The 272,218-nt window shown below is 37.1% G+C and overlaps 2 protein-coding genes across 8 annotated transcripts; both read right to left on the reverse strand.

Annotated features, from left to right (window-relative positions):
- Positions 1-29,592: 29,592 nt before the first annotated feature.
- Positions 29,593-99,153, reverse strand: PAWR (pro-apoptotic WT1 regulator). Of its 4 annotated transcripts, none has more exons than XM_088141847.1 (8): positions 98,883-99,153; positions 96,398-96,510; positions 83,277-83,900; positions 46,807-46,935; positions 44,389-44,423; positions 37,713-37,854; positions 37,526-37,630; positions 29,593-30,920 (listed from the first exon to the last, which is right to left on the reverse strand). In XM_088141847.1, exons 3-8 carry the CDS (start codon positions 83,745-83,747, stop codon positions 30,834-30,836), a joined length of 969 nt encoding a protein of 322 aa, XP_087997973.1. In that variant the 5' UTR covers positions 83,748-83,900; positions 96,398-96,510; positions 98,883-99,153; the 3' UTR covers positions 29,593-30,833. The 4 variants fall into 4 exon arrangements, with proteins under 4 accessions (XP_087997973.1, XP_087997975.1, XP_087997974.1 ...); XM_088141849.1 differs by lacking the exons at positions 96,398-96,510; positions 98,883-99,153 and adding exons at positions 32,210-32,263; positions 84,427-84,604; XM_088141848.1 differs by lacking the exon at positions 98,883-99,153 and having other exon boundaries at positions 96,398-96,619.
- Positions 99,154-102,955: 3,802 nt separating this feature from the next.
- Positions 102,956-239,272, reverse strand: PPP1R12A (protein phosphatase 1 regulatory subunit 12A). 4 transcript variants are annotated; one of them, XM_025177189.2, is made up of 26 exons: positions 238,836-239,272; positions 195,562-195,692; positions 161,220-161,338; positions 159,576-159,735; positions 157,608-157,752; positions 150,765-150,839; positions 148,164-148,252; positions 147,835-147,992; positions 140,548-140,666; positions 138,899-139,015; positions 137,250-137,462; positions 135,645-135,862; positions 134,389-134,556; positions 132,396-132,569; positions 130,212-130,302; positions 128,471-128,668; positions 128,189-128,342; positions 127,062-127,180; positions 125,679-125,744; positions 123,951-123,967; positions 120,300-120,426; positions 117,543-117,647; positions 113,048-113,095; positions 111,425-111,455; positions 110,714-110,764; positions 102,956-105,074 (listed from the first exon to the last, which is right to left on the reverse strand). In XM_025177189.2, exons 1-25 carry the CDS (start codon positions 239,070-239,072, stop codon positions 110,733-110,735), a joined length of 3,111 nt encoding a protein of 1,036 aa, XP_025032957.2. In that variant the 5' UTR covers positions 239,073-239,272; the 3' UTR covers positions 102,956-105,074; positions 110,714-110,732. The 4 variants fall into 4 exon arrangements, with proteins under 4 accessions (XP_025032957.2, XP_025032954.2, XP_007422329.2 ...); XM_025177186.2 differs by lacking the exon at positions 111,425-111,455; XM_007422267.4 differs by lacking the exon at positions 138,899-139,015 and having other exon boundaries at positions 238,836-239,271.
- Between the last annotated feature and the right edge of the window lie 32,946 nt (positions 239,273-272,218).

The raw sequence follows: 272,218 nt of genomic DNA on the forward strand, positions 1-272,218 counted from the left end.
AGAGGGATGAAAACATCAGCCCAATAGTTACCATCCAGATGCTTGCAGCTCAGGTATGTTGGCCTAATTAATAGGAATTATCCTTTACATCATCTTCTTTGAGCTGCATTCTACTTCATGGTATGGTAAGACAGTTTTAAACTCTGACCATGGTCTTTGTGTCTAAAGGTGGTAGACCAGGAAGGCCTGATGCATTTTGGGAACTTCCTCTTCAGCCCTGCTCCCACTGCTGTTCATCATCTACTCATGCTCAAATGGATGTTAAAAACTTGTTTTTGTTTCAGCTTCTGGGTCCAAAAGACAGGTTGTCAAGATCCTTTACAAGCAACAGAACAGAAACAATATTAAACAGAGGAGAAGATTGGGGTATTTAATGTAATACAGACTTTTGTTTGGGAGAATATCTGCAAAGGAGATTCCTATATTTTATTTTCAGCTCTTCCACATTCATTGGGGAACTGAACAGAAGGAAACTGAAGAAAGATACTGCAGTTACAAGAATCCAATTTTGTTCTTGTAGTCATAAGGGATTAAAGTGACTCAAACTGTGTATGTTGTGAACCACAAATCCCAAGGATGCACCTCTCTCCTCCACACGAAGTGGCCCTTTAAAATGAACATAAATGCTACAAATCAATTATATCTGACATTACATCAGCATATAAATGTCCATTTAGCAGAAATAGCTCAAATTGCCTTTTTCATCCTGAACCTTTCCCCTGCATTCTGGGGGAAGAGCAGTTTCCACTAGCAAAAAGACCTGTGTTACAAGAACCAGGAGTTTTAAGATTTAAAAGCTTGCACTTTTGCATTTTCAGAGGATACAGGTAATGAACTACCTTATATGAACTCATTGATGCTAATGGTGACATTAATTCAGGGCAGTGCTTTGAATGAGCCTTCGGTTCTGCCAAGCAAAACTGCCCCCATCTCTACTCTGTGTCAGAATGTTCTGTGCAAATTGCAACACATACAGTTCTAAAAACCCTAATCTTGTCTAATAGTAGCAAATTTATAGTTACCATGAACACAGGCTTACTGAAGTGAGTAGAAAGTCAGAGCACTTTTAAGGAAATCATTTGACACGTTTATAGATACACACCACAAAGCTTCGTTTGGCAAACTGTGTTGTGGAGACTCCCACAGGGATACAGAATGCTGGGACAAAACACTCTGAATCTCAGTTGAGGAGCCAAAAAGCTTTTCCAGATCCCCAGACAGAAAACTTTGGCTGCCAAATCTTCAGCTTGGAGAGGCAGTTCAGAGAGAAACAAAAGAGAGAGGATAAGAAAAGGAAAATATGTGTTCTCTTGTTTTAGAAGGAGAGTTTCATAGACCCAAATGCTTTATTTGAAATAGAACTAGAAATTCACAAGTCCTTTGCTGCAGATTTTTCAACATTGTTTATCTTGTTCAATTGAGCAATAGTTATTATTCAGCCATTACTGCCTCTAGGTTCCAACTTTCCTTGGGTAAATCAAATACACTAGGAGGAAAAAAAAACATTCTCGGGTCAAGTCCTGGTAATTTCCCATGCATTTTAAATTCTCAGGCCGCATTAATCTGTTTGCTGATTATCATTATATGCTCTGGCACTATTGTCCAAGCCTCACAAAAGCTGATTATCATTATACTAGGATTCTTTTCTCCTTATTTTGTTTCATACCAACCTCAGCCAAATCAGGATTAATTAAACCAAATTTGATATCAATCCAAACCATACACCCTCTCTGTCCTTTGCCAAGTCAGCTTTGAATTCCTAAATTCATGAGCACCACCATTCTAGTGACCTGTGTCCCTGGAATGTATAAATAGCACTACATACAATAACACTACAAGTCAGTAATAATCTTGAAAGAAAAAAGACAGTAAATAGGCTTACCCAAAGACATTGTTCTGTTCAAATGATAGTTTCATGTAGAATTTTAAAACCTGAGTTTCCATTCCCAGGAAGAGAGAAAGTTTCACAGTCTGTATATGTGTGTGGTATATGAAGGGATATATATCTGCATACATGTCAATGGGTGTACCCAGTCCTCAGCTATCACTCCAACAGCCCATACATCCCTCAGGGACAAAAGGATTTCCATCTCATAGTGTAACTGAGTGTGTCTTACTCTAGAAGCCTTCCAATCCATAGAATTCATTGAGGATTTTGGAAATTGAATCCCATAACTTTGGAAGAACCCAGACTGAGGAAGGTTGGTTTGCAATTACATGGAGTAATAGTTCACTTTCTGATTACAAAGAAATACAGAATATCTCAGTTGCCATACAGTACTTAATCTATGGAATTTTCAAGACACAAACATGGTTGGAATAGATCCAAGTATATTATTTTATTTTTTTCAGATTGAATTATGCTCAGAAAAAATATTCCAAGTATATTTCTGGTAAAGTAAATAGAGACAGCCAACTTATCAGCTGGTATAAGTTGGGAATTTCCTCCTTTAAAAAATGTTAAAATGTTCAAACATGATCATGCCTGGCTTTATAGTAGGTCTGGCAACTGTTAGTGACTTTGGCCCTGGACCTGGAAGAAGAGTGTGGCCTTGGATGCATCTGGAGAAACTGATTATCTGGACCCATTTCAATCAGGATGTTGTCCATGATACGGTAATACTGAGACTGCTTTAGTTACCTTGGAGGATAACTTATACTGTAGAGTAGGTGAAGGAATGCAACCCTGCTAATTCTATTGGACCTATCAGAGGCCTTTGATATTGTTGTCCATAATATTTTGGGTGGCAACATCTTGCAGGGTTGGGCTTTTGAGCAATATTTTGCAGATGTACTTGTTGGGACACATCCAGAAGGTGGTGCTGGAGAAAGTCATTGACTCTGGTGTCCCACAAAATTCTAGCCTGTACCCTAAGTTGTTTAACTTCTATTTGATTCTTCTGGATGAGGCTATTCAGTGCTTTGGAATGGATTCCTCAGTATATGAATGACATTTGGCTCTACTCTTCCCAGCCATCTAACTCTAAAGAAGCAATCAGCATCCTTGAACACAGTTAAGCTCAATAACAAGCTGGATGAGGGAGGACAGAATGAAATTAAATGCAGGCAAGACCAAGGGGCTGCTGGAAGAGAAACCTAGAGTGGGGGTTGAAGTGATGCCTCCTCTGGGTAGTAGCACTCCCTATAAGGAGATTTGCTGTTTGAGGGGGCTTTTTGATGTCTGAGTTCATGAATATATTTGTACAGCTACAGCTAGTGATCCAACAGTGATCCTTCCTAAGCTGGTCAGATTTAGTGGCAGATACCCATGCCTTAATTATATCCTGTCTTTATTACCTCAATTCATTTTATGTAGGACTGCCCTTGAAAAATACAATTGGCACAACATGCAGTGACTGGGCTATTAATCACTGCAAGATACAGGGATGACTGTAATAAAGACCTGCACTAGTTGCTAACTGCTCACTAAGTACAATCTCCAGTGAAGGTAGGCGTGAACCTTTAAAGACCTATATGACTTAGGCTCTGCCAATCTGAGAGACCCCCATTCCCACTGTGGATCTGCCTGGTTATTTAGATCAGCAGGAAAGGCTCTTTTGAAGAATTCCCTGTTGCCAGAAACTCCACATGGCATGGCGAGAGGACATTTTGTTGTGTAGTTCCTTGATTCTGGGACACATTTCCCCTAGGAGGTATTTGGCCCCACTCTCCCAGCATATAAAAAATGAGCAAAACTCCATCTCTTCCACCAAACTTTTAATTGTTAACTGAATGAATTGTAATGATCTGGATTTCAATTTTATCTCTGCCACCACATGGTCAAAGCCCTGCACCTTTTAGCTGCATTATGTCAGAGTTTGTATAAGGCAACTTTCTGTCTTAGATGTCTCATCCAAACAATTTAAACAGAATGACTTATTCACAGAAACCAGAAGGGGGGTCTGCAGGTGTAGTCAAAACAATCAAGATGGTAGCCATCATGGTGCCTCTGAAGCTCGGCCAGTTTTTTGTGCCACATGTACCATCTTGACTTTTTTTTTATCATTTCCCACAGATGCCCTGGGAATCAGTTTAAATGGCAGATAAAGAACACTTTTCCATAGATGCTGAATGCAAGAAATTACACATACATGGTGGGTAACAGATGAAAGCAATAAATACACATGGCTCTTTTTTAACAAGAACCTCGGTGTGTTTGCTATTAAGAACACCAACTGTTTAAAAATAGAGGTTGGTAGAAGCTCTCCATGAGGTACAGTGCATCCACTTGGCCAAATATGATTCAAAATCAGAATACAGTTTAAATTGAGTAAGTCATCCTGTCTTCCTTTATATGTCCAAAATATAGAACATTTTTCTTGCTTGAAATACTTTTCGCAAATGTTCTAACCAGGTGTCATTTATTGTGACACCCCAAACTCTACGCTAGGAGCATGTTCAGAAAAACTAGTTTGGGGTGAGCCAGAAGTGGCACAGATTATTGTTAGAAGAACAGGTATGGGGCATCCCTTATGAAGGTATATAGCCCAAACTTTGGATGTTTTTCAAGTTAAATCTCCTCTGAGTCCAGCTCAGCTTCTGGTGACTAGATAGGTAAATAAAGTAATTTAAACCCCAGGCTTTATATTATTTCTTGGATTTTTATATTAATTCATTTATATAAAATTGCCTATATTTAGTACCAGTTTATTTACATATTTTTGTTGTTTTTATATTGTCAGTGCCTGGGAAAAGTTATATCCCTGAAAGGTGGCTGTTAATAGTTAGCCTTATGTGTAGCATCTAATCAGATAGAAATGTTCTTCCATAAATGGAGTTTCTGAGAAGCTGCTGTTTTAAATAATGGGAAAAATAAGAGTCAGTGGTGGAAGCCTTTCTTTATGATGTCTATCGCTTCTTCCCAAGCTCATGTTTAAGTCAGCATGGCCAGAGCAAGCTGACTTTAAACTGCCTGTGGCCCATCGGTTCACCTTTCATGAAGCATTCTATGCTCCTGTGCAAAGCAAGAGAAGATAAAAATGTCTGCTTGAAACTGAGATTTGTTTATGCTTAAGATTTGCAGCATTGCTCAGAGTCAGGAAAAACTTGAGATTATCACTTACGGAGGCTGCCAATGTTGCTAGCATCATAAAGAAATCCGGCTCAAAGTGTCACTGTTTCAGTGTATCCATCAGTTCCCTTTCCACTTTGTCTGTCAAGAGCAGATACGTTTGTGGGATTTTCCACAAAAAATACAGAATTGGTCGGGAACATTAAAAGCCAGTGGCTATTTTGACACAATGTCAACAGTGTTGCTCTTATCAGTCAGGGTAAACTCTTGCCCAGGGGTACTTTTAAACTAAAGGAAAGGAATCAAGGCCGGCAAAATAAAGTTTTCTTTATACAATACAAAGTCAAACTACAGAATTTGCCCAAGCTGTATTGATGGGCACCTACTTGGATGATTTTAAAAGTCATGGAAGACAACAACTACTGATCTTGATAGCTATTTATTGCCTCCAACATGAGATGCAATGTGTCTCTCACAACCTGTGGAACAATAACTGCATTCACATCCTGTTTTGATTTTAGGGTGGAAAAATGTAATGAGCTGCCGTGATAAAATGCGCAAAATGGCTGCCATGATGAATGTAGATAGTCACCAACACATTTCATAGAAAAGCAAATTGGTAAGGCAAACAAACAATTTGCCTAAAACCTGGAATATATTTGCAAATGGATAGAAAAATCCTATCCCATAAAACCATTTCACTGTACCTACCATTTTCTCATTTACTCAAGATCACCCTCAACTCAGATTTTTACCCTTAAATTTCCAGCAGAAATTACTCATTCTACATCCATAGCATGCAAGATCCAGTGTTACAATTCCCAGTTTTCAAGATTACATGCACGTGACACTCAGAGAAAAAAACACACTACCCCCACGAGAAATTCTTTCTGATTTTCTCTCCTGCTTGTTCTGTCACTCTCATCATCCTAACTCCCAGCCTCTCTACTCCCATGACTTTTCTCTCCCACAGTTTTCCATCTCACCACCCCCAGCCTTTCCACTTTCACCAAATGACTCCATGCCATTGTGCTGCCTCCTATTCCCACTGTTAATCTCCATTTTATTGTTACTGGGCACAGAATGCTGTTATTTTTTGTACATTTCTACAGTCCCCCTGCATGTCATCACTTCCTGAACTGAGAAAGCTCCAGAGCAGGGATCCCTTCATTACAACTTCCTTTGCGGTTTAATTGAAGTGTGGGAAGCCAGGGAAGCTGCGGACCATGAGAGGGTTGATTGGACAGTGCATACTCATACATCCTCTGAGGGGGCCCACAAGAAAGGAGGCAATACCATGCAATCAAAGCCATGCCCCTTTTAAAAAAATGGGTGGGACTTCCATCATACGATTGTTATTGCCATCTTCACTTAAAAAAAAACAACAGCCTCCCTGCATGCTCATACATGAAATAAAAACAAGGCCCCCAGACCTCCCATGTTTTCAGCAGGATTTTCTGTCTCTTTGAAAATACTTTGAAAATCTCCAAATTTTTTGACAAGTTAAATGTTATTAATTGATGGAGGGGGAAAGGTGAAAAAAATGGGCAGATGGTGAAATTTTAGCATTGACTTTCATTTTGAACTTGCAGCTGTTGTAGATATAGACCATCTAACTTATGAAGAGATATAAAATACCACTTAAATTAGTTGTATGTGGGTTTTTTCTTTGCAACAGGCATATATGCATTGTTAGGTAAAGGATAGGAAACAAACTTTTTCTGTCAAAGTTCTTAAGTTTAATACCTGGCATTTTGATATTAAAAAAAAAAACCTCTCCATCCTTAACCCAAGAGATAACCTTTTAGTGAATACAGAGAGCTTTCAGTGAAGGGATACAGTAGATGGTCTGATTATGTATAAATCAGCTTCCTCTCTTTTTCTACATACGCAGCAGTTTTGCTCATAGGAATTGTTTATTTCCATCAATAGCTTTGAAATTATATGGTGGAAGTGATCCTATGAATAATGGTGGTGCATTTTTAGTTTGTTCACCTCAACTGCACTCTCGCCATATTGCACAATCTTCTTCTCTTCTCCCTGAAGACTTCTCTTGCCCTGTCAGGGCTCGTAAAATCCCACCACAGAAATTGCTTCATAAAGACTCTGGGAAAGGATGCCTTCTGCCCGCTCTGATCTCTGAGTCAGAGGCCTCTGCTTCAGCTTTGCTCTCTGTGGTGCTTCACAGCTCCTTGCTCCGTTGCATGCATTCCCATCCATTGTCTCCCACAGATGCATTAAGTCAAGCTAGGAATGGATGGAATGTGAGCTCAAAAATCCCAATCTAAAGAAGGATCAACACATTCATGACACAGACATTAATACTGCATGTTCCTTTACTTTCATGTTCCTTAAGTACTAGTTCAGAATGTTTTGCATTAATCACAGATTAAATATGCTTTAGCAGAATATAATAATGTTAATGCTCCTGACTGTCTAATAAAGTCAATAGGAAAGCCATTTATAGAGCTTGTTGCCTCCAGTGTAATCTCTTTCCAAAAAAGCTTTAGAGCTCCACATTGACCACAGTGGCATTCATAGAAAATAAACATTATGGAGGCTGCTGCCCAGTATTCAGACACCTGAAAAGAAGGCAAAGGAAAGCTGAAGTAGTAAAGAACTTGTTGGGAGACAAGAATGAGTAGGTGGGGAACAATCTGTAAGTTTCCTTATTGATAACAGTGTCACAGCAGCCGATTTGTGATAGTGATGATAACTTGCTTTCAAAATAACAAATATGCCCACCAGTCAAAAATGTTGAGGAACCTCTCGTAGGCTGAGGGAACCTATCATACTTCCTTTTGTTGTTGTTGTTCAGTCATTAAGTCGTGTCTGACTCTTTGTGACCCCATGAACCACATTGCGCCAGGCCTTCCTGTCCTACTTCCTTTGCTCATATTCAAAGAGAAATCCAGTAGATACAGTCTCTTCAATCATGTCATCCTTTTCTAGGTTTTATGGCAGCAAGACCTGATGCTGGGAAAGATTGAAGGCAAAAGGAGAAGAGGACGGCAGAGGATGAGATGGTTAGATATCATCACTGAAGCAATGAGCATGAAACTGAGCAAACTCAGGGAGGCACTGAAGGACAAGAAGGCCTGGCGCGATATGGTTCATGGGGTCACGAAGAGTCAGACATGACTTAACGACTGAACAACAACAACAAAAATGGCAGCAAGAGTGGGTCAGTCTGATTGGGAACATTGTGCAAGGCCAAAGGAAAATTTAATTCTTCTCTATATGGAAGACCAGAGGAACCAGCAGATAGGGGTTGAGAGTGGGAGGTGCAGTGTTGTAGCAGTTGCCCTTTTAGCTAAAGTTAATCCTACTACAGGGATAGGTTTGGCCCCATTAGCACTTAGAGATCATTTTAAATCATCATGGCTTTAAAAAGCCCTCGATGAAATTCATTTACTGGGCTTCTCCATGAAAAGTCTGTGTTCATTAGGTTTTGACAATGCTAGAACTGCTCTCAAACAATGAATTTGGGATATAGCTCTCTAAAGAAATTTAAGGAAGGTGTCACTCCCCATTATTTATCAGATTCTTCTGAAAGGGTTTGCTCCAGCTCCTTATTTATCATCCATCATGATTCTGAAATTTTGTAAGGCCTTCACCTGAGTCAAGCTGGACACATTGGCTTCAGCAGTCTTTTTTGGACATTTTAAGGGTACTCCCATCTCTGATTCTGTCCATGTGGTGATGGCTCAATAGACACTCTAAACCATATGCTACTATGCTGTCCCTATATAAAGACTCTAGATCAGTGTTGTCCAAACTTGGCCACTTTAAGATGAGTGGACTTCAACTCCCAGAATGGCTGGCTGGGGAATTCTGGGAGTTGAAGTCCACTCATCTTAAAGAGGCCAAGTTTGGACAACACTGATCTAGATAGACCTTCATTTATCCAATCCTGAAGAAATTTCCAGGCAATGAGTGTGATTTTTACTTACTGTTACTTTTTTCAGACAAGGACTCAAAAATATCCTCCCAAGTCAGCCAGTTTTCTGCTACTATCTGTACAATATGTCACACCATCAATTAAGTTTGGATACTCATTTATTCATCACTTTTTATAATGCTATATTTATTTTATTATATATTTTTTCCTCAGGCATTTGGTCTGGGAGTAGTATGACCAATTGGATGAGGGGTTTTTTTCCCCATCACTCTATGTCTATTTTTATTCTGATTAGGTTTTAATGTTCTGTTTTATTATGTGCTGAGTCGTGCGCTGAGTCATCTGCCGAGTGAGCAACAATAGATATATCAATTAAATTTAAAAAAGAAATTTATGGAATCTCAAATTAGGGTATGCCAGCGTAATCAGAGAGATTATCTTTTCTCGGAAAGTTAAGTAAATGATCTCATTTTATTTATTACTTCTGTGACAAAGTAACTTAAAGATTCTAAAGTGTTTGTTTAGGCCAGAAGGTTACCCACAAATAGATCTGAAAACCATTTCATATGATTTTAAATTAACAAATGACAAACAGGATATATATTATATCTACTACTTATTCCAGAAGTAGATTTGCCCTAGAGCTTTCTTTCAAGCTGCAAACTGCCACACCCAGATGGGGAATTTCCTCCATGCCCAAACAGACAGGTACCACACAGGCCATGATTAATCATACTTTCTTGCCATTCATTTCACATCTTTCATTCTCTTCTCTCCCTCCCACCCCCACCACTTCTGTTTTGAACAAGATTGCCCTTGAGGAAAGTGTCTGCCTGTCATTGGCCCATCTTTCCGAATACCCCAAACAGAAAGGCCCTCTCTAGCTCAGAGCAGCCAGAAATGGTCTAAGGAGTAGTTGCAGAGTAAGCCCTGAATTCAGCTCAAAAGCTCTGGCAGTTCTAAAGGTCTTGCCTGCCAACTCTGTTATTAAGGAAATCTGGAGCCATGACTGAATTCCCTCCCCTGCCTGCTGCTCTGTGATCAGCAGCACTGAGACAAGTAAATGTCCATCAGTAAATCTCTCCTTAGATTTTGTTTCTTTCGTCATCAGCTGCAAGAGTGAAGGGGCAGAGTAGTAACATTCATTATAAAACAATCTTGTTTCTTTATTCAATACTGTGGTTCCACATTTGTTTTACATAGAATGAAACAGACAACAGTGGTGGTATATTCTTGTGTCTCTGGAAACTATTGTTAAGCCAGTTAAATGTCAAACTAATCAGTATTCTTAAATCAGAGAGGAGTACTTCACAATGTGGATTTCACACTGAAGATAGTGATCAAAGCATACATAAAAAGTGAACACAATCCATTGTATATTTATTCAAAAATAAGTCCTACTGAGCAATGGAATTTAACTTCCTGTAATTACTCACAGCATAGCAGCCACAAAGAAAGGATACCTGGCAGATTTGACAGACAGATATTGCACATAATTCAAACGATTAAAATATCTCTCACTATTCAGGAAGAAAAATTCAAAGTTCCAGAGGTCACTCTGGAATGTTTGGCATTTAAACACAGGAGTGTGCAAGCTGTTTGGTGTTTTCTTTTTTTTTTAAAATAAAAGTCAGAAAAGTTGTCAAGAAATTGAATTACATTTACTTGCAGTAAATGTAATATTTAAAAAGAGTTTTAAAGTATTATTTATGTTTTCAGGATACTTCCATACCTTTGTCATGAAAACTCTGAAACCATAAAAGAAAAAAAAAAGCTCATTAGGAATGTAGTCTTATTCATATTTACTCAGAAGTAAGGGCCATGACTTCTAAGAAGCTTACTTTCAAATAAACAGGTATAGATTTACAGTCCCACACATCTACTCAGATGTAGATCCTTTTCAAATGAATTTCTTTCCATGTAATAAGTCTGTAGTCTAGGAAAACAATCATGTATTCATTTCCTTGGAAATAAATAAACTTTCTGAGACTTACCATGGAGTTCATCATCATGATCCTATAATAAATTAAGGTACAATGATCAATCAAGATATAACAACATTATATGCAGAATATCAGTATGCATTTAATCTGGATTACTATTACAGTGTATACGGTATCCTTAAAAGCATCTGGAACCTCTTTGAATCATGGCAATTCTCTAAATGTGCCAGCTCGACAGGTATGTCTGCATATCTCAAATGCATGAGAACAGAGAGAGAGAGAGAGAGAGATTTGCAGATTTCAGAAAGCCCAGGTTTATCACAGAGAGAATGAGAAGATGGGATTTAAACAAAAAAATATTATTGTTTTTAGGAAACAATATGAAACAATGGTATGGCTATGGGAAGCATAATAAGTACTAGGCCATCTATTCACATCTGTTAAGCTTGGAATAAAAAGTCTACCTCAAGCTAAGCTCAACTGGTGACTTCATGGACCTGTTCATTGCAGTTTTCTTGGTAGCTGTATAAAAATGTTTTGCCAGTGCCTCCTTCAGGATATTTTTTTTTCAATTGTCCAGTCTAGCCCTGAGATTTCATGACAGTCTCCCATTCAAGTACTATCCAGGACCAACCCTGCTGTCAAACCCAGATGATGTTAATGACTGAGAGACTCAAAAGAGTCCTTTCCCTCTGTTCTAGTTCACTCTGATGGCAAACCAAACTAGATGAATTTTTTCTTCATTTTTCTTCATATTCTGTTGGGTAGGGAACCCCTTTCCCAAACTAAGGTTTGAGGAAGGAATCTTGAGTTTTTGATAGTCAGTTTGTTAATGCCTTGCTCATATCTATCATATTCTTTACATTTGTACCATTTTGAAGAATTCAAGGATGCCAACTTTTTTTAAGCCTAATGCTGTAAGGAACTCAGAGGGATATAAGAGGTCACAGCTTACCCTCAATGCCACATCACGACCTTTTCTCTTCAAGGTTTTCCTCAAGGTTAATTGGTGCTGGATTCAAATATCACAAACCATAATGTGGTTTGTTTCTTTTTTTATCTAGCATGTTACATGAATCCAAATTTACAAATATGTTTTATAAATCTTGGTTTGAAAACATTGCCTTAGTGTGCTATATGAACCCAGTGAATTGTAATGTGTTAAGTAAACTATTATTAAGCATAACAAGCTATTATTAAGTAAACTATGGCTTAGTATAAAACTCAGTTTAAAAATTTGGATACTTTGGTTTTATATAACTTCAAAGAAATGTGTGTAGTCCTGGCATTCAAGTCCCAAAGAAGAATTCCCAAATTATATGACTCCCCTTGTATTCTCTTCACTTCGGAATATAAAAATATAGCTGCATCTGTTGTCAGTTTCTGTTGGTTGTAACCTTGTGTATCTAAATACTAAGGTTTGCATTCCTGTTGCTATTTTAACCTAGTCAGGAACCTGACATATCTAACTTTGATTCTCCTCCTATATCCTTGTTAGTTATTTAGCTTTCTCACTCTAAATCAGGGTTCCTCAATGCTGGCTGGGGAATTCTGGGAGTTGAAGTCCACCCATCTTAAAGTTGTTGAGGTTGAGGAACCCTGCTCTAAGCTATTATTGCCTACTGTCTTGCTTGTGATTTCCTGCATCTTCCTTAGGCAAACAGTTGACAGTTCCATCTTGATGTCTTGGGGGGATTCTTTTTATTTTTTTATAATAAAGCTTATTTATTTACTTATTACTTTTACTTACTTACTTACCTGAAAAGCAACACCAGGGACTTTAAGGAATGTCATAGGTGCCTCTGCATATTTTCTCACCATATTTTCTCAATTAATTCTTTGCTATTTATGAATTTCTGTCAGTCATATATGTGATGAATTACATGCAATAAATCATTATAACTTCTTTAAAAAATAGAGTCTCAAGCATAATAAGCTATTTTTCGTATGTATGGCTGATACATGTGGGTAACTGTGTGTATTCATGCTGAGTGCAAAATATGTCTCAATTTCTATCTTGGAAGGATCATTATTCTAGAACAAAGGCAAATTATGGTTTGTTATTTTTTAATGGTTTTATGTAAATAGTGATAAACTAGGGCAATTTAGGAACAGATTTATGCTTACGAATAGGTAAACAGACATCCACATTTTTCTTCCTTGCTCCCCATAACAATCTTATTTTCCTTCCAGATTAGTCATATGTAATGTTTTAGTTTATTAGCAAACAAAATGTGGCTTTGAACCACTTTGTGGACAAGGAAAAATAAAAATTTTCTGTGCCAGCTTTAAAGGAAGCGTATCTCATCTTCCAACTTCACAGGACGCAGAAAAAGTGACCAGACAAAATATCTGAAGCTTCGTATTCTTTAGTTTGGACATTATATCAACTGTTGGGAAGGAATTAAAATGAAAACAAAATGATAAAGCAAGAAATTGGCTTTATTCCCACTCTAAAACATTTGCTTCATTTGCCTTATTTTCCTTTATCAAGAATGGGGCTCCTGTTACTGGACTGGTTTAAAAGTCTGGTCACAGACTCAACAATGTGACTGCCTAGCCTACTCTGGGAAGAAAATCTGAGAGTCAAATTTTGGCTGAGTTAGAGTTTCCTGTCTTCGAGTGAACATAGGCATTCAAGAATGTCCATGAATAGCCAGATTCAATTACAGGAGTGTGGTATTACCAGGGTTGAAAAGGTCCTAAACAAGAATCCCTTTAGCTCCATGCATGCATCCCAGTTATTTCTTTCTTCCTAAGGGGACGATTAAAAACATGGGGAAAGTAACCAAACAACCAGAGAAGAGGAAGTGGGGAGGACGGGAAGGTGGGCGTATGAATTTTAAAACAGATGGTGCTAAATATCTTCTTTCTAGTACAACCTATGGAGAGCCCTTGTCCAGTTCCAGAGCCCCATTTCTGATGCATGATCATAGTTAACTGCACTGCAATCCTGTCATGGAGGCTTCCAGAGTAAGACTTCACCTTCATACTGCAACAGCACACATAACTGTATCCATCGAAAGTACATCAGAGCACATCACATGGTAACCTGTAAAGGCAAGCCATCTATGAAATCAAGACAGATGGGAGCAGACTATCCACCATTTTTAATAGCAAATGCACCGTGCTGGAACTGTTCTCTTTCTTTGTGCTTATCTTACAGAAATTATTCCTATAAACTAGCTTCATTTTTTTTTTGTTTTTCACTAACTAGTTTATTATGCAATCTTTTAATTTTATTTATTTTAAAAATATTTATACATAACCTCTAGCCCCAAGGATAATATGAATATCAAAACAACAAATTAATAGCAGTTCACATATTGCTGAAAGCCAAGCAAAGCTACGGTTTTTATTTATTGTGCCTTTAAGTCAGTCTTGACTCCAGGCAACTACATGGAGTTTTCTTGGCAACATTGTCAGAAGTGGTCTGCTGTTGCCTTCTTCCCAGTTGGCTTCATCCCTAGAGCAGGACTAGAACTCATAGTCTCCCAGTTTCTAACCCAGCATCTTTAACCACTATTCCAAACTGGCTCTCAATGGTTTTTATAATTATCCTAAAATGAAAAAGGATGGTGCTACATTAATAACATCAAAGAGGTTGTTTCAAATTTGAGATGCTACTAAATAAAAGGTCCTTTCTTCAACCAACCTAGTCTTTCTTGGGTTTAATTAAGTGGGCTTTAATTAAAATGAATATGTTATTTTAAAAATAATAAGTTTGTAAAGGAGTTTATAAGTAAGATGAATTACAACCTAAAGAAGCTCAGAAATTGCACTAACAGTATGATGAATATCTTTACCCATATTTTTACAGTTTCTTTTTCCTTCTCAGCTGTTCTTATTTCCTGCTAGTTAGCCAAAGACCACTTTCTTATATGACCCCCCTATAGTTAAAGTTAAGAATCACTTTTCTATTGGCTAGCTGGCTGGAGATGACTGGAGTCATAGTCCCATACATCAGGAGGGTACCAGGTCATGGAAAGCTGGTTTTATCAGACATCACACCTAGTTTAGTGTAAATCTCAGTTCTCCAGACACTTAACAGCTCAGCTGTTGCTGCTTAATGTCAGGCCAGACTGTAATAAGGCATTCCTCCTCTATGACCTTAGTTGTGTGGCCTTAATACACCTTGTGTATATTACCAAGACATGGATAGACATGGAGAGTTTCCCCTCTCAAACTGTGAAGAATCCCACCTGAGATTCAAGTGTGGCATCACCCATGACCCCAGGGCAGGAGTGAGAGAGTGGCTATTGTCATCCAGGAGAACCTTGTGGATTTCCAAGGTGCTGCTCCTCAGATAACCAGTTGTGAGACCCTGTTTATGAAGTTGGGCTCTATGGAACAGATGGGATTGCTGCTACTATACCAGCCTTTCTTCTGCATAGAAGGTCCTCTGGTGAGCTGCTTGACACTGTGCTGGGTTGTCAGCAGAGTTTCCCAGATCTATGGTACTGGGAGACTTCAGCCTACCTTCCTTGAGCATAGAGTCTAAGGCAGCTCAGAGGTTCATGGCTGTCATGGAAACCATGGACCCAATCCAAGTCATCAAGGACCCTTTGCATAATGTTACATGTTGGATCTCATTTTTACCTCAGGGCGGTAGCAACATGATTTGGAGTTGGGGGATGTTAGTATTCTTGTCATGGACAGATCACTCTTTGATTGCTTTGGAGTTCTCCATACCAGCTTCCTCCACAGGGAGTTGGAACCCATTCGATGAGCCCCAAACATCTGATGAGTCCTGTTAGGTTTCAGAGGGTGCTTGGAGAAGTTTCTGAGGATTCAGTGCCCAGTTTGACTGACACTTTAGTGACATCTGATATTGGGAGAGTGGCAACCATTACTGACCCATTTCCAACTTTCTCTTTCTGGGAAAGTTTGATGAGAAGATGGTTGGGATACAAGTTCAGAAGGCCTGAGGTGGGAGCGTTACATACATCCTGGTCCTTCTTGACCTCTTGGCAGCTTTCATGGTACTCTCTCAATCATTGATGATACCCAGGTATATATCTTAACCCTGGCAGCCAAGTGATGTAATTGAAGTTCTGCCTTGGTGTCTGGAAGTTGTGTAGTTTTGGAGAGGGAAGAACAGGCTCAGACTCAAACATAGCAAGACTGAATGGTTATAGATTTGGTGGCTGTCTGAATCCACAGATTTTCCATCCTTGGTTCTGATGAGGTCATACTTCCCCAGAATACTCAATGCACAACTAAGGGGAGTCCTCCTAGACTCATGGCTTCTATTTGAAGAGCAGGTGACAGCTATGGCTTGGAGGGCCTTTAAACAAATCCATCTTGTAAACCAGTTGTACCCATTTCTGGATCAGGAAGCCTACTCATGGTCATTTATTCCTTGGTCACCTCTTGCTTGGATTACTGCAATATATTTTTCATGGAGCTTCTCTTGAAGACCAGTAGGAAATTACAGCTCATCCAGAATGTAGCAGTGAAGGCTACACTACTACTTTTCAATATGCACAAATTGCCAGTGAACTTCTGGTTACAATTCAAGGTGCTGGTTATCATCTATAAGCCCTTCATGCCACAGGGCCTGGTTATTTGTGGACCCTCCTACCTCTTATTAACTCTGCATGTCCATAAGGTCTGACAGGAGTGGCATGCCCTGAGACCCATAACTTAAACAGTGTCATCTGATGGGACCCAGAAGACATGTCTTTTCTGTCAATATAATGTCTTCTGAAACGGCAGGCATTGGGACAGGAAGTTTTATAGTTCTTGATGATTCTATGATTGTTTCTGGTTGTTGACTTCCATCTGAGGCAGAATGTTTTATTTATATGTTATTGTTTTGCTGGGTAGTATTTGTTGTTTTTAATGGGTAGATATATAAATTGGGTTAAAAATAAATTTGCATCTTTTAATTAAAATAATTGTAATACTTTCACCAAATCATAGCATTTATCTTGCATTAATAAGGAACATGATGACAAATGGTGTTCCTAATGAAATTCAATCTGAAAAGCTGTTTTAATGCTCCTAGTGCTACCTTTCAAGTAACTTGAAACTATGTTATTCTTCTACATAAATGTTTTAAACATTCCTTTTGGAGAAAGAAAAAGAATTGTTATTTCCTTTAGGTAACAAAAATGACTGGAATGACTGTTCTTGCCACACAGCCATGTCATAGGAAATAGGAACCAGGATTAGAAACCACGTGAGGCCAGCTAGTGTCATGACCTTAACATCTCTACATTCACATCAGGAATGACTCATTGTCTTCTTCTCCCTTTTCATCACTATATTCCACTTCTTATTTTATGGCATTTGCTGTTCAAAACAATATAAACATTTATGAAAAGAATAAGAGATTTGGAAAGGAGGTGTATATGCACAGAGAGCTTATTTTCTGTATTCTGTTTACTGCTGAAGCACTTGCTGTGCAGGAATGTCTTTAAACAGTTGGATATAACTTCACCATTTTCTCTTGCAACCTTTTTCTCCCAACAAAGGGATTGAATTGTTTGGGTTGGTTCCCCCCCGCCCCCGCCCAGTAAAGGTTTTTGTTGTATAAGTGGCTTTGCTGCTAAGTTGAATGGCTGAAGTCTTCTTAATGTACTTTAAGGATACTGTGATTATTCTTTCATGGTACTTTTGCTTTTTTAATTATTGTTAACTGCACTTTTACAGTGAATTAAATGTATCTATCATCTATCATCTCTTACATTGCTATTTTCTTCATCAATTCCTCTATGAAAGCAAAAAGGTTGTATAAAATACCGGAGGGAATTAACGGTCACATTTTTGGAGGAATAACTTTTTCTGCCTCCATATCCATTACATCTGATTAAATATTTTATCTCTTGAACAATCTCAGTTGAACTTACAAAATGCTATGACAAGTAGTGTTATGTTTGACAGTGTGGTATCCACAGAGACCTTGCCTTTATTCTTTTAGGCAGTTTATTTGCAATCTTTATGTAATAAATATCTTTTTATTTCTTTTTGTTTTGCATTTCTATTTGAGATTATAGTCTGAATCAGCCAGAACCTTGGCTTCTGCTTTGCAATGCTATGTCTGTCATAATATCTATGGGAGAGACACTTCAGGGTGAGGGTTTGAAAATTGAATAAGGAGAGATCAGTTGCCAGGGGTTGGCTGTCAATTGAAAAAGCCCTACCGGCAGAAGTCCTAAGGACAGGTGAGCAGAAATCTGTGGTGTAATCTTGTGGAAAAGCTTCAGACAGGCAGCAGAAAGTTTAAGCAGCAGTCTGACCAGATATAACTTTAGCCAGTAGTACATGAAATAACTGAATCATCCTGATATTAATAATAGCAGAAGAAGCTTGATAAAATTTGATCTCGGGTTGGGCAGGGCAAGGGGAGTTATTACATGGGAGTTTCATGTATCTGAGCATCAAAGATGACCATAGTTGTAATCCAGCACAATTGGATATCATCAGGTAGTCTGCCTTCCTAGTCCAGAAGCTCTAACTATTCATTCACACTTTCTGCAACCCTACAGCGGTCCATTATCAAAATAAGAGATTTAGAACTCCCAATAGAAGCCAGAGCTTCATGTAGAAGACATTTCTTATTTTTCACTCTCACTACCTATTGTACTGACATTTTCACTTACAGTATCCATCAAACCATCACTAGTTCAGATTTCATTTCAGCAAATGATAGTACCCAGCCAATCTTGTGTGGGCATGAAAGCAGGGTTTGGGCTGGTGAGTATTTGGAAGAGAGATATTGGGGGATTCTAGGCCTATAGAATAGACTGGGAAGTATTTTAAAAAGGCAATGGCCACTTTGCCATTTTCCATATTGATCCCAATAAAACCATCAAGAGTTGAGTTTCAATTGAAGGAAGCTTGACGCACATGCATACACACACACACCTCTGCATATGTATATGGAGTTAGAGTTTTGTTCTGTTTTGTATTACTTAACTAATTACTTTCAAGACTGGTGAGCAAAAGATTCTCACCTCCAAAATTAATTAGATCATTTTGAGCTCTCCAGTTTTGAGTTCAAAAACTCAAGAGAGGTTTCAAATGTTCAGAAGAAAACTCAAAGACACCCAATTTTCCCTGCTAGTCAATACATCAGTCTTCTTCATTCTGGATGTCCTCTGAATATATGAACTCCCAAAATTCCTAGCAGTAACCATACTGGCAGGGGATCTCTGAGAAGTGGTTCACTCCTAGTGAATATACAGAGATTGAAGAAGGCTCCATACTTATTCCCAAGGAAGATAGTCCCTTCCCATCCCCCATTGTTTCAAAATAGGTACCTTTACTCCACCTCTGTGACTGTTCCCGTAACAAGGTTAACATTCATTAAAATCCCTCCCACTTCATTTAAACCTTTTGAAGTATAATTAGCAAATATTGTACACAGTTAATTATGTGTATTTGTTTATAACTTGATATTACCTGAATACAAGAGTAGGTATACCTCAAAATTTCACTTGCTATGGAATTGTCTCATCATGAAATGCATGGTTGGGAAAGAAAGTGACTGAAGAGGCTAGGCCCTGGCCTGTTTAACTACTGCATAGTAGCAATTCCTCCTCACATTTGAAGAACATTTACAATTAAGCTCCAGTACATTGTCTACACCCCACCTGCAAGGCTGCTGAATGTATCTAGCAGACCTGATAGACAGCTGCAAATGAATCTTAAAATGCATCATTGTTACTGAGAGCCTTCAGGCAAAGGGAGAGATTAACATTCTTCCTACAGACAAAAACTGTCATTGAACAGACTTTTGGTCTACAGAATCCATCCAAATTAGACATAATAATGGGCTATGTCAAATAGCCAATACTTAACCAAAGTCTTTTGCGAATCCAGCCTTATGCAAGAGATGAAAATTCCCTTACTGTTAACAAAAGCATTTTGTTTAGTATAAATGTTCCAAGAATTCAAAGAATAAAGTCAACATTGTCTTATTACAGTGTGGCTAAATGATAGACCTTTGGCTCAGAAGATTAGTCTAGTGGCAAGTAATAATAATAATTTATTAAACTTGTAGGCCTTCCAACTCTCAACAACAGTGGGTAGCTCACAACAATCAAAGAAATTACAATAAAACATAAAAAATAAAGAAAAAAAGTAGGATCAAGGGCTATATAATTTTCAAGTGATTTGGAAATGGAATTTGGTTCTGAGTAACATCCCTAAGATTGTGCTTTTTTTGTAGGACATAAATTAAATGGGATATACTGTATAACAAAGCTCTCTAGAGCAGACAGCAACATTGCTACCATTTAAGGATATTGGAACCAAATATTCAAAGCCATAATGCTAGTAAGCACACAAAAATTAAATTTGCAGTTCTGTTCTTGTTTTCACTTATTGCTTTCTGTGCAATTTACAGAGGCCTAACAATGGTCACTATGACAATGTTATTTCAGGAGTCATACTTTATCAGCTGTAAAGAACTGTACTGTTAGGGATGAAAGCTCTATAATGTTCATAAAAGAATTCATTGCCTCATTATTTACTGCTCACTGGTAATTGCAGCTCTAAGAAACACAATATCATTCAGATTAATAAAAAAAAAAAGCCATGAAAAAACCAGTGCAACCTTGCATAAGATGGTATTCATGGCTCTGAAAAACAAGTGCATATTTCATATTTTGATGGATTTTTATTTTGGGTACCTCTAAATGAAATACTTAACAAAAATGTGTCTGTATTTTAACTAAAGCAGGCATTGTTAAGTTCTTTGAACTGACATTTGTAAGTGGCCTCTGTTCAAAGAAGCTAGAAGAAAAATGTCAGTATATTTAAATAGAATTGTCAGGACAATTTTTAGCTCTATAAATATTTATGCACTTAGAAACTAACTATTCTGTCTTGACAGTTGGTAATAGCTTAGTCATAGTAAATGGTTACATGTAAAGTACGAAGTATTTAACTGATGAAAACTTGCCATAAAATTGAGATTCAGAATCTTTTTTTTTATTGTTGGCATGAATTGTTCTTTCACAATATGGGGGGAGGAGCAGTCAATGTATTCATTGTATTCCATTAGATCTAGTCTTCAATGTATTTTGCTATATGTAAGAACGGATAAGGTTAAGTCTGCATTTTCAGGTGTGGCATCCATGTGGCCCATAAATCTCTCTTTGTACCTGTCAAACTTCTTGTCCAACCTAATATTTTACATTTAAACAAATCATTTAATAAAAATGGGAGGCTGACAGGCTACACAGCAAAATAGCAATCTGTAGCATTTTTATTCCCATGAGCGTCTCAGGATTCTGAATGGGCCAGTTTATATTGGAAGTAGGTCTATATGCCTAAGAAAGGATAAAAGTAAATAGGGATAGTTGAATGCTTCTTGTTTGGTGGGGGGGGGGGCTGGGGGGAGGAGGGGCTGGGGCAGCATTTGATAACAAGTACTTTATAACAGGACAGGAAGGCTGGAGTGATATGGTTCATGAGGTCATGAAGTCAGACACAACTTAACGACTGACCAACAACTTTATAACTGGCTATATCTTCCTTGTTATCCATTTTGTGACTGGATACTCCCCCTCCCCTGTAGCTCCCTTAGCCATTTTGAAACAGTGCCCATACCACATTCTCAAAATACCTATTGTGTTTGACTTAAGCCAATCCTGGTAGAAACTATAATGAGAAAAAAAAAAACAGGTCTATGCAGTACACATAGCAGCTCTCTTGCAGTGCATAGGGACATTGGGTTACAACATATATGCATTTGCTAGAGTTTGAAAAATGACCACCCTTGACAATGGTCAGTTGGAATCATAGATTTGGAAGGGGTCTGTAGCAGAATGAGTAGCTCATAGGTTGGAAGGCTGGAGATCCCAAACCTTCTATCTCAGAAGCCTACTGGGTTTCCACACTCTGGTCCCACCTCCTGATTTGGGATAGTGGCTTGGCAGTTCTGCTGCCACTACCTGCTTTCCAGAAGGCAACTCACCTGTTATTTTCCCTTAATCCTGGTGTGTGAGAATGATAGTGCTTTCATGCTCCATGCTGCATTTTTTTGAGTGATTAAGAGGTAAAAATTAAAACTAAAAAGAGAGAGAGAGAGAGAGAGAAACAATGTCTATAATGCAACCTCCTGGCCATGTAACTTGAAGGTGTGTGACTAGAGGATTCAACCCTTTCTTGGGAGGCAGATTAATTTTTAACTTTACTTAAAAAGAGAAAGGATAAAATATAAAATCCCTGTTAACTTTAAATATTAAAATGTGTACAGACAGCAATTTAAAAGTTACAAAAGAAAACACAATGCTCCAGGCAAACAACAAATGCTGCTTGTTTGCTAGAAATAGCTTGTTTTCACCCAGAACCTTCACACAGACTACAGAAGGTCCAAAAAGATGTTACAGATCATGAGAAGATTAGAGGAAAAAATAGTGCCTAATGTTTGATCCAAGACTCGTATAAAAACCAATTTTCTAGCTTGTATGGGGAAATAAAACATATTGAAACTTTAGTCCATCACAAACCATGCTTTAAGAATTTAGCAAACAGACATGGCTAAGTCCTTGTGCTAGACATATTTGCCAATTTCTATAGAAGCAGGGTCCTCTTAAAGCAAATATATTCTGCCTCATTTTACTTGTACTTCTCTTTTTCTTGAAATTCCAAACATTAATGTGAGGTGGTGAGATATTAGTTCTTTGTTTTTCCTATCCTGCTTCATAGCTTCTAGAATTCTGACACTCATTTTAAACGAACATTTTTTCTATATCTATTAGAGTGAGTAATTAGGTCATCTTTGTTTGCATACCTGAAAAAGAGCTTTCTCTCTCTCTCTCTCTCTCTTGTGAGAATGTGTATTTTTTCTAAATCTATCTAACTATAGTGCCACCTGAAACAACTAGTAAATTGAGTCAGAGTCATTCTGAAAGGCCTGAATAGATAGAACTGATATTTCCCAAAGAAACTTCTCCCATGTAATCATTTGTATACAATGGCATAATTTGTGAAAACAAGTCAAACATTTTATCATTTAACCACAGAAGTATTAGGAAGGTGTATTGTTGAAGGCTTTCACGGCCGGCATACGATGGCTGGTGTGGGTCTTCCGGGCTGTGTGGCCATGTTCTTGAAGTTTTGTTTCCTAACGTTTCGCCAGCACCTGAGACCGGCATCTTCAGAGTGCAGGAGCACAGACAGGAGCAGTTCTCTCTGTGCCCAGGGTGATGTGACCCTTTTGTGGGTATTTATAGTGATCTGAGGGGGGGAGAAAGGGGGGGATTGGGGGTGTGTGGGGGGTTGGGTTACTGAGTGGCTGCTTGTTTTGGTGTCACCATCTGTGTGTATCTTCCTGGGGATTAGGCAGGGTTTTTTCTTCTATTGAATTGTTAACGAGGGGCTGCTGGGGGTGATTAGCAAGTTCATTGTGTGAATTGTTCACATGTCCTGGTGGTTGAGCTGAGTTCCTTGACCTTTTGCAGGCTGTATTTTTCTTCAGGATTGGTAGCCAGGTTTTGTTGATTTTTAGACTCTCCTCTTTTTTATTGAAACTGTGCTGGTGTTTGTGAATCTCAATGGCTTCCCGGTGTAGCCTGGTATAGTGGCTGTTGGTGTTGTCCACTATACCAGGCTATACTATACCAGGCTACCACTATACCAGCCACTATACCAGGCTATACCGGGAAGCCATTGAGATTCACAAACACCAGCAGTAGTGAGGGCCTACCTAACATTCAAGGAGCAGCCCAGATAACTTTTCACCAACCTTCTTCTCTGCAATGAACTCTAAACATATGCTGAAACCCATGATCTTATGCAAGCAGGTAGTACGAAACTACTTTCAATTAGGCTGTCTGCATTGATTGGTTTTAGAATTCCACATGAGTGTGTCTTTTGGGGGGCGGGGGTTCTTCCTAATTAAAGAGCAATCCCAATCACCCAGGGAGAACTCTAAGGGATCTACTGATTTTGTTGCCATCACCAAACATGGAGAAGGCATAGAACAGCACTGTCTGATCAAACCACTTTTGAAAAAGAATATTTATTTTTAGCATGTCACTAAAAAGAATTGTAAACGTATCCACTTAAGGTTACAATATAAGTTCACTTCTTTTGAGTATTTTAGAAAAAGAAGACTCCTAGTATTTACACTTTGTAAGTCCCCATCAGTCAAGAGAGACTTTAGCTTTTTATGTGTTTCAGTATTGGCAGAATGCTGATTAATTTCTTTTCCTCATTTACAGGCAAAACTCGAAAAATTAGAATATCGTGCAAATGTTCATTTATGTCAGTAAGGCAACTCAAAAGGTGAAACCAATATATGAGATAGACGCATTACATGCAAAGCGAGATATGTCAAGCCTTACTTTGGTATAATTGTGATGATTATGGCATACAGCTTATGAAAACCCCAAATTCACAATCTCAGAAAATTAGAATAGTGTGAAAAGGTTCAATATTCTAGGCTCAAAGTGTCCCACTCTAATCAGCTAATGAATCCATAACACCTGCAAAGGGTTCCTGAGCCTTTAAATGGTCTCTCAGGCTGGTTCAGTAGGAATCACAAGCATGGGAAAGACTGCTGACCTGACAGTTGTGCAGAAAACCATCATTGACACCCTCCCTAAGGAGGGAAAGCCCCAAAAGGTAATTGCAAAAGGAGTTGGATGTTCCCAAAGTGCTGTATCAAAGCACATCAATAGAAGGTTATGTGGAAGGGAAAAGTGTGGTAGAAAAGGTGCACAAGCAGCAGGGATGACCGCAGCCTGGAGAGGATTGTCAGGAAAAGGCTATTCAAAAGTGTTGGGGACTTTCACAAGGAGTGGACTGAGGCTGGAGTTAGTGCATCAAGAGCCACCACACACAGACGGATCCTGGACATGGGCTTCAAATGTCGTATTCCTCTTGTCAAGCCGCTCCTGAACAACAAACGACATCAGGAGCATCTTACCTGGGCTACAGAAAAAAAGAACTGGTCTGTTGCCCAGTGGTCCAAAGTCCTCTTTTCTTATGAGAGCAACTTTTGCATCTCATTTGGGAACCAAGGACCCAGAGTCTGGAGGAAGAATGGAGAGGCACACAATGCACGATGCTTGAAGTCCAGTGTGAAGTTTCCACAGTCTGTGTTGATTTGGGGAGCCATGTCATCTGCTGGTGTTGGTCCACTGTGCTTCATTAAGTCCAGGGTGAACACAGACATCTATCAGGAGATTTTGGAGCACTTCATGCTTCCTTCTGCAGACGAGATTTATGGGGATGCTGACTTCATTTTCCAGCAGGACTTGGCACCTGCCCACACTGCCAAAAGTACCAAAACCTGGTTCAATGACCATGGGATTACTGTGCTTGATTGGCCAGCAAACTCGCCTGACCTGATCCCCATAGAGAATCTATGGGGCATTGCCAAGAGAAAGATGAGGGACATGAGACCGAACAATGCAGCGGAGCTGAAGGCCACTATTGAAGCATCCTGATCTTCCATAACACCTCAGCAGTGCCACAGGCTGATAGCATCCATGCCACGCTGCATTGTGGCAGTCATTGCTGCAAAAGGGGCCCAAACCAAGTACTGAGAACATATGCATGCTTATACTTTGCAGAGGTCCGATATTGTTCTATTTCCAATCCTTGTGTTATTGATGTCATGTAATATTCTAATTTTCTGAGATTGTGAATTTGGGGTTTTCATAAGCTGTACGCCATAATCATCACAATTATACCAAAGTAAGGCTTGACATATCTCGCTTTGCATGTAATGTGTCTATCTCATATATTGGTTTCACCTTTTGAGTTGCCTTACTGACATAAATGAACATTTGCACGATATTCTAATTTTTTGAGTTTCACCTGTACAGTAGTGTATACTTGTCTGCAATACCAAAAAGGAAAAAAGTTAACAGTATCTTTTTGATGTCTCCCTTTTTCATTAAAAACAAAACATGTCTTTTAAAATTACAGGGTTAAAAAGAATGAACTAGAAAAAGGAAGCAATAAAAAATTTAAAATTGTAATAATATCCATATTCAGTACTTTTCCAGTTTTCTACAAGTAAATCAGGAAAAACAATCTTAATATGTAATAAATAGTGGCCAGATTTAACTAAATTTATTGATCATTGTAGGATTTATTGAAGCTTTTTGTTGAAGTAACTTGTAAATCAGAGTAATACTTACATGTTTATATACTTTTAGCCCATAAAATATGCATTTTGAGTTTTCCAGTATTTTTCAGTAACAAACCTAACAGCAGCATTTGACTTTCTTATGTTGCAATAATTTAAATGCCTTTGGGAATATAGATGATAATCCACAGCATGATACTTCATGAAATATTGGTGATTTTTCTCAATTTCTTCAAAAACCTTTGTCCAAAAGGACTAATTGGGCATTGACAACAAAGGTATGTAGCAATTTTCATACAAACCTGCTAAGACAGTCTAGAAAGATTCCAATTTATACATTGCAATTTTACTGGAGGATAGTATCACCTAGAGATTATCTTCATAGTAAATTCTTGATGAGTTGCTGAAATTAATTTAAATGGAATTCTATGGCACAAAGAGATCAAATGAGATTCCTCTAATTTGAATCCCAAATAATCTTCCCAGAGTTTAAGACTCTTAAAAGAATGTGTTATACTTAATATAAACTTTTTATACAACATTGATGAGTTTCCCTTCCTATTGCATTCTTCAAACATGAATCATCATAACTAATGAAATCTCTAGTTTAGGAAGGGATGATTGAACGCAGTTTAAGCTAAACTGGAAGCTATTTTAAGTATGTTACAGAAACAATTTGAGTCTCCAACTATGTTCTTTATTTAACTATTTTATCATAAGAGTTGCTCATCCCAGAAAGTCTAAAATAAAACGTTTTCAGCTCAGTGTATTACTTTTTGCAGACTGTGGAGAAACTAGAGTTTATTTGGACAATACATACATATATTTATTTGGGGGACAAACATCGTTAAAATTCTTTCTGCCAACATCCCAAAATAATGCACTTAAAGACTTCTTACATTGGCATTTGAACTTATTTTGTCCTGTCCTCCTTTGTCTTACCAGTTCTTTCCCTAGTGACATAGTATCTTAGAATGGGCAATTACAGGTACTCCTCAGGTTACAATGGCAATTGGGACCGGAATTTCCATTGCTAAGTGATGGGGTCGTATAGCGTGACATGACGTGACTGCATTGCTTAGTGACAGCAGTGACAGCAGTCCTAGTTGCCATTAAGCAAGGACTGAGTGGGTTGTTAAGTGAGGACCTCAAGATTGTGACTTCTGACTTCCTGCCCATTGACTTTGCTTGCAGGAAATCAGCCATCAGAAACTGTGATCATGTGACTGCAGTTTGCTGCAATGCTGTATTCATGAGCTGGGATGCCGAGCGCCTGGATCGCAATCACATGACCACAGGGATGCTGCAACAGCTGGAACTACGAGGATCCGTTGTAAGTACCATTTGTTCAGCCCCATCGTAACTTTGAATGGTCACTGAATGGTTGTAACCTGAGGACTACCTGTAGTGCCCTTTACATTTATTCAAATTGGGCAAATTGTGTATGAACAATTAAAACTGTATTTAATAACTTTGTTAACTTCGTTTGATCTTCATAGTTTATGAAGACACAATGTCTTAATGTGGCTGGAAATTCTGTACAATTGAGGTTTCTTTTGTTGGACAAATGTGATATTTGAATATGTAATAGCAAACAATTCGAGTTTTCAGAAAGTGCTATTGTTCTGGCTGAGTTTCTGAATGTCAGCTAACCAATAACGTTACAAAAAGTACAGCTTAATATGCAATGACATATTATTGGAGACCCCAAAGTTTGTTGTCTTGGGTGACTTCAATCTCCATGTCCTGGGAAGTGGGGAGAGAGAATTTTAGAGTGGGTTGTGAGCTCATGGCCTCCATGATAGCCATGGGCTTATCCCAGATAATTGTGGCCCTGATATATGTAGGTGGTCACATGTTTGATCTCTATACTACAGAGCTGATAAAACATATCTAGATATGGATTTGCCACCCTGCAGATTGTACACACCCTGGGCCTTTGCATGGTCCCAACCCAGTGACTAATGGATCTGGATGGTCTCTAGAGAGTGCTTAGGATTTTTCCCAATAATTTGGTGGACAGTCCTACCTTCACCTAGTCAACTTCTGGTATGTGGAAGCAGCCAGGGTGCCAGATGAGATTGCCCGTGCACCCTCTTTCTGGTTGCTAATTCCGCATGGTCACTCATGTCCTGGTCACCTCCCAGTTGGATTCCTGCAATGTGCTCTACGTGGGGCTACCTTTGAAGAGTATCCGAAGTTACAGCTGGTGCAGAATGCAGCGGTGCAGACAGTTCTGAATGCCCCATGGGGGCACATGTAACACCGTTATGTGAGCTGCATTGGTTGCCAGTTTGCTTCCGGGTCCAGTTCAAGGTGTTGGTTATCACCTTTAAAGCCCTTCACGGCACAGGACCAGGTTATCTGAGGAGCTGTCTTGCCCCTGTTATATCAGCCTGCCCCACTTGGTCCAGCAGAAGGGGCATGTTGCAGACCCCACCAGTCAAGGAATTTTGACTGATGGGATCTAGGAAGAGGGCCTTTTCTGCTGTGGCCCCTGCTCTGTGGAGGAACCTACCTCCCGAGGTGTAGTGTGCCCCCACTCTCATGATCTTTAGGAAAAGTGTGAAATCCTGGCTATGCCAGAAGGCCTGGGGGCCGGATGAGGCTCGCATCAGTGGAGGTGGTTTATGGGGTAATTGATTTTGCCCCCCATCATCTTGAATGTTTTTAGTATTTATGTATAGGGTCTCTTTTATAGTTGACTTTTAATGGATTATTAATTTTAATTATTTATGGGGTATTTTTAATTGTTTATGGGTTTTTGATTTTAATTGTGAGCCATCCAGAGTCACCCGTTGGGGGAGATGGGTGGCATACAAATTTAATAATAACAAATAAAATAAATAATTCCAAGCAGCTGTGGAAGATAAAGCAGTTGAAAAGGCACTTATGCAATGATGCAAAAATAAAAAATAAAAATTAATGTGACCAAGCAGTCTTCAATGGGTTTCCAAAGACTCAGCCTTTTCTGATTTGAAGTCAGCTATACAGCCTTTAAAAATACAAAAAGTAACAATTATGATTAGTTGCACAGTTGCTAACATTGTGATATACTAATAGAGCATTTCTGGTATGCTGCATCGGTTTGGACAAATTAGTGCAGAGATTCTCAAATTGTGTGTCATGGGGAAAAGTTGAATACATTCACTTTGTTTAGTAGAGATGGCCTTAGGAACATTAATACACTTTTGCTAGATAAACACTGGTATTAGGGAGAGACTAAGGATGCCTAAGAACACTAGTCCTACTTTTGGACTGGTTGACGAAGTATTTTTCAAGGCTATAGAGCTGACTTCAAAACTGAAAAGGCTAGGTATTTGGAAACACAAATACTTTTTTCATGCAAAAGGAAAGGTAGCTGTGTTAGTCAAAAGAAAAAAAAATCCAGAATCCATAGTAAGATTATCTGAAAAGTCAGAGACAGGGTACTAGTTTTTTGAGTTTTCTGGAGCTGTATATCAGGAGAGTTGGTCATTTTGTCTGCTTTTCTTTCTCTGCTCTTTTTCTACTTCCCACTTGTCTGACAAAACACCGAGGACATTTTGAAAGCTTATATTTTATATTTAAGTTGTCCTACTAAAAGTTATGCTCCAAAATGGAACTTTGGACTTTTCTAATAATTTATACAGAATATACAATTGTTACAAAACAGTGACACAGACAACTGACACTAGAGTACAATAGAACATGCAACATACTTTATTTTAACAAGCATTAGTGTTATTCAAGATGTTCTCTATAATACTTTTATAGGGGTGAACAATCATAAACTTCCTTTGTAAACTATATTAATTAAAACTTTTATCACAATTCAAAAACCACTATGAATCACATAAGATCTTGGTAGATCAGTTTTATAGAAATGCTCGTATTGTTGCAAAATGAATGCACCATACTTGACTTATTTTGATGCTAACCTGATATATGTACCTTGGATGCAGTCCATTCCTATAGGCATGGTTCAGATAAACAGTTTCGGTGCATACTCATTTGGCTAAGAACAAATACTATTAATTTCCCACCTACCCCCCAACGCAAAGATTATAAGATCTGTTAAACCAGTTTCCCATTGTATCTAGATCAGAAAACTGCAACTTAATATATAAAACCAGAAAGACTGTTCTTAATCCAATAAACCATCTTTGTAATGTTTGAAGTAGCTCACAGTATTTATCAATTGCAAAAAAAAATGGCACTCTTTGAATTCTTTTTCCTGTGGAAACACAAGCTCTGTGTGGTAGTATGCAGCATATGCATTTTTCTAAAAACTACTTATTAGTTGTGATAATTATTGGTGATTTATTTATGATTTATAAAACATTTTTTTCAAACAGCATCTATACAGGAAAAATACTATCTATTATTGTCAGTATTTCAGATAAAGTATAAAATAAAATCACAACATACAAGATTTTTGCAGAGTAAGTAACCCTCTGTAAAACGTTTTATATCAGTAATGTACCTGCACTTTACAGCTGTTCAAACAAAGAACAAATATCTCCCAAAATACTTATTTTGACCTCGTGTAAACAAATTTTATTCCTATTTCTTCTATTCAAAAATGGGGAAAAGCCCCTCCCCTACAAGTAATCTCCATATAGACCAAACTGTGATCTTAGTAATCAGGATTTTTTAAAAAAGTGTAACTGGGTCATATACATAGAAACACATACTGCATGTTAATGAGCATTATTTGAATCACTTTGGGAAATTCAAGGGAATGAGTTTCAAGGAAACAGCATTATGTAAAACATTCATCATTTCTCCCTGCCCCTTAATAATAAATATAGACAGTTGTTTTGACATATTGCCACAAAGGAAATATCCTAATCTTGATCCTTAAACATTCAAATCAGTAGTTTTCATATTTCCTTCCTCACCGAGGCTTCCACCTTCTACTTTGGCAGCTTCTATCTTCTACTTTGTCAGCTGTCCAACAACTTTTAACAGTGTCTTATTTTCCTGCTTCAATTGCTCATTTTCATCTTCTATATCATCTAGATCCTTTGAGAGAGAACAAAGCAAGATACGCTGCTATTAATTAATAAAAGTTCTTTTTAAACATTTAGTTAATAATGTACTCTACAATACATGATACACATTTTATTCTATAGAAGCAAAAAATGGTCAGCTACAAACTGAGATGGCTAATAAATCTGGGTTAGGAACTACTTTGTAAATTTATAATTTACAATCTGTAACAAATATTTTACTCTAATATGAATGCTTTTTATATATCAACAAAAATTTTAAATTGCTCTTCCGTCTGCAAGGAATCCAGAATCGTATACAAAGCATACAAAGCAAGATAGAGCGGTTTTCCCAACTATCAAAAAATAGAATGTTCCTACACAGACAAAAAAAAAAAGTAAATAAACTAGACGGCAAATAAATATGACCTTTTAATTGAGTGTTTGTCCTGCTGATTACATCCCCTATCTACCTACCTACCTATTTTCTAAGCTGCTTCAATCTTCCAAGTGACCATAATAGCACTCTACAAATGGTTTGTCAATGTCTTCTTCTGAAATGTTATTTTGACTACCCAGTCTAGCTGAAAGTCCATGAAGTTCCAGACGGTCTGCCCACATGAGTACTAATCAGGATCAAACCCGCTGCCAGGATCAGTAAAGGCCACCTACTTCCTGCCACCTTCTGCAGTTTTTTTTTATCTAAATGCAATTACCTAATATATTCAAGCCAGAAATATAATATACTGCCCCAATCTCAGAGTTGGGGTCAGAGTGGAATGGAAGAGAAATTACATTAATCAATAAATGAATCCATAACATACAGTGTGAAATTAGATTAATTAATACGTAATATACAGCACAAAATTCATCACATATTCAAACAATCACAGTATCTCTCTCTATATATTTATGTTGAAATACAGAAAATAATCTCAGTCATAAATTATATTGGGACAAACAAACGTTTAAATATATATATTTCTTCTGACTTTCTTTCCTTCCTAGTGTTTTTCCTGCAGGTGCAGGGTCTGCTTTACCCCCCACCCCAGATCAATCAAATGTTGATCCACTGGTTGTGACAGGAACTGATTGATCAGCTTGTTGCCCGAGTCTGATGTCATGGGCTGAGAGAAAATGACTGGCCCAAAGTTACCCAGCCAGCTTTCATGCCTAAAGCAGGACTAGAAGTCACAGTCTCCTGGTTTCTAGCCTGGAGCCTTAACCACTAGACCAAACTTCTGACTATAGGTAATATATTACATAACGATATGCCCCATCTAAGTACTGAAGTAAAAAATAACCATGCATGAAAGAAAATACCTGTTATTTGCCATCAAGGATGAAAGCTTCTCACAGCACCAGTGGGGAAACTTTCTACTTGGAAGCACATAATGGGAACAGGTAGTTTAAAACTGCAGGGTATAACAAAACCTTAAAAGTTTCAGATGGTGTTTTCAAAGAGAGCTCTAGGGCTTATTCAACATAATAAGGCAGAATTCAAAAGAGGCAAACATGCTAATTTCTAAAGGAGTAGAAAGGGTAAAAGCATCATGTTCAAAATCAACTAACTATATTAGTGAATTAAAATTCTCTTAACATTAATGCCTAATATTCATATTAAAAGACAGACATAAATCAATAAGCAAACAATGATTAATTGCACAAGTGATGTCCTACAATTTGGATTTCAATAGTTTTATGAAATAGTTTTGGGATTTTTATACATGTAGTAAGAAAAATAGTTAAATCAATAGCAATATTTGCGAGTAGCAGCAATGTACACTATCTCTTGAATGTGTTTACTTATTACCCAATAGGACATGCGTTGTGAATGATTATACATATGGTACTATTATACTGTACTTCTATACATAGAAATATTTGTCTGAGCCACAACAGTTAGTTCTATTTATTATTTTCTTGGATTTTATTTTTGATTTTCATGCTATAAACTGCTTTGTGCTTTTCAAAATATGACTACTAAAGATCTTTTCATTTTTTTCCTGCCATCTGAGCCAGACAAATGATGTCAAAATAGTTCTCAATCTGATTTCATTTTATTATAGAGTAAGTTCAGCATACAAAATTATGAGCAAGCACATAAAGGATAGAAAATAGGATATTACTGTATAAGTCAGGAAGATGGGGAACTTTAGGCACTGAAGATGAGATTTAAGGTCTGTACAATCAACAAGCCTATGAAATGTCACATTCTTTACTCATAAGTAATGTATTTATACAAATACTTATGCCTAAGAATTGCTTACTTCTGACGCATCTTGACACTCACAGATCCTGACAACAGCAATAGATGGCACCCACTCCATTTCAACTAGCTTCGATAATGACAGTGACCTGTCATTGACCATTCTCAATGGGCCAGAAGGTTTGGAAACCTAGATATCGGATGGCAGCAGAAGTGGGAACAGGTCAGTGGTCCTGTGAGAGAAGAGACCTGTGTCCTGCAGCTGTCATGTGAATGGCCATGTGATGCAGGGCCATTATGGCCATCTTCTTTGCTCTTCACTATGGATATAGGACTCAGAGGGACTGGAGCTTGTGGCAAACTTGGTTCTATTACATTATTTCCTCCAAAGGACTGAGTGGCAAATGTGCCCCCTGTGCCCAGCCCCAAGATCAAGTCCTTAGAGCTTTGGTTTTAAGAAACCTCTATCTGTTCCTACTTAATGCAAGATTGGTTTATAATAAGGCCTACATCATCCATTATGAGAGGGCTGATCTGGTATGCATTACTGAAACCTGGTTAGGTATGGAGTGGGGGCTTCTATCTTGGAAATGTGTTTTGCGTATGGCATCAGCTACTTCTCTTTGGCAGGACCAGGGATGTGGCTGTTGATACCCAAGGAATTCTGATGGCTTCCAGGGGTGCTGCTCTGGAGATAACTAGATGTAGGCCTTGGAAATTAGATGGGATTGTTGCTAGTGTACCAACCTTCCTGCTGCATAACTGCTTTCCTACTTGTTCTGCTTGATGCTTTGGTTGAGTTATGGTTCTACCTTCTCTTTGCCTGGGATCAGAGGCAGCTCAAGAGATCTTGCCACCATGGCATCTGTGGATCTGATCCAGGGTACAGGTGATCTGACTCACTGGGGTTTACACACAAGATCTGTTTTTTTCTCTTGAGGCAGTGGTGACATGATCTGGAGTTGGGGATGTTGTCATCAATCCCTTGTCATAGACAGATCACTCTGTGCTAGTCTTGACCCATGGGCCTTCTGGAAGGCCTTGAAAACCTGGCTTTTTCCTCAGGCACTGGCACCAGGATATTAGTGGACCCAGTACATGTGTTTTGTTCTGGGACGCAAAACAGTTTTGTGGAGCCTTGATTATTTTTAATTATGCATCATTTTATGGCTTTAATTTATGCATGTGTTTTGTTAGCATCTGTTGATTAAGATGGCAACTACTGAAATTCTTAATGCATTGCCTCTTTCTTTTGGAGTTGTTACCCCTGGTATTTGCTTTCTGCAGCAGAAATTTTAGGCACCAGGACAAATTAAAAAAGCTTGTCAAAACAGGGTGTGGGACCTCATCTTAGAAATACATGTTTAACTGCATTGCTTTTCGTTGAGCAACATCAAATTTGCCAATATAATGTTGTTTTATTATTTAAGCAGCATGAACACTTCACATTTGAAAACCAAAGCAGCATTGTCAGGACACAATTTTGAAGTCCATCACTATTTTCATTTAGTGCCTGAAAAAAGTATGCACCATATCCAGGAATTTCACATATCAGAAATTAAATGAAAAATAACCAGCTACAATTCAATTCTACTTTTGTCTTCCAGGTGGGTGACACAAATACAGTTCAGCTATTGTTTTAAAGCAGAGACAGAAACATTTAAAATTTACTCAAAAGATTTTATATAAACACATTTTGGAATGTTTATCTAGCACAAATAACATTCCAAAATGACTAAAAGTATGATTTACTTGGACTCAGTCCAACCACAACCACTGGCTAGAATTTAAATATTCAAGCAAATCAAAAGGAAGCAAATCAGCTAATCATGTGTAGGATTTGTTTCCCACTGAATTGAAATTCCTTTCCTAAATCACAAACTGCATTTAAAAAGCAATGCCATGTAACATACAATAAAATTCAAATAAGAAAACATTGGACACCTAGTACAGCTACTTCATACTGATTAGGAGAACCGATGCTGCATTTCTCAAAAGTAGTCCTTAGAATCCCACTGCAATTGGTCATTTTTATTTAATATTTCTAATATGTTTTAGCTGCCTAACAATAAACCAGTAATTGTTTATCCATTTACATACACATATACATAACTCTAACACTACTCCTTTTTGGCATAAGCAACTTTATACAAAATGCAGAAATTAAGTAAGAAGTGGTAAGCAAACGAAATCAAGACATTAAAAAGAAACTGCATCTACATCTATTTTATACCAAGAATACTTACTATGTTTCTCCATAATTTCTATCCTTGCAAACCACCCACAATCTCTGTGAATTGCTCTGTAAGTTGCATTTTGCTAAATTTGTCACTTTTGAAGATCTCATCTCCATCCACAAGTTTTTCACCCTTCCCCTTCTTCTCAGCCCATTCACTCTTCCTTCCTTCTTGCAATTTGACCCTCATATCATCTCTTTATATGACTAAGCAATCTCAACATACTTCTTTCAATTTTGTACTGAATCCGTATTAATTAATTACCATTAGTTGCATCTCCTCTTGTTTTACCATACATACTTAAGTAATCCATTCCCACTGAATTCAACTTAATGTTTTTCCTTATATACCCAACTCTCAATTTCACATGACAAAATGAGCAGCATGCTCTTTTATATAGCCATTTTCACTTATTTCAACAAACATTCTTACTCCCAACTATTAGCCACTAAAAACCAACTACCTTTCTACCAGCATTTTCCCATCTTAGAATTTCTCTACCCATTTCTCCATCTTTGCTAAACATTTTACCAAAATACTTGCTCTAATTTTTCACTATTTACTGTAAATTGCAATCATTCACTCCATTCTCTTGTTAAACAGAGCTATCTTTGTCTTCAATATGTTATTTTTCAGATCCATGCTCTTTCACTGCATTATACAAACTAATTTTCGGTGTAAATTATTCAGGTCTTCAGTCAGCAACTCAATACCATCTGCATATAAAAGTATATACATGTTCACGTCCCCATCCAACACACCTCTATCATCACCAAAATCATTCCTATACATGTACTCCTGAATATATTAAACAACCAAGTAGACAACAGATTCTTTTATCTTACTCCCTCAGTGTTGAGAGAGAGCCAGCATAGTGCAGTGGTGAAAGAGCTGGACTAGGAGCAGGGAGACCCAGATTCTAGTCTTCCCTTAGGCCCAGCTGGGTAACCTTGGGCCTGTCACTCACTCTCACTCCTAATCATTGTTTGCAACCATTCAGCTGGTAAACAAAATCCTTTTTGAATCATGTATTGATAGCTTTGCTGTAAGAACTAGGTGAGCGCAGTACAAAAACAAGTGGATCTTGCTACCATCAAGACAAATACTACAAAAAACTCCCTCAGTGAATATTGAACCATTCATTATGCATTCTATTTATTGTCATAAATGCTTTGTTTTCATCACATACCATTCCTATAGCATTCAGAAACAACTTTTAACTCACACAAAACATTTACAAATGGTTAATTAACTACTCTCACCTGATCACTATTCACTCTTTCTAGCTGCCCCACTGCTACATGCTTCACATGCTGCTCTGTCCATCTCTGATGAGCCTGCTGTACTTTTTCCTTTATCATTCTGCACTGCTGCCAATTACCTCATGTTCTCCCTAATGCCTTCAACTACCACTTTCATATGCACTCCTACTTTCATATGCACCCACAAAAGTCTAGATGATATACTCTACAACATACATTTCAGGCCTGTCATTCATAATTAAACTTGCACTTTCATTCCTTACATATATTCATCAACTCAATTCCATAGGTTCTTCTGTCAGAACTATTACATCCTTCCCCGTTTCTTATATATATATTCTTTTCTTTCCTTTTATTCATTAATTCATACTCTTTACCATTTATGCTCCTTACAATCCAAAGAGCACTCTTCCATGTGCTACGGTCAACACCAGATGAGTCCAGAAATATTGCCATCTGCCACCCATCATGCCTTTGGTCAATGCTTTTTAGAAAGATAGAGGAGGAGTAGATTAGGGCACCAGTCTTAGTTGTACTTCTGCCACATGCAGGATTCCCTGCTAAGAACTGTACCAGCTCTTTTTGGCATATTTTGACCAGTATGGTACAAGCACAGCCAAAGACCAGTTTTACTCCAAACTTGCTCATGCTACTCTATTCAAGCTAGGTAAGATCTCTAATCTAAGACTACCTTGCAAGCCAACCTTCTGTTGCCAAAATCTCTTCTCTTCTAAAGAAAAGAAATTACAAGTACACTTCTCTCCTGAATTCTTTGAAAGAAGAAAGAATTAATAAAAGAGTGAACAAATAAATGAGCATCAATGTGCTGCTGGATTATCCACAAAAGTTAATCCAAATTTGGGGTGAGGGGGTGGGGTGTGTGACTTGTATAGAAATCCTAGGAACACAGGTGGGTTGAAGAAGCACTTACCCTATTTAATAAATCAATTTCCTCCTTCAATTTTCCAATCAACTCTTCTTTGTCTTGGGCTATCCTCACAAGCCTCAGGTTTTCTTGTCGCTCCTTTGCTAGATCCTTCAAAAAACAAAATTTATAAACAATGAAAACAATAAACACTGGACTGCAGCTATCATATTTGTTATGTAATAATATTTACCTTCTCAAGATCTTCAATCTTCTTTTCCAAAGAAGTAGTTGATACAAAGTTTCCAGAAGAATTTGCATCCCTGTTGTACCTGCTGTATCCTGTCCTGTCTGTACGTGAACATCTATTAGAAACTTCATCATCTGGCGTTGTGCTGTGTAAAAACACAACTTATAATTTAACATATTTGACACATAATAGAATTATCAAAATTATTTCCATATTCCCCATAGTAGTAGTGCCAGTATCTACCGTGAATTATGCAAATAAATAGCAACTTGTGTTAAGTTACTTGCAGCAAGTGATTTGGAATGACTGTCTTAAATTATGCCCATCTTTTTTACTGTAGCATGTCCATGAGGCAATTCCACATCTATTTTACAGATAAGCATCAATGACTCCAAACAGGTCATAAAATATTTCAGACTTCCAAATGCTCAACAATTTATTTAGAAAATTGCCTACGTCATTGTCAGTTACTACATTTAAGACAGACATGCTACATTTGATATATAGCGTACCAAGCACCTGATCCATACAAGCAGGGGCCTACCACACTAGACAGGACCACATGGTACACACTGTGCAGAGAAGTCTCAGAGACAGTCCAACACATAGTGGCAGGGTGTAAGATGCAGGCAGGAACAGCATACACTGAACGGCACACTAATTAGCTGGCACTGTGTATAGGAACATCTGCACAGTATATGAGCTAAACCCTCCCAAGTCCAGATGGGAGATTCCACAGAAGGTTGTGGAGAATAACAGGGCTAAGTCCTGTGGGAATTCCAGATCCAGACAGACAGGCAGGTACTGGCCAATCAACCAGACACTGCAGTAGTAGACAAGGACCAGAAGACAGCGGTGGTGATAGATGTAGCAGTAGCAAGTGACAGTATAATCAGGAAGAAGGAGTATGAGAAGCTGGAAAAGTATCAGGCGTGAAGGAGGAACTAGAGAGGATGTGGAAAGTAAAGGCCAAAGTAGTCCCAGTGGTGGTAGGAGCACTCGGGGCTGTGACTTCTAAACTGGGAGATCAGTGGTGGTAATTTTTATACCATGACTCAGCTGCCAGCCTTACACCTGTTGTTGTAAGTATTGAAAAATATGTATTGTTTTGGTTACAAGTGAATTATATTGTGATATTTTCTTATTTTTTGCTATTTTTAGGCAAGGATTCCCAGATACCTGAACATTATTTCAAGGATTCCTCCAAGCTAAAAAGGTTAGGAAGGGCTGTCTTAAGGTATTCCACAAAGAGTCTATTTTATAATGAAAAAAAAAAACCCTAAAGACAATGTCTAAAGTAATACAGTGAACTACTGTAGCAAGCCATGAGTTGCAGGATAAACAATATTCTCTCAAAGCAGCTTTACCCAACTTGGAACTCCCTAAGATGGACTACAACATTTATTGTCCTCAGCCAATATGACCATCTTGGCTGGAAATAAAGGAAACTGAAGTTAATACATCTGTGAGGGTAAATACTTCGGGAAGGCTGTTTTGAAGCATGATGACAGAACTGTAAGGAATTCTGTAGCTTAATACTATTACCATATTTGGCACTCCTTGTTCTGGACTTAAAAAAAAATAATCTACAAACAGGATGTGTCTGTTGCAACACTATGCATAAAGTTTGTAATTCAACTTTTGAAAGCTTGTTGAATTCATACTTTGTAAAAGGCCCATTCAGTTGTTATATGCATTTCACATGACTGAAGTTTCCATGTACAAAGCAAGTTTTTGCACTTCCCCCCACAAACAATCATATTTTTGCTGCAGAGTAACATTCATGACTCACTTCTGTTGGCTGTGTTTTGCATAAAACCTGGAAGAGGCAATAAGCACCTGAATTATCTAGCAAAACTAAATAAATGTTTTATAAGTGGGCATTCACAGTTTTTTAAAGAATGAATTTTTATGCTTTATGTAGATTCATAATTAGCAAATTGTAGGATTAACATCTGTTTGAATTTTCTTTTAAATAAATCCTTTATTTGGCCAGGAAAAGGGAAAGCATATTCAAAAACACACAAGGAAAAATAGAAACCTTCCCATTTATAGGCAAAAATGGGAAAAAAAATCAAATATAAATAAGAAAAGTGCAATCCTTTGCTGCTTTATATATTTTTTTACAGGAAAATGCAAACCTATTTCAATTACTAGGCCAACAGCAAACTGTTCAGAGTATACCACAAGATAATAAATCAAACACTAACTACAAACACTTAACGACAGTTTTGTATTAAAAAATAAAAAATGAACTTAACAAAAGTTTGATTCTCAAGTTGTGTAATTAGCCTTCTCTAAAGAATGTGCTACCTACAACCACACTCAGGACTCTGTATTAAAGAATATAACAATTCAGCTCTATTTCCCATGGATCAGAGAACAAAAGCTCTTAATACATCAGGGGCATGAAATTTTGTTAGTGTGTGCACGTGTGTTGTGAATGTCATGCTATATGTCATACTCCAAAAGGTAGTGAAGTAGAACACTATGGAAAAGTAAATTTCATTTCGTTTAATTAAAATTAGTTATAGCAAGTCTATAATAAATATCACATTCTATCACATTCAAAGTTACAGCCTGGGAAAAATTTCTGGAAGTTTACAGAGGCTGCACCAGGACCCCGGGGTTTAATGTTATATATTTCTGCACTACGTAGTTTATCAGTTCACCAATATTAGAAGCTTTGTCACACTTTTTTAAAACGGCTAGCACTATTAAAATAACTAGTATTCTTTGTATCTTCTGAATGTAATCGTACTCTGATATAATTATTTCTATTCTACCTATGCCATTCCAATCATGGGCATAATGTAATCTGTAACAAGGTAGTACTCAATGCATTTCATGAAGTAGACTGCCATTTTTTTTTAGTTTTTTTATCCTGCCTTTATTATTTTTATAAATAACTCAAGGTGACGAATATATCTAATACTGCTTCCTCCTCCTATTTTCTCCACAACAATCCGGTGAGGTGAATTGGGCTGAGAGAGACTGATTGGCCCAAAGTCACCCAGGTGGCTTTCATGTCTAAGGTGGGACTAGAACTCACAGTCTCCTCCTTTCTAGCCTGGTACTTACATGCTACCACAAGATTTTTGTTGCAAAAGAACCACAGCTAATCCCCTGGAAGGTCATATTTACATCATGTTTAACATTAAAATACCATTGCAAAATTTTTTGGACATGCTTAGGATTGTTGATAAACAGTAAAACTGATCCTAACATTTAGAGTATAGTTAATAGTTTGGAAATGGCTAACCTGTTTTAACTGACTGTTAAGCTTGCCAAGAGAATAGTTTTCTTATTTCTGTAATCTTAGCTATAAAATGGACATCTTTCACTCTGTACTGAAATTCCTAAAGTAGTTTAAAAAGCTGCTTTTTGTACCATTTGTGAAATGATAAAACATATATTTCACATAATGCAGAATTAATCTGGGGAATACACAGATACATGATATGAGATTGTTACAGTCCTCTGAAGTCAATGGCTAACTCTGTTCCCATTTATTTCAATGTGTCCACTCTATGACTAGCCACCCAACCCATAGAGACTGTCAGTAGTTTAAATGGCTCTGAAAAAGGATTACTGTAACAGTTAAGTGGAACTTCCATATATTGGGAACAGTAAATGCAAAATTCTGTGATAGCCATTACTTCACATTTCTTCAGGAAGCAGTGGTTTATCACTTGCAAATCTCAGATCAAGTGTGTTCTTAAAATTATTATACTATTTTTAATCAATCAGATAACTATGTAAATATCTATAGCACTGATTCCCCAAAATAAAAAACACAACTGATTCCAAATTTACAGAAAGAACCCATAAAACAACAGCAAAATGCAGAAAGGAAATAAAAGAGATCAACTAATGTGAAGTAATTATTATTAGAAGCAAAATGCATTTTTGTAAAAAACTCTTATTCTCACAAGGCAAGAAATTGCTGTGTAAAAAGATTAAATTTTATTTCAAAAATTTAATATTAATTTAACATAAAATCATAAATATATTTTAATTATAAATTATAACCCTTATGTAAAGTTAAATTTTGCAATATCATTAGTCCTGTACACATATATTCTTGGGAAAAAATAACATTTTGTTTGTAGGATTGGTTTTAGGATTCAAAGCGGTTTAGATATTTTTAAAATAAAATAAAATAAATAAATTAAAAGGGATTGAATTTCTTTTCAGAACAAAAAGTTACAATCAGAAAAACAAACAAGCAAACATTTTACCTAGAAATGTGTGTGATTTCCAGACTTAAAAACTCCAGAAAGATTTGTTCATTTATCAAACATGTTTCTATGTTGCCACAATCAATAAAAACCCCACAAGGCTTATATAGAACAAATATAAATTAAAACATCCATGGTTAGAATAAAACTACTAAAACAATAGAATAATAAAAACTATACAATGTAAGATACATATCAGATATAATTCAGAGGGCAGCAGTTATATCAGAGGAAAGCTCTCCAAAAGAGTTTGGTCTTCAAGAACTTCTAAAAGACCAAGAAAGAGGGAACCAGTTTGATCAGTTTTATACTATTTCACAACTTCAGTGCTGCTACATAACAGCAGCAGCACCTCACCTCAGCCCCTAAACCTCACAAAAGTGTGGGATTTGCAGCAGTTTGTCCTTGGTAGATCAAATTAGCAGGGCTGATACTGAGTGAAATAGGCAGTCCTGAAGTTATCCGGGTGCCGAGCCATAAACGGATTTATGGGTCAACACCAGCATGTTAAATTGGATCTAGAAACCACTTAGCAACCAATGCAGGATCCACAAAACGGTTGTAATATGCTCCCAATGCCAGGAGCCCAAAAGGATGCTGCATTTTGGACTAACTGTAGTTTCCAAATACTCTTTAAGAACTGCTCCAAATAGAGTGCATTACAGTAGTCCGACCAGGTGGCAAAAAGGACATGGGGCTACTGAAGCCAGATCTTCCGACGTCTGATATGGCTGCAACTGGTACACCAGCCAAAGCTGGGCACAGGCCTCTCTCATTGTGACTTCCACCTGCTGATCCTGTAGGATCTGTGAGTGCCGAAACACTCCTAGGTCATGAACCAGCTCCCTGAAGGGTAATGCCTGCCCATCAAAGAGTAACACTGGTGGTGACAAAGGACCCCAAAGTGTCAACAGCAACGATGACATATCATGATTCAACTTCAGTCTGCTTTCTCCCATCCAGACACTAGGAACTGGTGGCAGCAGCATGTTCCCCATGGCTGAGCATGATGATGTACAATTGGGTATCATCAGCATTTTGATGATACTGCACCCTGAACTGCCAGATAATCTCTCCCAGCTGCTTTATATAGATGTTAAAAAGCAGGAGAGACAGGACTGAGCCCTGCAGCATACCACAAATCAGGGGCACCGGGCTGATCTCTCCTACCCCATCAACACAGTCTGAAGCCAGCCACTAGGGTAGATATGGAACCATTGTAAAACAACACCTCTCTTCCCCAACCCTCACAGGCAGTCCAAAAGGATACCATTGTCAGATTTCCAGGGAATAAATGGTAGGCTGAAGATGGATCCACAAAAAGTGGAGCTGATGACCACAGCAGAATGTACCTGGCAACTAAGAATATCAGCAGAACATCTCCTCTGCCTTAGAAGCCAAAATGAAGTAACATATTGCACTAATTTGCTCTCTCTAGTTATTTGGATGTCATCTTTGGATTCCACTTAGGAAACATCTGCTCCCATAGTAGCAACATTGCTTTAGTCTCAGTTCTTATTCATTACTTTATAGTAAAAATAGTTAGTGGAATGTTTAGCTCCTTAAAACATACTGTATTTGCTAAATATAATAACAAAATGTCTGCAAAAATAGTGTGTATTTATCAGTAAAAGTAGACTTTTTGTTTCTATCTTGAAGGGACTTAGGATTTTAATAGAGTGATTTTGGGTGTTAAGATACAAATGAGTATCACTGACTAGAGAATGGCAGATTAAGAAATATTGGTTTAGCTGAACAGCAGCACTTAAAAGCAACAGCATACATAAAGTATCATTAAAAAGAGACACTATATGTCCTGAAGTTGACATGACTGGAAAGCACCTGTATCTAGATAGCCAGGGAAGGCTGTGCTAATATTTGTTCTTAGGTATTTAAATCTTACATCCTACAGAATGTGAATTCTTTTTCTGAGAAGGTCATTTATACATTTATAGACATGTTGTTAATTTTAATTAATTAAAAATGGTATTGTCTCTCCCATCTTTCCAATTAATCTTCTTAATGTTAAAATTTATTTTCCACTCCTCTTCCCACTCCAAAAGGCTATAGCTCACTAAACTAATAACAGTAAACAAAAAAGCCAATTATATTCAAGGCTGAGCTGAGAAATCTGTCAAAGCATACAATTTCTGAAACTGCTCAAATAAGTGCATAGAGGGAGCAGAAACCTTCAGGCTTGTAATTAGACATGGAATCCTCTGTTCCACTAAGCCTATTTTTGGGTCTCACCAGTGGTATACATACAACATTGACAAACAGTATGTGAAGGCATCAGTCTTAACTTGCAATTCTAGGTTTTGTAGAGTTCAAATGACATGTACTACTTAACAAAGAAGTTTAGTACCAAATTTGAGTGTTTGCTTTCTATAGAGATACATCAAGTAGGGTTTTCAGTAATCTACTAAGCAATTTCTTACCTTTTGTATCTATTTGAAATGGTCCTAGATGTGTCCTGTTAAAATATAAAAAAAAACACAAATATCTAAGTTAATATTTATTATTTGATTTATAATTATAACTCAGAACTACAGATGTGTGTCTGATGTGTCTCAAAATACCATTATTTGATCAATATAAAGATATTTTTTTTCCAGCAAAGACCATCTAGAGTGAGATGCTGTCTCACAGTCATGAAGGTTTTTGTTTGCCACTCTAAAGATCCAGTACATTTTATTTGGACCATGGAGCCCAATGAAAACTCTCAGATACTACAGAGAATTGTTTCTATAATTCTTTATCCATAGACAGAGGAGTTTACATGCTAGAAATACAGAGAGCAATAAGCATAAATCATTCTGAGGCTTAGCTCTAGAACAGCAGCTTTGAAATGGTGTTAATCAGAAATGGTATTTTATAAAGGAAGAAGGGAGCAAATGCAACTTATTGTTGTTCATTTATATCCCAGCTTTGCCTTGATCTGCACTCAAAGCAGCTTATGAAAACACCCCAAAGTGGAGGATACAGATAAATAGACAGAAATTAAAAGTACAAGAGATATGGCACTTAAATATATCATGTAGTACAGGTAGTCTCCAGGTTAGGAACGCCCAGGTTACAGATGAGCCACAGTTACGAACGGAGCCTATTGTAGCAAAATTCGAGTTAAATACACAATGATTCGAGTTAAATACACCATGGTTCGAGTTCATTACACATTACTACTGATACAGTATTATACAATAATACTGTTCCAGCTTGCATGCAAATTAGACTTAAGGACAGACTTTGGGAACAGAATTCATTCTTAAACTGGGGACTACCTGTATTGCCCATAGGCAGCCTTCCAAATATGTTCAATTTCAACTCCAGTCATCATTCCCCTGCCAGCATGGCCAGGGGACACAGCTTCAAGGACTAGAGGAGATCACTACAGTGCCTGCTACAAATACTTACAGACCAGTTTTAGACAGTCTGTCACCACCTCTCATCCTGGAAGTGGAAAAATGGACAAAGAAACTGATGTGTTCACCCCTGCCGTAACCTAATTTTGATCTTGCTATACTCCACAACATTAAGATATAATTAAGTACAAGCATTATGGAATACACACATATAATTCACACTTTCAAAGTTGTTCTAATACCCTTCACTCTTCACCAATTACCAAGTAGTTTTTTTATTACTTCTGTAATAACAGAACAAAACAAAAGTAGGGAAAAAAAGCAAGAAATAGATTTTCCTCTTTGGCATTTTATTAAACAAATGTCATACAATTTGCTACACTTGTTTGGAAGAAACATTTGGAAATTAACATGCAGCCACAAAGGTTTTGGGAAACAGACGTCAGGCAGGCTTTCAGTTCTGCTTCCTAATGGGAACTCATCAAGTATCTCAGCATTCCCACGCAATTAAATGGTCACTTGAGATTTTCATTCTGGCTTTTACATTACTGGTACAATATTTTTTATTGAATTTTTTATTATTAGCAACATGTAATGGCTTCTGAGTACACACAGACACACAGGCGCTACTATATGAAATAATATGATAAATAATGAGCCATGTTTTGTTTTGTCTTTGCGCTTTAACAATATTTTGATGTAAGACAAATGTGGAGTAACTAAAATTAAACTGATAGTTCAGTGGTAGGAAGTGAATTCTAGAAATCAGAAAAATATAGCAAAATTTGGAATTTGAATATTATTGGAATAAAACTCCCATGAAATATTTTAGCTCTTAAAATGAGCAAAACGAGCAAGATGAGATTTTTTTTTCTTAAAATAACCATTCCTGTTTGAATTGTAAAACTTCAGTTTTCAATGTGAAATATTCAGTAAAGTTTCTAGTTCTTTACATTAAGAAAGTAGCAGACTGCATTTACATGGAACTAAGCCACTTGAGCCAATGGAGCTTACTTTTGAAGGTGCAGTGCTACGTGTGCTTATCAGGAAGTAGGTTCTACTAAACAAAGTGCTAGTTCTGAGCAATTATGAACAGAATTCTTTGATGGAAGCTGCCTTGGTAAGATTTTTTAGCCCAAAAGGATGGCTAAATAAATATTTCGTAAGTGTAATGGTTTATTAAATAAATATGGGAAATACATACCATTGTATACAATAAATAAAATTAATTCTGTATCTTTTTTTCAAATTTGTCCATATTTATTTGAGGGCTATCATTTTCAGAAGTTGCTTTCCTGTAATATCTGGTATAATGAAAAGCCTATGTAATGATGGAAGAATTTCAATAACTGTAAAGCATTCTTTATGAAAAGAAAAAAAAAGATACTACTTAAATAATTAAAGCTGTCAGAGATAATACTCATTTCAAAACTATTCAAAACTATTCAAAACAAGAATAAAAGGTATTTGTAGATCTGTGTTAAAACATCTCACCTGTAATATGTATGAAGCATTTGGATCCACAACAGTAGATTCATTTTGTATTGTATTTTGTTGTGTGATTGCATCTTCTCTTTTACGTTCTTTTTGCCCTGCTTCATCATCATCATATTCATCCAAGCTCTAAAATAAAACAAATCAATGTTTTCCAACTTAGACATTAAATCTGAAGTATGGTTCAGCAGACTTTGAATATGGCAAAATTTGTCCATACACCATATGGACTTTTGGTGTAACAGACAGCACTCCCCCACATTAACCTGTATATGATGAATGTTTTGGCTTAAAGACTGCCAAATATGTGCATGGTTAAATGCAATATCAAAGATAAAAGGTAATATTACACATGGGATTGATAGATCTGCGATCCAGAGTTAAGGTAAGAAAAGTTCATAGGGTAAGATTTAAAAGAAAAGGAACTGTTGAAGTGCAGACATTACAGGACCTTTTAATTAAAACTCCCATATTTATCTTTTAAAAATGTCTGCAATCATAACATGAATACAAACAAAAAGTTCAGAGGAACAACAGAAATCTCAAACTAAAAATTAGATCTCCGTATTGGTATTCCGGCTGGGTTGTGAAGATTTATGAAAGAAATGGTAGACATCTAATAAAGTCTTTCCCAAGCTGATGACCTTTGCATATATTAACTGCAACTCCCATCATTTTCCCAACAGTGTGTGCACATTTTTGTCCAATATTTATGAAAAGCATAATTTTAATCGTTTTTACATAATGTTGCACCAACAAAGTTATAACAAATATTAAAAATATATTAAAAGAGCAGTGAAATTCACCCATCTGGTTTTTAAACAGCATCTAGCAGTTAAAGGAAAGGTTTTTCTTTTCTTCTAAGAAAGCTTACATTGGTTCCACTCTGGAATAGCCAAAGTACTGCAAGAACTGCTTGCTTGCAGATCTGCAGGACATTACTTGGTCCTTACTCCCTGCTGCCAAGGACACAACACTGACAACTACAGATAAAGTGACAAAGACTTAATGGAAGAGTGATCATTGGTAACTTCAGCTGTCAATCAACATTTCAGCCAAGACAGATGAAGCGGAAAACATTCTATCACACACTTATAACTTGACCCTTCGGGTCCAACATTATCTGACATTTTCTTAAAGTGGCTTATCATTTTTATTTCTCTTATCTTTTCTCACAATAACCTATAGCTATGTAAGCAATGTACATATTAAAAATTGCCTTGAGTTGGTGCTGGGTGCCACCCAGAATAGACTTGATATGCAACACCAATACCTATAAGCAACAGATCTCTAAGCAATGTGGTACTATCTAGTGAAAGGGAAAAGAAGAACTTGCATGACTTAATCTTTGTAAGCTATAAGCACTACCATAGATGATTTGCTGCTTGGTTTACCAGTATGCCCAGAGATGGGGAATCTATGATTTGAGAACTTGTTAGAATAGTTGTACAGAGCTTGAAACTGAACATCACAAGAAACAGTTGTTAATTTAACAGTGAAAGTAGAATTGTTTACCACCTCTAATGTATCAAAAAAGGAGAACAGTGAAGAAGATTGATCACAGCTTGTCAACCTCATAGAAAAAATGGCTGTTTCATGTGAGTCCGGGTATGACATTTCAGGATTCTGATATTTTTGTGTGCTTTGAAGCATACAAGATTTAAGGAACAAATGACTGCTACATAGTTATTTAGTCTCTTTCTTTTCTTTGAATTATTTTATTTTTTACCTTACTTCTTTAGCAATGGAATATGTGTTTCTTTGAATGATCAGTATCAGAATCTTCATCCTTTTTTGTATTATATATACTTTGTATTATTAAAATGCTATTAAATTTCATGGAATTTGAATAAGCAATTCATTCAAATGTAACATCATTTTATACTGCTATATATTCAGCAAGAATATCAACACAGTTACACATCTGAACTAAATACAATAGTTATTAAAATTTATGGCACAATAAAAACTATACTATACAGTGATACAGTTGCTTGTGAAAAAACTGACAATATTTAGCAGCAAAATTATATTAATAAAAATACAGGTACACACATTCAATTCTCTACATATGCCAATGCTAGTTGTCCACTCAACTAAGAAGATAGCAAAATTTCTTTTTTTTGTAAGTCATCCACCCTAATTAATACTGGAAAAGGGTTCTTAGTCACAGAGACTAGCTTGCTTTTTTGATTAACAAAATCCTTTCATGAGGAATAGTATTCCTCTCATAAGTTATATCCTGCAGTTATTTTATCTTATGAGATAGTTTGCCATAAGCAAGCTGAAAAATGACAGCACAACGTGCCCCAGGAAGAAATTGCTTGAAAATTCTGCAACCCTTCAAGAAGTAATTAGACATTTCCTGATTTGAACATTCCTGAAGTTCATTTCTCAGCAGCTGTTTTACTTTGAAAATGTTAACAGAGTCACAATCAATATTTCCTTATTAAGATGCCACACACATTTACTTTCCTTTCTTTACCAATGCAGATTTCTTGAAAATGATACATTCAGTCATCTTCTGCTCCAGGTAGGTGGAATGACAAACATATTGGACTACCCATGCTATTGTCCTCTAGCTAGAAAGAATACTGTGTTGTCCTTGGTCTTATAAGGCCTATGGGAAATTCAAACTCCATAAACAGGAAGTGGTAGTAGTGGGGGATTGGAAATATGTGCCATCACTCTGGGAAATGCATATTCATTACAGGCACAGGGGGTTGTATCTTTTTTCTTTCTTTTCTATCTTTCTCTTCCTTTTTCTTTCTTTCTTGCACTTTTAGCTCTCTCTGATTTTCTTTTTCTTTTTTCTTCTTTACTGTATATTAGTTTGTATTAGTTTTTATCTTGTTTTTAAAACTTTTAATAAAATTATATATAAACATTATAGGCATGGGGTAATTAAATCACTGTGTTATAGACAAGAAAGAAGGTGGTCTACATTAAATATCAGAACTTCTGAAATTAGCTAAATCTTGAGAACTAAGCAAATAACATTTGGCTTTGGTTTCTGATACTACATAAAGTACAGATTTTAAATTAGAAATATGTGACTCACAGAGAAAGATACTGGTACCTTCCTAGTCAATCCCGGGTGATCATTGAGCTGCCTTATGTCAGAGAAAGAACTATAAATGCAATTTTAAATACAAATATTCACACATATAGACCTTGCTTAATGATTGCCCTGTTTAGCAACCGTTTGAAGTTACGATGGTGCTAAAAAAATAACTTTAGGACCAGCCCTCACACTTACGACTGTCACAGCATCCTTTTAGTCATGTGATCGACATTTGGGTGCTTCGCAGCTAGGTGGGTGTTTATGATTGTTGCAGCGTCCTGGGTCACATGATCACCATTTGTGTTCTTCACAACTGGTTTCCAACAAGCAGAGTCAATGGAGAAGCTGGCAGGAAAATTGCAATTAACAGTCACGTGATGTCTTAATGACTCGCGGTGACTCACTTAATGCCCAAATGGGAAGTGACATTGCAACTCCATTGCAATCACATTTCGCTTAGCAACTACATCACTTAGTGATGGTTGCCGGTCCCAATTGTAGTCACTAAACAAGGACTACCTACATTTGTATATGCCCCGTGCCCCAAATCAGTGCACAGGGAGCAGTGTGGTCCAAGGCCCCTGTCACATGCCTATTCCAAATTGCAGCCAAAGCCTCAGCCAAACTGCCCTCCAGTTCCTTAGGGAAAACCCCAAGTTCCTTTTGGGATCCAATTGAATCCACTGTGACTCCTCTTGGATTTGAGGCTCCTCATTGAAGAACATGTGGCAGCTGTGGCCAGCAAGTCTTTTGCACAACTTCATCTACTATTCCAATTGTGCTCATTCCTGGTCCAGGAGTCAATACTCACAGCTGTTCATGCCTTAGTCATCTCTTGGCTGCACTAGTACGATGCTGCCAAAGACCATCTGGAAGCTCCAGCTGATCTAGAATGTAGTAGCATGAGTAGTTATGGGTGTACCTCAGTATGTATACCCATGTAACTGCTTTACTTTGTGAGGTGCACTGGCTCCCAGTAGGCTTCTGGGTGCAATTCAAGGTTCTATTTATCAATTATAAGCCCTACATAGTGCAGGGTCAGATTACTTGTGGGTCCTTGAGCACTGGGACCGGGATGTTGATATGCTTGTCCTGCCGTGAAGTATGACATATGGTGGGGTTCCCTTAGCATGCATTTTGTTGTTATGGGTTTTAGCTGTTTTTGTGGTGTTTATTATACTTTTATTGTACACCACTGGAGAATGGAGTTGCATTCTGCAATTTGAGCTGCCATATAAACCCATAAATAAATAAATAAATAAATAAATTCATAAATTCTTTGAAGGCCATTTGGTTATATGCTTGAATAGTCACAGTGACATATTTTTTGAGACAATCTAATGCCAAGTTCACATTATCATACTAAGCCATGATATGTTACATTGTAGCTTGTCAAAGAAATCATAATTTATTAATCTAGACAGAATGTAAATGATAATTTACACATTACAATAACTGGAGTCATACAACACTCTAAGCCACAATTAAACCACCAGACTATGGTTAAGTTCTATGTATGTTACTCCAATCTCTTTGAAGAAAGGATGAGAATTAAATATCTGAGGATGAGAATAAAATATCTAAGATAAGAGCCATATTTCAAAGCATTCAAATTATGAATGTGAGCATACAAAAATTCTCCTTACTTGTAGGTATTTTAAAAGCACAAATTGCTTTGCTTTTTTAAAAAAACAAACAAGATACAGCCAAAAACTTTATATATTCTTCATTATGATAGACAGGAAACAACAGAGAGAGAGAAGGCTGGGTGTAACAGGGACAGTTTTTTTTTTTTCTTAATTACTATGGTATCTTCAAGTGCCGCACTCTGTTTCCACATCAGCAAATAGAAGCATATAGGACAGCTTACTTGAGGGAGACTAAACTAGAGGTCATAAACCTTTTCAGGAAATGGGCTCCACTGCATAGTATCACAGATGCTGTAAGAAATAAACACTGAAGAAAAATATAACTGAAGCTTTACAGGATTTCATGAAAGAACATGTATCTTTCAAGATTTTAATCATTTTAAAATAATTTTTTAAATTGATTTTAAAAATTCAGATTCATCTAGATTGTTGCAGATACAGTGCTGATTCCCATGCTAAATTCATGTCTAAGCTGGTTTTGATGAGCAAGCTTTTCCCTTCTCAAATGTGTCCAATTACATTTCAAGTTTTTTACTTTATCTAAGAATACTAATAACCACTCCCATGAATTTTTGTTTATATTAAATTATGAAAAGATGGAATTAATTTGTTTTTAATCCATAGGTACAGATTTTTCAGCTGCTGTTTCTTCAAACAACACTAAGTAGCCAAAGTTATGCAAAACAATATCATATTATATTTCCGCCTTCATGCTGGGTTTCTTGACTGTAATAAATGTTCTAGTACTACATTTCTGGTTTGAGTCAAGCTGATGACATCTGATGGAAAACATTAGCAAAACTATGATATCAAAAAGCATGCAGAACCAAATTTCCCACTATTGCTTTTTAACCAGTTACTTTTCATTTTCCTTTCCTGCATATCTTACATGAGATATCTCCAAGATAAAAGATGTTTAAGTTTAATATATCTTTCTAAAAGATTATAATCTACTTTGCTGTTGGTATATAAAAAGGTAAGACAAATTCAACATCTGCTGTCTTCATGGACACAAACATAGTTTTTTTTTAGTAGCAATACTGAAGTGGTTTTCTATTGATTTCTTCCATAATGTTTTCCCCCCACTTTCCAATCTAGCTTACAGCCTTCTTATTCCTTGTAGGTTTCTCATTCAAGCACTAACTAGGCCTAACACAACCTAGTTTCTGAACCCAGACAAGCTTGGTCAGGTGCTGCTACCTGCTCTCTAGTGTAACACTGCTGAATTTCAAGGGGTTAACTTGCTTCTGTTTCAATATACTGCGGACAAAATAATATGAATTCAACTATTGAATCTGGTCCAATACTACTTTGTAGCACCCACACATCTGCAAAGAAGTATGGTTAATGCACATCAATTTTAGAACCATCACTACAAGAGCACTGCAGCAATCAAAACTACAACAGCATTTCAGCAAATTCCATAGTAAGTGCAATCAAATAATACTGTCTGGAGTATTAAAATGCATGTTTAAAATTTTCAAGTGCATGGAATACCCTGCAATAATTTCCCTTAGAAAACGGACAGCTGAACCAGCATCTGAGGGTGAAAAGGAATGTTTTCACAGGCACAGTTAGTAAATACCACTGGTCCTAACATTCTTCCTTAAATGGAAGCTAACACTGACTAAGCTAAAAAAAAATATTTTCCTACAATAGATGTTGCAACCCAGTTATTAACCTTTACAACACCTTCAACTAGAATACATAAAAGCTATATATTTTATAGATCATTTCTTTTAAATCCGTTTTTCATTTCATACTTTATATCTCTTGAAATATTCTGTGTCATATTTCATTTTTATATGGCAAAAAAAAGCAATGGTTTTCCTATACATATTTAAATGTTATGATGGAAAAAAGAGTACATAAATGGATTTACATAAGCACCAACCTTACATTTATGAGACAGTACACACAACCCTTTAAACATAATTCATCTATGAATGTTATGAGCATTTCCAAGAAAATGGAAATGAAAATTCAGAATGCTAAGACCAATATTAATATACATAATGCAACTGCCTTCTAGTACTAAGGTTATTTTAGGATAACCATATTTCAAAGCAACATAGGGAAGGGGAGGAGGGAGAGAAAGAAGTTTCAGAAACAGCCTTATAATTAATGTTGTATACTTTTACATGCTTGCATGAAGAGGGTGATCCTCTGCTGCTGGAAGGTTCTTTAATCTGGCAGTGGCTTATGTCAGTTGGATGGGAAGCAAATCTGTCTCTGCTATACCTTTTAATATTCTATCAAAAAAAACTGCTCCATTTAATGGACAGGGCTGTGGGAGTTGCATATAAGGCAGCGTGGGGGGGGGGTGGAGTTTAACAAAGAGGCAATCAATGAACAGGTTTTCCTTCCCCACTTTGCTGAGAGAAGCTTCAAAAAGCTTCTCATAGACAATCTTCAGCACCAGGTATAGTTTATTGCTTTCTATTTCTTTACTGCACCACAAGTGACAAGTGGATTAAAATTTAATTGAAAGAACTGACAAACATTATATCTGAGGCTACTTACAGTGGAAATGAAGCTAGAATCTCCCTAGATTTGCAAATTCCACCTTGTTAGGTGAAGCAGAAAGAAAAATGGAAGTTTCTGCTTCCACTTTAGATTAAGTATAGTTTAGCATGTCAACAAAAACTGAAACTGCTGTTCACCTTAAATACTGTTAGACAAGAAAGACCAGCCACAAAACCAATAGTTTAACCAAAAATTCAAGTTAACGTAACAAAGCCTGGATAGAGACTAAATCCATTTTTTAAACTTTCAGTTGCCTTTTAGAAGCAAATCCTCATGTGATTTACTTCATATAAATAAGAAACAGGAAGTCACGTTTGTTTTAAATAAAAGCATCATAATGCTTCTATCATAGAAAACAATAGTGCCCCCCCCAAAAACAGTTAAAGACCAATAGCAACATAGGTAGTCCTCAGTTAATGACTGCCTTGTTTAGCGACCATTCAAACTTATGATGGCACTGAAAAAGTTTTATGACCTGTCCTCAAATGTATTACGGTTGCAGCATCAGTCATGTGATTGCCATTTGTGAGCTTCACAGTTGGCTTCCAACAAGCAAAGTCAATGGAGAAGCTGGCAGCAAGTCGCAGTCATGTGATGTCATGCTTAACGACTGTGGGTGATTCGCTTAATGACCACAGCATAACTGACATCGTACATCTGGTGAAGTCAGATGATGTTTCACTTAACGATCATGTTGCTTAGCAACAGAGTTGCTGGTCCTGATTACAGTCATTAAGTAAGGACTATATTGCTATTGCTCTTTAACTGTTTTTTGCAAAAAAATTAAGTTTACATAATATATTATACCCAAAGAACAACAAAACCATTTCAGCACTACAGCAAACAATCTAAATATGTTTCCAAGAAAAATAAAAGACCCTTGAAATAAATGGCTTTTTAAGATCCATCTAAAGGAACACAATGATGGAGACATTCTACTGAAACAGAATTCGTTTCCTGTCAAATAAATTTTACCACTGATAATCTCAAATGCAAGCAGATTGATTCATGCAACCAGAATCTGAACCTTTTATGGATTAGCTATTTATGAATTAGTTCTTTATTCTTTTTAGCAGCTGGATTCAACATTTCTTTGACCTGGAATTAAGAACAAACTTGCAATACAACTCTATGTTGTGCACCAATTGCGCCCTTTCCTGGATCAGGAGGCTCTGCTCACAGTCACTCATGCCTTAGTCACCACCAGATTGGACTACTGTAATGTGCTCTACATGGGGCTGCCCTTGAAGAATATCCTGAAGCTTCTGCTACTGGTGCAGAATGCAGTAGCATGAGCAGTTATGTGTGCTCCTAGAAGAGCACACGTTACACGTCTGCTTCACAAGTTGCATTGGCTGCCAGTTTGCTTCTGGGTCCAATTCAAGGTTCTGGTTGTGACCTTTAAAGCCCTTCATGGCATGGGGCCATATTACCTGAGGGACCGCCTCTCCCCGATCACATCAGCCTGTCCCATTAGATCCGGGTATGCTACGCATTCCATTGGCCAGAGACTTGCATTTGCTGGGTCCTAGGAGGGGGGCCTTCTCTGCCGTGGCTCCCTCCTTGTGGAACAGTCTCCCCCCTGAAGTTAGGCTCGCCCCTTCCCTGCTGTCATTTAGGAAGTCCTGGTTGTGTTATCAGGCCTAGGGGTCTTTGGGAAGCGGAGACATTCTTAGATGGCCTCACTGTAATTGATATTCTGCTCTCTTCATGGGGTTTCTATATTTTAAAATCTGTTTTTTAATTTTTTTTAAAAAAATTGTGATAGTTTTTATTCTAATAGCAGCTTTTTATCTTTTATAATGCCTGTTTTTATTTACTTATTTTAATTGTTGTACCATGCCAAGTCACTTTGTGAGATGGGCAGCTACATAAATGTGATGTATAAATTAAATAAATAAACAAACAAACTTTGAGGACTCCTGCATGGATTCTGATGAAATATTTTTTATGTACTGAACTAAACTTATTATAGTGAATAAATCATGGTGTGGACCAAATCATTAGTAGTTTATAGCTATACTACACTATACTGCTTTTAAGTACAGTCCCAAAATATTAAATGGAGAGAAAAAATATAATTAAAAGTATCTTTTTAAGAACCTGGATACTGATCCATATAGCAAGACATACTTTCTGAAACACAGAATTGAGATTATAACCATTATAATTATATTAATTATAATAAACACATTTATTCAACACTAAATAGTAGTGATAATCCAGAAAGTGAGTGATCTATTCATTAATAGAAGTCCCTTCTTTCAGTACCTTCTTTTACTTTGAAATATAACTAAATGTTAATCAGTAAGATGTATTCTTTTTTAGCTTTTCCACAGATTAAGAGATGCAAATGGCTGCCTCCCCCTCCCACCAAAAAAACAAAAACAATTCAGGAAAACTAGTGAAAAGCTTTAATTTCAAAGAACATTCTGACATCGGGTAGAATATTTCATCACCACCAGATCTGCTACCTACTGAGCTAATGTTCCATTTTTCTTAATTGAATTTGTATTTTCTTAGTAGTGCCTGCTTTACTTTATACCCCTCCTTCCTCCTATTATTTACATATCTTGTCCTTATTGCTACAACAACTTCTTTGTGACAAGCATTACATTTAATTCTTTTATTTTACTTCTGTATCTTGGCATCTACGATTCCAAAAGTTAAGTGACACCAGATTAACATTCATATAGTACATCAGTAAAAACTTCATTCAGAAAACTTTATATTCAGAAGTCTCAGAAGGTATTTTAATGTGTGGATGAAGCAAACAGAAGAGCTATTCACTCAGTAAACAAAAAAGATAAAAATAATAATTACTTTGGATAGCAGCTGGTGGACAGCTGTTACTACACAACAGTAAGATCAAGCCAATAATTATTCAAACCAGTTCAAAATCACCAAATCAGGAGTTAGATTCCTTCTGCTTTCCAGTTGGACACCAACTTGAATTACAGAATTTAAGGGAATGACAAAGTAGATTCCTGTTCATCTCTGCTTGCTAAGGGATTTAAAGCGCATTCTCGATTTTTTAAAAGAGATAGGAATCTTCCAAAGAGATTGATTCAAAATATAACAGCAGCTGTGTATGGCCTAAAAGCAGTGATGGTTTCTAAGCTGGCAATATCACCAGGAAACTGTATCTGGAAGTTCATGAAGGATAGCTACACCTTAACACTATCCCTGTGCCGAGATTTTCTAAGGCTGTATCTAACAGCCTTAGATGCAATGTATATCTGCAAAGTATATCTGCAATGTACAGCTATAGAAAGTAAAATATAGCTGAAATGTTTTGAGTTTTTGAAGTGCAAAATTTTAGTGTAAAGGTAACATGCTTAAGATTCTTTTTTTCAATTACCTTTAATTTGCTTTAATTTTTACTGCAAGGCTCTCTTTCATCACTGAGCCTGCCCCACCCAAACAGGACAGCTTAAGGCAATAAATCTGTTTTAGGCTCCAAATAGTATTTGCTGATACTGCCTTCTTTTCTTCCTGTCAACCAGGGTTACAGAAACCAAGACCAAAAGAAGGAAAACATTTTTCCTTTTCTCCTTGAGAAAAACAAGGGTAACTTAAACCAGTTTCTAATTGTCAATTTGCACTCATTAAACATGCCAAATGGATCTAGCCAGGTCCCCAATCTTTACTGCCAATGAATCTAACAGGTACTCTGTCTCCTCTATGACATACTTAACTAATCTGAAGTACCTAAACACTGGAGGGCCTTTACTCTGGCACGATGTCATGCCCTCCCCTCAACTGTCCTTGATGGCTGATACAGGAAGATTCCTTACCTAGAGAGACAATGCCCCTGTGACTCTGGACACACAGAAACAACATGTGCATGTGTTTCTCCAGTACCTGTACCACAGACACATCCATACTAGCCTCATCTCACCATTATTGCATAAATACCTAGGGTGTACAAGACATTCTACACTTCCCTGCCTCTATCAGATACCAACTCTGCTATAACATACAATGTTGCCAGGTTCTGTGCAGCAGCGCTCAAAATTTGTAAGATGATGACCTGTGCCATAAGCTACTTAAGAAGCACCTAGTTTGCCATATTAGAGCACTCTGTAATTTGATATAGTCTTCCAGGTAGTCCTCACTTAACAACCATTTGTTTAGTGACCATTCAAAGTTACAACAGTGCTGAACAAAGGGACTTACAACAGGTCCTCGCACTTACAACCATCACAGCACCCCTGCAGTCATGTGATCACGATCCAGGCACTTGGCAACCAGCTTGCACTTATAGCAGTTGCAGCATTCTGGGGTCACGTGATCACCATTTGCAACTTTCCCAGCTGGCTTCCGGCAAGCAAAATCAATGGGGAACTGTGTAATTTACTTAACGACTGTGTGATTCACTTAACAGCCATGGTGATTCATTTAATGACCGCTGCAAAAAATGTTGTAAAGTTGGGCACGACTTGCTTAACAACCACCCCACTTAACAATGAATTTTCCAGTCCCTATTGTGGTTGTTAAGCAAGGACTACCTGTACTAAACTTCTATGCTCTTCTACAACCATCTAATGATCCTACCCCTTCTTTTAGATTTGTATAGAACTTTATACTTTGTTTTAATACTTTCTAGCTTTTCTTAATTTCTGATGCATCTTCTATGCTCATAGCCTACCCTCCTTATGCTGGTCTATGACCATAATAAATATTTGATTAGTAGTCAATTTGAATCTGTATTAGAGCATTACCCTTCTTGGTTTCTGAAAAACTTCACACCACAACCTGGAGTTTCCTTCAAAGCTCATTTTTTTCTGAGTCCTATTTTCTACTTTGGATATGGGCCTATCAATTATTCCTTTACTCACCTGTCTTCTCTTGATGTCTAATTCTTTGCTCCAATCTCAGTTCCCATCACTGTTTATTGCTGCTGCATGTTCTTACTGAACAGTGTTCCTACTTAAAACAGTATTTACATTTTTGGTGCCAGTTTATGTTCTGGGGCTTGAAATCTGGCACTGTACTGCGCTTAGACAGCCTAGCCCTCTGCAAGATGATTGGCTTAAATTGCTTGCTTCTATTTCATTAAGCAGGAAAGGAAAGCATTTCTTTAAGCCTTGCTCTGATATCCCTGATACAAGAAAGAACAAGGTGGCTTCAGCAATTCCAGTGAAAGCAATCCTTGCTGCATTTTCCCAGCCTATCCTGGTGGGGTGGGATAGGCCTGATGAGAACTTAAGGCTCTGTGCCCATTTAGTATGACCTTCATGTGGAGTCAGTGTTCAAATGTTTTGGAACTCTCTTCTGAGAGAGACCAAACCACATTCTTTAATGATATTTTTCAGGGACCTATAAAGACCTTCCTTTCCAGAAGGAATTTCAAAACAGTTGGCCATTTACTGTCTGTCCTTTGCTTTTCAGTTATTGGCCAAATTTAATTCATTTTGTATTATTTTACAGCTAATTTATTAGACACATTCTTAAACATTAATAAACTGCTAACTTTAAATAAACAGAACTATAAAATATTTTAAAATAAAAATTACAGCATTATTCTTAAGAGAAAAAGAGGAATTCCACTAAATTTACCTCTTTTTAATTTGTTGATAGTGTCCATTTAAGACTATTTCTTTACTAAGGCTTCTATGTCATTTGATTAAAAAAATTATCTGAGAGGCTTACACTCTCTAACAGTGTTTCTCAACCATGGCAGCTTGAAGTCCACACATCTTCAAGCTGCCAAGGTTGAGAAACACTGCTCTATAAGGTTAAAATACAGAAGGAATTCATATAACAATCCCAGTAACAACCAGGCATCTCTATCTCAGAAGTAGAGAGTAAAATTCATATCATTCCCAAAGTTTTTTGTATCTCATTTTTTAAAAATCTTTTTATTTTCACATTTGTTTTAAAGTAACTAAATGAGGAAGTGTGCCAATATTGGCAACCTTAATCAGAGCCCAGGAATATATAAAGTATCTACATTAAAACTGCAATTAAAAGTGCAATATTCAGGTTATCAACACTAACATTTAGTGTGCAAATACCCTGGACATCAGATGCTAGAAGTCTAATTGCCTTTATATATTCAGAAACAATTTCAAGTTTTATGCCAGTTAACAAATAAGGGTTTAGAATTAACTGAATGCCAAGTGCACATTTAAAAAAAGAAAATGAACTTTACTTTTGTATCTGATTGCTATTATACTACAACTTCTGTTTCACTGAGTGTTGTGTTAGATAAAGAAATACACTACAAAATTCTAAACAATTTTATACCAGGCAACCAAGAATGGTATAGCCCCACAAACGAGACATGGAATGAGTCTTTGATGCATAAATATGGATAGGACAACTACACACCATATAACTAATTCATTGCAAAAACAGCTAATATGATTCTCATAAACATTCTGATCAAATATTAAGCCAACAAAAAGTATAAGGTAACGCCTAACTGAAAATCCAAATAGTACCAAAATGAACAAGCTGTTGGAACTTGAGTTTTGGATGGTCTCGGTCTTTCTGTAGCAGTTCTCCATTTCCAGATTAATAGAACTGATACTGAATTCAAATTCTAATCAACATTTTACAACAACCGAAGGCTTTAATCTCCAAGATGAAATTTTCAGAAACAGCTAGAAGAGGGATACATAACTTTGTGGGAGAGGGAAAAGCCACATTTGGCCCTTGGATTGAGTCACTTCACTCTAAAAAGTACCTATGCCAATAATGAAAAAAGGACAAGAATTTAATTTGTGTTCAGTTTTACATTGAATTAAAATTACATTATTTAATAGATACAGTTAACATCATTCTTTTTTGTATTTTTAATGATTTTCCTCTCTAATTTGCTAAAAATTACTTTTGCAGGCTGCCTCTGAGACTTCATGAGACCTTAATTTATGCATCTAAGGGACAGAACAATATAGAAGAATGCAATTGCCAAAATTAAGGGAAAAAGAGCAAGGTTTGGTTCAAACGTATTATGAAATTACAGTTCTTTGCTAAGCTGTGAATACAAATCCTTAGTGAGTGCTGCATATGAGTCTTATGAAATGTATTTGGAACATCATGTGATTGACAAAAGGGGAATATCAGCTTGGTTAAAGGAAAAAGTAGATTTAAAAACTCCACCTAAACTATCTTCACCCCTTTCAAACGTATTATTTCTATAATAATACAACTTGCCTAGGCATTTGCAGAAGTATAATAAAATATAGTGTAATAAATATACATGTATATACGTAAAACCAAAAATCAATAAACACTGGGGGAACAACAACAACAACAACAACAAAGATGGATAACAGAAACAACTAAATGTTTAGATCCCTATTTTCTCAGATAGCTAGAGAAAGCCAGTGCGGTATGTGATTAAGGCGCTGGACTAGAAACGAGGAGATCCTTGATATAGCCCTCACTTGGCTTGGAAGCCAGCTGGGCGACTTTGGGCCAGTCATTCTCTGGGAAGTAAAGAAAACATCTATCTACCAATCTACACTGGACCAGTATGCTGGATTACAGCTGATAAGGTTTAATGAAGAGGCCTTCATCCTGCAGCGGTTTGATGATTCAAAAGCATTCAGTCTGAAATTTCAAAAACATGATTTATGGAACACTCTGCTTACATTACTGCTTTTCTCGACTTCATACCAAGTTAGATAATTTATTTTATTTTAAAAATCTGTATGCTGTGCTGAAATTTCCAAGGGTGGCCATTTTCTTCAAAGCAAATAAGAAAAAATACAGAAAGATTTGTTAGGAGAAGGAATGAGAAGTAAAACTACATATAAATCTAAATGCAAATATAAGACTACTATTAACATAAAAATTACCTGAAGCATTTGTTATATTCCTATGCTACTTCATTTGCTTATACCTGTAATACTGAAATTCAATTTTAATTCAGCTAAAATAAAATTTCATGGTATATATTAATGCATACTACATACTAACAGCAAAGACCCTGTAAAAATTCCTAACTAGCACTATCATTTATTTCATCATAACTAAAAAAGCCATATTTTTTATTAAGACTTGTTATATTGAAGCTCTTCTGCTTATTTATATATAACTGTAAGGTTTAAGAAAGGCACCTGCAATCAAAAATAAATCTATTTCCAGCCAATATCATTTTCACACATATTCATTCATGAATTCAGCCCATCCCTTTTTAGTATCAAGAGCTGTCAGCTTAAATTTTTTTTTCACACAAAAGTCTCTGCACAGATTCTAAAGTCTATATTTTATAAATGCATATTGGGCACTTTCAACCAGTTAACTGTATAGCAAAATGCTGATAAATTTGAAAACCAAAGGTAACATAATTCCCATGTAGGTGTTAGGTAATCTAAATAATCCCTAGCCATAATGCTAAAGGAGAAAAAACAAATAAAGGAGAGGTAAAAGCTTAATGTATTACTCATGTAATATCCCACATACTATTCTAAGATGATCACTGATTAAAATAAATAAAATCTAATCTAATCCACACACTGCTACTGTTGGCCTTTTGTTCTGGTGCAATGTAAAATTTAATCTCTTAAATTTAGCAGGAAGGGAAATTCATGAGTTTCTGCCCTTTTCTATAGCTTGTGATAAGATTTATTTTCTAGGGATCAATCACTATCTAAGAGATGGAAAACAATCAGCCCCACAGCTCTACTGAAACCCAACTCCATTTGACTCCTCTTTTCCCTGGTATTGCTTCCAACTTGTCATTAGAACAATTACTATGGAATTCAGTAATCTTAAATCTGATGTCTGAATTTATTTAGGGAAATAAAGAAGCATGGTGGATCAGACCAAAAACCTAATTATAGGTCCAGTGTTCACAATAACTAATTTGATACCTATGAGAGGACCACAAACAGTATTTGAGCATAATTCTGCTTGTGTTACTTAAGACTGGCATCGAAAAACATATTGCCTCTGATAACAGAGAGTTGATTATGTGTCATCAAGCCAGTGTCAACTCTTAGCAATTACAAAGACCTTCTGCAGGATAATTTGTCCCCAACCCGGACAATGGGGTTCCACTTCCAATGGTGTACCCACTACCACTGTAACTTGTAGGGGAGATGGGCGGGAGAGAAATCCAATAGATAAAAATAAATAAATAAACTGAGTCCATCCACCTTGCTTCTGATTGTTCTCTTCTTCTCTTTCCTTACATCTTTCCCTGCATATGGACTTTTTAAGAGAGCTAGGTCTTTGCATAATGTGTCCAAAATATGACAACTGGAGCCTGATCATTCATGCCTAAAGGGAAAACTCTTGAGTTGTTTTGTCCTATGATCCATTTATTTGCTTTATTGACAATTAATGGTATTCTCAAAAAACTTCTCAAAAAACAAAGTTCAAAAGTGTCAATAATCTTTCTATCCTCTTCTTCAAAATCCAATCCAACTTTCACTTCCTTATAGTGCCATAGGAAAAACCACTGCCAGCACAATTCTGACCTTTGTGGATAAAGACCAGTCCTGCGCAACCCATAGAGGGGAAAGGGACACAACTGATAAATTAAAACTAATTTCAGGCCACAAAGAAATAGCTGGTACACTGATCAGCTGTTTGGTGGTTAGTGGTGGAGCTCCAGCACTGGAGCTGGCCATATCAGTGAGGCCTAGAGGCACTGGAGATGCTTGGCAGCATATTTTTCAGGATATCAGCAGATCCTTCCTGATGGTGGCAGATTTAATGAGTTTTTGAAAAAGGTTGGCAGGCTACACAAGGTTGCTGGTATAGATGCATAATAGCATCTTAATATTTTTTCCAAGGCCTTCATTGCTACTCTACCAAATGCTAGGTCTGCAGCTTATTTCTGCTGGTTTCTTTACTATCAGCTAAATTGGCGATAGTTAATCCCAAAAGGCAGAAGCTACCCACAACTTCAATATCTTCACTGCCAATTCTAAGGCTGGTTGCTGTACTTGTTGTCATTATTTTGACCTTCTTTATTTTCAATCTAAGTCCCATTTTTTCACTATGTTCCTTGACTGTCATTTTCAGCTATCAGAGTAGCATCATCAGCACAGCACACATCATTGATGTTTCTTCCATCAATTTTAAAACCATGCTCATATTCTTCCAATCCAGCTTCCCTCAATATGTATTCAAGCATACAGTTGAATAAATAAGAGAGTATACAACCTTATCCAACTCCTCTGCCAACCTAAAGCCAGTCTGTTTTGCCATATGCTGTCCAGACTATGGCTTCCTGTCCTGTGTGTAGGTTTCTCATAATAAGAATGAGATTCTCATTTCTTTAAAGACATCACACAACTTGACATGGTCAACACAATCAAACACTCAAATGAAGCACAGATTAACTTATTCTGGGTACTCTTTTGCTTTCTCAATTATTCAGCATGCCTTGACAAGTAATGTCTCGTCTCCCTCAACCCAGCTGGAACATCTGGCATCACCCTTTCCATGTAAGGTTCTAATTTATCTCATGATTATTTTGCTAGCATGTAAAATTAAGGATATTATATGATAGTTTACACATTCAGTAAGTCTTTCTTTGGCTTTGGTATGTAGACTGACCTCTTTGAATCTGTTAGCCATCTGTTGTTCTCTAGATTTTCTGGCACTGTTTGGTTAGAACCTTTACTGAATCTTCTTCTGCCTCTTTCCATATTTCTGAAAATATTCCATCAGTTCCTATTACCTTCCAGCTTGGTAATGAGTGGAGTGCTGATTTAGGTTCTATTTTAGTACTAGAGGTTCTTGTAAATAGGGATATTTTTTAAGGTATCTTGGATGTTATCTCTACTGTACAGAATTTCAGTTTACACATTCCATCTTTGTTTGACTTTCTTGGAATCAGTAATCTTTACTGGCATACTTTAGCATACCAATTCAAAGTTGGAACCTCCTTCTGAGTCTGGAGATCTTTTGGAAGACTTTCCTTATTTTTCTGTGCCCATTTCCATCTTCAGTGTCTTTACAGATGTTGTTGTAATACTGCTTCATGTCTCTTCTAACAGCTTTCTGAAATTCTTTGTAAAGTTCCTTCCTGAGAGCTTTGTCTTTGGCTTCTCTTCCCTTCTTGGTAATTTCTGCCATCTGTTCTGACATCCAGTTTGCTTTCTTGATCTTTGGCAGTCTCTTTTCTCATTCATACTTAACAATTTATTTGATATCATTCCACAGTTTCTCTGGTTTCTTATCAACGAGTTTCAGGACTCAAAATGATTCCTGATATTCTCTTTGAGAACTGTAAATATATATTCAATGTCATATAGTGGAAACTGATTGACTTTCCTCTTCCACTTTAGCTTGACCAGAAACTTGCACATGAGCAGTTTGTAATCTGCTCCACAGTTAGCTCTTTGCTATACCTTTGCTTTATAACTAAGCTCTTCAATCTCCTTGTACCAAGAGTATAGTCAGTTTGATTTCGGTGTACTTCATCTGGTGATGTCCATATATATAGGCATCATTTTGGTTGTTTGAAGACTGTAGTAGCAATGGCAACATCATTGGATTGGTAGAAACTGGTACATTCTTCTGCTGCTTCATTTTTGCTTCCTAGGCCTTACAGTCTAACTATCTTTTAATCCTTAATATTTCCAACTTTGGCATTCTAGTCTCCAAGCACCAAGCAACACAAATTGTATACATGTTCAGTCAATTTCACTATATTGTCAATCACCTTATCGTGTCTATTACTGTGGTTTTATCGGTAAAATGTAGAAGCGTTTTATCATTGCTTTCTCCTGTGCAGTATAAAATTATGCCTTTGTCATTGTCACTAAAGTGATTATCCACCTCCAGCATTGTTGTGGCTCAAATATAGATGCCTGCTTGTTTTAGCTAGTCAACTGGGATGACCTTCATACCTTGGGTGACCCTCCCAGGACTATAAGTTCTTGGCATACCCTCCCGATATTCTTTATTCATCTCTCCCAGGAACATCCCACCAACAAGATGAAGCAACACAGCAGGACCTGAGGGAAACAGAGATACTAAACAGCCACATATAGCCTTTACTACCATTATTATTCATAACTCTTATGTTTTGTAGTAATGAATTTCATATTTAACAACATGCAGTGTGAAGACGTTCTCTTTTCTTTAACCTGAATCTTTTCCCAGTTCTAATTCCTACTTCCTTTATAATACACTTCATTTTATAAACTTGTACTATATGATGTCCTAACTTACCACCCTGCTTTAAGGTGAAGATCAGGGTAAAAATACCTTACCCATTTTTTTTAGCCATGATTAATAGGTGGCTTATTTCATATGAACCCAGTGAGGTGTGAATTAATTTGTAGTTCTCCGTCCAGCCTTTAGACAGAGTATGGAGCCACAAAATAGGATTACTTCAGTTGCAGAGACACTGCTGGTCCATATTTTTCAATTCTCATAGATTGATACAATATACTAGACTGAGATCACAATAACATGACTAAGACAAGGCAGATTTTATTTTATTTTTTTCAAAAGCATTAGCAACCAGCAATCTGATTGCGATTAATAGTGTAATCTGATGTGGCAACAATAGCTAAGTATCTTTTTCATGGTTAGCACCGAACCCAGCTCAGCATGTCACAAGAACAAAGTCATGTTATAGTACAAAGGAAATCATGAAAGAGGGAAGATGTTAATTGTAGCACAAATCGTAAGGATATCACCAGGTTGTTCAAATAATGTCGTTATTACCAAACATCTTCTGGGTATATTACAAAACTCGCCAACATTAGATATTCATGTTTCCCCAAATAATACTTTTAATTCAATGTGCCTCTTAATTTAATTTGCTTATTTATTATGCAACTGATTCATTTCAACTGAAGAGTTACAAACTGTTTCTTACCACAGAAATTATTATTCTAGAAACTTCACTAAGTTCCATCAAAGCCTAGGTTTTTTTTTAATATAATATATTCATTTTTTAAAAAAAGAAGGTGGAAACACCACTTGTTGCTACAGCAGATACAATTAATAAAAAATTACAGAGCCATGAAAAACAACTCAATAAAACATATACAAATCAAGGAATTTTTAATTTCTGCTGCATTCAAGAACAGAATACAGTATTTATAAGACTATTCAGTGCACATTTGAAATAATGAAACATGGAAAAAATCAAGATAAATGTAAATATTCTACAGTTAGCTTAATCTGAGAAGATATGGCATAGTGCTCTGCAATTAAACAGTTAAACTTAAGTGTTCATTTGAGATAAACTCTCATGCCTTCTGGCAGTGTCTATACGGATTTTGCTAGTGCCATCTCGCCATTGGTAAGACACAACATTGGGCCCTACGTACCTTGTACAAGCAGATGAAACTTACTAAATTCAAAGTGAGGAACAGATGTTTAGTAGTTGGTGGCACAATTAAGAACAAAAAGCTCAATCTGATCCAAATAAACTAAATATTATCCAGCATTTAAAATTTAGTCACAAAAAATTATATGCAAAAACCCAAAGCTTCCACCAGAATCATTTTAATACAACTGAGGTTACGTGATCTAGAAGTTGATACGTTAACATATAGCCAACATGTTAACACGTAAGAAGAGACTGTCAATTTGAAAAGCTCTAGCCTTCACTTTCATTAATGCACTGCTAGGTTTCTGAGAATATAAATATTTCAACTACAGTGAAAGTGATGACAGAAAAAGGATGTTTTCCAAGTTGAATATTCCTAAAAATAAAGAGGCATCAAGCATTTTTCCACATTTACAGCCAGGAAGGAAAACAAATGCTATATCATCAAGTTACCAGATTTCATGAATATTTAACACTCTCAACATTTCTGTAACACAGCTGCACCGTATTCTTTCCTCAAGGTTCTCAACATGTAGTTATATCGCATTTAAGAAGGTACAAGCAACACCTTGTTTTATGCCTTTTGTTTTACAGTGATGAAGTGTAATGCCCCTAACATTAAATGCTATAAGATAGGTTTCAATATTATAGAGGATACCTGAGATGCCTCACTGATATTTCAGAACCTAGATATCAGAGTTAATTTTACAAAAAGGTTTAAAGTTACTAAATTATTTCAGAGGCTTAACAGTCTTTATAGGCATATTACCAACCAAATGAGCAAGGTTTTTTTCCCCCGCATATGTGATAAATTCCTGATAATCCAAAGCAAGCAAAAAGAATAATGTATTGCAAAGAAAACAACAACCCAAAATCATTATCCTGGCAAGGATAAATGTAAAAACAGTTACGGTTTTTATTCTAATTAGAAGCCATTAATTTGCTACAACATGCATTTCATAAAGCATTCCTTTTTCTATATGGAACTGCTATCTTGTATAGAGGTCAGCATATTGCATATATATACGGAACAAACCTCATCATTTACTCTAAAACGGTTTATGAATTTAGAAAACTGGTCAGTTTGTAAAAATTTATTCTAGCTTAGCAACTTCCAAAATTGGCTATTATCAATATTAGTCCTTTTGTTTTCTAAACACTTTAAACATATTCACATAGCAATAACATTAACTCAAGAATACAATTATAGAAAGTCCTCGTTTAGCAACCACAATTGGGACCTGCGACTCAGTCATTAAGCAAAGCTGTCACTAAGTGAAAATCATGTGACTGCTTACAATTTTACTTCAGCTTTCCTTTGCTTTACAGCATTGGAAGGATATGGCCCCAAACAGCTGGGTGAGCCCAAACAGTAGAGAAGGTTTCTGGAACTCAACTCATGAAGAAGCCTGGTAAAAGGGCAAATTTTATAGCCCTTTTCCCCCACTTTCCTCCCCTTTGGAATGCTCACCCAGTGCTGGGATAAGTAGCAAAAAGAAAATTAATGTTTGTATTTACATTAATTGCAGAGGAATGGATTACAAGAGAGTAAGCAGGCACACAATGGGGAATACACATTGAAAGGAATGTGCTAGTGGAGTCACTTAGGAGGAAAAAAAGCCTTCAGTGTGAAATTGATTAGGGTCTTCTCAGTGTGAGGCAGCAGTGCCAGGTGGCTCGAGGATTCTAATCAACTAATTAAGGTCACAGAGCACTTTTTAGGGTGGGAATTTGAAGGTAGGACTTCTTATTTGTAAACAGAATCTTCTGCTTCTAAACATGAAGAGAAAAATCAGGTATTTTACAGTAGTGTTAATCCCATGTCTCTTGAGAATGAAGCACTGTATCATCATGAGTAAAACTGGTAACTGATTACCCAATTTCTACAGAGCAACTTTAAATTGGTCTCCACAGGCTTCCTACAGCAAAACCTACTGATGTAAGTAAAGTTGAACTATGAAACCCATCACTTAAATACTTCCAACTTAATATACTGAAGTTTCTTCAATTAACCCCATTAAAAAGAGCAACCATTCTGCAAAATATAAAAAAGAGGAGATAGCCTTTCAGAAGCTGAATAAACTGACCAATAATACATTGCGATACTAAATCTCTGTAAAAAGTCATCACTCCAAATAATTTGCACTGAGCATTCTTTATAAATGAGTACAGCTAGAACATGTATTCATTTAAATAAACAAGCCCATTATAACAATAACGTCTAAGTACTTCTTTAAAACAGTTTAATTTCATGTTTGAAAGAGAAATGTCTAGTAAGAAATGTACTTCATTGCTTCATTCTGAATTATAAGTTTACTTTAAAATGCACTTTTAGTACATATTTATTTATTTTAAAAAGTAACATAGAGGGAAGAAATATATCTAGCTCTGATTACAAGCTCACTGAATTGCCCGTAATCAGGAAAATTTCTTTCCAGCTTTTTAAATCTGTGTGTGTGGGCATATGTGAATGTGTGCATACGTGTGTATATAAAGTCACTAAGACTATGTTCCAAACCAAGGTGATGTCAGAACACAGGGTGAAACCATTTGGTTTTTACTTATCAAAAAAGATAGTCTGTCTCAATTCAAAAAGCTCCAATTCGTTCCAATTTATCAGCAATGCAGGTGAGATTTAAAAAAAAAAAATGTGCCTGAGTATGTAAAATACTTGCTGGACAAGGGAGAAGGAAGGAACATTGCATTCAGAGATCAGCAGTTCTGTCCTCAGCTAACAAGTGACCTATGATCAGATTGCAATCTCAGCCTTTTGGAAAGGTAAGTACACAGGGCAAGCTTCTGATTGGGTAACGCAAGGGCTGATTGGCAGGGCTCGAAAGGGTCTCAGTCAAACAGTATTCACAGATTATTACTGGAAGCTTTAGGAACACTGTTACAATCAAAAGACAAAAATATGCAGAATAAAATTCCTCTAACAGGTCTGGCCAGACTCTGAAATGACTGCAATCCTGCTTAGAACCACTTCTGTGATGACTCAGAGAGCATCAAGGTAGGCCTTGAAAGAAGAATGCCGTATCTAATTTCCTCCCTACACAAACTGCTTTGTTACTGCTCCAATTTTTCCTTGAGCCTTAAACTAGTAGGCCTGCACAGTGGCATGATAGAGAAACCTAGTCTTGCCGTTCAGATTGGACAGAAATCCTTAAGGCTAATTCTAGACAACTGGCTGCTGAGGAGTCAGATGATAAAAAGGGGACTATCTCCATGGCAGTGGTTGGATCTTAACCACTTTAAAAAATAGAGTAAAGAAAAATACACAGCCCTAAAATGGATGAGATTTCCTTTATGTTTTGTAACACTACAAAAGGAATCCTACCAGCAAAAACAGAGCTCACTTTCTTCAGAAATCGTATTTCAGAACTGGAAACAAGCCAGTAAAGGCTACCGTGAAGCCAATACAGGACATTTAATCATTATTACAGGATATTACTAGAGGCCTGGATCTGCACTTTGGACAAATCAGACTGTCTCAGCACAGTCCTAAGTTACATTAGACTATCACTCATTTTATAACTGAAAACAGAAGACAATTATTAATATTTTGTTCTTACTTACACAATAAAACTCTTACTTATCCTACTTGGAAACACAAGATTCAGAAGCACTATAAATGAACAAAGCAGAGATAATCCATCTACTGGCCATATTTTCATTTTGCAAAGAATGGGTAGGAAGTCAGCATTTTTTTAGTCTTTGCAACTTAGTGCAGTCTTAGTTATTAATAATAAGGGTAGGTATCTTTTTCAGGCATTATACAAAACGATGCAGGTGCCACAAACCCTTTCATAATTGACTGAACTCTCACAAGAATGCAAGATCTCTTCCGTGAAATCAGTAGCTTGATTTACACATCTCTCTAAGCCAAAGGCAAACAACCGTATTTAGCAATAGTGCAGTGTATAAAACAAACCTGTACGTAAATGAGCTGACCAGTGAGGAAATGTTTTTTGTGATGTCCAACAACTGTATGGGCAATAGCTGTTCTTATCAGTTAAGTCTGTAGTTACTATATTTTACTTCCTTTTGACCACACTGTCTCAATGAACCCTCAGACAGCACAGACACTGACCTCCAACCCTCCCACCCTTCATGAAATACAATGATGTGGACTGCAGTGTACAAAGTTGTCAAAGGTGCCACAAGACAACTGGTTATATTATAACAGACTAACATGACTATAGCGTTGGAAAACTATTTTTGTGTTGGGTCTGACAGCTATGCAAGTTTGCTCACAGTTTTTGAGGAAAACATATTTGATTAATGCCGAGTCTTTTTGCATCAACTAATTTTGTTCTTAGTTCAAAATGCTGGCTTTGATCTCTGAAAAATAGAACAAAACCCACCCATCTTAAGAAATAATTATCTGATGTGCAATAGGTGGCTACATGTGCTTTTACTGGTCATTACATCTGCGTTATATTTTATCATGTTATTATGCTTTTGTATTAATGTTAAATTGCCTTACAGATCCTTTTGAACAGAAACACAAGATATAAATATTTAGTTAAGTTCTTTGGCCTAACATTTGTTATAGTTAATGTTTAGCCCAAACGAACAAGCAATAAAAAGAGGAAAGAAGAGGTATGTCCATCCTGAAGAAGCTATGTGACTGAATTTTTATTTATTAAAATTTAGGAAGCTAGCAAAACAAGGCAAAAGATATTAAAGCCACCAGAATGGACCCTTGGTAGCATGATGGATTGCCTCATGACTTATTTTTGACATTAGGTATGCTCAGCTGATTATTTTATTTATAATGCTGTTTTATGGAAGAAAACATTCCCCTCCCCCAGGTGCCAAAATAACCTGGCCAACTTTTAATACTATAGATATTCCTGAGGGAAAGTTGTTGTTGCTTTATTTTTTCTAATCTTCCACTATTTTCCTCTTTATTATTTTTAATTAAATAACAGATATACAATCAAGAATAGCTTCTCCACAAAGATTCCCATCTTCCCTTTTTCATAGGTAAAATGCAGATAGTTATGAAAAAAAGGTTTTCTAGATTTTCAATACTGAATTTATCATTGTTTCATAAGGTTTGTCTTGTTTTTAGGCTTAATTTCTCATCCCTCCTGATAGAGATATTACTAAATGATCTCACATTCAGACAAACAGAAATGTACTGTTTATTTATTTGTTTATAAAACTTGATTGCATTTATTGTTGGATTCTGCTCTCAACAGTTTTTATTTTATCTAAATGGCAGTAGTTTTACAAGTTATTGTTGCTTTTAGTATTGAAAAATGAAATCAATTAATGGGAAAAGTTTTAAAACAAATATATTAATACATTCTGATATATTTTGTATTCCCACACAGTGTTCTGAAAACATCCTATGTACTTACTGAGAAATCAAAAATGTTTTCAACAATCCAGTGTGAAAAAACAGTATTCTAGGTAAATTTAGCATTTTAGTATTTTTTGCTATTGTTCTATGGATTTACTATTTCAGCATAATTGATATATGTATTCATGTGATAATTTATAAGTATTATATTTGACACTGGTTACTGCTCACTTATTAATTGTAGTTGTTAGAAAACATTTAAAAAGGTTTAACTAAACTCTTTGCAATAAACCACAAAGTTAGGATCACTGCTGCAGTCACACCTCAGGAAGTGGATAGGCAGCTGTAAATTAGCTTATTATCAAGCAGGTAATAACCCAGTTACTTTAAAATGAGGCAGATTTGTAATTCATCCAAGAAGATTTCACATCAATTAAAAAAAGAGTTGTTTCTCTAGGAATTATTTCCCTAGGTTTGTAACTAAACATCCATCCATTGTTTAGCACTTACTGTGAAACTGAGCTCAAAATTATAGTTCTCTATAAATTAATACATAAATGATACAGTAGCAAATGTGCTTAACTTCTAGGGTAGAAAGCTGAATGTCACAAACTCCACTCCCAGAAGCCCTCTGGGTCTTCATACCCTAGACCCACCTCCTACTTTGGGTTGCGCCTTGACAGTTCCCTCTACCACCATTTATTTTCCAGGGATACCTTACCTGTTGGCCATTCCCTGCGGTCCCTGAGGAATGGTTCCATATTACAAGTACAATTTAAGGATAATATATCTTCATGCACAGCCTGAGATACAAAGGAAATCTGAATTTACATGCAATTCCTGAACTTGAACAGAAAAATAAAAGAAAATTAAACATAGCACAATACATAAAAAAGAAAAAAATCTAACGCAAATTTCCTGGGTAGACTGGCTATCTATTTCAACCAAAATAACAATATCCTGCAGCAAAGGTTCCTCTGCTTCATTTACCTAGATCACTTCCAGGAAGTGGATAGGCCAGTGTAATCGGGCAATGGTAAACCCCCACTTTTGTCCAGCCCCAGTCCACAGACCTTCCGTCCTTCTTTTTAAACCAACCATCACTTTTTTTCTTATCTCCAGCAGAATGAGGGGCTGGGGTAATCTGTATTGACCAAGAACCATGTCTAACTTGAGGAAATGTGGATTGGGATGTCTGGAGTCTGCACAAGGAACATGTATTTTAAATTCTGTTAGCTGGTAAGGCACTACATTCAAAAGAGGTACCTTAAAAGAAAAAGATATCTAACAGGATTTTAACAGGCAGCAACACTAATAATGAAAGTATATGGGAAAAGAAGTAATATAAGGTTTAAGTTCACATCTTGGAGCTGATTTTCAAACCGTCAGTCAGAGTATCTCAAGGAAGCTCTGCCTATCTAGCATTTCAATCATCTTTAAAGACATTTCTCAATTGTTGGAACTTGAGGCAGACTAGGTATAATTCTGGAAGTTTTCCTAGGAATTCTTCATAATTTTTGGTCAGTTTGATTTTATGTGTATATTAGGATAACAGTATTTGTCTGTTTTATATTCCTGTGCTATTAACTATATTTTACTTTTTGTTATTTTGTTTTTAATGTTTTCAGAATATACCCCCCCAAAAAAACTTTGGTGAATGGATGAATTTGATTCATAAATATAATCTAAAACTTTTAATAATAGTGGCTGAACATAAACATAGTATCCTTTTGGAACATCTGCAGGTAGTGGGAGTCACAATGTTATAATGGTTCTTTCTCTGTTAGCAGTTCTGGTCAATGTTGAAGTTGAGCCCAATGCCCCTGATTTGTGAGGTGCTGCAGGACTGACTCAATGCTCTCACCCCTATTTAACCTCATGATGAGGCCACCAGGTCAGGTCATCCATCAGTCTGGGGTCAGGTATCATCAGTATGCTGATGATATACTCAGCTGCATCTCATCCCCAAGACAGTTAAGCAATACTGTTGAAGTCACGACTCAGGGCCTGGGTGCTCTGCTCTGAGGGTCTGGATGGAGAAGAACAATCTCAGGCTTAATCAAGAGCCTTTGCACAGGTTTATCTTGTGCACCAGTTGTGCCTTTTTCCTGACCAGGATGCCTTTCTTATGGCAACTCATGACTTGGTCATATTGTGGTTGAACTACTACAATGCACTTTACATGGACTGCTCTTGAATACCATTTAGAAACTACAGCGGGTCCAGAATGCAGAGGCACAAGTAGTAATGGGCAAGCTGTATCATGCCCATGTAAAACCCATGGTTTGGTACCTACACTGGTTACCAGTTGGCTTCCAGGTGCAATTCAAGGTAATGGTTACCTTTAAAGCCCTCCATGGCACAGGGCCAAGTTATTTGAGGGATCATCTGTCCTATGTTTTCTGTAAGTAAAGTTGGCTCGCTTTAGGTCCCATCAATTAAGCAATGCCATCTAGCGGGAAGCAGGCTTTTTCTGTCTCAGCACCTGCCCCGAGGTACAGCTTCCCCGGGGGGATTCGTTATCACCCCTACTTTACCAGACTTTAAAAGGGCACTAAAACATGTATCTTTCCCCAGGCCATGAGTTAATGTAATTAGAAGATCTTTTTTCTCTGTTTTTGTCTCTGCTAGTGGGGAGAGAGCTGTTCATTATTCCTCGCTGATGACACTATCTTTTGGGTTTTATTTTGATTTTATTATTCATATATTTTAAGCTGCCCAGTCAATGGAGTTGGGTGGCCTAGAAATATAACTGATTGATAGACAGCCTGACCACAGTGGCTGGTTTGCATATATTAAACCATTATAGATGGCAAAGGACAGAAATACAGAATTACTGTTCTATCACATAATCTATATTTCTTGAGCATACAGTGCCTTAGATATGGTTTGGTTTTATTATTTATTTATTATTATCCCTTTAATATGCTTTGTTTTGGAAGTCATTATAAAAGTTATGTATGAAAATAGATATGCTCCATTAATTTTAATTAGAATTTGTAAATATTAACATGAATAGTCCTTTCTCTTGTTTCTTGCAAAATATTATTCCAGTGTATATTAAAAAATCACTATTATTTGCTCTGTATCAAAAATCAGATTGGGACAAAATAATAGTACCAATATTTCCTTCAATTTTCCTTGATTGCCTGAATTTTAAGAGTTTTTAATTAAAAGCTATGTTTAAATGAAAGCTATGTTTAAAGGGAATAATAATAAGTTTAAAACTATAGTTCCAGAGTTAAAGGCTACATTTTCAATAAGCTTTCTCAAATATCAGGTACTAATATCCTTGACATCACAAAGGTATTTAGGGTTACTATGAGAATATATGGCTTAGTTCTACCTTTTCTCTTAGTTCTATCTTTGTTCACAATAATAGTGAGAACATATAAAATGAGCAGTTCAAAGTCACTTGCTATTTTTGTAGTTGTAATTTTATAACCAAAATGATTAATAGAAACAGAGCAAACGAATAATTAAATAATCACACATACCTACTATTAAGTTCCTGAATGTTATTTATAAATTATAGCAAAAGAAGTCTATCAAATTGACAATAATAGTAGAAATCATTTAGCAGATCACGCCAATACAGTGGTACCTCGAGTTACGAACGCCCCTCCTTATGAATTTTTCGAGATATGACCAGCTCCGGCCCCAAAAATTTACCTCGACTTGCAAACTCCACCTCGACTTACGAACTGGATCCGCGGCCATTTTCCCTGCTGCCACGCAGTCGCGGCTTCCTGTGGGCGAGATCGCGGTAGCAAGGAGACGTTCGGTGAGGCTTGTGGGGTGTTTTGTGGCGTTTGGAAGGTGTTTGGTGTGCTTGTCAGCATGGCTCCAAAGAAAATGCAGAGCAGGCTTGGCAAGAATAAGGCTCTGAAGAAAAAAGTGACGATCGAACTTAAGAAGGATATTATAGAAAAGCACGATCGTGGTATTTGTGTGACTGATCTGGCCTTGGAGTACAAGATGGCGAAGTCGACCATCTCGACTATTTTCATGTTTTTGTGGTTTAAAAAAAAATGCATATGTTTCAGAACTGTTTAACCGTATGTGTTTACATTGAACCTTATGGGGGAAATTTGCCTCGTGGTGCGACCAAATTTGGAGGGCGGATCCCTATTTACATTGAACCGTATGGGGAAATTTGCCTCATGGTGCGACCAAATTCGGAGGGCGGAACGGATTAACCGTATTTACATTGAACCTTATGGGAAAATTTACCTTGAGTTGCGACCAACTCGAGTTGCAACCAGAGTCACGGAACGGATTAAGTTCGTAACTAGAGGTACCACTGTATACCACTAAATATAACTGCTGCATAACTGAAGACTGAATTAAATCTATGTATGATAAAGAGCTGGACAACTTAACATTAACTTGTTAAAAATCCTTTTTAAGAAAATAGAAGAAAATGATAGTATGTCAGTAACTATTAGTGTGATATGTAAGTGGAAAATGTATGCAGCAAGGATTTATTAATGAATCTCCCCAAGATGCTTGCATTTTCCCACTCAGCTAAAATATAAATGAAATATTGTACATAAGATACCAACTAGTCTTTATGTACCATTAGCCAACAAGTTGATTTATATGTCCTTATACCACACACCATTGGAATTTAACATAGAAACAGGTGGTTTCTAGAAAACTATTCATGCTGTTTAACACAGAAACAGGTGGTTTCTATAGAACTAATCATGTGGTCAAAAACAACCAATAGCAGGTTATTTTAATTCACAAGGTGGAATTTTCCAATGTGGCTGTGAAGGAATAGTTTTTAACACACTTTAATCTATGTACTGTGACCCTGCTTCCCATGTAATAAATGAACACAGGGAAAGTTGTGTACAAAGTATATAATTTGACTTTAAAATTCCATGTTATCTGTATATAAGTGATATTTAAAAGAATCAACCAAAGCATCTTGAGTATCTGCTTAAATCCATTTCTTCCTATATGTATATGAAGATTAATAGGGAGTTATAGATGTATGTTGATAAACTAATTGTTTATGGTCTACTTGTTAAAACATATTGCATAATATGAATTGCTTCCAAGAAGCAGTAATTAGAATTCCACACAGAATATCTTTAGCCAGTAAATATTTCAATCAATATTTTGAAATACATTAATATAATAAGTTATAATAAATATAGTGAAAAAGCACATATAAACAAATACAATGTGCTTCACATATATAACTGCTTACTGTTGTCCTACACTGAAAAAATGGACATATGGCTGGTCTCTGATGTTCTGGCCCTTGCAGCACCTCAGCATTCATATGATCATGATCTGGGCACTTGTGTCACAATTGTGATGTCCCAGGGGCCACAGTCATATGATCACCATTTGTGACCTTCCCCACTGGCTTCCCACAAGCAAAGTCAATGGGGAAGCTGGCAAGGAAGGTCACACGTCATTCTGGTTAGTTGCTCCTGCCGCAGCAGACACACCCTGCCCACGCGCAGCCTCTGCCAGCCCTCCCAAGCCCTCCCGGGCCCCCCCATCCTCCTTACCTGGGACTTCCACTGCTTCCTGTTTAACAACCCACCCATTCTGAGGTTATGACAACCAGGACTGCCAGGATTGCCATCACTAAGTGATGCAGTCACGTGATATCGCACTTATCATCACTTAGCTACGGCAATCCTGGTCCCATTTGCCATCATAACCTAAGGACTACCTGCAATCAGAATCCTTTCTCTGGCTTTCTATACACTTACTATACACTTTTGAAAAGTCCACATTTTGCTTCATCTATGCACCTATGCTCCCCTTTTCTAACCTTTACTTTCTATTTTATACATTCCTGTTCACAACATTCAGTTCTCCAATTCTACCTCCCTCAACTATCTTAAAGATTCTGATCTCATAAAAAAAAAGGCTACTCCTCACCATTAGAGCCTACATTCAGAAAGGTATCTTACAATCCTTTCATATACCACTGGTTTTCTTTCAAATCTATCCTGCAAACCTATTTGAAGCCCATAATAACTCCAATCTTTCAGACCTCAAAAGCCACATCTAGTACTGCATCAGGGCCCAGACACTTATCTATGCACGCACACACAACCCTCTCTCCCCCTTTGCCCACAGAGATTTTGTTCTAAATCTCTATGTTACAATTTTCAGCAAAGAACTAATGCTCCACAACAACCCACCAAACAGCAACTTTGGTAATCTGAACAAGTGCAGCCCAATGTCCAATATTCCATATTTAGCCAAACTGTAAGCAAATGCAACGGTAGTGTAGCTCCAAAAAATGTTAATAGGAAATTGATTATCTAGGCCCTTTTTAGACTGGGATTAGACCTGTATTTGGCATAGAAAAGCCAAGGTTATCCTGTTAGATAAGTTATCTAGAGCTGAGTGTGATCCTGTTGATCCTGTTAGGTTTATCAGTGGCTTTTGATGCCTTTGACAGTGGTATGTTTTTGGAGCACCTGAATAAGCTGGGAGTGATGTTTTTGCTTCCATCCTTATTTATTTGGGTGCTATTGGGGGTAATACTTAACAACTGTCAGGCCTCCCAAATTTTGAGGTGCATTTTGCAAAATCCCATCCTGTTTCTTATTTAATAACTCTATGGATATATATCCATGCACTACTCTTTAAGGAACAGGTTCATAGTCTGGAAGTCCTCCTTGTTCCAGAGCTGATACTGAATAAAAAGTTCCCCTTACTGTCACCAGCTTTGGCTGATTAACCAGCTATTCTTCCAAGTCTAATTCAAAGGGCTCATTTTGGTATATTAAACCAAATTACTTGCAGTCCACCCCACATTCTTTGCTCTTCAATGGGCACTTTCTGCAGGTTCTACCATGCCCATTTAATAAAAATAGTAGCCTGCTTTTTACAGGGCTCATACTTGGAATAAATTGTTACCAAATGTGAAATTGGCCCTCTCTGGGGGTGGGTGCACTTAAAGTCTCCTTTTACATAAACCTTCTTACAATTTTGAAGATTTGGGCATTTAATTTTAGAATTGCTCTAAAATTTTAAAACAGATGTTGCCTACGTTTGTACACTTAGATCTATTAGAATGGGCACTAATTTAAACTAATGGAAGAGAGATGAGAACAAATGAACAAACAGGACAATGACATCAAAAATTGTTTTACCTAATTCAAGACTGGAAAAACCAGTTAGCTGAAGCCAAGAGAAAGTTATGTCTTAGTCAATGTGTTCAAATTATTCATGATCTGGAGATAAAAAAAGGCATAACACAGCTATCTGCTAATTGCCATGTCAGTATTTTCATAATGGGGACAGAAAAACTTTAGTATAATAGATAAACTGAAAAATACATACAAAGAATTTTGAAGTCATATATTTATAGAGACCATGCATCCTGTATTTTCAATCTCAAGTCAAGTCAGTGTTAAACCTCATCTGAAATATCAGAAGGCCTGAAGACACTCCTAGTGCCACTTACATTCAACAGTTGCAAGGTGCAGCAATAGCTTGGAACTGGAAGTCCTGTCTATGATGATTTCCATATATATAATTTTATTAAAGATTTTTTTAAAAGGAAGATAAAAAACTAATAAAAAGTAAGAAAAAGTAAGAAAAAGAAAAGAGAAAGCTAAAAGTACAAGAAAGGAGAAAAAAGAAAAATAGGGAAGAAAGAAAAAAGATACTAAAAGTAGCTTCCAATCTTCTTTAGAAGAGTTATAATTATAAATTTACCTCTTACTGTATGGTTACAATATAACTCTCTTCTTTCTATAATCTATCCTGCCTAATCATCAAAACCATAAATCATACATTCATTTTTTTCTGTGTTATGCAAAAAATCCATAAAGGATTTCCAGTAAGCAATAAACATATATTGTCTTTTCTCTGATCAAAGAAGTCAATTCAGCCATCTCAGCAAGTTTCATCATTTTTACCAACCATTCCTCCATTGTGGGTAGTACCAAATCTTTCCATCTTTGTGCATACAATAATTTCGCTGCCCTTATCATATATAAAAGCAAAGTTCCATTACTTTTTTCCCAACTGTTTATCTATCAGTCCCAAAAGACTGGTCTCAATCGTATATTAATCTTTAAAATTCTCTGAATCAATGGATATATTTAAATCCAAAATTTTCTAGTTTTTTTACATGTCCACCAAACATGATAAAATGTCTCTTCTTGTTGCTCACATTTCCAACATAAATTCTACAATGATTTCCAATTACTTCAGCAGCCATTTTTAGGTTAGCTACTTATTCTAACATGTGTTTTAGGCCAGAGATTCTACAACCATTTCAGTAATTAGAAAATCTGCACAGTGGGACAGAGGAGAGAATACTTTTTTGGGAGCATTAAACATTCTATTATGATGCCATTATGATTGTTGTTGTTGTTGTTGTTTAGTCGTTAAGTCGTGTCCGACTCTTCGTGACCCCATGAACCATATTGCGCCAGGCCTTCCTGTCCTTCACTGCCTCCCTGAGTTTGCTCAGTTTCATGCTCATTGCTTCAGTGATGCTATCTAACCATCTCATCCTCTGCCGTCCTCTTCTCCTTTTGCCTTCAATCTTTCCCAGCATCAGGGTCTTCTCCAAAGAGATCTCTCTTCGCATTAGGTGGCCAAAATATCTGAGCTTGAGCTTCATTATCGATCCTTCCAATGAGCAATCAGGGTTGATTTCCTTTAAGATTGACTGGTTTGACCTCCTAGCAGTCCAGGGAACTCTTAAGAGTCTTCTCCAGCACCACAGTTCAAAGGCATCAATTCTTTGGCGCTCGGCCTTTTTTATGGTCCAGCTCTCACAGCCATACATTACTACTGGAAAAACCATAGCTTTGACTATGCTTTGTCGGCAAGGTGACGTCTCTGCTTTTTAATATGCTATCTAGGCTTGCCATAGCTTTCCTTCCAAGGAGCAAGCTTGCATAATTTGCCATTATGATGCTACAGTCCAAAAAGCAAGGGAAAAACAAGTCTGGAACACCCTCAATTATTTAACATAGATGGTTATATCCAACAATGAACTAGCAGAAGATAATTCAATACAACCAATCTTTCTCTACAACCCCAAAGGCAAATTTGGAGGATGGGCAGAAGCTACTGAACATTATGAGCTATCCAGTGGCCAAAAATGAATTGGTTTTTCATTGAAAGAACAATTGCCAGAAATAAGATGAACGCTGATTATGCCTATTTTCCCAACAGATTTCCTTAAGCTAAAGACTCAGATAGCAGATGATAATACTTTTTTTTTTGCCCAATATTTTTGCAAGTTCCTGGATAGCAGTTCTTAGTAGATGCTATCATGAATTTATTAAAAGTCTTGACTGTTTTCATCAATGGCATCCTTTCAAAATTCTCATAGAGTAGCTGTGAAATAATTAGTTACGAAAAAAAGTATTAGGTGATTTCAGATGAGGACTTAAAACTGTTACATTCCCCCCCCCCAAAAAAAGCAGTATTTATTGTTTTACATTATTAGGATACTGAAGAGAAAGGATTGTGAATACCATTATTTTTCCAAAGTTTTTTTTCTTTTCTATTTAAAGAGACTGACAACATTATTGTCACATGTTTACAATCTTTTAGTATTTCAAATTAATGCCAGAATATATACTAGTAAAAAATATAGAGAAAACAGCTGTATTAGCAAACAAAAATACCCTTTTCTCCTTTTTCAAACCACTGCATATATTAGTACTGTATTCTGGTATAATATAGTTTTCAATTAGTATATTGAAAATTATATTATACCAGAACTCTTCCTTTCTTTACAGTATTGGCTATAACATGTCTATCATCTTGTTGTATTTAACCACTTAAAGCAGCAACTGCAGTCACCAACATTTTTAAAACCATTTAAATTCTCAGACAAGTTTGCTTTCAAAGTATTAATACAGAACCCCTGAGAGATCAGTAATATTTTGGGTGTATTTTTCCTTTAGATCTTTTTTTAACACTTTAGCTTCAGACAAGTCATATACAAAACAAAGATCATAGATTATACTACAGTTACCTATACTTATTTGTAATAGGTTATTTTAATTTCACTAGAAGCTACTCTTACTTAAAAAGACTTCCTACAGACTACCATGTTTTGTTTTGTTTTTTACTTTACTAAAACTCCAGAGATCTACAGTCACTGTTGTAAACCTGTGAAACGTGGAAGCTGCTCAAGTTAAGACTGTTCAGGATTTTAGCAGCTTAAGTAACCTCATATAAACAGAATGACTAGACATCTACCGACAAGCTCCCTTCCTATAAAACAGAAAAAAAGTTTGTAAACTATTGTGACGGCCGCCTTCTTAAACGGAAAAGAACAGCACCAACTTCACAGGCATGCTAAGTCCCGTTCGATACGTTTAGATGGATTAGACTGCAACGCTCAAGCCACCATGACAGAGCTACAGACATGAATGAAGCGCTTTGTGGGTTTAGAGCCTCAAGCAGTTTCATTCCAGCGGCCTCCCATTCCCCGCGGAGCAATTTGTAGGTGAGCAGCCACCCCCACGAACCACCGAGGCGCCCGGGAAGGCCCGTGAGAGACGGGGAGGGGCCGTCGTCCCCAACGCCGCCACGCTCCTCAGGTGCAGCCGGAGGGAGGGGAGGGGCGTGGCTCTCCTCCCGGGCCGGGCCGGCCCCTTCCTCCCCAGCGCCGGCCCTCCTGACCCAACGCCGACTCACCTCGGTGGCTGGGATGTTCACGACACCTGTCGAGCGCCTTTTCTCCCTCAGCTTCCTTTTCTCGATCTGCCCTTTTCCTTTCCGGGCGCTGGGGCCGGAGGAGCCCTTGCCCTTCGCGGCCACTTTCTCCTCCTCGGGGGAAGTTGGCGCCGCGCTGGTTTTGCTCCCCGGGGGCTCCGCGCCTCCCGTTCTGGTTCCGGCTGGCGGCTGGGGCTCCTTCGGGGTGTTTCTGGCCAGAGGGATGCAATTCATGCCGCCGCTGCTGCTGCCATTGTTGTTATTGAGCTCGGCGGTGGTGGCAGTGACGCCGCCGCCGCCGCTGGTGGTGGTTGCAATACTGGTGGTAGCTTTGCCATCGCCCACCCCCGCTGGCGGTGCCTGCTTCGCCCGCATCTTCTCCCGCTTGGCTTTCCACTCCTCCAAGAAATCGGTCGTGGCGGCGCCGCTGCCCCGGTAGCCCCCGGTGGCCATGTTTCAGGGAAGCTGCCGAGTTCTTCGCGCCCTCCACCAACGAGCCCCGACGTGGCTGCCGGCCCTCCGAGGTTTCGGAACCGAACGGACGGGCAAAGCAGTTGGCCGGCCAAGGAGAGGCACCGAGCGGGGTGGGAGACTCCACGCAAGCCTCTGCAGGAAACAAAAGGGAGCGAGTGAGGCGACCGCGCTGTCTCCAGGGAGGTGCTCCTCCAGATCCCCAGGGCAGCCCCCCGATTGGGTCTCCCGCAGCCCCTCGTGCTCCGCTCCTCTTCTCCCCCGCCCCCCATCCCCGTTTACCAGCAAATCCGGAATCTGTCGGCTTCTCAAATCCCAGCCAACTTTACACGCTGGAACGGCTGTAGTTCACACACACCCTCTACGCGCATATCTTGCAACTCTTTTCACGCGCGAGGTACCTATACAAGCTGCTCCTCCCGGACCTCTCCGCCTCCCCACCCAAATGAAAGCGGACGGAGGATGGGGCGCCTCGGAGACAGGCAAATATGCTTGTCTTAATCTAACCTCCCCGAACACGCACGCGTTTCTCGCCTTTCCACGGGCTACACAGCTCCCCCGCCAAGCAGTTTCCTTTCCCCAGCTCCCGGCGCGGACGAAGTTTTGCATTCGTCGCACTCGGAGCAGCGCCGTTCAAGCGCGGGGGCAGGCTCGATCTTACCCTCAGATGCTGCCTAGGAAGAAGTCTGCGGGGGCTGCGGCTTCCCCAGGTGAGTTGTCGGGTTGCTGCGCGGAACTCCCGAAGCGGGTCCCGGAAGAATCAGCAGCACTCCCGAAACTTTCCGACTTTCTCCCATAGGGCGGAGAGTAACCAGGCGAAAGGAGCCGAGGCGGGAGCGGAAACTGCCGAGGTGGCCCTGACAATGGGTAAAGGGGCGTGGAGAATCCTCCCTAACCCTGAGCGCCTGGGGAAGTAACTCCCTCCGAGCCGAGTTCCTTATTGTAACCTGAGCGCGGCAGCGCCTGTTTGTTTTAACGACGCCTGCGATGCCTCTCATGACCGCCCAGGTGACAGAAAGCTAATACCTGCGTTCTTCTACGGTAGCATAATTTCTTTCGCCTGAAGTAAGACCAGTTCAGAGGAAGTAGTTATCAGGCGTACAAATGTTAGCTTTGCATTTATGAGACAAGTACTGTAGAAAGTCTGTTCTGAGAAACTGAGATCCGCCTCCTGACGCACCATTTAACATTTCGATGTTAACTTTTTGGGCAGGATTGTTATGTAAGCTAAAGCTGTTGAAATTCCGTTTTCTATACTGTACAGCAGTTCACAGTGGGGGAACCCTGCCTCCTTTTACATCTGACTTTCCTAATTGTGTTTAAATGATGAATGAAACTTTAACCAGGAAAAAAAAAAACCTTACCGACATAACTATTTGTCACAGATAAATTATGAGATACTTACTGACTTGGAGATAGATGAAAAAAGGGCACATTTACACTATTAAAGTACTCTTGAAACATGTCATTAGATTTAGAAATGTTACAGTGGAATTAGAATGGGTAATTGAGTGCTTGATTGCTAGGGAGAAAAATCAAGCCAGACTTAATAAATGCAGCTCAGCAAAAAGGAGGTGATTAGCACTGATGGCTACCTTATGAATAACAGAAGTAAATAAGTGTCTTTTTGTGATTAATTAAAACTGAAATTTTATTTGTGGGAGTCTTCTCTTCTGATTAATGATAGTGTATCATTTGTTTAACAGATGTACTGTAACTTTCTCCCAATATCTCAAAAGTTATGTGGGAATTGATACTGAATTGATTTTACTATATAGACATTTAACAGAGTAAGGTTGAAAATCCTATGGTCTTTGCATATCTCTCCTTGCCTGATCCTGTGCTGACTCCAAATCTTATTTTTAGTGAGTTGTGATTAGGAAACACTGGTCTAAATCAGCAAGATTATATGTATAATTTATATCCACCTTTATTTTCTACAACTCAAGGTGTATTGTCCCTTTCTCCTATTTTTCCCATAACAGCAACCCTGTGAGGTGCATTGGGGTGAGAGAGATTACAGGTAGTCTTTGGGTTATGACTCAGCGATTATTCAAAGTTACAATGGCACTGAACAAGTGGGACTTACCACTGGTCCTCAGAGTTCCGACCATTGCAGCAACTCCGCGGTCACGTGATTGCGATCCAGGTGGTCAGGGCCCGGCTTACAATTACAATGTTGCAGCAAGCCATGGTCACATGATCGCAATTTCCGACATTCCCTGCTGGCTTCACACAAGCAATGGGGAAGCCAGCAAGAGGTCGCAAGTCACTCCCACTGCTTTTTCTGCCTCCTGTGTTCTGTAGTGCCTGCTCAAGGCATCCCCACCCGACCATGGCATCTGCACACCTGTCTGCGCTCTGTAGCACCTGCCCATGGCACCCACCCACCTGTAGCCTTCACCTGCAGCTCTCACCTGCTGGCCTGCTTCCCTGGGACTCCCACCTCTTCTCACTTAACAACCCGCGTGGTCCTGGGGTTATGATGGCAACTGGGATTGCAGGGATTTCTGTTGGTAAGCAATGTGGTCATATGACATTATGCTTTACTACTGTATCACTTATCAATGGAAATTCTGGTCCCAATTGCCATTGTAACCCAAGGACTATGGTTTCATAGTTTCTGGTCCAGCATCTTAACCACTACACCAAAGGTAAGCAATCTATGTGGCCAGTGCAGTATTTGAAATTTATTTATAAAATTTAGTGTGAATATTATAACACTAATATTTATACATTCCATATTCCATGGATGGCTTTCCTGTTCATAAAATGATGTGTTATTACAGTAGAGCCTTACATATGTCTTCAGAAAACTATTCTATTGGCTAGGTTCACACATCATAGAAGTTGAAATCCAATAACACTGTGTTATGGCTTACATGATGTGTTAAACCAGCCATTGCTTGATAGGTATTAATAAAGTGAGAAGTCAATAAGAAAATGCCTAGCAGTCTTCAGAAAGCGGGATTGATAATTATTGAGCAGAACAGTAATGAGTAAAAACACAGTCTAGCTGAAGTACATGACGAAGCACTTTATTTCCTACTTATGTCTTTTGGAAAATGAACTACTCTCTTCCTTTGATGGTTATCAGACTTAAAATTGCTTCCTAAACACCAATATTGTTGAGATGGCAATAATACATATTCACATTTTTTGTGATATATTTTAAATGTTTCTAAAAAGTCAATATTTTCCCACAGTTCTTTTACATAGAACAGGGATGCAAAATGTGTGGCTGAATAGATGGAGTGAAACGTTTTGTCTGCCTTTTGCAGTTTGGGAAGATTTAAAGGGCAAAATTGAGCCTTAAGCATCCTGGATACTTCAGGGTCAGATACCATCAGTATGCTGATGATACCCAGCTGTATAACCAAGCCCATGCTCCATTGGAGATGCTGTTTATATTCTGTCCCAATGCCTGCAGGTTCTTGGAGTCTGGATGGTAGAGAACTGGCTCAAATTGAACCCTAGTAAGACAAGCTACTGTTTGTGCATCAGGATTCTTCCATGTCTCCTGTGTTTTCTTCTGCATTAGGTTGCACTGCCCCCAAAGGAGCAGGTGCATGATTAAGAGGCCCATCTGGATTCACAGCTCCTGTTGGATCAGCAGGTGGAAGCCATGGCCAAGGGCCTGTTCCGGAGTTGCAGGTGGTGTGCCAATTGTGGCCTTACTTGGAGTAGGAGGGATTCATGCCCTCATTACCATTCATCTAGACTACTGCAACTCACTGTACATGGGGCTGCCTTTAAAGACCACCAGGCTTAGTTGGTGCAAAATAGGTGCTTGCTGTTGGCATATTACAGCTATTTGCAGGTCCTGCATTGGCTTCCCATTAGCTTCCAATCAAATTTAAAGTGGTGGTTTTAACCCAAGGGTCCTCAAACTCATTAGCTCATTGACCCCTTCATGAAGTTTCAGATAGTTCATTGATCCTCAAACATTTATTATATGAAAATAATTAAATTAATACTACTTTAATAGTACTACTACTACTACTACTAACAACATCAACTCCTTGGATAGTCCCATCGGCCCTTGGGTGTCAGTATTAACCACTTTGGAAACCCTGTTTTAACATACAAAGCCCTTTATGGCTTGGCACCAGGTTACCTACAAAACAACATCTCTCCACTAGAATCAGCCCAACCACTTTGATCATGCCAAGAGAAACTGCTGGTTGTCCCTTATTTTTGAGAAGTTGGGAGGAAGTGAAGCTCAGATAAGTGTTTTTCCCCCCCCTGAAATCAGGCTAGTCCTCTGGAATGGCCTGCCATAGAAAGTGCAATTGGCCTCTAACATACTTATCTTTCAGAAGCTGCTAAAAACAGCTTTTCTAAAAACAGCTTTTTTTTCATTTGGGGGCTGCATACCAGATACTATAAGTTTTTGTATTTTTATTTCTATCATTATGTATTGTGTTGTTTTATGTTCTGAGCTGCCAAGGGTCTGCTTATGATTTTGGCAGGATATAAACAAATAAATAAATAAACTCTTCCAAGATATCAGCAGTTATAATTTGAATATGAGATCAAAATTACAATCTCATGTATGTTTTACTTTTTTTACCAGTAAGTAGGAATTGGATCAGATTGCATGATTGTTTTCTGTATCTGAGCTCCATCATTATATCTGCATTCATTATTATAGATATTTCCCAGCACTAAAAAAACAGCATATTTTAAATTCCAAAAACAGTCACTGACCCCATGGTCTGTTATTGATTAACTCAAGTTATGTTGTGGTAAGGCTGGTGAAGTGCCCATTGCAAAAATGCTGACTTAAGATGTTTGCCTTTGAATAGTGGTATCTCTTAATGGGAGCTTTTGGGGATAACATTTAAATAAATGTAAATATAGTTTTTCATGCTCTTTTCACCCACATCTTGGAATAGTGGTATATATTTCCACCAGCTCTTCTTCTTATATTTTTCCAAATATTTAAACAAAACATCTTGCCCATCCCCCATTTTTAAAATATCTTTCTTCTTAGCTCGTGCTTGCTTTGCACTGATAACATCTTTACTTGTAAAGATGTAATTGTAAAATAATGTTTTCAAATGAAAAAATGGTCGATATTTTCCTCCTTCTGGATGTAAGTTCTTTCTTTTAGGAAAAAATTAGATCTTCTATTTAAAACTGGAATGTAAATAAAGTGTGTTCCCAGCCTGAAGAATTGTTACCTCCAGCTGTCCTGCCACATGAGGATCTTGCCTGGGTTCAGATGCCTTGACTGATACCAACTGGCATAGACCACTAAGGGGTTTGTGGGACTAGTGGTGTGTCACAATCCATACTTCGGGCAATGTTACATTTATTGGTTCAGATTCAACTGTTTCCCTATTAGTAACCGAATGCTAGCAGTTTAATGTTAGCAGCATGAAACCTAATTTAGAACAGATCTTGAAAAAGTATTCTCTCTGGTTTTGTGCAGTTAGAAAAAAAAAACCTGTGAAGTGTGAGCCTTTCTATATTTACTTGAAAGTAAGCCCCATTCAACTGTGGGACTTCATTTTAAATCAACTTGTAAGCGAAAAGTTGGAATTAAGAATAATTACCCCCAATAAGTAGTACATTTATTATGATGGACACCCTGTTGTTATGACCAGCCTTCATAACTATCCTTCTCTGCCTGCAAAACATTAGAAGCAGGTCCTTTAGTTTAAGAGTATGAAATTGCTTAAAGTGCCATACACTTAAGGGGGAAGGGCATATCAAAATGCCCTTACATAGCAAACAGTACTGCTCATTTTATTAATTTATTCAATTTGGATCCTGCTCACCAACCAACCCTGAGTGTTCACTACAATAAATAACATAAAAACAGCAGAATACCAAAAAACCCCAAAAACTATCAAGTACAAAATAACTATAAAACAATCACAAGATGGCAATCCAACAACAAAGCAAACATAAAACATCACAAATGGGAGTAGCATTCACCCTACTCCAAGGCCTGGGTAAATAGTGAAGTCTTTAAGGCTTTCCAGAATGTCATCACGGTAGGAGCAGTATGGATTTCAAAGGGAGCCTCATTCCAGAGGAAAATCGCCACTACAGAGAAGGTGCACTTCCTGGGTCTTGAAAGATTACACTGTTTAATCAAGGAGACCTGGAGCACCCCCACTCTGCCAGATCATACCAAATAGGCAGAAACCACAGAAAACAGGTGGTCACACTAATAGCGGGGCCCTACAAGCACCTTGAATCTTACCCAGATGCACAGTAGCAACCAAAAGTGTGCCGAGGCAAGCCCATCACTGCTCATGCTGCTGTATTCTGGACCAGTTGAAGCTTACAAGTGGTCTTCAGGGACAGCCCCATGCAGGGTGGGTTGTAATAGTTGAACCATAAGGTGACAAGGGTGTGAGTGATTGTCTGGATAGCTAGAGAACCCACAAATTGGACATCACTCCTGACTGAGAAGTGCAACCCCATCCAGGAGTAATGTTGGAAAATCCCTGGATCTGGAAGGTTCCAGCAGCCACAGCCACAGCCATTGGTAGAATGGAGTTGGAGGTAGTTTTTTCCCACCCAGGCCCACGTAGCTTCCAGATACTGGGACAGAATTTCAAAAGCCTCATTTGGCCAGCCTGGGGTTGAACCAATTGGGTATCACTGATGGAGAGTTGCAGATAGAGGTCTGCCCTGAGCTGCATTGACTTGAGAGGATATAATTGATTTTGTTTGTCTTCCAAATGGCAGTATTATATAGTCCAGTGCCTTTGGAGGACTTTGAATTTCTGAGTTTGCTATATCCATGTTGTTGGTTTTTAAAGAGGCTAAATGTAGATCTAAGCTTTGTTTCCAAATAAACAGATGATACAGGAAATAGAAGGAGATGGTCTCTCAGTATTTAAAAGGACTTGATCATGAGGACTTTTGGATTTTAAAATTATCTTGCTCATTAGTTCCATATCAGTATTGGTTACAAAACCTGAGCTAAAATTCTGTATAATTTCCATAGAAATAGGCCTCCCTGGAACATCTCTAGGATCACATAGAAATACTTGATACTCTTTTTTCTCTTAAAGCACGTTTCTAGCCCTTAAGGCTACAGTTGTAAAACTTGACATAAAATGTCACAAGTAAAAGAGCAGGCAAAATGGGCTGTTATTTCAAATACACTTGCATCTCTGCAAAAGTGAATTAAATTACATGAATCAATAAATATAAGTAACCTTACTTAATCTGCATAACGCTGATAACTGACTGAAATAACTACCAAAATGAATTACTATCATAATTTCAAGATAGTCTTTTGGAGATTCTGAGGGAAAGTTAACACAATATATAACTGAATGAACAAAAGACTCATCACTAGAAGTAAATATCACCTTTAAGCAAATTAAAGGTTTTAACTTTTTAATTAATAGGTGTATCAATTCAGCTGAACAAAATAACTATTTTAGGGTAAGAACCCAGTTTTCTAAAAAGTCACTGTTAACTGCATTACATCCCTTTTTTATTCTTCCAAGTTTATTTAAGTGGTCTCACAGTTTTCATTTATCAGTACAACAATCTTGTGAGGTAGCTTGGGACTGGAAGATTGACTATCTAGTGAACTTGAAAGGATATTCTGTCCTGGATATTGAGGCCTGAAAGATAATTAAGCTTGAGTTAAAGATGGATGTATACAGCCCTTTCTGTGTCAGAATCTTGGTTGTATTTCAATATGGAACTTTAGTTTTCCTAATGTGTTAATAGTCAAAATAATTAGCAGTATGGAACTTCCCTTCCATACTGGATGGTTTAGTATGTTTCTTGGGACTCCATGCTTTTGGAGCTCCATGTTCCTCCCACTTGTTGTGTATACCAAAAGAGAGCCTTTGATGCAGTGGTTCAGATGCTGGCCTAGAAACCAGGGTACTGTGAGTTCTAGGCCTCCCTTAGGCATGAAAGCCAGCGGGGTGACTTTGGGCCACTCACTCTCTCTCAGCCTAACTCAACCCACCTCACAGGTTTGCTGCTGTGGGAAAAATAGGGGGCAGGAGTATTAGATATGTACACTGCCTTGAGTTATAATATATAAGAGTGGGATAAAAATCTAATAATAGTAATGTGTACATCTGCTTTATTGCTCTCCACATATAAGCTTTTCCTTAGTATTTTTTGCCCGTGCAATGTAGAAATAGTACAAAGTATATTATAAGGATAACAATACTGAGCTCCTTGATTTTTTATTCTACTTTTGTTGTTAGAACTAGAATGACATTGCTATTAATCTGATTCTGTGTGTGGATTTACTTCACAGAAACATCTCTTTCTTTTCATTCATCAATTCATACACTTTACTATTTTATCCTTTCACATCCCAAATTGCAATCTTCCATATGCCATAGTTTATACCAAATGAGCCCCTAAGTGTTGACCTCATCTAGCCATCATGGTGTTAGTTAATCAAGGCTTTCATATGCCTTTTTTTTTTTTTTTTTGTAAAATAGAAGTGTAGTCTCAATTGTTTGCTTTATTCATTCCTGACAATTGAGGTTTAGTATGGTGTTTTCCTGGTGAGGCTTGGGCTGTTATAGCATGTTTCTCACTACAGGGGTAGGATCCAGTTTAAATTCATCTGCTCCATTCTTTTATTGATTCCAGGCAGCTCTGGGACAGATTTTTTCCAAACCTGGTAGATCACCTATTTGCAGCTGAGATTTGGAATAATCAATATTAGATACCATGGCCTCTAAGTGTCTGTGTCCCATGACTAAGCCTATAGTGCTGCACAGTATACAGTACACAGAGCTTTTGTAGATGATGAAACATAAGATCAAACATCTTGAACAATATGCTATGGACACAGGAGTAAATATGACAGGATAGAGTGGAGGTATCATTATAAGGCTTATGCTATATCAATCAAGGAACAGTAGGAGTGATCAGATTCCTCCCTGGTTGCATTCATGGAGAACCATTCAAGGAAACCCTTCAGATCTGTTGTGTGAGTGCAGTTCTGGCAAGCAGTTTGATACTATCTGAGCTCTATTGTGAGGTAGTCTTTTCAGAAAAATCCACTTAAATTTGTCTAGGGTTTTTTTATCACTTTGGACAATAATAATACTTTTTTTAAAAGATTTTTTTTTATCCTGCCTTTATTATTTTTATAAATAACTCAAGACAGCAAACATACCTAATACTCCTTCCTCTTCCTGTTTGCCCCACAGCAATAATCCTGTGAGGTGAATTGGGCTGAGGGAGAGTGACTGGCCCAAAGTCACCCAGCCGGCTTTCATGCCTAAGGCAGGACTAGAACTCACAATCTCCTGTTTTCTAGCCTGGTGCCTTAACCACTAGACCAAACTGGCTCTCAGGATCCTTAGGATGTGTATGATACCATTTAATAATCTCTGTACAGTATTAAAGCCCAATTATGAGTAGCTCAAAACATACTTATTTACCCCAGTCCTTTAATGTACTATCTTATGTATTACTTTATTTGTTCCATTTTTAAAATCATCCCTTCATATTTCCCTTAAAAGAGTTTGGGTTACTCTGAAGAAAGCCACCAGATAGGAATCTGAGGATTCAATAAGTGTAAGGAAGTATATAAGCTTTGCACTCTTATTGCCATTCGGTAGGCCTGAGCTTGGGCTGCCCAATGAATTCCAAACCCAGTCCTGATGTGAAATCCAGAAGCTCCTGAAGGGCTGATATGGATAGCAGGAGGGTCACTACACTGACAGCAAGCCAAACTTGTTTCTGTGGCCCACATTCACATACAAACACAACAGTTACCAATGACCAGTTACCTTTGGGACTGTGCTACTGGTCATTGCTGGAGTGTTGCTATTGGCCATAGCTACCCCTTTTCTCCAGTCTTGGTCTTGTGGCTTCTGCAGGACCTGAAACCCAGAACAGATCACCAATGGGGCCACATACCCCTTTCTGCCTAACTGGATCTCAGTAATATGTGCAGGTCTGCATGTTTATCCACCACCAAGTCATAGATAGATATTGTCTTACTATTTACAGACCCAGTTTACCAGCAACCTGTTTTTAGGCCTGTGTTTTGTAGCTGTCCTGCTTTTAATATTTCAGTACGTATTTTTATTTTATCTTACTGCCCCGACTCATTAAGGGGGTAAGTGGCATATGTGAGTTTTGAGAAAAATTTAATAACAAAACATCTTCTGTAAAAAAGTAGTTACTCCCACATCTAAGGGTTATATTGCTCCTAATTTAGCAGAAAATTATTTTGCTCTGGATAATAGAACCCATGTTCCTTAAAAGCAATCAGGCTACATGTCAGCATCTCATAGCACTGTTTAGTGCCAATGTTAGTGTAGCCCAAAAATCTGCCTTTGGCAGTGAATAGCTGTAACCATTCTTTTTAAAGACAGAACTCTCTAGAAGAATTTGCTTGCATCAGTACCAAGCAAGGGAGTTATTATTTAGCTGTGTTCTAACTTGTTTAATTGTCTCAACCTTAGACACAGCATTCCAGCTGTTGCCACCTTCTAGCTTCAAAGATGAAAATGCCCATGATATTAATATCAATCCAACAGTTATTGGCTCATTGTCAATTCCATCAGAATCGTGTTTTTACAAGTTTGTAAATACGAGCTCTTCCACCTCTTCCACCCCCACCCCATTCCAGTTAACTGCTGTGGGTGCTTTCATACTTAGCTCTTTTGTATTAATTTTATGTTAAGTTCCTGAAACCCTATTTTTGTATTATGCTGTAAGCAAAGGAACAGTTAAATTGAGCTTGGCTAGATCTACCTTTCGTCCCGCTTGTAATGTTTAGACATTAAATCTAACAATTTAAGCAAGATTGTCTAAAAATGAAACCAAACATATAAAAATGATCTTAGCCAAACTCATGTTTTAACAAAGCTAAAAATGTATACAGAAACTTGAAAGATAGTTAATGGTAGATGCTTATTTGTAATCTTGTATTTTTAACAAGAAAAAGATACAAATGGTGTCACTTTGTATTAAATGGGAAGTTGGGTCCTGTAAGCTAACCATTGTTTACACCTTGCAATTGTGGAAAAGTGAGAAGAGGTAGAAAAATATAATACATGGTTGTTACTAGTCTAGTACATCCCAGCTCCCCCTCTGAAAACTGATTTATTAATTACAATGGATAGCTTCATATAACATGCTAACTTCAAACGAGGCAACCTCCATTATAATTTATCATAATACATGAACCTAGACTCTGTCTTAGTATTATTTCTTGAGACTAGCAAAAAAGAGTGTTTCTGAGGTTAGAACTATGCCTATTATATATGTGTGCCATTTCTACAATGTACAACCAATCTCCTACTTGAAAGGAACAGAATCCAGGTCCCATTTTAGGCATTTATGCAATGTCCTGATTAATCCATTCTTAATGTTTATTTTTACTGAATTACCACTTCTTTCTGACTAAATTATACTACTTAATTGTGTATATAACGGGAAGGGTTACAGTACAACAGATCCCCTTATTTTAGACAACTATTCCTTGCTTATTACAAATAACTCCCTCATAAATCAGTCTAATTATTGGTTTGTCTTACCATTCACGCTTGAACTTCGGATCAAGTGAATCTTTATGTTTGGCTTCAGGGTGACCTTTCAAGTGCAGCTTTAGGCCTATCTTAAGCAAATATTTTCAACTGGATCTGTGGAAATACTATATACTGCCTTGACTTGAGAGGCTAAAGCTGAAGTCAGGCAGTATATGTTGGATGTAGACCTTTAGTAATCTGTATCATTTCATGTAACAGGAAAATCTTTGTATGTGCTAGCTATTTAATGTTGCCTGTGAACCTCATTGAAGAACTTTTTCTTTAGATAGACTAATTGCATTAGTTTAAATTGCACCTTGGGAGGGATTCTTTTCATCTCTATTGTGCTAAACATGACATAAATAAAGACTATCTATCAACACTGTTTCATTGGTCCCAGTTTTATTCATTTGTGGCTTAATGGCTCATTTACCGACAGGGGACAGGGGAAGTTAACATCTATATGAAGCCATCAGAGCAAAATAAAAATTGTAGTGGATACAAATAAGTAGGGGAAGAGTTAATCATACAGATACAATTCAGTCAACATAAAAGTAAGCCAAGAAATTGCTGGGAAAAAGTCATGACAGAAATTCACAGAGGTGGAAGAATATCATCACAGAAAGGCCCAGTAGCATTAACTTTGTACAGAATAAATATTAACAAAATTGAGACAGGAAAGGGAAGTAAAGGAGAATTCAGCTGCATTACAGATGTGACCAATCAGATCAACTTGTGATGAAGAATATACTTTTTTAAAAACTCTGGCAGTGATTTTTTAAGTAATATTTCTCAAATTGTTGGTTATAATCCCTCTGAGTTTGAGAGGGGGATAATTGCAAAATAATGGATGGTGGGAGGTAGCATCTGGATGTTCCTCTAGAGCAGGGTTTCTCAATCATGGCAACTTTAAGATGTGTGGACTTCAATTCCCCAGCATGCTGGCTGGGGAATTTTGGGAGTTGAAGTCCACACGTCTTAAAGTTGCTGAAGTTAAGTTGAGAAACCCTGCTCTAGAGCAAGCTTATTAGTTCTGTATTGAAGTATGCAAAATGCAAAAGAAAGTGAAATTTCCACAAGTTTAAATGAATACCAAGTATTTGTTTTGGTGTTTTAAAATATTGTACTCACCTTTAAAAGGAAGACTAATCATGCCTGGAGGGCATGAAGCTCCTATGTAAATTTCTCATAGTCTGATATGACCTTCACTCTGCAGAAGAAATTGTGGTGCAGGAGCTGCGAGGCTGAAGCAAAGAGGGAATTGCAACAGTAGTGAAAAAGATTTGCAATACAGGCACTAGGCTTAAAGGGTTTATAACAAGCACAAGCTCTTCCAGTGCAACACCAAAAGCAATTTATCACCTGCCAGTGTTTTGCAAACTGCAGCATTTTAATAGCAGTTTCAGTGAAGCTGTTTTTTCCCAGTATCCATAGGCCAGGCAAAGGAAGCACTATTTTATTTTTTATGACTTTAGGGAGTGAAAATAATTGTCCACAAGAATGAATTATATTTCCCCATCTCTTTTCATTCAGAAATCAATACTGAAGTCAGTCACTGCCTGTATTTGTCTTTTATCTACCTACAGCACAGAACTGCTGTAAAAAATGGGGTCTCCAGGAACATTGTCATCTGGCTGCAGTGCAAAAGTAAGGAAGCTGGTTAAAACCAGAAAAAATGTAGTTTTAAATATGAAAGTTTTTTGTTTATTCATTAAAGTTTAAGGTTTATCACTTTTATTTGATATATAGACTATAATGATTAAAAGTAAGTGGTATATGCATCTCTTGACCAATCCTAATCCCTATGAATTCATTTATTTTATTTGGGTGGCTGGGGTGTTGCACAAATTCTTTGTTTCATTATAAGGAATCATAGTATTACCCAATTTGAAAACCAATGGTTTAAATCGTCATTTGTGTACTCACACATATAGATAATGACCTATACAGTGCAGCTATCTAGAGTTGTGAAGGACTTTGCAGAGGGGGAAAAATATGCACCATCTAGTGCACACAAGTACTCCTCGACTTATGACCATTTGTTTAGCGACTGAAGTTACGATGGAGTTGAAAAAAATGACTTACAACCAGTCCTCACACTTATGATGATTGCAGCATCCCTGCAGTCACACACACAAAATTCGGGCACTTGGCAACCAGCATGTATTTGTTGCAGGATTCTGAGGTCATGTGATCACCATTTGCGACTTTCCCAGCCAGCTTCCAACAAGCAAAATCAATGGGTAACCATGTGATTCACTTAACAACTGCATGATTCACTTAACGACCACCACAGAAAGGTCATAAAATTGGGTGCAGTCACATGACACACTACTTAACGATGAATTTTCTGACCCCTATTGTGGTCGTTAAGTCGAGGATTACCTGTAGGCTCCTGCATGTAGTTCCCATATTTCCCCTCTGGACTGTTACAGCAGATCAGAAAATACAGGATTTCTGATTAAATTTTTGGGTACCTGGACACTGAGAGACACTGGGACAACACTGGGAGAGTCATGTGACTATACAGATAACTCAGCCACCGTTACAGATAAGTAACCCTCTATTTATCATAGTGTCTGTGCATCACACATATGGATAAGCTTATCAAAGCTTACTTCAACTGAAATCAGTCAGATGGCCATAGAGAAGAATAACAACACTGTCCTGCCAAAAGAAGCATCTACTCCAGAACTGATATCCAAATGAAAATGCCTCAAGAATGTACAAGATTATGGCCATATAACTAGCTTTGTAAAGGTCAGATAAAGCTACATCAGAAGCAGAGGACCAAATAATGAAAAGGATGTATTGTATACCAAATACTGAACTGATATTGGCAATCTCTTCTTGGATCTCATATACCATAAAATAGATGGGAAGCAAAAACAAATAACTCCACAGTGTATTCATAAACTTCTACAAATCTCCAGTGAATGGAAGATTGTTCAAGAGAATTGAAAGGTGATGAAAAAGAAATTTCACAAAAGAATAGCTAATTGATATAGCAACTTTTTGGTGGAGAAAAAACAAATTAGGCTATAGAACCAGTTTATTATTATGATAAGATTGATAAGCTTTCAAGGCATATAACTTGCTGGAGCACCAAGCAGAGGAGATAGAAACCCCAAACGAGATTTCTAAGAATAACTGTAGTCAAAAGTCAAAAAATTCAGAATAAACAATAAAGACCAAGAGGCAATATCCACAAATGGCTTACCAGGGGTTTAAAAGTCATTCTGGATTTTCATTTGTGGTAAATTGTGGGCACAAACTATTCGATGGGAGTCTCAATAGACAGTTACAGACTGGTGGAATTTTCATTTGTGAGAAACGGGGCTAAGAAAGTGAGCTGCTGAACAATACACCAGATCTGGAGAAACATAGTAAGTGTGATGAGCTAAAGTCATCATGCCTTTGAGCAGCAATTGGTTGGTCTTGTAAATCCTGGGTTTAGGGGAGAGGGCTGCAATTAAAAAAAAAGTGCATAACATACATGTATAAGTTCCCAAAATAAAAATGAGGTTATATATTTTTATTCAACTGAAAATATAATTGTACACACAAAATATCTGTACATAGCAAATCAGTGTTAAAAAATAAATAGTAAGAATACCTGAATATTTGAATAGCCTTCCCTCCCTCCCTTTCAAGAATGGTGTCAGTAAGTCAAGTGAAAATAGGAAGAATGTGGTGAACTTTGGGACTCATGTGATCCCCTTCAAGATCTTCAGTCCTGAGAAAATAATTGAGAAAATGTATTAGTACTAAACCTCTTCGCTTCTACAGGTAATGGGTCTCTAATGTCACTGTTGTGGTACCTATTTGTATGTTGTACACTCATTGTATATGTAGCCAGTGGAGATAGTTCAAGGAAAGGTAGATTACACTTAAGAGATGAAATAAGCCCATACAGAATCATATCCATATGTGGAGTTCGTTAAGCAACTACCTTTTGATGGAGGATCAGATAATAAATAATTTGCCATTTCATCTGGTTCAAGAAAATGCCAATTAACTTGCCCAATGTTGGTAGAAGGCAGGTATCAATGTCACAGGCGGAATGGCTTTGGATAAGTGGCGTCCGCTGAATCTTGCTTTTGCCAGAATCAGGAAAACCACCTCATGGCACGGTGCTGCGAGCTTCACCCCTTTTAGTTGTCCATGGCATGTTGCAGTGCGCAGAGAAAAGGAGCAAGGCTCATGTCACAGCACTGCTTCCGCCCGTTTGACTCCCCGCCCTTTGATCCCCATGCAGGTGCCACTGCTCTGGATCTTTTTAAGTTCACTACCAAGAATCAGGCAGTCATGCTTTCATGGGGCGGGAGGAAATCACATACACGTCTTCACTGTTGTTGAGAACAGTAACACAAATACCCGCATCCACATATTGTTGCTGTAATGGCAGTGTGAACTGAGGCAGTGAGTGAAATCATAGCCAAGAGCATGCACCGGAGTATGTAACTTCCTACCAAGAAAGTCTGTGCAGCACTAGAAGGATTTTTGCTCTGGGCAGGCACGCATGTGATACAGAAAGACCATGAGCTACAAGTTGCTTTCATATTTGTTAAAATAAATGAACAATAATTAGGTGCATGCTTAAAGTAAAGGTGAAGGAGAATATAGAGTTGAGGGGAATGGGATATATTCTTTTCTTTGCCAGTTTCTCTATATTCTCAGTTCTTTCTACTCACTTTATCCCATATTTCAAACATGTTTGAAAGGAAATGGTTTGCAGATAATTTGATGTGGAGAAAGGAGAGCAGGGACGGGAGTACATAGGTCCTTTTCTCAACAGCTCCAACAATGATTTTTCCTAAAAAAAGGCACAACTTCTGGTTTCTGGGAAGACATATTTTCATGTAATGTGGAATTAGGCCATAAGGCTGAGAATGTGAAACGCTGTGCTATTCTGGAAAAAACAAAAATGTTCTGATACTTCAAAACAGTGGGTTTACAGAGACCTAAATTTCTCTAGCCAATAGGCCTGTGTCATTAAACACAAAAATAGACCGAGATGGAGAGTGTAACATACACAAGCTGAAACACTACTGGAGACAGCAAGTGAAACAGAAGCCAGGTCAACTGGCAATTCTGGAAAATGTAGTCCTAATAGAGCAAAAAGGCTGCACTATTTATCACTGATGATTGCAGCTCTTTTGAAAGTTTGAAAACATGCTAAATTTCAGAACATATTATTTTGGCCTAAAATGTTGTAAAAATGAAAGGTTGCTTTTGAGAAAAACTATTTTGATACAGCATAAATACATATATTTGCTTTATGGTTGGAAAGGTCCTTCTCTAGTGATCTAAAACTACTTTTTGAAAAGAAAGTTCATGCATGCCACCTGCTGTCACAATTTAGAATACCTTTCTCTGCCACAATTTGACGTTACTGAAGCGAGTGTTAGTAGCAGTAGCAGCAGCAGCAATTTAATTTACTTGTATGAAGTGCAGGAACACAGATGTATCAAAGGCTAAAGTATGGGATGTTCAAATTCTTCTACAAGCATCCAACTTCTATTCATTCATATACCTTTAATGATAAATAGTCCTGTCCTTTTAGAACTCATCATTTACTTAAGGAAAAAAAAAGATTGTTTTCCAATGTGTTTTAGCATTTAAAGCAGAGAAAGAACCCAGTTTTGGCGGGGTATGATCCATTATTTCAGAATCATATACTCAGAAGAGATGGAGGGAACTGTGTGTCACTCAAGGAGTGGTTCATTTTAAAGAAATGCATATAATCATAGGGTATATAGCAAATTATTAAAGGCAAAGTCAGGCTTATTCTGCTTAGTCCATGAATGTCTGACTACAGCTTTCTTCTTTGCTTGGCTAAAGAGGGCTTATAACACACCCATTTAGTTAAAGTAGGCAAAACTGCTTTTGAGCCAGATCAAGATGTCAGGCCAATGACTCAGTTTAGATTGGGCTCATTTATTTAAGAGGATTTAAAAAGTTTGGGGTATCAGAAGATGAAATTTATCTCCCACAGGTGTTGCATAAACATTCAATGCAGGCAAAATTACAAAAGGATACCAACAATTTGTAAATGCCAGCTACGCGATAGAGAAGAAACATTATTTTACCACTCTCTTTGCTATGAGAAGAGCTGCAGTGCCAGGAGGCATTTAAATGATATTCAATAGATTATCAAATACATTTTGTTCTATGCAGTATTAATTCCTATTAGGCACAATATTAGCACAACTGTTTATGTTTCAAGTAATGGCACTCATTTGTTATCCTGTCAAACTGGTAATTTTTTAAATAGGACTGAGGCAAAAGGAATTTGGCAATGTATTTGTTTTGTGCATTTTAAGCAGGCAGTATAGCATTTATAGCATTATTTTAACTAAACCTAGAGCCAGGAAAGAAAATCAATTCAAAAATGCAGTGCTAGTCTATTCTTCACATATACTTACCTACACAACAGAAACATGAATACATCAATGAAGTTTCCAAATCATGTTGAACTTTCATGTCTGAAAACTGTATCTGAACAGCAGACATGTTTACATTTTGCTAGTATTACCTTACTTTAATGCTTTTTTACTCTCAACTCAGCAAGTCTGGTAATATATGAATGCACACAGTTCATAGAAAAAACAATTCAGTAGTAACACTAAAAAAGATGTTTGCTCATTATTACATGAATTAACTTTCTATTCTGGAAAAAAAAACTCAGAAAGGATTTTTTGTTTTTGCTTTGTTCTTTAAAACAAAAATGCTTTGAGTTTTACTTAATTAAAAAAAGCCCACTCTGCAGCTTTAGTGTTTTTAGAAGGACAATTTGTTTACTGCATGCCACATGTGCTGCGAGATTAGTTTTAAATTATACAGTACTCACAACTGTGACTTTTCCCCCCAATAAGGGCAACTTTCCTCCAAAGCAAAGTTTCTGACCTTGTGTTCTGAGTACATTTATCAGCAGGCATATTGCCCAGCATAACATTCCCACAGCACATTATATGAGACTTCTTATCCACTACTGCTTCACTGAAATATTCCATTCCTTTCAGCTGATATATTAAGAAAACTTTTTTTCCTGTTGAAATGATTATGAAATTGATTTCCCTGCTATTGCTCTTCAACGTACAAGCTTTTTCTTCTATGCCATCCCAGCTGTTTTAATATTATTAGTGAACTGCATGAAAAGGTTACTGTCTGCTATCCACTTGGGAAAAAAATGACTACACTTCATAAATTATTTTTTTTATTTAAGGAGAAATAACGAACTATTACTTCCACTGAGAAACCTGATATAATTATGTATTAGGCTTCCACTGTTCTGTTGGAATAGGAAGGGTGCTTAGTGTAGATTAAAATAATCTATATAAAACTTCTGATATGCTCAACTACAGAAGAATCCAATTACGTAACCATGTAGGACTATACATTTTCTACCATTAGAAAACATAGAAACTGGTTCCCATGTAGCTTCTGCCTGCAGATAGAATTATGTAAAATTCTGTACTGTAAACCCTTTCTTCAATTGTTACAGATTGCATAGAAATGGCATTTTACTGACACATTTACAGATGTTCAAATAAACATAATTTGATTACAATCTCTGAAAAGTGAAACAATGAAAAAAATGGCCACCAATAATTGGCATTATAATACTAAATAATATTAAACTCACATCTTTCAAATGTATTTTCATTAAAATTCACACATTTGAAATAATTTTATTCATTTTATTTGTATATGTCAAAATACATTTTTTTTTTTGCAAAATAGTGGGTTTTGCAAATAGTTTCATGCAGATGCAAGGTCTGCTCAATACTACCAATAAAATCAATGCAACACAGTAGCCAGTTTTGAAAGAATAAATAACCTATATATAAAAACACTAAAATATTAGAGACATATTTAATCATTCACAGGCATCCAAAACATTACCAAATATAATCCACAGTATGCCCAACCAATCCACAACATTTCTCAGTGTGTCGCAGTTGCCCAGATGGAACAATTCTCTGCTTGGTTTGTATTAGCTTAAGAGCATGAAAGAGCATGTCCATCTTTAAAGTTATAAAGACCTAACCTGTAACAAGATACCCCAGAACTATCCTTGTACTGTACCTTTAGAATCAAGAATCCTGAGCTTGGTAGTAAGAGCAAAATATTACAACATCTTCAAAAAATCTCCCTTCCCACCCTCACCACTCCCCAACACACGAAGGGGACTTGGGTCCACCTGATCCTTCTTCTTTCCAACCCCAAAATGAAGCAGTTCCCCAAGAAGTAGGCAGTAGAACACAATGACCTTTTAAAATGAAGGGGTACAAATTCACATTTAATATAGTATACAATCAATAATACAATAGCTACTACAAGCTTTACAATGTACAATTTATTTTAGTGGTGGAACTGTTCAGTGATTTTTAGGCATTAGTCTGTAGGCCAGTAAGACGGTTGTATTTAATAGTTTTAGTGAACATATAAAAGCAGTTTCTTTTCTAACAAAAGCTATCTTCACTGGAGTACTTTTTAGAAGGCCACTGAAATGTATAAAATGATCTAACATGATGATGGTATAAACTGAGGTTCCCCTTCACATGGCAACAGCAGTGCATGTATAAAGTAAAAGGCTGGGCTTTCAAATGCCTTTAAAGTTTACTTTGACTAGCACAGCAGGTTTGGAGAGTACTCAAATACAGATATGTGAAATGTAATGAAGATGCTCTATTTAAGTTTTATTAAGGTGAACACTATTCAAATGAAAATTGGAAAAGAAAGGGCTTTTTGTAATTAGACATATTTTGAAGAGTGGCTCCATAACTCATCTTTCTAAACTTTAAATCATAAAAATGAATGGATGTTGTTAAACACTTACTTTGGAGCAGCCTAATTTACTGTATTTGCAAATGGGGAATTTTTATTCAAGCTTATTATGTGGGCCTGAAAAATCCAAACAACATACATTAATATATACAGCATCACTCAGTACCTACTAAAATTAATGTGAAGGTTACAGAATCTAATATTTTGCAGTACAGTCCTTTTTTCTTTTCTTTTAAAAAAGTGACCAATTGAGGCTGGAGACAGAAATTTTAGAATAATCTATTTTCAACTGACTTTTTAAAGCATCTTTCATAGAAATAAATGTATATTGCACAACCGTGAAAGCAAAGGTTCCATGAAACCTCTCTGGTTTTGGGGTGGGGGGCTGAAAAATACAGGATTAGTTAGTTACACTGTAGTATTTCTAAAGGATGTGTGTCTCTGTAGATATAAAGCTGTGAGAATACTGTACAAAGAAAAATCTGGTACATGAATAATTAGAAGGGAGCACACAAATCCAAACTTAGATTTTTTTTAAAAAAATCAAGGGGGAAAAAACCAGAAACAGTGACAAACAACAAAATAAAGTAACTGTGATAGCAGAAAGCTTTTTTTTAAACGTGTTTATGTACAACTAAGGCTTACTGGTTAAATATCTGAGGCTTATCAGGCCTTGAACACTTTCCTTATATGCAGTAGCTGTAAACAAGATTTCTCAGTCATTTTGTCTTCTCAGCAGCTGCTTTAACACATGAAAATATGATCTTGGTTTAAAAAACACACACCCAGGTAAGAGGGCTTTTGGCAGAATATCTGAAAACGACAGTCTCCAAGAAATCTTCCCAGGCATCCAGTGACTTCCATGCTATGGTCCACTGGAGTTACTAATTATGTGCAATCCCATGATTTGCCGATTGAGTAAACAATTTTATTTGGAAAGCTTGCTGATCACTCTGATCAAGGCCCCATTTTCATCCTTTAGCCTCTGGTTATCTGCCTTCAGGTCTGGTAGCATCTATAAGAGAAGAACAAAATACAGCATAGGAATGTGATATTTGACAAAACAAAATTTCCAGAAACAAATCATCTTCATAGAGTAAAGAAGAACTGTGTTGTGAAGATAGAAACAAATCATCTTTATAGAGAAATAATAGAAGGCGGCAATGGAAAACCACTTCTCAAAACAAAACAAAACAAAACAAAACAAAAATTCCGCAAACATATCATCTTTATAGAGAAATATTACATCATCTAATAAAAGTTTAAAACTTAAGGTCCATCTGCATGAACTATGGTTTCTTAACAAATGGGTAATTGGATGTACTGTGAAACATGCCAGACAAAAGCTTTGCTCTTTTGGTGAGAAGGCAGTTTATTTGTTCTTTTGCAGAGTTAGTTTACTCTTTCGGTGAGAAGGAAGGGCTAAGAACTTCAGTTTTGGCTCTGCCTTCTCAGAGATGAGTAGTGCAAGGATGAATGGATGGATGGAAGGAAAGAAGGAACCCACCCACCCAGCCACCCAGAGTCTGATGCTGGGCCACTGCAGAAAGAGATATAGCCTCTCCATCACATTTCAGGGCAAGAGGAACCATAGTAGGAGAGCCTGCATGACAGGAAAGCCCTAAAACCAACAGTTGGGCAATGTAAGCAACAGCATTCCCAAAGCAACTACAAGCAAGCAGGGCTGTTGGAGGTCCAGCACCATATTGACACCCATCTGCACTAGCTATAATGTTCTAATGAATACCAATAATCACAGTAGATGATGGCATAAGATAAAACATCCCTCATTAGCTCTGGCAGTTTTACTTGTAGAAGGTTGGATTTCAGAAGCTTTATGCTGTTCCCTTTGCAAAATATGCTTGCATATTTTTTTCCTTTGCAGAATGTTGCTTTGTGGATTTTTTTCTTTTCTTTTCTTTTCTTTTTGTGCCTTCAAGTCAGTGTTGACTCTTGGCGACTGCCTGGACAAGTCCCTACAGTATTCTTGGAAAATTTTCAGAAGTGGTTTTCCATTGCCTTCTTCCTAGGACTGAGAGAAAGTAACTGGCCCAAGGTCACCCAGCTGGCTTTATGCCTAAGGTAAAACTAGAACTCACAGTCTCTCAGTTTCTGATCCCTTAACCACTACTCCAAACTGACACACTCTGTTTTGTGGATAATAATTCTTATTTAGTAGAGTAAAATGTTAGATCACTGGTTTTTTAACTACATTTTTCTCCCTTATTGGGCTTATTGGCTATTCCACTCATGGTAGACTTTGAGCAATGCCCAATGCAACAATCAGATTCAAAGCAATGCATAAAAGTAAAACCCCAAATACTATTAGCAACAACTGAGATACAGACATGTTTTTGCAGAGATGTCTGCAAAAAAACAAAGCAAGTCCTGAAGGCATGCCACAACTTTGAGTGTGGGGGCCAATCTAATCTCTGGAGAATACTGTTCTGAAATAGGGGAGCGGAAACTGAGAAGGCCCTGTTCTGTGGACTCTGCATATGAATTCCTTAAGAGATGAAACCTAGGGAGATCTGTCTCTTCCAGATCATAGTAAATAGGCAGTAATGATTGGGAGTAGGTGATCCTCAAGATAACCTGGTCCTAAGCCAAAAAGTTTTAAAAGGTGACAGTCAGCACCTTGAATTGTACCCAGAAGCAAATGGGTACCGATCATAACTCTTGCAGCAGTGATGTTACATGGGTGAACTAATTAACATCCTTAACTGCCCAACTTGCTGCATTCTGCACCAACTGAAGTTCCAAGTGATTTTCAAGAGCAATACTGAGGGCAGTCCCAATGTAGTAATTCAAATGAAAGATCACCAAAACATTAGCTTGACCTCCAGCTCCAGAAAAGGTCATAACTGACTCACAAGATGGAGCTGTGTAAAGGACCTCCTTTATATATGCTAGATTTGCTGCAGAAATATTGTATTTTGTTTTTTCTTAAATTTAATACAACTTAAATTATTTTTCTGAATTTGTCTTATTAATACTAAATTCCATCTTTTATTCTGAAAGCTCATTGGGGAAGATTATGCCCCAAGGGACATTCAAATACATGAAACAGTAATTCAGATTTTTATTTTTTTGTGATACAGAGTTTAACGTTGTTTGGGATAAACTGAAAGACAATACAATTACTGCTGAGTTTTGAGAGACATGCATTCATATATTGTTTTTTATATATGAGCGTTGGAAGAGAATCATTACATTTTGCTGATTTTATTGGATGTTATGAGATGTGTTAGGGAGATGGGGGAAAGTGGGGAACAGAGCATGGCCAGAGATGATTTTTATTATTATTTCAATTTTGAGGCCACCAACTCCATAGTGACTCTATATATATATATATCAAGAAAAAAGGAGGCAACCGATTGGACACAAAACCCAAAGAACCAAACAGCAAAAAAACTAATCCAAAGGCACTCAGCTAATGTCCTAAGCCAAGGCCTGGGAGAACCACCAGGTTTTTAGTAAATATTGATGGAGTAACTGGCAGGGAGATTTGGTGGGAGTCTGCAATATGGCTGTTATTGGGAAAGAAGGGCAGATCACTGGTTGGTATTCTTTCTTTTCAGATTGCAGTCTAACTAAAGAAATCCAGGTGACACGAAGAAGAGCCCTCAACCTAAATGTCTTGATGCTTAATGCTGGTGTAGTTTCTAGTAAAACATATATTATCCAGAATTTAATCCTCAAGGAAAATACTGACCTGGCATTTATTATGGAGACCTGGCTGGGGGTGGAAAAGGGGGAATTAGGGAGTTATTTCGGTCTAATCTGTGATGCAGAAAGCTAGGGCTCGAGAGTGAGGAATTGGTGGGGCCAGAGTTTATAAAAATTCTATTTTGTTCATCAAAAATTCATGTGACAGTGTATTAACGTTCAGTTCGTTGTTTCATGTATAGCTGGAACAGTATTGGTGTACTATCCAACCTGTTGCAAGATGCTCTGTTTCTGAGGTAGCCAGGGTTAGTTCTTATGTGGCAGTGGATTATGATAGACTTCTTTTCCTGGAGAAATTCCAATTTCCATGTGAGGTTTCTGACTCAGGAGCAGCTCAGGATTTCATGCCCACTATTACAAACATGGGCCTGTCCAAAATGGTCCACACATGAAGTAGGACACATACTGTAACTTTGTAACTGCACTGTCAAGGTCAGATCACTCTTTGAAAAATTTTAGACTGAGGACTGCAGGGATGGAAGCAAGTTAAATGGTCCAACCCAGGTGCCTAATGGATTCAGAAGCTTCCTGAATATTCTCCCACCTCATCTATCCACAATATTGTTGAAATCTTGGCTGATCTATGGAACATGGAAATATCAAGTGGTTTATATCATCATTCCTATGCATCCTCTTCACTCAAGCCAGCTAATTTGGCACCATGGTTTATCAGAGAGCTGAGAAAGAGATAAGTTGAGGGCTGTGGAAGAACCCTTGGGATGGATCAGGTCAAATACAGAGTGGAGTCTTTATAATCCTTCTCTGTGGCAGTGGATGCAGTGAAAAGGGCTTATTTTTCTTGTTCCACTGTGCTTTCACAGAATGGTAAACATCTCTTTCATGAAGAGATTGGGTAGGGAGAGCCAAAACAATAAAAGGCATGCTGTCAACAATTTTGAATGCAGTGTTGGGGCAATCATAGGAAGGTAACCTTGTCAACCACATGTCCTCTTCATATAGATTCTTTTCAGCTTGTAGACTTGGAAAATGTGAACAGGGTATATGAAAAAAATGAAGATCTGCCATCTGCTTGATTCTTGCTCCTTATGTCTGATTAAATTGGCCAGAATGGACTGACACATCGTTAAACAAAGTGCTGAATGTATTCTTAAGTATAGATGTGTTCCCATCTGCTTAAAGAACCCAATTATATGATCTCTACTGAAAAAACCTCCCATGACCCAGAGAATCTTTCATTAAAGTTCAATCTTTTTTTTAATCAGGACTTCATCTGGGATATGATACTGAGAATACTATGATCACCTTGGTGGATGATCCACACTGAAAACTAAATGGAGTGGCAGGGGAGGACAAATTCTCAGCAGCTTTCAATACCATAGACATGGTACCCTTTGTGCTGCCTAGCAGGGCTCGGTATTAAGACACTGCTTTATAGTGGTTCTTGTCCTTCTTGTCAGGATATGTCCAGAAAATAAGAGCTGGAGGGCTATTGTTTGATACCCAGGGTCACAGGTTTCTATTTTGTCTATGCTCTTTAATATTTATATGAAGCCACTGGGGGAGTGAAACTACTGGGGAAGGTCATTGAAGACATTCAGCTTTACTGCTTCTTACCCTATAACTTCAAAGAAACATTCAGTACTCTTAAGCATTGCCTAACTGCAGTAATAGTTGATGAGGGAAAACAAAATGAATGTAAATCTAGGCAAGATGGATGTGTCATTTTTAAGGAGAAACTTGAGGACTGAACTGTTTTGGATGGGGTTCTACTTACCCCAAAAGGACAGGCTTGCAGTTTCTAGAGTGAAACCCAGCTGTCACTGGATTTCTAGTTGGAAGCTGTGGCAAGGAACAGCTTTACCCAACTATACCTAATATATCAACGGAGTCAGTTAGACTAGGTGACAGTTATCTACACCTTGATTACAACGCATCTTAGTTTCTGCAATATGCTATATGAGGGGTTTCCTTTGAAAAGTGTCCAGAAATTGCATCTGTCAGACAGTTAAATAGCCAAGGTACTGGAATCGGTCAACTGCCCACTGGGTACAATTTATGGTAATGGTATTGTCATTTAAAAACCTGAACAGCTTAGGGTCTGATTATCTGAGTATCTCACTTAAAGGAAGAGACTCTTTCAAAGATATCCTGCCGTAAGAGGTTCAGCTGTCTGGTTGGGGAAGAGTCCTTTCTCCTGTGTGGCTCTCAAACTATGAAGTGCTCTCTTTAGTCAAGCTTTTTTAACTGTAATTGATGCTAATATTATTGATTATAATTTCAATGGGTTATTTGTTACATTGAACACTTATGTGAGCAAAAAAGTGGGGTATAAGTTTAATAATAAATATAAAATAGTTGAGATATGGCTTCTTTGTCCCCTATTGGGGGCAAGAGAGAGAAAGAGCAACGCAGAATATTCTGTTGTGTTTTTTTGGAATATATTTTTTCCCCCACAAAATAAGAAATAAAAATGACTGACAACTAAACCTCCTTTTTAGTAGCTTTGGCTTGTATGGGAAATTTTAGTAGAGTCTCAAGGCAACACTCCAAACATAATAACTGCCTTTCAGAGCAGGAAAATCTGTATTTTTCACGATAGGAATAAAACAAACCATCAGTAATTTTTTTTTAACTAAGGCATAAGAATGCTTTTACTTATACTTGAGAAAATATACTCAGTTGGATAAAAGGCCTGAAGCTGATTTTTGCATGATGACAATCAGAAGGCTCAAGAATATCTGGATGAACTGTACAACAGGGCAAGCATCATATAAGTCACATTGCTGTAAATGAGTTTGTGTGGTACAATATGTCATTATCTTTTACAAAAGCAAAATTACATTGGATTGCATTGACATTAGTTACGACTATAGTATATGGCTAAACTTAAAAAATAAATAAAATCAAAAGAATTTAAGAATGTGCATGTTGAAGCACTTATTTTGGTATATGTTGTACATTTACCTTGAGTTCTTCTTCCATTTCAGATATTCGCCTTTCTAGAGCTCTTCGTTCCTACAGAGAAGCATTTGAAATAATGAATGTATAATTTGGTTAGATGGCTCTCATATTATTGTAGTACAGTCCAAGAAGTTCATAATTAACCAGAAGCACAGTGAGGGGAAATTTGCAAGGCCAGTGATGTGTAAAAAAAATAATTCTACTTTAAAACTAAGAAAACATAACAAAATGTTGGTTGTATTCTATCAATTCAGTCAATTATTTGTATAAATATACACAGGCAATAATTTTGTTACATAAGCTTACTATTACTCCTTTAGCTAGATTTTATTTTATACAGTTTAACATACAATAGAGGTAAGAACTCAGTTAAAGGAAGCACAAGGCATAAGCTATCACAGACAAGCAAATGTTAGTTTGCACACTTTAGTGTATCCAAGAAATAGTAATACTGCATGTGGGTCCTTGACATATTCTGTTACAATTCATATAAAGGGTCAAAAACTTTTATAGCTCAAATTATGGTTGATAGCCTGACAATGCCGTGAGTCCAGTTAAAAAGCAGCTGCTAAATCCTGTGTTCATCATTCAATTATTTTCAAATGTGAAAGAGAAAAGCAATTACTGCAAAGTGTACATTAACATCTGCATTCAACAGTGTTATGCAAAACAAGCAGCATCAGCTGAATGTGTAAAACTCTGGTTAGATCATACCGCCCCGTAGATACTGACTCTTGTCGGTCACCTTTCAGATACAAATCATTTGAATTTAGTTTAATCATAGTTAAGTGAATTCCCTGGCATATTTTCCCCAGTTTTAGAATGTAATAGAGTAATAACCCACTACTATTGGTTTCTAAACTCGCTGGTTACTTAACTAGCTGGTAAAAAATGAGTTTCTAAAAAATATGTTCACGTGTAGCAGTGATCAGTTAAGTAACTGTGAGTTAATTGGCATAAGCCTGAAAAAAGCTGCAAATTTAGAAGGCTTATACTATTTTCAATATTAATACATATTGTGTATCTCCTGAAGTATAAATGGAGAACATATTCGAGAATGTTTGTAGGCTAAAAGTTACACTATCAGCCAGGTATATGGACTCTTGTGCCCTGGGCTGGTAGTAATTTCTTTAAAAGGTTCTATACTGCTATTATCTAATCCAGGGTTTTGTCAACTGGATTCTAAGAGAACTTAATGGTTTCCATGAGAGATTAAGGGAAAAATATGAAATAATTTTAATATATACATTTGAATAAAGAAATTACCACAAGAATAAGCTTTGTTTTATTGCCAGTTTCCTATCACTAGATCTTTGCCTCTTGATCATGGGTCCTGAATTTTTTTTTAAAAAAACTACCAGGTTCCAGAGTTTTAAAATCCCTGGTCTAACCCACTGTAATTTTATAAATCATGATGGTGACTGTGACATCTTTGTATGTAGATATCATTGAGAACTTCCCTTAACTGTCTCCTAATTATGACCATAGTGTAGTTCTACATATGCTGATAGCAATTGCTTAATGAGACCTATTGAATGTGAGCTGGGCAAAATCACTATTATTCACATTGAATTTTACCCTAGTATAAGCAATTGCTTATACAGTCTGTAGAATACAAATACACTTGAGAACTATAAATGGAAATCCTACACCAAACCATGTTCAAGATATTTAAGCATTCTGTAATTAACATTTAATTATTAATTATAAATTATAAATATTAATTTAATTATTAATTAATTAAAATAATATTTAATAATTTAATAATTTCCCTACTTCACTGGGAAAGAAATATTGTTCACAAAATTTCTAAAAAACTAGACTTTTAGAATTCTGAAATACAAGAAATTCCTAACTAATACCATCCCATAATTATCTAGTTATGATAGCTGTTTAAAATCATACTGTTTTCTAGGGGTGTGTCCAAAACAGAAAAAAACTGTTCTGAGCTTGGAACAAATCACCATGTTCCAGATGTTCTCCTAACATCTTTCAGGTCAGTTCATGGTTCAGGAGAAATGAACTGTTCGGGGTTTCAGACAAAATGAAATTTGGATAGGGTCCTAGGGTGAATCTCCTCTCAGCCATCTCAGCACCGCTGCTTGGACTTTTCATTCCCTTCCATGAACTGCTTCTGATTGGGAAACATGCATGGACCAAAACACCTAAAACTGCATGTTTCAGTTCAGGCATAGAACATCCAAAAGCAGCTGCTCAGTGTATGTTCATGCATGGAGCATTTTGCACATCCCTACTCTTTTCCAATTCAGATTATTATTTTATAACATTTAAATTATAGCAACAATAAAGAGTAAAATGAAAATGAAAAAAACCTACCCTTTTTTCCATTTCTAGCAGAGATCTATCAGCAAATCTTTCCTGTCTCTGAAATACATAAGTGATTGCATGCTATTATTGTTAAACTTTTTGTGATCAGTAGCATGGTAGCATAGAATTCCTGGTGGACATTTCCTACTGACTATAAAGTTCCAAGAATGTAGCCTCAATAACCAACATTATGCTTTTTCAGAAAAAAGTGAAAGATGAAAAGCCTATGCTGTAGGTGTCAGAAATTTAGGTAGTCTTACTCAACAAAATGTTCAAAAATTATTTTCTATGGCCACAAAAGAAATGGAAATATAGACATTTTTTATGGCCACAATAACAGGTATAAACTGAAGCTATCTAGATTCTGTTTAAATGTAAGGAAAACTTCCTAATGGTAAGTTGTAAGAGTGAAAGAATTGACCTATTGAAGCTTGTGGGTTCTCCATCTCTGAAGGTTTTTAAGAGGCTGGTAAGTCACCTCTCATGGACAGTTTATTTGATTTTCTTGCACACTGCAGAAGGTTCGACTACATGATCCTTGTGGTCCCTTCCAACTGTACAATTCTATGATTTTTATATTACATGTCAATATTTCATAAGTAACTGTTGCTTATTTTTACTCAGATTAAATATATATATTACCTGCATTGAAGTATCCCTAGAGGGTCACAATATAATTCTGTGTGATATTGAGAATAATCAAGTGCAGTTAGTTTAGAAACTGGTATAATTTACTGTCTCCATCCTTTAACTGGACAAAACTGTTTGGATATGTACCATTAATGTCAGAAAACTCAGTAGCATACCATGCGCTCTACTTAACCAATCAAATCAAAGCTCCAGGATTCTGCCTAAAATGTTAGGGTGTGCCTTTACTTAAAACTCTTAATGAAGATATATTCATGTTCAGGTCCCTTTTCACCTGAATTAGCAGTCAGTGCAATCAGCAATGACAGAACTCCCACAGTAAACATTTATAATCCCCTGAACTTGTTCTTAGGAATATGGTAATACTAGATGGTAAAGCCACACAGGCATCACATATCAGCATTAACTGCTGCTCATGAACAAGCATAACTGCTTCTGCTGAAAGTACAAGGAGAGGTTCAGTGCACTAGCAACTATGTACTTCTACCTCCCCATCCAAGGGCCAATGTTTGCTTATGAATGTAGAAATGTATGCTATTCTCATAAGTGCTGCACTCCAGAACAAGAATTATATGCACAAATCTTGTATTTTAACATCATGACACTTGGAGTCCACTAAGATAAACCCTATATTTGCTCTGGGGATTAGAAAAGACTGCACTGCTACAACATATAATATATATGTAAACAAATTTTCTTCTCATAGATATTTTGCTATTCTAAACAAATGTACCTATGAAGCTTCAAAGCCTCATCTTTACATAGTGCTAAATGATTGTTTAGTGCTTGGTAAACAAACTTAAATCTCATCTTTATATAAAAACTTGGATAAACTATGGCTAGCCTTAACTATGATATATTCATGAAACATGTCCTGAATTATGCAGAATAAGATCAGTGTTTCCTTGTCATAAAAGGGAACACACTGTAGCGTTACGGAACTTGGTAGAACAAATTGTGTTAAGGATAAGTATCCTGGTATTGTGACTATTAACACCTGTTTGTCTGCGGACATTTCCTTTAATGCTTACCCGCTCCATTCCATGTGAATTTTAAAGCATTTTAGAATATCAGAGACATCCTTATAAAGTAAAAATGGTATACTGTTTTGTTTTGAATGAAAGATGTGTGGTATGCTATAGAACAGCAGCCCCCAACCTTTTGGGCACCAGGGACCGGTTTCGTGGAAGACAATTTTTCCACGGACTGGCGGGGGGGATGGTTTTGGGATGATTCAAGCACATTACATGGTAAGGTTTTGATATGAGTCTGCAAGCAATTGATTTATTATGGTCTCTGCAGTCAAACCTCTCTGCTAATGATAATCTGTATTTGCAGCCACTCCCCAGTGCTAGCATCACTGCTTCAGCTCCACCTCAGATCATCAGGCACTAGATTCTCATAAAGAGTGCATAACCTAGACCTCTCGCATGTGCAGTTCACAGTAGGGTTTGAGCTCCTATGAGAATCTAATGCTGCCGTTGATCTGACAGGAGGTGAAGCTCAGATGGTAATGTGAGCAATGGGGAGCAGCTGTAAATACAGATGAAGCTTTGCTTGCTCGCCTGCTGCGACCCAGTTCCTAACAGGCCACATACCGGTACCGGGGGTTGGGGACCCCTGCTATAGAAGATATAACTGAATGATTATGTGCTATCAAGCTAACTCTTAGCAACCAAAGAGATAGATTTAATCTAAAAGCAAGGAATAGTGTGACTTAATACCATATGTATATTCTTTTCTTTACTGGTTTTTTTTTTTTTTGGTTTTTTTTTTGCGGGGGGAAGAGAGATTGTGTCTGTTAAGTTTTATTTGTTTGTTTATTTTGGGTGTGATTTTTCTTGGATTTTGTTTGTACATGATTTCTTCCAGGAACTACATGTATGATCTTTGTGTTTTGTAGTACCAAATTAATGATTTGGTATTTGGCCTAAGACCCCATCTCTCTTGCCAGTGTAAATTTCTTTTAGCAACTCTATTATCCGGTACATGAATTTTTGTAACTAGACAAAACAGCTGTGGCCCAAACAAAAAGGGGCAAACTCTCTCTCATGAAAGTCATTTTTTAAAAGTGCCCATAATGTATTTTTAGAATTCCAAGTCTGCTGTTCCAACAAAAAAGGTTTGGGATCTCTGATGGTTTTAAAATTATCTGCTGCAGAAACATTTAAGTAGCAATAATATCTCAAATATTCAAAAATGGATATCATTCATTCATTCAATATCTCAATTGCAGGCAATTTACTAAACATATCAAATAATAAAACCTTTCAAAATATTTGATAAAACTGATTAAAATCATAATACAGGCAGTCTCCGGATTAAAAATGCCCAGGTTACAGACAACCCATAGTTAAGAACAGAGTCTATTGTAGCAACATTCAAGTTAAATACACAATTCGAGTTAAATACACAATGGTTCAAGTTCATTACACAATACTACGGCTTACATATAAATTTGACTTAAGGACAGACCCTGGGAATGGAACTCCTTCTTAAACTGGGGATTACCTGTAATACCCAATGAAACTCTACCTTAGGTTATTATACCCAAGTCAAACAGATGACCAGAACTGCCATCAGGCACAAAAGATCTGACAAAACAGCTTTGTCCTTCCCATCTGAACTTTTGGGGAAATACCACTCCAGAAAAAGGGGAATGCCACCCAAATACAACTTCAATACAAATACAAATGCCCCCCCCCCCCAACTTCTTAAAGAAAGATGCTCAATAAACAAGGTGGACAGGCCCAACTTAGAGGAGAGTGTCCTGGAAATATCTGGGGGTTAAGCCACGTAAGCTTTTTCATACAGAACTTATACTTTCCTTTTCCTGAGCTGATATACAGCCACTCCTCTTTTAGTGCCTACTTTGTTTAGTGACCATTTTAAAATACAATGGTGGTGATGGTGGTGGTCGTCATCATCATCATCATCATTTTCCAAAAGACCATGTGTGCATTTTCCTGTGCCTGACAACAAAAGCCTTCAGTGTGAAACTGATTAATGTCTAGTCAATTTCAAGTAACAGCACAGCCAGCTGGAGGGTTCTAATCAACTAATTAAGGTCACAAAGCTGAGCTTGTTAATTTGTAGTTAGCACTTTTTAGGGAAATACTGTGCTGGGGAGAAAAGCAGCTCAGGAATAGATAGCTTGTTTAATCAATCTCTGTGTCCTGGGTGGGGTAAAAAATGGGGAGAAAAAACAGGTATGAGAGAACTTCATGAGAGAACTAAGTATGAGAGAACTTCATCTGTATGAAGAGAACTGTATGAGAGAACTTCATCTAAATGAGAGGGCAAAAACCAGCTATCTTTGCAGTGTCTCTCTCTGTCTCGCTCTGAGTAATGTATTCACTTAAGGAACGGATTGCAGTCACTAAATGAGGAGAGGGTATATTTCATTTCTTTTCTTGTCTTCCATGTCCATTTTTTTTATATTGAGATAATAAGCTCAATATATTTTTAGATTTATATTCCTTCCTGTACCATGTGAACTTATGAATAGACTTATGCTTAAATCACAAAATTAAAACCTTTTATAAGATTGCCTCATTCAAACAAGTATGCATCACACTTAATGAACTTAGAATTTAATCATAAAAGGTATTTGACTATTTTGTGTAATTTTTTTCAAACTGAACATTACTAAAATGTTACCTGGAATTCCATATTCCATGCAAATGGAGTAAAGCTCACTTTAGCTTCTCTAATATGTGGTATGCAAAATACTGAATTACCCCCTTTGGGCCAAGCTTAAAACAATAAAGCATTTCATTAAAAATGCTATTCATTGTGCCACTCCATACTTGATTCTCCCCAATATGTTTACCAACGAAAGTTGAAATATACAAACCTGGGTTGCCTTCTCCAATTGTAGCTTAAGGTCTGTTAATTCCATGTTTGTATCATGCAACTGGGCTTTCAGTTTTTCATTTTCAGCTATAATCTGTTCGTAAAGCTAAAAAGTACAGATTTTTAAGTCATGTATTGCTTAAAACTTGCAAGCTAGCTCTATAGTTGCCTGAAAGGAAGACTACAGCTTTTCCCCAAATAATTTATATTTATAATGGCAAGGTCATTTTAGATTTATTAAGAATGCATAATGGGAGTATATCATATTTTCTCTATTCCCTTATGGATAAACAGTATGTGCAGTCCTCCTTTGATCTATCTAGTCAAGTATGCTGCCCCCCAAAATAACCAAATAGAAGCTTCCATTTTGCCCATAAACAGAAAAAGAAGGCATTAATCATATTCTGTTTTAGTTCCTATGTATCTTAATTTTGGTAACATGGACCCATCATAACTAATAGCTGCTGACAGACCTATCTTCTTTTAAATTTCTCTAACTAGTGATGCAGGATAGTATGACCAAAGAAAAATATGAAAAGAAGTATCCAAAAGCAATTTTGAGAAACACCAGCTCACAAGATAAAAAGACAAAAGCCTCCTTAGTACAAAGTATTATGCCTAAACTGATAGCTTTATATATGCAATTCAAGAATAAAGCCACTTGAAAACTTTCCATAGCGTGGTATTTCTCACTTGTGAGAAGAAAGTAATTGGACAGTGAGAAAGTTAAGGAAAAGGAGAATGCACTCTTGTGAGAAGTGATACCCCACAAAATTAAGAGTTAATAAAGCAGAGGAATAGTCCAGGGCTGGGCAGTCCATGTATGGATTTAAGAGGGCAGGAAGCTGGAACATAGGTGAGAGAATGATTTAAGAATGAGGAGATACCAGCATTGAAATGTACTTGGCTTGTGGGAGAAAGAATTACGAACAACTTGTACTTAACCTTGTAAGATACAGTGGGGCAAAAAAGTATTTAGTCAGCCACCAATTGTGCAAGTTCTCCCACTTAAAAAGATGAGAGAGGCCTGTAATTTTCATCATAGGTATACCTCAATTATGAGAGACAAAATGGGAAAAAAAGTCCAGAAAATCACATTGTCTGATTTTTAAAGAATTTATTTGCAAATCATGGTAGAAAATAAGTATTTGGTCAATATCAAAAGTTCATCTCAATACTTTGTTATATATCCTTTGTAGGCAATGACAGAGGTCAAACGTTTTCTGTAAGTCTTCACAAGGTTTCCACACACTGTTGCTGGTATTTTGGCCCATTCCTCCATGCAGATCTCCTCTAGAGCAGTGATGTTTTGGGGCTGTCGCTGGGCAACACGGACTTCCAACTCCCTCCAAAGGTTTTCCATGGGGTTGAGATCTGGAGACTGGCTAGGCCACTCCAGGACCTTGAAATGCTTCTTATGAAGCCACTCCTTCATTGCCCAGGCAGTGTGTTTGGGATCATTGTCATGCTGAAAGACCCAGCCACGTTTCATCTTCAATGCCCTTGCTGATGGAAGGAGGTGTTCACTCAAAATCTCACGATACATGGCCCCATTCATTCTTTCCTTTACACAGATCAGTCATCCTGGTCCCTTTGCAGAAAAACAGCCCCAAAGCATGATGTTTCCACCCCCATGCTTCACAGTAGGCATGGTGTTCTTTGGATGCAACTCAGCATTCTCTCTCCTCCAAACACGACGAGTTTAGACCAAAACATTCTACTTTGGTTTCATCTGACCATATGACATTCTCCCAGTCCTCTTCTGGATCATCCAAATGCTCTCTAGCAAACTTCAGATGGGCCCGGACATGTACTGGCTTAAGCAGGGGGACACGTCTGGCACTGCAGGATTTGAGTCCCTGGCGGCGTAGTGTGTTACTGATGGTAGCCTTTGTTACTTTGGTCCCAGCTCTCTGCAGGTCATTCACTAGGTCCCCCCGTGTGGTTCTGGGATTTTTGCTCACTGTTCTTGTGATCATTTTGACCCCATGGGGTGAGATCTTGCGTGGAGCCCCAGATCAAGGGAGATTATCAGTGGTCTTGTATGTCTTCCATTTTCTAATTATTGCTCCCACAGTTGAGTTCTTCACACCAAGCTGCTTGCCTATTGCAGATTCAGTTTTCCGAGTCTGGTGCAGGTCTACAATTTTGTTTCTGGTGTCCTTCAACAGCTCTTTGATCTTGGCCATAGTGGAGTTTGGAGTGTGACTGTTTGAGGTTGTGGACAGGTGTCTTTTATACTGATAACAAGGTCAAACAGGTGCCATTACTACCTGGTGGTGGAGGACAGAGGAGCCTCTTAAAGAAGTAGTTACAGGTCTGTGAGAGCCAGACATCTTGCTTGTTTGTAGGTGACCAAATACTTATTTTCCACCATGATTTGCAAATAAATTATTTAAAAATCAGACAATGTGATTTTCTGGATTTTTTCCCCCATTTTGTCTCTCATAGTTGAGGTATACCTATGATGAAAATTACAGGCCTTTCTCATCTTTTTAAGTGGGAGAACTTGCACAATTGGTGGCTGACTAAATACTTTTTTGCCCCACTGTACATGAAAATAGCAGGACTGAAGCAAAGACTTTGGACAAATACAGAAACAAACATTTGGAAGGATCTTTCCTTCCTCCAAATGTCCCCATTTTGTTACAGTAATTACCTTAATTTGGGGAGAGAGTTTATGTGTACATCTAGGTATAAAAATGATTTCATAACAATGGAAAAGTTACAATATACTACCACTATTACAATCAAATACCTTTTTAAAATCAGTTGTATCTTCTTTTTCTAGTTTACTGGTATATAATTTGCGATCTTCCAAGTAACTGTAACCGGTCCGTCCTAGTACTGAATCATAACGATCTCCAGATGACCCTGTGTCGTATCTTTAACATGAAAAAAAATCAAGGTATTCACAGCTGAATTCAGGCATCACACAGATCCATGGTTTGCAATATGTATGTAAGACAATGTGTGATGTTTTTCATGCTTATTTCTACCCAGCATGTTGAAATGATATCCAGAAACAAGTTGCTTTGTTCTATTGCAGTTAATACAACAAAGCTGTGTTGCCTTTTGTTAGCAGAAGAATAGCATAGATGCAGATGTACTTCCCTCTGCTACCTCTTTTTTCAGGAGTGATTTCAGAGAGAATTCAAACTGAATAACACCAGAAGTGAAAAGTACAGGCTTATTTAATTCCTTCCCAGTTCTTTGCCTACTTGAACCCATATCTAAACTGCTTCTATCATCAATGGTTTAAATAAGTATCACCTGAAAAGAAAAGCAATGCAAAGGAAACTAGTTGATCAGAGAAATTAACAAGGAACATTCACGTGTTTATTTCCTTTCTCCTGAAGTAACGTACAGTTATCTTTAAAAAATACTATTTTTTCCCTTTCTCTTATTGAGATATATGCATTCAGCACCATTCCATTATCACCAGCTTTTAAAAAAACCATAAAGCCCTGCTCATTTACCCAATGTTTCTCTTGAATGTGACTTCCTGTACTTCTTGATGTCCCAGTCAGAATGGGAATTGATTTTATTCTCATGCTTTTGTATTTAATTGTGTTAAAATAAAAACATTATGTTAACCCCCCAACCCGGTCAAAAAGCCCTAATAATGAAAAACCAAAACAGAAAGCCTTTCTGGATCAGTAGCATCGTCATCATCATGATCATGATCATGATCATCATCTATATGGCCACCCATCTCATGTGATGTGACTCTCGGCGAGATACAAACCATAAAAAACATTCAGGAAGAAAAAAAAATGTTATTATAAAAGGGCTAAGAGAGAGTGTCAGATTACAAACAACAGAGCCACCTCATCAAATCACAATTTCCTTGAGACCCCAGGCCTGCTGACACAACCAGGTTTTAAGGGATTTCCAGAAGGTTGGTAGAGATGGGGCCAATCTCACCTTGGGGGGTGGGGAAGTGATGTTCCACAGGGTGAGTGCCATGGAAGAAAAGGTTTGTCTCCTGGGTCCCGCCAGATGTAATTCCTTAGCAGATGGGACCTGCAACATACCTCTTCTGTTGGACCTAATGGGATGGGCAGATGTAATTGGGAAGAGGCGGCCCCTCAAATAATCCGGCCCCATGCTATAAAGGGCTTTAAAGATCAAAACCAGCACCATAAATTGGACCCAGAAGCAAACTGGCAACTGATGCAGTTTGCGGAGCAGAGATGTAACATGTACTGCTGTAGGGGCACACGTAACTGCCCATGCTGCCGCATTCTGTACCAGCTGAAGCTTCTGGTACAGAAGCTTCAAGGGCAGCCCCATTACAGTAGGGAGGTGACCAGGGCATGAATGACTGTGAGCAGAGCCTCCCGATCCAGAAACAGGCACAACTGATGCACAACATGAAGCAGTGCAAAGGCCCTCCTAGCCACAACTGCCACCTGGTCTTTGAGCAGGAGTTGTGAATCTAAGAGGACCCAGTGCACCAGGTCTGTTTGGGGTAGTGCAACCCTATCCAATATCAAAGATGACATAGTTCCAGAACCAGCAGGCCCAAAAACCAAGAGCCACTCAGTCTTGCCAGGGTTCCATTAAAGCCTGTTGTTCCCCATCCAGACCCCCACTGCCTCCAGGTACTGGGATGACATCAACAGCACCGATTAATTTGCCGGGGCAGAGATGTAAAACTGGGTATATCAGTGTACTGATGATACCTCACCCCATGGCAACGAATGAGTTCACCCAGTGGTTTCATGTAGATGTTAAAGAGGAGTGGAGAGAGCACTGAATCCTGCGGCACCCCACACAGTAAAATAAAACATACAGTCAATTGGAAAATACAATCAAAGCAAGAAAGTCTAGAATTATGTTCCTTTGCTTCACTCCACCCATTTTATTTGTAATGGGTGTGCAATCTCAAGTATTTTGTTACTTTTCTTTTTACTACATTACTAGATATAGGAAACCATTACTTATTTTTGTATTGGGAAATGACTGCCAGAGACAAAAACCTGGTAAGGTGACCATCTACAACCTATATAACATGAATGATAAAACATATTCACCTTTCTCCTGTTTTTCACTTCCAGTTTGTAGCTTTAGGAAGTAGAACTGCACTTGATTTGTCAAACTGGATGTTGCATTAATTCATAATTTACAGAGTTTTACTCCTGGTTTCACTAAGCATATTGCCACCAAACTAATACCAAGTGTTTACTAATTTCAGTAAAAACAAAGTTAAGCTCTCAACAATATATTTTCTCAAAATACCTGAAAAAAATGACGCATAATATTTTTGCCATGCTTAAAGCAAGAACAAAAGATATGAATGCTCAGGGGGAAAAAAAGGGAACAATAAATGGCTAAGATATGAAAGAAATTAAATCAAAGCAAGAAATAAAGTAACGTGAAATCTTCCATCTCTTCTCAGTATAGGCGACATTTCAGTTTTAGAAGTCCATGAAAATGAGAAACATAGAATATCAGAAGAAACAGAAATTGCTAATATGGTGCTTCAGTTTAAAAAGAAAAATAACACTGATTAGACATTTCCTGCTGCAAAATATGTATTATGAACCTTGCTCTTTTGACAAAATGAAACAGTGGAATACAAAGTTCAGAACACATCATTTATTTTGTTTCACTGCAATGCTGATGGTTTCTTCTGCTTTCAGTGTTTTTTGCCTGCCTGCTTTCTCCCAAGCAAGAAAAACAGAGTTCAGCAGCATGCAGCTGCATGTGCAAGAAAAATAAGAAAGGTTTCTACAAAATATATTTTATCTGATAGTTGTATACCACCCAGAGTCGCTTCGGTGAGATGGGCAGCTATATAAATTTGACAGATAGATAGATAAAATGTTTATAACTATTATCTGAATAAATTATATTTTCAAGTCAAATTACCATTCCTGCCTCCTTAACAACAGCAGCAGCAAACCCCCCCTGAAAAAACAAGTTTTTTCCCATTGCTTCAAAAGTTGTGGAAATTTTACAAATGCAAAATACAATCCACTTATTTATCTAATTCTTTCTTATATGAAGATAAGATTAATTAAATATAAACTTTCAGACTAAGCATGTGTTATATCAGACAACCATAAGCATAACCTTCCATAGCAATAATTAAAATCTTGGTGATCTATTTATGATAAACCATATAACTGTTATCATACTTTAATTGGCTAACCATTATGCTTGATACTAATAAAACATTTTATATTCCCCTGAAGATTGTAGTACTGCAATGCAAATGTCTGTATTAGAGCATAATAGCATTGCCATTTTTAAATTAGATGGATTTATATATACATAATCTAGGTTTCTGGCTGAGTGTATTTGTTTCTTTAAAGCTTTTTATAGCATTACAATAATACACAAATAATATTTTTATACATAATACATAATAAAGAGATCCAAATATGAAAAGAATACATACCTTGAATGGCTATCACTCTGAAAAATGAAGAAATAAAGTAATTTCAGTATACTGCACTTATATTTAATAAGAAAACATTCACAGTGTGAATAAGCACAACGCTAGAACCAGCTGAAGAAATTTCATAGATTCTATTAAACGTGTACTATTTAAATTAGATTAACAACAAGAACAGTTTGAACAGTGGAAAAAAGTCTCCGGAATGCCCAGTGATATTCTTTTACTTAAAAAAATATAATAAAATAAAATATCTCTTGGCTCAAGGAAAGCATTTTTTCAGAGTTTTCCAGTCCAAAAGTAGCTTGTCATACAGCTCAGAAAGTTACTTTTTAACATAACTAGGCCCAAAGCATCCTTAAGTGTCTAGAACTATTTTAGAGATGTGGATTTAATTTAGCCAAATCCTAAATTCAGAGGAGGAACATAATAATTTGGAACAGATTTTAATTTTACCGAAATGGAATAGACAGCAGCATATTCTATATTAATTTATATATCTTGAAGTTTGTCTCCCTAGGTAACTTGAACTGTCCCTAGTAAATTCAATTCTGCACCAATTTGTGAAGATTCTTCTCATGATGGTGCATATTGTAGTATTGAATAGCAATGGAGACAGGACACATGCCTGGCATCCCCCAGTGAAGACAGGGAAGACCTCTGACAGTTCCCAGAATTAAGATAATTTATTTACAAATTGCTGCCTAAATACAATATGGAGTCAGAACAAATGAAAAACGATCAAATGGAACAGAGCAGGTATGTGCAGTATGTGTTCAATTTGAACTGTCTACATTTCAGAACTATTCCCATTTTAGAAGTGCTTTGAACTTGAAATAATTACATTTTTAGTGCAAAATACTCTGTTTTAAACTTAAAATACTCTCCAAAGGCTTTAATTATCTCTCTGGCATTCAAAATTGGAGCTCCAGTTCTGAAATGGGGCATTTTGAATTTGAAGTGATTCAGTTCAGAGCATTTTGTACATCCCTAAAATTAAGCTACTCTTTTCACAATCTGTTCTAATGAGTGACTACCACATAGTAATCCTGGACCAGATGGTATGATAAGGACTGCCAACAAAAGGAAACAGTTATGTGGAGATTGTTTAGACAACTTAGAAACATTTCAACAGATGAAAAAAGGGAGGCAAAGCTGAACCTTAAGCTAATTCTTTATAAATATTAATGAGATCTGAGAAATTAGACTACCTTAGGAAAAGTGGATTGTTCCTAGGCAAAGAAATACAGGGTAAGAATTATACTCTTTTTAGGAAGGTAATCCATAGCAAATAAACTCCCACCATTCTCCCTGGGTCTGGTGAAAATGATAGTATTTCCCAATTTAATTCATGGGACATTTTGGCCCAGCTTTGTTTAAAAGAGCTCTTATCCTGAGATAGCTTATTTATAAAGTTAATCAGCCACATTTGTCTATGCTACTGACAAAGTAAAGCTAGATATTTTGGTTGATATATTTGTTTAATTATCTTTTCTAAGTTATGGAATATATAATAAAACATTATTTGACCTCAATTAACTAATTATTCATAATAAAGTTAGAAGATTAAAAAGAATACTGTACTTGCAATGCAGAACAATGGAAGAATGTTTACTCTGTTCATAAACAGGTTTTGGCACAAGCCTGTATGCAGAAGGCGTAGTTTTATTTGACAAAAACTTTAGGAAAAATACAAGATTATATATTTTATATAAGGAGAATAAACGTTACCTGTACTTCTTTTTTATTTGTTCCCCCTTCTGAATCAGACAGGTGTTCTTGTTCGTTTTCATCACTCTAAGAGAGAAAATCCATTGAAATTAATGCACATTTTATCTGAAAAGAAGAGGCTACTTAAGTGACTTGTTCTAAGCTGCTTTCCAGGTTCATATTTTTTTCTAATGCATTTCTTTCTTCTGCAAAAAGTTAACAAGTTTTTCTCTTTTCTTACTTATAAGGTAATTTTTAATACAATTTACAAGCTTTTTAAAATCTATACCACCTTTTATGAACAGATTGTGGGTTTTAAAAGTGTTATCAGCATTCAGAGTATATACTTTCTTTTTTCTTTTTTTTTGGTAGACTACTATTCCATACTTGCCATCTCATGGCTTTCTTAAAAGTTATATTTCACAATTTAATTATTAATCCCCAATATTATTACATTTGACACAATTCATTTTAATTTATTAGACATATAAATACATAACGTAAACCAATTTTTCATGAAATATACAGTGTTGTTCACCTAGAAATACAATGAACATACTGACTTCATATTATTCAGATTTCATTAACACTGGGATGTACTATGTTGACTACTAGCAGAATGGACATTTCTGCATGAATAGATTTAATGCTCCATGGAGCTTCCAATATGTCATTCAAATCTGGTCCAGACCGTTGGGAGACTCCCCAGAGCAGATATTTGAGCCATAAAGAAAACAGCTGAGAAAGTTGTGTGATGTGAATGGAAGATTTGATGGAACCTATAATAAATGTTATTAAACATTAACATTGAATAAGGTGGATTCCAAATTCACATTTGGAATGTATATTAATATATTAATATCCAAGCAGCTTATTCGTATCCAAAAAATCTTACTTAACTGAAGGTTTTCTATTGCATAAGAATTCACTATACTATGTGTAATTCATATAATCAAAATAAATATATCATCTGCTTCTTAAGAATATTTAATTTTCAACCCCACAATTTGCAACAATCCATTCTTACCATATTATGTTACAACCAATACCACACATTTTGGAGTAACTTTCTATATTGTAAATGTTTTAAAGTTATACTTACTTAATATTTAAGGCAATGACTACTAACCAAATTAAATATTGCTTCAAAAATGGTATCATTTACAGTGTTGCTCATATAAGAACTGTCACTTGCAAGTGGACTGATTATCAATGGGTAAACTATAGATATGGAAATGATCACTAGATACAAACATATTACTCTGAATGTGGATATGAAAATTAAGCAAGATGCACGTTGTATCCAATATATCATGTCACAACATTTACTAGAAAACATCTTACTAAGTCTTCCCTAAATTGTTTCTAAATGTATATTTAGTGGTAAGTTTAATTCAATCTCACATCTTGAGTCCAAAAAGAAACTCCTGTTGATCTTCGTTTTTCTCTTGGCCGCCGTCTTTCCCTTATTGATTTTGTTTGTGATTTATCTTCTTCTTTTTCTTCTTCTTTCTTGTCTGTTTCTGCATAAGTAGTAAATGTTAATGATTTAAAGAGGTCCTGAAAACATTCTGATATAACATATAACCTTCTATTCCAGTTCCTGAAACCAAGACATTTAGCATCCAATTTTATGAAAAAATTCTTAAAAGTTTTTGATAAAGAATACAGTTTTTGATACCCCATTATTATCATTATTTATAATTCTTCATTTCAGCCAATTCTATCTTCACCTCAGTGTAATAATATATAGTCTTTAACCTTAGAAATCATAGTCTAACATATTTGCATACGTTACGACATTTACAAACACAAATTCATTAAAGCATCCAGAGCACACTTATTCAGATAAGTATTTGTTTAGCCAGAAGCATCAAGATTTAGCGTGCACAGACTCTTTGGAGAAAGATTTGCATTTAAGCTAGTTAGATCTGCTTTCTTTTGTATGCACTTTTCACAACGTAATAAAGATCCATTGGTAAAATTAGATTTAAGATAATAAAATCAAGTCTTAACGTTCAAACTGATTGTTCAGCTTCAAAATGCTTTTATTAACTTGTACAATAATTATTAAGCATGGCTGCACAAAGCACATTACATTCCTTTGCTATCATGCATTTTATAAGTGTCTTTACCCTTGAATTAACTTAAGAAATGATAAACATCCAGGTACTTGTTTATTTCAGTGTTCCAGTCTTCAGGGCTGAAAAATGAATCTATGTTAAGGTGATACAATACTTAGCTTCAGCCACAGTCTAAAATGCTTAAAAAAAAAGTTCCCACCACTACTCTGAATTAAAATTTAAAGCCTATGACATTTGATGAAACTACGAATAAATTTAAATTTGGCCTATTGGATGCAATTAAAAAACATTTTTTTAAAATGGAAAAAAAATTATCCCAGGCTGTAATCGTACAAGAAGATTTTTATATGCTTTATTAGTTATTCATTAACCTCTCTGATAATCTTTTGAAGGACAGTTGTTTTATTGCCAATGAAAATAAAGAAAGGGGAATCAGAGAAAATTTACCTCTCTCATTTTCTTTTGCTGCACTTCTTGAGTAAGCAGAAGTTATACCTATAATACTATTTGGTCTATTCAGTTGGCTTGAAGAATTAGAAGAGGTGGCTACTGAAGAAGTTGATGAAGCAGTTGAAGATGTACTTCTATAACGATGATATGGCTTGTCAATAAGAAAAAAAATCAACATCAGTTTTAAAATGTCAGAATAGGCACACTTATCAAAATCATTCTCATGCTGTTTCAGAATCACCATAACACTTATTCACACATTTTTTAAAAATGAAATACCTCCTCTAAGGTTCGTGCATATCTTTGCCTGTAATCATCGTCTTTAGTTTCTGATTCTTTCTTTTCCTCCTGTTTTTCTTTGTCTTGTTTTTCTTTTTCTTCCTTTTCTTTTTCTTCATTTTCTTGTTCTCTAGTTCGTGTAGTACGACTTCTACCAATTGTTTTTTCAGCTTCCTGGAGATCAGTTAATGTTACACCCTGTAAAAGAATCATCCCCAATGTTAACTTATTGCTATTATCCTACTTAATTTATTTTGATTTTCAAGCACTGTTATGCAGCTTTTAAAATGTTTCATTAATAGTTAATGGAATTCCAGGGATTGATCTCTCTCTGTGTCTCTCAGATATAAATACCAGAAGCACCTATACTGCATAACAATTAAGGATATACATTTGTGAAAAACAGTAGAATGTCATTTATGGTAAAGGATTAAAATCCATTTCTTTTAATATTTTAACAATAATTCATAAGTATTCACAATTTTATGCTAAACGTATGTTTTGTGTACAAGTATTTATAGCTAAATTTAAAGAAATACTGTAACAGGAGTCATGAGCAATGTGATTTAATTAGAACATTATAATTAATTTCACATGGGTTTTGTTTTACTTTGTACATTTTTATATTTTATTCCACTGTATTTACATCGGTCATAGAGTCCAGCAATCACAGAATACAAATTAATTAAATGAGAGATAGATGCTCCTACGCTAATTTTATGAGGGAAAACCCAAAGGAAGACAAGAAAGTGGGTAGAAGCAATGGAGGAGATCTAAATGAAAGATGAGAATTTGCTGTCCCCAGCAATAAACCTCAAGTGAATGTATGCAGAGAGAAAGATTCCTTGTTTCTGCCCTAAATCATGTGTTACTTTCTTGCCTCTTCCACAGCCTGCAAGCTGACTGGTAAGCGGACAAATGAGATACGTAAGCCCAGGGCCTTAGGTCTCAGTAGTTACCACTAATCCTTTTCACTTAGAACAGGAGGCAAAGCAACCCTGCTCTGTCAGGTCTTCCAGTGGAGGGACCAAAAGACAACTTCCTTCTTCCTCCCCATTTTCTAACCTTGTCTTAAGGCTTTCAGTGGCTGTGCGGCCAGAAAGCAAATCCCCAAATGAACAATGGCATAATACAAAATAAACAAGTTTAATGAAATTACAGAAGAGAAGCACAATTTTCCTGCTAGTTGGTAAAGAAAAAACAGACCAGAATGAAAATAATTAGAACTTCTTCTTAATGATGATCCCACCACAGGCAGCTGATAAGAAAGACAATTAAAACTGCAAAAGGAACACAATACAAAATAATGACAAAAGGGTGTGTAGCTAGCATATATATATCAAATATTTTAAAATAAAATTAGAACTATTTACTCTAGCTATTCCCTCTTGCTCCAAATTTCATTATGTTATGCTTTTTTTATTACAGCAGTACTAGCCAATTTCATCATCTTTCAACTCTTATTTTGCAAATGCATCCTTTCCTGTAACTGGGTAAAATATCAGCAACTATTCCTTGAATGCAGCTAATGAAGTTAAGACAAGGTTTAGGAAAAAGATAATAAAATTTCATTATAATAAAGATGTGCTTAATATGGTAAGCCAAACAGCACATTTGTGGATCACTGTAAGATGCCATCACTTCTTATATAATCATATATTTTGGCAGAATCTAAAAAATACAAAGCATACAATATCACTAGTTTGTTAGATGGTAATAAGATGCCCAAAGATTGCTGTACCTGTGTGGATCTTCTGGATTGTCTTGCTTGCCTGGATCTAGCTTTTCTTTGGGATTCAGATTCTTCATCCCGAACTGGAGTGAGGTATGACCTGGAATGAAAGATCTGCTAGCTAATACTCAGTATAAAATATCTGAACTTTTGGATAACACAGGAAAAAAAACAAAAAACCAAAAAAAAAAAAACCCTTGAGCTTCTCAGTTAAATAATGCTAAGGGCACAACTGCCTATGTTGAATTTCTAGTTCAAGAGAAAAGAGGATGCTTGCCTGCTAGTTAACAACATATGCTTAGCTGCAGCCAGACACACTATTTTTATCCTTAAGTACTATGAAACTAATGTATATAGAAAGCTACCAGATAACTTTTAAATTGTTGCTACTTTGTATGAAAGTGATATCAAGTATTCAATCTTATAAGGAGATAAGATACCTGTAGCACAACATAATTTTTAAAAAATCAAATAAATTTTGAAAATTAGTATAAGTCTAAATAAGTTATTTTATTCTGTGAAATACTCATGCCAGTGAGAGTGATGAACAAACCAAAATTTTGGTTGTTCATTTTGAACTTACTTGCTTTTTCAAGCCCTTCTTTTACATTAAAACAACTTTTTACATATAAAATGCGTGGAACAGAAACAGTCATTATATGCAGCATGCCCCTAATCTTACATACATTACATAATAGCTCAGTTTCAATTACCTTTTCTTCAGTGAAAGCTATCATACTACTTTGTAAGCTTTGTGTTGAAAAGGTCAAAAAGCCTTAAGAATATTTACTGGTTACTTCATCATCTCATATTCTTTACTATAGGCATGAATTCTACAGTAGAACCTTAGAAGTTAACTGTAGCTTGGAACCTGCATTTGAAATCTGTTCCAGCACATACACACAATTTATATACATATATGTATTTTTGTCATATTTAAGACATGGGTTTCACAGAATCATAGGGTTGGAAGGGACCTTGGAGATCTAGTCTAACCCCCTGCAGCAATTGTATGAGGCATGAGCTTTTAGAATCAGCAACCCATTATCTTCAAGATACTTAACACAGAAAAAAGATTACTTGTGAGCAGGTAACTTTAAACCCTGAGAAAGTTTGCCTAATTGTATCAGTTTCACACATTATTCTGGAAAGTTGGACTTGGACAACACAAGTTCCAGTCCCTGTTGAACATCCAGTTTGCTAGGTGACTTTGGATCTAATTCACTGGCTTATTGTAATGAGGATAAAATGAGGGGGTGACCCAACATATATCATGAGAAAAGCAGTATATAACTGTAATAAAAGATATAAAAAAAGAATACATGTGGTTATTATTTAAAAATAGTAGCAAAATCTTGGCTGTCTGTATGGAAGGCTACTTGTTTGAGGAATATTGTTTGTTCCTTAGTCACTTACCCCTTATACTTACTGGCCACTGTAATTAATTTTTGAACCTTAATTTTATCTTAACATTTTGAAATCTCAAGTTAATATGTAACACTGATTTAATGCTACCCTGAAATGTACTGTCGAAGGCTTTCACGGCCGGCATACGATGGCTGGTGTGGGTCTTCCAGGGTGCGTGGCCGTGTTCTGGAAGTTTTGTTTCCTAACGTTTCGCCAGCACCTGTGACTGGCATCTTCAGAGTGCAGAAGCACAGACAGGAGCAGTTCTCTCTGTGCCCGAACTGCTCCTGTCTGTGCTCCTGCACTCTGAAGATGCCAGTCACAGGTGCTGGCGAAACTTTAGGAAACAAAACTTCCAGAACACGGCCACACAGCCCGGAAGACCCACACCAGCTACCCTGAAATGTTAGTTTAATTTTATACAATTGGTAAATCTCTTATGTTCTTTTTGTCTATTTTTTTCTGCATTTCTATTGATAGTGTTTTTAAATAGCTATTAAATCAATCAATCAATCTTCCCCTATAAAGGACTAATAAATTCTCATGAAAATTCTTCTCAATAATCTACATAAATGAAAGGCTATGAGAATGGAAATACTAAATGCTACACATCGTCTTAAATTTAAATTTTGCAAGGAATTACAGAAAGTACAAATCTCTCATAACACAAATCTTATGTGAGGAAAATATAATATATTTGTACAGTGGTTTGAATGTATATTTAGCAAGAAGCATACTAATATCAATCTGTACAAGAGAAGTAATATTTGCATGACTTTTACAAACCTGCGTCTCTCCCTGACTTCTGAAGATGACACAGTACCAGTAGTAGTTGTAGTCAAGGCAGTTGTAGTAACCCCAGTATTTACAACTGATGGTGCAACAGGAACAGTCAGTGCTGTAGAAACATTGTCTTTGTCTTTCTCAGTACTATCCTCAGCCCATAAACGATTTGAGGTACTACAGGATCCCAGCAGCAACAGAAAAAAAGAAGGGAAAATGGCTAAATAATGAAAACAATTTACTAAAAGAGTGATTCAAAGGAATGTTTTTTTTTCTTTTTAAAAAATACATAAGCTTGCTAAGGCTCTGTTTCAAAATTATCGAAATGGTTCCAACTCAGTTTTACTGGACTATCTTTTCACTTTATACCTCAAGTACTGATTTTATTATTATGCAGGCTATTATTTTATGTGTATGTTATCTGGATTTTGAGCCAATATGCAGATGGACCATATGTAATATGTAATGTGTGTGTGTGTGTGTGTGTGTATTACTGTCATACACCAGAGCAACTTAAAAGTAAAATGATAAAATGATGCACTGAAATCTAAACATAAGATGGCTAAAACATTATTTTAAAAACTCAAATGAATGTCAAATTATATTAACATATGGCAATACTTGGATTTATTCCACTTGAAGAAATATTTATGTTCTATCATCTTCAGTGCACAGAACCTAGATACACTACCTGAAATTTCTACTTCTTGATCAGCGAATAGGAGATTGGTAGTTATCCTCAGTCATATCTAAATATTGTATCATATTTGGATACACACACACACACACACACACACACACCCATCTCAAATAGCACAAAAGAGGCAGAACAACAGTACATAACCCATAGTTTTGATTTCCCCCTCATCACATGCACATAGCCATGACAGTCTCTCTCCAATTACATCCACTCATCCTGTCAGGTCTGGCAAGAGAGACATGCTCTGGGATCTATTAGCCAGGGAGTGTCATCTGGCGGTGCCCAGGAAGAGAGCGTTTTCTGTTGCCTCCTGCCCTTTATAATATCATCCCCCTGGAAATCAGACTGACTTCGACTCTGCTGGCTTTTCATTAGCCCTGAAAACATGGTTTTGCCATCAGAGGTGGGGACCTGGAAGTGGGGCAGAGCCTGTGCAGTGGATGTATTGAGAGTTATTGATGGATGTGAGAACACCTCTGCTATGGATTTTGTTGGATGGCTGTTTAAAAATATTTTTATTGTTCTTAAGTTGTAGTTATTGTATTGCTTTGGTGTTTTTATATTTTTAATTGTTTATGAGCCATCCAGAATCATATATATGAAACGGGTGGCTATATAACTGGATTGATTAAACACACACACACACACACACACACACACACACACTATTTTTTACGAATGCTGCCCTCCAAAAAAGCAGATGGGAAGATTACAATGGGTCAATGTAAAAGCTTTTTTCAGGTCTGGGATAAAGTGGAAACTGGCCAAAATCATTTTGGAGATCAATATCTGTGGCAACTTGCTTAAATAATGATTCAGTCCATTCAAAATCCACGGAAATCAGTATTAAATCCACAATACCTTAAGGTACGACTAAGTGATTTTCACCAAGAAAACAGAAATTTATCTTAGAATCAGAGCACTACTACAACTTTAGCTGAAAATTAATTTAAGTCAATAGCTAACACACATCCTGATCTCAGGTTTTAATTGATGCCATTCAAGCCTTAAACCAAAGGATTAAGTTTGGGACTTACTGTAGAACCAAAAATATGTCCTATAAAAATTTTGACTGAACATCTCTGACAGCTCTATCTCCTATAGGCACATCTTTGAAAGCCAGAAAATAGATGTGCTATTACTCTGGCCTCAAATGCTTTTAATCCACCTGGTATATAATTACCTCTTTCATATGGAAAATGCTAAAGATGGTGGCCACATGGAGAGCCCAGCACCAAACTGCATGCCCATAAAAAAAGCCCACAGTGGATGAAGTACAAAACACATTAATCTCACCTGCTTTGCATGGCTGATGTTGCTGAACCTGTTGTGGCCTTTGCAGCAGTGCTTGTGCTAGAAAGCAGATTTTTCTGAAGACCAGTCAGAGAGGTAACGGTTGATACGGATGTAATATTTGGAATACTAGAACTAATCAAGTCATCTTGTCTTCTACCAAAGGAACCACTACCAAATAAAATAAAATAAAAATTGAAATATACAAAAAAAACCCCAAAAACCTGAACATATTTTTACACTGATGATTTCTTGATCCATTCTGACTGAACCCCAATTAAATCCACTAAAGAACAGGGAAAAGAAAGATCATTATAATACATTAATACTTTTTCCCCCTTCCAGATATGATTATAAAGCCTTAAAACCCAGTAAAACAACAGGTTTGTATATACGCATGTAATACTAAGGCATATTTATCAAATGGCATGATGTAATTATTAATACTATTTTTATACATTCAATAATAACTTTAATTACTACTATGGAGGCAAAAGTCAACAAATGAATTTTTATTAAATCACATTTTTTAAGAAACAAAAAATGAGTAACTTATACACAGGTTATGAAGTAATAAACGTTATAAAGCAAACTCATTAGTGAAGAATTAATACATATCTGGAACATTCATATCAGTGAAGAGTAATCCTGCTGCTATTGTCGCTTCAAAGACAGTAACAGGAAAGACAATGTAAAAAAACCAGGGAATTACATAAAGTGCTATCAGCTTTTTAGTTATTAATATCAAAAGAAAGACAACTCTAAATTTAATATGATTCCCCACAAAAGGAAAAGCAGATAGGAAAAAAGTTACAAACCCAGAGAAACATCTAGAGAATAATACCCCCCCACACACACCTCCAAAAGATAGGGGAGAGGGGAAGACCAAAATCAGTCTTCTTGTCAGGCAAGTACAGGAATCACTGTAGTAATGAAATAATCCTTGTCATTTTCCATTTATGGAAAACTATTCTTTTTATATATTCAATTTTATATATATAAATTTAAATGATGCTGTTCTTTAAATTTCTCTTTGAAATAAAATTTGATTTAAAAAATCAAGCAGCCACTATACAGCTCAAAGAAAAAAATGTTAACATTCTTTTATAGTCTTACTTTTTGCCAATCATTCTGGAAAATTATGTAATTTTATTTATATTTATTGTTTTAATGGATCTTGTGAACTGCCCAGAGTCCCCCATCAGGGGGAGATGGGCAGAGATAAATCAAATAAATAAATAAAGTAAGTAAGTAAGTACCTTTTCTGATAGCTTGAATTTAGTGATGAAGTTCCTTCATTTGAGATATTTTTCTTTGCATCTTCTTCCCATTTTCTTCTAGTGTAAGAACCACTACCACGTATTATACTGGCTGAAGAATCCCTATTTTCTTTCTCTTCAATATCAGATGTACTGGCCAGCCGTCTTGGTATTGTAGGTGCCACATATGCAAGTCTAGTTGTTTTTGTATCTTTCTCCTGTAAGAATTTTTTAAAATAACACTTCATTTCACATTTAAAATTTTAGTTTTCAAAAAAGCTATTTCCACAGTGTAGTAGTTCCATAAGTACACTCATTCCTGATATATTCCGTGTTAAATTTACAATTTCCTTCAATTTGAGCACAGAAGAGCATTGCAATAATACAGTGCAGAAATGTAAATATTTTCCTGCTTTATTCCTGCTTCCTTATTTTCCTTAAGACAAGAGAACTTGAAGAAAAATTCTGAAATTCTGAAATCAAACTAAGGGCTTCACAAAATTAATCTAAGGACTGTGTATCTCATGTTCTTCCCCTAAAGTGTCATTATCAGCTGGCCATGCCTCTCTGGATTCTAGATTGGATAATCAAGCCAGACTTTGCACAACAGAATTAATGGACACAAGTTTGACAACAGGTCTCATAATAAGGACAAAATAATATCAGTGTATTTCAACCCACAGAACAATCCATTACAGATCTTCAAAGTAGCTGTTTTGGAACAAAGAAACTTTATCAGCATGATTGAGTGAAAAACTGCTTATCTCACACACTTTAAAAAGTTTCAGATTATCTTATAAGGTGTCAATAAACACAATGAGTTTTTAACACATTACAACAATTAATTGATAAGGTATTTGTAATCTGCATCTCCATAACCACTGTTCTATCACCTTTCACCTACCTCATCCTAATTTAAATGCTACATCAGTTTAACTACTCCATGCATCTGGTGAAGTGAGGTGTAGTTTAGAAAACCTTACGCCTTTTTATAAAATTTGTTAAACTCCTTCTGATTTATATTTTAAAATACTTACAAATTTGTTTATTTATTTACTATTAAATTTCTATGCTGCCCATCCCCCCCAGAGATTAAAATCTGGAAAGCTAATTAGTTGCTAAACCTGAACTAAAGTACAGAAAGGACAATAACCAGATAATTGCACAGAATTACTTTCCCACCACAAGGTGTTAGGGGAGTAGATACATGCTGCACTCTAAAATTGCTGAAAAATTGCTTTACTACACTGAAAGAACACAGTGAAAATCTTGTATATATAATAGTCACAGACTGATGATATCTGAGGGAGGGATGGAAGAGATGCCCATAATCTTTCTGCAAGACACTTGTTTGAATATACTAGAAAGACCCAAAGAAAGATACACAGAAAGACAAAAGCCCTGCTCCTCATTGAGATTTCATGTTCTAAACTGACTTTAGGGGTAAATACCTTAATCCCCAAACTGTGGACATGAGAATATGGTTTGCCTTTTCATAGCCTGTTGTCATTCAAACAGGTACCGTTTTGGTCTGAACTCACTATCAGGAATAACTTAATTCAGCAATAACTTAATTGTGCTGTGCATTTGGGAGAAAAAAGGTACCTTGTCTTTGTTGTCTAAAGAAGAGGACAATCTAGGGCTTGAAGCTGAACGCATAACACCCGTTGAATCTTTTTCTTTCTGCGTTTCTTTGCTAGCTGTAATCTCCGCCAGAGCCCCATAACTGCCAGTCTTTCGAAGACCTAATCTCCAAGAAGCAGGAGACTCATCTTTTCGTTCTTCTTCTTTGGGAGAAACCTTAGTTGAAGTTGGAAACTGCAAAACATAGAGTTCCATTTTTATTAGCTTGCTTCTAAGCATCCACTGTGCAGTCAAACATTTAAGAGAAGACATGCACAGACTAGAATACAAGAAATTCTAGAATCTCAGCAGCAATAAAGGATGCTTTTGCTCTGCTCACTGACATCTATACATAAACCAGGGAAATAGCATCATCCTGCTTAATTACATTGCCACCATCTTTGATGTCAAACCAAAGAATGTTTGGCACAACGTATGTTTCTGCGTTACAGACTGAAGATATACACAACCATACAATGGACACTTTGAGAACAGGTATTCAGACAAGCAACTCTATTTTCTGCTTTGTGGGGTTTGTGAAAGTTAGAAGTCTATCTTGTTCAAAACACATTTATCCAACATGGATGCTATATTTAAATGATGTAGCAATGAATCCTGGCAATGTTCCAGTCATCTTTATAAAACATCTAACATGCAAAAATATACATTACAGATGACCTCATCAGAGGGTCAAACATAGCAACTATGTGAAGCATGGTTCAAAGTTACATGCTTGTTTCCATATAGATTGTTTGGAAACCAATTTTAGCAAGCCTCCTTTAAAAAAATCTCTTAAAAACATACTGCTGCCCAGGATACTGTCTTCCCCAAAGGAATACTTCCAAAAGAATGTCTAATAATGTAAAACATATTATTTTCAAAAGTATGATTTTGCTAGTACCATTTGTCCTCCCTCCAAAATGAAAGGCAGTGTTCCTTTCTAGCCAATCAGCAGCAATGAAAATGTTTCATAATTAAACTATAACTATAAAGATGTTGGGTTTCTTGGTGCAATATTGGCTTGATTCATAGCACTAAGCTGTGATTATGATTTATCATGGTTTGTCAGTAACTCATATTGGTCTGGTTTGCGCACACTGCGAAACACCAGACCATGAATATGGCTTTGCATGTGTGAATCCAATATTTCTGATAGCACATAGAATAATTTGTTTGGAGCTTTATTTTGTATCGAAAACATTTATTTAATCTGAGACTATGGTAAATAAGGTCAAGCAATGGAGATAAATGCAATTGTTGCTTCTGTCAAAGTTCAAGAATTTGAATTTTGCTTTAGGTCTATAAACAAATCATAGAACACACATTCTAATTTTCAATCATTTTAATTCTAGAATTCCATGTTTCATGGTGTATTTTCAATAGTAGTTTCCCTATATATTTTATATTTCTAGAGAAGAGAGAAAAGCCTCACGCCATTTCCTGAGCAAGTTAAAACTCCAAATAACTAATTATTTTTTCAAAGGTTAGCTTTAAATGTTGCACTATGAATACACACTTGCAATAATGCAAAAACAACACTGTTTAAAATCATGCAATTACAGTGCCAACATTTGAATTAACTTGTTATTTGGTAACCTGGAAAAAAAAAGCTAAACATACAAAGCCCTCACCAGAAACTTTTCACCTTTACTTGGCACAAGAACAATGCCAGTTCTACGTAAGCCCTGCCTCCATGATGCAGGATCTACAGAGTCCACCACAGGCATGATAGGAGGAAGAAAGTCATACTAAAGCCAATTGGGACAAGACACACAAGAAATATAAAGATTGAACAAAAAAAAAGTGGTGTTTGTTTTAAAAGACTACATGAATTTCTACCCTATTTATTTTTCACAAAAGTGCAGTAGACTCTTTTTTTGTTGTTTAAGGTTATTCCACAAAAAAATCCCTCATGATAATAGAATTAAAAATATATTAAAATGTTGATGTAAAGATTCACAAAAGCTTCACCATATCCCTTGACTCTAGACATATCCTTGAATGAGGAGTCCACTAGTATTTTCCCTGATGGAGGATCCCCAACCATACAGAGAAAGGAAATAAAGAAGAGGAATGGAAGGAGGAGGAGGAGAGAGGGGAGGAGGAAAAAAGCACTTACAAATAAAGGAAAGCCAGAAGGAAAAGAGTTGTAGAAGAAAAATGATTCAGATGTACTTATTTTCAATCTCACTAAAGATCACCACTACCTTGATCAAGTTCACAGCAACATGGATAAAAGTTCCTGAAGTGGGCAGTTCATCTGAGGAAGCCCACCACCATCCCTGAGTTAAAGCTGTTCTGTGAGGAGGAACAGGCTAAAATTCCTCCAAGCTTGATCAAGTTTTCAAATATGTTTAGTTGCAGTTATTGCTGCCCACAGGGGCACATCAGTTATTGAAAGCAAGGGTTCACATACTTCTGCCACACACAAACATGTAGCCTTGGATAATTTTCCTCAATAAATTAATGAACGAGCATTATCTTGTTGACTCGTTTAACTGGGTTCTCTTTATCTAGTTTTAGGATTTGTGTGGAGAACAGATCACGTTTTAGATCATTACTATGCAGAAATATTGAAAATTCAAGGTTCACAAACTTTCAAGCACCACTGTATACGTTAGGCACTAGCAACTCTCCTAAACTTACATGAGCACATTCTCCACATACAGTACATAGTAATTTAAATATTGTATATATTCACTCTATGGTTGCTGCACAGGTAAGAAACCCTGTTACTGTCCATCTAAGTGATCCTTCTGAAGACAATAGTTTCCCAGTTGCTAAAGGGAGTGAGGAAGCAACATTACTAAGAATGGAGACTTCCACCCAACAATCATGTTCCAGCTTCCTGCTTTTCCACTACTTTGAAACAGAAAAACAACAGATCTATTTCCTGTCACAAAGAAGCCAGGGTCTATGTGTGGCCTATGAATTATGGATTTGTTTACCTGACAGTGATGATTCAGCAGCATTTGGCATTTTCTCTCCCAATGAAAGTCAAGGCCTTCCACAAGCCTTCCCAACTGTATGTGTCTGAGATGTGTTGGGACTGCAACTCCCAGAATTCATAACCAGATTAGCTATGCTGGTTGTGAATTCGGACAGCTGCAGTACCAACAAATATGCAGGGTGACAGGTTGGGGAAGGCTGCTGTATATCATCAGATTTAGACACATGTGAAAAATTGTATAATGATTACATTTTTGCTTTTTAAATAGACATGTAATTACACACAATTTACTCTTAGTACTAATAACAACTGAACAAAAGCCTCTTTTACCTTTTTAACAGGGGATGTGGGTGTCACTTGGCCAGTAGGAACAGATGGTGTTGTTATAGCTATCGAAGAAGCTTGCACATTGGTGGTACTTGAATTATTTGCTGTAGATTTGTTCTTTTCTATAAAGAAACCATGTACAATTTATATAACATAAATGTTATATTGTATGTAGCTATTTCATTCTGCATTGACCTACACTTAGAAACTCAAAGCACCAAGGAACATATGAATCAAAAGATACTGGTTTAAACCCCAAAAAGAGCTAATTTTATTAAGAAATATTTCTAATTATTACAATTACTGACAAAATTGTGAACAAATGGTACTTACAAAGGGTCCTCGTAGTTTTGGCCATTGCAGCAGCTTGAGGTCATGTGATTGCGAGCTGGGTGCTGGGCGCCCGGTCCACAATTACAGCATTGCAGTGGGCTATAATCACATGATTGCTATTTCTGGTGTTCCCTGCCAGCTTCCCACAAGCAAAGTCGGTGGGGAATCAGGCAGGAAGTTGGAAATTGTGGTCATGTGAGGTCCTTGCTTAATGACCTGTGTGGTCTTTGTTTAATGATGGCAACTGGGACTGCCAGAATTGCTGTTGCTAAGTGACGCAGTCATGTGACATCACGCTTTACAACCATGATGGCAATCCGATCCCAACTGCCACTGTAAGCAACTACCTGGAGTAGCCACACTTTACAAATCATACCCTACCTCTTTATGCCTCTCTTCTCTAGTGTTTAGCTATTCTACTAATCTACCAATCGGCAGGGAAAGGGGACTAGACTGGGACAAGAAAAGTTTGTGATTGCTTTCTCTAGTAATTGCTTTCCCCAACTTGTCTCAGCTAATTGTTGAGGAACAGCTGTGCAGCATAAAACTATAACCTCTTTTTGCTGCAAGATATTCCACTGCTGTCAAATGAATGCCACAGAGAAAACTGACAAGGGAAGGGAATGTCCTTTCCCCGTGATCATTATGAATGAGTTCATGAAGTGTGAGAAAGACAAAGGAAGATAAGCAGAAAGTGAAAAGAATACCCCACCACTCACATTTCAGCTTTTGCTCCTGCTTGTCTTTGCCAGACAAGGACTTTCTTTTTCTTTTTTAATTAAACATTTAAAGAAAGAATATAGATAAGGAGAGAAGACATGTAAAAAGAATAAAAGGGTAAAGAACAAACAGTATGACACAAATAAGTAAGCAAGGGATCTTAAATGTCATGGAGATTACAGTTTTTCATTATATCATTAATTTATAAAATTATAAATGTATATCATTTTGTAAAGAAAAAACTAAGAATCATTATTAAGCTTTAAGATAAGCATATATATGGCTAACACAATATCAATCACTAACTGAAACTATAAGCTATGATAAATTGAATCAATACTAGAGGTATAATTTCATATGAAATTGAAATATAGATTCTACATAGAAAAACCAAATTTTGGGTGTGAGATTCAAATCTGTATATAGTATTAAATTATAGTCCAAGAATAATTTCCAATTAGAATAGAATTATATATCAGATCTGCTTTTAAGATATAAAGTTATTCTGGATATAATAGCACACTCCTATAGCATATTTAGCCATTCTTCTAAGGAGGAAATCCAACAGCTTTCCAGACAAGGGCTTTCAACACGCTTATCAATTAAAATTATCAAGAACTTTTAAGCTGACACTTCTGGTGAGGATTCATGGTGAACTAGATGTCCCTAAAGGAGTGGGGATGGCATTGTGGAGGAGATCGGCAGCCAGATGGTGAATTCTGGCCAGCGAAACACTTAGCAAAGGCATCCAGAAAAATAATGGACTATATGGGATATAATTATATGCGATATGTCAATGTATAACAGTAAATATATTTTTAATAACTAAACAAATATTAAACATGTTAAAATACAATCTAGTCTCAGTGAATGGACATAGCTTTAAATATATTGGAGGAGAGAGAAAAACTGACGATTATGGAATTCTCTTTCTTTGTTCTGCATATTTTTAAAAAACTAATATTCTCAGCGCTTTCCATTAAAAAAATGAAATACTGATGTATGGAGTTGAGATTCACCTTTCTTCCTGTCTGTATACATATTATGCAAAAGAGGTATTCTAGGCCTCTAGGCCTCTAATCCATCTAGAATCTTTTTCCAATTACCAGTACTTACAGTAGAACTGTGAATTCACCTTGTAATAAATAATGGGGAAAAAATGAAAGTACAAATTTGGAACACAGAGATTCAGCTTCAGGGAAAAGTTAAGTTCTCTAGCATGCCAAATAAAGTATGATGAAAGTCCTGTTGATATTTAAAAACCTCCAAGTTTACATAAATTAATTCTTGTGTCACAGTCATATTTTCCTGGCACAAGACTGCATAGTAGCAACAAAGAAAACACAGTAATGAAAGTCATGTAACTCAAGAAACGCTGAAGTGATGTGTCTGAACCTTTAAGTCATTACTGGAAGACATGTATGTACAGTGCAGCAACCTTTTCAATCTTACATTATTATAGTTAAGTGAGCTAAAAGTATACTTTTTTGGTTCATTATTTTAAAATTAATAACATTATGTAATACAGCAAAATCATAGAGCCTACAGTAAAGAAGGAAATTAAGAATTAATTTGTAGAAGTCTGCAAGGTTGTGATTGTTCTGCTGCAGCAAAAGTTAACTTTTCAACATGCAGCCTAAATGATCTCCAGGGCCAATTTACACATTACTCTTTTATAATTTAGATACAGATTAATTACTGGATTGCTAGAAATGATTTTCTAAGTTCAACTTCCAGCATATTCACTGCAAACTGTTTGTGTATCTTTTAAAATGGCACATCCAGTATGTTATGTATAAGTTTGACAGATTATTCTTCCTTAATGAGATAAGAACAAGTAATCAAGTTATTAGTGTACAAAATAAATCAGTGACCAATGTAAACAGAGCATTTTGAAGCATACATTTAATTCTCCCACATCAGTTTGTTCAGACTTTCGACAGGATAATCTCAACATGCATCACCATTGCGCACTTACCCTTCAGGCTGCATCTGAACTTAAGTGATGGAGACAGCAATCTTAAACAAGCTAACTTTAGCAATATGTTTTTGCGAAAGTAATGCAACCCACCACCACTAAAATTTCTTTAAGATAATACAAGTACATGCAATCTTAGATTTTTCTACTTTTACTGTAATTCAGATTTGCTTACTCACTTCGCCCAGTCTTATGTAATATGGCAACTTGTTTATTTTTTTAATAATAATTTTTATTGAAGTTTAAAAATGAAAAGATTAAAAAACTAATACAAACTAAGAAAAATATAAAAAAGAGAAAGAAAAAAGTGCAGAGAAAAGGAAAAAAAGGAGGGGAGGAAAGGGAATATATATATATATATATATATATATATATATATATATATATATATATATATATATGAAAAAAGAAAAAAAGAAAAAGAAATGACTTCCCCCTTCATCAAGACAAGTACCAGTAATTTCAGTAATTTATCACCTTCTCTAACATTTCAACCAAAAATCTCTTCATCCTATATCTCATATTTTATCTAATAAAGCTTCATCATTCAATCTTAATCAGCAAAAGTCCACTAAGAGTTACCAGAAATAACAATATATACAGTTGTGTGAAAAAGAAAGTACACCCTCTTTGAGTTCTATGGTTTTACATGTCAGGACATAATAAAAATCATCTGGTCCTTAGCAGTTCTCAAAAATATGTAAATACAACACCAGATGAACAACACATGACATATTACACCATATCATCCTTTATGTTACAAAAAGAAAGCCAAAATGGAGAAGCCATGTGTGAAAAACTAAGTACACCCTTACTGCTTCCATAGATATGAAGAGGCTAAGCAGGAGCCAGGTGCTGCTAATCAAATGCCCTTGACTATCAGCAAGTGTGACTTGCTGATATATAAAAACCGAAGTTTTAGGAGTTTGCTGGTCTTGAGCATTGAGGTATGTATTAACACAATGCCAAAGAGTAAAAACATCAGCAATGACCTTAGAGAAGCAATTGTTGCTGCCTATCAGTCTGGGAAGGGTTATAAGGCCATTTACAAACAATTTAAAGTCCATCATTCTACAGTGAGGAAGATGATTCATAAGTGGAAAACATTCAAGACAGTTGCCAATCTTCCCAGGAGTGGATGTCCCAGCAAATTCACCCCAAGGTCAGACCGTGCAATGCTCATAGAAATTGCAAAACATCCAAGAGTTACATCTCAGACTCTACAGGGTTCAGTCAGCATGTGAAATGTTACAGTTCATGACAGTACAATTAGAAAAAGACTGAACCCTTCTTGTTTGGAAGGGTTGCCAGGAGAAAGCCTCTTCTCTCTAAAAAGAACATGGCAGCACAGCTTAGGTTTGCAAAGTTGCATCTGAACAAATCACAAGACTTCTGGAATGCTGTCCTTTGGACAGACAAGACCAAAGTGGAGATGTTTGGCCATAATGCACAGCAGCATACCAACCATCAAGCATGGTTGTGGAAGGGTGATTATTTGGGCTTGTTTTGCAGCCACAGGGCCTGGGCACCTTGCAGTCATTGAGTTGACCATGAACTCCTCTGTATACGAAAGTATTCTAGAATCAAATGTGAGGCCATCTATCCGACAACTAAAGCTTGGCCGACATTGGGTCATGCAACAGGACAATGATCCCAAGCACACAGCAAATCTACAACAGAATGGCTGAAAAAGAAAAGAATCAAGGTCCTAGAATGGCCCAGTCAAAGTCCAGACCTCAACCCGATTGAAGTGCTGTGGCGGGACCTCAAGAGAGCTGTGTGTAAACGAATGCCTGCAAACCTCAATGAACTGAAACAATGTTGTAAAGAAAAGTGGGCCAAAATTCCTCCACAACAATGTGAGAGAGTGATAAACTCATACAGAAAACGATGACTTTAAGTTATTGCTGCTAAAGGTGGTTCTACAAGCTATTGAATCATAAGGAGTACTTAGTTTTTCACACATGGCTTCTCCATTTTGGCTTTCTTTTTGTAAAATAAAAGATTACATATTACATGTAATATGTCATGTGTTGTTGTTCATCTGAGGTTGTATTTACCTACTTCTGAGAACTGTTAAGGACCAGATTACTTTTATTATGTCCTGATACGTAAAACCACAGAACTCAAAGAGGGTGTACTTTCTTTTTCACATGACTGTATAGTTTAACCTTAAACAAGTAAATCAATTTCATATTCTTTTCCTTTACACAGTAACATATCATTTTCTCTAAAAATACAACAAAAAAGTCTATTCTTCCCATATTTTATATCTATAATCAAACCTTTAAAGGCTCGTTGTTCAAACTTAATCAAGAAAAATTCCATTAAGAGCTACTAGAAACAACATATTAAAATTATTAATCTTTAATCTCTTCAAATTGTATCCCACAAATTAATTTCTTATCATTTTCCCATCTCCTCTCAGAAATTCCTTTGAAAGTTCAACACTTTTCTTCAATTATAACACCATATCTCATCACATTCTCTAAACATACAACAACAACAACAAAATCTCTTCTCCCCATGTCTTATCTAAAAACAAATCTTTAAAGCCTTGCCATTCAGTCCTGGTCAAGAAAAACCCACTAAAAGCTACTAGAAGAAAAAAAAAAGTCAGATATATTTTAACCTTGATCGAACAAACCAACTTTATAATCCTTTTTGGTTTTAAAAACCTTAATGTTTATTCCTTTTAAGTAGTGTCCCAAAAGCTGATTTCTTTTCATTCTCCCTTTATCTCTTCTCAGGAACTCCTTCATAAGTATTACACATCTCTTTTGTAAATCCAAGAGAAGAAAGTTATCCAAGTCACTCTTCTGAGTTGAAATCCACACATCCAAGTCACTCTTCTGATTTACTATTTCTGTGTCCCTTTTAACTATTAAAACATCAGCCAGTTTCATTTGTAAGTCCTGTATAGCATCTTTGTCAATATCATTCTTATATCCTGTTGTTTTTATATCCATATCCAAAACAGCCTGATTGTCAGTTGTATCCCCTTCCATCTCCTCTTTAAATACCATTTTTATAATATCAGGCAATCTTAAGAGAACGTTCTGAGAACTCTGTTGCCAAATATCCTTGAATTCTTCCAGAGTTAAAATACTTTTCTCCATATTAGTGGGTCTTCTCCTTTAATTATATAATCTTTAGTTCTTTCTGATTGCCTCTAGTAACCAGGCTTCAATATCTCATGTTTTTCTCTGATCTACAACATTTTCCCATAGAAAGATTCCTTACACTTAACCAAAATCTTCATATATTTTTAATAGGATTTGAAACAAACCACAGGAAAGATTCTTATAATTAGTTTCAAAATCTTATTTCTGGTCAATCTAGCTCCTTAGTTCATTTATAACTTTCCAAAATCAACGTTCTAATCACCCTTTTGCTGCTTATTTCCATATACATGTTTTTTCTTTAAGTTCTTAAACTTACCTGAAACTTCTTTCATTGAGGATTAAAGGAGAATCACCCAGTGAAATGAAACTTGTCTTCTGAAGGTTCTTAGTATCCAAAAAGCAATTTACAAGCCATTTCCATAAGTGATTAAGAGAGGAAGGAGGTGAACCCAATGTCCCTTTGAAGGCTTTCAACCATGGCTTGGGCTGACTCTCCCAGCTCCCAGAGTTCTAAAACCTACCAGAGACTGCTGTTTTACAGTCTCATCGTGGGGGGCATCGGTATGGAGCCCTATGGGCAATCTCACGTCTTCCCCTTTGTCCAGGAAGGAATTTCAAGGTGCCAATCTGTTCGTTGGCTTCTCATTCTGTCACTGTTATCAGCTCTGCTAAAAGTTAAGCCATCTTCAGTTCGCCATTGCTTCCCCGGAAGTCAATGGCAACTTGTTTCTCATATTTTTACTTAGTTTAGATTTATGAAACTAATTGAGCTGCCCAAAAATCATGTACAAATGTTTTAAGAACATGTAAAACATGGTAAGAGAGAAAAACTGATCCAATGCAATATGACCTTTCTCTAAAGAATAAAAAAACTTATTTACAATTGCCACTACATAAGTTTTTTCAAGAAAGACCATGAAGGTACCATTGATTAATTTGTCCACTTAAATGGTTGATAAACCAATACAAGAAACTTATTTAATATCTTCCATCTGTCCCTCCCCATCAATTTATATTATTTTTTAAAGCAGCAGCAAACATAAAACAAGGAGGAAACAGAAGTTAAATCAAGCAGTTAATTAAAATGAGATGAATGTAAATTCAAAGGTAAAGCAAACTATTTTTCAACATTACCTGTTTCTGCTTCAGATTCTGAATCTTCTTCCTCATCTTCTTCACTAGAGCAACTGGATTCATCTTTCTTTCCTTCTTCTTCCTCATCACCTTTTTCTTGTTCTAAAGACTCAATGTTTGATGGATTCTTGTCTTGCTCAATGATCAAAGTCTCTTTACTGGAATAATGATGTTATGAAGCATGAAATATTTTTAATTACTACTTTTAGGGGAAAAACTGAATATCAGGGTGGACCATGTTATTCTACAGCATATTCCAATTCAACTTTTTATAGTTTTAATCCTTCTTTGCCCCTCTCCCTAATGTTAGTTTCAGCTTAGCTACTTACTTTTTAAATGATTTTTGAGACTGATTATTGTCCATGTTGGCTGTTGATTCAATTAAAGGCGATTTCTTCTCCTTTTTTTCACTATGAAGCTTTAAGACAAGTGAAAATACTCAATTAGATTTTTAATTATTACATGTAAAATTTCCTAAGAAAGTTGCAGTATTGTTAATTCAAAAAAAGTAAAACCCTTTACTCTTTCAACACTAATATTTAAAATAAAAAGCAACCCTGACCTGAAGCAAACAGACTGTCTTCGGGCCATCCTCATCTCTCATAGCTGAAGACTGTGCAAGCTCTCCATAAATACAATGGCAAGATATGAATAAAATAAAATAATAAAATAAAATAAAGCTAGCTTATAACCAAGGAATGATTTCACTAGGCACTGTTTTTAGAAGGGATTTGGAAGTAATGTAAGAGAAACTACTATTTAAATGAAGTTTCTGTGTTTGGTAGCAAGAATAATATAAGGATCTCTGTAACTTCAAAATAGCTGAGAATTGGCAGTTACTGGAAGATGGACTCTTAGTGAGGAGTTGATACCAAACTTGCTGAACAGATGTGGATCCCCATCAGATCATTTATTGTTCTAGCTCAGTATGGAGAAGGCATTCCTTCCTACTTACAGTGGTATATGATGGCAACTTATAATATGGGACCACAAGCTCTAGTTGGCAGCTAAATAAACACCTTGGAAATAAGATGTATTAATTCTACCATGTTTGCTAAACTCCTTCCCAGCCTCTTATAAAGCTAAGCTTCTTGCTTGGAAACAAGGAATAAAGACAATCCTTCCCACACTGCCTGAAGAAGTAGATTTAGTATATTCACTTATTAACAAATAAAAGCCCTTGAGGGGTACTGGAAGTCAGAACAGGCAATACTGGTCTAGACATTGGTAATCTAGATTCTGTTTATTCAGTATTATAAATTGACATCTGCAAGAAATAAGCAATGGATAGGGAAGAGTTGGCACCTTGGATAAACCACCAAAATTCTTAGACTCCCAGATTCATTAATAATGAGCTACTGTGTAATCTTTATGTAAGGCAAGCCAAAACAGGAGACAAAATGTATAGTCACTATTCTGCCATTTTGTAATAAAGGGCTTTTCCTTCCTTTTAGTATTTTTAGCCAATGAATGAACAGTTATAGTAATGATTTACATATAAGTTGTCTGGAGAAGGAAGACTTTTTAAAAATCTTCCCTAGTAAGAAGTAAATGTGGCCTCAGAAACAACAATTCAGAAATCTACATCTTTGGTTCCATTAGATTAGATAGTAGTGTACTCAAAAGCCAAAAAATAGTAGCAAGACGAGTTAGGGCAAGCAAAACATTCTGGGCATAGGCCATTCCATGTACAAAAGAGTTTTCAGATAGACCATATCTGGATCAAAGCACACAATTTTTACAGGTGCAGATCCAAAACACATGTTTTGGACAGAAGTGTTCTGAGGTAAAGTGCAAGATCTTTGGCAACTGAATTTTGGCAAGCAGTGAATAGGTAAGCTGGTTGGATATGCCATGACCGCTGCTCTTGAAATCCAAGGTACAGTGTGCTTGTTTTGAATCTGAAACAAAACATTTATCCTATATTGTAACAACACATACTGAGTTTGTAACAGTATTCATATCCAGTCCAATTTTGTTATCTTGTTTCTTATATGATTTTTGCTTGTTTCGGGGAATTTAAGGAAATGTATTGGGAGGGATGAATTTAATTGGAGGACTTTCTGTTTATGTATGCAATATTAATTAAGCTAAACATTTTATCTTCTACTCTGTTACAGCCCATTTTATAATAAGGCATTATTATTAGCACAAGGATGATAAAAAAAATAGTGAATATTCCATACTTTGCTGCATGTTACCTAGCCAGTTGAGTTTAAGCTGAACTAACCAGCACTACATGAAGCAAGCCATGGAAAGCATTTCTTTAATGGATTCATATCCTGCCATTCCTTACATTTTGACATGCAGGAGATAAAAATTCTTCAATCTGGATCTGGCTGACAATAAAACCTATCTTGATTAAGAATGTTATCCATGTTAGCCTCACTAGGCAGTCCAGACCAGAAAATCAACTCCACAGGAAGACTAGAACTATACTTTATTAGATGATAATAACAGAATCTCGCAAGCCTGATTGTGCTTTACCTCCCTTCCTTCTTATACCCCAGTGAATCAGGGAGGAGTCTGCCTGAGTCACTTCCAAATACTATCTTGCTTCTCAGGACTTAAATAATGTTTCAGCTTCCTTTGCTTATGTAATAGTTATTGCATATTTCTGTCAAGGTCATCTCCCTTGTTTTCATTAATCCATGTGCTTTACATTGTATTTTTATAGAGACACTCCATTTAAGTACATTACTCCAATTCTGTTGAAATTTCCAGGTTGCATGGACCTGTTTTATTCTTCTGTGCTTTTATCAGAAAAGGATAAGCACATATGCCACACCATGGCGAAGTCTTCATAATAGCTTGCAATGTCAGAGAGAAAATATCATCAAAGCAAGCTGCCATTATTTAATGCGTGTTAGTAGCTTCCAACAGAAAGCTACATATTAGTTCACATTTGTTCTTGCAATACTGAAACTTACCATATTTTGTTTCTTTTGAAGCTCTTCTAAATAACCTAAAATGTCTTCATCTGCTACATCAAATGCTGTTTGACCCTGCAGAAGAAAAAAATAGATTATGATGCAATTAAACTTATAACCATACAGAACAAGAAACTGCCAGCAAGAAACTACTGAACATGGTAACGGTAGATACCAATGTGTCCTCAGCTGCTTCTCAGAGTACCTGCCAGACTCCCTCCCACTGATTTGGAAAAAAAAATTAAATACTGACTGAAAATTAGCAATTCTGTTAACTGTAGCTCTGATCACTAAATCTTACAAGAGTCCTGGATAAATTCTTAAGAAATAAAAATGGTGGGTGCAGCTTAAAGCTTTGTTATGAAACACTTTTACCTCCCCCCTGCCCAAAAAAGGAGAAATAGGTTGGTTGAGATGTAAACAGGACCATGGATGGTAGTGGCAGGAGATGAAGATGGAGTGCAAACTGTTGTAAAAGCTTTTGAACGCGGTAGAGAATGTTATCAATCTTACTGCTTGTGAAAGAGACTGTCCTTGATTCTAGGAGAGTCCAGTAACAATCCAGAGGAATGAAGGAGGTATCACATCACAGGGTGATAGAAGATGCTATAACTCTGACTACCAAGTCAGCTGTACTAACCACTGTACAGATAGTCCTCACTTACCGACCATTTGTTCAGAGACTGTTTGAAATTACAATGGTGCTGAAAAAATAACTTTGCAGCCCATTTATGACCTTCACAGCAGAGAGATTGGAGACAAAGGGATTGCAAAAAAGTAAGCTGTTTGCTCTTCTACACATTGAAAGCAATGTGATTGCGCCGGCAGCCTGGGGCTGAGAGCTCCGGGCACGCTAGGCAAACAGCTTACAGTACTGTATTGAAATCTCTTTCACTCCAATCTCTCTGCTCTGTGAGGTGGGTGGGGAGAGAGAGAAAAAATCTATTTCTGTAGGCAATCTCTCCTTTGCTTGACACTCCCCCCAACAGAATGGGGAGGAAGATTTCAAGAGAGTAAGCTCTCTGCTCTGCAGGGGGGGGGGAGAAAAAAACACAGGTCAGGCACAGGACAGTGTGACTGTAGTGCCGGTCATGTGACTGAGGGATGCTGTTGAAATTTCTGTAGGCAATCTCTTCTACGGATCAAAAGCAATGTGATCGCACCAGCAGCAGGAAAGGGTCAGGCAAAGGAGAGATTGCCTACAGAAATTGCTTGCTTTTCCTCTCCCCCATCTTGAAAAGCAGAGAGATTGGAGAGAAAGGGATTTCAACAGAGTAAGCTGTTTGCATAGTGCGCCCAAAGCTGCCAGCCCCGGCTGCAGCACAATTGCTTTCAATGTGTACAGGACAATAAGCAGGCACTTGAGCATTCCAAAGGGTCGGGCAGTAGTTAAGAGGAAAACAAGAGCCAAAGGTGTGAAACTGAATAGTCTTGCTTCTTTCCAGCTGGAAAGCAAGTTGCGGTCACGTGATTTCCCACTTAGCGACCGCTTTGCTTAGTGGTGGAGTTTCTGGTCCCATTTAGGGCCATTAAACAAGAACTACCTGTAATCAAGTCTTGTTTGGCAATTATTGCTGCTTTTATCTGAAAGAAACTCAACTATTTGCTTCTTGTCTTATGGCAAATGAGATAGGAATAGGGATACCTTTTCCAACAACAACAACAAAAATGATGGCATTTCCCCATACATGCTTGCTGGTTGGCAACACTAAGAAATATGGAAGAAGAGAGCCCATGAAAACAATAACTTGCTTCTGACACTAACATTTTCTGCCCTGTTCAACTGAGAATGCAAATATATTTGGCAGTGGATCCTGACTGTGCCTCCCTCCAATATAAAAGAATTAGGTGTATATGCATTAGTGAGAAACAACATCCCTTTTCCTTTACTCTGTAAAGATTCTTGATGCTGCAAGAAGTCAGTGGTATAAAAGCTGGCTTGGCTCAAAACTCTCTCTTGCTGTCTTTAGGAGGAGTGAAGGAACTAGAACAAGGAGTGGCAATAGGCTGTCCTGACTTACCTGAGTCTTCCATTATCTTAGAAGACTGTTGAATATCAGGAAGGTAGAAAGGAGATAGAAAACTTGGACATCACCCTGTGTATTGAGTGACAATGTTGAAAAAGTCAAACATATGGAGGAAGTATCAGACACATAATCATCTGCTTTGGAGAGATCAGCAGAAGCTGTGTTAGGGATAAATAAAGAAGGCTCCATGGCTTTATGACAGAGAACAAAATTGGATGGTGAGTAGTCTCAGCAGATCTAGATGTAGCTGACTGAGGGGAAGATCATAAGAGGCAATCGAATCCAAGAATATGAGCTACAATATATTTAAATTCCACCTTACTATATTAGCACTGTTCCAGAGAGTAGAAGTATACTGGTTTGATGCCAAATAGGCTAATGATATGCTTAGGGTTGATGGTACAGAAGTAACCAAAACCAAAGGATTACAGATAGTCCTTGACTTACAACTACAACTGGAACTGGAACTTCCATCACTAAGTGATGTGGTTAAGTGAGTTGTGCCCGATTTTACAACCTTTTTTACTGTGGTTGTAAGCAAATCATGCAGTCATTAAGTGAATCCAACTTCCTCCATTAACTTTGCTTGTTGGAAGCCCCTTGGGAAAATCACAAATGGTGATCATGTGACCCTGGAATGCTGCAACCATAATAAATACATGCCAGTTGCCAGGCACCTGGATTTTGATCATGTGACTGCAGGGATGCTACAACAGTCATAAATGTGAGAACTAATCGTAAATCAGTTTTTCCAGCACTGCTGTAACTTTGAATGGACAATAAGCAAATGGTCATAAGTTGAGAACTATCCATATGCTCTTCAAAATATCATTACAGTGATCTGAAGGGGAACATCTTACCTCAATGGATAAGAGAACAGTGTGGAAAAATAGATCTTAAGGGGAAACTCTGAAACTCCCCTTCTGAGATAACTCTGATCCCCAAAGAAGGGCCAGTGAGCAACGGGCAGTACAAACTGGAGAGTTAACAGCAAGACCAGTGACAGCAATCTTGGAGAAAGCCACTGCAAAAAAGAATTCCAAGCAGCTGCAATTGGAATTAGGAATACAATATTTAATCACTGTCTTTTGCCCTGGTTGGAATCAGGTAGAAACTCTTCAAAAGCTATGAGCTTCTAGGGAATGGAGAATCTGACTGATATCTCAAAGAACTAGGGTCACACCAGATAATTTTCTGTATGTGGTAGGAAGCTCTGAGAATACTGCAAGAGTATACTAAATATTTGGTAGGGCCTAAAAGAGTCTACTACATAGCTCTAAACTATGTAGTATGTTTATGTCCATCCATGTAATATTGACATTTAAAATATGGGGCTCTTAGGGCCATAATGCTGAAGTCCTGATGCCTGTGACAGGAGAACAAGGTATTCCAAAGAAGAATTGAAAAAGGGTTGTTTCCAATACCTGATTTAAGCATAGGTTTAAGCATACATATGTACAGATGGCAAAGGAATATAAAAAACACGAGGATTTTATTGTTCATGATGAAACAAAATTAGTGAAGGATACAAGGATAATAAGAGATACTAAATGTAATACAAACTATTATTTGGTAGCCTAATGAGTGGATCTTGGGAAAAATGGACATATAAGAAAAGAATAGGAAGAAATAAGAGTGGGAGTATAGAATGACTAAAGGAAGAAAAACTACACAGATATTTCTTCCACTAGAATGAATTAAAGGTGGATGTAAGAAAAGAGGATGTGGAAACTACACGGATCAGAGTAAAAAGAATTATGTTACAGAATAACACAGAAGCATATGAAATTTTCCTAACAGGCAATGAACAAGAATGGTTGGTGGAATGATGAAGTGAAAGAAAGTTGAATGGTGGAATGATGAAGTGAAAGAAAGAGAGCACTGACAAATTTAAAGCACAAAAGTTGTACAGATGTGGTGAAACAAGGATGGCTTGTGGGACAGAAAGGTGAGCAGATATAGGAAAACTATTTCTTACTCCTTTTCTGCAGTTTGCAGTGTGTTCTGCAGCTTTAATGTGCATTTGGAATTTACATGCAATTAAGATGCAGATTTTAGGTCATCTATTTTGTGTTGGAAACTACTCCTACTGTATTATTCAGTATGGCATTTCCATCTTTGTCCAACTCAACTGCTTCTAACTGTTTTGGAGAGTAGTTTTTACCCTTTTCCTTTGCACACCATATTATTATTTTTAAACCTATACTATAATATTCTACAATTTACTGTTTTTCTGCAATACACACACACACATGTACATACATACATACATACATGCTTGGACAATATTTCTACCATACCTATTCATTCCACCATTATAATCTATCCTTGGATCTATTTGTTTTTTATTTATTTAAGATTATTGTATATTATAATTTTAATTGATTTTAACTGTTTTGTAAACCGCCCAGAGTCATTTCAACAAGATGGGCAGTGACAAATTTGATAAGTAAATAAATAAATAAATATAATACAGACTTTATAAAAGTGGACATTTTATTTTATTTTACTAGTTATCCTCATCTTTCCTGGTAATATGTTACATTGCATTGACTATGGTTATTTAAATACATGCTAACTATTGGTTGAATTTACCTGAATGTGTAAGATCAATTCATTACCTAAACATTACAGATAAAACTTTGCTGATTACTCTCATGCTCAACTCCAGCACAAAGTTTTCAATGAATACTGCCTGGCCAAATTATAAATATTGATTAAGTCTACTGAAAAAAGACCAAATCAAATACAAAGAAATTAAATATGAAAACTAATACAAGCACCACTATTAGAATAGCATTCAAAATGCAAGAGATGTTTCAACTGTTCACACTGCAGTATATTATGTACAAATTTTAGCAATGTTAGACAATGAAATGCAGCCAAATGTTGCTTTATTCAGAATTGAGCTTAAAGAGTTTTTTGACTTGAGAATGGTAGTGCTTCTTCCCAAGTGATCTAAGGGAAATACACTAAAGGATGTTTTGTGGTATATCTTCCTGGGAACACATACCACAATGCAAGCCCTGGAAAAGGAAAGCTTCTTTGAAAAACTGCTGTCAGGTACAGTAAGGTGCCTAAACCAGGTACCAAAGATCTTTGTCAGTTCTGGCTCTCAATATAGCCTATCTCTAGTAATCCCCCAAATGTATGGCTCAGTAATAATCTCTTTTGATTATATGAACATTGCCAAAAATGTTTTAAGCTTATTACAGGTATTGAAATCAATCCCAACGCTAGTTTAGCAATTAAAAAAAATTCATAAGCAACTTTGTCAAAAAGGTCCATAAAGAAAAACAAAATGTGTGCTTATTAGAATAAATGTAGCAAGGTATTTATTTGATAGAATATGCCCATCCAAATTCAAAATCTCACACAGAGTTAAGATCAAAGCATGAGTTATTGTTGCCAAAGCACCCTGATTCAGTTAGAGTTGTAACTGGCACATCAGCCGAAGCTAGGCAACAGATCTGCTGGTGACCTGCTATTTAAATAGTAGCTATGAGCCCACAAGGATCACCCCCCTCCCATGGACCCTCTCCTTCAGGGAAAGAGCAACCCCATCTAAAATAACTAATAGGGCCAATGTTCCTGGATGTTTACTGAAGAAAAACAACTTGATTTTGGAGGGATTTAGTCTAAGTTTATTTTGTTCCATCCAGACCCCAACAGACTTGAGACAACAATTTAAGCTTTCCAAGGCATCACCAGTTCAGTCTGGACTGGTAATGTACAGCTGTGTGACATCAACATATTAATGATACTTCCTCCCAAACTAACAGGTGATCTCTCCCAGTGACTTCATACAGATATTAAATAACACAGAGGAGAGCACTGAAACATGTGCACCCCCAGTTACTTATTGGACCAGACACAGCCATGAACACTGCTCCCCCATGATTATATGCTGGAACTTCCCACTCAGGAGGTATATCCAACTTCCAATCTTTGTAGGCACTCCAGCAGGATATTATCGTCAATGAGTAATATTATCTTACTGTAAGATACTTATAATGTTCTGCAAGCACAGTTACGTTTGTGCTTTCTTCACCTCTCCCATATGCCACAATCTTTTCCAAAAGATGCTCCAACTTACTATATTTGGAGCATGTGTGGGGAATTTACAGATAGATTCTGTTCTGCTACTAGAAGGACCTCATTTATTCTGGACACTCGGTATGTAAAAATACTGGGAAGTGTCCAGAACTGTTGAAATCATGTGCAGTATTTAAATTATATAAGAAAATTTGTAGTCATTAGAAGAAGACCAACATTTAGAAACAAAGAACTATGCATATTCCTTCATATATAAGAACATATTTTGAAGCTTTCATTAAGCTTCAATATTATCCTAATGCTTTGAAATAATGAAACAACAAAGAAGGTGCTCTTTGCATGACCAAGATTACCACAGAACTATTTAGTTGCAATGTCTCAGCAAATCTGCAAGTTTGTACTTGCCATCATAACAAACTTCTGTAAACCAATAGAACAGGGGAGCATACTGTATGAATTTAAAATATGTAAATGCCATAATTTTAATTCTTGATAAAACAGTTTATCAAGAACTGATAAGTGTAGCAAAGTCACAAGTAAAAGCAAAACATGTAGCAAAGTCACAAGTAAAAGCTTAAACTGTGGTAAAGCTATAATCATAAAGTACTTGCAGAGGCTTTAAACAGTCTTAAAACAATCTTTTTTTTAAAAAAAATCAGCTTTCTATAGCTCAAATATACAGCTCAACTGTTAAAGACAACATTAAAGAATATCTTTGTAACAGTTAGGAATTGTGAGTTAAGTCAAATAGAAATCTTACCACTTTGTTGACAGTTTCCATATCACACAAGTTTTCAACTAGTATTCGACATGCTTCTTCTTTTCCCCAATGAGCAGCTGCATGAAGTGGTGTCCATCCATCATAATCTTTAATATTTACATCATATCCAGCTTGTATTAACAGCCTATTAAGTTAGAATATATAACAACAAAATAAAATAAAGTGTGATTGAATTAAAAGATATTAAGAGTTTCAACAAATCCTACAAGAAGGTACGTTTAGCAGATCACTGTACATTCATATTCAGAATTGTGTCGAAAGCTGCACTCTCAATTACTGTTAGTTATCATCATCACTATTGTTTTCATTAATATCATTAATACTTTCACCACTATTATCATACCCTATATTGTTATCATTATGAATACAGGCAGACCTCATTTAGTGACCACAATTGGGACTGGCAACTCCATTGCTAAGTGAAACAGTTGCTAAGTGGGAAATCACTTGACTGTGCTTTCTTTTTCCCCACTCTGCCCCCCCCCCTGCCACACTGGGAGAGCTGGCTCAAAACTGACAAGACTAAACAGTTTCACACCTTTGGTTTTTATTTGCCTCCTAACCACACCCACCCTTTGGAATGCTGGGATAATTAGCAAGGAGGTAATTAATGTTTGTATTTACCATCATTGAAGAGAAAGAGATTACAAGACAGTAAACAGGCATATAATGGGGAATACACATTGAAAGTAATGCACCAGCAGCTGCGAGCATGCTCAGCAAACAGCTGGTGCATTCCCTATTGTGGGCCTTACTCTTGTTATCCCTTCGTCTCCAATCTCTCTACTTTGCAAGAAGGGGAGAGGGAAATGGGTCAGGCACAGGACAGATTGCCTACAGAAATTGCTTGGCTTTTTTCTCTCCCCGCCCCACCGTCCCCACAGAGTGGAGAAACTGGAGAGACAGGGATTACAAGAGAGTAAGCAGACCCGAATGGGGAATACACCAGCTGTTTGCCAAGCACACTCGTGGCTGCTGGCACTAGCATACTGCTTTCAATGTGTATTCTCCATTGTAAACTTGCTTACTCTCTTGTAATCCCTTCTTCTCCAATCTCTCTGCTCTGCAAGGGAGAAAAAAAGGAAAACAACAGGTCAGGCACAGGACAATATGTACTGACTGTAATGGCGATCATGTGACTATGGTGATCACATGACTAAGGAACAGCTCCTTTGTAACTTCATGATAACGTTATTATCTCTATCACCAGCATTTATATCATTTTTATTCATTTATCATTATTGCTAATATTACCATTATCAACACCACCACTGTCATCTTAATTACTAGTACAGTGTCATCTTCATTATTAGTACTATCTGCTGGTTTATTTGCTTGTGACTCTCTGCTTACAGCTGTATTTGTTCATAAGTGATAGCTGCAGAGACAAGAAACTGCAGCATTTCCAGTTGGACACTTGGCTATTTTTCATATGTGGAAAAAAGAATAATTTAGGAGAATTCATATGAACTTCTAGAATTTGCCACAAACAATGCTGTAGACTGTCACTGAAATTAGGTGGTAAATCACAAACTGCATCACATACATTACAGATTCAGCTTAACAATTTATAGTGAGAGCAAGGTAGGAAGGGTTCTGGGAACTCCACAAATGTCTAGGAAAATAGGAGAATAGATATGACTTGCATATTGTCCTGCCCTTCCCAGACCTACAATTTTAAGCTTTGGTGAAGCACTAATAAAATATCTATCTGAACTCTACTGATATTTCTGGATCCATTGTACCCAACTTTCAGGATATTGCACTAACAATTAGGAACACTGGGAACAAAAACATTTTATTTTTGACTTGATATGTGGTTAATATTTCATAATTGACTGAATATTTACAATGATTAGGAAGGCATTTCAAAACGCCCATGTAAAACTAAGCATTCATAGCAAATTTTAAATCTGAACTCAGAATGTATTCAGAAGCTAAACTTACTTTAAGACTTCTGTATACCCTTTAGCAGCAGCTACATGGAGAGCTGTACCACCAGATTTTGCATGCCGAACATCATTTATATGACCACTGTTAAGCCACTGTCTAGCATCCCTAAGCATTATCCGTTCTTCTTCTTTCCGAGCTGCCTCTATATCAACCCCTGAAAGAATGGAGATATAGTAATTTTAAAATCTTTATACAGCTTATTATTTAAACTGCATAAAATTCAACAACCTCTAAACAAAATATTGGAGAATTCCCCTCCCCAGTTCTGCCTACTATAGAGGTGATTATCCTCAACATTTCTGTTGCAGTTTGAGGAGGAAGACAAAGTTTACATGCCATGTACTGGCAAAAATATCATTCTCCTAGAAAAGTCAGGCATCATATAGACAATTACATTTTTAAAATGCAATATAGGATCTTGTTCAACAAGCGGGACTGGGCCAAGATACTTAATTACAAGGTGAGGCAGAATTACAGACTGGAGATAAAAACTGAGGTCAATGTTCTAACACACAGTCCAGACAAATATGCACTTAATGCAGGTAACAAGACTTGTACAGTCTAAGACCCAGAATAAGATGGGGTCAGTAGTTTCCATGTTAAATATTAGTTTCTTATACATCTGTTTTCCAAGGTCCTCATTTCTTTTAACATAAACACTTGGAAACTCCAGCTTTTCCCTTCCCTTCCACTCTAATCCAATGACTATGGCAGCCACTATGAGTTCATTATTTCTGAAACTAAAAGTTAAAAAGCTAGTAGCAGTAGCCTATGCCTCCCATGTCACCCACTTTTTACTAAACAGGCATTTTCTTTCTAAACCTCTTTTTTATTAAACGTCAAACATTATTGAAGATCTATATTGAGCCTTGAATTAGCTGCTTATCTTGTATCAGTACCTCCATCTAATTATCATTGTTACTGGTAAATACAAATGTGTAATAAATAATCAAATTTAAAATTACCTAATAACCAATACTTCATAAAAAGCCAGAACAGAACAGTAGTCCATCTTAGGATATGAAGGAAGTGTGGCTAGAAAAATGCCACATAAATAGATATTACAGCTTCAAAAATAAATCAAACCATTGCATGTTGTTAAGGGTTTCTTAAAAAGAAATAACATTTATTAACTAGGTTTCAGAACTAAATAAAAAAAATTAAAAGAAAATACTTTTTACAATGGTCCACAGATTGCAACACTGTATGTCAATTTGGTGGTCAGATTAATCCTTATTACTACTGAACTAAAATAAAATAAGAAACCAATTCAGATACTGCCCAATGGTACTTAATGGTTTTAACTGGCAGGATGCTAAAACATCATTCTAATATATCACAATGCAATAGACAATTCATAGTAACATTACACTTTTACTTCAAATCAAAATACCATTGTCTCATATATAAAATCTTAAAGATACTAATCTAACATTTTCCACTATTTCAAGCACCATAATTCTATTTATATATGAGATATATTTAAAGCAAAAATAAGCAGGGCTCCAAAATCCCACCTACTGCTGTTATATGGAATTTTTCAATGTTATATGGTTAATTTTCTTGTATTGATTTTCTTAACAATGTGGCAATTCCCTAACTACTACACAGTTCATGCATTACATTTTTACATTTTACCTTGTCGATTCACTTCATTTTGAAGCAATTCTTCCATTGCCTCTTCCTCAGCAATATCTAATGGAGTGTTTCCTTCACTGTTTACAGCTCCTACATGTGCTCCTTGACTAATCAAGTATCTGTTAAAGGGGGAAAAAAATAATGACAAATATGCATATTAGTTTAGACACAAGTACAGATTTCCTTTCATAAAACAGCAAAGCACAAGTTATGCAAATGGGGAAAATTCTTAAAAGCTTTTAATAAGATTATCTCTATGTTAGTTGGCTTTTTAACAAGAGCCCATTAAATTAAATTCTCTGCTACGTATACAATTCTGGTATATCTTGTAGATTCTGGTCCTTAAAATTGTGACAGTAAACAGCACACTGTGGTGCCTGCCATACACTATGCTCTGCCTGATCTTTTTTAAAGTATTGTTTTACTTAAAAATAAACACATGGAAAGCTAGCATATTTCAAAGTAAAGAAAACCTCAAATATAGTCTTCATTTCCAGAAATGTTTCATAAACTCTAAAGGAATTCTCAGAAAGTAAAATGGTACAAGACTTTGGTTTGTGCTTTCTTTGGAAGTGTATTTCCCTAGAAAAGATAAAGATTAGCTTAAGTCTTAAAGGGCATCCTGGGAGATTACAAGGAACAACCTCACTAATCTGAATTCTAGTAAAGAGGTACTGAGTGACTGGCTTACTTGCCATGGCAATCATTTTGTGGGAATGACCATTATATGATGTTAAAAGTCTCTGGTTTCTCTTCAGATCATATAATATTTCGCCTATATGATGTCAAAATTCTAAATGTGCTCACCAGCCCAAAAAGCTTGAAGACCCCTGCTGTAATCATTCCATTAACTTTAAACAGAAATAAAGCGTATCCTTATTTTGTTACAATTTACACATAAAATGTATGAGCTAAGAAAGATCTTACAGGTCATCATCTTACCCCTTCTCAGTTAGAAATCTAAGAGACCACCTCATGCAGATGGCCATTTATCTCCATTTGAAAAACCCTAGGGAGGAGTCTATCATTGTTTAAATAAAATATTCCACTGTTTAACAGCTCTTATGGTCAGGTAATTCATTCTAATCCTCAGTCTGAATATTGTTTCTTCTAATTTTAACCTATACAGTCTTTTAGAGATTTGGAAACCACTGTCCTAACTCCCATTAGTCTTCTCCCATTAGTTGTCAGCTAAGCATGCCAAACTTTTTTTTACTGCACAGAGCTTTGTTTCCAGGCCCCTATCATCCATCCATCCATCCATCCATCCATCCATCCATCCATCCATCCATCCGTTTATTTATCAAATTTACACAGCTGCCCATCTCACGAATGTGACTCTGGACAGCATACAATAAAGCAAAACAATTAAAACAAGTCTTAAAGAACCATTAAAAATAATTAAGCATACATATAAATAAGGTCGTGGGAGAATGCATGAAAGTCTCATACATAATACAACCATCTCACAGGCTCCCTGTTTCCAAGGGATCCCCAAGCCTGCTGGAAACACACACACGCACACATTTTAAGAGATTTCTGGTAAGTCAATTTGATCAGGTAGGATGATGTTCCAAAGGACAGGTGCCACAGCAGAAAAGGCTTGTCTCCTGGGTCCCATTAGATGGCATACTTTTCAAATGTTCACAAATATTTCTTGACAATCTAGTATTCTGTCCAGTATAGATTTTAAACTGACTGGCATGTACTTTCCCAGTCCTTCAATCTACCCTTTTATTATTTATTATTGGGACTAGGTTTGCTCTTCCCCTGTCTTCCATAATTACAGTCAGCAGTTCTGACTTTAATCACTTTTGCCAACACCTCCAACACTTTGGGATGTATTTTATTAGCCCTGGGGACTTGAATTCATTTAATGTAGCAACATAGGTTTTTATTCGATCACTATAAATCTTGAGCTGCATCCCAACCCCCACTCTCCCAGCTTCCCTCTTTCATCTTAGGAAAGATGAAAGCAGCCACAACAGTGTTAAAAAGTTTTCTTATTTTATTTTTCCCTATTCACATTATATTTGTCCTTCCCTGCACAACAGAACACTCTCCTTGATTCTTCCCTTATTTCAGAAATATTCCCCCACAACCCTTACTATATTTTGCATTCCTTGCCAGACTCTTGAGTTTTATCGTTTCTAACTCCATCCCTATTTGCTCAAGAAGTTTTTACTTCTCCTTAGTTATCAGTTCTTCTTCCATTTTCGCTGTATCTTATGATTTCCTTGAGCGCACTATTCAACCATATAAGACTTGAATTTTTTCCCATTTTTCTTTCTCACAATATCACTGTATCTGTTCTTTCAATATTTTGTTTTTCAAGATCTCCCACCCCTTTCTGATTTGTTTATCTGTTAGGTTTTTGAGCTTCAGTATGCTACCCACTACCAATATGACTTTATTAAAATCTGTCTTTCTGCAGTATATATGAGTAACTCTTCTAAGCTTTTCTTCCCCTAATTAACTTGAAATCTAACATTACACAGCTGTTTTCTTAAAAGAGCCTGGCATCTTCCATTCATCAACTAATTCCTCTGTAAGTCAGGATTAGGTCTAGAAAAGTTGATCCCATTGTCTCTTCTTTCGCTTTCTAAAAAATGAAATTGTCAGCAACAGAAATGTGAAATCTATTGGATCTCCTACTCCTAACTGAATCTGTTTTCCAGCAAATATCAAGGTAATTAAAATATCCCATTACAATATTACTCTAGCCTGTCTTCACAGCCACAGTGCGCACTTAGAATATGTCTTGCAAAATGCTCGATCACACTTGTTATTCAAGCTTTCTACCAAGCAGAGGTGTTTTATATATTCTGACAGCAATTAAATTATTTGTGGAGAAAGCCCAAACACAACTCCTTTATGAAGCTCAGTTAGGCCCCAGAACAATATGGCATCTCTCAAGTCATTACAATCAGTTTTTTGAGAAATATTTTCCAGGTTGCTCAGTATGTTTCTAATGTGGTCCTCCAACAAGAAGTGGGTGTAATTACAAATGAGATTGCATTATTAATTGTTTTAAATTCCTACTTAAATGTACCTTTTTCCCCCCTTCTGGATTATTTCCATTAACTTTAGCTAGTAATTTTACTACTGTGGGGTTCTTGGTGCTCACTGATTGCTTGCTTGCAGACATTTAATTATCCAACTAGGTAACATTATCAGTATGAGTGAGTGTGGGGTTTGATGCCTGTTTATATACAGTAGCTTGTCCTGATAGTTTTGGTGGGGGTGTGGTTTAGGCTGAGAGACGCATTAAACCCATTCTAGCTCACCAAGAAGAGTATTTGTAGATAATCAGCCTATTACTTCTGGTACAGCTACATAAGTATTTAAGTTATATAGAAATCTCAAAATATAGAAGACCTTTGATGCTGGTGTGTTTTAATGCATCACCAACAGAAGTATGAGAAGGTACAGTGGGGCAAAAAAGTATTTAGTCAGCCAACAATTGTGCAAGTTCTCCCACTTAAAAAGATGAGAGAGGCCTGTAATTTTCATCATAGGTATACCTCAACTATGAGAGACAAAATGGGGAAAAAAATCCAGAAAATCACCTTGTCTGATTTTTAAAGAATTTATTTGCAAATCATGGTGGAAAATAAGTATTTGGTCACCTACAAACAAGCAAGATGTCTGGCTCTCACAGACCTGTAACTACTTCTTTAAGAGGCTCCTCTGTCCTCCACTCGTTACCTGTAGTAATGGCACCTGTTTGACCTTGTTATCAGTATAAAAGACACCTGTCCACAACCACAAACAGTCACACTCCAAACTCCACTATGGCCAAGACCAAAGAGCTGTTGAAGGACACCAGAAACAAAATTGTAGACCTGTACCAGGCTGGGAAGACTGAATCTGCAATAGGCAAGCAGCTTGGTGTGAAGAACTCAACTGTGGGAGCAATAATTAGAAAATGGAAGACATACAAGACCACTGATAATCTCCCTTGATCTGGGGCTCCATTCAAGATCTCACCCCATGGGGTCAAAATGATCACAAGAATGGTGAGCAAAAATCCCAGAACCACACGGGGGGATCTAGTGAATGACCTGCAGAGAGCTGGGACCAAAGTAACAAAGGCTACCATCAGTAACACACTATGCCGCCAGGGACTCAAATCCTGCAGTGCCAGATGTGTCCCCCTGCTTAAGCCAGTATATGTCTGGGCCTGTCTGACATTTGCTAGAGAGCATTTGGATGATCCAGAAGAGGATTGGGAGAATGTCATATGGTCAGATGAAACCAAAGTAGAACGTTTTGGTCTAAACTCAACTCGTCGTGTTTGGAGGAGAGAGAATGCTGAGTTGCATCCAAAGAACACCATATCTACTGTGAAGCATGGGGTGGAAACATCATGCTTTGGGGCTGTTTTTCTGCAAAGGGACCAGGACGACTGATCTGTGTAAAGGAAAGAATGAATGGGGCCATGTATCGTGAGATTTTGAGTGAACACCTCCTTCCATCAGCAAGGGCATTGAAGATGAAACGTGGCTGGGTCTTTCAGCATGACAATGATCCCAAACACACCACCCGGGCAACGAAGGAGTGGCTTCGTAAGAAGCATTTCAAGATCCTGGAGTGGCCTAGCCAGTCTCCAGATCTCAACCCCATGGAAAACCTCATTTTCTTTTGTACTTTACCACATATATAATGATATTTGAGAACATTGGATCCCTTCTCTCACAGATAATCTCCCAGGGGCATTCAGATCTGTTTTATTCTCAATTCCTGCTGCCATAACAAGTAACCAAGTTTCATTAAGAGTCTCTTCGTTCTGTTACATTGTCTGTAGTATCTGTAGAGAGCAGACTAATAAATATTATCTGCTAACTGAAGTTATTAGTGTTAGTATTTTCTTTCTGCCTTATAGAAATTGGATTAATTTTTGTGATTTGTTAAATTTCTTTGAACTAGCCAGCTGCTTTATTTAAATCATTCTATTTTCTGTAACTTTTTAGATTTCACATTAGTGTGTTTATATAATTCTCATATTAAGTTTAGTCTTGTTTTTACTGTCCTTTGGTTTTATTTGCCAATTAAGGTCATTAGTTTTAGATTGCACTATAATGATCTTATAAATTTTGTGATTTTCTAAATTGATTTAAGCTGGTGTAATTTTTATACTCTACATTTTTTATCACTCCAATTTCTGCAGCTTTTTAGACTCCACTTTTATGTTATAGGATTTATATAGCTTCTCATATCATTGTTTTTACTTGTATTCTGGTTTTATAATATGTCTTGTCATGTTTTACAGCTAAATTAATCTTCACTGGATTGACCACAAATTTTGTCATATACTGTTTTGTGCTGGTCTGTGACCATAATAAAAATATCTATCTGCTAACTGGTCCTTTTGAGAACTTGCTGAGCTGACTTAGAAAGGTATTCTCCACATACTCTGGATCTATCTGGGTAAATGGCTTGTTGTAAAGTCCCTCAATTATATTACTGTTTCTTACTTTTTTAAATATTACCCAAGTGCTTTCAACACATTTTTTATATTCTAGTTCATGATTGTTTTCAAAAACATATGGCTTAAAAAATAACACCATATATATACATATACATATCTTTTTGTTAGTCTTGATTTTTTTTAAAAAAAATTAATATCCAGGTTGGCATACCTGATTGCTCACTGTAGTTGCGAGCTTCTAACTGTCCTCTTTCTAAAGAGGGCTGGATGAGGCTGAACTGCTAGCTGAGAAATGTGGCTCCCTTCATAACTGGTTAGCTGATCAGTTAGCTGCAGAAATAAGCCTTCCTCTCCCTCAGGCTGTTGCTCATGCTTTGTACACCAAATGCTCACCAAATAAGCAAACACACACATCCTCAGCCTTCCCAAAACTCAGCAGATCAGTTCCAAAGCTTACCAGCTCTTTTGCAAAATTTTGGTCATGCGCTCCCAGCCACCTGTCCCCTTTTTAAGACTGTTTTTATTCTCATAATCCGAAATCTTATTACAGCATAACATTGTACTTTATTGTATTATTAATTCTGAGTTATGGAGATTAACTTTATGAGAGGTGGCACAAAAATATTTAAAAATAACAGTTGCATATTGCTATATTTTATTTCGAAATTTACTGCCCACTTGTAATGGTTCTGGGCAGCTGTCAAAAACACATACAAGTAATAAAACCACCATTAAAAATGAAACTATTTTATATCTATATCTACAAACACATACACATCATGTTTTATCATTACCATATTAAATATCTGAATAAGCATGTTTTAGCCAACCATGCTTCAACCAGAGGTCCTGGAGTTGTCCTAATCCAAGGTCACCAGGAAAAAAGAATTGTAATTATTGTCACCATATTGATAATAACTAACTCCAAAGCTGCAGATTATTCTGTCCAGTGGATTCATATAGACATTACTTGAAGATTATATTTACAGAATCAAAGGCCACCCTAAAATCCATAAAGGCAGCAAATCATTTGTCTTTCATGGGACATAAAGTATTTTCCTGCTGGTTAGTATAAAACATTGGTCAACTGTCATCTGCCTTTTCTAAAGGTGGCCTGAGCATTTGTTAGAACAGAATGCACATCAAGATAAGAAATTAGTTTTTACTTTAAATTTCTAGTATAGAGATTTCCCAAAACTGATAGCAAGGTAATTGGCCTATAATTAACATTTTCCCCTTCTTACTATTATAGTTCTATTCCTACCAAAGAGGATTATACCAGAACTATCATGGAGAAAGCACGAGAGTTCCAGAAAAACATCTACTTCTGCTTCACTGACTGTGCAAAAGCCTCTGATTGTGTGGATCACAACAAACTCCCTACAATCTTAATTCCAAATTCTCAAAGAGATGGGGGTACCAGACCACCTCACCTGTCTCCTGAGAAATATGTATGCGGGCCAAGAAGCAACAGATAGAACTGGTCATGGAACAACCGATTGGTTCAAAATAGGGAAAGGAGTACGACAAGGCTGTATACTGTCACCCTGCTTATTTAACTTATATGCAGAGTACATCATGAGAAATGCCGGGCTGGAAGAATCACAAGCCGGAATTAAGATTGTAGGGAGAAATATCAATAACCTCAGATATGCAGACGATACCACCCTAGTGGCAGAAAGTGAAGAAGAACTAAAGAGCTTCTTGATGAGGGTGAAAGGGGAAAGTGAAAAGCTGGCTTGAAACCCAACATTAAAAAAACTAAGATCATGGCATCTGGACCCATCAATTCCTGGCAAATAGAAGGGGTAGAAATGGAAGCAGTAACAAACTTCATTTATTTGGGCTCCAAGACTGCAGCCATGAAATTAAAAGACGCTTGCTCCTTGGGAGGAAAGCTATAACAAACCTAGATAGCATATTAAAAAGCAGAGACATGACCTTGCTGACAAAGATCTGCATAATCAAAGCTATGGTTTTTCCAGTAGCAATGTATGGCTATGAGAGCTGGACCATAAGAAAGGCTGAACACTGAAGAATTAATGCCTTTCAACTGTGGTGCTGAAAAAGACTGTTAGGAGTCCTTTGGACTGCTAGAAGGTCAAACCAGTCAATCCTGAAGGAAATCAACCCTGATTGCTCATTGGAAGGATTGATACTGAAGTTCAAGCTCAGATACTTTGGCCACCTAATGTGAAAAGAGGACTTTTTGGAAAAGACCCTGATGCTGGGAAAGATTGAAGGCAAAAGGAGAAGAGGACGGCAGAGGATGAGATGGTTAGATAGCATCACTGAAACAATGAACATGAAATTGAGCAAACTCTGGGAGGCAGTGAAGGACAAGAAGGCCTGGTGCAATATGGTTCATGGGGTCACAAAGAGTCCGACATGACTTAACAACTGAACAACAACAAATTTATTGTAGTACATAGGGACATTAGTAAAGGGTCCACAATCTAAATTTTGTTCAAATGAACAAAAATAAATTCAATGGGAATGCTGTCCCCTTCAAAAGCCTTCCCAGATTTTACTTTTAAAATAAGCTCAACAATCTCTTTCTCAAATACTGGTTTACACAGTGGGATAGTAAGTAGCTTTGATGTGATATTATCTGCTATATTCACAATGAGCTGCTGCTGATCCATAAAAATATATTTAAAGTATTTCCAATCTCCTAGATGGTATGCAACAGTCTGAAACTGACGGAGCAATCAAAGGTCTCACCATTGCCTCCTTTTTATTTCCGTGTGTGTGTGTGTATTTATATTTAAAACAATTAAAAAGGAAGATAAAAACTAATACAAACTAATACAAACTAAGAAAAAGTAAGAAAAAGAAAAAGAAGAAATCAAAGAGAAAGCTAAAAGTGCAAGAAAGGAAAAAAATAGAAAAGAAAGAAAAAAGATACAAGTATTGATAAAGTATATAGAATAAATACAAGAGTAGGGATGTTTTAGTGCACTTTGTCAGGAAGAAGACAATGGATCATGTTTTGCAGCAGCATTTTAATACAAGGCTGAAGATTGATAATATAGATGCAACTGTTCTTAAAGAAATTCCTATTAGAAGTTTGCATAAAAGAAAAGAGTATTCTTTTTTGACTGAGAGAGCAAAACAGAAAAAGATTCCATTTCAATGGAACAAATTGTGATTTTTTACTTTCAAACAGCAGAGGTTTCAACTGAATTCTGTCCAGAAGGCGAGGGAATTTCTAAAATTTTAAAGAGGAATTGCAGGAGATTCAAATGGAGGTGTCAGATGACACTACACAAAAACTTCAACAGATGCAACAGGAAACTGAAACGGATGATACTGAACTAGGCGCTACAGGTATTGATTTTTCTAAATTTTTGGCTTGATTCTGGGATACAAATGCTTAACATAGAATATAAATGAAGCGAATGCTCCTCAAAGAGAAAAAAATCAATATTTGAAAAAATTAAAACAAGATATAATGGAGTTGTTTTGTATATAAATCCCCAACTAAAACCAGAACTTGTATTGACTGATGAGCAGGGCAGATTTGTTGGGGTGGAAGTCAATTTACATGGGACTTAGACTATGATATTGGGAATTTATGCCCCCAATGAGGATAAAGTACTGTTCTATAAAAGACTTGTGGAGAGACTAATAGGTTTCTCTTATGAAAATTGGTGTTTGGTGGGGAATTGGAATGAAGTGGTCTCCCCACAACTGGATAGAACGTCTGAGAAAAATATTAAAATTACTCAAGGTAAATTACCAAAAGTTTTTTTTTTTAATTTGATGGACAAATTAGGGGTGGTTTATATATGGAACAGAAAAATGGCAATTCAAGAGAGTATGCCTACTTTTCTGAAAGACACAGATCTTTTTCAAGAATAGATATGATTTGGATTTCAAAGAATTTGGCAATTAGGGTTTCTAAAGTACAGGTATTACGAAAAGACTTTTTTGGATCATAGTCCTGTGAGTTTGGTTTGTAAAAGGAAATCTATCTCCTTTAGATGGAGACTAAATGAAATATTGTTATAGAAACAAGCAATAGTGGAGGACTGTAAAAAGGAATTAAAATAAATTTTTGAAAATAATTTAGACAAAGGTATTGATTTAAGAACAGTTTGGGATGCAAGTAAAGCTTTCATTAGAGGTTATTTTATACAGTATAATAGTGAACAAGAGTCAAGAGAAAACACCAGCTATTCTGGATGAGATAAAGAGAAAAGAAGATGAACTAAATAAATTTCCACAGAAAATAAGTATTTCTCAACAAATTAACCTTTTACAACAACAGTTATCTATGCTAACAGTAAAAGAAATGAAAATAAAAATGAACTAAGTATAGCCAAAAAATTTTGAGTTTGCAAACAAATCAAGGTTTGGCATATAAATTACAAAAAGAAAAGGAAAAGAAAATGATATTGAAATTACAAGAGAGAGATACTGTATTAATGGATAATGGAACCTTCCGACTTACAACCACAGTTGGGACCAGAACTTCTGTCACTAAGTGATGTTGTTGTTAAGTGAGTCGCACCTGATTTTACAACTTTTTTTGCCGGGGTCATTAAGTGAATCACTGTGGTTGTTAAGAAAATCATGCAGTCATTAAGTGAATCTGGCTTCCCCCACTGACTTCGCTTGTTGGAAACCCCCTGGGAAGGTCGCATCATGTGACCCCAGGATGCTGCAACCATCGTAAATACATGCTGGTTGCCAGGTGCCCAAATTTTGATAACATGACTGTGGGGACACTGTGACAGTCGTAAGTGAGAGGACTGTTCATAAGTCACTTTTTTCAGCTGTTGTAACTTCGAATGGTTGTTAAACAAATGGTCTTAAGTCAAGGACTACCTGTACAAAAAGCATTTCATCAATATTATTACAATTGTATAAAGAAGTGACATCTCTTTGGAGAAAATAGATGAATATCTAAAGAAACGAAATTTACTGAAGATTACAGAGGAACAGAAACAGATTATCAATGGACCTATAACAATATCTGAAGCTATAAAAAAGATAAACCAGGAAAGGTGTCTGGATCAGATGGATTATCAGGTTTTTATTATAAATGTTTTGAGGATGAACTTTTACAATCTTTACAAAACACAATGAATTCTATCTTACAGGGAGGAAAGATGCCAGAGAGTTGGAAAGAGGCCAATATACTAATACCCAGAGAGAGACAAGATTTAACTTTAACAAGAAACTACAGGCTGATATCTTTATTGAATAATGACTACAAGTTGTTTACAATGATTCTGGATGACAGACTACAAATAATTTTGCAAGAATTTATTCATGAGGATCAATGTGGCTTTTTACCTAAATGACAGTTAAAGGACAATGTTAGAAACGTGTTGAACATTTTGGAATATTTGGAGCAACATAATGAAAAACAAGCTGCATTGATTTTGTTAGATGCAGAGAAGGCCTTTGACAATTTGAACTGGGCTTCCTTGTTCAAGGTTTCGGAAAATATGAATTTTGGAGAGAATTTTATAAATTGGGTAAGATCGATTTACACTTCACAGAAAGCACAAATAATTGTTAATAGAGATCGAATAAAACCTTGTGAGATACAAAAAGGAACAAGTCAGGGATGCTCACTGTCTCCTCTCTTGTTTATTTTGGTTCTTGAAATACTGAATAAAGATATAAGACAAGATGAGAGAATTGTGGGAGTAAAGATTAAAAAAGAAACGTATAAGTTAAGTGCTTTTGTAGATGACTTGGTGTGGTTTTGGAAGATGCTTTAAAGGTAATTGAAACATTAATGGGCAAATTAAAAGAATTTGGTGCATTAGCAGATTTAAAGATTAATAAACAGAAGACAAAGATGTTAATAAAAAATATGAAAATAGAAAATCAAACAGGTTTTAAGATTGAGAAGAAAGCAATATATCTGGCTATCACTATGATAAATTGAATTGCATGTTATTTCAAAATAACTATATTAAGACATGGAATGAAGTTAAAAGAGAAATGTTAAGATATTTCAAGTGTCACTGCTGGAGAGTCAAATCTTTCTTATGGTAAAAGACCACCGTAAGGAGGGTGGGGAGAATTTCTGTGATAAAAATAAATTTCTTGCCTAGAATCATGTTTTTGCTTCAGACAATACCTGTTTTGACAACTGATGCACCATTTAAACACTGGCAGAAGGATATATCTAAATTTGTGTGGCAGGGGGAAAAAACACAAGTTAAATATAAGGTGTTACAAGATGCAAAGGAAAGAGGAGGATTGAGTCTACCTGATTTGAAACTGTATTTTGCAGCTTGCTGTTTGGTTTGGATGAAAGAGTGGGTGCTGCTGAGAAATAAAGGTAGTCCTGGCTTAATGACTGTTCGTTTAACAACAGTTCAAAGTTACAATGGCCTTGGAAAAAGTGCTTTATGACCTGTACTTGTACTTACAGCCATCGCAAACCCCTTGGTCATGTGATCATGATTTGAAACCTTTTCTACGATTGCCATTAAACAAATCAGGTCATTAAGCAAATTCTGGCAAAAACCATCCACTGGGGAAGCTGGATTTGCTTAACGACCATGTGATTCACTTAATAGCCATTGTAACAATGGTCATAAAATCAGGTCTGGTCATGTGGTGACTCACTTAATGACTGCCCCGCTAAACTACCAATTTTCTGATCCCTATTGTGGTCATTAAGTGAGGACTAACTGTAGGTGGTTCTTGGAGTTAGACAAAGTCATGGAACTTTGTTTTTGTATATGATAACTGCAGTGAGATCACTGTATGCACAAAGATGGAAAGATTCAGCATTACCCACAATGGAATGGTTGGTGAAGTTGATGGAACTTGCTGATATGCCTAAATTGACTTCTTTGATCAGAGAAAAGACAATATCTATGTTTATTGTTGACTGAAAACAACTTATGGACTTTTTCCATAAAACAGAAAAAATGAACTTATTATTTATGGTTTTGATGATTTTGATGATTAGAAAGGATAGATTATAGAAAGAAGAGGGTCATGTTGTAACCACAGAGTAAGCGGTAAATTTATAATTGTATTTATAACTGCTGTGAAGATTGGAAGCCACTTCTTTGTATCATTGTCTCCTTTAAAGTAGCACAAAAGTGGAGCCGCAGTCAGCACGTGTAATGATTTGAGTGATCAATTTCAAGGTATTTAGAAGTCATAGGAGTCCATCATATAAGCTTATCCGCTTCCTCACTAAACAGACTCAGACATATGTTATTAGTATGTTGGACAACCTATTTATGATATTGCTCAACGTGATTATCAAGCCCAGCACAAGTGATCTTCTATGCAAAGAATCATAATTTGACATAAGGGTTGGATTGGACCTTAGAGATCATCTGGTCCAATTTCCTGCTCAGTATAGGAATCTACCACTAAAGGATCCCTAACAGATGACATGCAGCTTCTGTTTAAACACCTTTAGGGAAGAAGAAACCATCTTTTATTGAGGCAGTGTGCTACACTGTTGAACAGATCTTACTCTAGGAAATCTTTTAGTTCTATATCCATTGTCTGCGATTTCTCAAAGATCACAGAAAGGGGCTCCATCCTTCAAGCCTTTTAGGTATAATTAGACTGGTCTTGTAGAGTTGTTCTCACAACCCTTCTCTTTACTCACTTTGGGCTACCACTTTCTCCTTTTGTCAGTTATTCTGTTCAGACAGAACAATTGCAAGCCTAAGTTTATTTTGCACTTTAGATTTTATAACTCGCTTTCTGCAAATATTAGCTACTTGTTGGTATACCTCCTTATTACATCCATTTTCCACTTCCAATATTTGTTCCTTTTAACTCTTAGCACAGACAAAAGCTTTCCATGCATCAACATTAGTTCCCTCAACTACCCAAACCATTTTTTTCTTATTTGAATAGTATGCGAGAGTACTTCCAGTATATTACATTGTGGTTACAAGATGGAAGAATTCCTTTCCATCTAAGGGCCTCCAATCCATGTTTTCATCAGATGCATTTAATACTTCTTACCTATATGGCACATAACCCCAATCATGTCACTACTGATGAAGAGTATGTTGAATAACTGCCAGCCTGCTATATTCTGATAATTTATCATAAAGGTAATTTATATCATAAAGAAAATTTATCTCAGTTTTTCAGCAACAGAAGTGCTTAGTGATAAAATGCAGACAAAAAGAGGATTATAATGAAGGTATTAAAACAAATTAAAAACATAAATAAAAACATAAGCAGCACCTACCCCTTGTTTCATTCTCAGAAAGCTTTGGAACTGCTACTAGTGCAACCTAATGTTCCTTTTGTACCTGACAGGACTCAATCTACAGACTTACTAAGAGTATAACCTGGTGCAGATATTGCTTAAGTATTCTCTCTTCTCTTTTTTCTTAGCGTTTTAACCATCTCGCCTGACAGGATATTCTTGAAATTTGAAAGCTTGTATTTATTTTGTAAAATTTTGGTTGCTCTAATAGAGTGGTATGATAATTTTTTCAGATGGTCAGCGTGGCTGATTTTGACTATAATTTAATTTAACCTTAAACCTAGCTAGAATCTTCTAATATCATGTTCTATAATCTCAATTCTAAGAAGAAGCAGAACTACTATATGGCCACATCTTCAAGTCTCATCTTAAACAGGCAATTAAGAATACCATAGACACTGGTATTAAAAACGAGCAAAAGATCCAGCAGAAGTGACAAGGGTACACTTTCTTTGTCAAGTTCAGAGACTTCAAGGGGGCTATAATAGTACTGCTCCATAATAAGATCCGAAAGTAAACACCCACATGATCTACAGATTCCCTAGAGTTAAAATAACATAGAAACAAATACTTTCATATTCCTCTCTCAGTGAATCATCTGGGTGCAACCCTTTGACCAAATCCTCAGACCAACTATGAAGAATGGAGAAGTAGACAATTTCAATTTCACCCCCCCCCCCAATTTTACCTGTTTCCAAATCAATTGGGAAGTTTTATTTTTAAAACCTGCAGGAATAATGGAATGTACGTATTAAAGCAAAACTCCCCTAATAAAATGTATGTTTATGATTACTAATATATTCCTGCATTTCTAACTGGATAATTAAATTGAAAAATGTTTAAAAATGCAAACACTAAAATGTAACTAAGTTTTGGCTTACAAATTTGAGATTTTTAAACAAAATTTTCTCCACCTCTAGTTATAAATAACTAGAGGTGGGAGAGAAATATATATATATGCATATAAATCACATACACATTTTTAAACCATAGACCAACTGAAGCCATATAATATTCAAAGCATTTCACCATCAGCAAGAGTGTTATTATTACTAATGACAGAGTAGCCAGTTCCACTCTCCCCTTATGTAGCCTTGCCTCATCCAACAAGCAAAAAAGGATAAATTTGTCTTCATTATGCAGTTTAATATTTTACTAAGCAAATTTCCCAGTCTAGCAACTCATGTACAGGAAAAAAAAAAAAATAGCAGAAGCCCAACTTCAGCCTTAACATTCATTGTGTTCACTAGGTTAAGACACCTTTGCTGACCACTGGAATTCATATTTTGAAAGTCATGTGATCATAAGAACTATGGAGGAAACGCAGCAAAAGCAAATATACACTTGATTTCTATAATCTCGAAAACAGCATTTAAAACCAAAATGAAGTTCAAATAATTAAATATTTGATTAAAATTAATTAAAATTCAAACTGGACCCCAGGAAAAAAATGAAAAACATACTTAGTTTATAAATTGGCATCCGGAACTGTGCATTGACAGAATCTGGGCTATTTCATACAGCCAGTAAGAAAGCTATATAGCCAATATTCCACAAATATCCTAAGAATACTGAACTGCATTTCTCAAGTTTGTATGAAGGGGAAGAACTTTTCATCTAAAGGTCTCAAATCTGTTTTCATCAGATGCACTTAATACTATATGGCTCAATTATATCCTTGCCCCTTTCCAAGACCAAAGGAAAACAGCATATTCGAAAAACACATACTACTTAATATGACTGCAAGATGATTATCTTACTGTTAAGTGACCCCAGAGATCTATCTCTCTGCCACTGTGTGCTCCCTGCATTTTCTCCTGTCTTCCCACTTCCTGTGACCAATCATTACTCTACTTAGGAACCCGGCTCATTTACATGATATAGTACAGAATATTTAATGGAGTTCAATCGCTTATAGCTACCAACAAGCATCACTATCCACTTTTTTTGAGAAGAGTTAAAAAAATGCAGGAACTGCAAGTTTATTTAAAGTGAACTTTGTAGGATCTGTAACCTTCAGAAACTTATTGCCTGGAACTATTTACCCACTATGCTGTGAAAAGCATTTTCCCCCCAAAAATCATTTGTGATTGAATAGGACTCAAATCTGCTTACTTAACCTATAAACTCCAGTGTACCTGGCAAAACCAAGGAGACAAGAATGGGATAGATTTCAGGAAACATATTTACCTCTCGTTTGGGATAACAACAGAATCTTGAAAACTGTTAAGAGTAAATTCCCAGCCTCAGTTTTAATGAATTAATTAAAGCAAAGTTCTGTTTTTTTTTTTAAATGCTCCCCCCCCCAACTTTCATATCTGGACTGTGCTGCCTCTTCCCAGAAAAATCAAATGCTTTGTCCATTGCTTTTTCACAAAGAAAAGAGTTCCCAAAAGTTGGGCAACAAATACTGGCTGGAAAATTTTGGGAAACAATGGTAGAGACTGAAATCTGTCTTGAACTCTGGGTTAATCTGAAAGCACAACACATCCCAGAACTCATTCAAGAATGCATGTGAGCTTGTACAGGTGTTGGAAACATATGTAATATCAGGAGTCTCAAGCAATTTTCTACAGCCCATGACAATATTTAGGAAAAAGTAAGCTGTGTGGGGCATGCGTCTCTTGGCAGGTGACAATTATCCAGAAGTCAGGATTTCTCCCTGATCATTTACGTGGTTGTAACTAGTGAACTGAGGGCAACTTTGATGGCTGGACTGAAGGAAGGATGGAGGGGAAAATAAAGTGCCAGCTTATTGGTAGCAGAACAGAAATTGCCTCACATATACACTCAGCAGAAAAGTATTTTCACAGCTAGCCAATCTCAGTTGTGTTCACCTTAGACTGAGAAGAAATGGTTCCATGGCCAGCTAGAAGGGTGGCTATATCCCTAAATCCATATTTAGACAATGTGAGACTAAGGTTAAAGGCATGCCTGTATGGTGCTATTTCTCCTCATGACAACCATCCTTCTGCACAGGGAAAACATTATATTTGGTAATATAGGAAATAGGTGAAATTTTCTTGCTGATGAACTACTGCAGAGGGTAAATGTCCAAAACTGATAATTCCATCAGAGGCCCACCACATATGGCTAACAAGTACAGACTGTTCTGAGGCATCTTATAAGTGAATTTTAGAGGGCATTTCTCTATGCAAGAGAAATGTTGAGCCCTGCCATACAAGAAGAATAGCAGTTAAGCATTAATGGATTAGCATTACTGAGACAACTGCAGGCAGTTAAATTTCAGATTAGCAAATATCTTTAAGAAATGCAGCACATAAATTGTCTATTAGGTTCTTCATAATGGAGTTCCTGTGCACAAAGAACATACAGAACTGTGCTGCTTTACCAACTAAAAATAATGCTATTATATCCTAAGGATGGAACATGAATTTTTCATTGACCCAGTGGTCGATGGGAAGGAAAAGCTTGCATTTTACATTAACAATTTGACTTTTAATTATGAGCTCTATTTCATCTAGCATCACTGTGGTCAGTAAATATCTGTGTTCCAAGCATCTTTCATAAGATGATATATGTAAATTAATGAACTTTTAACTTTTTGATATGATAAAGGTAGGAGATGAGACATCAATTAGCAAATATTTCAGAGGCCTTGGTTTCCCAATGTGATTGGATTCCTCTGAGAATCATGCCTTGGAGTTCTATTCCTCGAATACCTTCATCATAATGGTTCATAAGAACATGTAAGACACAAAATACAATTTCAGAAATTTGGGCATTGTTAGATCTGGCAAAAGCTACATTTTCTGGATTTCTCCCCCCAGCAGATGACCTCTTAGGTGCAACTTTTTCAGTTGCCCCCACTTGTATCAAAAATATCTATGTAACCTTTATTACAATACCCTATACTCTAGGATGCCTCTGGAAAACAACTTTAACTATTATTATAGTAAGATAAGGTTATAAATGGAGGTGGAATTTTGTGTATACCCTGCCGATCATCGAAGAAGTCACTTCCTGAACTGGCATGGCTGATCCTCCATAACATCTGTAAAACTACAAACTACTTCTTCTGTAGGATTACCCTACTGTTATCTAGTCCAGATAAATTTCTGAAGTTTCTGCAGGTATGAAACTAATAAAGAATCTTGAGCCTCATATTTGACGAATCGGGGAAGAAAGCTGATTTTCTTTTATTTAGCAACAATCCAAGCATTGCTGACAGTAGCCTAGGATATACACGCACCACATCTATAAAGTTTCCCAGCTGCAAGGAAAGCAAGCAAGCACTAATGCAGTGCAAATGAATGATCACTGTAGTCAATAATATAAAAGCCAAAGAAAATACCAAATAAATAAAAAACAGATAATATAGTACAAAGATTAAAATAACTCTCACAAAGCAATAATGGTTTTCTTGTTCATATGAACACTGACAAATTTAGTTGCCATTAAGAATGTCCCTAGAATTTTATTAGTTAACAATTGTTTAACATTTATCTGACCTAGAGATGTAAAAGTTCTGGAAATTCTGAAAATGCAGAGGGAAAAAGTGAGTGTTCCCCCCCCAATGGGGAAAAGTTAAATATAAGTAATATTTATGCTATATTTTACTATGGGACTTTCTGCTATGTTGGTATTTTACCTTATTCATTTTGGTCTGATTTCTTGTGTTGTATATATTATATTCTTCTACTGGTCATTGACTGAATAAACTTACTGATTCAACAATCCTAAACTGATCAGATTAAAGGGAGAAACTGAAAGTAACTTTGTGCCATCCCACATATGACAGCTCCTGAGAACAAATTATCCAGATATCATACAGCACAGGAGGCAAGAAACAATTCTCAGAAAAATTCCACAGATAAAGCAGTAAACCTCAACATCAGCAAACAAATCATGAGTGAAACTTCCCAACTAGGGCAGCCTATGTAAAACAATACCATACTTAAAGCATCAAAGCCCAAGAGAATTAAAAAGGCCTTATTCTCCCTGTGTTGTTGTAAGCCATAACACCAAAGGCACTTCTGGTACTAAAACCAATCTTTACATCTGATAGAATTACTATTCTATTTATTATTATTTGCTTCTTACTGGTACCAGGAATGAGAAAAATTATTTAGATGTCAGAATCCAAAGACTTTCCTGATGATCGCCAGGGCTATCTTTGGAACTTATAAAGACTGCACTGTCAATCAAATATAATTGTAGCAATTACCTAATGATAAATGACAAGTTATTAAACAATAATAAAATTTTCAAATATACAGATTAGTACTACAAATCACCCATGAATTCTATAATATCATCCTGATATAAAAGAATCAAATGGAATGCATCCTTAACCACATCTGACAATCAAGCCAGCAGATTCTACTAACAGAAGCCACTAAGCATATTTGCTGCCATCTCCACCTATTGATTTACCCTCAAGCTAAGACTGACCTCTTCCACCGTAACAAAAACTACAAGAACCAACTCTTCTATGACCAGAAAACTTACTCTTTATCTTGTGACATATCTTTGTGCTTATGGACTGCAAGAGCTGCCCTAGGAGCCTTACCTGAGAAATATGCAAGTAATCATTTTCAGATAAGCAACCAAATTAATCTACCACAGTGTCCATTTCTATCCTAATTTATTTCATACTGCTCTTATGCTGCTGTTCTATTATGGTATAAGTTACTATAAAAGGAAATAACTATTAAATGAACACCAAAAAAAAATGTGTCACCAGTGAATACCACAAAAAAGATCAGCCAAGTTTTATGACTTTCAAATCCCATGCAGTACTTACTTAGTGACAACTATTCCATATGCTTTACATGAAACCAAGGAACAGCAACTGCATCTGAAATTGAAGCTCAGTATATCCTGAAAAGCAGTTGTCTAATACAAGCAATTTTAGACAACTAGGAATAAGTAACCTTACTTTTCCAAAGCAATACTTAACTTCACTAGTACCATATTGGCATATAACAATAAACTTTTAAAATGCCAATGAACTCAGTATTTAAGCTACCTAAACAGAACAAATATTTTAAACCACAGAAGGTATTATAAAAATGTTTATGCATAAGCAAATGCAGACTTATTTTTAGTGGTGAAAAACAGACCAAGCAATGTATTTATTAATAGGCTAGTGGAATCTAAACTTATTTGTTTATTTACGGTCCAAGACCAAGTCACAGAATTTAAAAATACAGTGTAGCATTAATACATAGATAAGTAACAGTACATACATATATAAAAGGAAGAAACCCTATAAAGTTAACAATTCATTGAAGGCACTAAATGGTTTCTATAAGCTAAGGCTATGAATAAAAATTTTGCTACTGCCTTTGAAACATCTGGTATTGATAACTTAGTAAAAATTCCTCAATCTCCTCATTGTGAGTGGAGTTTATCAGACTCAAGGCAGGGTGTATTAGTTCTGATCTCCAGTGCAAGTACAGTGGGCACTTTAAAAGGGTATGAGAAACTCATATAGAAGTTTGGCATATCAACTAGCTGTCACCCTAGTATGGACATCATCTAGATGGGCTAGGGAGAAGACCCTTCTATGTGGGGTATACAGAATTTTATAGAAGTAACTGAAGACTGTCTGGGGTAAAGAGCAATTCCTCTGTATGAGAGATGGGAAAGTTTGGCTCTGTCTACCTGAATATCTAAATCCTGTATCCTCTGCTTAGGTTCTACCAGTATTTTTTCTAGGCCTAAAGTAAGTAGAGCTGGTAAGAGTCTAAACTTTGATCCTGGAAAAAGAAAATGCTTATGGGGGGGGAAATTGCAATAGTAAAATTATGGAGTAAATCTTTAAGAGGGTGTCTTTCTGTAGCTCTGTACAGTACTTTTTAGAGTTCTTTTTTCCATTTATTTAAAAAAAAAAAAACACTGCAATCTGGTGCATTGGATGAGGAAACTGACACATTTCCAACCTCTCTATATGCTGCTCGGTAATTTACCTTTTTTTCCATTTACTGTTTCATCCTCCTAGAGGATTAAACTGCCTGAACTAAGCGAAACTGGGTTGTTTTCTCAACCACCAGATCAGTTTCAAAACCCAGTCTTATGAACAGTGTAATATTTACACTTTTAAACACTCTAAACTCCGACCATAAATGCATATTGTGTTAATCTTGTGTTTGCAAAGAAATGAAGGCAATGCTTAAGTTTTTCAAGAAACTTCCAAGAGACTAATAAGAAACAAAAATTTCTGGACTAAAACGGTTTTTTTAAAAAAATTTTGTGTAATAGGCAGACTTCCAGTTGTTAAGTTAAAAAGGGAAACACACTTTGCATCAGCTTAGAGGCACTAGTTTGTCTTTTATTAAATAACAAATACATATAAAAGCCATAATAATGTGAAGACTGATATTACAAAATGACAAACATTAAAAAGTAAAATGTAATTTAAGTAACACTCTTAAAACAATTCACAGTTAACAGAAGTGAACTATAGATTGTACAATGTCCAGGAATTTGTTTCAGACTGTCACAAATGTCGTTTGTATAAGAATATAAGTACTGACTGCCCTTTATCCCTCAGCGATAATACATAATAAGGTGGGCATTACTTCTTTCTAACAGCTTGCTAAATCTATTTTCATTACTTTTTGTGAGACAAAGTGTCAATTCTAAATAGGATTCAAGCTCAGGTCCCTTAAATAACATTAAATAAAAGACAATAAAACGATTGTCCATAATTTCAGTTTCAACTTAATACTTAAAAGCATACAAGTATTATAAGGAAAAAATAAATGATTTATCTCCTTTCATAAGGATTTCCCCTCTCCCCAAAGGCAGTAAAAAAATAAAAAAAACTCCCATTTAATTAAATCACCTAGCTACAAGTCACTTCTTCACTCCTTTTTTTTTTTTTTTTTAGAATTTCCTCTCCATAGAGCATCCATGCCTTATCACTAATCAGCATCTCATCAGAGATAGTCACTACCCAGAAACACTGTTTCTGAGTGCTGAGAACTTTTCCCATGCATGATTTTTCCCACTCAATGCTGCAGGGAGAAAAGATTGCATTCTTCCTTAACATGCAGAGTCAGAAATGGTTGTTCCTTGACTTTCTGCACGTTAAGAGGAACTTTGGCTCAACTTTGGGAGTCTAATCGGAAGCAGTTCTGACTCTGTCCCCACCATTATTTAACCCAGCAGAGATCTGTACATTTGTGCAAAATCCAGTTTTGTACAAACCATGTGGTTCCTACTCTTTAAATTAAATGAATCTATGGTATGAAATAAATCATAAGGCTACTTTTTCAGTATAGTACAAACCCAACTGAAATAAAGTTAACCATACATTAATCTCCCTAATATAATCAGCCTGAATTTTGCAACAAACTTGAATCTACATGTACTGAACTAATATTTCCAGACCAAATATCATTCCCAGTCAAAAGGATAACTAAAGTGTTTGCACAACAGGCAGTATATTTTTTAATCTCAAGCTAAAAATATTTATTCCTACAGATCTGAGATTAAAGTTGGTTCATCAAAAAATTGTATTTAGGGCATCTTGGACTCCACCAATAATGTATTTAAAAGGATGGGGACCAGATATGATGGAAGTGTAAAAGATTTGCAGGTTCACTGACCCATATGGCCATGGGATCATTGTATATCTTCTTGGAATAGTATGTTAATGTATGTAAATAGATTTATGGGAAGTTATTTAAATGTTAAAGATGTTGATGTGATGTTGAAATATATACTAAAGCTTTGGAATCTAACTGCTAATCAGGAATTATGGTTGTATCAAACAAGTGTGATGGCTAAAAGAACCCTATTGAGAAATTGGAAAAGTGATATTATTCTATATGTTATGGAATGGTTGTTGGAAATGTGTGATCTATCTGTTTTGGAAAAGGCAGTATTTTCCACTAATCAAGGGATGCGGCAATATGTGTTACTATGGCAGATATTCCGTGATATCTTACAATAATATTTTACATCGATTATATTATATTAGTGCATTTACCAGCGCTGTTGATAATATATAAGGTAGATCATTTTTTTCCCTTTTTCTTAGTTTGTTGGAGGGGGTGCTAATTTCTTTTCTTTTGGTTTCTATTTTTTTCCTTAAGCTTAAAGATTTCTTTGATAATTGTACAAATTAAAAACTTTTTTTTTAAAATCCCAATAACTTGAAGACTTATATGCAACACACAAGACAACTTTTATACCTTCTTGCCTGCTTTAGAAACTTCTTTAATTGTTGCTATCCTTTCTATTTCCCTACAGCACCATTATATTGTACTGGATCAGTTCCAAGATTAAGACAGAAAAAAATGGTGCTAAAAATATAAACCCAGCATAAAATACATCCCCTGCTTCTGACAAGTACCAGTAGAAGACAACTGTCTGTCATGTTCATTCCCTATGGTGGGCTTCATGATTACATTTGGAGGCCCAGAAGAACGTGGTATAGATGAACTTTGGCTTGATACAATACAGCTATTTTATTCTTAACAAAACAGATTCTTTTCAGGAATTACAAATTCTAGTAGACTTTGGTAAGGATATTTATCATTTGTTAACCATTTATGAAATCCAATCATAGTTCAATACTTTAACAATATCCTATATATCCTAATGGCCCATTCAGGCCATTCAAAATAGTAAATTTCATCAGTCTAAACAAAATCACTTATGAATAACTTAAATCATGGGTAAATACAGTGCCTGCTGAGCAAAGAGGAGGATAATAATACCATAACTATAACTATGTTGTAGTTTCACAAGAAGCCAGCATGTGCTGCTATTCAAAATATTGTATGTTCAGATATCAATGCACAAAGTATGTGAAATAAATAGGGAGAACTAAAAATATTAACTCATACAAACATTATAACATGAGTACTCAAATTTAGTGGAATGATACTCATGACTGACACATAACTTATTCAAAAGAAACAGTCACAACAGAAAGAGTGGGGGTGTTTCACTGTACATAAAAACAAAAAATAGGTGCACAAAAAAAGGGGGTGTCAGAGCATAGAAAACTTCTTGGAAATGCTTCGTTAAGAAAAGAAAACAGATGAATAAAAAGTTATACCACATGAGTTTATTATAGATCATTTGGGAAGGCAGATGATACAAATCAGGGCTGTGGAGTTGACACATAAAACCTCCGACTCCAACTCTTTTATTCATACCTCCGACTCAGACTCCTTTAATTATATATCGATATAGGAAATAAATTATAAGTATACTAATTATATATTTCCTATATTGGATGCAAGCACACAACATACAAGTCATCTCATCACTGCCAATGTGAATCAGCAGGCAACTTTTTAGAACCCTAACCTGTTAAAGCTTGGGTCCAAAGGCTACAGCTAAGACATTCTGTTGTTGCTGTTTTTTAAATTTATTAAAGAAATTACAAACATTCAGTAACCTTATAGTTTAAACAAAGGATACAAGCTAAAAAATAAAAACAATGAGGTTATATTTTTTATCAAAATATATATTTTGAAATTTGCAGAGAACTTGAAATTAAAATATATCCTGAAATAATAGGTTAATCAAATTATTATCTATGAAATAGGGAATTTTAACATATTATATTATTTATATTATATAAAATTTTAATTTATTAGGAGTGGGAGTCAGTACGTTTTTACCAACTCCGACTCCAATAACCCAAGAATTACTTCTGATTCTTACTCTGATTTTGAATCCAGGACTCTGACCCCACAGCCCTTATACAAATTAAGCCTTTATACATAAGGCTACCAGTCTTTCAAAGAGGTATGCGAGAGGTTAATGGGAAATTTCAATTAACCTGAAATACGCTAGAAACCTAATTCTGCCAGGAGTCAGAGTTCTACATATTCTTGTCCTCTCTTGCTGAAAGCTGACCTAATCCTCACCAACAGGGAGGAACAGGATTAAAAAAGTAAAAGTGACTAGTATCTTGGGAGAAACTGGTCATGTTATCCTTGAATTTTAGATATCTAGGACTGGAGGGTACGTGTGGAGAAACTGAGAACAGCAAGAGAAAACAGAGAGACACAAAAAAATATTTTAAAAAGGGGTTTGGGGGTATGTGGGAAACAAAGAAAAGGCAAGGAGGGTATAAGTAATGAATAATGAATGGGTAAAGGTAAGAACAGAGTTAACCGAAAATGTTAAATATTAATGTCTTAACTCCTATTTTCAGTCCAAAAAAAATGGAAGAAAGGATAGAAGCTTAAGACAGGCAAGGAGAGGATAGAAAAGCAAATTTAAATGAATTCAGGCTCCAGGCCAGATGAATTATATCCTAGGTTACCAAAGGAACTAGCAGAGATGATCACAGAACTACTGTTAGTAATTTCTGAAAACTCCTGGAATACTAGCAAGGTCCAGCAAATGTCATCCCCTATCTTCAAAAAGGAGAAGGACCCACTCTCAGCTGTACATCTATACCAGGCAAAGTCCTCAAACAGATTATTAAATATTATAACTGTGAGCTCTTGGACAGGTATGCTACAATTAACAAAAGCCAGCAACAGGGTTGCCACAAACAAATCACAGCAGAAAAACTTTATCTCCTTCTTTGATAATACTTACTAGTTTAACAGATCAGGGAAATGCCTAGACATAGAATGCATGAACCTCAATAAAGCCTCTAAGTCTCTCATGATACTCTTTAATCAGATGGTAAAATATAGGCTAGATAATACTACTGTTAGGTGGACTCATGTTAGGTTGAATCAGTTTGGAGGGAAGTACTGAGTTGAACGCCTGAACGTTCTGTCTTGGCCCTTGTAATTTTAACATTTTTATCAATTACTTGGATGAGAGAGTTAAAAGCACTCTTAACATGTCTACACATAACACAAAGCTGAGAGGGGTAGCAAATACAGTGGTACCTCGGGATACGAACGCCTCTGCTTACAAATTTTTCGAGATACGACCAGCTCCGGCCCCAAAAATTTACCTCGGGTTGTGAACTCCGCCTCGAGTTATGAACCAGATCTGCGGCCATTTTCCCTGCTGCCACGCGGTCGCGGCTTCCTGTGGGCGAGATCGCAGTAGCAAGAAGACGTTCGGTGAGGCTTGTGGTGTGTTTTGTGGCATTTGCAAGGTTTTTGGTGTGCTTGTCAGCACAGCTCCAAAGAAAATGCAGAGTAGGCTTGGCAAGAATAAGGCTCTGAAGAAAAAAGTGACATTATAGAAAAGCACGATCATGGTATTCGTGTGACTGATCTGGCCTCGGAGTACAAGATGGCGAAGTCGACCATCTCGACTATTTTGAAGAATAAAGATGCCATCAGAGGAGCTGATGTGGCAAAAGGAGTGACAATCTTAACGAGGAAGAGGACAAAAGTGCTGGAAGAGGTGGAAAAGCTGTTGTTAGTGCAGCTGAATGAGAAACAGCTGGCAGGTGATAGCGTAAGTGAAGCTATCATCTGTGAAAAAGCCAGGAAACTGCACAGTGATTTACTGCGGACAAACCCCTCTACCAGCGTAGAAAGTGAGGAATTTAAAGCCAGCAGAGGCTGGTTTGAGAAATTCCGGAAGAGAAGTGGCATCCACAGTGTGGCAAGACATGGTGAGGCTTCCAGTTCTGACAAGGCTGCTGCAGAAGCCTACAAGAAAGAATTTGAGGACTTCATGAAGGCGGAAGGATACGTCACTCAGCAAGTGTTCAACTGCGACGAGACAGGGCTCTTCTGGAAGAAGATGCCAAACAGAACCTACATCACGCGGGAGGAAAAGGCACTGCCAGGGCACAAGCCCATGAAGGACAGATTGACCCTTTTGCTGTGTGCGAACGCAAGCGGCGACCTGAAGATTAAGCCGCTGCTGGTGTACCATTCCCAGACCCCTCATGCATTCAGGGAACACAATGTGAACAAGGCCAGACTGCCTGTCATGTGGAGGGCCAATGCGAGAGCGTGGGTCACAAGGCAGTTGTTCATGGAATGGCTGCACGAGGTGTTCGCACCCAGCGTTAAAAAATACCTGTCTGACAATCAGCTGCCTGAAAGGTGCCTTCTTCTGATGGACAATGCCCCGGCACACCCTCCAGCCTTGGTGGATGATATGGACACCGAATACGACTTCATAAAGGTCAAGTTCCTCCCCCCCAACACGACACCTCTTCTACAGCCCATGGACCAGCAAGTGATCTGCAACTTTAAGAAGCTCTACACAAAGGCGCTCTTCACCAGGTGTTTCAATGTCACTGAGGAAACATCTTTGACTCTGAAAGTGTTTTGGAAGAAACATTTCAATGTCCTCCACTGCATCAGCCTCATTGACAAAGCCTGGGAAGATGTCACCTGCCGGACCTTAAACTCAGCCTGGAGGAAACTGTGGCCAGAATGTGTCGCTGAACGTGACTTTGAAGGGTCTGATGCAGAGGTAGTGGAGGAGATTGTATCCATGTGCAGGAGCATGGGTCTGGTTGTCAATGATACAGACATAGAGGAGCTTGTTGAGGACCATAAGGAGGAGCTGACCACAGAAGAACTTGCTGAGCTCCAGAGTGAGCAACAGAAAGTGCTTGGCGAGGAGCATTCCACTGAGGAAGAGGAGGACGGGGAGAAGGTGAGCAGTGATGTGCTAAAATCCATCATGGAGAAATGGAATGAGTGCCAGGATTTCTTTGAGAAGCACCACCCCAACAGAACTGTGACAAACAGAGTGTTGAACATGATGAATGACAACGTGGTCTCTCATTTCCGGAGGGTTATGCAGCGCAGGAAAAAACAACTGACTTTAGACAGGTTTTTCCCCAGAACTGAGCCTGCAGCTAAGAGGCAGAAGAGAGGAAACCTCTGAAGGAGATCTCCCCGATGTCCCTTTGGAGGGGGACTCTCCCTCCAAACAATAACTGCCTCCCCACCCCATTCTCCCTCTTCATACTGTGCTGTACTGCACTTTTTTTTTCATGTTTTTGAGGTTTAAAAATAAAATGCATATGTTTCAGAACTGTTTAGCCGTATTTACATTGAACCTTATGGGGAAATTTACCTCAGGGTGCGACCAAATTCAGAGGGCAGAATGGATTAACCGTATTTACATTGAACCTTATGGGAAACTTTACCTCAACTTGTGACCAAATCGAGTTGCGACCAGAGTCACGGAACAGATTAAATTCGTAACCCGAGGTACCACTGTACTTTGGAGGGCAGAGAAGATTAAAAAATAACTAGATAAGCCTGACTAGTGGGCTGAAATGAGTAAGATGGAATTTAATGGAGAAATGTATTATTATCCAAGAAGGAAAAATAGAAGAAAGACAAAGCTTAGGAAGGGGGAGATTGACTGCTACATTTTAAGATTCATCCTCCTCCAGTAAATAATTTATTAAAAGCTAAAATATTGCACAGTATTCACATTTTATAGTCCTTCTCCCTCCTTACCTAATGCATACTGAAATTGCAAAGTTCCTCTACCAACGTTTGCTGTGCTATCACCCTAATCTGTTCTTAATGATCACTTATATTACTAAATTCCACTTGCAAGTTGTTATCTAGCTTGGAGGAACCAAAAGTTAAGTCATTTCACTACAACTTCATTCTGCAAACATCAAGCAGCAAAAACAAACTGAACACAATTATGATGGACAAACAACAATATTCTGTCAAAGTACTACAGGCCTTCTTAAAAAAGGAAAATAGTAGGAATGTGCAAAATATTCCTGCATGAATGATTCCATGCTTGAAACAGCTGCCTTAAAGTGGGCTATGCCCAAACCAAACATGTCTATTCCAGGTACTTTGATCCAGATTTAAAAAGTAAATGATTGTTTTGTTCCATGTATCAACTGAGATGTAGTAGTTTTGAGCAGAAGTACTCATTTAGCGACCACAATTGGGACCAGCAGCTCTGTTGTTAAGCAAAATGGTCACTAAGTAGGAAATCATGTGACTGTTACTTCCTTTTCCCCACTCCTCCACCCTTTTGAATGCTCACCTCAGGGTTGGGATAATTAGGAAGCAGAGAATTAATGTTTGTATCTACATTCATTGAAGAGGAAGGGAGAGAATAAGCAGGGACACAATGGGAATACACATCAAAATCAATGTGCCGGGAGCCAGGAGCACATTATGCAAATAGCCTGTATATTCCCCATTGTGTGTTTGCTTATTCTCTTGTAATCTCTTCCTCTCCCATCTCTCAGCTGGGGAAACTGGTCAGGCATAGGAGAGATTGCCTAAAGAGATTGTTTGTTTGTTTTTCTCTTTTTTTCGCCCCTCGCAGTGGAGAAATTGCTCGGGGGGGGGCAGGAGAAAAAGAAAAAAACCCAAGTGATCTCTGTATGCAACCTCTCCTATGTTTGACAGGTCCTCCACCCCACAGAGCATAGAGATTGGAGAGGAAGGGATTACAAGAGAGTAAGCAGGCACACAATGGGGTATACACTGGTGTTTGTGTAGCGTGCCTGGGGCTGCTGGCACCACTGCATTCCTTTTTATGTGCATTTCCCATTGTGTGCCTGCTTACTATCTTGTAATCCCTCTCCAAACTCTTCACTCTGCAAGGGGTGAAAAAAAAGAAAAACAACAGGCCAGGCACAGGAAAACGTATACTGACTGTAATGGTAATCAAATGACTAAGGGATGCTGTGAAAGCTGTAAATGCAGGCACTGGTTGTAAACTTATTTTTTCAGCACCATTATAACTTCAAATGGTTGCTGAATGAGGCAACTGGTAGTGAGGCCTACCTGAATTTTGGGAGGGAAGCAAAGAAAGAGATTTTTCCTTGATGACAGCTAATGCCTATAAGGAAACAGTAAAAGATAAAATTGGGATGTTCTAACTGTTCTCATGGTTGTTGTCCCATGTGCCACAGAGGTTCTCCTTTTCTGCCATGTGAATATCAGCAGTGGTGACAGCTGAGGGAAGGGAGGGCATTGGGGAGCTTCGGAGGAGATAAGCTGATGGGCCATATCACATTGTTAGTCCATCACAGAAAGTAACATAGGCACTGGCAAGGCTAAGAGAAAGGAAGGAGGGGAAATGCTGGAATATCAGGGGATAGACAAGCTAGTAGGATATGCCACGGTGGCAACTAAGAGCATTCTAAACAGGCTCACAAGCCACATATTGAGAACAAAGGGGGCGACATGTACCAGCTTTGCCTTACTTCATCCATTCCATCCGCATTCATCCAAATCACTCCAGGATTGTTTTCTTTTGGCCAAAACCTGGAACAACTAAAACATTCTGGATGCTGTGATTGCTGAACTCCAGCTTATCCAAAACAGTTAAGCACAACTTCTAAAATGTGATGGCTTGCTTCAGTTTAGAAATAAAACACATTTTTGGTTTCATGCAAACCCCTAGAAACCAGCTTTACGAGTGTGAAAAGGAAGATCATCACCCATATAAGCCCAGGAAGTTGCATTAAAAATATGAGACAGGTGTTGACCATAAGAGGCAGGTGCCACACCTCCACCATGTAACAATAACTATAATCTTTTTAATTACAAACTCTGCAGAAGAAAAACATGTATAAATACATGCAAACCTGTTGCTTAGGTCTATCTGAACCACAGAAAATGTGTGACTATTCATTTAGTAAAAAATGGATAATACAGAGGAAATGGAACATTCATTTGATGTAATAAAATTCAGATGTGATTATTGTTATGGGCTCATCTCAAACATTTCAAACTTTTCCCAAAAAAAGCCCAGAAGTTCATAAAAATAATACATATATGAACAGTTCAGTTATATTAAAATATAAATGTGATCCCTTGTGTGTCATAAAACAGGACAGAGTGAAAACTGAATGGGTATCAAGTCATAAATCAAATACATGAAGAGTAAATGATGACAGGAAGGGGAAGACTGAGGAATTCATAGATAAATGGAGCTGATGAGATCCTCAAGCAGAGTGAGCGAGCAGTTTAAACAAAAAGCAACGTATGAAACTGTGTATAGACATGGTGGAAGCAAGGATGGTCTTGTGTCTTTAAATTCTTTTTCATACTACTTACTCTTCTTCTGCACTTTCCATAATGTGGCTCATCTTGAAATGGAAGAGTGTGATGGGTATGTATAAATCTGTTATACTCAGCAATTCCAAAGTGATAAGGGAGGCAGAGAAGACAAGAAATTTTAGAACAGCAACATATTGACCATAACAGACAACATGTTATCAAAGAGCAGGTGGCAGCTGTGACCAGGGGAGCCAGTTGTCTTATGTGCCAGTTGCGTCCACTTCTGGACCAGGAGGCCCTATGCATGGTCACTCGTGCCTTGGTCACCTCCCAATTGGACTATTGCAATGCACTCTACATAGGGCTGCCTTGAAAACCAACTGGAAGCTTCAACTGGCCCAGAATGCAGCAATGCGAGTAGTTATGGGTACACCCCATTATGTCCACATAACACTGTCACTCCCCGGGCTGCACTGACTCCCATCAGGCTTCCAGGTGCAATTCAAAGTGCTGGTGATTACCCTGAAAGCCCTATATGGCATAGGACCAGGTTATTTGAGGAACCACCTTCTCCCAAGAACATCTGCCCACTCCACATTCTACCACAGGGAGGGTATGCTCCATGTTCCTTCTTTTAAGTCTTGTTGTCTTATGGGACCTAGGAAGTATGCCTTTTCTGTGGTTGCCCCTACTCTCTGGAATGATCTCTCCTGATATACAACAGGTCCCAAACTCTCCTTGCCTTTAGGAAAGCCATTAAGACCTGGCTCTTCTCCCAGGCATTAGGGGTTGGTTAAGTGGAAGCCTCCCCAAGGTTGTTTTGTTGTGTGCTTCATTGCCATTTTGCATTTTAGAATTTGTATTTATGTATTGTTTGTTGTTAGTTTTCCTTGTTCTTTTCTTCCTTTTGATTTATTGTGTGTTTATTGTGTACGCTGCCCAGAGTCACACAGTCTGAGTTGGGCGCCCTTGCAAATCTTGAAATAAATACTGTAAAAATAAACATATCAAATAACAATTTAAAGAAGAGCCTTCAAGTGACCATTCCTGAACATTAGAAGACCAACCAGCATAGTTAGCAGTATGAAATCTGAATACCACCCACATAAATAACTTTATCCACATGGTATATTAGTACATATATTTATGGCACAAAAAAAGTTTAGCTAATGTTCAGTGTATGTGAACATTCAAGCAATACATGACACTGCAAAATAAGCATGTGGTCCCCTTTCATTTCCAGTGCTGATGAGTATATACCACCTTTCTAATCTTTCTCTAAAACAACTACTTCCTTTTAATTCTTATGATATATATTTAGACATAATCTAAGTATAGGTTTGAGTTGAATGAATCTATTTTTGATCTGGGCATCCAAAGTCTTTTCCTACTACATCACTCATTTATATCAAATGGCAAAGGAATAGTAAGACTAAACAGGACCCTTGCAAACTACAATTTGGGAATCTGGCCAAGGAACCTGGATTACCCACTTCATTGAATAATTCCAACACCGATAAAAAGCATGCTTATGGAAATTTATTTCAGTGCTCAGTTCGAAGAAAGTGATTAGAAAGTAACAGGCATAGCTGAAGCTGAATAAAACTAGTAAAAAAAGCAGAAGTTACTATGTACTACTGAATAATCCAAGCTCAGGAGTTTAACATTTCAAAGCCTATGAAAAGAACTCTTCTACAGCCTGACAGAAATGCAAGAGAGAAGGAATCTATGGAGTTCCTTTATCACTGAACTGGCGATATAAAGTTTCCAGAAATGTTAAAATGCTTTAAATCTCTAGTTATGAATTGTCAAAATATCCCGTTGAAAACAACTATCTTCCGCATCTCTAAAATTTGAAACAGTAATGTAATGGATTCAAAGGAATTTCTTTCATTCTTCTTTGTCCCCACTAGACTATATAGCATTGGAAGATTGTACAATTAATATCAAAGATGGTAATGTAACCTCATGGCATCCTGATTTTTTTGTATTTATTTTTGTTTGTACTGTATTTTTCCAAACAATATTTCTAAATTCAAAAGTAACAAATATGTTTTTTAACTGTCAAAAAAAGAGAGATATCTGAATCCTTTTGGGAAAGTATCCAAATATGAATCAACAACCAGTAATTAGTATCAAATGGTTAATTTTAAAATATTTTGTTTTCTAATTGCAATTCAAAATTAATTAAAATTGGCATTTAAGTAATATATAAGTAACCATCTGAAATTAATTGAGTTTGACAGCTAAGAGAAAATTCCTCAGTTGAGCTCCCTGTATCTTTCCTCATATAAACTTCCTACCCATGTTTAAAATTGCTTGTCCTTGCTATCCTTTAACAATACTGATTGCATCCTCAAAATAAATAGCAGTTTTTCAAACTTGTGCTGTCCAAAATGCAGATGCAGACTTAGCTGTGGAGTGTGATGAGAAAACTGTAACCATTCAATACCAAATTCATAAGGAATAGATAGGATTTAATCACATTCTCCATCCTTAAAGTTTCAGAGGAGAAAAACCGAAGAGATGCTTCCCCATTCTTTATCAATTCTAGAAATGCTTTCAAGAGAGATGGGATTTCCCCATGCAATTCCTGTTGTCAACAGATGTTCACATATCAGTGTCATATTTTATTTCCCACCCAGAGTAAACAGAACTTATTTACTTGTATAAGAACCCTAAGTCAGCTTTTTCCCCACAACTATGCTCCAGATTTCCAATTATAATAGAATCAGCATATATTATTATGGACTCACATCAACACAGAACATGTGGTATATTTCTAGAAGGAATTTCCAAATGAATAGACCTAAATATTCTACTCATATCCAAATTAAGTGAAACTATCATAACATTGTATTTATTCACTCCATTACAATAACAGTTTAGAATACTTACATTAACTGAAACATGATACTAAACCAGTAAAAAGCTTTATTCTCTTATATCAAACAGCATGAATTGAATATCACCAAAATCAAAGCAAGAATTTAGAGCAGCCCCAGTTCCCACTGCTTTAATGAAAATAAATATTGTTGACCTACTTGAAGGTGAGACTGAGAAAAGAAATAATTTAGAATATGTTTATCCATAAGTTTCAGTATTTTTTTTTTCCTATGGCAGCTGAACGTCTCCTATGGCAACTTTCCATTTCTAAAATGCCATCCTAGTAAATAAGCTTGCTCAAACTGTATTCTGACACATACAGTAGAGAATGAAAAGGAACACAGCTAGGATCAATTCCTTTTAAGGGCAAACAGGTTCTTAGCTTACTCTATGCAATATATGAGGCCCAGGTGCTTAGAAAGTCTGTACTTCTCAAGCCCATCATTCTTCCTCATATGCACAGCCAATACAACACAACACAGAAGCTTAAATCTTGTGCAAAGCTGTCTTCAGAAACCACATTCTTTGTCCAATTAATAGCTTCTTCTTTAAATCTAGTTACAATTAGATTCCATTCATATAAGACATTTATAGCAATACCTTCTTAGTATATAAGAGAAATAAAGAGCATAAAATTCATTTCTATAATACAAAATTAATCAGATATAGAAAACTGTTACATGCTGGTTATTCATTGCAAACACAGACATATAAAATGTCAATTATACTTTTTACCCTCTATGTTCAGGGGAGGAGGGAAAGGCTGCCTTTCCTTGCTATAAAGAGGCCAGTTTTCATGCCTTACATAATGGGATAGATTGCTGGAAGTCTTTTTTTGTGTGTGTGTGTTAACTCCTTACTAGCATTTGCCGCATTAAAAGTCTGCCAGACATTTAGAAAGTTATGTCAAATAAAGATAAACATTCTTACTCTGCTATATCAAGATATCCACAGGAAGCAGCCGCATGTAGAGGTATCCAGCCTTCATTGTCAGGTTGATTAATGTTGGCTCCATTTTCCACAAGAAATTTCACCATATCTATGTTATCATCTATGCAAGCCTATAAACAGAGGAAAAATGGTTAAAGTTGTACAAGCAATTTGCCAAATACAACTCTGACGATACAGAAAACAAATTTTGTCTGCCACCAAAGAAGTGAAATAAGCAATCCTTTACACATATAGCATATTTATGCACAATGCATGAATTAATCTGTACTTCCTTTATTTGTCCTGACTTAAAAAAAGGGCCTTCCTAATTCCAGTTCAGTTTGAAACCTACCACTTTTTTATATGTATGTATGTATGTATGTATGTATGTATGTATGTATGTATGTATGTAGTTGACTGGTAGTTTCTATGTTAACTCAATAGCAATTTTAGAAATTTAAAATATTCTGGAAAATGACTCTACTTTGTAACATGTATGGGAGATTAAGGTTAAAACATCTAAATCTAGACATAAGCTTTATTCAAATAGTCTATTCCATTATGTCTTTTCTCCTTTTATAGTCTTCACTTTTTGACAAGTTTGCAAGGACAAAAAACAGATTCCATAGATAGTTTTTAAAAGAAAGATGTTCAGATTTAAGCCAACACTTAGTAAGAGAAAACAACACATACTACAGGACATCATAGCAAATTAGTGGCACCCAAGGAAAATGATACAGCTGTGTATTAAGTCAACTTCCTTCAGGTTATAATTCAGAGCTTATATTTAAATTTAATCAAAAGAACACTTAAACGTCTTATTATCTTGAATTAGATAATACAACTTAAGATGTCATTGTGGCTTTTCTTAAAATTTCAAAATGTCGTCTCTGAAAACCTTGTACATATGCACCAATGTATTCAGCAAATTCTGAAGTTCTATTTCAGTTTTTTTCTTTATTAGATAAAGAATATCAAGAAGATGTGTTTGGCAACTCTCATATCCTTTTTTTTAACCTGCCCCAAATCTAAAAAGATCACCAGCTTTCACTGGATTTGGCAAATTTTGATTACTCAGATCTTTTGTAAAAAGAAAAATAATAATTTGGCAACCTCCTGAGATTTTGGCACAAATATTTAATTTTAATTTTAGGGGTCTGTACACAAACTATGGCCAACACAATGCCTCTATAATCAATGGCTGCCTGTTGCCAACTTCTATTGTTGGCATTTTCACTATTATGCATTTGTACTATTATGCAATGAAACAGATAGACAGACAGGCAGGCAGACACAGACTTCACAAAGGAATTCTTGAAATAACAGACCTACATTATCAAAATCAATGCCTTCAAAAAACATAGCTTAAAAACACATTAACTTAAATGCTATCCAACAATGCTGTGTGCTAAACAGTTATCTTCTAATCCTAATGCCTTCAGGACCCCAAACAACCACCTAAATCAATGGCCCCAGATTAACATATTGCTTCTAACAGTGATCTCAACTGCTTGCGAGGAAAATGAGAAATTATTCTGAGAAACTCAAGAGTTTTCTCTACTACTTTAGAAAACAAGGTATCCATTTTATTATGTGTAATTTTGCAATTATACACTCAGAGATCCTTTTGGTAGATGGGCAGCTATATAAACTTGCTTAATAAATAATTATTTCATGTTTATTGTCAAGTTTGGTTGAAATCATTAAGCTACAGTTTAAAAATTAAGTTATAACTAACTCACAAGATTCCTTGCCTTTAACCATCTATCTCAAGTTTCAAACTAAACTATAATTTTTAATAACCATAGTTGAGAGTCTATAGTTTGAATTTCCAAACACACAAGTGGCAAAATAATTATTCAGAGCAGTTTCCCTAATTTTGTTTTACATTTGTTTGCTTTATAAATTTGTAAGGATACTTTCGTCATCATAGCCTCAGAAACTTAGCTAATCACAATACCCAACATTGCAAACCAACATATGCAAACCTCCTTTCAGAAACAACTTTCTGGTTTGTTAGATAGTGAAAACCATGAAGTAATTCAACTCATATCACATCACGAACACCACTTTGCATGATGTTCAAATTAAGCCTAGGCATCAGGATACTCTATGTACAATTAAAATTCCTAGCTAAAAAATACTAATAACTTATTTTTAAAGTGCTTCCCAAAAAATCAAGAGATCACATCTTTAAAAAAAAAAAAAAAATCTCTAACTGGTTGAAAATGTTTCGCAGAAATTGGTCAGTTTGCTAGTTTCATTATTGTTGTTTTATATTGCGTCTTTTGTACATTGCCTTGAGTTACTTTTGTAATTAGCTTATAAATTAATAATAGTAATACTAAAATAATAATAATAATAATAATAATAATAATAATAATAATAATCACCATCAAACAACATCTGCCTATCCCAGGGAAGGACTCAATAGGTGGATAAAAATGCCAAATCCAAACTAAACATCTGGCTGAGTGTGCGAACAACCAAAATGATGATGATGATGATGATGATGATGTAGTGAGGCACTATCTTGATGTGGCTGTGGGGCTTGTGTGCTCTGAGGAAGATGAGAGCTATGCCAGAGGCTCAACCATACTGGACAGGTCTCTTCAGTGGAGCCAGATGAAGAGTGTGTCTCCCATCAACAATATGGCGAGACGCAATTTACAGAAACCTATACTCGATTGGTCATTGCTGAGCCAACAAGGACCTCACCAGTTCCTGGACATCTGGAGACAAGTGGGCTTCAGGACTGTTGGCTGAGCAACCAGGGCCAGCAGCTGCAGGACTACTAGAAGAAAAATCGTTTACCCATCGCAAACATAAAAAGACTAAAACAAAGAAATAATGATCTGCTATTACAAATCAAGTCCAACGAGAAGAGGATATCTGAAAAGAATGCACCAGTTCTGGAAAGAACATCATCCAGAATCAGAAATAACAGAACAGAGGCTAGCAGATCAATGTCAATTTATAATATGAAATAAAGTATTCACAGAAGTAGAATTGGAAGAACTGCAAAGGTCTACCCAGGGCAAAGAAATCGAAGCCTTGCCAGAAGTAGCTCAGACAGTAGAAACAATCCAGGGGGAGTCAGTAGTAGAGGAAGCCAGCATAGCTACTGAATCATTTTCATTCCCAAACCAGGCATCCTCTCTTCTGCCTTCTCCTCAGAAAGAACAAAGCTCTCTAACTAAAAAAACAAGAGGAACTGAAACAAAGAATAACCTAGCATCTAGAACAGCACAAAGAGACAACCATAAGGTTGCCTGCATTAAAGCTTGTTACAAAGTAACAGGTAGCACAAGTATTAAAAGATTCCAATAATGTAATATCAAATATAAACACCAGCTGCAAGAAACAAGACAATGTACACCATGGCTGCAGTTATAACTGAATACCTCGGATGCAAAATCAACAAACAAGAAAAAAAGCCAAACAGTGCACCACCAAAATGGAAGATCAGGTTGGAAAATATGTTCAGCATGCTAGAACTTGATCAGATGCAAGCAAGCTAGAACAGATGAAAGAAAAGAAGGTAAAGAACAAGTAGACCAAAGAATACCTGATCAAGAAATATCACCTAGAAACAAGGAAGATCAAAGAAACACTGGAAATAATAAAGCAACAAATAACAGCCATAGCCCAAAAAATCAGCTGATACGAAGCTCGAATTGCACACTACAGGCAGAATCTCCAATTTCAGTTGAATCAGAAACGTTTCTACAAAACCATCAATAGACAGATTGCAATGAACCAGCCAACACCTGACAAAGAAGAAACAGTGCAGTTCTGGGCGCAGCTATGGGACAACCCAAAAAAATACAATAAGAATGCAGTTTGGATAAAGGAGGTGAAGAAGGGGAAAAAAAGAACCTGAAATGAAAGAACTTGTAATAACAACAGAAATGGTGGACAAAAGGGCAAGGAAGATCAAGAATTGGCCAGCGCCAGGTGAAGATGAACTGCATAATTTTTGGTTGAAACATTTGACTGGTCTGTGCCACTCATTGCCAAGCAGTGTAACAACATACTGCAAAGAGGTGAAATTGACAGTTGGTTAACATCTGGCAAAACCTACCTGAGAATGATCCAACAAAAGGGACAGCACCAGGCAACTATAGGCCAATTACCTGCTTACCAACAATTTTCAAATTGCTAACTGGTGTGGCAGCTGATGCAGTCCAACAGCATCTAGTTCAAAACAAGCTCTCTCCATCTGAGCAGAAAGGAAACCACCCAAACAGCCAACTGACAAAAGATCAGTTCCTAATTGTCAAGATGATTTTGGAAAACTGTAAGAGAAGGAAGACCAACTTGAAGGTAGCTTGGATTGATTACAAGGTGGCATTCAACTCCCTGCCACATGACTAGATAATCAGGAGCCTAGAAATAACAGGAATCAATAGAAACATCAGAAAGTTTGTGCGAAGATCAATGGCACAATGGAAGACGCAGTTGCTGGTCAATAATGACAGACTGGGAGAGGTTAACATCAAGACAGAAATCTTTCAAGGAGACTGACTATCACCACTACTGTTTGTCACTGCACTGACTTCTCTGACAATCATACTGAACAAGTAAGGCTATGGCTGTCAAACATCAAAAACATTTCCAGCCTATCCCACCTCCTTGTATGGAAGCTGTATCGAAAAACACCATCTGAAATGGAATCACTGCTCAACACTGTCCGAACATACAGCAAAGATATTGCAATGGCATTTGGGCTGGACAAATGTGCCACCCTTACCATCAACAGGGGAAAAATAGTGAAAACTGAAGGAATCAAGATGCCCAATGGAAATAGCATCAAGAGTCTGGATGAAGAAGATGAAGAAGATCACTACAAATACCTGGGCATCCTTCAGACTGACAACATCAAGTACACTGAAGTCAAGAAGAAGGTTAGGAGTGAATACATCAGAAGAGTGAAGAAGATCTTAAAGTCCAAACTCAGTGGTGGAAATACCATCAAGGTGATTAACACTTGGGCAATTCCAGTCATTAGATACACAGCTGGAATAGTGGACTGGACTCAAGCAGAACTAGAAGCCCTGAATAGGAAGACTAGAAAAATAATGACAATGTATCATGCCCTTCATCCACACAGTGACGTTGACAGACTCTATTTACCGAGGAGCATAGGTGGGAGTGGTTGCAAGTACACCAGACAGTTGAAGAAGAAAAAAGGGCATTGGAAGAATATCTGAAAGAAAGCAAAAAAAGATGTATTGAAGCTAGTACACCGTGAAGGTTTACTGAATACTGAAGAGGCCACACTGGCCTACAAGATGAAATGAAGACTAGAAAAGAGACATGGCAAGTAAAAGTGTTACATGGCCAATACACAAAAAAAAAACTAGCAGGCAAAGCAGAAAATAACAAGATCTGGCAATGGCTAAGAGCAGAAAGTTGAAGAAAGAGAGAGAGAGAGGCTAATTCTGGCTGCACAAGACCAAGCCTTAAGAACAAATGCATACAAAGCCAGAATTGAGAAGACATCAACAGACAGCAAATGCCACCTCTGCAAAGAAGATGAAGAAACAGTGGACCACCTAGTTAGCTGTTGCAGGAAGATCACAGAGACTGACTACAAACAATGGCATGAAAAAAGAGCGAAATGGTGCACTGGAATATCTGCAAGAAATACTATTTGCCTGCAAGCAAGAAATGGTGGGACCACAAAACAAAGTAATAGAAAATGAAGAAGCTAAAGTGCTCTCGGACTTTAGAATTCAAACAGACAAGCACCTGCCACATAACACCCCAGACTTAACAACTGTTGATAAGAAAGACAAAAAAGTCTGGATAGTAGACACTGCAATACCTGGAGAGAGCAGAAGAGAAGAGAAAGAACTGGAGAAAATCACAAAATACAAAGACCTAAAAAGAGAAATAGAATAACTGTGGCAAAAGAAAGCAAAGAAATTACCAATAGTAATAGGCACCTTGGGTGCAATCCCAAAACATCTGGGGCACCACTTGAACACCATCAGCACTAACAAAATCACCATCAGTCAATTGCAAAAGGCAGCTTTACTTGGAACAGCTTATGTTCTGTGATGATACCTTTAACACCATCAAACAGCAACATCTGCCTATCCCAGGTCCTTGTGAAGGACTTGATAGGTGGATAAAAATGCCAAATCCATTCTAAACATTTGGCTGACTGTGTGACTAACGATAATAATAATGTAATAATACAACTAGAGGGCAAATTGTGTATTATTGCTATTATGGTTGGTTGCATAGTCAGCCAGATGTTTAGACTGGATTTGGCATTTTTGTCCACTTATTAAGTCCTTCCTATCCCAGGTCCTCGGGAAGAACTTGATAGGTAGACAAAAATGCCAAATCCAGTCTAAGCATCTGGCTGACTGTGCGACCAACCATAATAGTAACAGTGTACAATTTGCCCTCTAGTACATATGTATTTATCTTTACCAGATTGCCTTATATCTATACCTAAGTAATATACTAATTTTTTCAAGGAAGACAAATCTCAGCTTACATTGTATTACATTTCAAACTAGAACCCTGATATAAAGCAAATCTTAGTCAATTTCTAAATAAAACCAACATCAAATAATGTGTTGACAGCCTGATTTGTTTAATCAATCATTGTTAAACCCTGAAATACTTTGAATATGAAACTAAAGAAGGAAATCCTGAAGAAGGGGAGAAGAATGGGATTGCAGGAGTGTAATACTTCACTAGGCTCACTGCAATTCAACTTTCCAACAAAACAATGACTTAGTTCCATATAAACATAAATGGTCATTCAGTTTGTACTCTCTGCCACTGACAGGCCAAAATCAGAATGTTTGGAGTTAAGAGTTAATTATATTAAAAATCTCCATGCAAATTGATGTTATTTTCCAAATCTTGGTACTGTGCAGAAGCTGTGTTACTACAACAGTATTATGGAGTAGTAATAGTTATCTGAAATTACAATATTCTTCTACATAACTACATGCCTACATTTTAAATTCTAGAATGTTAGCTGCAGTTCTAATGCAGGAGATCAAAAAATGGATATTAGATGGTTAAAGACAATTGGAATTTCTCCCACTTTGGATGGGCGCCTTCAGTTCACTGCAGCACAAACTAAGTTGACCATATAAGGCTCTGGGATTCCCATGTAAAACGCTCAAATACTTTAACTATATATTTGCTAAAACTAAATGAGCTTCTAAATCTGAGTCTCAAGTGTCCACGTTAGCAGAAAAATGTACACTATGAAAATGGTAACATAATTTAAAAATTTCCAATTTAAAGAATAATTTGAAATGATCAAAGATGGTTATGGAACATTATACTTGTTAGATTGAAACTAGGAGAAGATCCTGTTTCATGTAACAGCAGTAGCAGTTGTGTCATATTTTGTGTTCCTACACTGATGTAGAATTATGTTAATTTAAAGCTTTCTACAGTAAGGATAATAGGTATGAAAGAGAGGTTCACAGAGAAAAGGGAAATAGAACTAATCCATTTAATGCAAAGGACTGGGAACCTGTGGCCCTAAGCCATACAAGGTTATCAGCTTAATTTCAAAACCCTATTACAAGCATTCAATTCAGACTTCTGATAAAACCTATCTCTTCCTTGGCACCTAGTGTTTAGGAAAGAGAAAGGAGGATTTTAAATATCATTTTAAATAATATTTTATTTTATAATAAATAAAATATTTTAAAAATAGTGATCCCACCTACCACTTGTCTCAACCTACTCACTACTGACATGAGATGCATTTCCTAACATATTATCCCTACCAGAAGTGAATGGGAACATAAAGAAAGAGAGGGAAAATTGTCCATCACTGACTGACTGTCTCAGAAGTTTGAGGCAGGAAATTTTAAAGTTGCAATAGTAAAGAGAGAAACAGTGTGAGCCCATTATATAATGTTCAAAAATTGTGAAACAAAAAACAATGAGTAAAATGATACTTATTCTGAAAAATATTAATGACTGCCTTGAACTTTAGAATCCACTCTTACTAAACATAATCATAACAAAAATAAGTCTCATGTCACTTTAACAAATGACACACATATTAAGCCTGTACAGTACAGTATCATTTCTCTTTCTGGAGCCCCTGCAGTTGGATTGAAAGAGCAATTCAGTATAATGCCTTGACTCAAAAAACTGAGGCACTCCACCTCCAACACCATCAGATCAAGCACTGATGCGGGCCACTTCTCTTCAGTGTCTGCTTCATTGGATGTGCTGCTGGTTTCTGCAAACATGAATGTATGAGCAAAAGATCATTAAAAGCCTTTAAAATAGTTGCTTGAATATGTTTGGTTACACCTTTGGCAAGTATCAGACACTTTGACATTTTGTGGAACAGCCTCAAAAGGCACTGAGATCAAGGCTTCTATCAAAATGAAATACACCTCCAAGGTTGCACCCAGTTTTTATTTATGGCATATAATTCTATGAACTACAATCTATTTCCATTAGGTGCAATGAAAATCTTTTATTTTTTTCACTTCAAGCAGCTTAGTTGTGTTAGCCTTTTGCAGCAAAGATGACAAAGAGTATTGTTCTTCTTCTATAGTAAGCAGTTAATTGTCATAGAAGCTTTACAGAATGTTACCCCACTTCTTGCTACATTTGATAGTGTACAAGTTTTAGATTCCACACTAGTAGGGTAATTGTGGCAGCTCTATACAGATAGTTTTATATATCAAATAGCAAAGTTGTGGTTGCATATACCCTACATAGTATGGAATCTCAACCTGCTGTCCATGTCTTCTTAGACTTTCAGTTAATTTTTTTCTCAAAGCGACTCCATGCAAATGGTAAAACACACTGAACAGTGTAAGACTCCTAAAAATAAGCCAGGAGTCAGAAATTATATGCAAGATTCCACTAGTTTCACCCAGAATACTGTGCATGAACCAGGAAATATGGGCATTTAACTTTTCAGTCCTAAAAGATAGGCTGCTGAATGTTGTCAGATGCAATGGTACATAATGTAACACAGGAGGATTCAGCAATATCAACACATGAATCCACCTACTTGGATCCAGAACTATGGATTTTATAATATCTGTCCATCCAGTTTATTTCACATTCTATCTCTAGAACTTCTAAATCTTTTTAAAATGTTTTAGGTTTTCTGGGTCAGGGGCACCATGTGAGAAAATATAAATGCTATCACAAAATGGCAGCCATTTATAAAAACTGCCATGATGGGCATGACTAGTGCAAACAAGTATTATTATGCTAAAAGCCTAGAAGCCAGAAACATGAATGTAAGGCAAAGGGGGATTAAAACCCACAAATCAAACTGATTCTTTGAACTCAGTTTTCTTTCTTGTTCAGAATCATTTTCACAAACATATTACCTCTCCTCCAATAGTTAAAATCCTGTTGCTTCACACTCTGAGCACATAAATCCAGTTACTTCCCTCAACAAAACATTTTTACACATAGTACCATAAATATTCATCTCACATCAAGAGCATGCAGACCTATCCCTTCTTTCAGGTTTCCATATGTTTTCATCTTGTTCACTACAACCTTTTTGTTTATAACTGAAGTCTCTCCACTTTATCTTTCTACATTAAATTCGCTCATCCACCTCTAGGTTTCTCTGCTTTCTTTTCCCATAGCATTGTCACTCTCAGTGTATTGACATTCTTCTATATTTCTTATTCTTCCCCTCAGGTTCATCCTCTGCCCTCCCCCAGCTTCTCCACAGCTATTTACAAGTTTTTCTCCATTACTAGGCATAGACAATATGATTTCTCTCTTATTTCTCCTTTCCTGCAGCTATAAATATTTCAAAGCAAAGGACTAAGTTTTCGCCATGTGCCATCTTTACTTGTTAGGGCCACATAAGCGCAGAAATATTCAAAGAAAGAAGGCTGCCTGCTAGAGTCTAGTCCTAAAAGCTACACTGTTTACAGGGGTCAAATAGCTGTTCTCAGGAGTGCAATCCTAGGAAAAGACCCATTGGGTTAAAGAGCTGTAGACGGATGTTTCATTTTCACACACATGCTCTGAAGCAGTACATAGCCTTATTCTACTACCAAAGCTTTTTTACAATGAAATTAAAAAGTTAAAAATGAATGCTGTCAGCAAGACTTTTTAAAGGCACAGAGAGATGTCCCTACTCTCATTTTATGCTTTTAGAATTTGACTTGTCAGAAGGTAGTACCAGACCAATTAGTAATTCTTAATAACTCTAGATGCTGATGGGTAGCTGACAAAGATACAAAAGAGAATATAATGAATATTACTTCAGCAAAACTGCTTTCAGCTCCATCAGTGAATTTATTTAGATCAATGACAGTCTTTTTAAAAAGTTGCTACTTTTTCTGTAGCAGAATTTTAAAACAAGAAAATATACAATTATTTTGTATCTCTTAAGCAGGATTTCAGGTAGAACTTTTATGTTATGAATTTTCTAAAACATATTAAGGCCAGCAATAAAGAGAAGATTCCTCAGCTTATATGTGGAAAAAATGAAACTGTTTACCAGATTTCTATTTTTATGGTTTACTAAACAGAACAGATATTGAAACTATAGTTATTTAAATAGGACATGTTTTATATAGTAAGTATGAAGTTCTATGCATAATGCAAGAGTGGACACTGCTGAATCATAGAATTTACTTCCAACTCATATAAAATCAAGCTGTTATTTTGTTTCTTTCAGCTTACATAAATATGTTATTTGTAGTAAATGTCTTTCCCTAATGTCACAGTTCATCATTCAGTGCAGGTTTAGCGATATTTTGGTGATCAGGGGTCTTACTTAACATTGTTTCAGGGGGTGAAACTACACTGAGCAAGATGATAATGCAAAATGACCAAGGGCTGCGTCACATACATGGCTAGAGCCAAGCTCACCTACTTTTCCTTGGTATTTCCAGGGCAGGGACTTTGTTGTATTGTTTTATTTGTTAAACTATGTTAAACTTATTTTAAATCTGACACTGCAGTACTCATAGTTTCCCCCACTGAAAAATGATGGCAAAACCATGTGCTGATTTTCAGGTACTAAGGTAACAGAGAATTCTGAAGCCTGCAAAAAAGGGACTACTCACCCATAATTTTTGTAATCATCTTGTTCTTTTCATTTTAGGTCATACACAACCATTATAATATGGTTAGTTAAAAATAACTTACCAAATATAATAGTATGCTGCCCAAAATAAGTTAACAGAGCAAATTAAAGGTGTTTCTTCTTTTTACTATATTAAAGTATCATTATACTTAAGACTATTTTCCTGAACAATTTTACCGATTCATATATAAGGTTGCTATCATTTGAAACCAGTTATTAGGTTGATTTATCTGTTTATTGATATCCATCTTGCTCTACAGACTATATTGCCAGTTAACAAAAAACCATGTATGTATTACAAAGTTACTTAACTCAGAAGAAACAGTTTCCCAGGACATGGTTTCATCTCTTTAGCTGCTATTCCTATTAGAGATTCTCATATATTATTTCATGAATTACTATGTAAAATCATATTTATCATGCTTGGGGTATGCAAAATAGAAGTTTCTTAAAGGGGGTTAATTACAAAATAGAAAATATCTATTTTTATATGTTTAGAATTACTTTTGCCTGTCAAACATCATTTTTAATTTTGTACAGTGCTTTCAATGGTACAGTATTCACTTTCTAACAATACCTCACTGCAAATCTACTCAATAATTCTTTCCAAATAATCTCTATACCTTATTTACTTTAAAAATAAGAAACAGCTGGGAACTGTTCTTCCAGTATATAAACCAAACTCACATGTAAGGTTGGCTAAAATGAACATTCCTATTAACTAGCCAGAAAGTTTACTTGATGAGCTTATTAAAGAACATGCTTATTCACAAATCTTGAATATCAAATATTTATCAGGATTTAGATAGACTTCTATAATACGATTCAGCCTTAAATGTCTCTTATTTATCTCTAAAGTTGTTTACTCAATACTTGCTATAGTGAAACTATATAGGTGGCAATGAAAAACCACTTGCACATTGCTGCCAAAAAACCTAAATGGATATGTCCAAGAAGTCATCAGGAGTTGAACTTGACTTGGAGATGTTATCATTTTATGTCTTTAACATAAACAAGAAAAAACAAGATCAACACTTTTCAAAAGCTTCAATTAGAAATATAGCACTCTATGTTTACTAATTAGGACAGGTGTAGATATAATATCTCACTAGATACAGAGCAATTGTGCTGGATGCAAATCCATTTCTAAGCAGGATTTAAAGTACTGGACATTATCTAAGAAGAAGAATAAATTATTTTAGCTTTATAATATTCAGTTTCATCACTATTTCAACCTTGGAACACCCTTCCAGGAAAGGTAGCATCGCAGAAGGTAAAGACTGTTGGCTAGATAAGTCAGCACGCTAGACTTTTTTTTTTTTAATTGGTTGCTTACAGCTTGCTTAATTTTATTAAGCAAGCCTAGCTGAGTTTTTAAATAACTTGCACACATTTGAAAGTGTATGCTAAAGGATTGTTCAGAAAATTTATTTAATTAATACTGCATATATTAGAATTTAGAATTCAAATGCATGAAGTATCTTTAACAATTGATTCATTACTTATTTTCATATAAATTTATATAAATTGCTTCATTTATGCCCTTATTCATTTAAAATAAATGATTTATTTATTTATGACTGGATTGATGTTCAAAAAACAAATAATTACTTGCAACAAGATTGATGTCAGATTTTCAATTTGTTAATGTAACACATGTTAAGCAACTCAAAATCAAGTATCTTAGAGTTCTTGTTCAGTGACTGCACACTCTTCCTTTAAAACCCTGAATTTCACCACTTTAAAAAACTTATTTCAATACTATACAAGACAAGCATTAAAAAGTCTATTATGAATTTCATTTGAAATTATTGACCAGGCAAGGGAAAGGCAATGGCATCTCAACTACTTTACCATCATAAAAGATGAGCTACGTTGCTGATGTCAGATGACAGAGCAGTATTTTATTTTTCATCACCTGTAAAACTTACTTTATTTAAATGTTAGTGTCTGATTTTACACTACTGTATATTGTATTAAATGACATGAATAATGGAAAGAACATTAAATACTATGAATAATGAAAAGGTGAGAATGAGAGATATTTTCAGATATAAAGTCTACACTCTTTCAGACAGAATATTTTTCTTTATTTGCCACCTCAAATGCTGAGATCACTCTAGGCAACCTGTACTTTAGAGTTAAAACTACCATATAAAAGTAATAAAAATGATCAAAATATATACACTGGAGAGGGAAATCAGCTGAAAAAAGATTTTAACAATAAAAAGTAACTACTAGGGAATAAATCATAACACCCAACCCCAGAGCTTGCTGGAAAAGCCAAATTTTCACATCTTTATGAAAACTCCAAAGGGACAAGGTCATATGAACCTCAAGGGGATGCTGTTCCACACAGCAATCACAACTACAGGGAAGGTGGATTTCCTAGGTCCCTCCAGTTGACAGTGCTTCACGGCTAAGACCTGAAGCACACCAACTCTTTCAGACTTTCTTTCAGACTGGTCAAGCAGGAGCAACAGGAGAAAAATACTCCAATAGGTAACCAGAAACCTTAAATTCACATGTTAGCAAAATAATGCTTAGGATCATATAATGCAGATTAGAGCCCTGCATGGAAAAAGAGATGCCAGATGTTCAAGATAGCTTTAGAAAAGGCCAAGGAACATGAGACATTATTGCTGATGCATGCTGGAAAATTGAGAAAGTCAAAGAAAAACAAAAAGAAATCACTATGTACTTCATTGATTACAGAAAAGTCTTAGATTGTGTTGACCATGTCAAGCTGTGGAACAAATTCAGAGAAAAGGGAATCCCAGAACATCTCACTGTCCACCTGAGAAACTTATATACAAGTCAGGAAGCCACAGTATGGACAGAACATGGTGAAACTGACAGGCTCCAGGTTGGCAGAAGAGTGTGAAAAGGCTGTATACTCTCCTCTTATTTATTCAACCTATATGCTAAATATATATTAAAGGGTAGGGTAGGATAGGGAGGGGAGGGGAGGGTAGGATTGGAAGATGAGCGTGGTTTTAAAACTGGAGGAAGAAGCATTAATAACCTGTGCTATGCTGATGACATTACCCTGATAGCCGAAAATGCAAAGGATCTACAAGCTCTAGTAACAAAAATGAAGGAGCACAGTGGAAAAATATGACTAAAATTAAATATAAAGATGACCAAACTAATGACAACAAGCAGAACAACCAGTCTTAGAATTGATAATGAAGATATTGAAGTGGTGGATAGCTTCTGCCTTTCAGGATCAACCATCAACAGTAAAGGAACAACCAGTCAAGAAATATGCCGCAGATTAGCACTTGGCAGAGTAGCCATGAAGGCCTTGGAAAAGATATTCAAATGCCATGATCTGTCTATATCTACAAAGATCAGAATCATGTATACCATGGTATTCCCTGTGACCCTCTATGAAAGCTTAAGTTGAACTTTGAAGAAGCAGGACAGGAAAAGTACTGACGTTTTGAATTTGTTGGAGAAGACTCCTGAGAATACCACAGACAGCACAGAAAACAAAATAATGGATGATCAAACAAATCAACTTAGAATTCTTACTAGAGGCACAAATGACGAGGCTCAAATTATCCTACTTTGGATGCATTATGCAAAGAACTAGCTCTCTGGAGAAGGCTCTAATGCTGGGAAAGGTGGAAGGAAAGAGGAGATAGCCAGCAGCAAGGTGGATGGACTCAGTTATAGTGACAATGAGTGCACTGCTGGAAGACCTGAAAGATCAGGTTAGGGACAGATCGTCATGAAGAACAATCTATCTATGAGGTCACTAGGACTTGATAACAACTTGATGGCAAATCATCAATAATCAGGTAACTTAAGGTTTATCATAACAAGGAATGGCAGTTAGAGCAGCTTTTTATTTAGAATCTTTTCTTAAATAACAGCTTTGCCATTCCATAACTTTAAAAAGGGGCTACAAAAGTAAAGGAGGTTATAACTCTGCACTAATCAAAGCTGTTTTCTTTACAGGGTTGCACTCCTGTTTTCACTTACAGTTTACAAAAATCATTCTTTCTTGCAGTCTATACAGTGGGGCAAAAAAGTATTTAGTCAGCCACCAATTGTGCAAGTTCTCCCACTTAAAAAGATGAGAGAGGCCTGTAATTTTCATCATAGGTATACCTCAACTATGAAAGACAAAATGAGAAAAAAAATCCAGAAAATCACCTTGTCTGATTTTTAAAGAATTTATTTGCAAATCATGGTGGAAAATAAGTATTTGGTCACCTACAAACAAGCAAGATGTCTGGCTCTCACAGACCTGTAACTACTTCTTTAAGAGACTCCTCTGTCCTCCACTCGTTACCTGTAGTAATGGCACCTGTTTGACCTTGTTATCAGTATAAAAGACACCTGTCCACAACCTCAAACAGTCACACTCCAAACTCCCAGAAACAAAATTATAGACCTGCACCAGGCTGGGAAGACTGAATCTGCAATAGACAAGCAGCTTGGTGTGAAGAACTCAACTGTGGGAGCAATAATTAGAAAATGGAAGACATACAAGACCACTGATAATCTCCCTCAATCTGGGGCTCCATGCAAGATCTCACCCCATGGGGTCAAAATGATCACAAGAATGGTGAGCAAAAATCCCAGAACCACATGGGGGGACCTAGTGAATGACCTGCAGAGAGCTGGGACCAAAGTAACAAAGGCTACCATCAGTAACACACTATGCCGCCTGGGACTCAAATCCTGCAGTGCCAGATGTGTCCCCCTGCTTAAGCCAGTACATGTCCGGGCCCATCTGAAGTTTGCTAGAGAGCATTTGGATGATCTGGAAGAGGATTGGGAGAATGTCATATGGTCAGATGAAACCAAAGTAGAATGTTTTGGTCTAAACTCAACTTGTTGTGTTTGGAGGAGAGAGAATGCTGAGTTGCATCCAAAGAACACCATACCTACTGTGAAGCATGGGGGTGGAAACATCATGCTTTGGGGCTGTTTTTCTGCAAAGGGACCAGGATGACTGATCCGTGTAAAGGAAAGAATGAATGGGGCCATGTATCGTGAGATTTTGAGTGAACACCTCCTTCCATCAGCAAGGGCATTGAAGATGAAATGTGGCTGGGTCTTTCAGCATGACAATGATCCCAAACACACCGCCCAGGCAACGAAGGAGTGGCTTCGTAAGAAGCATTTCAAGGTCCTGGAGTGGCCTAGCCAGTCTCCAGATCTCAACCCCATGGAAAACCTTTGGAGGGAGTTGAAAGTCTGTGTTGCCCAGCGACAGCCCCAGAACATCACTGCTCTAGAGGAGATCTGCATGGAGGAATGGGCCAAAATACCAGCAACAGTGTGTGAAAACCTTGTGAAGACTTACAGAAAACGTTTGACCTCTGTCATTGCCAACAAAGGATATATAACAAAGTATTGAGATGAACTTTTGATATTGACCAAATACTTATTTTCCACCATGATTTGCAAATAAATTCTTTAAAAATCAGACAATGTGATTTTCTGGATTTCCCCCCCCCCCATTTTGTCTCTCATAGTTGAGGTATACCTATGATGAAAATTACAGGCCTCTCTCATCTTTTTAAGTGGGAGAACTTGCACAATTGGTGGCTGACTAAATACTTTTTTGCCCCACTGTATTTTATTATTCTATTGCATCTAACTTCCTTGAACATTTATGTTCTTTCAGATGATAAAAGCTGAATCCGTGGTGACTATTTGAAGTTCTCTTGGCAGCAATATGGAAGTGGTTTGCCACTGTCTTCTTTCTTTCAGATGATGGGTATTTAAAGCATCAACTATAACTCCAAGAAAATAATATTTATGAGCCACAATTTTATAGCAACTGAAAGGTGATACAAGGTATGATTATGAACACTTTTTTACAACTCAGAGTAAAAACCATGAAGAAAAAGGGAAACTGAAATACATGCTTGTCAACAAGTATACCAAAGAAACCATAATTTTGTAAGAATGGTTTGCTGACTCATATTTCTCATTAAGACATAAATTATAATTTACCAGCAATAATGGCTGCAACTAATGAACATTTATGCCTTTATATAGCAGTTACCACCTTAAAGCTCTTTACAGTGCAGCATGAGGATATATCAGACAACACCTTGCCAAAATTGAATCTGCCCATCCAGTAGAGTCATTTAGAGGACTACTGAAGGTCCCCCTTGTGAGGTTTGTGGGACATGGGCCAGGTGACGAGACTTCTCAAAGGTGCCCCCTGAGAAATTGTGGGAAAGCTGGGGGTGAACTGATTGAAAGATTCTCAGGCCAGGTGGTGAGAACTCTGGGAAAAAGTCCCTCAAAGAGACACTGCCTTAATTAACTCAGTGTAAGTGCAGCTGGGAAATACCTGTTCTAGTTTCCAAGATTCTGTATCTACCCCAGATTAGCATTCAGTAAGGTATTTTACTGAAATCCTTCTCATTCTCAGTTCCTTGGTCTGCCAGCTATGTTGGGCATGACAACCCCATTGTATGGAACACATTTCCTCTGGGCGTACTGATATTCCTCACTCTACAGGTATTCTGAAAACAGGCCAAAGCACCATCTGGCCCTAGATTCCTGGAGGGGAGAGAGGGAGGGACAGAGGGATGGAGAAAGGCTTTGATTACAACTAAGTGCAGTAAACAATTCTGTGTGTGCATGTAGTAGTGGCTGGATAGCGTACTGGTTAGAGTGCTGCCCTTTGATGCAGGAGACCAGGGTTCGAATCCCAGCCAGTACCTACCTTACCAGTAGGGATCCATGGGCAAAGACCCCTAACACTTAATCTGCCTACCTCAGATATGAAAGTGACATGAACTAAGAGAATCATGCCAGCTTGGATGTCACCCGGATTAACAAGGTCTGCGCCAGATGTTGGGGAACCAGAACAATCTGATGAGTAGTGGGCTACTGGAACAAACCATACATGGATGAGACAAGAGAACCTGGAATTGATAGAATGCTACTGCAATAGTAGACCTAACAAGAGGGGATATATGAAACGTATGAGGGAACTATGGATGGATACAAGACTTACATCCACCCTGAGAAACAGCTAGTTACCCATCACTTCAACACAGTGAAGAGGAAGCTGCTCTCACAACTTGAGATAGACCAACTACACATTACAGCCCAAACTCAAGAAGACCTGGAAGAAAACTGGATGTGTAGCCAACACCTGAAGCTGGAACGTCACTGCCAACCCCTCCATTACAAAGCAAAGCAGCTGACCTGAGGCATAAGATCATGGATAAGTTAGCTACAGTCAACTTTCAAGACCGATTACTGAGGCTTAGTGGAGAAGTACCATCAGACACTATGCTAGAAGATGCCAATAGAGCCCTTCTACCATCATAACTCAAACCAATAAACTGGTATAAGTTATAGCTGCTGTAATCCTGGAGATGCTTGGCTACATGATCAAGAATAGCAGTACATGCCCCCCCCCCCCGAAAATAAGACTGGAGGCTAAGATCAAGGCAACTCGGAGAGAAGTCAGTCAGCTAGTGGAACTACAGAAGCGTGTGGAGATTAAGGATAAGACTTGGCTACTTAAAAAATATATGGGCCTGACTCCATCTGAAGCCCTAGAGACTGCTAAACAAAGGCTCACAGCACTGGCTGCCAGGCTAAGGAGATACACTATAGAAGCAGAGGCCAAGAAGATAAATGCCCTGTTCTCCAAAGAACCATCCAAGGTGCACTTCCAACTGCAGTGCAACAACACAGTAACACCACAGCCACCAACAACAGAAACTGAACAGTACTGGAAGAACATATGGGAGAATGGGAAGATACATAACACCAGTGCAAAGCGGCTGTAGGACCTGAAAGAGGACCACAACAATCTCCAAGAACAAGAACCAGTCACCATCATAATAGCAGACATCCAACAGCGGGTCACAAACATGAAGAGCGGGACAGCACCTATCCTGGACCTGATCCACACCTACTGGCTAAAGAAATTAACTGCCAATGCATGAATGCCTAGCAGCACAGATGAACTAGCCGCTAGCAGCAGGCTCCCACCCAGACTGGCTAACACAAGAAAGGACAGTGCTGATCATGAAAGACCCCCACAAGGGAATGGCATCATCCAACTACCAGCCAATAACCTGCATCCCCACAAGTCCTATTGGGCATCATAGCTGCCAAGCTACAGGACTATACGGACCAGTACATGAACACAATTCAGAAGGGCATTGGGAACGACACCAGAGGCTCAAAACACCAGTTGCTCATAGACAGAGCGGCCATCCAAGACTTAAGGTCTATATAGACCAATCTGAGTACAGCCTGGATTGACTACAGCAGGGGTCCCCAACCCCCAGGCCACAGACCAGTACCGGTCCGTGGCCTGGTAGGAACCAGGCCGCACAGCAGGAGGTGAGTGGCGGGCGAGCGAAAACAGCCACTCTCCATCACTTGCGTTACCGCCTGAGCTCCACCTCCTGTGAGATCAGCAGCAACATTGGATTCTCATAGGAGCACGAACCCTACTATGAGCTGCACATGCGAGGGATCTAGGTTGCGCGCTCAGAATCCGACACTTATTTTACTCTGCACATGGCCCGCCCATTATTTTATTTACCACTGCCATCTGCACCTCTTTCCCACACTGTGCACTTGTCTCAGGCACAATTTTGTTAAGCCCACAAGCTTTTTTTTTTAATCTGTTCAACCATGTCCAATTCTTTGGAGACTGCCTGGACAAGTCCTGACCAGCAACTGATTCCTATCCCCACCCAAAGCGTTGCCAGCGTTTCCTCCCACCAAAATAACAATAATAATAATAGAAATAAAAATAGAAATAAAGTGCACAATAAATGTAATACGCTTGACTCATCCTGAAACCATCGCCCGCCCTTCCCAGTCCGTGGAAAAATTGTCTTCCATGAAACCGGTCCCTGGTGCCAAAAAGGTTGGGGACCACTGGACTACAGGAAAGCCTACAACTCAATGCTGCACACATGGATCTGTGAATGCCTGGCACTATATAAAGTCAACAGGACACTAAGGACTTTCCTCAAGAACTCAATGGGACTGTGGAAGACAAAACTGGAAGTCAACTCAAGAGAGCTTGCACAAGTGGCCATCAAGTGCAGCATATACTAAGGTGATGCACTGTCCCTGTTCCTGTTCTGCATAGGCTTGAACCCCCTCAGCCAGATAATCATAAGGACTGCCTATAGATACAAGTTCAAGAGTCTAACTAGCATCAGCCGCCTCTTCTACATAGATGACATCAAGCTGTATGCTAAGTGTGAACAAGACATCAACTCACTGATCCACCTAACAGAAATCTACAGTGAGAATACTGAGAAGTCATCTGGACTGGAGAAGTGTGGCTGGATGGTAGTAAAGAGAGGGAACATAGTTCAGATTGATGGGGTAGAACTACTAGAGGGTCACATAGCAGACATACAGACCATCTACAACTACTTTGGTATCTCACAATCACATGGGAACCACAATAAGGAAGCAAGAAAGACAGCAACATCTCAGTACCACCAAAGGATAAGACAGATCCTGAAGAACCAGCTTAATGGGAAGAACAAGATACATGCCATCAACATGTACGCCCTGTTAGTCATCAGATACCCTGGCAGTATAGTGAGCTGGCCAAAGGAGGTCATGGAGGCTGCCAATGTGAAGACCTGGAAGCTCCTCACAATGTCCAGATTTCCACCCCAGGTCCAACATCCAGAGACTGTACACCAGCCGGAAAGAGGGTGGTGTGGTCTGGTGACTGTCAAAGCCATTGTCCTGGATGAAACCCAGAGCATCCAGGAGTACCTTAGTAAGATGACACCCAAAGATGAACTGCTGTGAGAATGCCTGAGGCAGCAGCACATGTGGGAGGAAGTTCAAGCAGAGGAAGTGCCACAGCAAGACAAGATCCTGCATGGGATGTACCATAGCTGAGGTGGCTGACACTGGGAAATCCTACCAGTGCCTAGAAAGGGTTGGACTAAAAGTCAGCACTGAGGCACTGATCATAGCAGCACAAGTACAGGCACTAAGCATCAGATCCATAGAAGTGGGGTCTATCACACTAAACAGGACCCAAAGTGCAGACTGTGCAGAGAGGCCTCAGAAACAGTCCAATACATAGTGGCAGGGTGTAAGAGGCAGGCAGGAACAGCATATGCTGAACGGCACAACCAAGTAGCTGGCATTGTGTACAGGAACATCTGCACAGTGTAGGGGCTAGACCCTCCCAAGTCCAGAGGGGAGATTCCACAGAAGGTTGTGAAGAATAACAGGGCTAAGATTCTGTGGGACTTCCAGATCCAGACGGACAGGTAGGTACTGGCCAGTCAACTAGATATTGTGGTAGTAGACAAGGACCAGAAGACAGCAGTGGTGATAGATGTAACGGTTCCAAGAGACAACAACATCAGAAGAAGTATGAGAAGCTGGAAAAGTACCAGGGCCTGAAGGAGGAACTAGAGAGGATGTGGAAAGTAAAGGCCAAACTGGTCCCAGTGGTGGTAGGAGCACTCGGAGCTGTGACTCCTAAGCTGGGAGAGTGGCTCCAACAGATCCCAGGAACAACATCAGAATTCTTTCTCCAGAAGAATGCAGTGCTAGGAACATCTAAGATACTATGCAGAACCCTCAAACTCCCAGACCTCTGGTAGAGGACCTGAGATTGAAGAAGACACATACCACCAATAAGAGTGACAGCAGACCTACCTACCTACACACACACACACAGAATAAGGCTAGGTGAGGTTATCTGAAGGCACGGAATGAGGTAGTACTACCAGTATGCTGATGATACCCAGGTTTTCATCTCCATCCCGGGTCACTTATGTGATGATGTAGAGGTTCTCTCTCAATGTCTGGAGATATGGGTGTTTGGATAGTGAACAACAGGCTTCAATTCAACCAAAGTAAGATTGAGCGGCTTTGGATGTTGGGGCTCCCTGGTTCTGGGAACTTTCTCTCCCTTGTTCTGGATGGGGTTGTACTACTTCAAATAGAACCTGTGAGTGATCTGGGGGTCCTTCTTTGGGTTCCTTCGAGGAACAGGTGGCAACCATAGCTAGGAGGGCCTTTGCACAACTTCAGTTGTTCCTGTTCCTGGAGTAGGAGGCTAGGCTCATGTTCACTCATGCCTTGGGTCACCTCTCATATGGATTACTGCAATATACTTTACATGGGACTGCCCTTGAAGAGCATCCAGAAGATTCAGCTGGTCCTCAATCAGTGCACGTTACACTTCTGATTGTCAGTATGCTTCTGGGTGCAATTCAAAATGATGAACTATAAAGCCCTTCGTGGCATGGGAATGGGTTATTTGAGGGACCACCTCTCTCCAATCACATCTACCGTCCCCATCAGGTTCAGCAGGAGAAATATGCTCTGGGTCCTAACCATCAGTTAGGAAGTGTCATTTGACAGGAGCCAGGAAGAGAGCATTCTCTGTTGTGACCCCTGCCCTTTAGAACATCATCCTGCTAGAGGTCAAATTGGCCCCAATCCTGCTGGCTTTCTGTAAGGTCTTGAAGACACGGATTTGCTTTTGGATGTGGGGACCTGAGAGTGTAGTAGAGTCTTGCAGTAGCTGTGTTGATTGTTGTCAATGGGTGTTAGAATATCTTATTTATGGATTCTGTCATATAGTTTTTAAATTGTTTTATATTGTATTTTTTTTTATTGTAGTGAGCCACTCAGTCATATATTTGAGATCGGTGGCTATACAGACAGGGAGGGAGGGAGGGAGGGAGGGAAGGCAGGCAGGCAGGCAGGCAGGCAGGCAGGCAGTCTGTCTAATCAGTATTGTTAAGTACTAAATGCAGGGTACAGTTTCTGGAAAGTAGAGATTTATTGCCATGTCTGCTGTGAATTCTGATACCTTAAGATAGTCTGGTTTGATTCCTTGTTTTGGATTATTCTATAACTCTTTTGTTAACTTGGCTTTTAGTCTATATAAGTTCATGTTCATAATTTCAGCATAACTTCAGCATAAGTTAGAAAGAAAAGGTATTCTGAACCCGACCCCTAAGCAAGCATCTTCCTTATGTTATTCCTTGAAGTTCTGCAAAAACATACATGTTTGCTTCACATGATAAACAAAGTCTCTTTATAAGAAGCTAATATCAAGTCCCTAAACTTCCTTATGACCTCTCTATAATATTAAATATAGTTAGTTATCACTCTCTCAGATATATTTCTTCTATGTATTATTAGAAATTATATACCCTATGCATATAAGAACATTAGTGTATTAGACCCACTACAACTCTTCTAAAAGCTTAATTCTCTTGCTTGTTGAACCAGGATCTATTTTATCAGACAGAGTTCCATCAATAGGAACTATGTCACTTTCTCATTTTAACAGCTGAGAATAAAACATTAATACTGCTCTGCCAATGCCACATATAAGTTGTAACAGTATTTCTTAGATTCTAATAATGGTAGACTAGTATTGTATCCATACTGCAGATGAAGGACTAAGGCTTGAAACAACACTTGCCCAAGATTATGTAGTAAATCAAACAAAGAAATAATTTAAATCACAGATATCCTAAATCACACCTTAGTTTCATTTTCTTTTATGGAAAAGGAACATCAAACACCCAGCCCAACCTGTGATCAAAGGAAACAGATCTCATTTAACTTGGATATACACATCTATTGGATAAAGAATTCCAGTTGACTGATACATTTCAGTCTGCAGTCCAGTACTTTTTCTCTATTGTAGCTACTGCCCTTTGGAATGGCATTCCCTTTGAAATTCAGTTAGCCTTGACCCAAGGCATTTCAGTAGGGCCTTTAAAACCTGTTTTTTCCCTTGGGCACTGAGCCAAAGTGTTGGATGAGCCTGTCCTGAAATGACTTGGAATTGAAATATGTTGCGGTTTGCCCTCAACTACCCTGTATTGTGGTGTTTTGTGTCTTGTATGGTTTTTATGTTTTTAATCAGGCACAAGCTGCTCAGAGTCACAATTTGTTAGTTGGGTGGCCATATAAATTGCCCGTATAAAGAAAGACATGGCAAGGAAAAAAGATTCCAAATCTTCTCTTGTCCCGTGTATAGTTATTTCATATCTAAGAACTGAAGCACTCATTTTCCCTCCACTAGCACTACCGTACATGACACTATATATCAAACTCTCCCAACGTGATACTCACCAACTGTACTGGACTGTAAGACTCTTAATTTGCATACTGGCTATCCAATAGCTGTAAGAGCTCAAGATGATGTACTCTAACAGATTGGAGGGGATTAGTTTCTTTCAAAAAGACTGGGAATCTCATTTTTTTTTAAGTTAATTTCACAAGGACCACTACTATATTGTGCTTCCTTGGGAGCTATTCAAGAACTTTTTCCTTAAATTCATCAAAAACTCCAGAATTAAAAGATAGAACTACATAATATATACGAGGGGGGACCCAAAAATAACCTGGAATTTATTTGTAAAAAATTGTGAATTTATTTTTACACATTCAAACTTCAGTCACCTTCAAAGTACTCTCTGTTTGATGCAATACACCTATCGAGACTTTTTTCCACTGCTCAAAACAGGTTTTGAACTCGTCAATTTTGATGCCTTTTAGTGCTTCTGTTGTTTTTTGCTTCACCTCCTCCACATCGGCAAAACGACTCTCTTTGAGGACTTTTTTCATCCAGGGAAACAAGAAAAAGTTGCACAGGGTGAAATTGGGTGAATAGGGAGGGTGGGGCACAAGGGTCATGCTGTTTTTGGTCAAAAACTGCTGAACATTCAGCGCGGTGCATGCAGATGCGTTATCATGGTGGAAGAACCAGTCACCTGTTTGCCACAACTCGGGATGTTTCTTCCACAAATCATGACACAACCTTCTCAAAACTTCCAGATAAAAATTTTGGTTGACCGTTTCACCTGGAGGAACAAATTTCGAGTGCACAATCCCTCTCACATCAAAGAAACAGATGATCATTGTTTTCACGTTCGACTTCACTTGTGCTTTTTTGGGTCGTGGGGATGTGGCAGTTTTCCATTGGCTGGATTGCTGTTTCGTTTCGGGGTCATAGACGTAGCACCAAAATTCATCTCCGGCTATGACTTTTGAAAAAAAATCAGGGTCAGCCTCCAACTGCTCCTTCAAAGCACAGCACACAGCCAAGCGATTGTCTCTTTGTTCAGGCGTGAGCAAGTGAGGCACGAATCACCCATCATGAAATAGGCAAATGCGTTCAAAGAGTCTCTAAAAAAAAAACGCACTGAAGCTGAATGCAGCCTCTCACAACAACCCAGCTGGTACACAGATGCAGATGGGTTCCTAGAACACTCACCTAGTGGGAGAAGCCTGTACTATAAGGGGCCCGCCCTCCAGAAGATAATTCTGGGTTTTTTGGATCTCCCCTCGTATATTGTAGTATGAGATTCTACGCTGCAGCTGATGCAATAATGAATTATGAAATGAAAACATAGTAATAGTTATTTTTCAAAAAGATTACAAAATTCCTATTTTTTAAATAAATAAATGTACCTCACAAATGAAGATAAAAGAAAACAGCAGTTATATAGTTACATTCATATTCAGATGATGAGCGTGCTACTATTCTGGCAACATTATTAATCCTCAAGGCCTAGGCAGTCTGAATTATGATACCAGAGTACAACCCCCAAGAAAAAATGGGCATAAATCTATATTTAACATAGAATTTACTTTATTAGGAAATATGAAATAATTGCAGAGATACTAGTCATGTGAAAAAGTAAGTACACCCCAGTGAAATTTTTGATATTTTCAGCATATTTCAACATTCAGAAATATGATCTGTATTCATTTCAACAATATTGATAAAGGGGATATAATGAGAGATTTTGGTGTAGTGGTTAAGGTGCTGGCCTAGAAACCAGGGGACTTGGTCAGCCAAGTGCCAGGTAAACCAGATAGGAATCATGACCAGATGATCTAATTCCACTTCATTCTACAGCTACATTGACAGAATCATGCAAATCTGAAAGTACAAATCTCCCCATCTCCTTTACAGCCTGAGAAACTAGGGAGGGTCTCTTCTGAGCCTCTTACCCCACCCACTATCCAGCTGCAGGCTATGCTGTCTCTTATCTGACTGTTCCCTTGGCAGCATCTTTTCGCACATTCTCCCAAGGTCTTTCCCACATGCCATTACAACTGTGAGTTCCAGACCTCCTTTAGGCATAAAAGCTGGCTGGGTGACTTTGGGCCAGTTGCTCTCTCTCAGCCCAACCCACCTCACAGTGTTGTTGTTACGGAGAAAACAGAAGGCAGGAGTATTAGATATGTTTGCTGCCTTGAGTAAAAAGCCAGGATAAAATTATTATTTAAAAATAATATGCACCATTACATTTTATAATCCATTGTGTAATTTGAATATACATAAATCACCATCTCAAATACCTAAAATTAGAATCAGATGCATCAGATCAGATGCAAATGTGAACGCATTGTTAGAGAGGATATGGGAGAAACCTATCTTATTTAAACCTCAGACATTTAGTTTGGTTTGCATTTTGTTGTTGAAGTGTGTGATATCTAGATTGCAAGAGCTCTCTGAGGCCTCCAGAAAGATAGTTATAGATGCCTATGAGTCTGGGAAGGGATTTTAAAAGATTGCCAAACAGTTGGACATCAATAATTCTACTATCCAGAAGAACACCTACAAGCGGAAAAGATTTCAAACAACTTCCAACTTGAACTTCCCAGCAAGTTCAGCCCAAGAGCAGAACACAAGATACTGAAAGAAGTCTCTAAAAACCCCAGAATTTCATCACGTGACTTACAGGTAGTTCTTGCTACTATTCCTGTCAAAGTGCATTAGACTACCATTAGAAAAAAGATATACAAATTAGATCTACATGGGAGGTGTGCCAGGAGGAAACCTTTACTGACCAGAAAGAAAATAAGAGCAAGATTAAAGTTTGCTCGTGAACAGCTAGGCAAAAACCAAGAATTCTAGATTTGGGCACTGAGAATTGAAAGCTATTCCCAGTATGGTTGAGAACAGTATCATATTGTAGGGGTTCTCTTCCTTCCTTCAACACCCATTCCACTTGGTGTTAGGGGAGAGAGGTCACTTCCTTTGTGGGATGCCTCAGGATTTGACACTCTGGGTGAGGTCATCTGCTGATTTGGGGTCCAGTATCACCAGTATGCTGATGATAGCCAATTATATTTCAATCTCAGGCTGGCCAAATAAGGCTGTTCAGGTCCTGTCCCAGTGCCTGGAAGCTGTGTGGGCTGGATGGGAGAAACCATCTCTAATTCAATCCTACCAAGACCAAATGGCTGTGGCTGTTGGGACCACCTAAGTCTGTGGATCTTCAATCTTTAGTCCTGAATGGGGTTGCACTTCCCCTTTCAGGAGTGGTGTGCAATTTGAGAGTCCTCTTCACAGCTCCTTCTTGAAGAGCAGATGGCAACTGTAGATAAGGCCTTTGCACAGCTCCATCTGGTATGTCAGCTGCATCCCTTCCTGAATTGGGCAACCATCCAGACTGTCACTCATGCCGTTGTCACCTCACAGCTCAATTTTTACAATCCACCTCACATGAGGCTGCTCTTGAAGACCGCCTGGAAGCTACAACTGGTGCAGAATGCAGCAATGCAAGCAGTGGTGGGCCTGCCTTGGCATGCTCATATGACACCCCTGCTTCACAAGCTGCCCTGGTTGCCAGTATGCTTCCAGATGCGATTTAAGATGTTGGTTATCATCAATAAAGTATTGATAGTATAGAGCCTGGTTATTTGAGGGGCCATCCAGCTCCTAGAGTTTCTGCCTGGCTAGTAAGAGTCAACCTGGTAGATGCGCTTTGGACCTCCTCAATCAAGCAGTGTCATCTTTTGGAACTTGGAAAGTGTGCCTTCTCTGTCATGGTGCCTGCCCTCTGGAATGAGGTCCCCCCAAGGATCCAGGCATTTCCCGCCCTAATGGCATTCAGGAAGGCCTTAAAGACCTCGTTCTCCCAGACCTTGGGGTAGGGTGAATGGAAACCCTAGTTAGAGGTGATGGATTTTTGTGTGTTTGTGTGTGTGTGTTGATGTTATTGTCTGGACTGCTATTGTGATATTCCTCTTATTGTATTTTTTTATTTATGTTGTGGCATTTGTATTGTTTTCTATTGTGAGTTGCCCAGAGTCACACAGGAGTTGTGCAGCATCAACATCTATATAACAAAACAAAACAAAAAATCCCCTCTATGGGTGGTATGCGTCTTCCTCAATCTTGGGTCCTTTACCAGGAGTCTGGGAGTTTGAGGGTTCTGCGTAGTATCTTAGCTGTTCCTAGCACTGCATTCTTCTGGAGAGAGAGTTCTGATGTTGTTCCTGGGATCTGTTGGAGTCACTCTCCCAGCTTAGGAGTCACAGCCCCAAGTGCTCCTAACATCACAGGGGCCACTTAGACTTTTACTTTCCACATCCTCTCTAGTTCCTCCTTCAGGCCCTGGTACGTTTCCAGCTTCTCATACTTCTTCCTGATGTTGCTGCCACTTGACACCACTACATCTATCACCACCGTTGTCTTCTGGTCTTTGTCTACTACCATGATGTTTGGTTGATTGGCCAGTACCTGCCTGTCCATCTGGATCTGGAAGTCCCACAGAATCTTAGTCCTGTTATTCTCCACGAACTTCTGAGGAATCTCCCATCTGGACTTGGGAGGGTCTAGCCCCTACACTGTGCAGATGTTCCTGTACACAATGCTAGCTACTTGGTTGTGCCATTCAGTATATGCTATTCCTGCCTGGCCCTTACACCCTGCCACTATGTCAGGATAAGGAGGCATCCAATGCTGATGAAGCTCAACAACTGGTATCAGACTAGAAGACAATCCTTGGTGCCCCAAACAGGAATCAAGACATTCTGACTCCCATGAGTTCAAAAAACCAAGACCACTCTGGCAAAGAGGAGGCACATTTTGGTGGCAGGTGATTCCTTGATAAAATGAACTGAGGCTACAGTGTGCTCATACAATATTTTGATGTGAAAGTTGTGTTGCCTTTGAGATCCCTTTGGGATGCAGAAAGTGATGGACACACTGCTAAGATACTACCAACCCCTCCTCTCATAACCATCTCTTCCCTCATGACTGATATGGACAACACCGCCAGAAGAGACCCTGAACAGATCTCCAGAGAAAGGAAGATGAAGACACTGGAAGCACAAGTAATGTTTTCATAAAGCCTTAAGTTAAGGTCTTCACATAAAAGATGGTGCTACCAAGAAGAATTAGGGCTTCTTGACTATGGACCTGAAGATCCCTTGGAAACAGACAGGTGATGTACACCTCACTGGGAAGACTGTATTCAGCAGATACCTTGTTTTTTGTTTTTGTTTTGTTTTATTTCTTTGAGTATTTCTTCAAACTAGACTTAGAGAAGGAGGATAGCAAAAACCCAGAACCAAGTATACCATCAAGGATTGGGGTCAACTATGTAGGAAACAAAAGAAAAAGCACAAGAATAGAGGGGCAACTTAGATATTGGCAGGAAATTATAACAGCAAAGCCAATTAAGGAAACCATAACATTAAATCCGCTCAAAATTTCAAAATGTGTCTACAGGAATGCACAAAATATGGGAAATAAACAGAGAGAATTTGAAATCCTAATGTAAGAGGAAAAATACGATATCATAGGCACTACTGAAACTTACCAGGATAACATACATTATTGGTAGCCCTAGAAGGCTACAACTTATTCAACTTATTCAAAAGGAACAAAGCAGCAGTAGTTCTGCTGAATGTAAAGAACACATATGCCAACACAGAAATTCAGGAATCATAGCATGGATATCCTGCTGAGTAAGTTTATACAATTTTTTTAAGTGATAAGCCAAAGTGACATTGTTATGAGAGTTTATTATAGATTAGCTGAACAGGCAGAAATATGGATGAGGATGTTTTGATTTGTATCAGATGATCAAACTTTAAAAGAAATATATTATAGTGACAATGGAATATTTCAACTACTCTGACATCAACTGGAAACTTAACAGGCCAAGAGTCAGAGGTCCAACAAATTTCTCTCCTCTCTTGCTGACAACTTTGTTTGTTAGCAACAAAGGGGTCTGCTATCATGGATCTAATCCTTACTAACAAGGAAGAATTGATGGGGAAAGTAAAGATGACTGGAACCTTAGATAAAATGACTGTTATTCTTGAGATCATGACATCAAGGGCAGGAGGAACAGAGAAAAATTAGACTTGTACACTGAATTACAGAAGAGCAGATTTTGATGAATTCAGAGAGGAAGTAGGTCAGAGCCAACCGATTCAAATCCTCAAGGAGAAAAGTCCCTGATAAGGATGGGAAATCCTGCAAAACAAGATATTGAAAGTACAATATAAGCAATTCCTACTGGAATCTAAAAGGGAAGACATTTAAAAAGACTAGCATGGATATACACAGAGCTTTATAAATATTATGAGAAATGAGTATGTATAAGATATGGAAGGAAGGGCATATAACTAAAAAAGGCACAACTGTAAGAAACTGTAGGAATATCAGGCTAAACTACAGATTAGGCTACAGCCTATAAACAATGCTCAAATAAATAACATAAAAGGCATTATGAGATAGACAGATAGACAGACAAACAAGGCAAAGAGGCTGTAGGTCTATTGAGAGGAGAAGAGGGTGAACTAATAGCAGGTGATGATGAGAAAGAATGTCTTAAGTCATACTGCCTCTCAGAAGTGAAACAAAGCCCTAACTGGCCATTATTTTGCAATCAGGAAAAGGACAAGAGCTGCAGCTCAGAATAGACAAGAGGGGAAAAGAACGCTTAGCTGGTTTAAGTGAATTTAAGTTTCCAGAATCAGATGAAATATATCATGGGGTACTGAAGGAACTAGTACAGGTGATAGCAGAACCACTATCAGCCCTTCAAGGTGGGCCAGATCAGGAATCAGACACCTCAAAGACTATAGGAATTCTACTTTATTTTGTAGAGTAGAGCAGAATCTTGAAAGCCTGTCAAGAGTTTCCTTCTGCTTCCTCTTATATCAAACAGAATCAAGGTGAGGTTATCTTGAGTTTCTTTCTTACTCCCTCTTCCTTCCCAAGGCTAAGTTGTTTACTTCATGATTCTTGCATTCCTTCTTCAATGTGATTTCCGTACTTCTCAACAATCACTATTATCTTTGGGAATTCAAAGACAACTGGTGAGATCCCAGTAGATGTTATATTACAAAATAATAATAATAATAATGGAAGGAGAAGAATTCAGGAAAATACAGATTTGTCAGGTTGACATTTATATTAGGCAAGGTTCTTGAGCAGACTGTTAAATAGAGTATTTGTGGGCACTTGGATAGGAATACAATTAACAAGTACTAACTTGAATTTGTGACACGTAGGTCATGCCAGACTAACCTTATACCCTTTTTTGACTGAGTTGCCACCTTAACAGATTGAGCAAATGCTGTTGACATATATAACTTGACTTCAACAAAGTATCTGGCAAAGTCTCTCATGATGTTGTCATGAACAGAATGGTAAAATATGGCCTAAATGACACAACCGTTGAATGTATTTATAATTGGCTGAATGACGATAGCCACAGACTATTATTTTATGATTCCACGTGAGAATAGAGAGTAGTATCAAGCAGAGTGCTTCAGGGCTCTTCTGTCTTGGGCCATGAGCAGTTCAACATCTTTAACAATGATCTGGACAAAGAAGCTAAGGGGATGATTATCAAATCTGCAGATGATACAAAGTTGTGAAGGGTGACTAACGTTTTAGAAGAAAATGCAATGATTCAAAAAGATATAGACAGGCATGAACAGTGATCTGAAATAGGTTGAAATTTACTTTGAGAAGAAAACACAAGTATAGGATGGGGGAGACCTGGATTTCCAGTAGTACATGTGAAAACATCTAGACATTCTATTGTATTACAAACTGAGCATGCCAACAGTGTCATGCAGCTGCTAAAAAGTCAAATGCTATTTTGGGATGTGTTAACAGAAGCACAGAGTCCAGATCATTGGAAGTAACTGTTCTACTGTAGTCTGTGATGGTCTGTTACTGTATAATATTTTGTTTAGTTCTAGGTTCCCCAGTGTGAAAAGGACATTGATAAACTATAGCAGGTTCAGAGGATGGCTCTTAAGGAGACTAGAAAAGAAACACAACGAGCAATGATTAAAGGACCACTGATGTTTCCCTTAGACCACTGTATCTGTCACCAGCTTCTTTCTATCTGGATTTGATCTGGATGCTCTGCACAAACAGAAGACCCTTTTCAGCAGATTAAAAAAAGTAAGTTTCATGAAATCAGTCTGCTTCAATACAGAATGAGACAATGCCACAAAGCAGCTGCTTTTTACAATCTAATGGCCAAATTATTTGGATGCCACACAATAGGATCCACTGACATTGCGATAATGTTTAGTTTGTATCTAGCATGATGTGTGAAGCTAGCCACTATATTTATAAGTCAATCTTTATGGTTCAGTGTAATGTGCGAATCCACCCAATTATGATATATTCAATAAAACATGCTAAATAGTGATTTAGCCTAATATGTGAGTCTATCTGTTTTATACTTAAAAACCTAATCCACAGCTTGCTTGTTTTGAAAGCATATTTCATTTTTTTAATATTCAATTAATAATGTGCTTTCCAAAGTACAGTCTTTACCGAGTTTTGAAGAAAGCTTCTATAAATCTGATGTTCAGTGAAATAAGAAACAGCATAATGCTTCTCTATATAAAAACACTGACACAAGGAAAAAGAGAACATGAATAAGACTGATACAATACTGAACAATTAGGCAATTATTTCCGGTTACATTTTAACTGCTAACTGAACCACTCTGTACTTATTGCTTAACTACTGAGAACAAAAACAGAAAGATCAAGGAAATCTTGTTTGGCTGGCTAACATCAACAGTGTTAATGTTAAGGATTGGACCTAGTAATTCAAGCTTAATGAAGCTGAAAAGTATCCAAAAAGTATGGGAGTTTAGTCTGCAAATTATTCTCAAAAATACAAAAAAAATTTTCCTGAGAGTATGAAGAAAATATGCTATTTAAAGATGAACTACATTTCTGGCTAGACAGTCTAAAAGGGGAACTGCATACAAAAGAAGCTGATAGAGCATCCTTCCTGCTCTTGTCCTCCCTGCTTTTGTTGTTTCACAAGATTTAAATTAATACAGCTAATGTTTCTTATCTGTTTATATATTGCTTCCTAAATGCACTTAATGACCACAGTTCTGTGGGCAGATTACAAATTTATTTTAAAAACATGGAAACAGATAAACAATAGATGTAATTAGGAAAAAAGTCAAAACTTTACTAAAGAGATGGTGTAAGATAAAATGTTACCATCTTTCGGTATTAGTCATGATTAAGGTACCTACTCAAAGAATGGCTAAAAATCCTATTTATCTGTTCAGAAGCAAACTCCACTAATTTCAGTTGGACTTCCAAGTTAGTCCAACTGAATAGTATACATATTTATTATATTAACACTATACATATTTACTATATTTACTATGTATATGTGCTATAGTAATGTATATTTACTATAAGATAGCACTGTAGCGGGACATGAGAAATGCATGTTAGTACTAAGACCTTGTGGATCAGGATAAAATAGCCTCATCTTCTCTTCTATTAACTTTTTCCAGTCTGATACCTACCATATTTGCTGTGAATTCCAGGAATTGCAGTTCAAATACATCTGAAATACAGCAGGCTAAAGTTACATTGTACTCTATCCTCTTTTACAGACTAAAATTGTAATTTGGTTGAATTATACTCTCTCTTCTTTACATTGTATGCATGCTAGTACTCCTCCTCCCGAATCCAAATTTCTTGTATACTTGAATGGAATCTGAGCAGGCAGTGAACTGATGAAGAAAAGGATCTTAGAGTCATAGTGGACTATCTGATGAAAATGTAAACCAAATGTGCAGCTGCTGTACAAAAGCCAAATTCCATGCTTGGAATCATTAGGAAGAGAATTAAAAATAGAACTGTTGGTATAATAATGCCCTTATATAAACTGTTGGACCGCAATATGGAGTACTGCATATAGTTCTGATCACCCATCTTAACAAGTTTATTACAGAGCTGGTTAAAGTGCCAAAAATGACAAATAAAATTATTTGGGGGCTGACACAGCTTTCTTGAAAGGAAAGATTAGAGAAGTTGAGGTTCTTTAACTTGAAATAAAGAAGGGTAATGGGAGACATGAAAGAATGAAATAAAAGCATGCATGATAGATAACATAGATAACTTGGAGAAATTTTTTTTCTCCCATTCTAATAATGATGGATTTTGAGGTCATTCATTGAAACATAAAACAGGCAGATTAACAACTCAAAGGAAAAAATATTTTTTATACAGCACATGCTTAAACCATGGAATTCACTACTAGTAGTTGTGGTAACAGCATCCAATTTAAAAGGAAATTGAACAGACTCATGCAGGATCAGACTACCAATAGCTACTAATAACAATGTTTGCTTACTATTTCCTAAATCAAAAGCAGTAAGTTTTAAAAACTGGCTGCTGGGAAGTGACAGCAGAAGAAGATTACTGCCCTCCAGTGCAAGTTTATGAATTTCCCAGATGTATTCTGTCAGCAACTACACAGAACATGAACTAGACAGGCCTATGACCTGATCCACAAGGGCTCTTCTTATATTCTTATGAATGTATTTGAAAATATGAATCTACAGTAGATGAGCAATATTTTTATTTTCATTTAGTAGCTTCTTATTCTTTTGGGGAAAGCCTTATTAAAGCATGAAAACACTTTTGTTGTCAAATGCAAACACACACACTTACCAACATTTTTACCAATATATTCTAATCTATGTATTACAAAGCACTGAATTTGGTGTTCTGCTACCCAAAGTAATTTTACTTGCTTCAGCTGAAAAGATAATTACAACAGTGTAATTATAACCATCTAAACATTAAACAAGCAACATCAACCACTTGGTCAAGTAGCTACATGGAACTGGAACCTTACCATGCCCAAGGCAACTTTACAGCTTTTGTTTGTCCAGAAACCATCTGGCCCTCTGCCTGCTTTGGCTTTAACTGCCTATCTGGATTGGAGGCCTGGCAACATTAATTCAAACCCTTATCACTACTAGGTAGATTACTGCAAAGCAATTTACATGAGTATGCTATTCAGGACTACCTGGAAACCATGGATCATGCAAAATACAGGAGCCCACATGCTTGAAAATAAAAGCTGCTACAGCCATATTACAGCTGTACCACAGCCACTGCATTGGCTTCCAGGTACAGTTCAAAGGGCAACATGGTTTGGCTCCCAGACATCTTCACTACTGCCTCCTCCCAGTGAAATTCACCTGTCCTGTGCATTCATCCTGGATATGGATGTTCACTGTTCCCCACATATGTGAGAGTCCCATGGAGATTAGGCACAAAGACAGTATTCTTCCATGGTGGCTTCCATCCTGTGAACAACTGTCTACCCAAATGTCCAGCTGGCATTGTATTTTGTGTTTTATTTGCATTGTAAATTGAGTTTGTTCAATTTGATAGTATATGCATATAATCAATAAATAAATTTTTACTCACAGCAGTTTATTTGTTTAGTCAATTTAGACAACAACTGTGCATACATTTTTCTAGGACTAAGCCTCATTGAATGCAAATAGAACTTACTACTGACACATAGAATAGTCATTTGATCCCAGCACTGCAGGATTACAATGCTTATTTTATGGGACATGCCACATGAAAAATCCCCAATACAGTGAAACTTTAATTAATGCATTTTTGAATGAAATCTGGTACCATAACAAGTTTGTGTTTTGTTCCCCTTCTTTCACAAAAGCTGACTGAATCATTTTCTAATCTTAAATACAAGATCCGCCACTGGAGTTCTCAGAACATAAGAAACTACATTTGTTGGTGATACTCAAAATTGCTATATTACTTTCTTGCTATTCAAGGATAATATTTGGTCACAAATATGAACTAGACATATTTCCTGATTGTTCTAACAATATACTGACAGGCTACTAAAGATGGTGACAGCTGAGGAAAACCTCTATTCTATGCCAGAGTTTCCACTGACTGTCATTTCAGGAATGTATCTAGCAATACATGACAACTTGGAATGTCTCTGCCTACCAGATAACATCAGAACATGCACTGCTTACTACAAGTCCTACCGCTTTGTAACTCTCTTAGAGTTGCCTTTTTATGGTTAATAAGATCAGCAAAGCATACAAAGTTATGGTAATAAGGACTTTGAATATTTGCATGTGGCATATATGTAAATAATGCAAAGGAAGTTGTGAACCTTTAAATTAGCAGTGATCCATTTAGAATTTACATTTCTTGAAATAAATTGGAAGATTCATTTATATTGAACTAGTAAACTGATTTGCTTCCTAAGTTAATATTAATGAACACAACTAAAATGTTAACATTAGGTATATTGATTTCTACTTATGATGACAGACATGTCTTTTCTTTTTAATTTTCTCTCTCTGCATAGTTTTTTCATATACATTTTATACATAAGATTTGATGTATAATAATAAAACATGAAAGTCATTTAAGTTTGTCTCCAAACAAAAAAGGAAATGATATGAGCTGTTCTTTCAGGAACCTATTTTTCTGAAACAAAACCATATTACATTTGTATACACGAAAAATATATATACACTTATTTGTCCACCATGATTATACAGTATACATGTATTATAATCACAAGAAAGCTTTCTAGTGTGTTTCCTTTTATATAAGAATCAAGATATATGTTTATCTTATCTTGATGTAACAGACTAGAGAGTTATCCATGCTTTTGTATGCCTGTATGAGTATCATATGCAACCTGTGGGCATTTTAATGGCTGATTCAATTTATCTGTTATACTGCTTTTCTTAATCATACTATCAGGTTATTGTATTTCCATGCTCACTGTATATACTCCCAGAAATAGCCACTTTCAAATCTTCCACTATGAATATGAAATCAGATTACTTGCTCTTCTTGAACAGCTATTCAATTTTCAACATGAAATAATTTTGGAGTTAATACTTATTTACATGTTATACCCTGGCAATGTTAAAGTTCTGTAGTATTGTTAGATGTCTGTATCAGAATATTACAGCTAGTCCTTCCTGAATGATCAGCCTTTCAATGAACATTCAAAGTTATGATGGTGCTGAACGAGGGGGACTTATGACGGGTCCTCATAATTGCAGCATCCCTGTGGTCACATGATTGTGATTCAAGTACTTGGCAACTGGCTCTCAATTACGACAACAGTGTCTCATGGCCACATGACCACCAGAAAGTCAATGGGGAAGCCAGCAGGAGGTCGCAAATGGTGATGACATGACCACAGGATGCTGCAAAATGTGCGGGATTTGCCTAATTATGGCAACTGGGACTGCCACAACTGCCAGCATGGTCACATGACATCATGCTTTACAATCGCATCACTTAGTGATGGAATTGAAGGTCCCAATTACCATCATTAAACAAGGACTACCTGTATTTTTCCAGATCAGCTAGTCCTACTATATAGGTACAGAGATACATTCTTATAGTATTTGGCCCACCTCAAACACGTACAGACACAGAGACTGATTTTTATATTGTCCATAGCCATGGTAAATTTCTTATTGGTTCTGGCTTAGCGTATTGTATAAACCCAGCCATTGCACCTTATAAAGCATGGTTTATAATTTAGTTTTTTGAAAGAAGCCAATTCTGGCTTATTCAATAAATCATGCCTTACCTTGATGTGGGTTTCCAGTCATTCTGTGGATGTAGAAGCCAGGGCATTCATCTATCTTTATCAAAAATATCAAATATTTGGTGTAGAATAAATCAAGTCATGACTGCTTAAGACCATAGGTTATTTTAATTAGTAAAGTTGGGGTTTTTTCTTTAAATTATCTGACATGAAGACTTATCAGACATCACTATCTTAAAAAATGTTGCTATTCTTCCCTCAAAGAACCTGCATTATTAAGTTTACAGCTTTAATATACTATTTAGAGCTCTTGGAACATCCAACTGCCTGTCTTCTCCACTGCAGATCATGAAAAAGTAAAAGGTACATAATTTGTGACTCCTGAAGTCTTAGTTTGGCCCAACCACCATTCCAAAATATGTTGCTGAATTGTTATTTTTTAAGTGACAGAGGAAAAAAAACGTATTAACTACAGTAGTAGGTTCTCATCTTCTGCTTAAAAATTTAGTTTTAAAGTCTAAAATTTAGACTTATACATGGATCACTTCTCAAATGCTGGAACAATTCTTTGCAGCTTTAAAGCTGGAAGTAAGCCAAGGTGTTCATCCAGACCATACTTACAACAGTAAGCAAAACTGCTGAAATCTGGAAATAAATGAAATTTTAATCAATTTCCAATTTCCAATACAGGTTTTGATGGTTCACATTAAATCAAGGCAAATAGGACATGTTGGAAGTTAATTCAAAAGGCATTATCTACCTTCAGCCTCTTCTACTGCTGCTAATGCTATTACATTAAAAAATGAAAAATAATACAAGTGCATGTAGTTTAAAAACGTTAAAAACTTGAACCTGCTAACATTTATTCTTCTACTGCTATACTTATGTATGCCAAAACATAAGAATAAAGTTACACTGAGAATAAACTGCACCATAACAATCAAACTAGATTAATCTTCCACAATTACAATACAGGTAGTCCTCACTTAACAACCATTCATTTAGCGACCATTCGAAGTTACAATGGTGCTGAACAAAGGGACTTACAACTGGTCCTCGCACTTACAACCGTCACAGCACCCCCAGTGTTACATGATTGCAATCCAGGTGCTTGGAAACCAGCTTGCACTTACGACTGTTGCAATGTCCCAGGGTCATGTGATCGCCATTTGTGACCTTCCCAGCCAGCTTCTGGCAAGCAAAATCAATGGGGAAACTGCGTGATTCATTTAATGACCATGTGATTCACTTAATGGCAATGGTGATTTGCTTAATGACCGCTGCACAAAAGGGCATAAAATTGGGTGTGACTCAGTTAACAACTGCCCTGCTTAACAATGAATTTTCCAATCCCTGTTGTGGTTAAGCGAGGACTACCTGTAATGCATGTTAAAATTCTCCTTACATATATCAAATCAGTATTTTTCACTTTTACATAGTACCTAAGTCTATATGATGAAGAACAAAATGTTTTAAAACTGTACTTTTTCACCTTTGGAAAAAATTCTGTTATGAAAAAGATACCATTGATATTTAAAATAATAGCACACAGTTACATGTATGTATGAATATACACACACATACAGTACTCCCAACTCTAATTTGCTATTCCAGCTGTTTTTCTAAACTGCTCAGTTACGCCTATCCTTTTTTTTTAATGTAATACAGAGGTTACTGCAATAAAATATCTAAATAATTAATAGGAACTCTTTAGTCTTTCTTGATACAGTTAATGCTTTAGTTATCAGATTTAGCTGTATTACATATAGTTTCATATTTAACAGAATTTGGTATGAAGACTGTTGATTAATTATTAGCTTTATTGAGTCTTCATAGCAGATGTGTTGTGCTAGATATCCTGTAGAGTTAAGAAAATAACTTGTTATATATCAGCCCAACAGCCCAAACATAAAATGATGCTCACTATTTCAAATCAATGGAACTTACAAGCAAAATCATTCAGCTTTAATACTTTTCAATGAATTGCAATTCATTAGTATGCTACCACCATAAAAACAGCCAGCATCTAACTATGTTCTCATATACAATGGGAAACATCACAAAATAAATATATCACCTATGCAATTCTAGTTTATTATTAAGTATTCCAAAACTGAAAAAAATAGTAATCAACAGGATATAGAACAATCTTATCACAACTGATATATTCAAAACTTAAACAGAGCTCAATCTTTCATTCTAGTGCAAATCATATAAACTATGACCTATTGTTTCACTGTTTCATGCCCACTCAAATGTTTCAGGCCATTTTTCAAAGTATCACTCTAGATATTCTTCCATTTCTACTGACTCAGCATTGCTAAACTTTGCTACCTGTACTATGTAAAGTCCCAAATCAGAATGAATATAAATGAAGCCTGAATACGGCCTAGTTCATACATAATGTTAAGCCCCAATATGGTTTGTTTGCTTTTGGCTTAGTAGGGTGTGCAAACCTACTTGAAATAGATAACTATAGATAAGAACAGTGCCTTAGCAGTGTATGTGAACACAGGCTCATGCATACGGGGCACAGGGAAGCTCAAAAAAGGAAATAATTCATTTAGACTTTTCTCAGTGTAACCTACTAGATTAGTCATGTTGATGTCTAATCAAAATCTCAGGTGTGCTTCTGAACCCAGAACACGTCTTCAAGAAATAGGTTACAATCATTGCACAATACATTCGCAAAACTGCTTCTTCTTTCTGTGGCTTCCAATCTAGTGACTAGTATAATACAATGCCCTTAAAGAGAACTTCAGCTGGGACAAATGTAATAGTAATAGCTGTTTTTTAAGCAAGCATTGTAATACATGCCTTAAGACAATCAACACTTTGCTTCAGGGCACAATTCACAGTGTTTTTTACCACTGAATGTGCTAAATAGAATTAATGACATATGCATAAAGGACTATCTCCCTGAATATATGCCTATCTCAATTGCAGTCAGGTATCTTTTTCTTGCTCACCATGCCTTCTGTATGCCAGATTATAATTGAGCTTGAAAATAGTAAACCACTTATTCTTGAATCCCTCACATTCTGAAATCCTTTGTCTGAGACAGCAGTGCTTAGCAAAGTTCAGTTGATTTCCCAAAAAGCTAACTACAAGGCTACATCAAGTTAAAATTTGTATGGGAGACTGCCAACTAGTCTAGGAAGTCAAAAAACAACCCAGAAGGCAATGGCAAACCAGTTCTACACTGTTGTAAAGAAAACAATATGTACATGTGTGCGTAATCATGTAGCCAACTTGACTTGAATGAGTTTGCCTTTATCATGAAATTTTCTTTTTTATCCCTCTTTTGCAAGATAGCAGAAATTGTTTCAGTTATGCTAGGCCAATTTCTATGCCACCATTGCTTTACTAATCATTTAGTAAAGTAATGTACATCATTCATGAGATTCCAAATATACTGAACTATGCTACCAATGAATAAGATACAATGCAAAGACAGAAAAGCTATCTTATCAAAAGGCCTGCCAACATGTCATAAAATAAAGAGAAAATGATTTTTCCACTCTTTTTTTCTTTTACAGGTTTTAACATAACACAAATTATGTACATCAGCCCCAAGGTTTGCATACATTTGCCTAATTTCTGGAGGATGTTTGGGGAATAAGAATGATATAGGTCCTAAAGATCCTAGGTTTTTAGTCTTCTTCATGCTCATGAAACTTTTTTTTCCCTTCTATCATGCAACTAGAGGGAATTTGTAATACTGGCTCCCCTGACAAGCTCAGTAAGTTCCTGTCTTTGGAGGAACTCATTGAGCTTGTGGGAGAAGCCAATGAGTTCCTGTTTTGGAGGGGGGAGATCTGGAATATTTTACAGCCTGGAATGCCATTCCAGGGATCACAGTATTAAAGGTAAAAAGCTATTTTAAACATTTCTAGTATCTCAAAGAAGTATGTACCCACACTATTTTAGACCTTATTCAACCCTTAAGTTCTCACTTTGAAGTGCAAAACGTAATTTTCTCAATAAAATGCTAACTAGGCAAAAAAGGCCAAATATGAAATTCTACATGCATCTACACAAAAGTAAACTCTACAGTAGGCTCTCTCTCAGGTTAATAAAGTCTTACATTACGAACAATGAGAATTTCATTACTAAGCTTTAAAACAGAAGTGGCAATCTACAGATATTGTTCAATTCACTTTGTAAACAGGACATGTATACATTCTTTGAACTAATTAAAATATATCAGCAGAAGAATGACAGGTTTAATTCAAAAGACAGGATCAATTATACATCTTGCACAATAGCAAGGGCAAAACACATATAATATGTAAGCCATCTTCAACTACCTTGAACCAACTTACCCAGGAAAGCTTTTTTCATCCCAGTGTCATCATGAGGAATTTTTAGTACAGATTAAGTTGAAATCTGTTTCACAGCTTAATAAAACACTATATGTTAGTATACTGCAAAAAGCACTTCTTTCTATTTCCTCAAGAGATCCTAATTACTACATCTTTAAGGAACTACGAAGACCTACCACCATGCAAAACAAAAATCAAGCTGTCAAAGTAATTACACTTGTTTTTATATATATAAATATATATACAAAGTGAGTCTATAATGTTGTTATTGTTTCTGCCTGTTAATAGAACCTACACCAACTCAAGTATCCAACATTATCTAGGATTGCCACAGTCTTTCCTTATTTGGCTAACATTTGAGATTCCAATCAGACTCCTATAAAACTTAAACGTCTACAAAGCATCCATTTTGAGAACATTTCAGAACCAGTTTATTTCCCATCCTTCAACTGTCAGTTTTGGAACATTTGCAAGCAAAATCAATTTTAATTTGTACTAATTATTTTATAACTTTCCATAAATAATAGAAAGGGCTGAAGTATCGGGTCTGAGTTCACATTCCATAATGTAGAGCCACCACCAGGAAAAAAACCAAACAGCAACTTAAGAAATTAAGAATACCATTTAGCACGGATGTGCTCTACTCATCTGCGAAACAGCCAGCCATTAAGGACAACCCCTAAATTTTCCCACTGTGGTAGTGGCTATCACCCCATCACTCCACGAAGTCACCTCCTTCGTGAAAGGACTTGCCCTCGTCCTCCTTGCCCTATACAGCAAGGCCCGGGGGAGCTCTCCGCTCTTCATCTGTCCCCTCCCCAGAAGAACTAAGTGTCTCTGACCCAGTGCAGCGAAAAGAAAAGACGACCACCAATTGCCCGTTTCTCGGGGAAAAGACAAGGCCTGGCCTTATCAGTACACACAGTTTTCTCCAGCAGGACCCAACATCCCTAGGACACAAACAAGGATGTGCGCAGCTGGCCTAGCTCCCCTCTAAAGGTCGGGAGGACAGAGGAGGAAGGCAGGTTCCGACGCCGAAGGGCCACAGCCCTCCACAAGGCGCCCAAAAGCAAGAAGTTCGGAAGCACCCTAGCTAGACCATCCTAGGTGGAAGAAAGGCGCAGGCCTCAACCTCATCCCGGGCGGCAGAGCCTCCTTCCCAGCAGAAGCTCGTGAAACCCTGCCCGGGGAAATGGGACAAGCAGACACAGACCTGGTGCAGTGCCGCGAAGCCGTCCACATTCGCGTAGTTGATGTCGGCGCCGCGCTCCAGCAGGCGTAGCACTTCCTCGGTGTCGCCGCTCGAGCAGGCAGCCAGGAAGACGGCGCTGTCGTCGAACTTCACCTTGGTCTTCTTGCGCTTGACCACGGGCGGCTCCTGGTCCGTCTCGGAGCCGATCCAGCGCTTCAGCTGCTCATTTCGTTTCTGCTTGGCGTCCGCCATCTTCATGCCCTAGTCGGGTCTCGTCCCTTCTCTCCCTGCCTTTCGCTCGCTCGTTTGCTTCAGCGGAGCCGCTCCGCACCCAGCAGGAGGCGGAGAAGCAGAGCACCGCCTGTATCCCACAGAACCTCGCGCGGCCGAATGCTCGCTCGTTTGCTCCCCCGCCCCACTCCCAGCGCACCAAAACGCCGCCCTGTGCTGCCCGCGCGCCTATCTCGCGCTCGGCCGGCTAGCGGAGCTAAGAGGAAAGAGAGGGAAAAGTGAAGCGCCCGGCTTCCTTAACATAATCTCGCGATATTTTAGAAAAGACGCGGCGGCCGCGGATAAAGTTTTCTTTTAACGGACTGTTGGCGAAGAGGTTCAGCGGGGCGCCCGTTGGAGCGGTAACGAGCGCAACACAGAGCCGCTTACAGAGAGGGTAGCAAAGCAGCTGAGAGTTTGGGGCATCTTAAAGATCATCACGATAAGATACTTTCGGTTCACTGGACATTACTATACAGTTTTGATGACGGCAGCCGACGCGCTCCGTAGTATTGCCAACCGAGACTGCACCCGCATGCGCCTTTATCTGAGAAGAAAGCTCAGGAGTTTTAACCCCGAAAGCAACCCGTTGAATATAAAGAGACTCAACGATCTCTCGAACAAATTCATTTATAAGATTATGCTATAAATATATCAGCCGCGTTGTAGTTTCCGTTTATCCACAGCGCTGCCTAAAAAGGAACATAAGCAGGAAGTTTCTTCTGTGGAAAGCTGATGGGGCCTTTTATTTCTCGGGGTCTCTTCTAAAACAATGTTTAATTGTGTCTTTTTCCATGCAGAGGACTGAGGTGCAATTCTATTTGTTCTCAGACATCTTTTACTATAGTAGGAAATGCATGTGGAGTGCCCACAGTCATAGTTTAATTACTGTGGTGTTCAAAGTATGCTGCCTGAAACTGCATATTTTTTCAAAAGTCAGTGTTAGATTAGGTTTTCCCCTTTGTTGGTGTACAAGTCCTTGTAGCTTTAAAAACTGTTCTTATCTAAGATATAAATATTAACGAGTGTAATAAAATTTAATTTCACAGTACAAGGTAATAAACTTTTAAAGAATAAGTCTGCAGCCTTTCAGTATTTTATTTGTGAGTATGCGGCATCTATGAGAAAACAATTTGAAGAGAGTCCATCAAAATACCTTGATCAAACTAAAAACGGCTGATTTATGCAGATTATATGATTAAATAACTAAGATATTTGAGTCAGTCATACTGAAAGTAAATAGCACATTACTCGAAATATACTATACATAGGATTGGTCTGTTAGTGCTCTATATAAACATACATTTTCTTTTATGGTAGTAGTTTTAAAATAAAATCTTCAAAAGTGACCTCAACAAGTCATTCCAAATTTTTCATAGAATAAAAAAGTTCTAGCCACTTAAAATTTCTTCAAAGCGTGACGACTGCATTTGTTTGGAGAAGGTATTTCATTGTATCTGGGTTGCACAGCGTGCTAAGACATTGCTTCTTTTAACCATGGCTTGTTGAATAAGCCATAGCAATCTTGTTCACATGTAAGTTCATACCTTACAAACTATAATGGCACATCACACTAAACCAAAGTAGAATAAACTTTATGTATTGGTATGAAGTGTGGACCTAGCTATTATTTCATCATACAAGTGATTCCATACATATATATTCATATAAATTATTAGCAATATAAATAATCTCCCAGACATCAACTCTTTTGTAGGAACTGCCTTAATATGACAAATGCTACAATGATGGCATTCAGTTCAGCAAGTTTATACTTTAAAAAATGGAATGCTGCCAGTCAGAATCCAGTTTCGGCAAGTGACCATCTCTCACCTTAATGAACTTCACTGTTTCTGCAAGTCTAAAATAATCTTGTGATGTCATGGCAAAACAGCTTGCAGAAAATGGGTGGGAAATAAATACACATAAAAAAATAGGACTCTGCATATCTTTCACGTTGACAAAAATAAGACTTGTTCACACCCCAGCTACTTCAGGCAGTTGCAAAAGCCACAATAGGTTTCTTGGTAGGTCTTGTGTAGATGTAGATGCCTATCCCAGTGCTTCCTGGAAGCTTTCTTGAACTCTTACATTATCTTCTGGATTTTGCAACTCCTGGGAGAGACTTAAGGCCTATTAAGCTGGCAATTAAGAAACAAAAGTCCAGTTTACCATCATTTTCTGGATACTGCAATGGGGAAAAGTGAAGCTGTTGCATCTAGACTTCAGAACACTGTTGAAGACATACAATGCTAATACAGCCTTTCACCCCCATAAAATAGTACAGCTTTGCTATTGTCTCCTTTCCTTTGTTGAAAATCTGGAGAGAAGTTGGAATCACAACTAGGAGAGGACAGGTGTGAAAAGAACTGAGGAAGCAAAGTGCTAATGAAGGCAAATGGCTGCATGGAAGTTGACTACTGTAGTGACCAGACGGAAGGGGATGTGCCTGCATCAGCCTGAATCATCCACAATATACATTCAGGTACGACTACTAGTGGTTACATAATTTCACACCCAAGATAAGTGATGATAAAACAATAGGTTTTATGCATCTTAAGGCTGTTGGCGGAAAATATTTCATATGGTACAACTACTGCACTCATGGGCAGGGATGAGGGTAATGCCATGGACAGTAGGAGAAAATTGATGTCAGGGGATGTTTGTTCCATAGTATTATACAAATTTGGAGCACTTTAAGAGAAAGCCACAAGATGACATAAAATGCCTCATAGAGATAAATCATTTGTTTGCTGTTACGCGGTAAATTATGATCTTCATGGTATAAAGTAAATCAAATTCACCTTTGCAGGTCTAATACTGCAGAATTATACCTATTAAATTGATTTATCTACTTGCATTCCTATCTCTCAATTTATCTACTTGCATACCTATACAATTAAGCAAAAATAATTGTATTTGGACACATTACTATTTTATACTAATTTGCACAGCTTGAAGCCTCAGGGCTATATAGATTTATCTCAGTACCCTTGAGTGAATAGAGTCCTTTTAAAAGTATCACTGAATTATATGTGACAGGAGGGACAATTATTAACTACATGAATAAACAAGTATTAAACATTTAATTTTAATGAATTTTACATGAAATTAATTCTTGTGCAGGGCAATCCTCAGTATTCCAGTTAAGTAGTAGCTGTAAAAAACTATGTCACAGGGCAGAGTTTTTATTCATATATGTTGCACATGAACATTTGCTTTTTGAGTTGTGCTAGACTTCTATCAAGCAGGCGATTTTACTAATGACTGAGTCATTCATTCTTATTTGGTGTCAAAGCTATACACAAAGTATTTAAGAGAGTTCAGTGTACTTCAGTAATAGTTCACCATTTGTGGGCTTCAACAATCCTTTTATAACTTTTTTTTTCTGGTTTCAAACATTTTGAGACAAATGTAATAGTCAGTACATATATATACTCAAATTTATGCAACAGTCTCTAATAGGACTGTGTAGATCATTGGTTCTCAATGGGGGCAGTACCGCCCCCCGGGGGGCGGTGGGAGGATGCTGAGGGGCAGTGAACTTGTTTTGGGCGGTAGGGGGGCGGTGGGCATGTTTTGGGCAGTAGAGGGGCGATGAGCATGTTTTGGCATTCGAACTTAATTTTAAAACTCCCCCAAAAATTTATTAAATAGATTATCCAATTTACACCATTTGTACCAGCAATAAAACGAACTTACGCGACGGGTGCCCTCACGCACTTCTAAGAATGGTGAGATGAATTTTTATTCTAGGTAGGCTGACCTTGAAGAACTCGACACTACGATTCTTCTCCGATCCCAACCAGCACAGCGCATGCGTCAGCTGTTTTCCCGCGCGATTCCCACACAAATTTGGTGTGTAAGTCTACTGAAAAAAATTACTTAAAATTTTTGCCTTTTATAATTCAGTAACTCCCCCCCCCTCCCCATACCCTAAATTACAGGATTTTCACAAAGGGTGGCGTTGAAAAATTTTCCGCTCCTTAGGGGGGCGGCAGCTTCAAAAAGGTTGAGAATCACTGGTGTAGATCTTTGAGGGGGTTCTTTGCCTGGACAAAGTTTCAAAAGAATGCCTTCCCCAAAACAGCCCTTTCCCTTCTAAAACTGAAAGCAGTCATGTTTCTTTGCTTTACACTGCTCTGAGGCTTCTCACACAGCTTCCTCTATCCTTGTAACAGCCAGAAGTGTTTGTGTGTGTGCAGGAGTTTCTCCTAAAGATTGCAAGTGGCAGACAAGATTGCTAGGCAGCATGAAGTGCCTCATCAAGGCAAATTATGTTGCCTCTAGAAGCGAATATGTGTAGCTCATGGCTGAACTGTGGAGTCCTTGGGGTTCTCTGAGCTTGGCTGTTTCCTTGCAAACGTTTCGTTACCCAGGTGGGTAACATCTTCAGTGCTAGAATGGGATGGGGTTTGCTCTCTGTTTATATACTGTGGCGTGCCCTGCCAGTGTTGGTGGGGGTGTGGGTTTTGTTTTATTTTTTCCCTCTGGTAGTTCCTTGATTAGGGTATTGTTTACTGCTTGATTGTATGTCTGGTGGTAATCTTGGTATTAATCTCTGCTTCTCTGGGTGATGTTTGCTGGTGAGGAGATGTTCTAGTCTTTTGTTTTCCTTTCTATTATCTCTTTTGAATAGTGTGTAGATGTTGTTTATCTCTATGTGCCTGTTGATGGCTGCCTTGTCTGAATACCAAACTTCCAAGAATTCCCTTGCATTTTTGGATTTAGGTTGGTCTAAGATGCTGATAGTTTCCCAGTTGAAACTATGGTTAAGTCTGTCCATGTGTTGTGAGATTAAGGAGTTTTATCATGTCTTCTGACTGCCTCTTTATCTTAATGATATGTTGCCTTTTTATCTTAATGAGATGCATCGCACTGTCTGTTGAAGAGGCACATTGTATCATCTTTGCCCCACAAAGTGTTATATTGAGGCATACCAAAGTCACCCCACACAACCTACTTTCAAAGTAATGTTGACCATGTTCATAATATTAAAAAAAAAAAATCCACAGGGATGTTTTGTGTATAAAATCCATAATCAGTTGTAACACATGCAGGAGAGATGTCCTGGAAAAGTCTTCCTTTGGTTCAAAATAAGGCAGCCATACTGGTGACAATTCAGCTGTAATAAGACTGCATTGCACTTGTACTGTGTATTCAAGAATTCCTTTTTTCCAGGACTAGTACATAATGCTAGTTCTCCCTGTTAAAATCCTAAGAGCTACAACATAGGATCAGCCAAGGTCAATTTTGAAGATTTTTCTCTAAATGCTCTTACCTGCAAATATCAGATTACTCTTTCTTTTGTTTTACCCCAAATCAGGGTTGTCTGTTGGGGGACGGGGGAGTCCAAAAAAGTCTGATGGTTGCAACTGCACAATTGAAGCCCTACTCCTATTTATGTGCATCAAGGTTGGGGTTTCAATCACACAGCTGCATTGGCCATTTTGACTTTTTTTGATTACCCGCAGATCTCCCTGCCCCAGATAGACAACTCGCGGCCAAGGTAGATCCGCCTAGCATGTGCTTCAGTTTGAAATCCATTTGGCACTTTATACTGAGGAATGGGTATTTTCATTTGGGTCTCTCATACACTCCATGTGCTTGCCCTAAGATTTAATACTGTAGCTGCTACAGAGGCCTTCCTCCATTTTGCACAATAAATTTAGCATGCCAGCTGCAATTCTTCATGTCAGAGTGATTTGGCAACTGTTTTCCTCCCCTAGTTTACATCACATTTAGACAACTGTAACATATTTTTGAAGAGCAATTGGAAAAATTACTATCTACTAGCACACTGTATTGAACTTACACTGCTCCAATATTGAAAGACCTGCACTGCCTGCCAAATATTTTCTGGTTAAATTCAAGATAGCTAATACAACTTTAAAGTCCCAAACAGCTATATATCAAATCAAGTCAAATATATAAGCTATGTAAGCAAACACCCGGCTTGTTATGAAATTATCTAGTTATTAAGAGTTGCTGAAGTTCCTCTTCTGATCTTGAGAACAGAAAGGCCTGCTTGTCTTTCTGCTCATAAAAGGGCTTTCTCCTATGCACTTTTCTGAAGTACAACTGACTCCTCACTCTCAATTTTAGAGAAGAGGTTTTTTTTAAGCTATATTTTAACTGATCTTTTAAATGGCTTTTTATGGAATTTTTAAATTATTTTAATCTTTTGTGTTGATTCTATACTTTCTGGCTGCATTATTGTTTAAGTTATTTGTTACAAGTCTTAGCTAAGAAAGGCAGTATATAATATAATAAATAAATTATTGAGCAACTGTATATAGGGATAATTTGTACAGTTTTTAATGTTGGCTTGATTGATTTTAATTGCCTTTGGTCTTATTTTGAAGACAATGCTTTAAATAAATAACATTATTATGACAGGTGTTCAGAGCTGGTCTCTGTACAAAACTAAAATATAAGTATTTATCAACAGATGTTTTTCAAATAATGAACTCATTGGATTTATTAAAAATTGAATTTATTAAGCACTTTTACCTAGGGGCTGATGAAACTTGCCAAGTTTGTAAAAATGATTGAGTCCAAATTCCCTTAAGCTGAGGGAAGTTGAAATATTCCTTTATGCTCCTCAAGGCAAGGACTATTTATTTGTGAAGCACCAAGCATATTACTGGTGCTTAACTTATAATAGAACATGCTTTAGTGCATGAGTCTATAATATTTTTCTCATGTGGTAGTAGTAGAAGTAATAGGAATAATAAATAAACATAGAAAATTAATGTCTAATATTTCTGTTTTAGAATGTAGTTTTGCCATTTTTAAAGTAATAAATACCTTAAATAAATACATAAATTAATAAAATAATAAATAAATACTGTAATAAAGTGATAAAACTGTTGCATATAACAAGATGGTATTATCCTTATATGAACATTACTGTTCTGTCCTAAGGTAAATCTTGTTTTAAAAGATTAAAAGTAGTATACTCCTGTTGGTTAAAGGAAAAACAGACGAAGAGGTTATAATTAATATTAACTAATGAGGGTTTCTAAATTTAATATAAAATGTATCTTATTTGACAGTGTCAGTCTCCCTCCACCCTCAGCCAGCAAATATCCTTTTTAGACCCACCTTCAGCTGAAAAATCTACTCCATTTTGGCCAAGTGCCAGAAATAGGATATGGAATGGACAAAAAATGGTTACATTTTTTCCAGTTCTCCATTTTGAAGAAACACCAACTTTGAGGATATAAAGTTACATCAGGACAAGAAGTGACAGTATGTACATTAAAGGAAAGAAAAACGGTTTTCTCCCCACATAATTTAAAAAGAAGGGTTATCTTAGCTATGGGAGAGATGGGTGGGGGGGCGTCTTCTTTTTTCTGGCTAAAGTTCCTTTTTTGAGTTGGATCCTCTTAAATTTGGATGTCGGTGAGAGAAAAATAAATTCTAAAAAGTAGTATAAATTCTGTAGCATTACTCAGCATCCAATCACAGTGTACAATCATCAGTATATACGTAACCCCTACTCCATGGATGATAAGTAAGATGATGTGATGCACAGGAATGAAGCTATTTCTCTTTGGTTGCATGCTGCTCATTTCTACAGCTCAAAAGGAGCATCTTTGGTGATGGGAGCATAGGGGAAAGATTACTTTACAAGAATATTGAAAGACTGCCAGATCGCTCTGCCTCATCTTATACCAAACAAAATTGAGGCAGAGTTATTTTGAGTTTCTTTCTCATGCTTTCCTCTTTTTTCAGGACTGAGTAATCTTTTCTGAAACTCTCTCCTTAATAGTTTGCTCATTCCTTGACCATTACCAAGCCAGGTCTATGTTCCTTCACAGGAAAAATCTGCAGTCATGCTTTATAATTGATAAAAATGATATTGGTCTGTCTATAATATTATTTTATTTCCCTTCACCTACCTTTATCTTACATCTCTCTCTCTCTCTCTTCTCCTTCCCTCTCTGATTCTGATGGCAATGAAAGTAACTTTGACTCGTTACATTGGACTACCAGATATGAATGTTGCCAATCATGTCAACTCATCTTCAAGTTATATTATTTTCTATATAGTGATAGCATTTTCAGACATTGTGTATGAATAAACTGACTAATTCTCTTAGTTAAAAACTCTGGACTTTGACATTTGTCATGCTTTATCCCTGATGCATTACCTTGTGGGATACCAATGCAAACACACAAAGAAAATATCCATCCTGATTAAACTGGTTATTTTGAGAAGAGAATAAAGTGTGTGTCATTATTTCATCACACATCAACATATTGTGTTTGGTCAGATTTATCCTATGTTTTCAGTTACATGTGTGTTATCCATTGTCTTTCACCTCATTTCTGTCAACCACCTAGAAACCACAGTTTGCTTGGATATAATTTACAAGAGTTCTAATTTCAAAATCAAATAAGCTCTCAACAGATAACTGACAAAGTGGAAATGTATTGGATCTACTCTCTGTGGACCATATTGATAAAGGCACTATTGCTCAGTATTATAGCATATACTTTGCATGCAGAACATCCTATTTGGAAACCTAGAATATCCAGGTTTTTTTAATCCAGATTAAAAAAAACAAATATTGGAAATACTTCCTTCTGAGATCTTGAAGTTGCTGACTGGATTAAGTAGTCCTATTAAAGATACTGCCTTATCTGGGTTTTTAACTTTTCTTATAAAACCTCTATAGCAGTCTGTCACAATCATGCTGGCTGAGGATCCTAGCATGTTGGATGAGAATGAAATATGTTATAGTCCATACAATAGATACGATGCCAGGTATCTAAGGCTGCTGTGGGATTTTTGAATTGATATAAAATGAATTGCAGTTATTCTTCTTTCTGAGTCCCTTATACATTTCAAAAATTCAAAATATACCACTATTCCTTTGTTATATTAGCCTAATTCAGATTTTTATTTCATTAACCTTCTATGTGTCTTTAATTGGAACTGTACATCTAATTGGATAGATACAGATTATTTATTTAAACGATAGCATGAAATAGATATAGCACCATGTATTGAAATGCATTTGCCTACAGCAGCAAAATGTTCAGTACATTCAAATGTGAATCCAAATACCATCCCCCAAATGAGAAATTACAGAGCATGGTGATCGTACTGATTTCAACAAGAATTATGCAGCTACAATTTGAATTATGCCATAGAATAATTGAGATATTTCTCATGTAACCACATGCTGCCTGAGGTGGGTGTAAACTTGTAGATGCTGCATAAAAATGAGTCATCATTAGGACTGTAACTTGTATCATAGCAACAGTTTTATAAATTATAAGGTTTTGAATTAGACTAGCAGCAAGCAATATTCAGATTTATCAAAAATGCTGACTTTTGAGTAGCCCTCTTAAAGGAACTTTTGTAATTTAAAAATTGCTGCAGCAAAAATCTTGCAGAAGGTTCAAAACAAAATAACTTATACAGTTCTTATCTTAAAGTCAAGGCAGTTTTGTTCTAAAAATTATTAGAAAAAAATATTCAGCTGTACATCTCTTCTAACTGGTGTTTAGCACTCAAAACAATGCTTGTTCTAAAGTAGAGTCAGAGATGAGCTGTTACAAAGGCCAGTGTTTCTTCCAGTGCTGAGGTTTCTCATCTTTAGTTCTGAATGAAATTGCACTTCCTCAAACAGAACCAAGGCACAATTTGGGGGTCTTCCTGGACTCACATCTCTTGCTCAAAGAGCAGGTGACAGCTGTGACTAGGATTCATCTGGTGTGCCAGTTGTGCTCTTTCTTGATCAAGGAGTCCCTTCCCACAATCACTCATGTGTGGACTCAATTACCTTGTATCTGGACTACTGCTATGTGCAATTATTGTTGTACAGTAATAATTACATTTATTATTGTAATAATTTTCCTCATACCAGACTAGTCCATAAACCATTCAGTCCACCACAATGGTTGAGTTCACCCAGCATGGCAAAGCACTTTATGAGTTACGCACTGTAAATTGTGTGTACTCAGTCAGAATATTTTCAAAGTCCACTCCTTTCATGGTGCTTCCCTTAATAATCTCTTATGTTTCCTGACACTTATTGGAAAACATAAGTGCTTTTATTAACATTTTCATTGACCATTTTAAATCATTTTTATTGCAGATAGGGCCAGTCTATTTCTGGATCTGCTTCTCATTAGTAAGATCTTCTCTTCACTTTGTAACTTGATTTTCTACTATATTGATTTTCTACTATAACACAAAGCTGTTTGTTCTTTTGTCAGTTACCGCTATAAAATATCAACATTTACAAATGATGCAGTAATACGATTTTTTTTCTTTTCCCTTTTTTAAGGCACTTAAATGTTTAAACATATCAGGCAGGTTCCATATGTTTAATTTCATTGTTTAACTGTTGCATAGTTTCCCAACTATGTAGCTGCTGAGGAAAAAAAAAACAAAACAGTGGACTGAGCTGTATTTATGTGCTGCTGCTTTCATGACGGGCTAAAACATTTTGTTATAAATTGTTCCTTTTATGCTGCTGAAGATGTGTGCTAAAATGTACAGTATAATGACAAGCTTTCCTTTTATGGAACCCAAGGGCTCAGAAAAGGAAGGGAAAATATTCTAGAATATTTAATTTGATTTCATAAATACCTCAGTTCCTATAGAATATTACTAGGATTGTATTTTCATTTGGGTGTTTAGAATTTCAAGCTTGCTGCATATCTGTTCTTCCTGATAACAGTAGTTAAGAAGAGGCAGCAGCAGTTTCTCAACATTCTTTCTAAATATATTCCCTGAGCATTTGAATGTCATGACTACTGGTCTTTAAGTGGAACAGAATGTATAGTGCAAGGATGGACAGCTGTGGATTATGGGCCACATATCACCCCCATACCATTTTTGCCTCTAGAGTACCACACAATCATGGCATCCAAATATGGTGTCAAATCATGATTTTAGGAGCATAATATTTTGCATTTTGGAGGATAGGATGGTAAAATATTTGTTTTAAGTCTCTGTTAATACATAGTTTAAAAAAAAAATCCTCCTCAGATGAGCCAAAACAAATGCCTGGTCTTTTGTGGTATCATCGTTACTGCACAAGCTTCTCATAGCCTTGGAGGACTAAATGAATGAATGAATAAAAGTGTGGAAAACTGGAAAAGATGCTTCTCATTCTTATTTTATTTTATGGTGCTTTCCAGAATATAAGAGGGTGGTGGAGTTTATAATATAAAATTCAACTCAGGGTAAAGAAATAAGAGGAAGTAAAGTAGAGAGGGAAATCATACATAGTTCTTTCAGTCAAACTGCTTCCATTCATTTTCCAGTTGAATTAATAACATGTTGTATAGACCATATGTATGTTTCTGTTTTCTGTTTTCTTTTTTGCCAAAAATGGTAGGGAAGATAAAGAGAAAGGTACCAATAAACATAACCTATTAGTGATTTTTTTTTTTTTTACTTCTATACCACTTTAATTGAAGTGGTCCTAGATATCAAAAGCCTACAGTTATCATAAAAGTGATGATAATCTTTAAGGTTGTATGGTTTGGCTCCTATAATATACTAAAACAGTAACCGTTATGGAAATCTTACATTAATTAAGTTCACACATTGCTCTAAACTCTAGTTTATTATAACCAGAGTTAGTTGAAAAGATTATAGGGGCCTGTTTGTTTAATACTTCCGGTTCAGGCAAGACACTATTCCAAGGTCAGACTAGCATATAACTTAATGCCATATGTGAAACCAATTGTTTGTAAAGCTAATATGGCAGTAGTGACAAAATCTATTATATCACAAACTGGCTGGAAGATATGTATGTGCTGCAGTTTCAGCTTTATCATCAGTGATATTCTGTAATAAACCCTTAGTGACTAGCTATTGTCTTCACTTTTTTTCCTCTCCCTTATTATTGCAAAGCAAAGCTGGAACAGCTGATATTTTCCCCAAACTGCTCTGCAGCCCTTTCATGCAGAAACTGTACAGAAGTGGTATCTAAAGCAACAAGATATATAGCACAAGTGTTTATGCTGTTGTACCACTGAGATATAACTAAACACAGAACTGCCTTTTGGCTGCTAATCAGAATACAAGTGCACATGACCTGGGCTGTATTTTTACATTCATACATGAGAGTGAAAGCTGTCTTAATTCTAGAACTCGGCTTCAGCAATGGGAGAACATTTGCAAATCATTCTATTAAAGGGTATGTTCAGAAGGAGACATAAATAGAGACTGGAATGTCATTACTGAGGTTCTCATGGTTAATGTCAGCAGCAGAGCCCCTATATGGAACGACCGCCTTCTTATGTACGGTTTATCTGAGGACAAGCAGCAATCTCCATTCCCCAAGGAAGGCCTAATTACTAGTCCATTACAGAATTTCTAAAGGGTTTGATAGAAACAAATGCAAAGTCTGAATCTGGGTTTAGGCAGAACAAAACCCAGCTACACATGTAAAAACCAAAGGAACAAGTGAACTCTTGTAAAGCTCTAGTCTAGAGTGTAATTGTTTCCTAAATTTTGTCCATACAGTATATGTGTCCATCTAGTCACCGGGAGACCACCTCACCTTGAGAGAGACTTTAGCGTTTTTAACTCAAGCAACACAGGGCACTTCCACAGTTTAAGGGACTTAATTCAGTTTGTAAAACCAGTTCTTTATTGCATCATCTGCATGTGCATTCTGTATAGAGAACTGGATTGATGTGTCAGACTGATGAGAAATGTCATGCACTATACAAAGGAAAAAAACCTGTGTGTTTGAGGAAAAACTAGGGTAAATCAGTAATATGTCATGCGCACATACTATAAATACAACAATAACTTTACAGATTGAAGGGCAGGCCTTGCATCATAATGTCACAATGCACATTCAGTCATTATTTCAGCATCACAATTAGCAGCAGGCATCTATTCTGGGAATATTATGGATTCTCTCTATGCAAGACAGCTAAGCATCACCTCAATGCCATGGAGATGATGAAGGGCTCCCCATCACAATGATGAGACAAAGTGATTTTCTTTGTCAAGGTGCTGTTGCCTTGAGGTCTCACCATCAGTTCCACCAACCAGAAGGGACTTTTGAATTTATGCTGTGCATGTGCAGAAGCCTCTTCTGGATATTTGAACAACTGTCTGAAAGGCTAGAAAGGGCAGGAGAGAGTGCTGCCTCGGCAATTTAGAAAGAACTGCATGTGGACTTTGTTGCAGTGAAGTTCTCCTTTGAAGCTTGAACAGCCCTATTATATGTATTTTGAAAGTGACGAGAACATATTTATTTTTAAAAAATGAAAAAACACACAACATTATAATACTTGCCATTCAAAACCTGGCAACTCATTTCAGGTATCTCCCTTGCCTGAACGTGAATTAAAACAAAATGCAAAAAGACACTAATGAAACTTTTAGAGGGCAACATAAAGGTTGGATTCATATTTCACATTAAGCCAGCATGTAGTTTGGTTTTGGACTGGTATATTGTTTGATCTCAGGTTTATGGTTATGGTTCATGGCTTAGTACGCTATGTGAATGTAGCCAAATGTAGATACTCAATAAATCACAGTTAAATAAACAATAGCTTAATGTGACATGTGAACACTAGAGATACCATATCTGGGCTGCCAAAATCTGGAGAGCACTAGATAGCAGCAAAGCACTGGAATTCTCTCTCTTTGCTGCCATCTAGTGGTTATGTGGATTTTCACAGACACAATATCCTAGGACTCCAATATATCCTTGGAAACATTTTTCATGTCTGTGCAATGTCCTACTTAAAATGCTTTACCAAAAAATTGTTGCAAAGAACTTTCATTCTTCTAGCCAAATAGCTCTTCAAAGCTTCATTTTGTATGTTAACAAGAAAGATAAGGTCTTGTTTTCTTTAATACTGTATGTTCTGTTAGTACTTTAAAATGATTGGAAACAAAATTAAAGGTAATATGTTGCCTAGCAACATTGAGAAACAAACATTTTATTGTTTTCTTATAGTTCATCAACTTGCTTACTCCATGCAAGTAAACCAACCCTACTGCAAAGATAAATTAATTGACCCTCTGAGAACATGCTTTAAGTTTAACTTCTGGAATCAAGCCAGTCCTTTTCAAAGCCACCTGAGACCCATTAATTCCTTATAGAGTAGTAGATCCAGCCAGCTCCCTCAATTTACCCTCCACTGGTAAAACGAATCTGCTTGCTGAGAAAGATTTCATTGCTTTCTTCTTTTGAGTCATCTTTATTAAGTATTACCATATGTGGGCTACTCTATTACTGAAGCTACTGGGATCTAAAGTACATTAGCAGATTAGAAGCCCTGCATAAAGTGATGCAAGTATATGACAGTGGCTTGAAGGAAATGGAATAGATTATTATCTAGTACTTGATTCTTGGATCATTCTGTATTTAATAATGGACATATTTATATTCGTAATGAATCCTGTATATGTACTTTGCCAAAGGGAGGCTCGCTTACAGGCTCAATAATTGGTCATCGTTTCCATTAAAGAGAGTACATTATGTATATTTTGTTGTGTGCAAGACATTTTACTGACACGTGTGCAAGGATCCTTTAAGTCTGATCATTCATTCTTTGCATCCCAGGTGACCTATCACCTTGGTATATTTCAATATACAGAAATTTTTAATTCAACCAAGCAGGCATAATTTGCAACTGCTTTATAGATCATGGGAACATGTGAGCACAGGAAATTAACTGTCAGAAGGAAAGACCCTTACCAAATATTTGTTCGTATATTTAATCAATAATATTAGAATAAGACACTCAAGTCCATGTACTATTTCTAATACTTTTATTAGCAAAAACACTCTCAAGATGCTTTCTTCTTAAAAGACTTTACAATACTTTATACTTCTTGTGCAAAGTATTTCTAGTAATTAGCAGTTCTGAAAGATATTATTACTTATTACAGTAAGGTATTATTATTACTGTAAGATATTATTATTAATAATAATTATTATTACTGTAGATCATTGAAATGAGATGAGAGGCCGTAAATATTTGATGAGAGATGAGAGACAGTAAATATTTTTACACCATCTACAGATAGTGATAGTAGAAAAAGTCAGGAACTGAGAAATGAATAAACATGCATGTAAGTCTTGTGGTATATGAATGTGAGAATTACAACACATGATCATTGTGTGTGATTGTGTGTGTCAAGAGAGAGAATGAATAAACTGTGTGAATAGGCAATTCAAGGGCATGGATGAGGATTTTACATGTAATCATAAGCATCTGATCTTAACCACAATGTTGCCAAAATGACAAACCATGAATCATGACAACATAAATTGAAATATAAGATAGAACAAAATTACACAAATCAGTACTCAGAAAATAGAATATATATTTGCTTGTCCCTGAAAAGAGATCAAAGTGAGTCCAGGCAGACTTCCTCTTAGGAAAGTATTCCAAAGCCAGGGTGTCACTACTGAAAAAAGAATTCCCTTGTGAACAAACTTCAATGATACTTCAAATAGTAGGCAGATCTGGAGAACAGTCTCTGGTGATTATATGAAAAGACAATGTGTGGAAACACGCAATCTTTCAGCTACCCTGATCTCAAGTCATAAGTAAGGGATACAGAAAAAAAAGTACATCTCTATAGCTTTGCATGTACATGTTTGTTCTTTAGATTGCCAGATGATAGTAATGACATGTTGGCATTTAAGCAGCTAATTATGTATTAATCCTTACTTAGAGGGACCTTAAGTTTAATCAGGCGAGATTTTTTCTTCTTCTAATCGCTGATGTTCCTATAACGTCTAATAATTCACTTTGAAGTAGTAATCATTCTAGAGTAACTTAAAATGAAAAGTTAGAAGAATGTATTTATTGATTTAATGTTTATAGATCACCTTGAACCATTTGAAGTGATTATCAACTATACAATCTCAAATTGTATAATTTTTAAAATTTGTAAAAATGATTAAAATCTACATAATATAGAACACAGCTAAATAAAAATCAAATGTAAAAAAATACATGAAACAATGTCCACATCCTCATATGCCTGAAATATTTAGTATTTTCTCTTGTTTATTAGAAAACAAACACACTGCTTTAGGAAATTTATTCATGAGGATCCATCTTTTGAAATATTGGTTAAACTTAGTTTTAATTTAACACTCCTCAATAAGTTTGATTCCTTAAGGAAAAAAAAATCCCATAACCTCAATTCTAACCTACTTGTGGACTCACATCTCAATTTTTGATAATAGCAGCAGCAGCAGCAGCAGCAATAATAATAATAATAATAATAATAATAATAATTTATTAAATTTATATGTCAACCAACTCTCAGCATTCGGCTCTGAGAAAGCGATGTGTCCTGGATTTAGCTTTACAGAAGGAGTGAAGTAGAAGGACTGATAACTAAGCTAAAATCAGATGCAAGCAAGCTAGAATAGATGAAAGAAAAGAAGCTGAAAAACAAGAAGACCAAAGAACACCTGGTCAAGAAATACCATCTAGAGACAAGGAAGATCAAGGAAGCACTGGAAATAATAAAGCAGCAAATAAAAGCCATGGCCAAAAAAATCAACAGATATGAAGCTCAAATTGCACATTACAGGCAGAATCTCCAATTTCAGTTAAATCAGAAATATTTCTACCAATCCATCAATAGAGAGACTGCAATGAACCAGCCAACACCTGACAAAGAAGAAACCGTGCAGTTCTGGGCGTAGCTATGGGACAACCCAAAGAAATACAACAAGAATGCAGTCTGGATAAAGGAGGTGAAGAAGGGAAAAAAAGAACCTGAAATGACAGAACTTGTAATAACAACAGAAATGGTGGACAAAAGGGCAAGGAAGATCAAGAATTGGTCAGCACCAGGTGAAGATGAACTGCATGGTTTTTCACTGAAACATCTGACCTGTCTGCACCCACTCATTGCCAACCAGTTTAACAACATACTGCAGGGAGGTGAAATTGGAGATTGATAAACATCAGGCAAAACCTACCTGATAATGAAAGATCCAACAAAGGGGGCAGTACCAGGCAACTACAGGGCAATTACCTGCTTACCAACAACTTTCAAATTGCTAACTGGCGTGGTGGCTGATGCAGTCCAACAGCATCTAGTTCAAAACAAGCTATTTCCATCTGAGCAGAAGGGAAACCACCCAAACAGCAGGTGGACAAAAGATCAGCTCCTAATTGACAAGGTGATTTTGGAAAACTGTAAGAAAAGGAAGACCAACTTGAATGTAGGTTTGATTGATTACAAGAAGGCATCTGACTCCCTGCCACATGACTGGGTAATCAAGTGCCTAGAAATAACAGGAATTAGTAGAAACATCAGAATCTTTGTGCAAAGATCAATGGCACAATGGAAGACACAGTTGCTGGTCAATGGTGATAGACTGGTTAAGATCAAAAGAGGAATCTTTCAAAGAGACTCATTATCACCACTATTGTTTGTCATTGCATTGATTCCTCGGTCAACAATACCGAACAAGTCAGGCCATGGCTATCAAACATCAAAAACATCTGCCAGGCTATCGCACTCTTTTACATGGATGATCTGAAGCTATATGGAAAAACACCATCTGAAATGGAATTGCTGCTAACACTGTCCAAATATACAGCCAAGATATTGCAATGGAGTTTGGACTGGACAATTGTGCCACCCTTACCATCAACAGGGGAAAAATAGTGAAAACTGAAGGAATCAAGATGCCCAATGGAAATAATCAAGAGTCTGGATGAAGAAAATCACTACAAATACCTGGGCATCCTTCAGGTTGGCAACATCAAGCACATTGAAGTCAAGAAGAAGGTTAGTAGTGAATGCATCAGAAGAAGATCTTAAAGTCCAAACTCAGTGGTGGAAATACCATCAAGGCAATTAACACCTTGGCAATTCCAGTCATTAGATATACAACTGCAATAGTGGATTGGACTCAAGCAGAACTAGAAGCCCTGAACAGGAAGACCAGAAAAATAATGGCAATGAATCACGCCCTTTATCCAGACAGCGACATTGACAGACTCTATGTACCAAGGAGCACAGATGGGCAGGGAATGTTGCAAGTACACCAGACAGTTGAAGAAGAAAAAAAGGAATTAGAAGAATATCTGAAAGACAGTGAAGATGATGCACAGAAGTTAGTACAGCATGAAGGTTTACTGAATACCAAAGAGACCAAACTGGCCTATAAGAAAGACCAAATGGAGACTATAAAAGAGACATGGCAAGGCAAAGTATTACATAGCCAGTACATTAAAAAAAAAAACAACTAGCAGGCAAAGCAGATAACAAGATCTGGCAATGGCTAAGAGGAGGAAAGTTGAAGAAAGAGACAGAGGGGCTAATTCTGACTGCACAAGACCAAGCCTTAAGAATAAATGCTACAAAGCCAGAATTGAGAAGACAGCAAATACCACCTCTGCAAAGAAGCTGACAAAAAAGTGGACCATCTAGTTAGGTGCTGCAAGAAGATCGCGCAGACTGACTACAAACAATGGCATGACAAAGTAGCAACAATGGTGCATTGGAATATCTGCAAGAAATACCATTTGCCTGCAAGCAAGAACTGGTGGGACCACAAAACAGAAAAAGTAATAGAAAATGAAGAAGCTAAAGTGCTCTGGGACTTTAGAATTCAGACAAGCGTTTGCCACACAACATCCCAGACTTAATAATTGTTGATAAGAAAGACAAAAAAGCCTGGATAGTGGATAGCAATACCTGGAGACAGCAGAATAGAAGAGAAAGAACTGGGGAAAATCACAAAATATAAAGACCTGCAAATAGAAGTAGAACAATTATGGTAAAAGAAAGCAAAGATAGCACCAATAGTAGTAGGTGCCTTGGGTGCAATTCCAAAACATTTGGAGCACCACTTGAACACTACTGGTATTGACAAAATTACCATCAGTCAATTGCAAAAGGTGGCTTTACTTGGAACAGCTTACATCCAGCAATGATACATTTAATATTATTAAACAACAACATCTGCCTATCCCAGGTCCTTGTGAAGGACTTGATAGGTGGAAAAAAATGCCAAATCCAGTCTAAACATCTGGATGGCTGTGCAACCAACCATAATAATTTATTAAATTTATATGCCACCCAACTCTAAGCATTGGGGTCTGAGAAAGCTATGCAAGAGGTTAAGCAATGTGTCTTGGATTTAGCTTTACAGAAGGAGTGAAGCAGAAGGACTGGTAACAGTAGCCTTTGGAATAGACCTTTTCAATTCTTAATTACCTATATACATCAATTCCATTCCTCACAAAACAGTATTTATGCTCACCAAGCTTATTGTCTTACCATCAATGGTTCTGGAGTAAAGGTATGGCTACATCTCTTTCCAAGCTTATCTGCCATTGTGTCAATATGCATTGCACATTTTATTAAACTGCCTGTGGTACAATAGACTCTGTATTAATATCTCTCCTTGTTGATCACTTGGGCTACTCTATGGGAGAGAATATGTTATCTTTATTAGAGGACAATTCCACATAAATCTTTAAAAAGGTTCAAGAATTTTATTTGGCCATGATTGGTGTAAGGAAATTCTGACTTTAAATAGGAGGCGATATCCCACTTTCATGCTAGAAGGCTATTAGCTATATGTTTTACAATGTCAATGTAATAGCTTTGTTGATATGTTTTGTTGTACTGTCTATTGTATAAAGTTTTGGATTATGACTGTAAATAAAATTTTATTTATTATTCCACAGAAAAATTCTAGTTTCTGGTAAAAATGATAATATCCTAACTGAAAGATAATATAGCAGAGCCTTATCAGTTCTTAAAATATGAGTTGGATAGGCTCTGTAAGATACTTGGACCAAAACCATGTTTCTTTTCTATCATGAAAAGTGCCTCGTTAACCAACACTACACTGTACTACATCAAACCGTGACTTGTTTCAGTCAGGTTTGTTGAATAAAACAATGCCTGCAATCACAAATCCATTAAATCATAATTTTTCAACTATGATATATTTACAAGCCACAATGGTCAGTTTCTTGCATAATCCACAAATAGATAAACAATGTATCTGAAGTAAGAAAATATGATAGTCACTTGTCCACATCTTTTTCACATGAATACTATGATGGTACCCAAAGATAATTACTGCATTTCAGCATTATGCCAGACTACAGTAGAATATTTTATAAACGGACATTTAATTCAATAGTGGAAGGATCATGACAAGTTGTAGTCTTTTGTTCTCATTTGTACCCCTAGGGGCAATTTGTTCCAATTAGTGCCTCAGCAAGCAATCATTGCTGTACAGAACTCTGATTGTTATTTCTTCCTGGGCCAGCTGACTCAAACAATACAATCCCATGAGTGGTGGATCATGTACAGCAGTCTGGTGTCCTTTCTATAAAGGTCTATTGTTAAGCCTTATTTTGTACTTTTTTTTTTTAATGAAGCCTTTTTTTTCAGATTCAGAAACATTTGACTTTTCCCAACAATGGTGGTGAAATTTTAAGGACAACCTATCTCATGATGAAATAAGTATCTGTATGCCAGAGTCAACTCGATTCACTTCAGTTGAAATAATCACCAAGTGTGTTCTATGAATATTCTCCCCAAGAAGAAAATAATCCCCAATGTATTTTGTTGTCATGAGCTTATTATATAAAATACTTTATTGTGCAATTGCTTTGCCAATGTTACTGTTTCCCTCAAGGTGAAACTTTAGCAAACATCACTTCTTTACATTTACTTGCACCTTTCAGATGGATATTTATGTATATGTTTGCTATATTTGGATTCTACTTTTCCTCCAGAAGCAAAAGGCAAATCAGCTCCAAACCTATAACAACAGAAAAATAATGTTAAAGACAGCAATTGATCCAAAATCATCAGTAGGCTATCATACCTGAAATGTAAATTTGAATCTAGGGTTAGAGTTGCTGGGAATTGTAGGCCTGGTTTACACATCATGCTCTATCTATTAAACAAGTGTTTTGTTTACTGTTAGTTTAGTATATCAGGTGAATCCAGCCATTGTGGTTTGTAAACCATGCTTCATGGCTTGATGTGGAATGTGAACTCAGCCAACTGTGGTTTATTCAATAACCCATGGTCAAGCCAACCACTGTTTAGCATAATGTATAAATTAGGCCATAATCAACACACATCTGGTGTGTAAAAGGTTTAGGAAAGCTGTGTTACGTCCAGAATGACAGCAACTGTGATTTCTTCAAGGCCACCCATGGTTTAGTTGGCTAAGGTCAAACAGGTCTTCAGTCTTCATTTGCCAATATGCAATGAAAAAAGACAGTGTAAAAATATTCATAGAGAACTTGTCCTCTATCATATTTTTAATAAAGCTGTAACACTGAGCAGAAGCTAGTCACCTGGGTAAGGGGAAGAGAAGCTTTTGAATGTAAAACTTTAATATGATAAAGTTTAAGGGGAAAAATAATCTTGCTTTTTTCAAGCATTTAATTTTGCTGACAGCATACAACCATTTAAGTCAGTTGCAGTGAGATTTATAGCATTGCTAACTGCTATTATGACTTCCATACATCTTTTCCCCATGCAAATAGTCAAAGAAACAGAACCACAGAAACATTAGCTTTCTCTCTTGTAACATCTGAAATGAAATGCAGTGGTAGGATTTAATTTCATGATGTGTCATCTGTCATTTTTTCTGTTCTCTCTGTCACTCTCCAGAGTTTTCACTCCAATTATATAATAATACAAAACTCAAGTCCAGGCCTGGAATTCAATTCTGAGTCATCAACCATAGTGTATTGGGGGGGGGGGGGAGTCAGATTAAAAAAAATAATTTCTAGCATTTATATCCAAGCTTCAGGCACCATACATGGGGTTTCCAATGTAACTCCTACAACAGTGAAAATGGCTGGCTCAAATCACCCAGTGAGATGTGGGTAAAATGGGGACCTGAGCCAGAAACATTCAACTCAGTCCTGAAACTTACCAGTGACCAAACCTAAACAGTTTTACAAAATGCCTTTCAGGCTGGGCAACTTATAGTTCTGAAAAACAGCACTAGTTGGCCCAAAATATGTTTTTTGGTGGCTTTGAGTCAGTGTTGACTCCTGATGACTGCCTGGACTAGTCCCTGCAATTTTCTTGGCAAGATTTTCAAAAGTGTTTTGCCATTGCCTTCTTCTTAGGACTGAGAGAGCATGACTGATCCAAAGTCACCCAGCTGGCTTCGTGCCTAAGGCACAGCTAATGGTCTCTCAGTTTCTAGCCTGGTTCCTTAACCACTACACCAAACTGGTGCTTATATATACTATATTAGGAGCAATAAAGCAATTACTGAAGAAAAATCAAAACATTTGCTGTACGGTAAAATATATTCTATATAACATAAATGTGGTGGCAAACTGAAGTTATTTTGGCTTAATGTTCTCAGGACATAACAAGTTAGCTTGGCTTTCATGTTTATGAATTATGTTTACGTGCAGCAGCTTTGTAATGCTTAGAAATTGTTTCTTAAGTGGTTCCATGCATCATTGACAATTTGTATAATATGTTAATATTTAAATACTTTATTTTAAGATGCTGGAAATCTTAAGAAAAATAATAAGATCATGCTCCAGCTTCCATGCTCCAGCTTCTTGGGATTTAGGCAAATCTGTACATACAAGCCACTAAAAATTGACATGTGAAAAATGTAGATAGATACCTATCATCCACTGCAGCAAGAAGAGACTCGGCAGCAGGCATTTTCTCATCTGGGCCTTGTCTAACTTGGTGCCAGGCCTGACAGTAATGACATAGTATTCACTTGTTTACATTCCAACCACTCTCAGAGCCTGGAAGTATTGCTGCTGACCAAAAGTAACTCATGAAGCTTTTATATACACTGGCTACTTACGATGCTGGACCATGTGAATTGCCCTGAGCTCAAAGGAACTCACCTTCACATAAAGAAGGAATCGGATTACAGATATAAATGAGATCTTGCTCTATTGGCTTCACTGGATTTTACTGAGAAATATTCTCAACTTTTTAGCTGTTTTAAAATGTCTTATTCACCTTGAGACATACTGAAATTAAAATTCTAGAGAAAATAATTTAAAATGAAGTCAGCTATTCATTCAATTGTTTTGATTACAAATTCTTGCTGCTTCATTGGGGGACGAATTTTGATTACAGACTATGCTGAATCTGTTTTGAGTTACATGGGGATAATAATTAAGAACAAATTATGAATTTATGTGCTGGTTTTAGAATTACTTTTTCTGCATATAAAGTCAAGGATAAAGAAATCCAAGGTTTTAATCTGCTTTATCCAAAATCTTATTCCACAATTTATATGACTTTTAAAAACATACTTTACTGGTTATTTCCAGATGGGATTTTTAAAAGATTTGTTTCATACCGATACACATATTTGTCGACTAAAGTATAAGCAAGATTGTTTACTTTTGGCTATTGTAGCAAGGTATTTATGTTATATGGAATCCATACCCTTGGTCAATGTATCCCATGGAATACGGCTGGCTATATTAGAACAGTGGATCTTGTTTTCTCAATAGTGACATGAATGAAGCCTGACATAACATTTATAATTCTTTCTTTCTATATACAGTACAATGAAATATAATGGCTTTCTTTCTGTCAGCCCTTTGAGGTAGGCCAGATTAGGAAACTGACTCTACAACTTTGACTGGAAGCATATTTATTGATACAGGCTATAGCAACAGAATATTGAAAGCCTAACTGCATTTTCCCTTCTTTCCCTCTTATGCCCCAGGAAATTAGGACAGGGCCAGTCTGAGTTTCTTCCTAATGTTTTCTTTGTTTCCTGCACTTAAAGCATGTTTTTGTAACCATCTCTGCATAGTTTCTCCAAGCCAATCTCTGTGTCTCTTTACACTGTGAGCAAGGTTTTTAAAAATAATTCTCTTAAGTTTGTTCCTCAGTGCATTTGACTGTGCATTTCAAGGAATAATTCAATCATGAAGAGTAAATTTAGTATCAAACTCTCTTGATCTGGCAGGCTTAGTACTGAATATTTTGCACTGTAAAGCTTGAATTCAATTACAAATCAGATTAATCAAAGCTTGTAGTTTGAAAAACAGGACTCTGCTTTTAGCTAGAAAAATGAAGATTACATTTTATTGTGTGGTGGTTGTGTGTCCTTCATCAAATGTTACAGTGCATCCAAACAATACCTTTTTCCATTGGCAATCTTTTGTACTTTTTTTTACCATTTCTTTTTGTAATTTTTACCCCTCAAAGGAGAAAAAGACAGTATAGTTCCTTACTAGGGTAACTGAATCTATTTTACTGTCTGAAGCAAAGAACAGAATGGTACTGCTTTCCATTCCACACATATAAACCAAGTAGGCCAAAAATGAATGTTTGTTCAACTTTCAGTGTTGTCCAAACGTGGCCACTTTAAGATGAATGGACCAACTCCCAGAATTCCCCAGCCAGCATGGCTGGCTGGGGAATTCTGGGAGTTGAAGTCCACTCATCTTAAAGTGGCCACATTTGGACAACATTGGTCTAGTTTAAGGAGTGCAGGGAAAGTTACATAGCATAGCTCTCTCCTCCTGTGTGTTTCTACCACCCAACATTTTTTGAATGAGGCACCCACCCCATTTTGCGTAATGTACAGCCAACTCTGTTTGCAGTGTCTTTTGATTATTATTATTATTACTATTATTATTATTATTATTATTAATTTGATTTATAAACTGCATAACTGCAAAGCAACTCAGGGTGACATACAAAGATGAGAAGCACATCATAAAACCAAGCAAAAGAAAAAACAATAATAATACAGTGGTACCTCGGGATACGAACTTAATCCGTTTCGTGACTCTGGGCGTATCCCGAGTTGGTCGTAACCCGACGCAAATTTCCCCATAGGCTTCAATGTAAATCCGGTTAATCCGTTCCGCCCTCCGAATTTGGTCGCACCCCGAAGCAAATTTTCCCATAAGGTTCAATGTAATTACCGTTAATCCGTTCTGGCGTCCACGGACCATGCGTCAGGTGGGAAAACGGCCAGGCGCCATGCGGCAGGGCGGGAAAATGGCCGGGCGCCACGCGGCGCAGCGGGAAAACGGCCACAGACCACGTGTCAGGGGCGGAAAAACGGCCGCGGACCACATGTCAGGGGCGGAAAAATGGCCACGGACCACATGTCAGGGGCGGAAAAATGGCCGTGGACCACGTGTCAGGATGGAAAAATGACTGTACCCCGAGGCGGAGTTCGCACATCGAGGTAAATTTTTGCGGCCGGAGCTGGTCGTAACCTGAAAAGTTCGTTAGTAGAGGCATTCGTATCCCGAGGTACCAATGTACATTAAAAAAACATCCCAAGACTCCACTTTGGGGAAATACAGAAACAATTAAAATCTCTGATAAGGGCTGACAAATTGCCGTACCTCAGAGCCTGCTGAAAAAGCCAGGTTCCTAAAGCTTTCCTAAAAGACTGGAGTGCTGTTCCAGAAAGCAAGAATGGTAAAAGAGAAGGCATGCCTCCAAGATCACATTAGCATTGTTTTATCAATGGAAACTGGAGCATACCAACCCTGCCAGATCTTATAGGACAAGAAGAAACAATTGGAGAAAGGCAATCCCATAAATATCCCTGAGCCAATATGACAACCAGCCCCTCGAATTCTACCCAGAAGTCAACTGGTAGTCAGTGCAGCTCACAAAGTATCACACATGGGTTAACCAAGCTATGCTCATAACTACTCATACCACCTATGTATAGTGTACTGTAGTAGTCCAAACAAAAGGGGATTAAGACATGAGTGATACTAACAAGGGCCTCCTAATCCCAGAAAGGGCATAATTGGTGTATAAGATGGATCTGTGCAAAGGCCCTCTTGGCCATAGCTGCCACTTGCTCATTGAGCAATAGCTGCAAGTTCAGAAGGACCTCCAGTACCATCTGGGGAAGTGCAACCTCATCAAGAACTGAAGTTGGAAGCTCATCAGAAATTGAGGGTGCTTGAATCCATAACCAGTAATTATTGCTAGGACTGCACTAAATCTAGTCCCACTCCATCCACATCCTAACAGCCTCCAGGCACTAAAACAGAACCTCAGTAGCATAATTTTGTTGGCCAGGGATCAAGATGTATGACTGGATATCATCCACATATTGACGATATCTCAGCCCATACCATTGCAGATGACCTGGCCTAGCAGAATTGTGTGGATGCAACAAACCCTGAGAAACTGCAAAGCAAAGGCCTCAGACTCAGTCTCTACTGTATTACCAATATCGATTGAAACTGATCATGGAGAAAAACTACTACAATACAATGTCTCCAACTCCCAACCCTCAAAGAGAATCAAGAAGGATACCATGATAGATTATATCAAAATCCACCCAAGAGATCAAGCAGGTACAATGAGTTTTCCATTGGAAAGAACTTTCAGGAAAGTGTCACAGTCATTATCATCTTATAATCAGTATTTGCTATTTATTTTGCCTTTCTTTGCATTTCATAGGAGAAACAAGGCTGCTGTAGGATGCAGTTTTCAGTTAAGGGTGGAATTCTCAGCAAAAATGTAGAGTTTTATAATATCTAATTTATGGACCCTGCGCATGCAGGAAAAATGCTAGGAAGAAAAAAAAATCGAACTATGCTGCTAGAAGAAGGCAGGCATAATATTCTATGGAGCTGGCAATATCTGAATTAAAAATAAAATCAGGAACATCTGATAACCAGCTAGGTCCATTGGTTTGTAGAATTACATTTTCCACTGAATCTTTTGCTGATCATAAAGCAGCTAACTTTGGCAAAATGCAATAGTTGTCTAGTTGACAGCTAGAAAGAATTCCAGACGCATGGTTGTGGAGTAAGTTTCTATAAACATACTCACTTCAGGCAAAGGAACAAATGGGAAGGTAGGTTTAGCAAACTCTTCCAGTTTCATTCCAGAAATGCTGTGCTTTCTTTCTTCTGATGTATTCAAAATCTTGATTTTTAATGGGAAAAGGTACTTGTATGTTCTGGTTAAAAAGTCTTCACTTTACATGCACACAAATATACTGCAAAAAAAAAAAATCTCTTTTTTAATTACAAACAAGAATCAAAATGTTTAGTTTCATGGTCTTCAAAGAATAATCTTCTACTCCTGTGGTTCCCTAGCTGGGCCTCCCATTAATATCTACACCACTTAACAGGAAGTTTGCTGCAGAGTTGCCAGGTGGGAAGGAACTGTAGAAAGAAAAAGGATAGCAAATATAGGTTGATTCTTAGAAAATACCGTTAGCATGATTTTAAAATACATGGCTAAAATAGGTAATGACATAATGGTAGGAGATAATTCACTGAAAATGCTAGCCTGATGGGCAGGAGTGCACTGAAGGCTTATCTGTGGAATGCCATCAGGGATTAAGTTCTGAAGGGAAATACCAAGAGGGAGAGAAAAAAATAAGACTTATTGTTCAGTATGAATGTAAAACAGCTGCTTCTATAATGAGCCTTTTGGAATATCATGAGCATATTTCTCTGCAAGCAGGTTGCCTGGAAGACAGAAACAAAATATTTGGGATCATAGGTTACCCAAGATTATCAAATCTCAAAGAATGCCAGGAGCATGAAGACTTTCCCATCCACAGTGAATAAAATCCACCTGCCGGTGAACCGTTAATGATCCCGACTGGCAGTCTTGTAGTGCAGTTTTTTTACAACTTGATGAATTATACTGAAGATTCCCATCTTAAAACCTCCTAAAAAGAAAATCCTAACTTAGCATTGAGTGGCATTTTAAGGCTTTGCATCAGAACAGAATCACAGTGTTCAGAACTTTATAGTTTGTTTCCAGACATAAAAAGACTGAAAGAATACATCCATGTACAGTGGAATTATGACATGAGTTCATGACACATATCTTGCAAATCAGAAATTCTTCAGCCAGTGCATTGGGATCCACTGAAATAGACTTCCTCTTGGCCCCACTGGCTGAAAATAATAGAAGTATTAGTCTACATCTGAACAGCACTGAGTAGGTTGGTTTGATAAGTTGCTACACACACTCCACCTGACTTTCCTCTCCTTGAAAATTCATTACCAGACACTAAGGAAAGTACTTTTGTCTTTAGAATAATATAATCAAAAACCCTGAACCCACCTAAGAAGTATGATTCTAGCTCCATTGATTAAAGTCTACTGTCAACAATGGCTCCTCCCAACTTGAGATCTCTCTCTTTCTCTCTCACAGGTTGAGTTATATACATGCCAGTAAAATGCTTAAATTTTGTAGAGCCAGAAAAATATATGCATCAAAATAATGATCTTTCACGAAGATGGGGTAGCTTTACTAGATTATCATGTGACAATATCTTTGGGTTGCTGTTTTAATTTTCCATGTGACCAGATTTCTTTTTCCTCCACCTTGCTTTGACTTAAAAGCTTCCTGGAGTTTTTGCTGCTGTTGTTATTAGTATTGGCTCCATAGTTTCTTTTTAAGAGCTGCTGAAAATGGCACTTTGGTGGAAACAGATGGGTTGAGTGTGGCTGTGAGATGCTGTTTGTCACCCAAAACATATTTCCATGACAACTAGAGAAATGCCAGATAGATAATTGCTTTATCCTCCTCCTGTAGGGGAAGATGATGGCTCATAAAACTGGTAGGTGTGAAAAGGCTTGCCTACATCCATCCCTTCCTAACTCCCTATCCCCTATTTTTAAATATCTGTAAAGAACTTTCATATTCATCCATATGCACACAGGCAACTTGGCTATGGCTATTGTGCCTCTATTCCTTATGCATTACTAGGTTCTGCACTTCGACACTGGGCATTCACTCACTTGGTATCCTTATGGCACTTGTACATCCTTGCTGTGAATTGGGCAGCCAGATAAAAAGTACAAACAAAATCAGAGGATCTTCTGCTGAAAAATGCAATGGAGAATTGTAGAAGAATTCTCCATTCTTTGCTCTGTTATCATGAGCCTCAGATTTCATAGATTTCATTCACCTTGTAAATTCCAGTAAGTAAAAAATAAAGGAAGAATACAAATTGTCATAATAAATGGAATGGTGGCTCAGGCTTCATCAGTAACAGGGGTGAAATGGCTGCCTTTTCCAGTCCATTATAGAACCTTCTTTAGTTTGGGGACAGAGGGCCTTTTTTTCATAATGGATGAGTCATCCTTAGAGTACTTTTGGGAAATGCTACCCCCTGTTAATAAGTGAGAGTATTTCAGCATATACATTGAGGTGGAAGAGAAGAGACTGTACAGCTATAAACATTTATGTCTTCTAAATGCCATAAATAATTCAGCAGTCTAAAATCTGAAGCAAATTTGAGCTTCTCACTGGTGACCAGAGCACTTCCTCCCTTGTTTACCTAGGAAGGTTAGATCAGGGTTCCTCAACCTTGGCAACTTTAAGACGGGTGGACTTCAACTCCCAGAATTCCCCAGCCAGGGTTGAAGTCCACCCGTCTTAAAGTTGCCAAAGTTGAGGAACCCTGGGTTAGACAGAGCCGTGATTAGAGCCATGAAGCTGCCATTTCTGGTAAGTGTTGTGAAGTGAGGTACCTATATGGAGTCTAACAACACAGAAGTGTTAACCAACCAATATAGTTGAGGTGAGGCTTCATTAAGGTACATCTTCTCCACCTTCTCCATTCTATGAAAAAAAATTTTCAGGTCCCACCATCTTTTGAAATGTAGTGATGGGTAATCTGTAACAGTATTTTCTGTAGTGGCACCCCAACTCTGAGCTCTTGTCACTGAGCCTCAAGTGATCCAGTTTGCTATCCTTTCAGCCTCAGTTGTTTATCAAAGCTTTTAATTTTGTGAAGATCAAAATAGCTGTAATCTGCTCTTTGTTTTTATCATTCTGTTTTATACTACATTATATATTGAGTGTTACTGAATTTTGTTAGCTTTTCAAGGAATGTATCTGAAGAGAACATGGAATATATATTAAGTAGTTAAAAACAAATAAATGCAATCCTTTTTTAAACCTTTGTAGCGTTTAATAAAGTGTCCTCCTAGTTCTGCAGCCCTGGGGACAGTGGACTATAGTATGTATGTGAATTGTATTAACTCTCTGAGGTCAATACTGTACTTAGCTTTGTCCACTGAACAATGTGGTGTGCTCATCTGCTAAATACATCATAATACTATTCTTTGTCGTAATTCAGGAGGAGGAAATAAGTTTCTATAGTTCTCTGTTTATGTCAGTGAGAATGTTTTCATCCATGCCAATTTAGATGGCAGAATGGACTGCTGAAATACCTTAAAATTCAACACTGCTTCCCTATTATCCACTACCTCTGACCAATTCCTATGATGATGGCATTTTGCAGGCGATACCAGAGCAATAGTATAACCCTGGCATTTTGCCAATACAGCTCCAGCATTTTGCCAATACAGCTCCAGCATATTCACTTTCTTTTCTGAGCATAATTTGGGTTTGTTTTTTTAACGTCCTTGCTTATGTGGTAGACAACATGTCTGCTCCATATTCTATACATTCTTCTTTCACTGCAATGATGTTCTTTGATGATTTAGTTTCTACAGCAGTCTCTTTGGTTCCAGTTCACATTTTCACTATTGTTCTTTTTTTTTCTTCTGTTGTTCCAACTTCACATGGGTTCTTTCACCCCTACCACATTGCTAAAAACAACATGGATTGTTTTACCTATATTGTACCCAGAAATAAAGTTATAGGACTTTGTAAGTGAGTAGAGGAAGGTGAGCTTATACAAGACATAGAATGGTAATATTATATTAGAAACAGGGCAGAAGGGGAAAGAAAAAGAATATTATCAGTGGGAACCCAAATCCAAATTACATCTGAATGGAATAACTAAAGGATCAGATGTAACCATAAGAAGAAAAGCAACAGCAATGACAAAAATATATGACAGTTCTATGCAAACATTAAAAAAAAATAAAAATATCTTTGACAATATTACATGGTGTAACTTTGATTGTAAATTCTAGGCATCTTCCCTGTTTAGCTGACTCATGTTAGTAAGCCTTATATTTAATGTTGTATGAAGGGATGACCTCAGAATTCAGCAAAGAATAATTGTGTACTGAAATAGATTAATATTTTTATGTACAACTAATAGGCAGGCTTTATAGTAGCAGATATCATTCCTGGGAATGTGGATACATGCTTTTTGGAATGTGATATACATTTTTCTATCAAAAATACAGAAGGATTTCTACATCAGTTGTGCTGCTTTTCACTTCATGTCAGATAAGCTCTGTTATCATGGACATGGGTAACCAGCATGGGAAAGGATCCATGTGTACTATGCTGAAATAAGTGGAAAAATCTTCCTTGTGGTCATAGTTATTCCAGGACTCTCAGATCACACCAGTTCCATCTGACTGCACCCATTTATTGACCTTATAATGACAACTGCTAATTTTCATTTGAATATTTATAGGATCTGGGGGTTTCTAATGAAGAGCATTCATTCATTCATTGACTTCATTTTATCCTACCACAGCCCAATGAAATCTTGTGGGCTTACATGACATAGAAACATTAAAACATCCACAGTAAGTCTTAAAATACTGTCAAAAAAATTAAAACAAAATAATAAAGTCCAAGTAAATCAAGATAAAAAATAACAGTATGAAATGGCAATAACTAAAAATAGATAAAAATATTGCTAAAATTCCCTGGTTAATTAGAATGTTCTCTAGAACACTTTGATTTTCAGTATCCTCCTAAATGCCACCAAGGAGGGGGCCAGTCTGATCTCCACTGGAAGGACTGGCATTGCCACTGAAAAACAGTGATAATTGCATTGTTGTTGTTGTTATTTCAAATAGTTGGAAATGTTACCTATTAATGTCAGTATCAATGAGAAAACTATTGAATTTCTGCATAATCGATTCAGCTTCTTAGACTACCAAGTGAATTGGTCTCAGAAAATTGAGCTCAATTCATATTCTACAAATTTCAGTACTTTTTGGAACAAAATGGAATTTAGCATCACACCTTATCTCCACCATATAATCAAACCTCAAATGCTATAGGAAGACAGGCAGTTCAAGCACTATAGAAACCCTATATGAAATAAGTCATTGGGGCACTGGAAATGGGCAAAAATTGAGAAAATTCCTAATCAATCAAAAGAGTACTCCACACAGAGTAAATGCTGCTGAAAAGGCAATCCCATAGTCAGCTGGATTTACTGAAATCTTCCTTGGCCCATATCATAGAGAAGCAACAGAAGAGGACACGTTATCATCCTACACAAAGACTCAAAAGTATTTAACCCAGGTAAGAAGGTATTACTTTGAGAATTCTGACAATCTTTTTACCACTTCTCCAGGGACTGTCAGAGAAGATGTTCTTTAACTCATGATATAGATATTGCTGATCATCTTGTTCATGTTATCATCTGCTTCTGGATAAGCTGAATAAGTTTTACCTTCTCATTACTTTCAGATATCATAAATCATTGCCACACAGAACTTTCATTAGAGGAATCAAATATTGGGCCACATAGTTGTCTTTGTCTACTAAAATGTGTTTTATCAGTTTTGTGTGTGAGAGTTCAATATACCTTTTAGCTCAAAGGTATCCCCTGCGTGTTCACAAGCATCTGGAAAAATAGGCCTTAAAGTTGTTTTGCATGATTTTTTAAAATTGTTATATTCATCACAGCTTGCTAAAAAGGGAAGGAATGTAGTAAAATGTGGTTTGAGCAGCTATTATTGTAAAAGGCAGCACTCCCTTCTTTGCTAGGGCTCAAGTGTTGTAAATCCAGGAAATGACTTAGTGCTGTATCTGCCAGCAGACTTCACTGCTATCCAGGCTGTAACTACAGTTTGGAATAATTTCTATCTAACAAAATGTCTTATTGCCAATCTGGAAACACCACACAAATATATACAAAGTTCTAACTTTATGGAAACACTTACAGGATTTTTTAAAGTTGTAAGTTATTTTAAAGAGTTATTAAGTATACAAGTTATTACAACACTTTTGAAAGCAGAATGTCTTAACTCAGTGTTATTCAAATTTTCTGCAATCATGACCACGGAAAATATGTAGAAAATGCAGGACCATCCAATTAAATAAATGCCCCCTCCCTACATTTTCATCTTAAGAACATGGGAGTTCACATTTTTAATGAGTAATGATGATTATTACTTCCATTTCCTCCATTTGTAAAAGCATTTTAAAATAAATTTTGTATCCAAAATTTAATCCAAAATTAATTAAT

This window comes from Python bivittatus, unplaced genomic scaffold (genome assembly GCF_059951505.1).
Source record: "Python bivittatus isolate LINGU-HERP-01145 unplaced genomic scaffold, Pbiv_v1 ctg000330_np1212, whole genome shotgun sequence".
NCBI classification, from domain to species: domain Eukaryota; kingdom Metazoa; phylum Chordata; class Lepidosauria; order Squamata; family Pythonidae; genus Python; species Python bivittatus.

Excerpts from the sequence above, each read along its gene's own strand:
- PPP1R12A (XM_025177186.2), bottom strand. The coding sequence starts at position 239,072 with ATGAAGATGGCGGACGCCAAGCAGAAACGAAATGAGCAGCTGAAGCGC. Across the intron at positions 159,736-161,219 it reads AAATGAAGTGAATCGACAAG|GGGTTGATATAGAGGCAGCT; the intron begins GTAAAATGTAAA and ends CCATTCTTTCAG. Across the intron at positions 134,557-135,644 it reads AATTCAAGCTATCAGAAAAG|TGGTTCCTTTGGTAGAAGAC; the intron begins GTACTTACTTAC and ends TTTATTTGGTAG.
- PAWR (XM_088141847.1), bottom strand. The coding sequence starts at position 83,747 with ATGGCCACCGGGGGCTACCGGGGCAGCGGCGCCGCCACGACCGATTTC. Across the intron at positions 44,424-46,806 it reads ATGCTTCATACATATTACAG|GACACATCTAGGACCATTTC; the intron begins GTGAGATGTTTT and ends ATATTTTAACAG. Across the intron at positions 37,631-37,712 it reads AGATTGAAGATCTTGAGAAG|GATCTAGCAAAGGAGCGACA; the intron begins GTAAATATTATT and ends TGTTTTTTGAAG.